Source organism: Aristolochia californica, unplaced genomic scaffold, assembly GCF_029961685.1.
Source record: "Aristolochia californica isolate CCGP_79_NKW_82.1479 unplaced genomic scaffold, dmAriCali1.0.hap1 SCAF_8, whole genome shotgun sequence".
Taxonomy (NCBI): domain Eukaryota; kingdom Viridiplantae; phylum Streptophyta; class Magnoliopsida; order Piperales; family Aristolochiaceae; genus Aristolochia; species Aristolochia californica.
The window spans coordinates 24,960,552-25,248,909 of record NW_027182279.1 but is presented as its reverse complement, the minus strand read 5'-3'; positions in this window follow the sequence as shown (position 1 = coordinate 25,248,909).

Below are 288,358 nucleotides of genomic sequence, written 5' to 3'. Positions count from 1 at the left end.
TTTTTTTACTCCTTTAAATTTTTGGATCATTAGGTCGCTTGCATCCTCAACATGTTTCAAGCATGCATATCCACAACATTTAAAACATCTTAGGATCAGTTAGAAGTCTCTTTCCTATAAAATTCCACCAAGCTATTAGGGGTTGTTCTAGTGGAATTTCAAAAACATGTATAACAAAACTTAGTTCATTTTGAGTGCGTGAAATAATTTTTCTTTACTTACATTTATTATAGTTTTCAAATTTTTTTGTATACATAAACTCTAAAATTTTCATTTTTTTTCGACCTCTTTGCCTGATTTCTTTTTTGTTTACGACAAAAACGGGAGATTGAAAACCCAAGTTTTGATATGAAAAAAAAATTTGAACATCCAAAATGGAAATGCACGAATGCTGAGAGAGATAATTCCAAAAAGAATCTGTGATTTTTAAGGATAGGAAAAAAGTGGGTTGTTTGGCTCTAGTAAATATCCAACCACACGTTAACTTGAGAATTTAAGTTCTTCAACTCCTTGAAATTTTTATATCATTAGGTCACTTGAATCCTCAACATGTTTCTGGCATGCATATCCACCACATTTAAAACATGTAAGGATCAGTTAGAAGTCTCTTTCCTATAAAATTCCACCAAGCTGTTAGGGGTTGTAGTAGTGGAATTTCCAAAAAATTGATAACCAAACATTGGAGTTCATTTTTAGTGCGTGAAATAATTTTCTTCACTTACATTTATTATTGTTTTCAAATTTTTTTGCATACATAATCTCTTAAATTATCATTTTGTTGCGATCTATTTGCCTTAAATCTTTTTTGTTTATGAGAAAAATGGGAGAATGAAAACTCTAGTTAGAATCTCAAAAAAAAAAATCTGAATATCCAAAATGGAAATGCACAAATGCTGAGAGAGATAATTCCTAAAAGTATCTGTGATTTTTAAGGATAGGCAAAAAGTGGGGTGTTTGGCTCTTGTAAATATCCAACCACACGTTAACTTGAGAATTTTATTTTTTCTACTCCTTGAAATTTTTGGATCCATAGGTCACTTGCATCCTCAACATGTTTCTGGCATGAATATCCACAAAATTTAAAACATGTTGGGATCAGTTAGAAGTCACTTTATGCCACCAAGCTATTAGGGGTTGTACTAGTGGAATCTCCAAACTTGGATAAAAAAACATTGGAGTTCATTTTTAATGCGTGTAATAATTTTCTTCACATAAATTTATTATAGTTTTCAACTTTTGTTGCATACATAACTCTAAAATTTTCATTTTGTTGTGATCTATATGCCTTTTATCTTTTTTGTTTTCGAGAAAAATGTGAGAGTCAAAACTCAACTTTGGATCTAAAAAAAAAATTGGAACAACCAAAATGGAAATACACAAATGTGGAAAGATATAATTCGAAAAGTATCTGTGATTTTTAAGGATAGGCAAAAAGTGTGTAGTTGCACTTTGGTAAATATCCAACTACACTTTAACTAGATAATTTAGTTTTTTCTACTCGAAATTTTTGGATCATTAGGTCACTTGCATCTTCAACATGTTTCTGGCATGCATATCCACGACATTTAAAATATGTTAGGATAAGTTAGAAGTCTCTTTCCCATAAAATTCCACCAAGCTATTAGGGGTTTTACTAGTGAAATTTCCCAAAACATTGATAACAAATATTAGGTGTTCAGTTTTAGTGCGTGAAATAATTTTTCTAATTTACATTTATAATAACTTTCAAATTTTTTTGCATACATAAACTCTTAAATTTTCATTTTGTTTTGATCTATTTGCCTGATATCTCTTTTGTTTACGAAAAAAATGGAAGAGTGCAAACTCAAGTTTCGATATGAAAAAAAAAATCTGAACATCCAAAATGGAAATCCACAAATACTAAGAGAGATAATTCCAAAAAGTATCTGTGATATTTAAGGATAGGCAAAAAGTGGGTTGTTTGGCTCTGGTAAATATCCAACCACACGTTAACTTGAGAATTTAATTTTTTCTAATCCTTGAAATTTTTGGATCATTAGGTCACTTGAATCCTCAACATGTTTTTTGCATGCATATCCACCACTTTTAAAAAATGTCAGGATCAGTTAGAAGTCTTTTTCCAATAAAATTCCACCAAGCAATTAGGGGTTGTACTAGTGGAATTTCCCAAACACGGATAACATAACTTTGGAGTTCATTTTTATTGCGTGAAATAATTTTCTTCTCTTACATTTATTATAGTTTTCAATTTTTTTTGGATACATAAACGGTAAAATTTTCATTTTGTGGTTGTTTGGCTCTAGTAAATATCCAACCACACATTAACTTGAGAATTTAATTTTTTCTAATCATTGAAATTTTTGGATCATTAGGTCACTTGCGTCCTCAACATGCTTCTGGCACTCATATTCTCCACAATTAAAACATGTTAGGATCAGTTAGAACTCTCTTTCCTATAAAATTCACCAAGCTATTAGGGGTTGTACTAATCGAATTTTCCAAACATGGATAACAAAACTTTGGAGTTCATTTTTAGTGCGTGAAATAATTTTCTTCACTTACATTTATTATAGTTTTCAATTTTTTTTTGCATAGATAAACTCTTAAATTTGCATTTTGTTGCGATCTCTTTCCCTTATATCTTTTTTTTTACGAGAAAATTAGAAGAGTGAAAACTCAATTTTGAATAAAAAAAAAAAAACTTTACATCCAAAATGGAAATGCACAAATGCTAAGAGAGATAATTCCAAAAAGTATCTATGATTTTTATGGTTAGGCAAAAACTGGGTTGTATGGCTTATGTAAATATCAAACCATACGTTAGCTTGAGAATTTAATTTTTTGTACTCCTTGAAATTTTTGGAACATTAGGTCACTTGAACATGTTTTTGGCACGCATATCCACAACATTTAAAACATGTAAGGATCAGTCAGAAATCACTTTCCTATAAAATTCCACCAAGCTATTAGGGGTTGTACTACTGGAATTTCCCAAACATGGATAACAAAACTTTGGAGTTTATTTTTGGAACGTGAAATAATTTTCTTCACTTAGAGTTATTAATGTTTTCAAATATTTTTGCAAACATGAACTCTAAAATTTTCATTTTGTTACAATCTAATTGCCTTATATCATTTTTTGTTTACGAGAAAAACGGGAGAGTGAAAACTCAAGTTTGGATCTGAAAAAAAAATATGAACATCCAAAATGGAAATGCACAAAAGCTGAGAGAGATAATTCCAAAAAGTATCAGTGATTTTTAAGTATAGGCAAAAAGTGGGTTGTTTGGCTCTGGTAAATATCCAACAACATGTTAACTTGAGAATTTAATTTTTTCTACTCCTTGAAATTTTTGGATCATTAGGTCACTTGAATCCTCAACATGTTTCTGGCATGCATATCCACCACATTTAAAACATGTTAGGATCAGTTAGAAGTCCTTTTTATATAAAATTCCACCAAGCTATTAGGGGTTGTACTAGTGGAATTTCCCAAACATGGATAACAAAACTTTGGAGTTCATTTTTAATGCATGAAATAATTTTCTTCACTTACATTTATTATAGTTTTCAAATTTTTTTTGCATACATAAACTCTAAAATTTTCATTTTGTTGCGATCTATTTGTCTTATATCTTTTTTGTTTACGAGAAAAATGGGAGAGTGAAAACTCAAGTTCGGTTCAAAAAAAAAATATGAACATCCAATATGGAAATGCACAAATGCTGAGAGAGATAAATCCAAAAAGTATTTGTGATTGTTAAGGATAGGCAAAAACTGGGTTGTTTGGCTCTGGTACTAATCCAACCACATGTTAACTTCAGAATTTTATTTTTTCTAATCCTTGAAATTTTTGGATCATTAGGTCACTTGCATCCTCAACATGTTTTTGGCCCGCATATCCACCACATTTAAAACATGTTAGGATCAGTTAGAAGTCTCTTTCCTATAAAATTCCACCAAGCTATTAGGGGTTGTACTAATTGAATTTCCAACACATGGATAACAAAACTTTGGAGTTCATTTTTAGTGCGTGAAATAATTTTCTTCACGTCCATTTATAATAGTTTTCAAATTTTTTTGCATAGAAAACTCTTAAATTTTCATTTTGTTTCGATCACTTCGCTTTATATCTTTTTTTTTTTACGAAAAAATTGGGAGAGTGAAAACTCAAGTTTGGATCTGAAAAAAAAATTTTAACATCCAAAATGGAAATGCACAAATGCTGAGAGAGATAATTCCAAGAAGTATGTGTGATTTTTAAGGTTAGGCAAAAACTGGGTTATTTGGCTCTGGTAAATATCCAACCACACGTTAACTTGAGAATTTATTTTTTCTTCTCGAAATTTTTTTATCATTAGGTCACTTGCATCCCCAACATTTTTCTGGCATGCATATCCACCAAATTTAAAACATGTTAGGATCAGTTAGAAGTGTCTTTCCTATAAAATTCCACCAAGCTATTAAGGGTTGTACAAGTGGAATTTCCCAAACATGGATAACAAAACTTTGGAGTTCATTTTTAGTGTGTCAAATAATTTTCTTCACTTACTTTTATTATAGTTTTCAATATTTTTTTGCAAACATAAACTCTAAAATTTTCATTTTGTTTTGACCTATTTGCCTTATATCTTTTCTATTTACGACAAAAATGGGCAAGTGAAAACTTAAGTTTTGATATGAAAAAGAATCTGAACATCAAAAATGGAAATGCACAAATACTGAGACAGATAATCCCAAAAAGTATTATTGATATCTAAAGATAGGCAAAAACTGGGTTGTTTCGCTCTGGTAAATATCCAACCACACGTTAACTTGAGAATTTAAATTTTTCTAGTCCTTGAAATTTTTGGATCCAAAGGTCACCTGTATCCACAACATGTATCTGGCATGCATATCCACAAAATTTAAAACTTGTTAGGATCAGTTAGAAGTCTCTTTCCAATAAAATTCCACCAAGCTATTAGGGGTTGTACTAGTGGTATTTCGAAACATGGATAAAAAAACATTGGAGTTCATTTTTTGTGCGTGAAATAATTTTCTTCAATTACATTTATTTTAGTTTTAAAATTTTATTGCATACATAACTCTAAAATTTTCATTTTGTTGCGATCTATTTGCCATATATCTTTTTTGTTTACGAGAAAAATTGGAGAGTGAAAACTCAAGTTTGGATCTGAAAAAAAAATTTGAACATCCAAAATGGAAATACACAAATGCGGAAAGATATAATTCATAAAGTATCTGTGATTTTTAAGGATAGGCAAAACGTGTGTAGTTTGGCTTTGGTAAATATCCAACCACACGTTAACTAGAGAATTTAGTGTTTTCTACTCCTTGAAATTTTTGGATCATTAGGTCACTTGCATCCTCAACATGTTTCTGGCTTGCATATCCACCATATTTAAAACTTGCTAGGATCAGTTAGAAGTCTTTTTCCTATAAATTTCCACAAGGCTATTAGGGGTTGTACTAGTGGAATTTCCCAAACATGGATAACAAAACTATGGAGTTCATTTTTAGTGTATGAAATAATTTTCTTCACTTACATTTATTATAGTTTTCAAATTTTTTTGCATTGATAAACTCTAAAATTTTTATTTTGTTGCGATCTCTTTGCCTTATATCTTTTTTTTTTATGTGAAAAATGAGAGAGTGAAAACTCAAGTTTGGATCTGAAAAAAAAAATTTGAACATCCAAAATGGAAATGCACAAATGCTGAGAAAGATAATTCCAAAAAGTATCTGTGATTTTTTAGGATAGGCAAAAAATGGGTTGTTTGGATCTGGTAAATATCCAACCCCACGTTAACTTGAGAATTTAATTTTTTCTACTCCTTGAAATTTTTGGATCATTAGGACGCTTGCATCCTCAACATGTTTCTGGCATGCATAACGACCACATTTAAAAACATGTTAGGATATGTTAGAAGTCTCTTTCCCATAAAATTCCACCAAGCTATTAGGGGTTGTACTAGTTGAAATTCCCAAACGTGGATAGCAAATATTTGGTGTTCATTTTTAGTGCGTGAAATAAATTTTCTTATTTACATTTATTATAGTTATAAATTTTTTTTGCATACATAAATTCTAAAATTTTCATTTTGTTTCAATCTATTTGCCTTATATCTTTTTTGTTTACGACAAAAATGGACAAGTGAAAACTCATGTTTTGATAAGAAAAAAAAAATCTGAACATCCAAAATGGAAATGCACAAATGCTGAGAGTGATAATTCCAAAAAGTATCTGTGATTTTTAAGAATAGGCAAAAAGTGGGTTATTTGGCTCTGGTGAATATCCAACCACATGTTAACTTGAGAATTTAATTTTTTCTACTCCTTGAATATTTTGAATCATTAGGTCACTTGAATCTTAAAAAATGTTTCTAGCATGCATATCCACCACATTTAAAACATGTTAGGTTCATTTAGAAGTCTTTTTCCTATAAAATTCCACCAATCAATTAGGGGTTATACTAGTAGAATTTCCCAAACATGGATAACAAAACTTTGGAGTTCATTTTTAGTGCGTGAAATAATTTTCTTCACTTACATTTATTATTGTTTTTCAAATTTTTTTGCATACATAAAATCTAAAATTTTCATTTTTTTGCAATCTATTTGCCTTATATCTTTTTTGTTAACAAGAAAAATAGGACAGTGAAAATACAAGTTTGTATAGAAGAAATAAATTTGAACATCCAAAATGGAAATGCACAAATGCTGAGAGAGATAATTCCAAAAAGCTTCTGTGATTTTTAAGGATAGGCAAAAAGTGGGTTGTTTGGCTCTGGTAAATATCCAACCACACGTTAACTTGAGAATTTAATTTTTTCTACTCCTTGAAATTTTTCGATCCTTAGGTCCCTTGAATCCTCAACATGTTTTTGGCATGCATATCCACCACATTTAAAACATGTTAGGATCAGTTAGAAGTCTTTTTCAATTAAAATTCCACCAAGCTATTAGGGGTCGTACTAGTGAAATTTCCAAAACATGGATAACAAAACAATGGAGTTCATTTTTAGTGCGTGAAAAAATTTCTTCACTGACATTAATTATAGTTTTCAAATGTTTTTCCCATAAATCAACTCTAAAATTTTCATTTTGTTGCGATCTTTTTGCCTGATATATTTTTTGTTTACGAGAAAAATGGGAGAGAGAAAACTCAAGTTTGGATCTGAAAAAAAAATATGAACATCCAAAATGGAAATGCACAAATGCAGAGAGAGATAATTCCAAAAAGTATCTGTGATTTTTAAGGATAGGCAAAAACTTGGTTGTTTGGCTCTAGTAAATATCCAACCACACATTAACTTGAGAACTTAATTGTATCTAATCCTTGAAATTTTTGGATCATTAGGTCACTTGCATCCTCAACATGTTTCTGGCATGCATATCCACCACATTTAAAACATGTTAGGATCAGTTAGAAGTCTCTTTCCTATAAAATTCCACCAAGCTATTAGGGGTTGTATGAGTGGAATTTTCCAAACATGGATCACAAAACTTGGGAGTTCATTTTTAGTGCGTGAAAATTTTTTCTTCACTTACATTTATTATAGTTTTCAAATATTTTTGCATATATAAACTCTAAAATTTTTATTTTGTTTCGACCTATTTGCCTTATATCTTTTTTGTTTACGACAAAAAAGGGAGAGTGAAAACTCAAGTTTTGATATGAAAAAAAAATCTGAACATCCAAAATGGAAATGCACAAATGCCGAGAGAGATGATTCCAAAAAGTATCTGTGATTTTTAAGGAGAGGCAAAAAGTGGGTAGTTTGGCTCTGGTAAATATCCAACCACACGTTAACTTGAGAATTTAATTTTTCTACTCCTTGTAATTTTTAGATCATTACGTCACTTGAATCCTTAACAAGTTTCTGGCCTGCATATCCACCACATTTAATACATGTTAAGATCAGTTAGAAGTCTTTTTCCTACTAAATTCCACCAAGCTATTAGGGGTTGTACTGATGAACTTTCCCAAACATGCATAACAAAACTTTTGTGTTCTTTTTTAGTGCGTCAAATAATTTTCTTCACCTACAATTATTATTGTTTTCAAATTTTTTCCATAAATACACTCTAAAATTTTCATTTTGTTGTGATCTATTTGACTTATGTCTTTTTTGTTTACGAGAAAAACGGGACAGTGAAAACTCAAGTTTGGATCTGAAAAAAAAATATGAACATCCAAAATGGAAATGCACAAATGCTGAGAGAGATAATTCCAAAAAGTTTCTGTGATTTTTAAGTATAGGCAAAAAAGTGGGTTGTTTGGCTCTTGTAAATATCCAACAACACGTTAACTTGAGAATTTAATTTTTTGTAGTCCTTGAAATTTTTGCATCATTAGGTCACTTGAATCCTCAACATGTTTCTGGCATGCATATCCACCACATTTAAAACATGTTAGGATAAGTTAGAAGTCTCTTTCCCATAAAATTCTACCAAGCTATTAGGGGAATTTCCAAAACATGGATAACAAATATATGGTGTTCAGTTTTAGTGCGTCAAATAAATTTTCTTATTTACATTTATTTTAATTTTCAAATTTTTTTTCATACTTAAACTCTTAAATTTTCATTTTGTTACGATCTATTTGCCTAATATCTCTTTTGTTTACGACAAAAATGGAAGAGTGATAACTCAAGTTTTGATATGAAAAAAAAAATATGAACATCCAAAATGGAAATACACAAATGCTGAAAGAGAGAAAATTCCAAAAAGTACCTGTGATTGTTATGGATAGGCAAAAAGTGGGTTGTTTGGCTCTGGTAAATATCTAACCACACGTTAACTTGAGAATTTAATTTTTTTAACTCCTTGAAATTTTTGGATCATTAGGTCACTTGAATCCTCAACATGTTTCTGGCATGCATATCCACCACATTTAAAACATGTTAGGTTCATTTAAAAGTCTTTTTCCTATAAAATTCGACCAAGCTATTAGGGGTTGTACTAGTGGAATTTCCCAAACATGGATAACAAAAATTTGGAGTTCATTTTTAGAACGTGAAAAACTTTTATTCACTTACATTTATTATTTTTTTTAAACTTTTTTGCATACATAACCTCTAAAATATTCATTTTTTTGCGATCTATTTGCTTTCTCTCTTTTTTGTTGACAAGAAAAATGGGAGAGTGAAAACTCAAGTTTGGATCCGAAAAAAATTTGAACATCCAAAATGGAAATGCACAAATGCTAAGAGAGATAATTCCAAAAAGTATCTGTGATTTTTAAGGATAGGCAAAAAGTGGGTTGTTTGGCTCTGTTAAATATCCAACCACACGTTAACTTGAGAATTTAATTTTTTCTACTCCTTCAAAATTTTCAATCGTCAGGTCCCTTGAATCCTCATCATATTTTTGGCATGCATATCCACCACATTTAAAACATGTTAGGATTAGTTAGAAGTCTCTTTCCAAAAAAATTCCACCAAGCTATAAGGGGTTGTACTAGTGGAATTTCCCACACACGAATAACAAAACTTTGGAGTTCATTTTTAGTGCGTGAAATAATTTTCTTCTCTTACATTTATTATAGTTTTCAAAATTTTCTTGCATACATAAACTCTAAAATTTTCATTTTGTTGCGATCTCTTTCCCTTATATCTTTATTTTTACGAGAAAATTAGGAGAGTGAAAACTCAAGTTTGAATCTGAAAAAAAAATCTTAACAACCAAAATGGAAACGCACAAATGTTGAGAGAGATAATTCCAAAAAGTATCTGCGATTTTTAAGGTTAGGCAAAAACTGGGTTGCTCGGCTTATGTAAATATCCAACCATACGTTAACTTGAGAATTTAATTTTTTGTACTCCTTGAAATTATTGGATCATTAGGTCACTTGCAACCTCAAAATGTTTCTAGCATGCAAATCCACCACATTTAAAACATGTTAAGATCAGTCAGTACTCTCTTTCATATAAAATTCCACGAAGATATTAGGGGTTGTACTAGTGGAATTTCCCAAACATGGATAACAAAACGCAGGAGTTCATCTTTAGTGCGTGAAATAATTTTCTCCACTTACATTTATTATAGTTTTTAAATATTTTTGCATACATAAAGTCTAAAATTTTCATTTTGTTACGATCTAATTGCCTTATATCTTTTTTTGTTTACGATAAAAATGGGTCTGTGAAAACTCAAGTTTGGATCTGAAAAAAAAAAAATTTAACATCCAAAATCGAAATGCACAAAAGCTGAGAGAGATAATTCAAAAAAGTATCGGTGATTTTTAAGGATAGGCAAAAACAAGGTTGTTTGGATCTAGTAAATATCCAACCACACATTAACTTGAGAATTTAATTTTTTCTACTCCTTGAAATTTTGGATCTTTAAGTCGCTTGCATCCCCAGCATGTTTCTGGCATGCATATCCACCACATTTAAAACATGTTAGGATTGGTTAGAAGTTTCTTTCTTATAAAATTCCACCAAGCTATTAGGGGTTGTACTAGTGGAATTTCCCAAACATGTATAACAAAACTTTGGACTTCATGTTTAGTGTGTGAAATTGTTTTTCTTTACTTACCTTTATTATAGTTTTCAATTTTTTTTCATACTTGAACTCTAAAATTTTCATTTTGTTTTAACCGATTTGCCATATATCTTTTTTGTTTACGACAAAAACGGGACAGTGAAAACTCATGTTTTGATATGAAAAAAAAAATCTAAACAACCAAAATGGAAATGCACAAATGCTGAGAGAGGTGATTCCAAAAAGAATCTGTGATTTTTAAGGATAGGCAAAAAGTGGGTTGCTTGGCTCTAGTAAATATCCAACCACACGTTAACTTGAGCATTTAATTTTTTTTAGTCCTTGAAATTTTTGGATCATTAGGTCACTTGAATCCTCAACATGTTTCGGGCATGCATATCCACCACATTTAAAACAAGTTAGGTTCATTTAGAAGTCTTCTTCCGAAAAATTCCACCAAGCTATTAGGGGTTGTACTAGTGGAATTTCCCAAACATGGATAACAAAACTTTGGAGTTCATTTCTAGAGCGTGAAAATTTTTTGTTCACTTACAATTATTATAGTTTTCAAATTTTTTTCCATACATATATTCTAAAATTTTCATTATGTTGGGATCTATTTGCCTTATATCTTTTTTGTTTAAGAGCAAAATGGGAGAGTGAAAACTTAAGTTTGGATCTGAAAAAAAAAATATGAACATCCAAAATGGAAATGCACAAAAGCTGAGAGAGATAATTCCAAAAAGTTTCTGTGATTTTTAAGTATAGGCAAAAAGTGGGTTGTTTGGCTCTGGTAAAAATCCAACAACACATTAACTTGTTTATTTAATTTTTTCTACTCCTTGAAATATTTGGATCATTAGGTCACTTGCATCCTCAACAAGTATTTGGCATGCATATCCAGCACATTTAAAAAGAGTTAGGTTCATTTAGAAGTCTTTTTCCGATAAAATTCCACCAAGCTATTAGGAGTTGTACTAGTGGAATTTCCCAAACATGGATAACAAAACTTTGGAGTTCATTTTTAGAGCGTGAAAAAACTTTCTTCACTTACATTTATTATTGTTCTCAAATTTTTTTTCATACGTAAACTCTAAAATTTTCATTTTTTGGCGATCTATTTGCCTCATATCTTTTTTGTTGACAAGAAAAATGGGAGAGTGAAAACTCAAGTTTGGATCGAAAAAAAAATTTGAACATCCAAGATGGAAATGCACAAATGATGAGAGAGATAATTCCAAAAGGTATCTGTGATTTTTAAGGATAGGCAAAAAGTGGGTTGTTTGGCTCTGGTAAATATCCAACCACACGTTAACTTGAGAATTTAATTTTTTCTACTCCTTCAAATTTTTCGATCCTTAGGTCACTTGAAACCTCAACAGATTTCTGGCATGCATATCCACCACATTTAAAACATGTTAGGATCAGTTAGAAGTCTCTTTCCTATAAAATTCCACCAAGCTATTAGGGGTTGTACTAGTGGAATTTTCCAAACGTGGATAACATAACTTTCGAGTTCATTTTTAGTGCATGAAATAATTTTCTTCACTTACATTTATTACTGTTTTCAAATTTTTTTGCATACATAAACTCTAAAATTTTCATTTTGTTGCGATCTATTTGCCTTATATCTTTTTTGTTGACAAGAAAAATGGCACAGTGAAAACTCAAGTTTGGATCTGAAAAAAATTTTGAACTTCCAAAATGGAAATGCACAAATGCTGAGAGAGATAATTCGAAAAAGTATCTGTGATTTTTAAGGTTAGGCAAAAAGTGGGTTGTTTGGCTCTGGTAAATATCCAACCACACGTTAAGTTGAGAATTTAATTTTTTCTACTCCGTGAAATTTTTGGGTCATTAGGTCACTTGCATCCACAACATGTTTAATGCATGCATATCCACCACATTTAAAACATGTTAGGATCAGTTAGAAGTCTCTTTCCTATAAAATTCCACCAAGCTATTAGGGGTTGTAGTAATGGAATTTCCATAAGATGGATAACAAAACTTTGGAGTTTATTTTTAGTGCGTGAAATAATTTTCTTCACTTACATTTATTATATTTTTCAATTTTTTTTGCATTCATAAACTCTAAAATTTTCATTTTGTTGCAATCTTTTTGACTTATAACTTTTTTTTTACAAAAAAAAAAATGGGAGAGTGAAAACTAAAGTTTGGATCTGAAAAAAAAATTTTAACATCCAAAATGGAAATGCACAAAAGCTGAGAGAGATGATTCGAAAAAGTATCTGTGATTTTCAAGGATAGGAAAAAAGTGGTTGTTTGGCTCTGGATAATATCCAACCACACGTTAACTTGAGAATTTAATTTTTTCTACTCCTTGAAATTTTTGGATCATTAGGTTACTTGAATCCTCAACATGTTTCTTGCATGCATATCCACCACTTTTAAAACATGTTAGGATCAGTTAGAAGTCTTTTTCCTTTAAAATTCCACCAAGCTATTAGGGTTGTACTAGTGGAATTTCCCAAACATGGATCACAAAACATTGGAATTCATTTTTAGTGCGTGAAATAATTTTCTTCATTTACATTTATTATAGTTTTCAAATTTTTTTCCATACATATACTCTAAAATTTTCATTTTGTTGCGATCTCTTTGCCTAATATCTTTTTTTTTACGAGAAAATAGGGAGAGTTAAAATTCAAGTTTGGATCTGAAAAACAAATCTTAACATCCGAAATGGAAATGCACAAATGCTGAGAGAGATAATTCTAAAAGGTATCTTTGATGTTTTAAGGATAGGCAAAAACTGGGTTGTTTGGCTCTGATAAATATCCAACCAAACGTTAACTTGAGAATTTAATTATTTCAACTCCTTCAAATTTTTTGATCCTTAGGTCACATTAAACCTCAACGTGTTTCTGGCATGCATATCCACCACATTTAAAACATGTTAGGATCAGTTAGAAGTCTCTTTCCTATAAAATTCCACCAAGCTATTAGGGGTTGTACTAGTGGAATTTCCCAAACATGGATAACATAACTTTGGAGTTAATTTTTAGTGCATGAAATAATTTTCTTCACTTACATTTATTATTGTTTTAAATTTTTTTTGCATACATAAACTCTAAAATTTTCATTTTGTTGCGATCTATTTGCCTTATATCTTTTTTGTTGACTAGAAAAATGGGACTATGAAAACACAAGTTTGGATCTGAAAAACAAATTGAACATCCAAAATGGAAATGCACAAATGCTGAGAGAGATAATTCAAAAAAATCTTTGTGATTTTAAAGGTTAGACAAAAACTGGGTTGTTTGGCTCTGGTAAATATCCAACCACACGTTAACTTGAGAATTTAATTTTTTCTACTCGAAATTTTTGGGTCATTAGGTCACTTACATCCACAACTTGTTTCATGCATGCATATCCACTACATTTACAACATGTTAGAATCAGTTAGAAGTCTCTTTCCTATAAAATTCCACCAGGCTATTAGGGGTTGTAGTAATGGAATTTCCATAAGATGGATAACAAAACTTTGGAGTTTATTTTTAGTGCGTGAAATAATTTTCTTCACTTACATTTATTATAGTTTTAAATTTTTTTTGCAATCATAAAATCTAAAATTTTCATTTTGTTGCAATCTATTTGCCTTATAACTTTTTTTTTACAAAAAAACAGGGACAGTGAAAACTAAAGTTTGGATCTGAAAAAAAAATTTGAACATCCAAAATGGAAATGCACAAATGCTGAGAGAGATGATTCCAAAAAGTATCTGTGATTTTTAAGGATAGGCAAAAAGTGGGTTGTTTGGCCCTGGATAATATCCAACCACACGTTAACTTGAGAATTTAATTTTTTCTACTCCTTGAAATTTTTGGATCATTAGGTCACTTGAATCCTCAACATGTTTCTTGCATGCATATCCACCACTTTTAAAACATGTTAGGATCAGTTAGAAGTCCTTTTTCCTTTAAAATTCCACCAAGCTATTAAGGGTTGTACTAGTGGAATTTCCCAAACATGGATCACAAAACTTTGGAATTCATTTTTAGTGCGTGAAATAATTTTCTTCATTTACATTTATTATATTTTTAAAATTTTTTTCCATACATATACTCAAAAATTTTCATTTTGTTGCGATCTCTTTGCCTTATATCTTTTTTTTTTACGAGAAAATTGGGAGAGTGAAATCTCAAGTTTGGATCTGAAAAAAAAATCTTAACATCCAAAATGGAAATGCACAAATGCTGAGAGAGATAATTCCAAAAGGTATCTTTGATGTTTTAAGGAGAGGCAAAAACTGGGTTGTTTGGCTCTGATAAATATCCAACCAAACGTTAACTTGAGAATTTAATTATTTCAACTCCTTCAAATTTTTTGATCCTTAGGTCACTTGAAACCTCAACGTGTTTCTGGCATGCATATCCACCACATTTAAAACATGTTAGGATCAGTTAGAAGTCTCTTTCCTATAAAATTTCACCAAGCTATTAGGGGTTGTACTAGTGGAATTTCAAAAACATGGATAACATAACTTTGGAGTTAATTTTTAGTGCATGAAATAATTTTCTTCACTTAAATTTATTACTATTTTCAATTTTTTTTGCATACATAAACTCTAAAATTTTCATTTTGTTGCGATCTATTTGCCTTATATCTTTTTTGTTGACAAGAAAAATGGCACAGTGAAAACTCAAGTTTGGATCTGAAAAAAAATTTGAACTTCCAAAATGGAAATGCAAAAATACTGAGAGAGATAATTCCAAAACGTTTTTTGTGATTTTTAAGGTTAGGCAAAAAGTGGGTTGTTTGGCTCTGGTAAATATCCAACCACACGTTAACTTGAGAATTTAATTTTTTCTACTCCGTGAAATTTTTGGGTCATTAGGTTACTTGCATCCACAACATGTTTAATGCATGCATATCCAACACATTTAAAACATGTTAGAATCAGTCAGAAGTCTCTTTCCTACAAAATTCCACAAGGCTATTAGGGGTTGTAGTAATGGAATTTCCATAAGATGGATAACAAAACTTTGGAGTTTATTTTTAGTGCGTGAAATAATTTTCTTCACTTACATTTATTTTAGTTTTCAATTTTTTTTGCATTCATAAACTCTAAAATTTTCATTTTGTTGCAATCTATTTGCCTTATAACTTTTTTTTTACGAAAAAAATGGGAGAGTGAAAACTAAAGTTTGGATCTGAAAAAAAAATTTGAACATCCAATATGAATATGCACAAATGCTGAGAGAGATGATTCCAAAAAGTATCTATGATTTTTAAGGATAGGCAAAAAGTGGGTTGTTTGGCTCTGGATAATATCCAACCACACGTTAAATTGAGAATTTAATTTTTTCTACGCCTTGAAATTTTTGGATCATTAGTCACTTGAATCCTCAACATGTTTCTTGCTTGCTTATCCACCACTTTTAAAACATGTTAGGATCAGTTAGAAGTCTTTTTCCTTTAAAATTCCACCAAGCTATTAGGGGTTGTACTAGTGGAATTTCCCAAACATGGATCAAAAAACTTTGGAATTCATTTTTAGTGCGTGAAATAATTTTCTTCATTTAAATTTATTATAGTTTTCAAATTTTTTTCCATACATATACTCTAAATTTTTCATTTTGTTGCGATCTCTTTGCCTTGTATCTTTTTTTTTACGAGAAAATTGGGAGAGTGAAATCTCAAGTTCGGATCTGAAAAAAAAATCTTAACATCCAAAATGGAAATGCACAAATGCTGAGAGAGATAATTCCAAAAGGTATCTTTGATGTTTTAAGGATAGGCAAAAATTGGGTTGTTTGGCTCTGATAAATATCCAACCAAACGTTAACTTGAGAATTTAATTATTTCAACTCCTTCAAATTTTTCGATCCTTATGTCACTTGAAACCTCAACGTGTTTCTGGCATGCATATCCACCACATTTAAAACATGTTAGGATCAGTTAGAAGTCTCTTTCCTATAAAATTCCACCAAGCTATTAGGGGTTGTACTAGTGGAATTTCAAAAACATGGATAACATAACTTTGGAGTTAATTTTTAGTGCATGAAATAATTTTCTTCACTTAAATTTATTACTATTTTCAATTTTTTTTGCATACATAAACTCTAAAATTTTCATTTTGTTGCGATCTATTTGCCTTATATCTTTTTTGTTGACAAGAAAAATGGCACAGTGAAAACTCAAGTTTGGATCTGAAAAAAAATTTGAACTTCCAAAATGGAAATGCAAAAATACTGAGAGAGATAATTCCAAAACGTTTTTTGTGATTTTTAAGGTTAGGCAAAAAGTGGGTTGTTTGGCTCTGGTAAATATCCAACCACACGTTAACTTGAGAATTTAATTTTTTCTACTCTGTGAAATTTTTGGGTCATTAGGTTACTTGCATCCACAACATGTTTAATGCATGCATATCCAACACATTTAAAACATGTTAGAATCAGTTAGAAGTCTCTTTCCTACAAAATTCCACAAGGCTATTAGGGGTTGTAGTAATGGAATTTCCATAAGATGGATAACAAAACTTTGGAGTTTATTTTTAGTGCGTGAAATAATTTTCTTCACTTACATTTATTACAGTTTTCAATTTTTTTAGCATTCATAAACTCTAAACTTTTCATTTTGTTGCAATCTATTTGCCTTATAACTTTTTTTTACGAAAAAAATGGGAGAGTGAAAACTAAAGTTTGGATCTGAAAAAAAAATTTGAACATCCAATATGAATATGCAGAAATTCTGAGAGAGATGATTCCAAAAAGTATCTATGATTTTTAAGGATAGGCAAAAAGTGGGTTGTTTGGCTCTGGATAATATCCAACCACACGTTAAGTTGAGAATTTAATTTTTTCTACGCCTTGAAATTTTTGGATCATTAGGTCACTTGAATCCTCAACATGTTTCTTGCTTGCTTATCCACCACTTTTAAAACATGTTACGATCAATTAGAAGTCTTTTTCCTTTAAAATTCCACAAAGCTATTAGGGGTTGTACTAGTGGAATTTCCCAAACATGGATCAAAAAACTTTGGAATTCATTTTTAGTGCGTGAAATGATTTTCTTCATTTACATTTATTATAGTTTTCAAATTTTTTTCCATACATATACTCTAAAATTTTCATTTTGTTGTAATCTCTTTGCCTTATATCTTTTTTTTTACGAGAAAATTGGGAGAGTGAAAACTCAAGTTTGGATCTGAAAAAAAAAATCTTAACATCCAAAATGGAAATGCACAAATTCTAAGAGAGATAATTCCAAAAGTTATTTTTGATGTTTTAAGGATAGGAAAAAGTTGGGTTGTTCTACTCTGATAAATATCCAACCAAACGTTAACTTGAGAATTTAATTATTTCAACTCCAAATTTTTCGATCCTTAGGTCACTTGAAACCTCAACGTGTTTCTGGCATGCATATCCACCACATTTAAAACATGTTAGGATCAGTTAGAAGTCTTTTTCCTATAAAATTCCACCAAGCTATTAGGGGTTGTACTAGTGGAATTTCCCAAACATGGATAACATAACTTTGGAGTTCATTTTTAGTGCATGAAATAATTTTCTTCACTTAAATTTATTATTGTTTTCAAATTTTTTTCCATACATAAACTCTAAAATTTTCATTTTGTTGTGATCTATTTGCCTTATAACTTTTTTGTTGACAAGAAAAATGGCACAGTGAAAACTCAAGTTTGGATCTGAAAAAAAAATTTAAACTTCCAAAATGGAAATGCAGAAATGCTGAGAGAGGTAATTCCTCAAAGTATTTGTGATTTTTAAGGTTAGGCAAAAAGTGGGTTGTTTAGCTCTGGTAAATATCCAACCACATGGTAACTTGAGAATTTAATTTTTTCTACTCCGTGAAATTTTTGGGTCATTAGGTTACTTGCATCCACAACATGTTTAATGCATGCATATCCACCACATTTAAAACATGTTAGGATCAGTTAGAAGTCTCTTTCCTATAATATTCCACCAAGCTATTAAGGTTGTAGTAATGGAATTTCCATAAGATGGATAACAAAACTTTGGAGTTTATTTTTAGTGCGTGAAATAATTTTCTTCACTTACATTTATTATTGTTTTCAATTTTTTTTGCATTCATAAACTCTAAAATTTTCATTTTGTTGCAATCTATTTGCCATATAACTTTTTTTTTACGAAAAGAATGGGAGAGTGAAAACTAAAGTTTGGATCGGAAAAAAATATTTGAACATCCAAAATGGAAATGCACAAATTCTGAGAGAGATGATTCCAAAAAGTATCTGTGATTTTTAAGGATAGGAAAAAATTGGGTTGTTTGGCTCTGGATAATATCCAACCACACGTTAACTTGAGAATTTAATTTTTTCTACTCCTTGAAATTTTTGGATCATTAGGTCACTTGAATCCTCAACATGTTTCTTGCATGCATATCCACCACTTTCAAAACATGTTATGATCAGTTAGAAGTCTTTTTCCTTTAAAATTCCACCAAGCTATTAGGGGTTATACTTGTGGAATTTCCCAAACATGGATCACAAAACTTTGGAATTCATTTTTAGTGCGTGAAATTATTTTCTTCATTTACATTTATTATAGTTTTCAAAATTTTTTCCATACATATACTTTAAAATTTTCATTTTGTTGCTATCTCTTTGCCTTATATCTTTTTTTTTTACGAGAAAATTGGGAGAGTGAAAACTCAAGTTTGGATCAGAAAAAAAAAAATCTTAACATCCAAAATGGAAATGCACAAATGCTAAGAGAGATAATTCCAAAAGGTATTTTTGATGTTTTAAGGATTGGCAAAAATTGGGTTTTCTGCTCTGATAAATATCCAACCAAACGTTAACTTGAGAATTTAATTATTTCAACTCCAATTTTTTCGTTCCTTAGGTCACTTGAAACCTGAAAGTGTTTCTGGCATGCATATCCACCACATTTAAAACATGTTAGAATCAGTTAGAAGTCTCTTTCCTACAAAATTCTACAAGGCTATTAGGGGTTGTGGTAATGGAATTTCCATAAGATGGATAACAAAACTTTGGAGTTTATTTTTAGTGCGTGAAATAATTTTCTTCACTTACATTTGTTACAGTTTTCTATTTTTTTTGCTTTCATAAACTCTCAAATTTTCATTTTGTTGCTATCTATTTGCCTTATAACTTTTTTTTTTACGAAAAAAATGGGAGAGTGAAAACTAAAGTTTGGATCTGAAAAAAATATTTGAACATCCAAAATGGAAAAGCACAAATTCTGAGAGAGATGATTCCAAAAAGTATCTGTGATTTTTAAGGATAGGCAAAAATTGGGTTGTTTGGCTCTGGGTAATATCCAACCACACGTTAACTTGAGAATTTAATTTTTTCTACTCCTTGAAATTTTTGGATCATTAGGTCACTTGAATCCTCAACATGTTTCTTGCATGCATATCCACCACTTTCAAAACATGTTAGGATCAGTTAGAAGTCTTTTTCCTTTAAAATTCCACCAAGCTATTAGGGGTTGTACTAGTGGAATTTCCCAAACATGGATCACAAAACTTTGGAATTCATTTTTAGTGCGAGAAATGATTTTCTTCATTTACATTTATTATAGTTTTCAAATTTTTTTCCATACATATACTCTAAAATTTTCATTTTGTTGCAATCTCTTTGCCTTATATCTTTTTTTTTTTTACGAGAAAATTGGGAGAGTGAAAACTCAAGTTTGGATCTGAAAAAAAAATTTAACATCCAAAATGGAAATGCACAAATGCTGAGAGAGATAATTCCAAAAGGTATCTTTGATGTTTTAAGGATAGGCAAAAACTGGGTTGTTTGGCTCTGATAAATATCCAACCAAATGTTAACTTGAGAATTTAATTATTTCAACTCCTTCAAATTTTTCGATCCTTAGGTCACTTGAAACCTCAACGTGTTTCTAGCATGCATATCCACCACATTTAAAACATGTTAGGATCAGTTAGAAGTCTCTTTCCTATAAAATTCCACCAAGCTATTAGGGGTTGTACTAGTGGAATTTCAAAAACATGGATAACATAACTTTGGAGTTAATTTTTAGTGCATGAAATAATTTTCAAAAACATGGATAACATATTAGGTTCATTTAGAAGTCTTTTTCCTATAAAATTCCACCAAGCTCTTAGGGGTTGTACTAGTGGAATTTCCCAAACATGGATAACAAAACTTTGGAGTTCATTTTTACTGCATGAAATAATTTTCTTCACTTACATTTATTATTGTTTTCAAATTTTTTTGCATACATAAACTCTAAAATTTTCATTTTGTTGCGATCTATTTGCCTTATATCTCTTTTGTTTACAAGTAAAATGGGAGAGTGAAAACTCAAGTTTGGATCTGAAAAAAAAATATGATCATCCAAAAAAGAAATGCACAAATGATGAGACAGATAATTCCAAAAAGTATCTGTGTTTTTTAAGTATAGGGCAAAAGTGGGTTGTTTGGCTCTGGTAAATATCCAACCACACGTTAACTTGAGAATTTAATTTTTCCTACTCCTAGAAATTTTTGGATCAATAGGTCACTTGCATCCTCAGCATGTTTCTCGCATGCTTATCCACCAGATTTAAAACATGTTAGGATCAGTTAGAAGTCTCTTTCCTATAAAATTCCACCAAGCTATTAGGGGTTGTACTAATCAAATTTCCCTAACTTGGATAACAAAAATTTGGAGTCCATTTTTAGTGCGTGAAAATTTTTTCTTCTCTTACATTTATTATAGTTTTCAATTTTTTTTGCAGAGATAAACTCTAAAATTTTCATTCTGTAGCGATCTGTTTGCCATATATTTTTTTTTTTTTACAAGAAAATTGGGAGAGTGAAAACTCAAGTTTTGATTTAAAAAAAAATCTTTACATCCAAAATGGAAATGTATAAATGCTGAGAGAGATAATTCCAAAAAGAATCTGTTATTTTTAAGGATAGGCAAAAACTGGGTTGTTTGGCTCTGGTAAATATCCAACCACACGTTAACTTGAGAATTTAATTATTTCTACCCCTTGAAATTTTTGGACGATTAGGTCACTTGCAACCTCAACAGTTTTTTGGCATGCATATCCACTACATTTAAAACATGTTAGGATTAGTTAGAAGTCTCTTTCCTATAAAATTCCACCAAGCTATTAGGGGTTGTACTAGTGGAATTTCCCAAACATGGATAACAACACTTTGGAGATCATTTTTTGTGCGTGAAATAATTTTCTTAAATTACATTTATTTAAGTTTTCAAATTTTTTCCATTCATAAACTCTAAAATTTTCATTTTGTTGCGATCTGTTAGCCTCATATTTTTTTTGTTTACGAGAAAAATGGGAGGGTGAAAACTCAAGTTTTATCTGAAAAAAAAAAATTTGAACTTCCAAAATGGAAATGCACAAATGCTGAGGGAGATAATTCAAAAAAGTATCTGTGATTTTTAAGGATAGGCAAAACGTGTGTAGTTTGGCTTTGGTAAATATCGAACTACACGTTAACTACAAAATTTTGTTTTTTCTACTCCTTGAAATTTTTGAATCATTAGGTCACTTGCATCCTCAACATGTTTCTGGCATGCATATCCACCACATTTAAAACATATTAGGATCAATTAGAAGTCTCTTTTATATAAAATTCAACCAAGCTATTAGGGGTTGTACTAGTGGAATTTCCCAAACATGGATTACAAAACTTTGGAGTTCATTTTAGTGCATGAAATAATTTGCTTCACATACATTTATTATAGTTTTCATATTTTTTTGAATTCATAAACTCTAAAATTTTCATTTTTTTTTGCGATCTATTTGCCTTTTATCTTTTTTGCTTATGAGAAAAATGAGAGGGTGAAAACTCAAGTTTGGATGTGAAAAAAAAAAATTGACCATCCAAAATGGAAATGCACAAATGTTGAGAGAGATAATTCCAAAAAGTATCTGTGATTTTTAAGGATAGGCAAAAAATGGGTTGTTTGGATTTGGTATATATCCAACCACACGTTAACTTGAGAATTTAATTTTTTCTACTCCTTGAAATTTTTGGATCATTAGGTCACTTCCCTAACATGTTTCTGGCACGCATATTCACCACATTTAAAACATGTTAGGATCACTTAGAAGTTTCTTTCCTATAAAATTTCACCGAGCCATTAGCGGTTGTACTAATCGAATATCCCAAACATGGATTACAAAAGTTTGGAGTTCATCTTTAGTGTGTGAAATAATTTTCTTCACTTACATTTATTATAGTTTTCGAATATTTTAGCATAGATAAACTCTAAAATTTTCATTTTGTTGCGATCTCTTTGCCGTATATCTTTTTTTTTTACGAGAAAATTAGGAGAGTGAAAACTTAAGTTTGGATCGGAAAAAAAAAATCATACCATCCAAAATGGCAATGAACAAATGCTGAGAGAGATAATTCAAAAAAGTATCTTTGATTTTTAAGGATAGGCAAAAACTGGGTTGTTTGGCTCTGGTAAATATACAACCACACGTTAACTTGAGAATTTAATTTTTTCTACTCGTTTAAATTTTTGGATCATTAGGTCGCTTGCATCTTCAACATGTTTCAGGCATGCATATCCACAACATTTAAAACATGTTAGGATCAGTTAGAAGTCTCTTTCCTATTAAATTCCACCAAGCTATTCGGGGTTGTACTAGTGGAATTTCCCAAACAAGGATAACAAAACTTTGGAGTTCATTTTTGGTGCGTGAAATAATTTTCTTCACTTACATTTATTATTGTTTTCAAATATTTTTGCATACATAAACTCTAAAATTTTCATTTTGTTGCGATCTATTTGCCTTATATCTTTTTTCTTAACAAGAAAAATGGGAGAGTGAAAACTCAAGTTTGGATCTGAAAAAAAAAATATGAACATCCAAAATTGAAATGCACAAATGCTGAGAGAGATAATTCCAAAAAGTTTCTGTGATTTTTAAGTATAGGCAAAAAGTGGGTTGTTTGGCTCTTGTAAATATCCAACAATACGTTAACTTGAGAATTTAATTTTTTCTACTCCATGTAATTTTTGGATCATTCGGTCACTTGCATCCTCAACATGTTTCTTTCATGCATATTCACCACATTTAAAACATCTTAGGATCAGTTAGAAGTCTCTTTCCTATAAAATTCCACCAAGCTATTAGGGGTTGTACTAATCGAATTTCCCAAACATGGATAACAAAACTTTGGAGTTAATTTTTAGTACGTGAAATAAATTTCTTCACTTACATTTATTATAGTTTTCAAATTTTTTTTGCATAGATAAAATCTAAAATTTTCATTTTGTTGCAATCTCTTTGCCTTATATCTTTTTTTGTTTACAAGAAAATTCGGAGAGAGAAAACTCAAGTTTGGATCTCAAAAAAAAATCTTAACATCCAAAATGGAAATGTACAAAAGCTGAGAGAGATAATTGCAAAAAGTATCTGTGATTTTCAAAGATGGGCAAAAACTGGGTTGTTTGGCTCTGGTAAATATCCACCACACGTTAACTTGGGAATTTCATTTTTTCTTCTGCTTGAAATTTTTGGATCATTAGGTCACTTGCAACCTCAACATGTTTCTGGCATGCATATCCACCACATTTAAAACATGTTAGGATCACTTAGAAGTCTCTTTCCTATAAAATTCCACCACGCTATTAGGTGTTGTACTAGTGGAATTTCCCAAACATGGATAATAAAAATTTGGAGTTTATTTTTAGTGTGTGAAATAATTTTCTTCACTTACATTTATTATTTTTTTCAATTTTTTTTATAAACATAAACTCGAAAATTTTCATTTTGTTGCGATCTATTTGCCTAATATGTTTTTTGTTGACAAGAAAAATGGGAGAGAGAAAACTCAAGTTTGGATATGAAAAAGAAAAATTTGAACATCCAAAATGGAAATGCACAAATGCAGAGAGAGATAATTCCAAAAAGTATCTGTGATTTTTAAGGATAGGCAAAAAGTGGGTTGTCTGGCTTATGTAAATATCCAACCACACGTTAACTTGAGAATTTAATTTTTTCTACTCAAAATTTTTTGATCATTTGGTCACTTGCAACCTCAACATATTTCTTGCAAGCATATCCACCACATTTAAAATATGTTAGGAACAGTTCGAAGTCTCTTTCCTATAAAATTCCACCAAGCTATTTGGTGTTGTACTAATGGAATTTCCCAAACGTGGATAACAAAACTTTGGAGTTCATTTTGTGCGTGAAATAATTTTCTTCACTTACATTTATTATAGTTTTCAATTTTTTTTGCATTCATAAACTCTAAAATTTTAATGTTGTTGCAATCTATTTGCCTAATTTCTTCTTTGTTGACGAGAAAAATGGGAGAGTGAAAACTCAAGTTTGGATCTGAAAAAAAATTTGAACAAATAAAATGGAAATACACAAATGCTGAGAGAGATAATTCCAAAAAGTATCAGTAATTTTGAAGGATAGGCAAAAAGTGGGTTGTTTGGCTCTGGTAAATATCCAACCACACACTAACTTTAGAATTTAATTTTTTCTTCTCCTTCAAATTTTTGGATCATTAGGACACTTGCATCCTCAACATCCACTACATTTAAAACTTGTTAGGATCAGTTAGAAGTCTCTTTCCTATCAAATTCCACCTAGCTATTAGGAGTTTTACTAGTGGAATTTCCCAAACAAGGAAAACAAAACTCTGGAGTACATTTTTTGTGCGTGAAATAATTTTCAGAGACATTTATTAAAATTTTAAAAATTCTTTGCGTATATAAACTATAAAATTTTCATTTTGTTCCGATCTATTTGTCTTGTATCTTTTTTGTTTACGAGAAAAATGGGAGAGTGAAAACTCAAGTTTGGATCTAAAAAACAATTCGAACATCCAAAATGGAAATGCACAAATGCTGAGAGAGATAATTCCAAAAAGTATCTGTGATTTTTAAGGATGGGCAAAAAGTTGGTTGTTTGGCTCTTGTAAATATCCAACGACACCTTAATTTGAGAATTTAATTTTTCTACTCCTTGAAATTTTTGGATCTTTAGGTCACTTGCATCCTCAACATGTTTCTGGCATGCATATCCACCACATTTAAAACATGTTGGGATTAGTTAGAAGTCTCTTTCCTATAAAATTCCACCAAGCTATTAGGGTTGTACTAATAGAATTTCCCAAATGTGGATAACAAAACTTAAGAGTTCTTTTTTAGTGCGTGAAATAATTTTTTTTTCTTACATTTATTATAGTTTTCAAATTTTTTTGCATACAAAAACTCTAAAATTTTTATTTGTTGCGATCTATTTGCCTTATATCTTTTTGTTGATGAGAAAAATGGTAGAGAGAAAACTCAAGTTTGAATCTGAAAAAAAAATTTGAACATCCAAAATGGAAATGCAATAATACTGAGAGAGATAATTCCAAAAAGTATCTGTGATTTTTAAGGAAAGGTAAAAACTGTGTTGTTTGGATATGGTAAATATTGAAGCATACGTTAACTTGAGAATTTAATTTTTTCTCCTCCTTGAAAATTTTGGATCATTAGGACACTTTCATCCTTCAACATGTTTCTAGCATGCATATTTACCAAATTTAAAACATGTTCGGATCAGTTAGAAGTCTCTTTCCTATAAAATTCCACCAAGCTATTATGGGTTGTACTAGTGGAATTTCCCAAACATGGAAGACAAAACTTTGGTGTTCATTTTTAGTGCTTGAAATAATTTTCTTCACTTACATTTATTATAGTTTTCAAATTTTTTTTATTACAAAACCTCTAAAATTTTCATTTTGTTGCGATCTATTTGCCGTATATCTTTTTTGTTGACGAGAAAAATGGGAGAGTGAAAACTCAAGTTTGGATCTGAAAAAAAAAATTGAACATCCAAAATGGAATTGCAATAATACTAAGAGAGATAATTCCAAAAAGTATCTGTGATTTTTAAGGATAGGTAAAAACTGTGTTGTTTGGATATGGTAAATATCGAAGCACACGTTAACTTGAGAATTTAATTTTTTCTCCTCCTTAAAAATTTTGGATCATTAGGTCACTTGCATCCTCAACATGTTTTTAGCATTCATATTTACTACATTTAAAACATGTTAGGATCAGTTAGAAGTTTCTTTCCTATAAAATTCCACCAAGGTATTAGGGGTTGTTCTAATGGAATTTCCCAAACATGGATAAAAAAACTTTGGAGTTCATTTTTAGTGCGTGAAATAATTTTCTTCACTTACATTTAGTATATTTTTCAAAATTTTTTGCATACTTAAACTCGTAAATTTTCATTTTGTTGTGATCTACTTGCCTTATATCTTTTTTGTTTACGAGAAAAATGTGAGAGTGAAAACTCAAGTTTGGATCTGAAAAAAGAACTTTGATCATTCAAAATGGAAATGCACAAATGTTGAGAGAGATAATTCCAAAAACTATCTGTGATTTTTAAGGATAGGCAAAAAGTGGGTTGTTTGGCTCTGGTAAACATCCAACTACAGGTTAAGTTTAGAAATTAATTTTTTCTACTCCTTGAAATTTTTGGGTCATTAGGTCACTTGCAACATCGACATGTTTCTGGCATGCGTATCCACCACATTTAAAATATGTTCGGATAAGCTTGAAGTCTCTTTCTTATAAAATTCCACAAGGCTATAAGGGGTTGTACTAGTGGAATTTCCGAAACACGGATAATAAAACTTTGGAATTCATTTTTAGTGCATGAAATAATTTTCTTCACAAACATTTATTATAGTTTTCAAATTTTTTTGCATACATAAACTCTAAAATTTTCATTTTGTTGCGATCTATTTGCCTTAAATGTTTTTTATTTACGAGAAAAGTGGGAGATTTAAAAACTCAAGTTTGAATCTGAAAAAAAAAATTTGAACATTCAAAATGGAAATGCACCAATGCTGAGTGAGATAATTCCAAAAAGTATCTGTTATTTTTAAAGATAGGCAAAAAGTGGGTTGTTTGGCTCTCGTAAATATCCAACCACACGTTAATTTTTTCTACTTGAAATTTTTTAGATCATTAAGTCACTTCCATCCTCAACATGTTTAATGCATGCATATCCACCACATTTAAAACATGTTAGGATCAGTTAGAAGTCTCTTTCCTATAAAATTCCACCAAGCTATTAGGGGTTGTACTAATGGAATTTCAAAAAGATGGAAAAAAAACTTTGAAGTTCTTTTTTAGTGCGTGGAATAATTTTCTTCACATACATTTATTATAGTTTTCAATTTTTTTTGCATACATAAAATCTATAATTTTCATTTTGTTGCAATCTTTTTGCCTTATATCTTTTTTGTTTACGAGAAAAATGGGAGAGTGAAAACTCATGTTTGGATCTGAAAAAAAAATGTAACATCCAAAATGGAAATGCACAAATGCTGAGAGAGATAATTCCAAAAAGTATCTGTGATTTTTAAGGATTGGCAAAAACTGGATTGTTTGGCTCTAGTAAATATCCAACCATACGTTAACTTGAGAATTTAATTTTTTCTACTCCTTGAAATTTTTGGATCATTAGGTCACTTGCATCCTCTACATGTTTCTGGCATGCATATCCACCACATTTAAAACATGATAGGATCAGTTAGAAGTCTGTTTCCTATAAAATTCGACCAAGCTATTAGGGGTTGTACTAGTGGAATTTCCCAAACATGGATAAAAAAACATTGGAGTTCATTTTTAGTGCGTGAAATAATTTTCTTCACATACATTTATCATAGTTTTCCAATTTTTTTGAATAAAAAACTCTAAAATTTTCATTTTTTTGCGATCTATTTACCTTATTTCTTTTTTATTTACAAGAAAAATGGGAGAGTGAAAACTCAAGTTTGGATCTGAAAAAAAAATTTACATCCCAAATGGAAATGCACAAATGCTGAGAGAGATAATTCCAAAATGTATCTGTGATTTTTAAGCATAGGTAAAAACTGGGTTGTTTGGCTCTAGTAAATATCCAACCTCACGTTAACTAGAGAATTTAATTTTTTCTACTCCTTGAAATTTTTGGATCATTCGGTTACTTGCATCCTCAACTTGTTTCTGGCATGCATATCCACCACATTTAAAACATGTTAAGATCAGTTAGATGTCCTTTTCCTATAAAATTCCACCAAGCTATTTGGGGTTGTACTAGTGAAATTTCCCATACATGGATAACAAAACTTTGGAGTTCATTTTTAGTGCATGAAATAATTTTTTTCTCTTACATTTATTATAGTGTTCAACGTTTTTTGTACACATAAACTCTAAATTTTCATTTTGTTGCAATCTATTTCCCTTATATCTTTTTTGTTTATGAGAAAAATAGGAGAGTGAAAACTCAAGTTTGGATTTGAAAAAAAATTTGAACATCCAAAATGGAAATGCACATATGCTAAGAAAGATAATTCCAAAAAGTATCAGTGATTTTAAAGGATAGGCAAAAAGTGGGTTGTTTGGCTCTGGTAAATATCCAACCACTTGAGAATTTGATTTTTTCTACTCCTTGAAATTTTTGGATCATTAGGTCACTTGCATCCTCAACATGTTTCTAGCATGCATATCCACCACATTTAAAGCATGTTAGGATCAGTTAGAAGTCCCTTTCCTATAAAATTCAACCAAGCTAATTATTAGGGGTTGTACTAGTGGAATTTCCCAAAACTGAATAACAAAACCTTGGAGTTGATTTTTAGTGCGTGAATTAATTTTCTTCACTTACATTTATTATATAGTTTTCAAATTTTTTTGCATACATGAACTCTAAAATTTTCATTTTTTTATGCCTAATATCTTTTTTGTTTACGAGAAAAATGGGAGAGTGAGTTTTGGATCTGAAAAAAAAATTGAACATCCTAAATGGAAATGCACAAATGCTGAGAGAGATAATTCCAAAAAGTATCTGTGATTTTTAAGGATAGGCAAAAAGTGGGTTGTTTAGCTCTTGTAAATATCCAACCACTTTAGAATTTGATTTTTTCTACTCAAAAATTTTGGATCATTAGGTCACTTGCATCCTCAACATGTTTTTGGCATGCATATCCACCACATTTAAAACATGTTAGGATAAGTTAGAAGTCCCTTACCAATAAAATTCCACCAAGCTATTAGGGGTTGTACTAATAGAATTTCCCAAACATGATAAAAAAACTTTGGAGTACATTTTTAGTGCATGAAAAATTTTTCTTCAGTTACATTTATTATAGTTTTCAAATTTTTTTGCATACATAAACTCTAAAATTTGCATTTTGTTGTGATCAATTTGCCTTATATCTTTTTAGTTAAGGAGAAAAATGGGAGAGTGAAAACTCAATTTTGGATCTGAAAAAAAAAATTTAAACATCCAAAATGGAAATGTGCAAATGCTGAGAGAGATAATTCCAAAAAGTATCTGTGATTTTTAAGGATAGCCAAAAAGTGGTTTGTTTGGCTCTGTTACATATCCCACCACACGTTAACTTGAGAATAAAATTTTTTCTACTCCTTCAAATTTTTGGAGCCTTAGGTCACTTGCATCCTCAACATATTTCTGGAATGCAAATCCACCACATTTAAAACATGTTAGGATCAGTTAGAAGTCTCTTTCCAATTAATTTCCACCAAGCCATTAGGGGCTGTACAAGTGGAATTTTCCAAACGGGGATAACAAAAATTTGGAGTCCATTTTTAGTGCGTGAAATAATTTTCTTCACTTACATTTATTATAGTTTTCTAATTTTTTTGCATATATAAACTCTAAAATTTTCATTTTTTTGCGATATATTTGCCTTATATATATTTTGTTGACGAGTAAATGGGAGATTCAAAACTCAAGTTTGGATCTGAAAAAAAAATATGATCATCCAAAATGAAAATGAACAAATGCTGAATGAGATAATTCAAAAAAGTTTCTGTGATTTTTTAGGATAGGCAAAAAGTCGGTTGTTTGGCTCTGGTAAATATCCAACCATACGTTAACTTGAGAATTTAATTTTTTCTACTCCTTGAAATTTTTGGATCATTAAGTCACTTGCATCCTCAATATGTTTCTGGCATGCATATCCACCACATTTAAAACATTTTAGGATCAGTTAGAAGTCTCTTTCCTATAAAATTCCACCAAGCTATTAGGGGTAGTACTAGTGGAATTTCCCAAACATGGATAACAAAACATTGGAGTTCATTTTTAGTGTTTGAAATAATTTTTTTCACATACATTTAATATAGTTTTCACATTTTTTTGCATACATAAAATCTAAAATTTTCATTTTGTCATGATCTATTTGCCTTATATATTTTTTGTTTTGGAGAAAAATGGGAGAGTGAAAACTCAAGTTTGGATATGAAAAAAAAATCTGAACATCCAAAATGAAAATGCACAAATGCAGAGAGAGATAATTCCAAAAAGTATCTGTGATTTTTAAGGATAGGAAAAAAGTGGGATGTTTGGCTGAGGTAAATATCCAACCATACATTAACTTGAGAATTTAATTTTTTCTACTGCTTGAAATTTTTGGATCCATAGGTCACTTGCATCCTAGACATGTTTCTGGCATGCATCTCCACTAAATTTAAAACATGTTAGGATCAATTAGAAGTCTCTTTCCTATAAAATTCTTCCAAGCTATTAGGGGTTGTACTAGTGGAATTTCCCAAACATGGATAAAAAATCATTGGAGTTCATTTTTAGTGCATGAAATAATTTTCTTCACTTACATTTATAATAGTTTTCAAATTTTTTTGCATACATAACTCAAAAAATTTCATTTTGTTGCGATCTATTTGCCTTATTTCTTTTTTGTTTACGACAAAAACGGGAGATTGAAAACTCAAGTTTTGATATGAAAAAAAAAAATCTGAACATCCAAAATGGAAATGCACAAATGCTGAGAGAGAAAATTCCAAAAAGTATCTGGGATTTTTATGGATAGGCAAAAAGTGGGTTGTTTGGCTCTAGTAAATATCAAACCACACGTTAACTTGAAAATTTAATTTTTTCTACTCCTTGAAATTGTATGATCATTAGATCACTTGCAACATCAACATGTTTCTTGAATGCATATCCACCACAATTAAAACATGTTAGGATCAGTTAGAAGTGTCTTTCCTATAAAACTCCACCAAGCTATTAGGGGTTGTACTAGTGGAATTTCCCAAACATGGATAACAAAACTTTGCAGTTCAATTTAAGTGCGTCAAATAATTTTCTTCACTTAAATTTATTATAATTTTCAATTGGTTTTGCATACATAAACTCTAAAATGTTCATTTTGTTGCGATATATTTGCCTTATATCTTTTTTGCTTACGAGAAAAATAGGAGACTGAAAACTCAAGTTTGGATATGAAAAAAAAATTTGAACATCCAAAATGAAAATGCACAAATGCTGAGAGAGATAATTCCAAAAAGTATCTGTGATTTGTAGGGATAGGAAAAAATTGGTTGTTTGGCTCTGGTAAATATCCAACCATACATTAACTTGAGAATTTAATTTTTTCTACTCCTTGAAATTTTTGGATCATTAGGTCACTTGCATCCTTAAAATGTTTCTGGCATGCATATCCGCCACATTTAAAACATGTTAGGATCAGTTAGAAGTCTCTTTCCTAAAAAATTCCACAAAGCCATTAGGGGTTGTACTAATGGAATTTCAAAAACATGGATAACAAAACTTTGGAGTTCATTTTTAGTGCGTGAAATAATTTTCTTCACTTACATTGATTATAGTTTCCAAATTTTTTTGCATACATAAACTAAAATTTTTTTATTTTGTTGCGATCTATTTGCCTTATATCTTTTTTGTTTACGTGAAAAATGTGAGAGTGAAAACTCAAGTTTGGATATGAAAAAAAAAATTGAACATCCATAATGGAAATGCACAAATGTTGAGCGAGATAATTCCAAAAAGTATATGTGATTTTTAAGGATAGGTAAAAAGTGGATTGTTTGGCTCTTGTAAATATCCAACTACACGTTAACTTGAGAATTTAATTTTTTCTACTCCTTGAAATTTTTTGATCAGTAGGTCACTTGAGTCCTCAACATGTTTCTACCATGCATATCCACCACATTTAAAACATGTTAGGATCAGTTAGAAATCTCTTTCCTCTAAAATTCTACTAAGCTATTAGTGGTTGTACTAGTGGAATTTCCCAAACATGGATAACAAACTTTGGAGTTCATTTTTAGTGCATGAAAATTTTTTCTTCACATACATTTATTATATTTTTCAATTTTTTTTGCATGCATAAACTCTAAAATTTTTATTTTGTTGCGATCGATTTGCCTTATATCTTTTTTTATTACAAGAAAAATGGGAGAGTAAATACTCAAGTTAGGATTTGAAAAAGAAATCTGAACATCCAAATTGGAAATGCACAAATGCTAAGTGAGATAATTCCAAAAAGTATCTGTGAATTTTAAGGAGATGCAAAAACTGGATTGTTTGCCACTGGTAAATATCCAACCACACGTTAACTTGAGAATTTAATTTTTTCTACTCCTTGAAATTTTTGTATCATTAGGTTACTTGCATCCTCAACATGTTTCTGCCATGCATATCCACCACATTTAAAACATGTTAGGATCAGTTAGAAATTTCTTTACTATAAAATTCCACCAAGCTATTAGGGGTTGTACTAGTGGAATTTCCAAAACATGGATAACAAAAATTTGTAGTTCATTTTTAGTGCGTGAAATAATTTTCTTCACTTACATTTACTATAGTTTTCAAATTTTTTTGCATACATAAACTGTAAAATTTTCATTTTGTTGCGACCTATTTTCCTTATATCCTTTTTGTTTATGAGAAAAATGGGAGAATGAAAACTCAAGTATCGATCTGAAAAAAAAATCTGAAATTCCAAAATGGAAATGCACAAATGCTGAGAGGGATAATTCCAAAAAGTGTCAGTGATTTTTAAGGATAGGCAAAAAGTGGTTTTTTTGGCTCTCGTAAATATCCAACCACTCGTTAACTTGAATATTAAATTTTTTCTACTCCTTGAAATTATTTGATCATTAGGTCACTTGCATCCTCAACATGTTTTTGCCATGCATATCCACCACATTTAAAACATGTTAGGATCAGTTAGAAATCTCATTCCTCTAAAATTCTACCAAGCTATTAGGGGTTGTACTAGTGGAATTTCCCATACATGGATAACAAAAACTTTGGAGTTCATTTTTTGTGCATGAAATAATTTTCTTCACTTACATTAATTATAGTTTTCATTTTGTTGCTATCAATTTGCCATATATCTTTTCTATTTCCGAGAAAAATGGGAGAGAGAAAACTCAAGTTTGGATCTGAAAAAAAAAATGGGAACATCCAAACTGCAAATACACAAAAGGAGAGAGAAAATTCCAAAAAGTATCTGTGATTTTTAAGGATAGGCAAAAAGTGGGTTGTTTGGCTCTGGTAAATACCCAACCACTTGTTAACTTAAAAATTTAATTTTTTCTACTCCTTGAAGTTTTTTGATAATTAGGTCACTTGCATCCTGAACAAGTTTCTAGCATGCATATCCAACAAATTTAAAACATGTTAGGATCAGTTAGAAGTCGCTTTCCTATAAAATTTCACCAAGCTATTAGGGAATTACTAGTGGAATTTCCCAAATATGGATAACAAAATTTTGGAGTTCATTTTTAGTGAGTGAAATAATTTTCTTCACTTACATCTATTATAGTTTTTTTTGCATACATAAACTCTAAAATTTTCATTTTGTTGCTATCTATTTGCCTTATATCTTTTTTGTTTACGAGAAAAATGGGAGAGTGAAACTCAAGTTGGGATATGAAAAAAAAAATCCGAACATCCATAAAGGAAATGAACAAATGTTGAGCGAGATAATTCCAAACAGTATCTGGGATTTTTAAGAATAGGCAAAAAGTGGGTTGTTTGGCTCGTGTTAATATCCAACTACACGTTAACTTGAGAATTTAATTTTTTCTACTCCTTGAAATTTTTTATCATTAGGTCACTTACATCCTCAACATGTTTCTGCCATAGATATCCACCACATTTAAAACATGTTAGGATCAGTTAGAAATCTCTTTCCTCTAAAATTCCACCAAGCTATTAGGGGTTGTACTAGTGGAGTTTCCCAAACTTGGAAAACAAAACTTTGGAGTTCATTTTTCGTGCATGAAATAATTTTCTTCACTTACATTTATTATAGTTTTCAAATTTTTTTGTATACATAAACTCTTAAATTTTCATTTTTTTGCGATCTATTTTCCTTTTTTCCTTTTTTTTTACGAGAAAAATGGGAGAGTGAAAACTCAAGTTTCGATCTGAAAAAAGAATCTGAACATCCAAAATGGAAATGCACATATGCTGAGAGGGATAATTCCAAAAAGTAATTGTGATTTTCAAGGATAGGCAAAAAGTGGGTTGTTTGGCTCTGGTAAATATCCAACCACACGTTAACTTGAAAATTTAATTTTTTCTACTCCTTGAAATTTTTTGATCATTAGGTCACTTGCATCCTCAACATGTTTCTGGCATGCATATCTACCACATTTAAAAAATGTTAGGATCAACTAGAAGTCTCTTTCCTATAAAATTCCACCAAGTTTTTAGGGGTTGTACTAGTGGAATTTCCCAAACATGGATAACAAAACTATGGAGTTCATTTTTAGTGCGTGAAATAGTTTTCTTCACTTACATCTAGGATAGTTTTCAAATTTTTGTGCATACATAACACTCAAATTTTAATATTTTTTGTGATCTATTTGCCTTATATCTTTTTTTTTTTCAAGAAAAATGGGAGAGTCAAAGCTCAAGTTTGGATCTTAAAAAAAAATCTGAACATCCGTATTGGAAATGCACAAATGCTGAGAGAGATAATTCCAAAAAGTATCTGTGCTTATTAAGGACAGGCAAAAAGTGGGTTGTTTGGCTCTGGTAAATATCCAACCACACGTTAACTTAAGAATTTGATATTTTATTCTCCTTTAAAATTTTGGATCATTAGGTCACTTGCATCCTCAACATGTTTCTAGCATGCATATCCACCACTTTTAAAACATGTTAGGATCAGTTAGAAGTCTTTCCTATAAAATTCCACCAAGTTATTAGGGGTTGTACTAGCATTATTTCTCAAACATGGGTAACAAAACTATGGAGTTTATTTTTACTGTGTGAAATAATTTTCTTCACTTACATTTAATATAGTTTTCGAATTTTTTTGCATACATAAACTCTCAAATTTTCTTATTGTTGCTATCTATTTGCCATATATCTTTTTTTATTTACGAGAAAAATGCCAAGGTGAAAACTCAAGCTCGGATCTGAAAAAAAAAATCTGAACATCCAAACTGGAAATGCACAAATGCTGGGACATATAATTCCAAAAACTATCTGTGATTTTAAATGATAGGCAAAAAGTGGGTTGTTTGGCTCTGGTAAATATCCAACCACACGTTAACTTGAGAATTTATTTTTTTCTACTCAAAATTTTTTGATCATTAGGTCACTTGCATCCTCAACATGTTTCTGCCATAAATATCCACCACATTTAAAACATGTTAGGATTAGTTAGATGTCTCTTTCCTATAAAATTCCACCAAGCTATTTGGGGTTGTACTAGTGGAATTTCCCAAACATGGATCACAAAACTTTGGAGTTCATTTTTAGTTCGAGGAATAATTTTTTCACTTACAATTATTATAGTTTTCAAATGTTTTTGCATACATAAACTCTAAAATTTTTATTTTGTTGTGATTTATTTGCCTTATCTCTTTTATATTTACGAGAAAAATGGGAGAGTAAAAACTCAAGTTTGGATCTGAAATAAAAATCTGAAAATTCAAAATGGAAATGCACAAATGCTGAGAGAGATAATTCCAAAAAGTATCTGTGACTTTTAAGGATAGGCAAAAAGTGGGTTGTTTTGCCCCGTTAAATATCCAACCACACGTTAACTTAAGAATATAATTTTTTCTACTCCTTGAAATTTTTGGATCATTAGGTCACTTGCATGCTCAACATGTTTCTGGCATGCATATCCACCACATTTAAAACTTGCTAGGATCAGTTAGAAGTCTCTTTCCTATAAAATTCCACCAACCTATTAGGGGTTGTACAAGTGGAAATTCAAAAAAATGGATATAAAACTTTGGAGTCCATTTTTAGTGCGTGAAATAATTTTCTTCACTTATATTTATTTAGTTTTCAAATTTTTTTGCCTTCATAAACTCTAAATTTTTTATTTTGCTGCCATCGATTTGCCTTATATCTTTTTTGTTAACGAGAAAAATGAGAGAGTGAAAACTCAAGTTAGGATATGAATAAGAAATTTGAAAATCCAAAATGGAAATGTACAAATGCTGAGAAAGATAATTCCAAAAACTATATGTGATTTTTTAGGAAAGGCAAAAATTGGGTTGTTTGGCTCTAGTAAATATCCAACCACACGTTAACTTGAGAATTTAATTTTTTCTACTCCTTGAAGTTTTTGGATCATTAGGTCACTTGCAACCTCAACATATTTTTGGCATGCATATCCACCACATTTAAAACATGTTACGATCAGTTAGAAGTCTCTACCCTATAAAATTCCACCAAGCTATTAGGGGTTAGTGGAATTTGCCAAACATGGATAACAAAACTTTGGAGTTCATTTTTAGCGCGTGAAATAATTTTCTTCACTTACATTTATTATAGTTTTCAAATTTTTTTGCATACATAAACTCTAAAATTTTCATTTTGTTGCGATCTGTTTGCCTTATAACTTTTTTGTTTATGAGATAAATGGGAGAGTAAAAACTCAAGTTTGGATCAGAAAAAAAAATTTGAACATCCAAAATGGAAATGCACAAATGATGAGAGGGATAATTCAAAATAGTATCTGTGATTTTTAAGGATAGCCAAAAAGTTTTTTATTTGGCTCTGGTAAATATCCAACCACACGTTAACTTGAGAATTTAATTTTTTTCTACTCCTTTAAATTTTTGGATCATTAGGTCACTTCAATCCTCAACATGTTTTTTCCATGCATATCCACTCCATTTAAAACATGTTAGGATCTGTTAGAAGTCTCTTTCCTATAAAATTGCACCAAGCTATTAGGGGTTGTACTAGTGGAATTTCCCAAACATGGATAACAAAACTTTGGATTTCATTTTTAGTGTGTGAAATAATTTTCATCACATACATTTACTATAGTTTTCAAAATTTTTTGCATAAAAAAACTGTAAATTTGCGTTTTGTTGCGATCTATTTGCCTTGTATGTTTTTTGTTTACGAGAAAAATGAGAGAGTGAAAACTCAACTTTGGATCTGAAAAAAAAATTGAATATCCAAAATGGAAATGCCCAAATGTTGAGAGAGATAATTCCAAAAAGTATCTGTGATTTTTTAGGATAGGAAAAATGTGGGTTGTTTGGCTCTGGTAAATATCCAACCACACGTTAACTTGAGAATTAAATTTTTTTCTACTAATTGAAATTTTTGGATCATTAGGTCACTTGCATCATCAACATGTTTCTGCCATGCATATCCACCACATTTAAAACATGTTAGGATCAGTTAGAGGTCTCTTTCCTATAAAATTCCACCAAGCTATTAGGAGTTGTACTAGTGGAATTTCCCAAACATGGATAACAAAACTGTGGAGTTTATTTTTAGTGCGTAATTAATTTTCTTCTCTTACATTTATTGTAGTTTTAAATTTTTTTGGCATACATAAACTCTAAAATTTTCATTTTGTTGCGATCTTTTTGCCTTGTATCTATTTTGTTTACAAGAAAAATGGGAGAGTGAAAAGTCAAGTTTGGGTCTGAAAAAAAATTCGAACATCCAAAATGTAAATGCCCAAATGCTCAAAGAGATAATTCCAAAAAGTATCTGTGATTTTTAAGGAAAGGCAAAAAGTGGGTTGTTTGGTTCTGGTATATATCCAACCACACGTTAACTTGAGAATTTAATTTTTCTACTCCTTGAAAGTTTTTGACCATTAGGTCACTTGCATCCTCAACTAGTTTCTGGCATGCATATTCACCACATTTAAAACATGTTAGGATCAGTTAGAAGTCTCTTTCCTCTAAAATTCCACCAAGCAACTAGGGATTGTACAATTGGAATTTTCCAAACATGGATAAATAACTTTGGAGTTCATTTTTAATGCATGAAATAATTTTCTTCACTTACATTTATTAAAGTTTTCAAAATATTTTGCATATATAAACTCTAAAATTTTCATTTTGTTGCGATCTATTTGCCTTGTATCTTTGTTGTTTACGAGAAAAATAGGAGAGTGAAAACTCAAGTTTGGATCTGAAAAAAAATTCGAACTACCAAATTAAAAATGCATAAATGCTGAGAGAGATAATTCCAAAATGTATCTGTGATTTTTAAGGATATGCAAAAAGTGGGTTGTTGGGCTCTGGTAAATATCCAACCACACGTTAACTTGAAAATTTAATTTTTTCTACTCTTTGGAATTTTTTGATCATTAGGTCACTTGCATCCTCAACATGTTTCTGGCATGCATATCCACCACATTTAAAACATGTTAGGATCAGTTAGAAGTCTCTTTCCTATAAAATTCCACCAAGCTATTAGGGGTGGTACTAGTGGAATTTCCCAAACATGGATAACAAAACTTTGGAGTTCATTTTTAGAGCGTGAAATAATTTTCTTCAATTAATTTTATTTTAGTTTTCCAAATTTTTTGCATACATAAACTCTAAAATTTTGATTTTGATGCGCTCTATTTGCCTTTTATCTTTTTTTTTTTTTACGAGAAAAATGGGAGGGTTAAAACTCAAGTTTGGATCTGAAAAAAATTCGAACATCCAAAATGGAAATACACAAATGCTGAGAGAGATAATTCCCAAAAGTATCTGTGATTTTTAAGGATAGGCAAAAGTGGGTTGTTTGGTTCTAGTAAATATCAAACGAAATGTTAACTTGAGAATTTATTTTTTTCCACTCCTTGAAATTTTTGCATCATTAGGTCACTTGCATGCTCAACATGTGTCTGGCAAGCATATCCACCACATTTAAAACATGTTAGGATTAGTTCCTATAAAATTCCAACAAGCTATTAGAGGTTGTACTAGTGGAATTTCCCAAACATGGATAACAAAACTTTGGAGTTGATTTCTAGTGCATGAAATAATTTTCTTCACTTACATTTATTATTGTTTTCAAATTTTTTTGGATACATAAACTCTAAAATTTTTATTTTTTGAAGATCTATTTGCCTTATATCTTTTTTGTTTACGAGAAAAATGGGACAATGAATACTAAAGTTTGGATCTGAAAAAAATTCGAACATCCAAAATGAAAATGCATAAATGTTGAGAGAGATAATTCCAAAAAGTATCTGTGATTTTTAAGGAGAGGAAAAAAATTGGGTCGTTTGGCTCATGTAAATATCCAACCACACGTTAACTTGAGAATTTAATTTTCTCTACTCCTTGAAATTTTTTTATCATTAGGGCACTTGCATCCTCAACATGATTCTGGCATGCATATCCACCACATTTAAAACATGTTAGGATCAGTTAGAAGTCTCTTCCCTATAAAATTCCACCAAGCTATTGGGGGTTGTACAAGTGGAATTTCCCAAACATGGATAACAAATCTTTTGGAGTTCATTTTTAGTGCGTGAAAAAATTTTCTTCACTTACATTTATTATAGTTTTCAAATTTTTTTGCTTACATAAACTCTAAAATTATCATTTTGTTGCGATCTTTTTGCCTTGAATCTTTTTTTAAGAGAAAAACGGGAGAGTGAAAACTCAAGTTTTGATCAGAAAAAAAAATTTGAACATCCAAAATGGAAATGCAGAAATGCTGAGAGAGATAATTCCAAAAAGTATCTGTGATTTTTAAAGATAGGCGAAAAGTGGGTTGTTTGGCTCTTGTAAATATCCAACTACATGTTAACTTGAGAATTTAATTTTTTCTACACCAATTTTTTGGATCATTAGGTCACTTACATCCCCAACATGTTTTTGGCATGCATATCCACCACATTTAAAACATGTTAGGATCAGTTAGAAGTTTCCTTCCTATAAAATTCCACCAAGCTATTAAGTTGTTGTATTAGTGGAATTTCCCAAACATGGATAACAAAACTTTGGAGTTCATTTTTAGTGTATGAAATAATTTTATTCACTTACATTTATTATAGTTTTCAATTTTTTTGGCATACATAAACTCTAAAATTTTCATTTTTTTGCGATCTATTTGCCTTATATCGTTTTTGTTTACGAGAAAAATGGGAGAGTGAAAACTCAAGTTTGGATCTGGAAAAAAAATTTGAATATCCAAAATGGAAATGCACAAATGCTAAGAGAGATAATTCCAAAAAGTATCTGTGATTTTTAAGGAGAGTGTGGGTTGTTTGGCTCTGGTAAATATCCAAACACACGTGAACTTGAGAATTTAATTTTTTCTACTCCTTGAAATTTTTGGATCATCAGGTCACTTGCATACTCAATAAGTTTTTGGCATGCATATCCACCATATTTAAAACATGTTAGGATCAGCTAGAAGTCTCTTTCCTATAAAATTCCACCAAGCTATTAGGGGTTGTACTAGTGAAATTTCCCAAACATGGATACCAAAACTTTGGAGTTCATTTTTAGTGCGTGAAATAATTTTCTTCACTTACATTATTATAGTTTTCAAAAATTTTTGTATACATAAACTCTAAAATTTTCATTTGTTGCGATCTATTTGCCTTATATCATTTTTGTTTACGAGAAAAATCTGATAGTGAAAACTCAAGTTTGGATCTGAAAAAAAATTTGAACTTCCAAAATGGAAATGCACAAATGCTGAGAATAATTCCAAAAATTATATGTGATATTTAAGGATAGGCAAAAAGTGGGTTGTTTGGCTTATGTAAATATTCATCCACAAGTTAGCTTGAGAATTTAATTTTTTCTACACCATGAAATATTTTGATCATTAGGTCACTTGCATCCTTTACATGTTTCTGGCAAGCATATCCACCACATAAACATGTTAGGATCAGTTAAAAGTCCCATTCCTATAAAATACCACCAAGCTATTAGAGGTTGTACTGGGGGAATTTCCCAAAAATGGATAACAAAAATTTTGAGTTCATTTTTGGTGCGTTAAATAATTTTATTCCCTAACATTTATTATAGTTTTCAAATTTTTTTGCATACATAAACTCTAAAATTTTCATTTTGATGCGATCTTTTTGCCTTATATTTTTTTTTTTACGAGAAAAATGGGTGAGTGAAAACTCAAGTGTGGATCTGAAAAAAAAATCGAACACTGAGAGAGATAATTCCAAAAAGTATCTGTGATTTTTAAGGATAGGCAAAAAGTGGGTTGTTTGGCTCTGGTAAATATCCAACCACACGTTAACTTGAGAATTTAATTTTTTTCTTCTCCTTGAAATTTTTGGATCATTTGGTCACTTGCATCCTCAAAATGTTTCTGGCATGGATATCCACCACATTTAAAACATGTAAGAATCAGTTGGAAGTCTCCTTCCTATAAAATTCCACAAAGCTATTAAGGGTTGTACTAGTGGAATTTCCCAAACATGGATAACAAAACTTTGCAGTTCATTTTTAGTTAGTGAAATAATTTTCTTCACTTACATTTATTATAGTTTTCAAATTTTTTAGCATACATAAACTCTAAAATTTTCATTTTGTTGCGATCTATTTGCCTTATAATTTTTAGTTTACGAGAAAAATGGGAGAGTGAAAACTAGAGTATCGATCAGAAAAAAATTCGAACATCCAAAATGGAAATTCACAAATGATGTGAGAGATAATTCACTAAAGTATCTATGATTTTAAAGGATAGGCAAAAGGTGGGTTGTTTATGCTATGGTAAATATCCAACCACACGTTAACTTGAGCATTTAATTTTTTTCTACTCGAAATTTTTGGATCATTAGGTCACTTGCATCCTCAACATGTTTCTGGCATGCATATCAACCACATTTCAAACATGTTAGTATCTGTTAGAAGTCTCCTTCCTAAAAAATTCCACCAAGCTATTAAGGGTTGTACTAGTGGAATTTCCCAAACGTGGATAACAAAACTTTGGAGTTCATTTATAGTGAGTGAAATAATTTTCTTCACTTACATTTATTATAGTTTTCAAATTTTTTAGCATACATAAACTCTAAAATTTTCATTTTATTGTGATCCATTTTCCTTATATCTTTATTGTTTACGAGAAAAATGGGAGAGGAAAACTTGAGTTTGGATTTGTAAAAAAAAAATTCAAACATCCAAAATGGAAATGCACAAATGCTAATAGAGATAATTCCAAAAAGTATCTGTGATTTTTAAGGATAGGCAAAAAGTGGGTTGTTTGGCTCTGGTAAATATCCACCACACGTTAACTTGATAATTTAATTTTTTCTACTCCTTGAAATTTTTGGATCATTCGGTCACTTTCATCCTCAACAAGTTTCTGGCATGCATATCCACCACATTTAAAACATGTTAGGATGAGTTAGAAGTCTCCTTCCTATAAAATTCCACCAAGCTATTAGGGGTTGTACTAGTGAAATTTCCCAAACATGGATAACAAAACTGTGGAGTTTATTTTTAGTGTGTGAAATAATTTTCTTTTCTTTCATTTATTAAAGTATTCAAATTTTTTGGCATACATAAACTCTAAAATTTTCATTTTGTTGAGATCTATTTGCCTTCTATCTATTTAGTTTACGAGAAAAATGGGAGAGTGAAAACTCAAGTTTGGATTTGAAAAAAAATTCGAACATCCAAAATGGAAATGCACAAATGCTAAAAGAGATAATTCCAAAAAGTATCTCTGATTTTTAATGAAAAGCAAAAAGTGGGTTGTTTGGCTCTGCTAAATATCCAACCACACGTTAAATTGAGTATTTAATTTTTTTTACTCCTTGAAATTTTTGGATCAGAAGGTCACTTGCATCCTCAACATGTTTCTGGCATGCATATCCACCAAATTTAAAACATGTTAGGATCAATTAGAAGTCTCCTTCCTATAAAATTCCACCAAGCTATTAGGGGTTTTATTAGTGGAATTTCCAAAACATGGATAAAAAAACTTTGGAGTAGATTTTTAGTGCGTGAAATAATTTTCTTCACTTACATTTATTATAGTTTTTAAATTTTTTTGCATACATAAACTCTAAAATTTTCATTTTGTTGAGATCTATTTGCCTTGTATCTTTTTTGTTTACGAGAAAATGGGAGAGTGAAAACTCAAGTTTTGATTAAAAAAAAAATTTGAACATCTAAAATGGAAATGCACAATTGCTGAGAGAGATAATTCAAAAAAGTATCTGTGATTTGAAAGATAGGCAAAAAGTGGGTTGCTTGGCTCTGGTAAATATCCAACCACACGTTAACTTGAGAATTTAATTATTTCTACTCCGTGAAAATTTTGGATCATTAGGTCACTTGCATACTCAACATGTTTCTGGCAAGCTTATCCACCACATTTAAAACATGTTAGGATCAGTTAGAAGTCTCTTTCCTATAAAATTCCACCAGGCTATTAGGGGTTGTACTAGTGGAATTTCTAAAACATGGATAACAAAACTTTGGAGTTCATTTTTAGTGTGTGAAATAATTTTCTTCACATACATTTATTATAGTTTTTAATTTTTTTTGCATACATAAACTCTAAAATTTTCATTTTGTTGCGATCAATTTGCCTTATATCTTTTTTGTTTATGAGAAAAATGGGAGAGTGAAAACTAGAGTTTGGATCTGAAAAAAAAAATTCGAACATTCAAAATGGAAACGCACAAATGGTGAAAGAGATAATTCCAAAAAGTATCTGTGATTTTTAAGGAAAGGCAAAAAGCGGGTTGTTTGGCTCTGGTAAATATCCAACCACAAGTTAACTTGAGAATTTAATTTTTTCTACTCCTAGAAATTTTTTGATCATTAGGTCACTTGCATCCTCAACATGTTTCTGGCATGCATATTCACCACATTTAAAACATGTTCGGATCAGTTAGAAGTCTCTTTCCTATAAAATTCCACCAAGCTACTAGGGGTTGTACTAGTGGAATTTTACAAACATGGATAACAAAACTTTGGAGTTCATTTTTAATGCGTGAAATAATTTTCTTCACTTACATTTATTATAGTTTTGAAATTTTTTGCATATATAAACTCTAAAATTTTCATTTTGTTGCTATCTATTTGCCTTGTATCTTTTTTGTTTACGAGAAAAATGGGAGAGTGAAAACTCAAGTTTGGATTTTAAAAAAAATTCGAACAACCAAAATGAAAGTGCATAAATGCTGAGAAAGATAATTCCAAAAAGTATCTGTGATTTTTAAGGATAGGCAAAAAGTGGGTTATTGGGCTCTGGTAAATATCCAACCACATGTTAATTTGAGAATTTAATTTTTTCTACTCGAAATTTTGGATCATTAGGTCACTTGCATCCTCAACATGTTTTTGGCATGCATATCCACCACATTAAAAACATGTTAGGATCAGTTCGAAGTCTCTTTCCTATAAAATTCCACCATGCTATTAGGGGTTGTACTAGTGGAATTTCCCAAATTTGGATAACAGAACTTTGGAGTTCATTTTTAGAGCGTGAAATAATTTTCTTCAATTACATTTATTTTAGTTTTCCAAATTTTTTGAAATTTTTTGATCATTAGGTAATTTGCATCTTCAACATATTTCTGGCATGCATATCCATATTTAAAGCATGTTAGGATAAATGAGATTTCTCTTTTTTATAAAATTCCCCTAATCAATTAGGGGTTGTACAAGTGGAATTTCCAAAACTTGGCTAACAAAACTTTGGTGTTCATTTTTAGGGCGTGAAATGATTTTCTTCACTTAAATTTATTATAGTTTTAGGATAAATTAGAAATCACTTTCTTATAAAATTTGACCAAGCTATTAGGGGTTGTACAAGTGGTATTTCCTAAACGTGGATAACAAAACTTTGGTGTTCATTTTTAGTGCGTGAAATGATTTTCTTCACTTACATTTATTATAAATTTCAATATTTTGCATACAAAAACTCTAAAATTTCTATTTTGTTGTGAATCCCAAACCTTAAGTCATTTCTTACAAAAATTATAGCCCTTATAGATCATTAATCGTTCAAAACATTTACGAACATCAATGATTGTTAGGTCCACTTTTTGTAAATAGGAAAAAAGTGGGTTGTTTCGCTCTGGTAAATATCGCACCACACGTTAACTTGGGAATTTAATTTTTTTTACTCCTTGAAACTTTTGGATTATTAGGTCATTTCCATCTTCAACATGTTAAGATCAATTTGAATTCTCTTTCTAATAAAATTCCACCAAGATATTAGGAGTTGTTCAAGTGGAGTTTCCCAAACATGGATAACAAAACTTTGGTGTTCATTTTTAGAGCGTGAAATAATTTTCATCACTTACATTTATTATAGTTTTCAATATTTTGCATGCGTAAACTCTAAAATTTTCTATTTGTTGTGATCTATTAGCCTCATCTTTTTGTTTACGAGAAAAATGGGAGTGTGAAATCTCAAGTTTGAATTTGAAAAAAAATTGAACATCCAAAATGGAAATGCACAAATGCTGTGAGAGATAATTCCAAAAAGTATCTGTGATTTTTAATGATTGTAACTCTTTTAGTTTTTTATACATTAGGTTTTGCAATCACCTAAAAAGGGGGGGGGGGGGGGGGGGGGGGGGTGGGGGGGCGAGGAATTTTTAATTGAGTGTTGACTCCCAAGCCATAAGTCATTTCTAACAAAAATTATAGCCGTTACACTTCATTAATCTATCACAACATTTATGATGATCTATGATTGTTAGGTCGACTTTTTGTAAATAGGCAAATTGTGGGTTGTTTGGCTCAGGTAAATATCCCACCACACGTTAACATGAGAATTTAATTTTTTCTACCCCTTGAAATTTTTGGATCAATAGGTCATTTGCATCTTCAACATGATTCAGGCATGCATATCCATATTTAAAACATTTTAGAATCAATTAGAAATCTCTTTCTTATAAAATTCCACCAATCTATTAGGGGTTTGGTGTTCATTTTTAGAGCGTGAAATAATTTTCTTCACTTAACATTTATTATAGTTTTCAATTTTTTGCATACATAAACAATTATAAAAATTTTATTTTTTTTGTGATCTATTTGCCATATCTTTTTGTTTACGAGAAAAATGGGAAAGTGAAAACTCAAGTTTGGATTTAGAAAAAAATTGAATATCTAAAATGGAAATGCACAAATACTGAGAGAGATAACTCTTTTAGATTTTTTATATATTAGGCTTTGAAATTATCGAAAAAGGGGGGGTGAGGCATTTTTAACTGAGTGTTGACTCCCTAACCATAAGACATTGATTAAATTTTTTTTAGCAATTACAGATCATTAATCGAACAAAATGTTTTTGATGGTTTATGATTGTTAGGTCCGCTATTTTTAAATAGGAAAAAATAGGGTTGTTTGGCTCTGGTAAATATCCCCCCGGACCTTAACTTGAGAATTTAATTTTGTCGACTCCTTAAAATTTTGGGATCATTAGGTCATTTGCATCTTCAACATGTTTTAGGCATGCATATCCATATTTGAAACATGTTAAGATCAATTAGAAATCTCTTCCATATAAAATTCCACAAAACTATTAGGGGTTGTACTAGTGGAATTTCCCAAACATGGATAACAAAACTTTGGTGTTCATTTTTAGTGCATGAAATAATTTTCTATAGTTACATTTATTATATTTTTCAATTTTTTTGCATACATAAACTCTAAAATTTGCATTTTGTTGTGATCTATATTCCTTATCTTTTTGTTTACAAGAAAAATTGGAAAATGAAATCTCAAGTTTGAATTTGAAAGAAATTTAACATCCAAATTGAAAATCCACAAATGCAGAGAGAGATAATTCCAAAAAGCATTTGTGATTTTTAAGGATTGTAAACTCTTTTAGTCTTTTATATATTATGGTTGGCAATCATCGGAAAAGGGGGGTGAGGAATTTTTAACTGAGTGTTGACTCCCAAACCATAAGTCATTTCTAAAAAAAATTTAAGTCGTAATGCATCATTAATCGATCACAACATTTACGTTGATCTATGTTTCTAAGGTCCGCTTTTTTGTAAATAGGCAAAAAGTGGGTTGTTTGGCTCTCATAAATATGCCTCCGCACTTTAACTTGAGAATTTTATTTTTTATACTCCTTGAAAATTTTGGATCAAAAGGTCATTTGCATCTTCAACTTGTTTCAGGCATGCATATCCATATTTAAAACAAGTTAGGATCAATTAGAAATCTCTTTCTTATAAAATTCCACCAAGCTATTAGGGGTTGTACTAGTGGAATTCACAAAACATGGATAACAAAACTTTGGTGTTGATTTTTATAGCGTGAAATAATTTTATTCACTTACATTTATTACAGTTTTCAATTTTTTTCATATATAAACAACTCTAAAATTTTCATTTTGTTGAGATCAATTTGCCTTATCATTTTGTTTATGAGAAAAATGGGAGAGTAAAAACTCAAGTTTGGATTTCAAAAAAAATTAAACATCCAAAATTGAAATGCACATATACTGAGAGAGATAATTCCAAAAAGTATCTGTCATTTTCAAGGATTCTAAAATCTGTTAGGTTTTTATATATTAGGTTTTGTAATCATCGAAAAGGGGGGGGGGGGGGGGGGGGGGGGGGGGGGGGGGGGTGAGAAGTTTTTAACTGAGTGTTGACTCCCAAACCATAAATTATTTACTACAAAAATTATAGCCGGTACAGATCACTAATCGATCAAAACATTTATGATGATCTATGATTGTTAAGTCCGTTTTTTCTAAATAGGATAAAACAGGGTTGTTTGGTTTGGGTAAATATCCCACCACACGACAACTTGAGAATTTAATTTTTTCTACTCCTTGAAATTTTGTGATCATTCGGTCATTTGCATATTCAACATGTTTTAGGCATGCATATCCTTATTTGAAACCTTTTAGGATCAATTAGAAATATCTTTCGTATAAAATTCCACCAAGCTATTAGGGGGTTGTACTAGTGAAATTTCCCAAACATGCATAGCAAAACTTTGGTGTTCATTTTTAGTGCGTGAAATAATTTTCTTCAGTTACATTTATTATAGTTTTCAATTTTTGGCATACATAAACTCTAAAATATTCATTTTGTTGTGATCTATTTGCCATATCTTTTTGTTTACAAGAAAAATGGAAGAATGAAATCTCTAGTTTGAATTTGAAAAAAAAATTAACATCCAAACTGGAAATGCACAAAAGCAGATAGAGATAATTCCAAAAAGTATCTATGATTTTTAAAGATTGTAAACTCTTTTAGTTTTTTATTTAATAGGTTTTAAAATCATCAGAAAAAGGGGGGGGGGGGGGGAGGCATTCTTAACTGATTGTTGACTCCCAAACCATAAGTTATTTCTAACAAAAATTATAGCCGTTACACATCATTAATCGATCACAACATTTACGATGATCTATGTTTGTAAGGTCCAATTTTTATAAATAGGAAAAAAGTGGGCTGTTTGGCTCAGGTAAATATCCCACCACTTGATAACTTGAGAATTTAATTTTTTCTACTTTCTGAACTTTTTGGATCAATAGGTCATTTGCATCTTCGACATGTTCCAGGCTTCCATATCCATACTGTGATTTTTAAGGATTCTAAACTCTTTTATTTTTTTATATATTAGGTTTTGCAATCATCGGAAAAGGGGGAACGAAGCATTTTTAACTGAGTGGTGACTCCAACACCATAAGTCATTTCTAACAAAAATTATAGTCGTTACACATACTTGATTGATCAAAACATTTATGATGATCTATGATTATTAGGTCCGCTTTTTGTAAATAGGCAACAACTAGGCTGTTTGGATCTGGTAAATATCCCACCGCAAGTTAACTTGAAAAATAAATTTTTTCTACACCTTGAAATTTTTGGATCATTAGAAAATTTGCATCTTCAACATGTTTCAGGCATGCATGTCCATATTTAAAACTTGTTTGGATCAATTAGAAATCTCTTTCTTATAAAATTCCACCCAGCTATTAAGGGTTGTATAAGTGGAATTTCCCAAAAACGGATAACAAAACTTTGGTGTTTTTTTTAGTGCGTGAAATAATTTTCTTCACTTATATTTATTATAGTTTTCAATTTTTTGCATACATAAACTCTTAAATTTTCTTATCATTGTGATCTATTTGCCTTATCTTTTTGTTTTCTAGAAATATGGGTGAGAGCTCAAGTTTGGATTTGAAAAACTATTGAACATCAAATATGAAAATGCACAAATGCTGAGAGAGATAATTCTGAAAAGTATCTGTGATTTTTAAGGATTGTAAATTCTTTTATTTTTTTATATATTATGTTTTGCAATCATCGAAAAAAGGGGGGCGAGGTATTTTTAACTAAGTGTCGACTCCAGATCCATAAGTCATTTCTAACAAAAATTATAGTCGTTACACATCATTATTCAATAAAAACATTTATGATGATCTATGATTGTTAAGTCCGTTTTTTGTAAATAGGCAAAAACTGGGTTGTTTGGCTCTAGTAAATATCCCATCACTTGTAAACTTGAGAATTAAATTTTTTCTACTCCTTAAAATTTTGGGATCATTAGGTCATTTGCATCTTCAACATGTTTCAGGCATGCATATCCATATTTAAAAGAATTTAGGGTCAATTTGAAATCTCTTTCTTAAAAAATTCCACCAAGCTATTAGGGGTTGTACTAGTGGAATTTCCCAAAAATGAAAAACAAAAATTTGGTGTTCATTTTTAGTGTGTGAAATAATATTCTTCACTTAAATTTATTATAGTTTTCAATTTTTTGCGTACTTAAGCTCTAAAATTTTCATGTTGTTGTGATATATTTACTTTATCTTTTTGTTTACGAGAAAAAGGGGTGAGTAAAAACTCAGGTTTGGATATGAAAACATTTTGCAAAATGGAAATGCACAAATGCATAGAGAGATAATAACAAAAAGTATCTGTGATTTTTAAGGATTGTAAACTCTTTTAGTTTTTTAAATATTAGGTTTTGCAATCATCGGAAAAGTGGGTCGAGGCATTTTTAACTGAGTGTTGACTACCAAACCATAAGTCATTTCTAAAAATAATTATAACCGTTACACATCATTAATTGGTTAAAACATTTATGATGATCTATGATTGTTAGGTCCGCTTTTTGTAAATAGCCAAAAAGTGGGTTGTTTGTCTCTGGTAAATATCCCACCGCACGTTAACATGACAATTAATTTTTTCAACTCCTTGAAATTTTTGGATCATTAGGTCATTTGTGTCTTCAAGATGTTTCAGGCACGCGTATCTATATTTAAGACATGTTAGGATCAATTAGAACTCCCTTTCTTATAAAATTCCAACAAGCAATTAGGGGTTGTACTAGAGGAATTTCCCAAATATGGATAACAAAACTTTCGTGTTTAGAGCATGAAATATTTTTCTTCACTTACATTTATTGTAGTTTTCAATTTTTTCCATACATATACTCTAAAATTTTCATTTTGTTGTGATCTATTTGCCTTATCATTTTGTTTATGAGAAAAAAAATTGAACTTCCAAAATGGAAATCCACAAATGCTGAGAGAGATAATTCCAAAAAGTATCAATGATTTTTAAGTATTTTAAACTCTTTTAATTTTTTATATATTAGGTTTTGCTATCATCGGAAAGAGAGAGGAGGGGGGGAGGCATTTTTAACTGAGTGTTGACACCCAGACCATAAGCCATTTCTGACAAAAATTATAGCCGTTACACATACTTTATCGATCAAAGCATTTATGGTAATCTATGATTGTTAGGTCCGTTTTTTGTCAATAGGCAACAACTGGGTCGTTTGGCTCTGGTAAATATCCCACTGCACATTAACTTTAGAATTAAAAATTTTCTACACCTTGAAATTTTGAGATCACTTGGTCATTTGCATCTTCAACATGTTTCAGGCATGCATATCCATATTTAAAACATGTTTGGATCAATTAGAAATCTCTTTCTTATAAAATTCCACCTAGCTATTAGGGGTTGTACTAGTGGAATTTCCCAAACATGGATAACAAAACTTTCGTGTTCAAATTTAGTGCATGAAATAATTTTCTTCACTTCCATTTATTATATTTTTCAATTTTTTGCAGACAGAAATTCTTAAATTTTCATTTTTTTGTGATCTATTTGCCTTATCTTTTTGTTTACGAGAAAAATGGGTGAGTGAAAACTCAAGTTTGGATTTGAAAAAAAATTAACATCAAAAATAGAAATGCACAAAGGCTGAGAGAGATAATTCTGAAAAGTATCTATGAATTACAAGGATTTTAAAATCTTTAAGTTTTTTTATATTAGGTTTTGGAATCATCGGAAAAGGAGGGATGAGGCATTTTTGACTAACTGTTGACTCCCGAACCATAAGTCAGATTTTAAAAACATTATAGCCATTACACATCATTAATCGATCAAAACATTTACGATGATCTATGATGGTTAGGTCCACTTTTTGTAAATAGGCAAAAAGTGGGTTGTTTGGCTCTGGTAAATATCCCACTACACGTTAACTTGAGAATTAAAAATTTTCGACACCATGAAATTTTTTGGATCATTAGGTCATTTGCATCTTCAACATGTTTCAGGCATGCATATCCATATTTAAAACATTTTAGGATCAATTAGAAATTTCTTTCTTATAAAATTCCACAAAGCTATTAGGGGTTGTACTAGTGGAATTTCCCAAACATGTATAAAAAATTTTTGGAGTTCATTTTTAGTGCATGAAATAATTTTCTTCACTTACATTTATAATAGCTTTCAATTTTTTGCTTACATAAACTCTAAAATTTTTATTTTATTCTGATCGATTTGCCATATCTTTTTGCTTACAAGAAAAATGGGAGAGTGAAAACTAAAGTTTGGATTTGAAAAAAATCGAACATCCAAAATGGTAATGTACAAATGCTGAGAGAGATAATTCCAAAAAGTATCTATGATTTTTAAGGATTTTAAATTCTTTTAATTTTTATATATTAGGTTTCGCAATCATCAGAAAAGGAGGGGTGAGGCATTTTTAACTAAGTGTTGACTCCCAAACCATAAGTCATTTCTAACAAAAATTATAGCCGTTACTCATCATTACTCGATCAAAATATTTACGATGATCTGTGATTCTTAGGTCCGCTTTTTGTAAATAGGCAAAAACTGGGTTGTTTGGCTCTGATAAATGTCCCACCACTTGTTAACTTCAGAATTAAATTTTTTCTACACCTTGAAATTTGGGATCATTTGGACATTTGCATCTTCAACATGTTTCAGGCATGCATATCCATATTTAAAATATTTTAGGATCAATTAGAAATCACTTTCTCATAAAATTCCATTAAGCAATTCGGGGTTGTACTAGTGGAATTTCTAAAACTTTGGTGGATAACCAAACTTTGGTGTACATTTTTAGTGCGTGGAATAATTTTCTTCACTTACATTTATTGTAGTTTTCAATTTTTTGCATACATAAACTATAAAATTTTTATTTTGTTGTGATCTATTTGCCTTATCTTTTTGTTTACGAGAAAAATAAGAGAGTGAAAACTCAAGTTTGGATTTGAAAAAAATTGAACATCTAAAATGAAAATGCAAAAATTTGAGAGAGATAATTCCAAATAGTATCTATGATTTTTAAGGATTGTAAACTCGTTTAGTTTTTTATATATTAGGTTTTGCAATCTTCGAAAAAGTTGGAGGCGAAGCTTTTTTGTTTGAGCGTTGACACCCGAACCATAATTCGTTTCTAACAAAAATTATAGCCATTACTAATCATTAATCAATCAAATCATTTACGATAATCTATGATTTTTAAGTCCGTTTTTGTAATTAGGCAGAAACTGGGTTGTTTGGCTTTGGTAAATATTCCACTCCACGTTAAGTAGAGAATTAAATTTTTTCTACACCTTGAAATTTTTGGATCATTAGGTCATTTGCAATGTCAACATGTTTCTGGCATGCATATTGATATTTAAAACATTTTAGGATCAATTAGAAATCTCTTTCTTATAAAATTCCACCAAGCTATTAGGGCTTGTACTAGTGGAATTTCCCTAACATGGATAACAAAACTTTTGTGCTCATTATTAGTGCGTGAAATAATTTTCTTCTCTTACATTTATAATATCTTTCAATTTTTTTCATACATAAACTCTTAAATTTTCATTTAATTGTGATCGATTAGCCTTATCTTTTTGTTTACGAGAAAAATGGGAGGTTAAAAACTCATATTTGGATTTTTAAAAAAAATCAAACATCCAAAACGGAAATTCACAAATGTTGAGAGAGATATTTCCAAAAAGTATCAATGATTTTTAAGGATTGTCAACTCTTTTAGTTTTTTATATATTAGGTTTTGCAATCATCGAAAACGGTGGGGGGGAGGCATTTTTAACTGAGTGTTGACTCCCGAAGCTTAAGTCATTTCTAAAAACAATTATAGCCGTTACACATACTTAATCGATCAAAACATTTATGCTGATCTATGAATGTTAGATCCGCTTTTTCTATAGAGGCAACAACTGGGTTGTTTGGCTCTGATAAATATCGCACCGCATGTTAACTTTAGAATTAAATATTTTCAACACCTTGAAAGTTTTGGATCATTAGGTCATTTGCATCTTCAACATGTTTCAGGCACACTTATCCATATTTAAAACATGTTTGGATCAATTAGAAATCTCTTACTTATAAAATTTTACCAAGCTATTCGGGGTTGTATTAGTGAAATTTCCCAAACTTGGATAACAAAACTTTGGGGTTGATTTTTAGTGTGTGAAATAATTTTCTTCACATATATTTATTATAGTTTTCAATTTTTTGCATACATAAACTCTAAAATTTTCATTTTGTTTTAATCTATTTGCCTTATCTTTTTGTTTAGAAAAATGGGAGAGTGAAAACTCAAGTTTGGATGTGAAAAAAAATTTAACATAAAAAATGGAAATGCATAAATGTTGAGAGAGATAATTTCAAAAAGTATCTGTGATTTTTAAGGATTGTAAACTCTTTTAGTTTTTTATTTATTTGGTTTTTCAATCATCAGAAAAGGGGAGGGGGGGGGGGGGGGGGGCGCGTTTTTAACTAAGTGTTGACTCCCAAACCATCAGTCATTTCTAACAAAAACTATAGCCGTTTTATATCATTAATCAATCAAAATTCCACCTAGCTATTAGGGGTTGTACTAGTGGAATTTTCCAAACATGGATAACAAAACTTTGGCATACATTTTTAGTCCGTGAAATAATTTTCTTCAGCTACATTTATTATAGTTTTCAGTTTTTTGCATACATAAACTCTAAAAGTTTCATTTTTTTGGGATCTATTTGCCTTTTCTTTCTTTTTTACGATAAAAATGGGAGAGTGAAAACAGAAGTTTGGATTTGAAAAAAAATTGAACATCATAAATATAATTGCACAAATGCTGAGAAAGATAATTCCAAAAAGTATCTGTGATTATTTAGGATTGTAAAATCTTTTAGTTTTTTATATATTTGGTTTTGCAATCATCGGAAAAGGGGGGCGCGAGGCATTTTTATCTGAGTGTTGACTCCCAAACCATAAGTCATTTCTAACGAAAATTAAAGCCTTTACACATCATTAATCAATCAAAACATGTACGATCATCCATGATTATTAGGACCGCTTATTGTAAATAGGCAAAAAGTGTGTTGTTTGGCTCTGGTAAAAATCCCACCGCACGTTTACTTGAGAATTAATTTTTTCTGCTCCTTGGAATTTTAGGATCATTAGGTCATTTGCATCTTCAACATGTTTCAGGCATGCATATCCATATTTAAAACATGTTTGGATCAATTAGAAATCTTTTTCTTATAAAATTCTGCCAAGCTATTAGGGGTTGTACTAGTGGAATTTTCCAAACATGGATAACAAAACTTTGGTGTTCATTTCTAGTGCATGAAATAATTTTCTTCACTTACATTTATTATAGTTTTCAATTTTTTTCATACATAAACTTTAAAATTTTCATTTTGTTGTGATCGATTTGCCTTATCTTTTTGTTTACAAGAAAAATGGGTTGGACATTACTCAAGTTTGGATTTGAAAAAAATTGAACATCCTAAATGGAAATGCACAAATGCTGAGAGAGATAATTCCAAAAAGTATCTGTGAGTTTTAAGGATTTTGAACTCTTTTATTTTTTTATATATTAGGTTTTGCAATCATCGGAAAAGAAGTGGGGGGGGGGTGTGGGGCATCTTTAACTAAGTTTTGACTCTCGAACCATAAGTCCTTTCTAACAAAAAATATAGCCGTTACAAATCATTAATCGATCAAAACATTTATGATGATCTATGATTGCTAGGTCTTTTTTGTAAATAGGCAAAAAGTGGGTTGTTTGGCTTTGGTAAATATCCCACCGCACGTTAACTTGAGAATTAAAATTTTTCTACACCTTGAAAATTTTGGATCATTAGGTCATTTCATCTTCAACATGTTTCTGGCATGCATATCCATATTGAAAATGTGTTTGGATCAAATAGAAATATTATGCTTATAAAATTCCACCAAGCTATTTGGGGTTCTCTAGTGGAATTTCCCAAACATGGATAACAAAACTTAGGGGTTCATTTTTAGTGCGTGAAACAATTTTCTTCACTTACATTAATTATAGTTTTTAATTTTTCGCAAACATAAACTCTTAAATTTTCATTTTGTTGTGATCTATTTGCTTTATCTTTTTGTTTACTTGCAAAATGGGTGAGTGAAAACTCAAGTTTAGAGTTAAAAAAAAATTGAACATCCAAAATGGAAATACACAAATGTTGAGAGAGATAATTCCAAAAAGTATCTGTGATTTTTAAGGATTGTAAACTCTTTTAATTTTTTATATTAGATTTTGCAATCATCGAAAAAGGGGAGGCGAGGCATTTTTAACTCAGTGTTGACTCCCGAACCATAAGTCATTTCTAACAAAAATTATAGCCGTTACACATCATGAATCGATAAAAAAAATTATGATGATCTATGACTGTTAGGTCCGCTTTTTTTAAATAGGCAAAAAGTGGGTTGTTTGGCTCAGGTAAATATCCCACCGTACGTTAACTTGAGAATTTAATTTTTTGTACTGCTTCAAATTTTTGGATCATTAGGTCATTTGCATCTTCAACATGTTTCAGGCATGCAAATTCATATTTAAAACGTTTGGATCAATTAGAAATATCTTTCTTATAAAATTCCACCAAGCAATTAGTGGTTGTATTAGTGGAATTTCCCAAACATGGATAAGAAAACTTTGGTGTTCATTTTTATTGCGTGAAATAGTTTTCTTCACTTAAATTTATTATAGTTTTGAATTTTTTGCATACATAAACTCTTAAATTTTAATTTTTTTCAGATCTATTTGCCTTATATTTTTGTTTACGAGAAAATGGGTGAGAAAAAACTCAAGATTGGTTTTGAAAAAAATTGATCCAAAATGGAAATGGACAAATGCTGAGAGAGATAATTCCAAAAAGAATATGAGATTTTTAAGGATTGTAAACTCTTTTAGTTTTTTATATATTAGGTTTTGCAATTATTGGAGAAGGGGGGCGAGGCATTTTTAACTGAGTGTTGACTCCCAAACCATAAGTCATTTCTATCAAACATTATAGACATTACAAACCATTAATTTATCAAAACATTTAGGTCCATTTTTGTTCATAGGCAAAAACTTGGTTGTTTGGCTCTGGTAAATTTCCCACTGCACGTTAACTAGAGAATTAAATTTTCTTCTACACCATGAAATTTTTTTATCAATAGGTCATGTGCATCTTCAACATGTTTCAGGCATGCATATCTATATTTAAAACATTTTAGGATCAATTAGAAATCTCTTTCTTATACAATTCCACCAAGCTATTAGGGGTTGTACTAGTGGAATTACCCAAACATGGATAACAAAACGTTGGTGTTCATCACTTAAATTTACTGTATTTTAAAATTTTTTGCATACATAAACTCTAAAATTTTCATTTTTTGTGATCGATTTGCCTTATATTTTTGTTTACGAGAAAAATGGGAGAGTGAAAACTCAAGTTTGGATTTGAAAACAAAATTGAACATCGAAAATGGAAATGCAAAAATGCAGGGAGAGATAATTCCAAAAAGTATTTTTGACTTTTAAGGGTTGTAAACTCTTTTATTTTTTTATATATTAGGTTTTGCAATCATCGAAAAAGGGGAGTTCAAGGGGGGGGGGGGGGGGAGGGTGGGGGGGGGAGCCATTTTTAACTAAGTCTTGTCTCCCAAACCATAAGTCAATTCTAAGAAAAATTATAGCCGTTACACATCATTAATTGATCAAAACATTTACGATGATCTATGATTGTTAGGACCGCTTTTTGTAAATAGCAAAAAGTGGGTTGTTTGTTATGGTAAATATCCCACAGCACATTAACTTGAAAATTAATTTTTTCTGCTCCTTGAAATTTTTGGATCATTAGGTCATTTGCATCTTCAACATGTTTCTGGCATGCATATCCATATTTATGACATGTTTGGATCAATTAGAAATCTTTTGCTTATAAAATTCCACCAAGCTATTACGGGTTGTACTATTGGAATTTCCCAAACATGGACAATATTACTTTGGCATTCATTTTTAGTGCTTGAAATGATTTTCTTCACTAACATTTATTATAGTTTTCATTTTTTTGCATACCTAAACTCTTAAATTTTCATTTTGTTGTGATCTATTTGCCTTATCTTTTTGTTTAATAGAAAAATGGGTGCGTGAAAACTCAAGTTTGGATTCGAAAAAAAATTGAACATCCAAAATGGAAATGCACAAATGCTGAGAGAGATAATTCCAAAAAGTATCTGTGATTTTTAAGGATTGTAAACTCTTTTAGTTTTTTATATATTAGATTTTTCAATCATCGAAAAACAGGGGGTGTGGCATTTTTAACTGAGTGTTGACTCCCAAACCATAAGTCATTTCTAACAAAAATTATAGCCATTACACATCATTTGTCAATAAAAACATTTAAGATGATCTATGATTGTTAAGTCAGCTTTTTGTAATTAGGCAAAAACTAGGTTGTTTGGCTTTGGTTAATATCCCACTGCAAGTTAACTTGAGAATTAATTTTTTCTACTCTTTGAAATTTTTTGATCATTAGGTCATTTATATCTCCAACATGTTTCATGCATGCATATCCATATTTAAAACAAGTTAGGATCAATTAGAAATCTCTTACTTATAAAAATCCACCAAAAATTAGGGGTTGTACAAGAGGAATTTCCCAAACATGGATAAAAAAACTTTGGTGTTCATTTTTAGTCTATGAAATAATTTTCTTCACTTCCATTTATTATAGTTTTCAATTTTTTGCATACATAAACTCTAAAATTTTCATTTTGTTGTGATCTATTCGCCTTATCTTTTAGTTTATGAGAAAAATGGGAGAGTGAAAACACAAGTTTGGACTTGAAAAAAAATTGAACTTCCAAAATAGAAATGCACATATGCTGAGAGAGACAATTCCAAAAAGTATTTGTGGTTTTTAAGGATTGTAAACTTTTTTTGTTTTTGATATATTAGGCATTGCAATCATCGGAAAAGGGGGTGGCAAGGCATTTTTAACTGAGTGTTGACTCCCAAACCATAAGTCATTTAAAAAAACATTATAGGCATTATAAATCATTAATACATCAAAAATTTTAATATCATCTATGATTGTTCAAACTGCTTTTTTTAAATAGGCAAAAAGTGGGTTGTTTGGCTCTGGTAAATATCCCACCGCACGTTAACTTGGGAATTAATTTTTGCTCCTTGGAATTTTTGGATCATTAGGTCATTTGCATATTAAACATGTTTCAGACATACATATCCATATTTAAAATATGTTAGGATCAATTAGAAATCTCTTTCCAATAAAATTCCACCAAGCTATTAGGGGTTGTACTAGTGAAATTTTCTAAACATGGTTAACAAAACTTTGGTGTTCATTTTTTGTGTGTGAAATAATTTTCTTCACTTACATTAATTATATTTTTCAATTTTTTTTCATACTTAAACTCTAAAACTTTCATTTTTTTGTGATCTATTTGACTCATCTTTTTGTTTACGAGAAATATGGGTGAGTGAAAACTCAAGTTTGGATTTGAAAAAAAATTGAAAATCCAAAATGGAAATGCAAAAATACTGAGAGAGATAATTCCAAAAAGTTTATGTGATTTTTAAGGATTGTAAACTCTTTTAGTTTTTTATATATTTGGTTTTGTAATCATTGAAAAAGGGAGGGCGAGGCTTTTTAAACTGAATGTTGACTCCCGAACCATATGTCATTTCTAACAAAAACTATAGCCATTCGAAATCATTAATTGATCAAAACTTTTACGATGATCTATGATTGTTAAGTCCATTTTTGTAAAAAGGCAAAAACTGAGTTGTTTGGCTCAGTTAAATATTCCATCGCACGTTAACTTAAGAATTAAATTTTTTCTACACCTTTAAATTTTTGGATAATTAGGTCATTTGCATCTTCAACATGTTTGAGGCATGTATATCCATATTTAAAAAATTTTAGGATTAATTATAAATCTCTTTCTTATAAAATTCCACCAAGCTATTTTGGGTTGAACTAGTGGAATTTCAAAACAAGAATAACAAAACTTTTGTGTTCATTTTAGTGCATGAAATAATTTTCTTCACTTAAATTTATAATAGCATTCATTTTTTTGCATTCATAAACTCTTAAATTTTATTTTTATTGTGACCGATTAGCCTTATCTTTTTGTTTACGAGAAAAATAGACGAGTGAAAAATCAAGTTTGGATTTGAAAAAAAATGGAACATCCAAAATGGAAATGCTCAAATGCCGAGAGAGATAATTCCAAAAATTATCTGTGATTTTTAAGGATTGTAAACTCTTTTAGTTTTTTATATATTAGGTTTTGCAATCATTTGAAAAGGGGGAGCGATACATTTTTAACTGAGTGTTGACTCCCAAACCATGAGTCATTTCTAACAAAAATTATAGCCGTTACACATACTTAATCAATCAAAACATTAATGATGATCTATGATTATTAGGTTCGCTTTTTGTAAATAGGCAACAACTGGGTTGTTTGGTTCTTTTAAATATCCCACCCCAAGTTAACTTGATCAATAATTTTTTTCTACACCTTGAAATTTTTGGATCATTAGGTCATTTGTACTTTCAACATGTTTCAGGCATGCATATCCATATTTAAAACATGTTTGGATCAATTAGAAATCTCTTTCTTATGAAATTCTACGAAGCTATAAATGGTTGTACAAATGGAATTTCCCAAACATGGACAACAAATCTTTGGAGTTCATTTTTAGTGTATGAAATAATTTTCTTCACTTATATTTATTATAGTTTTCAATTTTTGCATACATAAACTCTTAAATTTTCATTTTGTTCTGATTTATTATCCTTATCTTTTTATTTTCGAAAAAAAATGGGTGAGTGAAAACTCAAGTTTAGATTTGAAAAAAAATTGAACATCCAAAATGAAAATGAACAAATGCTGCGAGAGATAATTCCGAAAATTACTTGTGATTTTTAAGGATTGTAAACTCTTTTAGTTTTTTATATATTAGGTTTTGCAATCATCAGAAAAGGGGGAGCGACGCATTTTTAACTGAGTGTTGACTCCCAAACCATGAGTCATTTCTAACAAAAATTATAGTCGTTACACATACTTAATCAATCAAAACATTTATGATGATCTATGATTATTAGGTTCGCTTTTTGTAAATAGGCAACAACTGGGTTGTTTGGTTCTTTTAAATATCCCACCCCAAGTTAACTTGATCAATAATTTTTTTCTACACCTTGAAATTTTTGGATCATTAGGTCATTTGTATTTTCAACATGTTTCAGGCATGCATATCCATATTTAAAACATGTTTGGATCAATTAGAAATCTCTTTCTTATGAAATTCTACGAAGCTATAAATGGTTGTACAAATGGAATTTCCCAAACATGGATAACAAATCTTTGGAGTTCATTTTTAGTGTATGAAATAATTTTCTTCACTTATATTTATTATAGTTTTCAATTTTTTGCATACATAAACTCTTAAATTTTCATTTCGTTCTGATTTATTATCCTTATCTTTTTATTTTCGAAAAAAATGGGTGAGTGAAAACTCAAGTTTAGATTTGAAAAAAAATTGAACATCCAAAATGAAAATGAACAAATGCTGCGAGAGATAATTCCGAAAATTACTTGTGATTTTTAAGGATTGTAAACTCTTTTAGTTTTTTATATTAGGTTTTGCAATCATCGGAAAAGGGGGAGCGACGCATTTTTAACTTAGTGTTGACTCCCAAACCATGAGTCATTTCTAACAAAAATTATAGCCGTTACACATACTTAATCAATCAAAACATTTATGATGATCTATGATTATTAGGTTCACTTTTTGTAAATAGGCAATAACTGGGTTGTTTGGTTCTTTTAAATATCCCACCCCAAGTTAACTTGATCAATAATTTTTTTCTACACCTTGAAATTTTTGGATCATTAGGTCATTTGTACTTTCAACATGTTTCAGGCATGCATATCCATATTTAAAACATGTTTGGATCAATTAGAAATCTCTTTCTTATGAAATTCTACGAAGCTATAAATGGTTGTACAAATGGAATTTCCCAAACATGGATAACAAATCTTTGGAGTTCATTTTTAGTGTATGAAATAATTTTCTTCACTTATATTTATTATAGTTTTCAATTTTTTGCATACATAAACTCTTAAATTTTCATTTTGTTCTGATTTATTATCCTTATCTTTTTATTTTCGAAAAAAAATGGGTGAGTGAAAACTCAAGTTTAGATTTGAAAAAAAATTGAACATCCAAAATGAAAATGAACAAATGCTGCGAGAGATAATTCCGAAAATTACTTGTGATTTTTAAGGATTGTAAACTCTTTTAGTTTTTTATATATTAGGTTTTGCAATCATCAGAAAAGGGGGAGCGACGCATTTTTAACTGAGTGTTGACTCCCAAACCATGAGTCATTTCTAACAAAAATTATAGTCGTTACACATACTTAATCAATTAAAACATTTATGATGATCTATGATTATTAAGTTCACTTTTTGTAAATAGGCAACAACTGGGTTGTTTGGTTCTTTTAAATATCCCACCCCAAGTTAACTTGATCAATAATTTTTTTCTACACCTTGAAATTTTTGGATCATTAGGTCATTTGTATTTTCAACATGTTTCAGGCATGCATATCCATATTTAAAACATGATTGGATCAATTAGAAATCTTTTTCTTATGAAATTCTATGAAGCTATAAATGGTTGTACAAATGGAATTTCCCAAACATGGATAACAAATCTTTGGAGTTCATTTTTAGTGTATGAAATAATTTTCTTCACTTATATTTATTATAGTTTTCAATTTTTTGCATACATAAACTCTTAAATTTTCATTTCGTTCTGATTTATTATCCTTATCTTTTTATTTTCGAAAAAAATGGGTGAGTGAAAACTCAAGTTTAGATTTGAAAAAAAATTGAACATCCAAAATGAAAATGAACAAATGCTGCGAGAGATAATTCCGAAAATTACTTGTGATTTTTAAGGATTGTAAACTCTTTTAGTTTTTTATATATTAGGTTTTGCAATCATCGGAAAAGGGGGAGCGACGCATTTTTAACTTAGTGTTGACTCCCAAACCATGAGTCATTTCTAACAAAAATTATAGCCGTTACACATACTTAATCAATCAAAACATTTATGATGATCTATGATTATTAGGTTCGCTTTTTGTAAATAGGCAACAACTGGGTTGTTTGGTTCTTTTAAATATCCCACCCCAAGTTAACTTGATCAATAATTTTTTTCTACACCTTGAAATTTTTGGATCATTAGGTCATTTGTATTTTCAACATGTTTCAGGCATGCATATCCATATTTAAAACATGTTTGGATCAATTATAAATCTCTTTCTTATGAAATTCTACGAAGCTATAAATGGTTGTACAAATGGAATTTCCCAAACATGGAAATCTCTTTCATTTTGTTGTGATCTATTTGCCTTATCATTTTGTTTATGAGAAAAATGGTAGAGTGAAAACTCATGTTAGGATTTGAAAAAAAATTGAACATCCAAATTGGAAATGCACAAATTCTGAGAGAGATGATTCCACAAAGTGTTGTAAATTCTTTTAGTTTTTTATATATTAGGTTTTGCATTCCTCAAAAAAGGGGAGTGCAGAGGAAGGAGGGGGGGGGGGGGGGGGGGGGGGGAAGGTATTTTTAACTTAGTGTTGTCTCCCAAACCATAAGTCAATTCTAAGAAAAATTATAACCGTTACACATCATTAATCAATCAAAATATTTACGATGATCTAAGATTGTTAGGTTCGATTTTTTTAAATAGGCAAAAATTGGGTTGTTTGGCTAAGGTAAATATCCTAATGCTCGTTACCTTGAGAATTTAATTTTTTGTACTGCTTGAAATTTTTGGATTATTAGTTCATTTGGATGTTCAACATGTTTAAGCCATGCATATCCATATTTAAAACATTTTGGATCAATTAGAAATCACTTTCTTATAAAATTCCAGCAAGCAATTAGGGGTTGTACTAGTGGAATTTCCCAAACATAGATAAACAAACTTTGGTGTTCATTTTTATTGTGGGAAATAATTTTCTTCACTTTCATTTATTATAGTTTTCAATTTTTTACATACATCAACTCTTAAATTTTCATTTTTTTGTGATCTATTTGCCTTATCTTTTTGTTTACAAGAAAAATGGGTGAGTGAAAAGTCATGTTTGGATTTGAAAAAAAGTTGAACATCCAAAATGGAAATGCACAAATATTGAGAGAGATAATTCCAAAAACAATCTGTGATTTTTAAGGATTGTAAACTCTTTTAGTTTTTTATATATTAGGTTTTAAGGATTGTAAACATCTTTCACTGAGTTTTGACTCCCGAACCATAAGTCATTTCTAATAAAAATTATCGCCGTTACAAATCGTTAATTGATCAAAACATATACGATGATCTACGATTGCTAGGTCCGTTTTTGTAAATAGGCAAAAAGTGGGTTGTTTGGCTAAGGTAAATATCCTAATGCACGTTAACTTCATAATTAAATTTTTTCTACACCTTTAAATTTTTCATCTTCAACATGTTTCAGGCATGCATATCCATAGTAAAACATTTTAGGATCAATTAGAAATCTCTTTCTTATAAAAGTCCACCAAGCAATTAGGGGTTGTACTAGAGGAATTTCCGAAACATGGATAACAAAACTTTGGTGTTCATTTTTATTCCGAGAAATAATTTTCTCCACTTTCATTTATTATAGTTTTCAATTTTTTGCATACATAAACTCTAAAATTTTCATTTTCTTGTGGTCTATTTGCCTTATCTTTTTGTTTATGAGAAAAATGGGAGAGTGAAAACTCAAGTTTGGATTTGAAAAAAAATTGAACATCCAAAATAGAAATGCACTAATGCTAAGAGAGATAATTCCGAAAAGTATCTGTGATTTTCAAGGATTGTAAAATCTTTAATTTTTTATATATTAGGTTTTGCAATCATCGGAAAAGGGAGGACGGGGCATATTAAATTGAGTGTTGACTCCCCAACCATAACTCATTTCTACCAAAAATTATAGTCGTTACACATCATTAATCGATAATAAAATTTACGTTGATCTATGATTGTTAGGACCACTTTTTGTAAATAGGCAAAAAGTGGGTTGTTTGTCTCTAGTAAATATCCCACCACACGTTAACTTGAGAATTAATTTTTTCTGCTCCTTGGAATTTTTGGATCAGTAGGTCATTTCATCTTCAACATGTTCTAGGCATGCATATCCATATTAACACATGTTTGGATCATTTAGAAATCTCTGTTTTATAAAAATCCACCAAGATATTAGGGGTTGTACTAGTGAAATTTTCCAAAACATGGATAACAAAATTTTGTTGTTCAGTTTTAGTGCGTGAAATAATTTTCTTCACTTACATTTATTATAGTTTTCAATTTTTTGCATACATAAACTCTAAAATTTTCATTTTATTGTGATCACTTTGCCACATCTTTTTTTTTATGTGAAAAATGGGAGAGTGAAAACTCAAGATTGGATTTGAAAAAAAATTGAACATCCAAAATGGAAATGCACAAATTCTGAAAGAGATAATTCGAAAAAGTATCTGTGATTTTTAAGGATTGTAAACTCTTTTAGTTTTTTATATATTAGTTTTGCAATCATTGTCAAAGGGGGGGCGTGGTATTTTTAACAGAGTGTTGACTCCCAAACTATAAGTCATTTCTTACAAAAATGGTAGCCGTTACACATCATCAATCAATCAAAACATTTATGATGATCTATGATTGTTAGGTCCGATTTCTTTAAATAGACAAAAAGTGGGTTGTTTTATTTTTTTAAATATCCCACCACACGTTAACTTAAGAATTTAATTTTTTCTTCTGATCATTAGGTCATTTGCATCTTCAACATGTTTCATGGATGCATATCCATATTTAAAAGATGTCAGGATCAATTAGAAATCTCTTTCTTATAAAATTCCACCAAGCTATTAGCGGTTGTACTAGTGGAATTTCTTAAACATGGATAACAAAACTTTGGTGTTCATTTTTTCAAGCATGAAATAATTTTCTACACTAACATTTATTATTGTTTTCATTTTTTCGCACACATAAACTCTTAAATTTTCATTTTGTTGTGATTTATTTGCCTTATCTTTTTGTTTACAATAAAAATGGGAGAGTAAAAATAGGTGTTTGGATTTTAAAAAAAAATGAACATCCAAAATGGAAACGCACAAATGCTGGGAGAGATAATTCCAAAAAGTATCTATGATTTTTAAGGATTGTAAACTCTTTTCATTTTTTATATATTGGGTTTTGCAATCATCAAAAAAGGGGGAGCGAAGCATGTTTAACTGAGTGTTGACTCCAACACCATAAGTCATTTCTAACAAAACTTATAGCCGTTACACATACTTAATCGATCAAAACACTTATGATGATCTATGATTATTAGGTCCGCTTTTTTTAAATAGGCAACAACTGGGTTGTTTGGCTCTGATAAATATCCCACAGTGATTTTTAAGGATTGTAAACTCTTTTTGTTTTTTATTTATTGGGTTTTGCAATCATCAAAAAAGGGGGAGCGAAGCATGTTTAACTGAGTGTTGACTCCAACACCATAAGTCATTTCTAACAAAACTTATAGCCGTTACACATACTTAATCGATCAAAACTCTTATGATGATCTATGATTATTAGGTCCGCTTTTTGTAAATTGGCAACAACTGGGATGTTTGGCTCTGATAAATATCCTACCGTATTTTAACTTGACCAGTAATTATTTCTGCTCTTTCTTAAAAAAAATCCACCAAGCTATTAGGGGTTGTACTAGTGGAATTTTCCAAACATGAATAACAAAACTTTGGTGTTCATTTTTATTGCGTGAAATAATTTTCTTCACTTAGATTTATTATAGTTTTCAATGTTTTGCATACATAAACTCTAAAATTTTCATTTTGTTGTGATCTATTTGCCCTATCTTTTTTTTTATGAGAAAAATGGGAGAGTGAAAACTTAAGATTGGATTTGAAAAAAAATTGAACATCCAGAATGGAAAAGCACAAATTCTGAGAGAGATAATTCCAAAAAGTATATATAATTTTGAAGGATTTTAAACACTTATAGTTTTTTATATATGTTTTGCAATCATCGGAAAAAGGAGGGGGGGGTGGGGGGGGGAGTCATTTTAAACTAACTGTTGACCCCCAACCATAAGTCATTTCTAACAAAAATGATAGACGTTACACATCTTTAATCGATCAAAACATTTATGATTGTCTATGAATTCTTGGTCCGATTTTAGTAAATAGGCAAAAAATGGGTTGTTTGGCTCAGGTAAATATCCCACCACACGTTAACTTGAGAATTTAATTTTTTCTACTCGAAATTTTTGGATCAATTACAAATATCTTTCTTATAAAATTGCACCAAGCTTTTAGGGGTTGTACTAGTGGAATTTCCCAAACATGAAAACAAAACTTTAGTGTTCATTTTTAGTGCATGAAATAATTTTCTTCATTTAAATTTGTTATAGTTTTCAATTTTTTTGCATACATAAACTCTAAAATTTTCATTTTGTTTGATTGATTTGCCTTATATTTTTTTTACAAAAAAAACGGGTGAGGGAAAACTCAAGTTTGGATTTGAAAAAAAAATCAACATCCAAAATGGAAATGCAAAAATGCTGAGAAAGATAATTCCAAAATGTATACATGATTTTTAACTATTGTAAACTCTTTTAGTTTTCGTATATTAGGTTATGCTATCATCGCAAAAGGGAGGAGAGGGTTGAGGGAATTTTGACTGAGTGTTGACTCCCAAACCATAAGTAATTTCTAACAAAAATTATAGCCATTACACATCATTAATCGATCAAAATATTTATGATCATCTATGATTGTTAGGACCACTTTTTGTAAATAGGCAAAAAGTGGGTTGTTTGGCTCTGGTAAATATCCCACCGCACGTTGACTTGAGAATTAATTTTTTCTGCTCCTTGGAATTTTTGGATCATTAAGTCATTTGCATCTTCAACATGTTTCGGGCTTGCATATCCCTATTTAAAACATGTTAGGATCAATTAGAAATCTCTTTCTTATAAAATTCCACCAAAATATTAGGGGTTGTACTAGTGGAATTTTCCAAACATGGATAACAAAATTTTGGTGTTCATTTTTAGTGCGTGAAATAATTTTCTTCACTTACATTTATTATAGTTTTCAATTTTTTGCATACATAAACTCTAAAATTTTCATTTTGTTGTGATCTATTTGCCCTATTTTTTTATTATGAGAAAAATGGGAGAGTGAAAACTCACGATTGGATTTGAAAAAATATTGAACATCCAAAATCGAAAAGCACAAATTCTAAAAGAGATAATTCCAAAAAGTATCTGTGATTTTTAAGGATTTTAAACTCTTTTAGATTTTTATATATTAGGTTTTGCCATCATCGGAAAAGGGGGGGTGAGGAATTTTTAACTGAGTGTTGACCCCCAACCATAAGTCATTTCTAACAAAAATTATAGTCGTTACACATCATTAATCGATCAAAACATTTACGATGATCTATGATTTCTAGCTCCGCTTTTATTAAATAGGAAAAAGTGGGTTGTTTGGGTCAGGTAAATATCCCACAGCAAGTTAATTTGATAATTTAATTTTTTCTACTCCTTGAAATTTTAGGTGATTTTTATCTTCCACATGTTTCAGGCATGCATATCCATAGTTAAAACATGTTCGGATCAATTAGAAATCTCTTTCTTATAAAATTCCACACGCTATTAGGGGTTGTACTAGTGGAATTTCCCAAACCTGGATCACAAAACTTTGGTGTTCATTTTTAGTGCGTGAAATAATTTTCTTCTTTTAAATTTCCTGTAGTTTTCAATCTTTTTTCATACATAAACTCTAAAATTTTCATTTTGTTGTGATCTATTTGCCTAATCTTTTTGTTTACAAGAAAAATGGGAGGGACAAAACTCATGTTAGGATTTGAAAAAAAATTGAACATCGAAAATGGAAATGCACAAATGCTGAGAGAGATAATTCTAAAAAGTATTTGTGATTTTTAAGGATTGTAAACTCTTTTATTAGGTTTAGCAATCATCAGAAAAGGGGGGGCGAGTCATTTTTAACTGAGTGTTGACTCCCAAACCATAAATCATTTCAAACAAAAATTATAGCCATTACACACCATTAATCGATCAAAACATTTGTGATGATCTATGAATGTTAGATCCGCTTTTTGTAAATAAGCACCAACAGGGTTGTTTTGCTATGGTAAATATCCCACTGCATGTTCACTTGAGAATTAAATTTTTTCTACAACTTGAAATTTCTGGATCATTAGGTCATTTGCATCTTCAACATGTTTCAGGCATGCATATCCATATTTAAAACATTTTGGGATCAATTAGAAATCTCTCTTATAAAATTCCACCAAGCCATTAGGGGTTGTACTAGAGGAATTTCCCAAACATGGATAACAAAACTTTGGTGTTCATTTTTAGTGCGTGAAATAACTTTCTTCCCTTACATTTATTATATTTTTCAATTTATTGCATACATAAAGTCTTAAATTTTTATTTTGTTATGATCAATTTTTTATTTTTGCTTACGAGAAAAATAGGTGAGTAAAAACTCAAGTTTGATTTAAAAAAAAATTGAACTTCCTAAATGTAAATGGACAAATGTTGAGAGTGATAATTCCAAAAAGTATCTATGATTTTTAAGGATTGTAAACTCTTTTAGTTTTTTATATATTAGGTTTTCCTTTCATCGGAAAAGGGGTGGCGAGGCATTTTTAACTGAGAGTTGACACCCGAACCATAAGTCATTTCTAGCAAAAAATTTAGCTTTTACAAATCAATAATCGATAAAAACATTTAAAATGATCTATGATTTTTAAGTCCGTTTTTGTAAATAGGCAAAAACTGGGTTGTTTGGCTTTGGTAAATATTCCACTGCACGTTAACTTGGGAATTAAATTTTTTTTACACCTTGAAATTTTGGGACATTAGCTCATTTGCATCTTCAACATGTTTCAGGCATGCATATCCATATTTAAAACATTTTAGGATCAATTAGAAATTTCTTTCTTATAAATATCCCCTAAGCTATTTGTGGTTCTACTAGTAGAATTTCCCAAACTTTGCTGGATAACAAAACTTTGATGTTCATTTTTAGTGCGTGAAATAATTTTCTTCACTTACATTTATTGTAGTTTTCAATTTTTTTGCAAACATAAACTCTAAAATTTTCTTTTTGTTGTGATCTATTTGCCTTATATTTTTTTTTCGAGAATAAAGGGAGGGTGAAAACTCAACTTTGGATTTGAAAAAAAATTGAACATCCAAAATGGAAATGCACAAATGCTGAGAGAGATAATTCCAAATAGTATCTGTGATTTTTAAGGATAGTAAAATCTTTTAGTTTTTTATATATTAGGTTTTGCAATCATCGAAAAACGGGGGGCGAGGCATTTTTAACTGAGTGTTGACTCCCAAACCATAAGTCATTTCTAACAAAAATTATATTTGTTACACAAATTTATTCGATCAAAACCTTTATGATGATCTATGATTGTTAGGTCCGCTTTTTTGTAAATAGGTACCAACAGGGTTGTTTGGCTATGGTAAATATACCACCGCACATTAACTTAAGAAATAAAAAATTTCTTCACCTTGAAATTTTTGGATCATTAGGTCATTTGCATCTTCAACATATTTGAGGCACGAATATCCATATTTAAAACATGTCTTGATCAATTAGAAATCTCTTTCTTATAAAATTCCACCAAGCTATTAGGAGTTGTACTTGTGGAATTTCCCAAACATGAATAACAAAACTTTGGTGTTCATTTTTAGTGCGTGAAATAATTTTCTTCATTTAAATTTATAATAGCTTTCAATTTATTGCATACATCAACTCTAAAATATTCATTTTACTATGATCAATTTGCCTTATCTTTTTGCTACGAGAAAAATGGGAGAGTGAAAACTCAAGTTTGGATTTGAAAATAAATCGAACATCCAAAATGGTAATGCACAAATGCTAAGTGAGATAATTCCAAAAAGTATCTGTGATTATTAAGGATTGTAAACTCTTTTAGATTTTTATATATTAGGTTTTGCAATGTTCGAAAAAGGAGAAGCGAGCATTTTTAACTGATTGTTGACTCCCAAACCACAAGTCATTTATAAAATAAATTACAGCCATTACACATCATTAATTGATCAAAACATTTACGATGATCTAGGATTGTTAAGTCCGCTTTTTGTAAATAGGCAAAAACTGGGTTGTTTGGCTCTGGTAATATCCCATCGTATATTAACTTTCAAATTTTGGGATCATTAGCTCATTTGCATATTCAACATGTTTTAGGCATGCATATCCATATTTAAAACATTTTAGGATCAATTAGAAATTTCTTTCTTATAAAATTCCACTAAGCTATTCGGAGATGTACTAGTGGAATTTCCCATACTTTGGTGGATAACAAAACTTTGATGTTCATTTTTAGTGCGTGAAATAATTTTCTTCACCTAAATTTATTGTAGTTTTCAATTTTTTGCATACATAAACTCTAAAATTTTTGTTTTGTTGTGATCTATTTGTCTTATCTTTTTGCTTACGAGAATAATGGGAGAGTGAAAACCCAAGTTTGGAATAGAAAAAAAATTGAACATCCATAATGGAAATGCACAAATGCTGAGAGAGATAATTCCAAATAGTATTTGTGATTTTTAAGGATTGTAAAATCTTTTAGTTTTTTATATATTAGGTTTTGCAATCATCGAAAAGGGGGGCGAGGCATTTTTATCTGAGTGTTCACTCCCATACCATAACTCATATCTAACAAAAATTATAGCCATTACACATCATTAATCGATGAAAATATTTACGATGATCTATGTTTGTTAGGTCAGGTTTTTGTAAATAGGCAAAAACTGGGTTGTTTGGCTCTGGTAAATATCCCACCGCACGTTAACTTGAGAATCAAGTTTTTCTACTCCTTGAAATTTTTTTATCATTAGGTCATTGCTATCTTCAACAAGTTTTAGGCATGCATATCCATATTTAAAATATGTTAGGATCAATTAGAAATCTCTTTCTTATAAAATTCCATCAAGCTATTAGGGGTTGTACTTGTGGAATTTCCCAAACATGGATAACAAAACTTTGGTGTTCATTTTTAGTGCGTGAAATAATTTTCTTCAATTAAATTTATTATAGTTTTCAATTTTTTTGCATACATAAACTCTTAAATTTTCATTTTGTTGTGATCTATTTGCCTTATCTTTTTGTTTACGAGAAAAATGGGTCACTGAAAACTCAAGTTTGGATTTGAAAAAAAAATTAACATCCAAAATGAAAATGCACAAATGTTGAAAGAGATAATTCCAAAAAGTTTACGTGATTTTCAAGGATTGTAAAATCTTTTAGTTTTTTAAATATTAGGTTTTGCAATCATTGAAAAAGGGGGGACGAGGCATTTTTAAATGAGTGTTGACTCCCGAACCTTATGTCATTTCTAAGAAAAATTATAGCCGTTAAACATCATTAATCGATTAAAACATTTAGGATGATCTATGATGGTTAGGCCACTTTTTGTAAATAGGCAAAAACTGGGTTTTTCGGCTCTAGTAAATATCCCACCACACGTTAACTTAAGAATTAAATTTTTTCTAGACCATGAATATTTTGGATTATTAGGTCATTTGCATGTTCACCATTTTTCAAGCATACATATCCATATTTAAAACAGTTTAGGATCAATTAGAAATCTCTTTCTTATAAAATTCCACAAAGCTATTAGGGGTTGTACTAGTGGAATTTGCTAAACATGGATAAGAAAACTTTGGTGTTCATTTTTTGTGGGTGATATAATTTTCTTCACATAAATTTATAATAGCTTTCAATTTTTTGCATACATAAACTCTAAAAATTTCATTTTATTGTGATCGATTTGCCTTATCTTTTTTCTTACGATAAAAATGGGAGAGTGAAAATTCAAGTTTGGATTTGAAATTAAATCGAACATCCAAAATTATAGTGCACAAATACTGAGAGTGATAATTCCAAAAGAATATCTGTGATTTTTAAGGATTGTAAACTCTTTTAGTTTTTTATATATTAGGTTTTGCAATGATCGGAAAAGGAGGGGCGAGGCATTTGTAACTAAGTGTTGATTCCCAAACTATAAGTCGTTTCTAACAAAAATTATAGCCATTACGCATCATTAATCGATCAAAAAATTTATGATGATATGTGATTGTTAGGTCCACTTTTTGTAAATTGGCATAAATTGCCTTGTTTGGCTCTGGTAAATATCTCATCGCTTGTTAACTTGAGAATTACAATTATTCTACAACTTGAAATTTTGGGATCATTAGCTCATTTGCATCTTCAACATGTTTCAAGCATGCATATCCATATTTTAAACATTTTAGGATCAATTAGAAATTTCTTTCTTATAAAATTCCACTAAGCTATTCGCAGTTGTACTAGTGGAATTTTCCAAACTTTGGTGGATAATAAAACTTTGAGGTTCATTTTTAGTGCATGAAATAATTTTCTTCACTTAAATTTAATGTAGTTTCAATTTTTTGCATACATAAACTCTAAAATTTTCATTTTGTTGTGATCTTTTTGCCTTATATTTTTGTTTACGAGAATAATGGGAGAGTGAAAACTCAAGTTTGGATTTGAAAAAAATTGAACAGCCAAAATGGAAATGCACAAATGATGAGAGAGATAATTCCAAATAGTATCTATGATTTTTAAGGATTGTAAAATCTTTTAGTTTTTTATATATTAGGTTTTGCAATCATCGAAAAAGGCAGGGAGAGGCATTTTTATCTGAGTGTTAACTCCCATACCATAAGTCATTTCTAACAAAAATTATAGCCATTACACATCATTAATCGAAGAAAACATTTACGATGATCTATGATTGTTAGGTCAACTTTTTGTAAATAGGCAAAAATTGGGTTGCTTGGCTCTGGTAAATATCCCACTGCACGTTAACTTGAGATTTAATTTTTTCTACTCGAATTTTTTTTATCATTAGGTCATTGGTATCTTCAACATGTTTTGGGCATGCATATCCATATTTAAAACATATTAGGATGAATTAAAAATCTCTTTTTATAAAATTCCACCAAGCTATTTGGGGTTGTAATAGTGAAATTTCCCAAACATGGATAACAAAACATTGGTGTTCATTTTAGTACATGAAATAATTTTCTTCCCTTAAATTTATTATAGTTTTCAATTTTTTACAAACATAAACTCTTAAATTTTCATTTTTTTTTTATCTATTTGCCTTGTCTTTTTGTTTACGAGAAAAATGGGTGACTGAAAACTCAAGTTTGGATTTGAAAAAAAATTGAACATCCAAAATGGAAATGTACAAATGCTAAGAGAGATAATTCCAAAAAGTATATGTAATTTTCAAGGATTTTAAATTCTTTTAGTTTTTTATATATTAGGTTTTGCAATCATCGAAAAAGTGGGGACGAGGCATTTTTACCTGAGTTTTGACTCCCGAACCATAAGTCATTCCTAACAAAAATTATAGCCGTTACACATTATTAATCGATCAAAACATTTTTGATGATCTATGATGGTTTGGTTCGCTTTTTTTAAATAAGCAAAAACTGGGTTGTTTGGCTTTGGTAAATATCCCAGCGCACGTTAACTTGAGAATTAAATTTTCTTGACACCATGAAAATTTTGGAGCATTAGGTGATTTGCATCTTCAACATGTTTCATGCATGCATATCCATATTTAAAACATTTTTGAATCAATTAGAAATATTTTTCTTATAAATTTCTACAAAGCTATTAGGGGTTGTACTATTGGAATTTTCTAAACATGGTTAACAAAACTTTGGTGTTCATTTTTAGTGCGAGAAATAATTTTCTTCTCTTAAATTTATAATAGCTTTGAATTTTTTGCATACATAAACTCTAAAATTTTCATTTTATTGTGATCGATTTGCCTTATCATTTTTCATACGAGAAGAATGGGAGAATGAAAACTCAAGTTTGGATTTGAAAAAAAATCAAACATTCGAAATGTTAATGCAAAAAAGCTGAGAGAGATAATTCCAAAAAAGTATCTGTGATTTTTATGAATTTTAAACTCTTTGAATTTTGTATATATTAGGTTTTGCAATCATCGGAAAAGGAGGGGGAGGCAATTTTAACTGAGTGTTGACTCCCAAACCATAAGTCTTTTCTAACAAAAATTATAGCCATTACACATCATTAATCGATCAAAACATTTATGATGATCTGTGAATGTTAGATCTGCTTTTTTTAAATAGGCAAAAACTGGGTTGTTTGGCTCTGGTAAATATCCCATCGCATGTTAACTAGAGAATTAAATTTTTTCTACACCTTGAAATATTTGGATCAATTAGAAATTTCTTTCTTATAAAATTCGACTATGCTATTCGTGGTTTTACTAGTAGAATTTCCCAAACTTTGGTGGATAACAAAACTTTTATGTTCATTTTTAGTACGTGAAATAATTTTCTTCTCTTACATTTATTGTAGTTTTCAAATTTTTTGCATACATAAACTCTAAAATTTTCATTTTGTTGTGATTTATTTGCCTTATCTTTTTGTTTACGAGAATAATGGGAGAGTGAAAACTCAAGTTTGGAAAATCCAAAATGAAAATGCACACATTCTGAGAGAGATAATTCCGAATAGTATCTGTGATTTTTAAGGATGTTATACTCTTTTAATTTTTATATTTTAGGTTTTGCAATTATCGAAAAAGGGGGGTGAGGCATTTTTAACAGAGTGTTGACCCCCAACCATAAGTCATTTCTAACAAAAATGATAGTCGTTATACATCATTAATCGATCAAAACATTAATGATGATCTATTATTGCTAGGTTCGCTTTTATTAAATAGGAAAAAAGTGGGTTGTTTGGCTCTGGTAAATATCCCACCGCTCGTTAACTTGAGAATTTAATTTTTACTACTTTTTGAAATTTTTACATCATTTGGTCACTTGCATCATCAACATGTTTCAAGCATGCATAGCCATATTTAAAACATGTTAGCATCAATTAGAAATCTATTTCTTATAAAATTCCACCAAGTTGTTAGGGGTTGTACTAGTGGTATTTCACAAACATGAATAACAAAACTTTGGTTTTCATTTTTAGTGCGTGGAATAATTTTCTACACTTACATTTATGATATTTTTCATATTTTTGCATACATAAACTCCAACATTTTCATTTTGTTGTTATCTATTTGCCTTACATTTTTGTTTACGAGAAAAATGGGTTAGTGAAAACTCAAGTTTGGATTTGAAAAAAAATTGAACATTCAAAATGGAAATGCACAAATGCGGACAGAGATAATTCCAAAAAGTATCTGTGATTTTTAAGGATTGTAAACTCTTTTAGTTTTTTAAATATTAGGTTTTGCAATCACCGGAAAAGGAGGGGGGGGGGGGGGGGGGGGGGGGGGGGGGCATTTTTAACTAAGTGTTGACTTCCAAACCATAAGTCATTTCTAACAAAAATTATAGCCGTTACACATCATTAATCGATCAAAACATTTATGATGATCTACGATTGTTAGTTCCACTTTTTGTAAATAGGCAAATAGTGGGTTGTTTGGCTCTAGTAAATATCCCACCACACGTTAACTTGAAAATTAAATTTTTCTACTCGAAAATTTTGGATCATAAGGTCATTTGCATCTTCAACATGTTTTAGGCACGCATATCTAAATTTGAAACATGATAGGATCAATTAGAAATCTCTTTCTTATAAAATTCCACCAAGCAATTAGGGATTGTATTAGAGGAATTTCCCAAACATGGATAAAAAAACTTTCGTGTTCATTTTTAGTGCGTGAAATAATTTTCTTCACTTACATTTATTATAGTTTTCAATTTTTTGCACACATAAACTCTAAAATTTTCCTTTTGTTATGATTTATTTTCTTTATCTTTTTTTGACAAGAAAACGGGTGAGTGAAAACTCAGGTTTGGATTTGAAAAAAAATTGAACATCCTAAATGGAAATGCAAAAATGCTGAGAGAGATAATTCCAAAATGTATACATGATTTGTAACTATTGTAAACTCATTTAGTTTTTTATATATTAGGTTTTTCAATCATCGAAAAAGGGGGGGTGAGGCATTTTTAACTGAGTGTTGACTCCCAAACCATAAGTCATTTCTAACAAAACTTATAACCGTTACACATCATTAATCGATCAAAACATTTACGATGATCTATGATTGTTAGGTCCGCTTTTTAAAAATTGGCAAAAATAGGGTTGTTTGGTTCTGGTAAATATCCCACCGCATGTTAACTTGAGAATTAATTTTTCTACTCAAAATTTTTGGATCCTTTGGCCATTTGCTTCGTCAACATGTTTCAGGCATGTATATCCATATTTAAAACATGTTAGGATCAATTAGAATCTCTTTCTTATAAAATTCCACCAAGCTATAAGGGGTTGTACAGGTGGAATTTCCCAAACATGGATAACAAAACTTTCGCGTTCATTTTAGAGGAAGAAATAATTTTCTTCACTTACATTTATTGTAGTTTTCAATTTTTTTGGTACATAAAATCTAAAATTTTCATTTTGTTGTGATCTATTTGCCTTATCATTTTGTTTACCAGAAAAATGGGAGAGTGAAAACTCAAGTTTGGATTTGAAAAAATATTGAACATCCAAAAAGAAAATGCGAAAATTGTTGAGAGAGATAATTCCAAAAAATATCAATGATTTTAAAGGATTGTAAACTTTTTAAATTTTTTATATATTGGGTTTTACAATCATCGGAAAAGGAGGGGCGAAGCTTTTTTAACTGTGTGTTTAATCCCTAACCATAAGTCATTTCTAACAAAAAATATAGCTGTTACACATCCTTAATCGATCAAAACATTTAAGATGATCAATGATTGTGAGGTCCATTTTTTTAAATAGGAAAAAAGTGGGTTGTTTGCTCTGGTAAATGTCACACCGCATGTTAACTTTAGATTTTAATTTTTTCTATTGCTTGAAATTTTTGGATCATTAGGTCATTTACATCTTCAAAATGTTTTGGGCATGCATATGCATATTTCAATCTCTTTCTAATAAAATTCCACCAACCTATTACAGGTTGTACTAGTTGAATTTCCCAAACATGGATAACAAAACTTTGATGTTCAATTTTATTGCGTGAAATAATTTTCTTCAGTTACATTTATTATATTTTTCAATTTTTTGCATACATAAAATCTAAAATTTTCATTTTGTTGTGATTTATTTGCCTTATTGTTTTTTTTACGAGAAAAATGGGTGAGTGAAAATTCAAGTTTGGATTTGAAAAAAAATTGAACATCCAAAATGGAAATGCACAAATGTTGAGAGAGATAATTCCAAAAAGTATCAGTGATTTTTAAGGACAGTAATCTCTTTTAGTTTTTTATATATTAGGTTTTTAATCATCGAAAAAGGGAGGGCAAGGCATTTTTAACTGAGTTTTGATTCTCGAACCATAAGTCATTTCTACCAAAAATTATAGCCATTACAAATCATTAATTGATCAACACATTTAAGTTGATCTATGATTGCTAGGTCCATTTTTGTAAATAGGCAAAAACTGGGTTGTTTGGCTCTCGTAAATAACCCACCACACGTTAACTTGAGAATTAAATTTTTTCAACACCTTGACATTTTTGGATCATTAGGTCATTTGCATCTACAACATGTTTCAGGCATGCATATCCATATTTAAAACATTTTTGGATCAATTATTAATCTCTTTCTTTTAAAATGCCACAACGCAATAAGAGGTTGTACAAGAGGAATTACCCAAACATGGATAACAAAACTTTGGTGTTCAATTCTAGTCCGTGAAAAGATTTTCTTCACTTCCATTTATTATAGTTTTCAATTTTTTGCAGACATAAACTCTAAAATTTTCATTTTTTTATGATCTATTTGCCTTATCTTTTTGTTTACGAGAAAAATGGGATAGTGAAAACTCAAGTTTGGATTTGAAAAAAAATTGAACATCCAAAATAGAAATTCACAAATACTGAGAGAGATAATTCCAAAAAGTATATGTGATTTTTAAGGATTGTAAAGTCTTTTAGTTTTTTATATATAAGGTTTTGCAATCATCGGAAAAGGGGTGGCAAGAAATTTTTCCCTGAGTGTTGACTCCCAAACCATATGTCATTTCTAACAAAAATTATGGCTGTTACACATCACTAGTCAATCAAAACATTTACGATGACCTATTAATGTTAGGACCGCTTTTTCTAAATGAGAAAAAAGTGTGTTGTTTGGTTCTGGTAAATATCCCACTACACGTTAACTTGAGAATTAATTTTTTCCACTCCTTGGAATTTTTGGATCATTAGGACATTTGCATCTTCAATATGTTTCAGGAATGCATATCCATATTTAAAACATGTTAGGATCAATTAGAAATCTCTTTCTTATAAAATTCCACAAAGCTATTAGAGGTTGTACTAGTGGAATTTTGCAAACATGGATAACAAAACTTTTATGTTCATTTTTAGTGGATGAAATAGTTTTCTGCACTTACATTTATTATAGTTTTCAATTTTTTGCAAACTTAAACTCTAAAATTTTCATTTTTTGTGATCTATTTGCCCTATCTTTTTGTTATGAGAAAAATGGGAGAGTGAAAACTCAAGATTGGATTTGAAAAAAATTGAACATCCAAAATGGAAATGCACAAATGCTAAGAGAGATAATTCCCAAAAGTATCTGTGATTTTTAAGGATTGTAAACTCTCTTAGTTTTTTGTACATTAGGTTTTACAATCATCGAAAAAGTGGGGGGAGGGGGGGGCGCGAGGCATTTTTAACTAAGTGTTGACTCCCAAACCATAAGTCATTTCTAATAAAAAAATGATAACCTTTAAACATCATTAATCTATCAAAACATTTACGATGATCTATGATTGTTAGGTCCGCTTTTTTGAAATAGGCAAAAAGTGGGTTGTCTGACTCTGGTAAATATCCCACCACACGTTAACTTGAAAATTTAATTTTTTCTACTCCTTGAAATTTTTGGTTCATTATGTCATTTGCATCTTCAACATGTTTCAGGCATGCATATCCATATTTAAAACATGTTAGGATCAATTAGAAATCTCCTTCCTATAAAATTCCACAAAGCTACTAGGGGTTGTACTAGTGGAATTTCCCAAACATGGACAACAAAACTTTCCATTTCATTTTTTGTGCGTGAATTAATTTTCTTCACCTACATTTATTATAGTTTTCAATTTTTTGCGTACATAAACCCGAAAATTTTTACTTTGTCGTGATCATTTTGCCTTATCTTTTTGTTTACGAGAAAAATGGGTGACTGAAAACTCAAGTATGGATTTCAAAATATTTTGAACATTCAAAATAGAAATGCACAAATGCTGAGAGAGATAATTCCAAAAAGTATCTATGATTTTTAAGGATTGTAAACTCTTTTAGTTTTTTGTATATTAAGTTTTGCAATCATCGGAAAAAGGTGGGGCGAGGCATTTTGAACTGAGTGTTGACTCCCAAACCATAACTCATTTCTAATAAAAATTATAGCCGTTAGACATCATTAATCGATAAAAACATTTATGATGATCTATGATTGTGAGGTCCGCTTTTTGAAAATTGGCAAAAATTGGGTTGCTTGGTTCTGGCAAATATCCCACCGCATGTTAACTTGAGAATTAATTTTTTCTACTCCTTGAAATTTTTGGATCCCTATGTCATTTGCATCTTCAACATATTTTAGGCAATCATATCCATATTTAAAACATGTTAGGATCAATTAGAAATTTCTTTCTTATAAAATTCCACCAAGCTATTAGGGGTTGTATTGGTGGAATTTCCCAAACATTGATCACAAAACTTTCGTGTTCATTTTAAGGGTATGAAGTAATTTTCTTCACAGACATTTATTGTAGTTCTAATTTTTTTCCATACAGAAACTCTAATATTTTCATTTTTTTGTAATCTTTTTCCCTTATCATTTTGTTTACGAGAAAAATGGGAGAGTAAAAACTAAAGTTTTGGATTTTAAAAAAAATTGAACATCCAAAATTGAAATGTGTAAATTCTGAGAGAGATAATTTCAAAAATTATACCTATTACACATCATTAATCGATCAAAACATTTACAATGATCTATGATTGTTAGGACCATTTTTTTAAATAGGCCAAAAGTGGGTTGTTTGGCTCTGGTAAATGTCCCACCGCACATTAACTTGAGAATTTAATTTTTTCTACTGCTTGAAATTTTTGGATCATTAGGTCATTTGCATCTTCAATATGTCTTAGGCATGCATATCCATATTTAAAACATGTTTGGATAAATTAGAAATCTCTTTCTTATAAAATTCCACCAAGCTATTAGGAGTTGTACTAGTGGAATTTCCCAAACATGGATAAAAAAAATTTGGTGTTCATTTGTATTGCGTGAAATAATTTTTTTCACTTACATTTATTATATTTTTCAATTTTTGCATGCATAAACTCTAAAATTTTCATTTTGTTGTGATCTATTTGCCTTATCTTTTTGTTTACGAGAAAAATGGGTGAGTGAAAACTCAAGTTTGGATTTGAAAAAAAACTTGAATATCAAAATTGGAAATGCACAAATGTTGACAAAGATAATTCCAAAAAGTATCTGTAATTTTTATGGACTGCAAACTCTTTTATCTTTTTATATATTAGGTTTTATAATTATCGGACAAGGGGAGCGGAGAGGGGGAGAGGGGGGGGGGGGGGGTGGAGGGATTTTTAACTATCTTTTGACTCCTTAACCATAAGTCATTTCTACAAAACATTATAGCCATTACATATCATTAATCAATCAAAACATTTTACGATGATCTATGATTGCTAGGTCCATTTTTGTAAATAGGCAAAAACTGGGTTTTTGACTCTGGTAAATATCCACCGCACGTTAACTTGAGAATTAAATTCTTTCTACACCTTGAAATTTTTGCACCAATAGGTCATTTGCATCTTCAACATGTTTGGATCAATTATTAATCTCTTTCTTTTAAAATGCCACAACGAAATAAGGGTTGTACAAGAGGAATTACCCAAACATGGATAACAAAACTTTGGTGTTCACTTTTAGTCCGTGAAAAAAAATTTTGCACACACATTTATTATAGTTTTCAATTTCTTGCATACATAAACTCTAAAATTTTCATTTTCTTGTGATCTATTTGCCTTATCTTTTTGTTTACGAGAAAAATGGGAGAGTGAAACTCAAGTTTGGATTTGAAAAAAAATTGACCATCTAAAATAGAAATGCACAAATGCTAAGAGAGATAATTCCAAAATGTATCTGTGATTTTTAAGCATTGTAAAATCTTTTAGTTTTTTTATATATTAGGTTTTGCAATCATCGGAAAAGGGTGGACGAGGCATTTTTAACTGAGTGTTGACTCCCAAACCATAAGTCATTTCTAACAAAAATTATGGCCATTACACATCATTAATCAATCAAAACATTTTTTATGACCTATGATTGTTAGGACTGCTTTTTTTAAATAGGCAAAAAGTGGGTTGTTTGGCTCTGGTAAATATCCCACCACACGTTAACTTGAGATTGATTTTTTTCTGGTGCTTGGAATTTTTGGATCATTAGGACATTTGCATCTTCAACATATTTAAGGCATGCATATCCATATTTAAAACATTTTAGGATCAATTAGAAATCTCTTTCTTATAAAATTCCACCAAGCTATTAGGGGTTGTACTAGTGGAATTTTCCTAACAGGGGTAACAAAACTTTGATGTTCCTTTTTAGTGCGTGAAATAATTTTCTTCACTTACATTTATTGTAGTTTTCAATATTTTTCATACATAAACTCTAAAATTTTTATTTTGTTTATGAGAAAAATGGGTGAGTGAAAACTCAAGTTTAGATTAGAAAAAATGAACATCCAAAATCGAAATGCACAAATGCTGAGAGAGATAATTCCAAAAACTATATGTGATTTTTAAGGACAGTAAACACTTTTAATTTTTTTATATATTAGGTTTTGCAATCATCGGAAAAGGAGGGACGAGGCATTTTTCACTAAGTTTTTACTCCAAAACCATAAGTCATTTCTACATAAAGTTATAGCCATTACAAATCGTTAATCGATCAAAACATTTTTGATGATCTATGATTGCTATGTCCATTTTTGTAAATAGGCAAAAACATGGATTTTTGCTCTGGTAAATATCCCACCGCACGTTAACTTGAGAATTAATTTTTTTCTACACGTTGAAATTTTTGGATCATTTGGTCATTTGCATCTTCAACGTGTTTCAGGCATGCATATCCATATTTAAAACATTTTAGGATCAATTATAAATCTCTTTCTTATAAAATTCCACAAACCAATTTGGGTTTGTACTAGAGGAATTACCCAAACTTGGATAACAAAACCTTGGTGTTCATTTTTAGTCCGTGAAAAAAAAATTCTTTACTTACATTTATTATAGTTTCCAATTTTTTGCATACATAAACTCTAAAATTTTCATTTTCTTGTGATCTATTTGCCTTATTTTTTGTTTACAAGGAAAATGGGAGAGTGAAAACTCAAGTTTGGATTTGAAAAAAAATTGAACATCCAAAATAGAAATGCACAATTGCTGAGAGAGATAATTCCAAAGAGTATCTGTGATTTTTAAGGATTGTAATCTCTTTTAGTTTTTCATATACTAGGTTTTGGAATCATCGGAAAAGGAGGGGTGAGGTATTTTTAACTGAGTGTTGACACCCAAACCATAAGTCATTTCTAACAAAAATTATGGCCATTACACATTATTAATCAAACAAAACATTTACATTGACCTATGATTGTTAGGACCGCCTTTTAAATAGGCAAAAAGTGGGTTGTTTGGCTCTGGTAAATATCCAACCACACTTTAACTTGAGAATTAATTTTTTCTTCTCCTTGGAATTTTTGGATCATTAGGATATTTGCATCTTCAACATGTTTCAGGCATGCATATCCATATTTAAAACATGTAAGGATCAATTAGAAATCTCTTTCTTATAAAATTCCACCAAGCTATTAGGGGTTGTACTAGTGGAATTTTCCTAACATGGATAACAAAACTTTGATGTTCATATTTAGTTCGTGAAATAATCTTCTTCACTTACGTTTATTTTTTTTTTAATTTTTTGCAAGCATAAACTCTAAAATTTTCATTTTTTGTGATCTATTTGCCTTATCTTTTTGTTTATGAGAAAAATGGGAGAGTGAAAATTCAAGATTGGATTTGAAAAAAAATTGAACATCCAAAAATGAAAATGCACAAATTCTGATAGAGATAATTCATAAAAGTATCTATGATTTTTAAGGATTGTAAACTCTTTTAGTTTTTTATATAGTAGGTTTTGCAATCATCTGAAAAGGGGGGGCGAGGCTTTTTTAACTGAGTGTTGACTCCCAAACCATAAGTCATTTCTAACAAAAATGATAGCCGTTACACATCTTTAATTGATCAAAACTTTTACGATGATCAGTGATAGTTAGGTCCGCTTTTTTTAAATAGGCAAAAAGTGGGTTGTTTGGCTCAGTTAAATATCCCACCACACGTTCACTTGAGCATTTAATTTTTTCTACACATTGAAATTTTTGGATCATTATGTCATTTGCATCTTCAACATGTTTCAGCCATGCATATCCATATTTAAAACATGTTAGGATCATTTTGAAATCTCTTTCTTATAAAATTCCTCCAAGCTATTAGGGGTTGTTGTACTAGTGGAATTTCCCAAACATGGATACCAAAACTTTGGTGTTCATTTTTAGTGTGTGAAATAATTTTTTTCACTTACATTTATTATAGTTTTCAATTTTTTGCATTCATAAACTCTAAAATTTTCATTTTGTTGTGATCTATTTGCCTTATCTTTATGTTTACATGAAAAATGGGATAGTGAATACTCATGTTTGGATTTGAAAAAATTTTGAACATCCAAAATGGAAATGCACAAATGCTGAGAGTGATAATTCTAAAAAGTTTTTAAGGATTGTGAACTCTTTTACTTTTTACTATATTAGGTTTTGCATTCATCAGAAAAGGTGGGGGATGCATTTTGAAAAGAGTGTTAAATCCCAAACATTAAGTCATTTCTAAAAAAAATTATAGCCGTTACACATTATTAATCGATCAAAACATTTACGATGATCTATAATTTGTTAGGTCCCCTTTTTGTAAATAGGCAAAAACTGGGTTGTTAGGCTCTAGTAAATATCCCAACGCATGTAAACTTGAAATTTAATTTTTTCTACTTCTTGAAATTTTTGGATCATTAGGTCATTTGCATCTTCAACATGTTTCAGGCATGCATATCCAAATTTAAAACTTGTTAGGATCAATTAGAAATCTCTTTCTAATAATATTCCACCAAGCTATTAGGGGTTGTACTAGTGGAATGTCCTAAACATGGATAACAAATTTTGGTGTTCATTTTTAGTGCGTGAAATAATTTTCTTCACTTACATTTATTATAATTTTCAATTTTTTGCATACATAAACTCTAAAATTTTCATTTTGTTCTGATTTATTTGCATTATCTTTTAGTTTACGAGACAAATGGGAGAGTGAAAGCTCAAGTTTGGATTTGAAAAAAAATTGAACATCCATAATGGAAATGCACGAATGCTGAGAGAGATAATTACAAAAAGTATCTTAGATTTTTAAGGATTGTAAACTCTTTTAGTTTTTTATAGTTTAGGTTTTGCAATCATCGGAAAAGGGGGGGCGAGGTATTTTTAACTGAGTATTGTCTCCCAAACCATCAGTTATTTCTAACAAAAATTATAGCCGTTACACATCATTAATCGATCAAAAAATTTACTATGATGTATGATTGTTAGGTCCCCTTTTTGTATAAAAGCAAATACTGGGTTTTCTGGCTTTGGTATTTATCCCACCGCACGTTAACTTGAGAATTTAATTTTTTCTACTCCTTGAAATTTTTGGATCATTAGGTTATTTGCATCTTCAACATGTTTTAGGCATGCATATCCGTATTTAAAACATGTTAGGATCAATTAGAAATCTCTTTCTTATAAAATTCCACCAAGAAATTAGGGTTTGTAATAGTCGAATTTCCGAAACATGGATAACAAAACTTTGGTGTTCATTTTTAGTGCTTGAAATAATTTTAATCACATAAATTTATTATAGTTTTCAATTTTTGCGTACATAAATTCTAAAATTTTCATTTTGTTGTGAGCTATTTGCCTTATCTTTTTGTTTACGAGAAAAATGGGATAGTGAAAACTCATGTTTTGATTTGAAAAAAATTGAACATCCAAAAAGGAAATGCACAAATGTTGAGGGTGCTAATTCCAAAAAGTATATGTGATATTTTAGGATTGTAAACTCTTTTAGTTTTTAATATTTTAGGTTTTACAATCATCAGAAAGGGGGGAGAGGCATTTTTAATTGAGTGTTGACTCCCAAACCATAAGTCATTTCTAACAAAAGTTATAGCTCTTACACATTATTGATCGATCAAAACATTTACAATGATCTATGATTGTTATGTCCTCTTTTTTTTTAAATTGCCAAAAAATGGGTTTTTAGGCTCTGGTAAATATCCCAACCCACGTTAACTTGCGAATTTAATTTTTTCTACAGCTTGAAATTTTTTTATCATTAGGTCATTTGCATCTTCAACATGTTTTAAGCATGCATATCCATATTTAAAACTTGTTAGGATCAATTAGAAATCTCTTTCTTATAAAACTCCACCAAGCTATTTTGGGTTGTACAAGTGGAATTTCTCAAACATGTATAACAAAACTTTTGTGTTCATTTTTAGTGCGTCAAATAATTTTCTTCACTAACATTTATTTTAGTTTTCAATTTTTTGCATATATAAACTCTAAAATTGTCATTCTGTTGTGATCTATTTGCCTTATCTTTTTGTTTACGAGAAAAATGGGAGAGTAAAAACTCATGTTTGGATTTTTAAAAAAAATTGAACATCCAAAATTGAATTGCACAAATGTTGAAAGAGATAATTCGAAAAAGTATCAGTGATTTTTATGGATTGAAAACTCTTTTAGTTTTTTTATCTATTAGGTTTTGCAATCTTCAGAAAGGGGGGCGAGGCATTTTCAACTGAGTGTTGTCTCCCAAACCAAAAGTGATTTCTAACAAAAATTATAGCCGTTACACAATTTAATTGCTCAAAATATTTACGATTATCTATGATTGCTAAGTCCGCATTTTGTGAATAGGCAAAAAGAGGGTTGTTTTTCTCTGGTAAATATCCCACCGCACATTAACTTGAGAATTTAATTTTTTCTACTCCTAGAAAGTTTTGGAACATTAGGTCCTTTGCATCTTCAACATGTTTCAGGTATGCATGTCCATATTTTAAATATGTTAGGATCAATTAGAAATTTGTTTCTTATAAAATTCCACCAAGCTATTAGGGGTTGTACTAGTAGAATTTCCCAAACATGGATAACAAAACTTTGGTGTTCATTTTAAGTGCGTGAATTAATTTTCTTCACTAACATTTATTATAGTTTTCAAGTTTTTGCAGATATAAACTCTAAGAATTTTATTTTGTTGTGATCTATTTGCCTAATTTTTTTTACGAGAAAATGGAGAGTAAAACTCAAGTTTGGATTAGAAAAAAAATTGAGCGTACAAAATGAAATGCACAAATGCTGAGACAGATAATTTCAAAAAGTATCTGATATTTTTAAGGATAGTAAATGCTTTTCATATTTTATATATTACGTTTTGCAATTATCGAAAAAGGGGGGGTGGCATTTTTAACTAAGTGTTGACTTCCAAACCATTAGTCATTTCTTACAAAAATTATAGCCGTTACACATCATTAATTGATAAAAATACTTACGATGATTTATGATTGTTAGGTCCGGGTCATGTAAATAGGCAAAAACTGGGTTGTTTAGCTCTAGTAAATATCCCACCGCACGTTAACTTGAGAATTTAATTTTTTCTACTCCTCTAAATTTTTGGATCATTAGGTCATTTGCATTTTGACCATGGTTCAGGCATGCATATCCATATTTAAAACATGTTAGGATCAATAAGAAATCTCTTTCTTACAAAATTCAACCAAGCTATTAGGGGTTGTAATTGTGGAATTTCCAAAACATGGATAACAAAACTTTCGTGTTCTTTTTTAGTGCGTGAAATAATTTTCTGCACTTAGATTTGTTATAGTTTTAAAACTTTTGCATCATTGGTTCATTTGCATCTTCAACATGTTTCAGGCATGCATATCCATATTTAAAACATGTTAGGATCAATTAGAAATCTCTTTCTTATAAAATTCCACAAAGCTATTAGTGGTTGTAATAGTTTAATTTCCCAAACATGGATGACAAAACTTTGGTGTTCATTTTTAGTGCGTGAAATAATTTTTTGCACTTACATTTGTTATAGTTTTAAATTTTTCCAAACATTAATTCTAAAATTTTCATTTTGTTGTGATCTATTTTCTTATCTTTTTTTTTACGAGAAAAATAGGATAGTGAAAATTCATGTTTGGATTTGAAAAAAAATTGAACATCCAAAATAGAAATGCACAAATGCTGAGAAAGATAATTAAAAAAATTATCTGTGCTTTTAAGGATTGTAAACTCTTTTAGTTTTTTATATATTAGGTTTTTCAATCATAAGAAAAGGGGGGCGAGGAATTTTCAATTGAGTGTTGACTCCCAAACCACAAGTCATTTCTAACAAAAATTATAACCGTCACACATCATTAATCGATCAAAAAATTTACAAAGATCTATGATTGTTAGGTCCAGTTTTTGTATATTGGCAAAAAGTGTGATGTTTGGCTCTGGTAAAGATCCCATCGCTCATTAACTTGAGAATTTAATCTTTTCTACTCTTTGAAATTTTTGGATCATTAGGTCATTTGCATCTTCAACATGTTTCAGGCATGCATATCCATATTTAAAACATGTTAGGATAAATTAGAAATCTCTTTCTTATAAAATTTTACCAAGCTATAATGGGTTATACTAGTGGAATTTCACAAACATGGATAACAAAACTTTGGTGTTCGGCGTGAAATAATTTTCTTCACTTATATTTATTATTGTTTAAAATTTTTTGCATACATAAACTCTAAAATTTTCTTTTTTTGTGATCTATTTGCCTTATCTTTTTGTTTATAAGAAAAATGGGAGAGTAAAAAATTATGTTTGGATTTTAAAAAAAAATTGAACATCAAAAATGCAAATGCATGAATGCTGAGAGAGGTAATTCCAAAAAGTATCAGTGATTTATGTGGATTTCAAACTCTTTTTGTTCTTAAAATATTAGGTTTTGCAATCTTCGGAGAAAGGAGGGGGGGGGGGGGGGGGGGGGGGGGGGGGGAGGGCAGGAATTTTCAACTGAGTGTTGTCTCCCAAACCAAAAGTCATTTCTAACAAAAATTATAGCCATTACACAATTTAATTACTCAAAACATTTACGATGATCTATGATTGTTAGGTGTGCTTTTTGTGAATAGGCAAAAGTGGGTTCTTTGGCTCTGGTAAATATCCCACCGCACGTTAACTTGAGAAATTAATTTTTTCTACTCAAAATTTTTTGGATCATTAGGTCATTTCTAACAAAAATTATAGCCATTACTCATCATTAATCGATCAAAAAATTTAAGATGATCTATGATTGTTAGGTCCGACTTTTGTATATAGGCAAAAAGTGTGTTGTTTGGCTCTGGTAAATATCCCACCGCTCGTTAACTTGAGAATTTAATTTTTTCTACTTTTTGAAATTTTTACATCATTTGGTCACTTGATGTTTCAGGCATGCATAGCCATAGTTAAAACATGTTAGCATCAATTAGAAATTTGTTTCTTATAAAATTCCACCAAGCTGTTAGGGGTTGTACTAGTGGTATTTCACAAACATGTATAAAAAAATTTTGGTGTTCATTTTTAGTGCATGAAATAATTTTCTTCAATTACATTTATTATAGTTTTTAATTTTTTGCATACATAAACTCTAAAATTTACTTTTTGTTGTGATCTATTTGCCTTGTCTTTTTGTTTACGAGAAATATGGGAGAGAGAAAACTCAAGTTTGGACTTTTAAAAAAAATTGAACATCCAAAATGGAAATGCACAAATGCTGAGAGAGATACCAAAAAGTAACAGTGATTTTTATGGATTGTAAACACTTTTAGTTTTTTATATATTAGGTTTTGCAATCTTCGAAAAAGGGGGGGGGGGGGGGGGGAGGCATTTTCAACTGAGTGTTGTCTCCCAAACCAAAAGTCATTTCTAAAAATAATTATAGTTGTTACCCAATTTAATTGCGCAAAACATTTATGATGATCTATGATTGTTAGGTCTACTTTAGTGAATCGGCAAAAAGTGGGTTGTTTGGCTCTAGTAAATATCCCACCACACGTTTACTTGAGAATTTAATTTTTTCTACTCGTTGAATTTTTTTTATCATTAGGTCATTTGCATGTTCAACATGTTTCAGGGATGCATATCCATATTTAAAATATGTTAGGATCAATTAGAAATCTCTTTCTTATAAACTTCCACCAAGCTATTACGGGTTGTAATTGTCGAATTTCTCATACATGGATAACAAAACTTTGTTGTTCATTTTTAGACGTGAAATAATTTTCTTCACTTAAATTTATTATAGTTTTCAATTTTTTGCATACATAAATTCTAAAATTTTCATTTTGTTGTGATCTATTTGGCTTATCGTTTTGTTTACGAGAAAAAAAGGGATAGTAAAAACTCATGTTTGGATTTGAAAAAAAATTGAACATCCAAAATGGAAATACGAAAATGCTGAGATTGATAATTCCAAAAAGTATCTGTGATTTTTAAGGATTGCAAACTCTTTTAGTTTTTAATATATTAGGTTTTGCAATCATCGGAAAAGGGGGGGAGTGGCATTTTTAACAGAGTGTTGACTCCCAAACCATAAGTCATTTCTAACAAAAATTAAAGCCATTACAAATTATTAATCGATCAAAACATTTACGATGATCTATGATTGTTAGGTCCGCTTTTTGTAAATAGGCAAAAACATGGTTGTTGGGCTCTTGTAAATATCTCAACGCACGTTAACTTGAGAATTTAATTTTTTCTACTCCTTGAAATTTTTGGATCATTAGGTCATTTGCATCTTCAACATGTTTCAAGCATGCATATCCATATTGAAAGTTTGTTAGGATCAATTCGAAATCTCTTTCTTATTAAATTCCACCAAGCTATTAGTAGTTGTACTAGTAGAATTTCCCAAACATGGATAACAAAACTGTGGTGTTCATTTTAGTGCGTGAAATAATTTTCTCGACTTACATTTATTATAGTTTTCAATTTTTTGCCTACGTAAACTCTAAAATTTTTAGTTGGTTGTGATCTATTTGCCTTATCTTTTTGTTTACATGAAAAATGGGAGAGTAAAAACTCACGTTTGGATTGTCATAAAAATTGAACATAAAAAATGGAAATGCACAAATGCTAAGAGAGATAATTCAAAAAAGTATCAGAGATTTTTATGGATTGTAAATTCCTTTAGTTTTTTATATATTAGGTTTTGCAATCTTCGGAAAAGGGGGGGGGAGTCATTTTCATCTGAGTGTTGTCTCCCAAACCAAAAGTTATTTCTAAAAAAAATTATAGCTGTTACACAATTTAATTGACCAAAATATTTACGATGATCTATGATTGTTAGGTCTACTTTTTGTGAATAGGCAAAAAGTGGGTTGTTTGGCTCAGGTAAATATCCCATCGCACATTAACTTGGGAATTTAATTTTTTCTACTCCTTGAACATTAGGTCATTTGCATCTTCAACATGTTTCAGGCATGCATATCCATATGTAAAACATGTTAGGATCAATTAGAAATCTCTTTCTTATAAAATTCCACCAAGCTATTAGAGGTTGTACTAGTGAAATTTCCTAAACATGCATAAAAAAACTTTGCTGTTCATTTAAAGTGTGTTAAATAATTTTATTCACTTACATTTATGATAGTTTTCAATTTTTTCCAGACATAAACTCTAAAATTTTCATTTTGTTGTGATCTATTTGCCTTATCTTTTTGTTTACGAGAAAAATGGGAGAGTGAAATTTTCATTTTGTGGTGACCTATTTTCCTTATCTTTTTGTTTACGAGAAAAAAGGGAAAGTGAAAACAAAAGTTTGGATTTGAAAAAAGACTTAACATTCAAAATGGAAATGCACAAATGCTGAGAGAGATAATTAAAAAAAGTATAAAAGATTTTTAAGGATTGTAAACTCTTTTAGTTTTTTGTACATTAGGTTTCGCAATGATCGGAAAGGGGGGGGGGGGGGGGGGGGGGGGGGGTGGCGAGGCATTTTTAACTGAGTGTTGATTCCCAAACCATCAGTCATTTCTAACAAAAATTATAGCTGTTACACATCTTTAATTGATCAAAACATTTACGATGATGTATGATTGTTAGGTCCGCTTTTTGTAAAAACTCAAAATCTGGGTTGTTTGGCTCTGGTAAATATCCCACCGCACGTTAACTTGAGAATTTAATTTTTTCTTCTCCTTGAAATTTTTGGATCATTAGGTCATTTGCATCTTCAACAGGTTTTAGGCCTGCATATCCATATTTAAAACAGGTTTGAATCAATTAGAAATCTCTTTCTTATAAAATTCCACCAACCTATTAGGGGTTGTAATAGTGGAATTTCCCAAACATGGATAACAAAAATTTGGTGTTATTTTTTAGTGTGTGGAATAGTTTTCTTCACATAAATTTATTTTGGTTTTCAATTTTTCCATACATAAATTCTAAAATTTTCATTTTTTTGTGATCTATTTGCCTTATCTTTTTGTTTACAAGAAAAATGCGATATTGAAAACTCATGTTTGGATTCTTAAAAAAATTGAACATCCAAAATGGAAATGCACAAATGCTGAGAGTGATAAAAAGTATCTGTGATTTTTAAGGATCGTAAACTCTTTTAGTTTTTAATATATTAGGTTTTGCAATCATCGGAAAAGGGGGGGCGAGGCGTTTTTAAGAGAGTGTTGACTCCCAAACCATAAGTCATTTGTAACAAAAATTATAGCCGTTTCAAATTATTAATCGATCAAAACCTTTACGATGATCTATGATTGTTTGGTTAAATTTTTGTAAATAGGCAAAAACTAGGTTGTTAGGCTCTGATAAATATCCCAACGCAAAACTTTGGTGTTCATTTTTAGTGCGTGAAATAATTTGCTGCACTTACATTTATTAGAGTTTTCAATTTTTTGTTGACATAAAATCTAAAATTTTCATTTCGTTGTGATCTATTTGTCTTATCTTTTTGTTTACGAGAAAAATGGGAGAGTGAAAATTTCATTTTGTGGTGATGTATTTGCCTTATCTTTTTGTTTACGAGAAAAATGGGAGAGTTAAAACTCAGCTTTGCATTTGAAAAAAAATTGAACATCCAAAATGGAAATGAACAAATGCTGAGATAATTTCAAAAAGTATCTGAGATTTTTAAGGATTGTAAACTCTTTTATTTTTTTATATATTAGGAAAAAGGGGGGCGAGTCATTTTTAACTCAATGTTGACACGCAAACCATCAGCCAATTCTAACAAAAATTATAGCTGTTACACATCATTAATCGATCAAAAGATTTACGATGATGTATGATTGTTAGGTCCGCTTTTTTAAAAAGGCAAAAAATGGGTTGTTTGGCTCTGGTAAATATCCCACCGCACATTAACTTGAGAATTTAATGTTTTCTACTCGAAATTTTTAGATCATTAGGTCCTTTGCATCTTCAACATGTTTTAGACATGCATATCCATATTTAAAACATGTAAGGATCAATTAAAAATCTCTTTCTTATAAAATTCCACCAAGCTATTAGGAGTTGTAAAAGTGGAATTGCCCAAACATGGATAATAAAACTTTGGTGTTCCTATTTAGTGTGTGAAATAATTTTCTTCCCTTAAGTTTATTATTGTTTTCAATTTTTTGCATACATAAATTCAAAATTTTTTATTTTGTTGTGATCTATTTGCCTAATCTTTTGGTTTACTTTAAAAATGGGAGAGGAAAAATTGATGTTTGGATTTTAAAAAAAAATTGAACATCCAAAATGGAAATGGACAAATGCTGAGAGTGATAATTCCAAAAAGTATCAGTGATTTTTAAGAATTGAAAACTCTTTTAGTTTTTTATATATTAGGTTTTGTAAGCTTCGAAAAAGGGGGGCTGAGGCGTTTTCAACTGAGTGTTGACTCCCAAGACATTAGTCATTTCTAACTAAAATTATAGCCATTACACATTATTAATCGATCTATGATTTTTAGGTCCACTTTTTGTCAATAGGAAAAATGTGGGTTGTTTGGCTCTAGTAAATATCCCAACGCAAGTTAACTTGAGAATTTAATTTTTTCTACTCCTTCAAATTTTTGGATCATTAGGTCATTTGTATCTTCAACATGTTTCAGGCATGCATATCCATATTTAAAACTTGTTAGGATCAATTAGAAATCTCTTTCTTATAAAATTCCACCAAGCTATTAAGGGTTGTACTAGTGGAATTTCCCAAACATGGATAACAAAACTTTGGTGTTCATTTATGGTGCGTGAAATAATTTTTTGCACTTACATTTGTTATAGATTGAATTTTTTTACGTATATATATTCTAAAATTTTCGTTTTGTTGTGATCTATTTCCCTTATCTTTTTTTTTTACGAGGAAAATGGGATAGTGAAAACTGATGCTTGGATTTGAAAAAAAATTGAACATCCAAAAAGGAAATGCACAAATGCTGAGAGGGATAATTCCAAAAAGTATTTGTCAGTTTTAAGGATTTTAAACTCTTTTATGTTTAATATATTAGGTTTTGCAATCATCGGAAAAGGGTGGGTGAGGCATTTTTAACAGAGTGTTGATTCCCAAACCATAAGCCATTTCTAACAAAAATTATAGTCGTTACACATTATTAATTGATCAAAACATTTACGATGATTTATGATTGTTAGGTCCGCTTTTTGTAAATAAGCAAAAACTGGGTTGTTACACTCTGGTAAATATCCCAACGCATGTTGACTTGAGAATTTAATTTTTTCTACGCCTTGAAATTTTTGGATCATTAGGTCATTTGCATCTTCAACATGTTTCAAGCATGCATATCCATATTTAAATTTGTTAAGATCAATTAGAAATCTCTTTCTTATAAAATACCATGAAGCTATTAGCAGTTGTACTAGTGGACAAAACTTTGGTGTTCATTTTTAGTGCGTGAAATAATTTTCTTCACTTAAATTTATTATAGTTTTCATTTTTTTCCAGACTTAAAAGCAAAAATTTCTATTTTGTTGCGATCTATTTGCTGTATTATTTTGTTAACAAGAAAAATGGGAGAGTGAAATTTTCATTTTTTGGTGATCTATTTGCCTTATCTTTTTGTTTACGAGAAAAATGGGAGAGTGAAAACTCAAGTTTGGTTTTGAAAAAAAATTGAACATCCAAAATGGAAATGTACAAATGCTAGAAGAGATAATTACAAAAAGTATCTAAGATTTTTAAGGATTGTAAACTCTTTTAGTTTTTTATATATTAGGTTTTTCAATCATCTGAAAGGGGGGGGAGGCATTTTAAACTGAGTGTTGACTCCCAAACCATGTAATAGTTAAATGCCCACTCCCAAACCATGTAATAGTTAAATTTCCCAAACTTGGATAGCAAAAATTTGGTGTTCATTTTTAGTACGTGAAATAATTTTCTGCACTTACATTTGTTATAGTTTTAAATTTTTTGCATACATAAATTCTAAAATTTTCATTTTGTTGTGATCTATTTCCCTTATCTTTTAGTTTACAATAAAAATGGAATAGTGAAAACTCATGTTTGGATTTTTTTTTTTAAAATTGAACATCCAAAATGGAAATGCACAAATGCTGAGAGAGATAATTCAAAAAATTATCTATGATTTTTATGGATTGTAAACTTTTTAAGTTGTTTATATAATAGGAATTGCAATCATTGAAAAAGGGAGAGCGAGGCATTTTCGACTTAATGTTGACTCCCAAAGCATAAGTCATTTCTAACAAAAATTATAGCTGTTACACATCATTTATTGATCAAAAAATTTACGATGGTCAATGATTTTTAGGTCCGGTTTTTGTATATTGGCAAAAAGAGTGTTGTTTGGCTCTAGTAAATATCCACCACTCGTTAACTTGAGAATTTAATTTTTCTACACTTTGAAATTTTTGGATGATTAGGTCAGTTGAATCTTCAACATGTTTCAGGCATGCATATCCTTATTAAAACATGTTAGGATCAATTAGAAATCTCTTTATTCTAAAATTTCACCAAGCTATTAGGGGTTGCACTAGTGGAATTTCACACTCATGGACAACAAAACTTTGGTGTTCATGTTTAGTGCGTGAAATAATTTTCTTCACTTATATTTGTTATAGTTTTCAATTTTTTTGCATACATAAACTCTAAAATTTACTTTTTGTTGTGATCTATTTGCCTTATCTTTTTGTTTACGAGAAAAATGGGATAGTGAAAACTCATGTTTGGATTTGAAAAAAAATTGAACATCCAAATTGCAAATGCACTAATGCTGAGATTGATAAATCCAAAAAGTATTAGTGATTTTTATGGATTATAAACACTTTTAGTTTTTTATATATTAGGTTTTGCAATCTTCGAAAAAGTGGGGGCGAGGCATTTTTCAATTGATTGTTGTCTCCCAAACCAAAAGTCATTTCTAACCAAAATTATAGCCATTACACAATTTAATTGATCAAAGAATTTACGATAATATATGATTGTTAGGTCCGCTTTTTTTGAATAGGCAAAACGAGTGTTGTTTGGCTCAGGTAAATATCCCACCGCACGTTAACTTGAGAATTTAATTTTTTCTACTCCTTGAAACCATTAGGTCATTTGCATTTTCAACATGTTTCTGGCATGTATCTCCATATTTAAAACATGTTAGGATCACTTAGAAATCTCTTTCTTATAAAATTCCAACAAGCTACTAGGGGTAGTACTAGTGGAATTTCACAAACAAGGATAACAAACCTTTGGTGTTTATTTTACTGCGTGACATAATTTTCTTCACTTACATTTATTATAGTTTTCAAATTTTTGGTTGTGATTTATTTGCCTTATCTTTTTGTTTACAAGAAAAATGGGCGAGTGAAAACTCAAGCTTGGATTGTTAAAAAAATTGAACATCCATAATGGAAATGCACAAATGCTGAGAGAGACAGTTCCAAAAAGTATCTATGATTTAAGGGTTGTAAACTCTTTTACCTTTTTGTATATTAGGTTTTGCAATCATCGGAAAAGGGTGGGTGTGGAATTTTTATCTTAGTGTTGTCTCCCAACAGAAAGTCATTTCAAACAAAAATTATAGTCGTCACACAATTTAATCGATCAAAAAAATTATGATGATCTATGATTGTTAGGTCCGTTTTTTGTAAATAGGCACAAAGTGGGTTGTTTGGCTCTAGTAAATATCCCACCGCACGTTAACTTGAGAATTTAATTTTTTTCTTCTCCTTGAAATTATTGGATCATTAGGTCCTTTGCATCTTCAACATGTATCAGGCATGCATATCCATATTTAAAACATGTTAGGATCAATTAGAAATTTCTTTCTTATAAAATTCCACCAATCTATTAAGGGTTGTACTAGAGGAATTTTCCAAACATGGATAGCAAAACTTTGGTGTTCATTTTTAGTGCATGAAATAATCTTCTCACTTATATTTATTATTTTTTTCAATTTTTTGCATCCATAAAATCTAAAATTTTCGTTTTGTTGTGATCTATTTGCCTTATCATTTTGTTTACGAGAATAATGGGAGAGTGAAAACTCAAGTTTGGATTTGAAAAAAAATTGAACATCCAAAATATAAATGTACATATGCTGAGTGAGATAATTAAAAAAAGTATTTGAGATTTCTAAGGATTGTAACCTCTTTTAGTTTTTTATATTTTAGGTTTTGCAATCATCGGAAAAGGGTAGGCGAGGAATTTTTAACAGAGTGTTGACTCCCACACCATATGTCTTTTCTAACAAAATTATAGCCGTTACACATTATTAATCCATCAAAATATTTACGTTGATCCATGATTTTTAGGTCCATTTTTTGTAAACAGGCAAAAAGTGGGTTGTTCGGCTCTGGTAAATATCCCAACGCACGTTGACTTGAGAATTTAATTTTTTCTACTCGAAATTTTTGGATCATTAGGTCATTTGCATCTTCATCATGTTTCATGCATGTATATCCATATTTAAAACATGTTAGGATCTATTAGAAATCTCTTTCTTATAAAATTCCACCAAGCTATTAGGGGTTGTACTAGTGGAATTTCCCAAACTTGGATAACAAAACTTTGGTGCTCATTTTTAGTGCGTGAAATATTTTTATTCACTTATATTTATTATTATTTTTATTTTTTTGCAAACATAAACTGTAAAATTTTCATTTTTTTTTTATCTATTTGCCTTTTCTTTTTGTTTTCGAGAAAAATGGCAGAGTGAAAACTCAAGTTTGGATTGTAAAAAAAATTGACCATCCAAAATGGAAATGAACAAATGCTGAGAGAGATAGTTCCAAAAAGTATATGTGATTTATAAGGATTGTAAACTCTTTTAGTTTTTCATATAATAGGTTTTGCAATCATCAGAAAAGGATGGGCGAAGCATTTTTAACTGAGTTTTGACTCCCAAGCCATAAGTCATTTCTAACAAAAATTATAGCCGTTACACATCATTAATCAATCAAAACATTTAGGATGATCTATGATTGATAGACCTGCATTTTTTAAATAGGCAAAAACTGTGTTGCTTAGCTCTGGTAAATATCCCACCGCACCATAACTTGAAATTTAATTTTTTCTACTCCGTGAAATTTTTGGATTATTAGGTCATTTGCATATTAACCATGTTTCAGGCTTGTATATCCATATTTAGTATCAATTAGAAATCTCTTTCATATAAATTTCCACGGAGCTATTAGGTGTTGTAATAGTGGAATTTCGCAAATATGGATAACAAAACTTTGGTGTTCATTTTTAGAACATGAAATAATTTTCTTCACTTAAATTTATTTTAGTTTTAAATTTTTTGAATACATAAATTCTAAAATTTTCATTTTGTTGTTATCTATATTCTTTATGATTTTGTTTACGAGAAAAATGGGATAGTGAAAACTCACGTTTGGATTTGAAAAAAAATTGAACATCCAAAACGGAAATGAACAAATGCTGAGAATGATAATTCCAAAAAGTATCTGTGATTTTTAAGGACTGTAAACTCTTTTAGATTTTTGTATATTAGGTTTTGCAATCTTCGAAAAGAGGGGGGCGATCTTTCTTAACTGAGTGTTGACTCCCAAACCATAAGTCATTAAAAAAAAAAAACTATAGCCGTTACACAATTTAATCTTTCAAAAAATTTATGATGATCTATGATTGTTAGTTCCACTTTTTTTAAATAGGCACAAAGTGGGTTGTTTGGCTCCAGAAAATATCCCAACGCACATTAACTTGAGAATTTAATTTTTTCTTTTCCTTGAAATTTTTGGTTCATTAGGTCATTTGCATCTTCAACAAGTTTCACGCATGCATATCCATATTTAAAACATGTAAGGATCAAATACAAATCTCTTTCTTATAAAATTCCACCAAGTTATTAGGGGTTGTACTAGTGGAATTTCCCAAACATGCATAACAAAACTTTGGTGTCCCTTTTTAGTGCGTGAAATAATTTTCCTCACTTACATTTGTTATAGTTTTCAATTTTTTCCATATATAAACTCTCAAATTTTCATTTGGTTGTGATCTATTTGCCTTATCATTTTGTTTACGAGAAAAATGGGAGACTGAAAACTCAAGTTTGGATTTGAAAAAAAATTAAACATCCAAAATAGAAATGCACTAATGCTGAGAGAGATAATTGCAAAAAGAATCTGTTATTTTTAAGGATTGTAAACTCTTTTAGTTTTTTATATATTAGGTTTTGCAATCTTCGGAAAAGGGGGGGCGAGGCATTTTCAACTAAGTGTTGTCTCCCAAACCAAAATTCATTTCTAACAAAAATTATAGCCGTTACACAATTTAATCGATCAAAGTTGTTATAATGATCTATGATTGTTAGGTCCACTTTTTGTGAAAAGGCAAAAAGTGGGTTGTTTGGTTCTGGTAAATATCTCACCGCATGTTAACTTGAGAATTTAATTTTTTCTACTCCTTGAAATTTTTGGATCATTAGGTAATTTGCATTTTCAACATGTTTCATGCATGCATATCCAAATTTAAAACATGTTGGGATCAATTAGAATTCACTTTCTTATAAAATTTCACCAAGCTATTAGGGGTTGTACAAGTGGAATTTCACAAACATGCATAACAAAACTTTAGTGTTCATTTTTAGTGCGTGAAATATTTTTCTTCACTTACATTTATTATAATTTTCAATTTTTTGCATATATTAACGGTAAAATTTACATGTTGTTGTGACCTATTTGCCTTATCTTTTTGTTTACGAGAAAAATGGGTGAGTGAAAACTCAAGTTTGGATTGTAAAAAAAATTTAACCTCCAAAATGGAAATGCAACAATGCTGAGAGAGATAATTCCAAAAAGTATATGTGATTTTTAAGGATTGTAAACTCTTTTAGCTTTTTATATAATAGATTTTGCAATTATTGGAAAAGGGGGGCCGAGGCATTTATCTGAGTGTTGTCACCCAACTAAAAGTCATTTCTAATAAAAATTATAGCAGTTACAAAATTTAATTGCACAAAACATTTATGATGATCTATGATTGTTAGGTTCGCTTTTTTAAAATAGGCAAAAACAGGGTTGTTTGGCTCTGGTAAATTTCCCACTGCACGTTAACTTGAGAATTTAATTTATTCTCCTCCTTGAAATTTTTGGATCATTAGGTCATTTGAATCTTCAACATGTTTCAGGCATGCATATCCATATTTAAAACATGTTTGGATCAATTAGAAATCTCTTTCTTATAAAATTCCACCAAGCTATTAGGGGTTGTACTAGTGGTATTTCCCAAACGAAGATAACAAAACTTTTGTGTTAATTTTTAGTGTGTGAAATAATTTTTTTCTCTTACATTTATTATAGTTTCCAATTTTTTACATACATCAACTCTAAAATTTTCATTTGGTTGTGATCTATTTGCCTCATGATTTTGTTTACAAGAAAAATGGGAGAGTGAAAACTCAAGTTTGGATTTGAAAAAAAATTGAACATCCAAAATGGAAATGCACTAATGCTGAGTGAGATAATTCCAAAAAGAATATGTTATTTTTGAGGATTGTAAACTCTTTTAGTTTTTTATATATTAGGTTTTTGCCATCATCGAAAAAGGGGGGGCGAAGCATTTTTAATTGAGTGTTGACTCCCAACCATCGGTCATTTCTAACAAAAATTATAGCTGTTACACATCATTAATCAATCAAAATATTTACAATGATGTATGATTGTTAGGTCCAATTTTTGAAAAAAGTCAAAAACTGTGTAGTTTGGCTCTGGTAAGTATCCCACCGCACGTTAACTTGAGAATTTAATTTTTTATACTCTTTGAAATTTTTGGATCATTAGGTCATTTGCATCTTCAACATGTTTCAAGCATCAATATCCATATTTAAAACATGTTAGGATCAATTATAAATCTCTTTCTTATAAAATTTCACCAAGCTATTAGGGGTTGTAATAGTGGAATTTCCCAAACATGGATATTAAAGCTTTGGTGTTCATTTTTAGTGCGTGAAATAATTTTCTTCACTTAAATTTATTATATTTTTCAATTCTTTGCGTACATAAATTCTAAAATTTTCATTTTGTTGTCCTTGTCTTTTTGTTCACGAGAAAATTGGGAGTGTGAAAACTCAAGTTTTGATTTATAAAAAAATTGAACATCCAAAATGGAAATGCACAAATGCTGAGTGAGATAATTAGATTTTTAAGGATTGTAAACTCTTTTAGTTTTTTCTATATTAGGTTTTGGAATCGTCGAAAAGGGGGGCGGGAGGGGGGGGGCTAGGCACTTTTAAAAAAGTGTTGATTCCCAAACCCTAAGTCATTTCTAACAAAAATTATAGTCCTTATACATTATTAATCGATCAAAACATTTATGAATACCTATAATTGTTAGGTCCGCCTTTTGTAAATGGGCAAAAAGTGGGTTGTTAGGCTCTGGTAAATAACCCAATGCACGTTAACTAGAGAATTTTATTTTTTCTACTTCTTGAAATTTTTAAATCATTAGGTCATTTGCATCTTCAACATGTTTTAGGCATGCATATCCATATTTAAAACTTTGTTAGGATCTATTAGAAATCTCTTTCTTATAAAATTCCACCAAGCTATTAGGGGTTGTACTAGTGGAATTTCCCAAACATGGATAACAAAACTTTGGTGTTCATTTTTAGTGTGTGAAATATTTTTTTTCACTTCATTTATTATTTTTTTCAATTTTTTTCAAACATAAACTCTAAATTTTTTTTTTTATCTATTTGCCTTATCTTTTTTGTTTACAAGAAAAATGGGAGAGAAAAAACTCATGTTTGGATTTTTTTTTTAAATTGAACATCCAAAAAGGAAATTCACAAATGCTGAGAGTGATAAATCCAAAAAGTATCAGTGATTTTTGTGGATTTTAAACCCTTTTAGTTTTTTATATATTAGGCTTTGCAATCTTCGAAAAAGGGCGTCGCGAGGCATTTTCAACTGAGTGTTGTCTCCCAAACCAAAAGTTATTTCTAACAAAAATTATTACTGTTACACAATTTAATTGATCAAAATATTTACGATGATCTATGATTGTTAGGTCCGCTTTTTGTGAAAAGGCAAAAAGTTGGTTGTTTGGCTCAGGTAAATATCCCACCACACATTAACTTAAGAATTTAATTTTTTCTACTACGTCAAATTTTTGGAACATTAGGTCATTTGTATCTTCAACATGTTTCAGGCATGCATTTCCATATTTAAAACATGGTAGGATCAATTAGAAATTTGTTTCTTATAAAATTCCTCCAAGCTATTAGGGGTTGTACTAGTGGAATTTCCCAAACATTTCTAACAAAAATTATAGTCCTTACACATTATTAATCGATCAAAAAATTTATGAATATCTATGATTGTTAGGTCCACTTTTTCTAAATAGGCAAAAAGTGGGTTGTTTGGCTCTGGTAAATAACCCAACGCACATTAACTTGAGAATTTTATTTTTTCTACTCCTTGAAATTTTTGAATCATTAGGTAATTTGCATCTTCAACATGTTTCAGGCATGCATATCCTTATTTAAAACTTGTTAGGATCTATTAGAAATCTCTTTCTTATAAAATTCCACGAAGCTATTAGGGGTTGTACTAGTGGAATTTCCCAAACATGGATAACAAAACTTTGGTGTTCATTTTTAGTGCGTGAAATATTTTTTTTCACTTTCATTTATTATTGTTTTCAATGTTTTTCAAACATAAACTCTAAAATTTAAATTTTTTTTATCTATTTGCTTTATCTTTTTTGTTTACAAGAAAAATGGGAGAGAAAAAACTCATGTTTGGATTTTTTTTTTAAAATTGAACATCCAAAAAGGAAATTCACAAATGCTGAGAGTGATAATTCCAAAAAGTATCAGTGATTTTTATGGATTTTAAACCCTTTTAGTTTTTTAAATATTAGATTTTGCAATCTTCGAAATAGGGCATGGCAAAGCATTTTCAACTGAGCGTTGTCTCCCAAACCAAAAGTTATTTCTAACAAAAACTATTGTTGTTACACAATTTAATTGATCAAAACATTTACGAATATCTATGATTGTTAGGTCCGCTTTTATTGAAAAGGCAAAAAATTGGTAGTTTGGCTCAGGTAAATATCCCATTCCACGTTAACTTAAGAATTTAATTTTTTCTACTCCGTGAAATTTTTGGATCATTAGGTCATTTGTTTCTTCAACATGTTTCAGGCTTGCATATCCATATTTAAAACATGTTATGATCAATTAGAAATATGTTTCTTATAAAATTCCTCCAAGCTATTAGGGGTTGTACTAGTGGAATTTCCCAAACATTGATAACAGAACTTTGGTGTTCCTTTTTAGTGCGTGAAATAATTTTCTTCACTAAAATTTATGATAGTTTTCAATTTTTAGCAAGCAGAAATTCTAAAATTTTTGTTCTGTTGTGATCTTTTTTCCTTATCTTTTTGTTTACGAGAAAAATGGGAGAGTGAAAACTCAAGTTTGGATTTGAAAAAAAATTGAACATCCAAAATGGAAATGCACAAATGGTGAGAGTGATCATTCCAAAAAGTATCAGAGAATTTTAAGGATTGTAAAATATTTTAGTTTTTTATATATTAGGTTTTGAAATCATCGGAAAAGGGGGGGCGAGGCATCTTTAACAGAGTGTTGATTCCGAAACTATAAGTCATTTCTCACAAATATTCCAGCCGTTAAACATTTTTACTCGAATAAACACATTTACGAAGATCTATGATTGTTAGGTACGCTTTTTGTACATAGGGAAAAACTAGGTTGTGATACTCTCGTAAATATCCCAACGTACATTAACTTGAGAAATTAATTTTTTCTACTCCTTGAAATTTTTGGATCATTAAGTCATTTGCATCTTGAACATGTTTCAAACATGCATATCCATATTTAAAATTTGTTAGGATCAATTAGAAATATTTTTATTTTAAAATTCCATGAAGTTATTAGCGGTTGTACTAGTGGACAAAACTTTGGTATTCATTTTTAGTGCATGAAATAATTTTCTTCACTTAAATTTAATATAGTTTTCAATTTTTTACAATAATGAACTCTAAAATTTTCATTTGGTTGTGATGTATTTGCCTTATCTTTTTGTTTACAAGAAAATTGGGAGAGTTAAAACTCATGTTTGGATTTTAAAGAAATATGAAAATCTAAAATGGAAATATACAAATGTAGAGAGAGATAATTCCAAAAAGTATCAGTGATTTTTATGGATTGTAAACTGTTTTAGTTTGTTATATATTGGGTTTTCCAATCTTCGAAAAAGGGGGGGCGAGGCATTTTCAACTGAGTGTTGTCTTCCAAACCAAAAGTCATTTCTAAAAAAAATATAGCTAGATTTTAATTGATCAAAACATTTATGATGATCTATGATTGTTAGGTCTGCTTTTTTTCAATAGGCAAAAAGTGGGTTGTTTGGCTCTGGCAAATATCCCACCGCAGGTTAACTTGAGAGTTTAATTTTTTCTACTCCTTGAAATTTTTGGATCATTAGGTCTTTTGCCTCTTGAACATATTTTAAGCATGCATATCCATATTTAAAACATGTTAGGATCAATTAGAAATTTGTTTCTTATAAAATTCCACCAAGCTATTAGTAGTTGTAATAGTGGAATTTCCCAAACACGAATAACAAAACATTGGTGATCATTTTTAGTGCATGAAATCATTTTCTACACTTAAATTTATTATACTTTCCAATTTTTTGCATACATAAATTCTATAATTTTCATTTTGTTATTATCTTTTTGCCTTATCTTTTCGTTTACAAGAAAATGTGATAGTGAAAACTCATGTTTGGATTTAAAAAAATTTGAACATCCAAAATGGAAATGCACAAATGGTGAGAGTGATAATTCCAAAAAGTATTAGTGATTTTTAAGGATTGTAAATTCTTTTAGTTTTCAATATATTAGGTTTTGCAATCATCGAAAAAGGGGGGGCGAGGCATTTTTAACAGAGTGTTGTCTCCCAAACCATAAGTCATTTCTAACAAAAATTATAGCCGTTACACATTATTACTCGATCAAAACATTTACGATGATCAATGAATTTTAGGTCTGCTTTTTGTACATAGGTAAAAACTGGGTTGTTACACTCAGGTAAATTTCCCAACGCATGTTAACTTGAGAAATTAATTTTTTCTACTCGAAATTTTAGGATCACTAGGTCATTTGCATCTTGAACATGTTTCAAGAATGCATATCCATATTTAAAATTTGTTAGGATCAATTAGAAATCTCTTTCTTATAAAATTCCACGAAGCTATTAGCGGTTGTACTAGTGGACAAAACTGTTGTATTCATTTTTAGTGCGTGAAATAATTGTCTTCACTTACATTTAAAATAGTTTTCAATTTTTTACAATCATAAACTCGAAAATTTTCATTTTGTTGTGTTCTATTTGACTTATCTTTTTGTTTACAAGAAAAATGGGAGAGTAAAAACTCATGTTTGGATTTTTAAAAAAATTGAAAATCCAAAATGGAAATGCACAAATGCAGAGAGAGATAATTCCAAAAAGTATCAGTGATTTTTGGATTATAAACTTTTTTAGTTTTTTATATATTAGGTTTTGCAATCTTCGAAAAAGGGGGGGCAAGGCATTTTAAACTGAGTGTTGTCTCCCAAACCAAAATTCATTTCTAACAGAAAATATAGCCGTTACATGTTTTAATTGATCAAAACATTTACGATGATCTATGATTGTCAGGTCTGCTTTTTTTCAATAGGAGAAAAGTGGGTTGTTTGGATCTGGTAAATTACCCACCGCACGTTAACTTGAGAATTTAATTTATTCAACTCCTTGAAAATTTTGGATCATTAGGTCTTTTGCATCTCGAACATATTTTAGGCATGCATATCCATATTTAAAACAAGTTAGGATCAATTAGAAATTTGTTTCTAATAAAATTTCACCAAGCTATTAGGGGTTGTAATAGTGGAATTTCCCAAACATGGATAACAAAACAATGGTGTTAATTTTTAGTGCATGAAATCATTACTTAAATTTATTATAGTTTTCAATTTTTTGCATACATAAATTCTAAAATTTTCATTTTGTTGTTATCTTTTTACCTTATCTTTTGGTTTAGGAGAAAAATGGGATAGCGAAAACTCATGTTTGGATTTGAAAAAAAATTTAACATCCAAAATGGAAATGCACAAATGGTGAGAGTGATAATTCCAAAAAGTATCACTGATTTCTATGGATTGTAAACTCTTTTAGTTTTGCATATATTAGTTTTTGCAACTATCAAAAAAGCGGGGGCGAGGCATTTTTAAGAGAGTGTTGTCTTCCTAACCATAAGATATTTTTAATAGGCATTTTTAACATTTAGTTTTTTCTCCTACTTGAAATTTTTGGATCATTAGGTCTTTTGCATGTTGAACATATTTTAGGCATGCGTATCCATATTTAAAACTTGTTAGGATCAATTAGAAATTTCTTTCTTATAAAATTCCACCAAGCTATTAGGGGTTGTAATAGTGGAATTTCCCAAAAATTGATAACAAAACTATGTTGTTCATTTTTTGTGCACGAATTCATTTTCTTGTCTTAAATTTATTATAGTTTTCAATTTTTGCATACATAAATTCTTAAATTTTTATTTTGTTGTTATCTTTTTGCCTTATCTTTTTGTTTGCGAGAAAAATGGGATAGCGAAAACTCATGTTTGGATTTGAAAAAAAATTGAACATCCAAAATGGAAATGCACAAATGGTGAGAGTGATAATTCCAAAAAGTATCACTGATTTCTATGGATTGTAAACTCTTTTAGTTTTGCATATATTAGTTTTTGCAACTATCAAAAAAGCGGGGGCGAGGCATTTTTAAGAGAGTGTTGTCTTCCTAACCATAAGATATTTCTTACAAAATTTATAGCCGTCAAACATTATTAATCAATCAAAACATTTACGATGATCTATGATATTTAGGTCTGCTTTTTGTAAATAGGCAAAAATTGGGTTGTTACACTATGGTAAATATCCCAACGCACGTTGACTTGAGAAATTAATTTTTTCTACTCGAAATTTTTGGATCATTAGGTCATTTGCAATTTGAACATGTTTCAAGCATGCATATCCATATTTAAAATTTTTTAGGATCAATTAGAAATCTCTTTCTTATAAAATTCCACGAAGCTATTGGTGGTTGTAATAGTGGACAAAACTTTGGTATTCATTTTTAGTGCGTCAAATAATTTTCTTCACTTACGTTTATTATAGTTTTCAATTTTTTGCAATCATAAACTCTAAAATTTTCATTTTCTTGTGATGTATTTGCCTTATCTGTTTGTTTACAAGAAGAATGGGAGAATAAAAACTCATGTTTGGATTTTAAAAAAAATAGAAAATCCAAAATAGGAAAGCACAAATGCAGAGAGAGATAATTCCAAAAAGTATCAGTGATTTTTTTGGATTATAAACTATTTTAGTTTTTTATATATTAGGTTTTGCAATCTTCAAAAAAGGGCGGGGGGGGGGGGGGGGGGGGGGGGGGGGGGAGGGAGGCATTGTCAACTGAGTGTTGTCTCCCAAACAAAAAGTCATTTCGAACAAAAAATATAGCAGTTACACATTTTAATTGATCAAAATATTTATGATGATCTTTGATTGTTAGGTCCGCTTTTTGTGAATAGGCAAAAAGTGGGTTGTTTGGCTCTGCTAAATATCCCACCGCACGTTAACTTGAGAATTTAATTTATTCAACTCCTTGAAAATTTTGGATCATTAGGTCTTTTGCATCTCGAACATATTTTAGGCATGCATATCCATATTTAAAACAAGTTAGGATCAATTAGAAATTTGTTTCTAATAAAATTTCACCAAGCTATTAGGGGTTGTAATAGTGGAATTTCCCAAACATGGATAACAAAACAATGGTGTTAATTTTTAGTGCATGAAATCATTACTTAAATTTATTATAGTTTTCAATTTTTTGCATACATAAATTCTAAAATTTTCATTTTGTTGTTATCTTTTTACCTTATCTTTTGGTTTAGGAGAAAAATGGGATAGCGAAAACTCATGTTTGGATTTGAAAAAAAATTTAACATCCAAAATGGAAATGCACAAATGCTGAGAGTGATATTTCCAAAAAGTATATGTGATTTTTATGGATTTAAACACTTTTAGTTTTTAATATATTAGGTTTTGCAATCATCGAAAAAGGAGGGGCGAGGCATTTTTAATAGAGTGTTGTCTCCCAAACCATAAGTCATTTCTAACAAAAATTATAGTCGTTACACATTATTAATCGATCAAAACATTTATGATGATCTATGATTGTAAGGTTTGCTTTTTGTACATAGGCAAACACTAGGTTGTTACACTTTGGTAAATATCCCAACACACGTTAACTTGAGAAATTAATTTTTTCTACTCGAAATTTTTGGATCATTAGGTCATTTGCTTCTTGAACATGTTTCAAGCATGTATATCCATATTTAAAATTTGTTAGGAACAATTAGAAATCTCTTTCTTATAAAATTCCACGAATCTATTAGCGGTAGTACTAGTGGACAAAACTTTGGTATTCATTTTTAGTGTGTGAAATAATTTTCTTCACTTACATTTATTATAGTTTACAATTTTTTGGAATCATAAACTCTAAAATTTTCATTTTGTTGTTATCTATTTGGCTTATCTTTTTGTTTACAAGATAAAATGGGAGAGTAAAAACTCAAGTTAGGATATTAAAAAAAATTGAAAATCCAAAATGGAAATGCACTAATGCAGAGAGAGATAATTCCAAAAAGTATCAGTGATTGTTATGGATTGTCAACTCTTTTAGTTTTTTATATATTAGGTTTTGCAATCTTCGAAAAAGGGGGGGCGAGGCATTTTCAACTGAGTGTTGTCTCCCAAACCAAAAGTCATTTCTAACAAGAAATATAGCCGTTACACATTTTTACTTTCATTGTTATGTCCTCCTTTTGTGAATAGGCAAAAAGTGGGTTAACTTGAGAATTTAATTTTTTCTACTCCTTGAAATTTTTTGATCATTACGTCTTCTGCATCTTGAACATATTTTAGGCAAGCATATCAATATTTAAAACTTGTTAGGAGCAATTAGAACTATGTTTCTTATAAAATTCCACCAAGCTATTAGGGGTTGTAATAGTGGAATTTCCCAAACATGGACAACAAAACTTTGGTGTTCATTTTTATTGCATGAAATCATTTTATTTACTTAAATTTATTATAGTTTTCAATTTTTTGCATACATAAATTCTTAAATTTTATTTTGTTGTTATCTTTTTGCCTTATCTTTTTGTTTACGAGAAAAATAGGATAGCGAAAACTTAGGTTTTGATTTGAAAAAGAAATTGAACCTCAAAAATTGAAATGAACAAATGGTGAGAGTGATAATTCCAAAAAGTATCTGTGATTTTTAAGGATTTTAAACTCTTTTAGTTTTTCATATATTAGGTTTGGCAATCATCAAAAAGGGGAGGGGCGAGGCATTTTTTACTGAGTGTTCTCTCCCTAACCATAAGTTATTTCTTAAAAAAATTATAGCCGTTACATATTATTAATTGATCAAAACATTTATGATGATCTATGATTGTTGCTTTTTGTAAATAGGCAAAAATTGGGTAGTTACACTCTGGTAAATATCCGAACGGACGTTAACTTGAAAAATTAATTTTCTCTACTCCTTGAAAGTTTTGGATAATTAGGTAATTTGCATCTTGAACATCTTTCGTGCATGCATATCCATATTTATTTAAAATTTGTTAGGATCAATTAGAAATCTCTTTCTTATAAAATTCCACGAAGCAATTAGCGGTTGTACTAGTGGGCAAAACATTGGTATTCATTTTTACTGCGTGAAATAATTTTCTTCACTTACATTTAATATAGTTTTCAATTTTTTTCAATCATAAAATCTAAAATTATCATTTTGTTGTGATGTATTTGCCTTATCTTTTTGTTTACAAGAAAAATGGGAGAGTAAAAACTCTTGTTTGGATTTAAAAAAAATTGAAAATCCAAAATGGAAATGCACAAATGTAGAGAGAGATAATTCCAAAAAGTATCAGTGATTTTTATGGATTGTAAACTCTTTTAGTTTTTTATATATTAGGTTTTGCAATCTTCGAAAAAAGGGGGGGGGGGAGGGGGGGGGGGCTAGGCGTTTTCAACTGAGTGTTGTCTCCCAAACAAAAAGTCATTTGTAACAAAAAATATAGCCGTTACACATTTTAAATGATTAAAATATTTACAATGATCTTTGTTTGTTAGGTCCGCTTTTTTTCAATAGGCAAAAACTGGGTTGTTTGGCTCTGGTAAAATATCCCACCGCACGTTAATTTGAGAATTTAATTTTTTCTACTCCTTGAAATTTTTGGATCATTAGGTCTTTTGCATCTCTAACATATTTTACGCATTCATATTCATATTTAAAACATGTTAGGATCAATTAGAAATATATTTCTTATAAAATTCCACCAAGCTATTAGGGGTTGTAATAGTGGAATTTCCCAAAAATGGATAACAAAACTTTGGTGTCAATTTTTAGTGCATGTAATCAATTTATTCACTTAAATTTTATATCATTTTCAATTTTTTGCATACATAAATTCTAATATTTTCATTTTGTTGTTATCTTTTTGTTTACGAGAAAAATGGGATAGCGAAAACTCATGTTTGGATTTGAAAAAAAATTGAACATCCAAAGTGGAAATGCACAAATGGTGAGAGTGATAATTCCAAAAAGTATCACTGATTTTTAAGGATTGTAAACTCTTTTAGTTTTGCATATATTAGGTTTTGCAGCCATCGAAAAAGCGAGGGTGAGGCATTTTTAAGAGAGTGTTGTCTTCCTAACCATAAGACATTTCTTACAAAATTTATAGCCGTTAAACATTATTCATCGATCAAAACACTTACGATGATCTATGATATTTTGGTCTGCTTTTTTTTTTGGGGGGGGGGGGGGCTAGGCGTTTTCAACTGAGTGTTGTCTCCCATACCAAAAGTCATTTCTAACAAAAATTATAGCCGTTACATATTTTAAATGATTAAAACATTTACGATGATCTTTGTTTGTTAGGTCCGCTTTTTTTCAATAGGCAAAAACTGGGTTGTTTGGCTCTGGTAAATATCCCACCGCACGTTAATTTGAGAATTTAATTTTTTCTACTCCTTGAAATTTTTGGATCATTAGGTCTTTTGCATCTCTAACATATTTTACGCATTCATATTCATATTTAAAACATGTTAGGATCAATTAGAAATATATTTCTTATAAAATTCCACCAAGCTATTAGGGGTTGTAATAGTGGAATTTCCCAAAAATGGATAACAAAACTTTGGTGTCAATTTTTAGTGCAATGTAATCAATTTATTCACTTAAATTTTATATCGTTTTCAATTTTTTGCATACATAAATTCTAATATTTTCATTTTGTTGTTATCTTTTTGCCTTATCTTTTTGTTTACGAGAAAAATGGGATAGCGAAAACTCATGTTTGGATTTGAAAAAAAATTGAACATCCAAAATGGAAATGCACAAATGGTGAGAGTGATAATTCCAAAAAGTATCACTGATTTTTAAGGATTGTAAACTCTTTTAGTTTTGCATATATTAGGTTTTGCAACCATCGAAAAGGCGGGGGCGAGGTATTTTTAAGAGAGTGTTGTCTTCCTAACCATAAGACATTTCTTACAAAATTTATAGCCGTTAAACATTATTAATCGATCAAAACACTTACGATGATCTATGATATTTTGGTCTGCTTTTTGTAAATAGGCAAAAATTGGGTTGTTACACTCTGGTAAATATCCCAACGCATGTTGACTTGAGAAATTAATTTTTTCTACTCCTTCAAATTTTTGGATCATTAGGTCATTTGCAATTTGAACAAGTTCCAAGCATGCATATACATATTTAAAATTTATTAGGATCAATTAGAAATCTCTTTGTTATAAGATTCCACGAAGCTATTAGCGGTTGTACTAGTGGACAAAACTTTGGTATTCATTTTTAGTGCGTGAAATAATTTTATTCTCTTACATTAAATATAGTTTTCAATTTTTTACAATCATAAACCCTAGAATTCTCATTTTGTTGTGATCTATTTGCCTTATCTTTTTGTTTACAAGAAAAATGGGAGAGTAAAAACTCATGTTTGGATTTTAAAAAAAATTGAAAATCCAAAATGGAAATGCACAAATGCAGAGAGAGATAATTCCAAAAAGTATTAGTGGATTTTATGGATTGTAAACTGTTGTAGTTTTTTATATATTAGGTTTTGTAATCTTAGAAAAAGGGGGGGCGAGGCATTTTCAACTGAGTGTTGTCTCCCAAACTAAAAGTCATTTCTAACAAAAAATGTAGCCGTTACACATTTTAATTAATCAAAATATTTACGATGATCTATGATTGTTAGGTCCACTTTTTATCAATAGGAAAAAAGCGGGTTATTTGGCTCTGGTAAATATCCCACTGAACGTTAAGTTCAGAATTTAATTTTTTCTACTCCTTGAAATTTTTGGATCATTATCTCTTTTGCATGTTGAACATATTTTAGGCATGCATATCCATATTTAAAACATGTTAGGATCAATTAGAAATTTGTTTCTTACAAAATTCCACAAGGCTATTAGGGGTTTTAATAGTGGAATTTCGCTTAACATGGATAACAAAACTTTGGTGTTCATTTTTAGTGCATGAATTCATTTTCTTCACTTAAATTTATTATAATTTTCAATTTTTTTCATACATAAATTCTAAATTTTTTTTTTGTTGTTATCATTTTGCCTTATCTTTCTGTTTACGAGAAAAATGGGATAGCGAAAACTCATGTTTGGATTTGAAAAAAAATTGAACATCCAAAATGTAAATGCACAAATGGTGAGAGTGATAATTCCAAAAAGTATAGGTGATTTTTAAGGATTGTAAACTCTTTTAGTTTCGCAAATATTACGTTTTCCAATCATCGAAAAAGGGGGGGCGAGTCATTTTTAAGAGCGTGTTGTCTCCCTAACCATAAGACATTTCTTACAAAAATTATTTCCGTTACACATTATTAATTGATCAAAACATTTACGATAATCAATGATTGTTAGGTTTGCTTTTTGTAAATAAGCAAAAACTGGGTTGTTACACTCTGGTAAATATCCCAACACACGTTAACTTGAGAAATAAATTTTTTCTACTCCTCGAAATTTTTGGATCATTAGGTCATTTGCATCTTGAATATGTTTCAAGCATGTATATCCATATTTAAAACTTGTTAGGATCAATTAGAAATCTCTTTCTTATAAAATTCCATGAAGCTATTAGCTGTTGTACTAGTGGACAAAACTTTGGTATTCATTTTAATGAGTGAAATAATTTTCTTCACTTACATTTATTATAGTGTTCAATTTTTTACAATCATAAACTCTAAAATTTTCATTTTGTTGCGATCAATTTGCCTTATCTTTTCGTTTACAAGAAAAATGGGAGAGTAAAAACTCATGTTTAGATTTTAAAAAACAATTTAAAATCCAAAATAGAAATCCAAAAATGCAGAGAGATATAATTCCAAGAAATTTTTAGGATTGTAAACTTTTTTAGTTTTTTATATATTAGGTTTTGCAATCTTCAAAAAAAGTGGCCGAGGCATTTTCAACTGAGTGGTCTCCCAAACTAAAAGTCATTTCTAACAAAAAATATATTTGTTACACATTTTAATTGATCAAAACATTTACGATGATCTATGATTGTTAGGTCTTCTTTTTTACAATAGGAAAAAAGTAGTTTGTTTGGCTCTGGTAAATATCCCACTGCACGTTAACTTCAGAATTTAATTTTTCCTACTCCTTGAAATTTTTGGATCATTAAATATTTTGCATCTTGAAATTATTTTAGGCATGCATGTTCATATTTAAAACATGTTAGGATCAATTAGAAATTTGTTTCTTATAAAATTCCACCAAGCTATTAGGGGTTGTAATAGTGGAATTTCCCAAGCATGGACAACAAAACATTGGTGTTCATTTTTAGTGCATGAAATCATTTTCTTTACTTAAATTTATTATAGTTTTCAATTTTTTGCATACATAAATTCTTAAATTTTATTTTGTTGTTATCTTTTTGCCTTATCTTTTTGTTTACGAGAAAAATAGGATAGCAAAAACTCAGGTTTGGATTTGAAAAAAAAATTGAACCTCCAAAATTGAAATGCACAAATGGTGAGAGTGATAATTGCAAAAAGTATCTGTGATTTTTAAGTATTGTAAACTCTTTTAGTTTTTCATATATTAGGTTTGGCAATCATCAAAAAAGGGAGGGGCGAGGCATTTTTTACTGAGTGTTCTCTCCCTAACCATAAGTCATTTCATACAAAAATTATAGCCGTTACGCATTATTAATCGATCAAAACATTTATGATGATCTATGATTGTTGCTTTCTGTAAATAGGCAAAAATTGGGTAGTTACACTCTGGTAAATATCCCAACGGACGTTAACTTGAAAAATTAATTTTGTCTACTCCCTGAAAGTTTTGGATAATTAGGTCATTTGCATCTTGAACATGTTTTAAGCATGCATATCCATATTTATTAAAAATTTGTTAGGATCAATTAGAAATCTCTTTCTTATAAAATGCCACGAAGCAATTAGCGGTTGTACTAGTGGGGAAAACATTGGTATTCATTTTTACTGCGTGAAATAATTTTCTTCACATACATTTATTATAGTTTTCAATTTTTTGCAATCATAAACTCTAAAATTATCATTTTGTTTTGATGTATTTGCCTTATCTTTTTGTTTACAAGAAAAATGGGAGAGTAAAAACTCTTTTTTGGATTTTAAAAAAAGTTGAAAATCCAAAAAGGAAATGCACAAATGCAGAGAGAGATAATTCCAAAAAGTAGCAGTGATTTTTATGGATTGTATACTCAGTTTTTTATATATTATTAGGTTTTGCAATCTTCGAAAAAGGGAGGGGGGGAGGGGGGCTATGCATTTTCAATTGAGTGTTGTCTCCCAAACCAAAAGTCATTTCTAACAAAAAAATATCACCGTTACACATTTTAAATGATTAAAACATTTACGATGATCTTTGTTTGTTAGGTCCGCTTTTTTTCAATAGGCAAAAACTGGGTTGTTTGGCTCTAGTAAATATCCCACCGCGCGTTAATTATAGAATTTAACTTTTTCTACTCCTTGAAATTTTTGGATCATTAGGTCTTTTGCATCTAGAGCATATTTTACAGATGCATATTCATATTTAAAACATATTAGGATCAATTAGAAATATGTTTCTTATAAAATTTCACCATGCTATTAGGGGTTCTAATAGTGGAATTTCCCAAACATGGATAACATAACTTTGGTGTCAATTTTTAGTGCATGTAATCAATTTCTTCACTTAAATTTAATATATTTTTCAATTTTTTGCATACATAAATTCTAATATTTTCATTTTGTTGTTATCTTTTTGTTTACGAGAAAAATGGGATAGCAAAAACTCATGTTTGGATTTGAAAAAAAAATTAACATCCAAAATGGAAATGCACAAATGGTGAGAGTGATAATTCCAAAAAGTATCACTGATTTTTAAGGATTGTAAACTCTTTTAGTTTTGCATATATTAGGTTTTGCAACCATCGAAAAAGCGGGGGGCGAGGCATTTTTAAGAGAGTGTTGTCTTCCTAACCAGAAGACATTTCTTACAAAATTTATAGCCGTTAAACATTATTAATCGATCAAATCATTTACGATGATCTATGATATTTAGGTCTGCTTTTTGTAAATAAGAAAAAATTGGGTTGTTACACTCTGGTAAATATCCCAACGCATGTTGACTTGAGAAATTAATTTTTCTACTCAAAATTTTTGGATCATTAGGTCATGTGCATCTTGAACATGTTTAGAGCATGCATATCCATATTTAAAATTTATTAGGATCAATTACAAATCTCTTTTTTATAAAAGTCCACGAAGCTATTAGTGGTAGTACTAGTGGACAAAACTTTGGTATTCATTTTTAGTGCATGAAATAATTTTCATCAGTTACATTTATTATAGTTTTCAATTTTTTGCAATCATAAACTCTAAAATTTTCATTTTCTTGTGATCTATTTGCCTTATCTTTTTGTTTACAAGAAAAATGGGAGAGAACAAACTCATGTTTTGATTTTAAAAAAAATTGAAAATCCAAAATGGAAATGCACAAATGCAGAGAGAGATAAATCCAAAAAGTATCTGTGATTTTTATGGATTGTAAACTGTTTTAGTTTTTTATATATTAGGTTTTACAATCTTCGAAAAAAAGGGGGGGCGAGGCATTTTCAATTGAGTGTTGTCTCCCAAACCAAAAGGCATTTCTAACAAGAAATATAGCTATTACACATTTTAATTGATCAAAACATTTAAGATGATATTTGATAGTTAGGTCCGCTTTTTGTGAATAGCGAAAAAGTGGGTTGTTTGGCTCTGGTAAATATCTCACTACACCTTGACTTGGGAATTTAATTTTTTCTACTCCTTTAAATTTTTTGATCATTAGGTCTTTTGCATCTTGAACATATTTTAGGCATGCATATCCATATTTAAAACAAGTTAGAGTCAATTAGAAATTTGTTTCTTACAAAATTATGGAATGTAAACTCTTTTAGTTTTTCATATATTAGGTTTTGCAATCATTGAAAAGGGGGGGGCGAGGCATTTTTATGAGAGTGTTGTCTCCCAAACCATAAGTCATTTCTAACAAAAATTATGGCCGTTACACATTATTAATTGATCAAAAAATTTGTGATGATCTATGATTGTTAGGTCTGCTTTTTGTACATAGGCAAAAACTGGGTTCTTACTCTTTGGTAAATATCCCAACTCACGTTAACTAGAGAAATTAATTTTTTCTACTCCTTGAAATTTTTGGATCATTAGGTCATTTGCATCTTGAACATGTTTCAAGCATGCATATTGATATTTAAAACTTGTTAGGATCAATTAGAAATCTCTTTCTTATAAAATTCCTCAAAGCTATTAGCGGTAGTACAAGTGGAAAAAACTTTGGTATTCATTTTTAGTGCGTGAAATAATTTTCATCACTTACATTTATTATAGTTTTCATTTTTTTGCAATCATAAACTCTAAAATTTTTATTTTGTTGTGATCTATTTGCCTTATCTTTTTGTTTACAAGAAAAATGGGAGGGAAAAAACTCGTGCTTGGATTTTTAAAACAATTGAAAATCCAAAATGGAAATGCACAAACGCAGAGAGAGATAATTCCAAAAAGTATCAGTGAATTTTATGGATTGTAAACTGTTTTGGTTTTATATATATTAGGTTTTGCAATCTTCCAAAAAGGGAGGGCGAGGCATTTTCAACTGAGTGTTGTCTCCCATACCAAAAGTCATTTCTAACAAGAAATATTTCCATTACACATTTTAATTGATCAAAACATTTACGATGATCTTTGATTGTTAGGTCTGCTTTTTGTGAAAAGGCAAAAAGTGGGTTGTTTGGCTCTGGTAAATATCCCACTGCACGTTAACTTGAGAATTTAATTTTTTCTACTCGAAATTTTTCGATCATTAGGTCTTTTGCATCTTGAATATATTTTAGGCATGCAAGTCCATATTTAAAACATGTTAGGATCTATTAGAAATCTCTTTCTTATAAAATTCCACCAAGCTATTAGGGGTTGTAATAGTGGAATTTCCCAAACATGGATAACAAAACTTTGGTGTTCATTTTTAGTGCATGAATTCATTTTCTTCAATTAAATTTATTATAGTTTTCAATTTTTTGCATACATAAATTCTTAAATTTTTAATTTGTTGTTATCTTTTTGGCTTATCTTTTTGTTTACGCGAAAAATGGGATAGCGAAAACTCATGTTTAGATTTGAAAAAAAATTGAACATCCAAAATGGAAATGCACAAATGCTGAGAGTGATAATCCCAAAAAGTATCTGTGATTTTTAAGGATTGTAAACTCTTTTAGTTTTTCATATATTAGGTTTTGCAATCATCGAAAAAGAGGATGGGGGGGGGGGGGGGGCATGGGATTTTTAACATAGTGTTGTCTCCATAACCATAAGTCATTTCTCACAAAAATTGTAGTCGTTACACATTATTAATTGATCGAAACATTTATGATAATCTATGATTGTTAGGTCTGCTTTCTATAAATAGGCAAAAACTGGGTTGTTACACTCTGGTAAATATGCCAACGCATGTTAACTTGAGAAATTAATTTTTCTACTCCTTGAAATTTTTGGATCATTAGGTCATTTGCATCTTGAACATGTTTCAAGCATGCATATCCATATTTAAAATTTATTAGGATCAATTAGAAATCTCTTTCTTATAAAATTCCACGAAGCTATTAGTGGTAGTACTAGTGGACAAAACTTTGGTATTCATTTTTAGTGCGTGAAATAATTTTCACTTACATTTATTATAGTTTTCAATTTTTTGCAATCATAAACTCTAAAATTTTCATTTTCTTGTGAACTATTTGCCTTATCTTTTTGTTTACAAGAAAAATGGGAGAGAAAAACCTCATGTTTTGATTTTAAAAAAAATTGAAAATCCAAAATGGAAATGCACAAATTCAGAGAGAGATAATTCCAAAAAGTATCAGTGATTTTTATGAATTGTAAACCGTTTTAGTTTTTTATATATTAGGTTTTGCAATCGTCAAAAAAGGGGGGATGAGGCATTTTCAACTGAGTGTTGTCTCCCAAACCAAAAGGCATTTCTAACAAGAAATATAGCCGTTACACATTTTAATTGATCAAAACATTTAAGATGATCTTTGATTGTTAGGTCCGCTTTTTGTGAATAGCCAAAAAGTGGGTTGTTTGGCTCTGGTAAATATCTCACTACATGTTAACTTGGGAATTTAATTTTTTCTTATCCTTGAAATTTTTGGATCATTAGGACTTTTCCATCTTGAACATATTTTAGGCATGCATGTCCATATTTAAAACATGTTAGGATCAATTTGAAATTTAATTTAGTATATTTTTCAATTTTTTGCATACAAAACTTCTTAAATTTTCATTTTGTTGTTATCTTTTTGCCTTATCTTTTTGTTTACGAGAAAAATGGTATAGCGAAAACACATGTTTGGATTTGAAAAAAAATTGAACATAAAAAATGGAGATGCATAAATGCTGAGAGTGATATTTCCAAAAATTATATGTGATTTTTAAGGATATTAAACTGTTTGAGTTTTTCATATATTAGGTTTTTCAATCATCAAAAAGGTGGGGAGGGGGGGGGAGAGGGATGGCATTTTTAACTTAGTGTTATCTCCCTAACCATTAGTCATTTCTTACAAAAATTATAGCCGTTACATATTATTAATCGATCAAAACATTTATGATGATCTATGATTGTTAGGTTTGCTTTTTGTAAATAAGCAAAAACTGGGTTGTTACACTCTGGTAAATATCCCAACGCATGTTAACTTGAGAAATTAATTTTTTCTACTCCTTGAAATTTTTGGATCATTAGGTCATTTGCATCTTGAACATGTTTCAAGCATGCATATCCATATTTAAAATTTGTTAGGATCAATTAGAATTCTCTTTCTTATAAAATTCCACGAAACTATTAGCGGTTGTACTAGTGAACAAAACTTTGGTATTCATTTTTAGTGCGTCAAATAATTTTCTTCACTTACATTTATTATAGTTTTCAATTTTTTGCAATCATAAACTCTAAAATTTTCATTTTGTTGTGATGTATTTGCCTTATCTTTTTGTTTACAATAAAAATGGGAGAGTAAAAACTCATGTTTGGATTTTTAAAAAAATTTTAAAATCCAAAATGGAAATGCATAAATGCAGAGAGAGATAATTCCAAAAAGTATCGGTAATTTTTATGGATTCTAAACTCTTTTTGTTTTTTATATATTAGGTTTTGCAATCTTCCGAAAAGGGGGGGAAGGGGGGGGGGGGGGGGGGGGGGGGGGGGGGGGAGGTATTGTCAACTGAGTGTTGTCTCCCAAACCAAAAGTCATTTCCAACAAAAAATATAGCCGTTAAAAATTTTAATTGATTGAAACATTTACGATGATCTTTGATTCTTAGGTATGCTTTTTTTTCGGTAGGCAAAAATTGGGTTGTTTGGCAATGGTAAATATCCCACCGCACGTTAACTTGAGAATTTAATTTTTTCTACTCATTGAAATTTTTGGATCATTAGGTCTTTTGCATCTTGAACATATTTTAGGCATGCATATTCATATTTAAAACATGTTAGGATCAATTAGAAATCTGTTTCTTATAAAATTCCACCTAGCTATTAGAGGTTGTAATAGTGGAATTTCCCACACAGGGATAACAAAACATTGGTGTTCCTTTTTAGTGCATGAAATCATTTCTTCACTTAAATTTATTATAATTTTAAATTTTTTGCATACATAAATTCTAAAATTTTCATTTTGTTGTTATCTTTTTGCCTTATCTTTTTGTTTACGAGAAAAATGAGACAGCGAAAACTCATGTTTGGATTTAAAAAAAAATTGTACATCCAAAATGGAAATGCAAAAATGCTGAGAGTGATAATTCCAAAAAGTATCTATGATTTTTAAGGATTGTAAACTCTTTTAGTTTTTAATATATTAGTTTTTGCAATCATCAAAAACGGGGGGGGGAGGCATTTTTAACTGAGTGTTGTATCCCAAACTTTAAGTCATTTCTAACAAAAATTATAGCCGTTACAAACTCGACCAAAACATTTACGATGATCTATGAATTTTAGGTTTGCTTTTGTACATAGGCAAAAACTGGGTTGTTACACTCTGGTAAATATCCCAATGCACGTTAACTTGAGAAATTAATTTTTTCTACTCGAAATTTTTGGATCATTAGGTCATTTGCATCTTGAACATGTTTCAAGCATGCATATCCATATTTAAAATTTTTTAGGATCAATTAGAAATCTCTTTCTTATAAAATTCTATGAAGCTAATAGCGGTTGTACTAGTAGACAAAACTTTGGTATTCATTTTAAGTGCGTGAAATAATTTTCATCACTTACATTTAATATAGTTTTCAATTTTTTACAATCATAAACTCTAAAATTTTCATTTTGTTGTGATGTATTTGACTTATCTTTTTGTTTACAAGAAAAAAGGGAGAGTAAAATCTCATATTTTGGACTTTAAAAAAGATTGAAAATCCAAAATGGAAATGCACAAATTTAGAGAGAGATAATTCCAAAAAGTATCAGTGATTTTTATGGATTGTAAACTGTTTTAGTTTTTTATATATTAGGTTTTGCAATCTGGGCGCAAGGCATTTTCAACTGAGTGTTATCTGCCAAACCAAATGTCATTTCTAACAAAAAATATAGGTTTTACACATTTTAATTGATCAAAACATTTACGATGATCTATGATTATTATGTCCACTTTTTTTCAATAGGAAAAAAGTGGGTTGTTAGGCTCTGATAAATATCCCAATGCACGTTAACTTGAGAATGTAATTTTTCTACTCCTTGATATTTTTGGACCATTAGGGCATTTGCATCTTCAACATGTTTCAGGCATGCATATCAATATTTAAAACTAGTTAGGATTTATTAGAAATCTCTTTCTTATAAAATTCCCCCAAGCTATTAGGGGTGGTACTAGTGGAATTTCCCAAACATGGATAAAAAAACTTTGGTGTTCATTTTTGGTGAGTGAAATATTTTTCTTCACTTTAGATTTTTTACAAACATAAACTCCAAAATTTTCATTTTGTTGTGTTGTATTTGCCTTATCTTTTTGTTTACAAGAAAAATGGGAGACTAAAAACTCATGTTTGGATTGTAAAAAAAATTGAAAATCCAAAATGGAAATGCACAAATGCAAAGAGAGATAATTCCAAAAAGTATCAGTGATTTTTATGGATTGTAAACTCTTTTAATTTTTTATATATTAGGTTTTGCAATCAACGGAAAAGGGGGGCGAGGAATTTTTACCAATGTTGACTACTTAACCATAAGTCTTTTCTAACATAAAATTTAGCCGTTACACATTATTAATCGATCAAAACATTTACGATGATCTATGATTTTTAGGTTTGCTTTTTGTAAATAGGCAAAAAGTAGGTTGTAAAAGCTCTGGTAAGTATCCCAACGCACATTAAATTGAGAATTTAATTTTTTCTCATCCTTGAAATTTTAGGATCATTACGTCATTTGCATCTTCAACATGTTTCAAGCATGCATATCCATATTTAAAATTTGGTAGGATCAATTAGAAATCTCTTTCTTATAAAATTCCACGAAGCTATAAGCGGTTGTACTAGTGGACCAAACTTTTAAGTTCATTTTTAGTGCGTGAAATAATTTGCTTCTCTTATATTTATTATAGTTTTCAATTTTTTGCATTCATACACTCTTAAATTTTCATTTTGTTGTGATCTATTTGCCTTATCTGTTTTTTTACAAGAAAAATGGGAGAGTAAAAACTCATGTTTGGATTGTAAAAAAAAATTAAAATCCAAAATGGAAATGCACAAATGCAGAGAGAGATAATTCCAAAAAGTATCTGTGATTTTTATGGATTGTAAACTCTTTTAGTTTTTTATATATAAGGTTTTGCAATCTTCGAAAAAGGGGAGGGCGAGGCATTTTCAACTGAGTGTTGTCTGCCAAACCAAAAGTCATTTCTAACAAAAAAAATAGCCGTTACACAATTTAATTGATCAAAACATTTACGATGATCTATGATTGTTAGGTCCGCTTTTTGTGAATAGGCAAAAAGTGGGTTGTTTGGCTCTAGTAAATATCCCACCGCATGTTAACTTGAGAATTTAATTTTTCTACTCCTTCAAAGTTTTGGATCATTATGTCATTTGCATCTTCAACTTGTTTCAAGCAGGCACAACCATCTTTAAAATTTGTTAGGATCAATTAGAAATCTCTTTCTTATAAAATTTCACAAAGCTATTAGCGGTTGTACTAGTGGACAGAACTTTGGTGTTCATTTTTAGTGTGTGAAATAATTTTCTTCACTTACATTTATTTTAGTTTTCAATTTTTTTCTTTCATAAACTCTAAAATTTTCATTTTGTTGTTATGTTTTTGTTTACGAGAAAATGGGAGAGTAAAAACTCATGTTTGGATTGTAAAAAAAATTGAAAATCCAAAATGGAAATGCACAAATGCAGAGAGAGATTTGTTCACAAATCCAAAATGGAAATGCACAAATTCACAAACGCACTACAATCAATCGGAAAAGGGGGGTGAGGTATTTTTAACTGACAGTTGACTCCCAAACCGTCAGTCATTTCTAACAAAAATTATAGCCGTTACACATCATTAATCAGTCAAAATATTTATGATGATGTAAGATTGATAGGTCCGCTTTTTTTTAAAAAGCAAAAACTGGGTTGTTTGTCTCTGGTAAATATCCCACCGCACGTTAACTTGAGAATTTAATTTTTTCTACTCCTTGAAATTTTTGGATCATTAGGTCATTTGCATCTTCAATATGTTTCAAGCATGCATATCTTTATTTAAAACATGTTAGGATAAATTAGAAATCTCTTTCTTATAAAATTCCACCAAGCTATAAGGGGTTGTAATAGTGGAATTTCCCAAACATGGATAACAAAACTTTGGTGTTCATTTTTAGTGCTTGAAATAATTTTCTTCAAACATGGATAAAAAAAACTTTGGTGTTCATTTTAAGTGCGTGCAATTATTTTTTTCACTTAAATTTATTATATTTTTTAATTTTTTGCGTACATAAATTCTAAAATTTTCATTTTGTTGTGATCTATTTGCCTTATCTTTTTGTTTATGAAAAAATTGGGAGAATAAAAATTCTTGTTTGGATTTTTAAAAAAAATTGAACATCCAAACTAGAATTGTACAAATGCTGAGAGGGTTCATTCCTAAAAGTATTAGTGATTTTTATGGATTGTAAACTCTTTTAGTTTTTATATATTAGGTTTTGCAATCTTTGAAAAAGGGGTCTGATGCATTTTTAACAGAGTGTGGACTCCCAAACCATAAGTCATTTCTAACAAAAATTACAGTAGTTACACATTATTAATCGATCAAAACATTTATGATGATGAATGATTGTTAGGTCCGTTGTTTGTTAATAGGCCAAAAGTGGGTTGTTTGGCTCTGGTAAATATCCCAACACACGTTATCTTGAAAATTTAATTTTTTCTTCTCCTTGAAATTTTTATTTCATTAGGTCTTTTGCATCTTCAACATGTTTTAGGCATGCATATCCATATTTAAAACTTGTTAGGATATTTTTGAAATCTCTTTCTTATAAAATTCTACCAAGCAAATAGGGGTTGTACTAGTGGAATTTCCCAAATAAGGATAACAAAACTTTGGTGTTAATTTTTAGTGCGTGAAATAATTTTCTGCACTTACATTTGTTATAGTTTTAAATTTTTTGCATACTTAAATTCTAAAATTTTCATTTTGTTGTGATCTATATGCTTTATCTTTTTGTTTACGAGAAAAATGGGATAGTGAAAACTCATGTTTGGATTTGAAAAAAATTGAACAACAAAAATGGAAACACACAAATGCTGAGAGAGATAATTTCAAAAAGTATTAGTGATTTTTTGGGATTTTAAACTCTCTTAGTTTTTTAATAAATTAGGTTTTTCTATCTTCAAAAAAGGGGGAGCTAGGCATTTTCAACTGAGTGTTGTCTCCCAAACCAAAAGTAATTTTTAACAAAAATTAGAGTTGTTACACATATTTAATCGATCAAAACATTTACGATGATTTATGATTGTTTGGCCCGCTTTTTGTAAATAGGCAAAAATTGGGTTGTTAGGCTCTGGTAAATATCCCAACGCACGTTACCTTGAGAATTTAATTTTTTCTACTCCTTCAAATTTTTGGATCATTAGGTCATTTGCATCTTCAACATATTTCAGGCAAGCATATTCATATTTAAAACATGTTAGGATCAATTAGAAATCTCTTTCTTATAAAAATCCACCAAGCTATTTGGGGTTGTACTTGTGGAATTTCCCAAACATGGATAACAAAACTTTGGTGTTCATTTTTAGTGCATGAAATAATTTTTCTCATTTAAATTTATTATTGTTTCCAATATTTTGCATACATAAACTCTAAAATTTTCATTTGGTGGTGATCTATTTGCCTTCTCATTTTGTTTAGTAGAAAAAAGGGAGAGTGAAAACTCAAGTTTGGATTTAAAAAAAAATTGAACATCCTAAAAAGAAATGCACTAATGCTGAGAGAGATAATTCCAAAAAGAATATGTTATTTTTAAGGATTGTACTCTTTTAGTTTTTTTATATATTAGGTTTTGCAATCTTCGGAAATGGGGAGCGAGGCATTTTCAACTGAGTGTTGTCTCTCAATCTAAAAGTCATTTCTAACTAAAATTTTAACCTTTACACAATTATATTGATCAAAGAATTTACGATGATCTATGATTGTTAGGTCCGCTCTTTGTGAATAGGTAAAAAGTGATTTGTTTGGCTCTAGTAAATATCCCACCACACGTTAACTTGAGAATTTAATTTTTCTACTGGAAATTTTTGGATCCTTAGGTCATTTGCATTTTCAACATATTTTAGGCATGCATATCCAAATTTAAAACATGTTAGGATCAATTAGAATTCTCTTTCTTATATAATTCCACCGTGCAATTAGGGGTTGTACTAGTCAAATTTCACAAACATGGATAATAAAACTTTGGTGTTCATTTTTAGAGCGTGAAATAGTTTTCTTCACTTAGATTTATTATAGTTTTAAATTTTTTGCATACATAAACTCTAAAATTTACATGTTGTTGTGATCTAATTGCCTTATCTTTTTGCTTATGAGAAAAATGGGAGAGTGAAAACTCCAGTTTGGATTGTAAAAAAAATTGAACATCCAAATTGGAAATGCAACAATGCTGAGAGAGATAATTCCAAAAAGTATCTATGATTTTTAAGGATTGTAAACTCTTTTAACATTTTATATATTAGATTTTGCAATCATTGGAAAAGGGGGGGCGAGGCATTTTTATCTAAGTGCTCTCTCCCAACCAAAAGTCATTTCTATCAAAAATTATAGCCGTTACACAATTTAATCCATCAAAACATTTACGATGATTTATGATTGTTAGGTCCGCTTTTTGTAAATAGGCAAAAAGAGGATTGTTTGGCTCCAGTAAATATCCCACCGCACGTTAACTTGAGAATTTTATTTTTTCTATTCCTTGAAATTTTTGAAACATTAGGTCATTTGCATCTTCAAGATGTTAAGGCATGCATATCCATATTTACAACATGTTAGGATCAATTAGAAATCTCTTTCTTATAAAATTCCACCAAGCTATTAGGGGTTGTACTAGTGGAATTTCCCAAACATAGATAACAAAACTTTGGTGTTCATTTTTAGTGCGTGAAAAAATTTGGTTCACATAGATTTATTATAGTTTAAATTTTTTTACATACATAATCTCTAAAATTTTCATTTGATTGCGATCTATTTACCTTATGATTTTGTTTACTAGAAAAATGGAAGAGTGAAAACTCAAGTTTGGATTTGAAAAAAAATTGAACATCAAAAAATAAAATGCACTAATGCTGAGAGAGACAATTCCAAAAAGAATCTGTTATTTTTAAGGATTGTAAACACTTTTAGCTCTTTATATATTAGGTTTTGCAATCATCAGAAAAGGGGGAGGGGGGAGGAGGAGGCATTGTTAACGGGGTGTTGACTCCCATTCAATCAGTCATTTCTAACAACAAATATAGCAGTTACACATCATTAATCGATCAAAATATTTATGATGATGTAAGATTCTTAGGTCCATTTTTTTGTAAAAATTCAAAAATTGTGTTGTTTGGATCTGGTAAATATCCCACCGAACGTTAACTTGAGAATTTAATTTTTTCTACTCCTTGAAATTTTTGGATCATTAGGTTATTTGCATCTTCATCATGTTTCAGGCAGCATATCCATATTTAAAACATGTGAGGATCAATTAGAAATCTCTTTCTTATAAAACTCCACCAAGCTATTAGGGGTTGTACTAGTGGAATTTCCCAAATAGGGATAACTAAACTTTGGTGTTTATTTTTAGTACGTGAAATAATTTTCTTCACTTACATTTATTATAGTTTTAAAATTTTTACATACTTAAATTCTTAAATTTTCATTTTGTTGTGATCTATTTGCCTTATTTTTTTGTTTACGAAAAATATGGGAGAGTGAAAACTCAAGTTTGGATTTGAAAAAAAATTGAACATCCAAAATGGAAACGCACAAATGTTGAGAGATATAATTCTAAAAAATGTCTGTGATTTTTAAGGATTGTAAACTCTTTTAGTTTTTTATATATTAGGTTTTGTAATCATCGAAAAAGGGGGAAGGGGGGGGGGGGGGGGGGGGGGGGGGGGGGGAGCGAGGCATATTTATTTGAGTTTTGTCTCCCAACCAAAAGTCATTTCTAACAAAAATAATTGCCGTTATACAATTTAATAGATCAAAACATTTACGATGATCTATGATTGTTAGGTTCGCTTTTTGTAAATAGGCAAAAAGTGGGTTGTTTGGCTCCAGTAAATATCCGACCGCACGTTAACTTGAGAATTTAACTTTTTCTACTACTTAAAATTTTTGGATCATTAGGTCATTTCCATCTTTAACATGTTTCAGGCATGCTTATCCATATTTAAAACCTATTAGGATCAATTAGAAATCTCTTTTTTATAAAATTCCTCTGAGCTATTAGGGGTTGTACTAGTGGAATTTCCCAAACGTGGATAACAAAACTTTGCCATTCATTATTAGTGTGTGAAGTAATTTTCTTCAGTTAAATTTATTATAGTTTTCAATTTTTTCCATACATAAACTCTAAAATTTTCATTTGGTTGTGATCTATTGACCTTATCATTTTGTGTTTAGGAGAAAAATGGGAGAGTGAAAACTCAAGTTTGGATTTGAAAAAAAATTGAACATCCAAAATGGAATTGCACTAATGCTGAGAGAGATAATTCCAAAAATAATCTGTGATTTTTAAGGATTTTAAACTATTTTAGCTATTTATAAATTAAGTTTTGCAATCATCGAAAAAGGCGGATCGAGGCATTTTTAACAGAGTGTTATCTCCCAAACCAAAATTCATTTGTAACAGAAATTATAGCAGTTACACTATTTAATCGATCAAAACATTTACGATGATTTATGATTGTTAGGTCCGTTTTTTTGTAAAAAGGCAAAAAGTGGGTTGTTTGGCTCTGGTTAACTTGAGAATTTAATATTTTCTACTACTTGAAATTTTTGGTTCATTAGGTCATTTGCATCTTTAACATGTTTCAGACATGCATAGCCATATTTAAAACATGTTAGGATCAATTGGAAAGGTATGTAAGTCCATTTTCTGACCTATTCAACCAATTCTCAGCATGATTTTTTTATAAGGTGATATTGATCTTGGAAGAGTCAATGGTCGTTCTGGAAAAACTAGAGAAACAGAACTTAGTTCGGCAAGATGATAGAGACCGAAACCTATCAGATTATTTTTCTTATGATAATTATATTTTATGAAGAGATGTTATACTTGGATGAAATTTATTTAAGTCTAATTTTAGAACTAAAAAATTTCATGTCAATCTGATCTATAATGAAAGATTTATTCGAATTGGAAGAATCAAAGGTCATGCTGGTATTCTGTTGTATTGAAAAATTCGAATTTATGCCAATTGTTTTGCGTCAATTTTTGAGTTGATAAGGAAAATATCTCACTTCTCCATGGTTTGATGGTTAATTTATAAATCTCTTTTATTTTGGTTTATTGCTACATCTATGATATTTGGTTCAAGCTGAGATAATTGCCATTACCTCTCAGCTTGAGGGGGAGAAGTAGAAGAAGAACAAGAAAGAGGTATTTTATTCCTTATGTTGTGGATAAGTTTATGTGACCAAAATATTCAAGAAAGGGGGAGCACAAAAGATGAATCTTGTGCATCAAAGAAGAAATTTTTATATCGGATTATTTCATGGGTTCTTTGACAAAGTTTACTATTTGGTTCATGTTATATGTGTTGGAAGATGGTCATGTTATATTTGGCTACAACTATTATGTCTCTTTGGGGACATTATTATTGAATAAGAGGTGGCCTCATGTCATCATTTATTTTACCCTGTCAAAAAGATCAAAATTGTTTGTGTTTGGGAGTCCACAACGGAGGAACTTCATCCCTGTCAAAAAAGATGAAAATTATTTGTGGTTGGAAGTCCATGACGGAGGAACTTATGATTACATCTATGTTATCCCCCCCCCCCCCCACTAGAGAGTCGTTGTCCTGTGGAGAGACACGGTGGTGGACACTTCAGAGCAAGGCCAAGAGACACACTACCGATAGCAGTAGAGTGTGTCCTACATTGCAGCATTAAGACTGAAGTATGAAGAAATGGCTTACCGGCTAGGAGTGATTTTTACTCTCACTTATAATTCCGCAGGGCCTCATAGAGCATGAGGGGGAATATTGGAAGATGAAGGCACATTGGAAGATGTGCCATTTTATACAAAAAAAAATTTTACATCATTTGTAGCAAGCTGGGAGTTCATGTTGTTCTCTCACCCCCAGCTTGAGGGGGAGGGTTGGAAGATAAGATCATGCCCAAACGACCAAGGAAGGCCACATATGTAAGATTATTATAAGATGGGCCACACGACCAAAGAAGGCCTACAAGATGGGCCCAAGCCCATAATAAGTAGGAACCACAACGATTACCATGAGTTGGCATCATTATCACATCAGTTGGAAGATCAAGAAGGACTCACAAAAGTATCTTTATCTGAGAGTCACGACCAAGAAGAGTGTTAGTTTAAGTTATATTTGTCTTTTATCAATATTGAGTTACCTAATTATGCTAGGACTTACCTTAAGTGTTAGAGTTTGGGTGTAATTGGGACAAGGGTAGTTTTATTGTAATTGGACTCTACTACCTTCCTCTACTATAAATAGAGGTTCATGTACTCTGATTACAATAAGTTATTGATGTCAATGAAGTATTTCACTTTTCCATCAATTCAACAGAGTCAACACACAGTTAAAAATGACTCGCCCCCCCTTTTCCGATGAATGCAAAAACTAAAAGATTTTACAATCCTTAAAAATCATAGATACTTTTTGTAATTATCTCTCTCAGCAGTTATGTATTTCCATTTTGGTTGTTCAATTTTGTTTCAAATCCAAACTTGAGTTTTTACTCTCCCATTTTTCTCGTAAAGCAAAGATAATACAAATAGATCACAAAAAATGAAAATATTAGAGCTTATTTATCCATGTTTTGTTATCCATGTTTGGGAAATTCCACTAGTACAACGCCTAATAGCATGGTGGAATTTTATAACAAAGAGATTTCTAATTGAGATGCAAATGTTTTAAATATGGAGACGGATGCCTAAAACATGTTGAAGATGCAAATGACCTAATGATCCAAAAATTTCGAGTAGAAAAAATAAAATTCTCAAGTTAACGTGCGGTGGGTTAATTACTAGAGCCAAACAACTCACTTTTTGCCTATTTAATAAAAGCGGACCTAACAATCATAGATCATCGTAAATTTTTTAATCGATTAATTATGTGTAACGGCAATAATTTTTGTTAGAAATGACTTATGGTTTGGGAGACAACACTCAGTTAAAAATGCCTCACCCCCCTTTTCTGATGATTGCAAAACCTAATATATAAAAAACTAAAATGGTTTACAATACTTAAAAATGACAATTATTTTTTGGAATTATCTCTCTCAGCATTTTTACATTTCCACTTTGGATGTTCAATTTTTTTTCAAAATCCAAACTTGAGTTTTCACTCTCCCATTTTTCACGCAAACAAAAAGATAACACAAATAGATCACAAAAAAATGAAAATTTTAGAGTTTTGTAAGCAAAAAACGGAAAAGTATAATAAATTTAAGTGAAGAAAATAATTTCACGCATTAAAAATGAACAACAAAGTTTTGTTATCCATGTTTGGGAAATTTCACTAGTAAAACCCCTAATAGCTTGGTGGAATTTTAAAAGAAAGAGATTTCTAATTAATCCTAACATGTTTTATATATGGATACACATGCCTGAAACATGTTGAAGAGGCAAATGACCAAATGATCCAAAAATTTCATGGAGTATAAAAAATTCAACGTGCAATGGGATGTTTCTACAACCAAACAACCCTGTTTTTGCATATTTACAAAAGAGGGCCTAACAATTATAGATCATCATAAATTTTTTGAGCTATTAATGATGTGTAACAACTATAATTTTTGTTAAAAATGACTTATGGTTTGGGAGACAACACTCAGTTAAAAATGCTTCGCCGCCCTTTTTTCGATGATTGCAAAAGCTAATATATAAAAAACTAAAAGAGTTTAAAATCCTTAAAAATCACAGATACTTTTTGGAATTATCTCTCTCAGCATTTGTGCATTTCCATTTTGGATGTTCAATTTTTTTCGAAATCCAAACTTGAGTTTTCACTCTCCCATTTTTCTCGTAAACAAAAAGATAAGGCAAATAGATTACAACAAAATGAAAATTTCAGAGTTTGTATGCAAAAAATTGAAAACTTTATTAAATGTAAGTGAAGAAAATAATTTCACGCATTAAAAATGAACACCAAAGTTTTGTTATCCATGTTTGGAAAATTCCACTAGTAAAACCCTTACTAGCTTAGTGGAATTTTATAAGAAAGACATTTCTAATTGATCCTAACCTATTTATATATGGATACGCATGCCTGAAATATGTTGAAGAGGCAAATGACCAAATTATCCAAAATTTTCAAGGAGTACAAAAAATTAAATTCTCAAGTAAACGTGTGGTGGGATGTTTACTAGAGCCAAACAACCCAGTTTTTGCCTATTTACAAAAAGAGGACCTAACAATCATAGATCATCGTAAATGTTTTGATCGATTAATAATGTGTAACAACTATAATTTTTGTTAGAAATGACTTATGGTTTGGGAGACAACACTCAGTTAAAAATGCTTCACCCCTCCTCCCCCCCCCCCCCCCACTCCGTTTTACGATGATTGCAAAACCTAATATATAAAAAAACTAAAAGTGCTTACAATCCATAAAAATCACATATACTTTTTGGACTTATCTCTCTCAACTTTTGTCCATTTCCTTTTTGGTGTTCAATTTTTTTTTTTAAATCCAAACTTGAGTTTTCACTCTCCCATTTTTCTCATAAACAAAAAGATAAGGGAAATAGATCACAACAAAATGAAAATTTTAGAGTTTATTTATCCAAAAAATTGAAAAGTATAATAAATGTAACTAAAGAAAATTATTTCACGCACTAAAAATGAAAACCAAAGTTTTGTTATCCACGTTTGGGAAATTCCACTAGTACAAACCCTAATAGCTTGGTTGAATTTTATAAGAAAGAGATTTATAATTGATCCTAACATGTTTTAAATATGGATATGCACGCCTGAAACATGTTGAAGATGCAAATGACCTAACGATCCAAAAACTTCAACGAGTAGAAAAAATTAAATTCTTAAGTTAAAGTGTGGTGGGATATTTACCAGAGCCTAACAACCCAGTTGCCTATTTACAAAAAGAGGACCTAACATTCATAGCATTTGATCGACTAATGATGTGTAACGGCTATAATTTTTGTTAGAAATGACTTATGGTTTGGGATTCAACACAGTTAAAAATGCCTCGCCCCACTTTTTTCGATGATTGCAAAACCTAATATATAAAAAACTAAAAGACTTTACAATCCTTAAAAATCACAAATACTTTATGAATTATCTCTCTCAGCATTTGTGCATTTCCATTTTTTATGTTAAATTTTTTTTTTCAAATCCAAATATGAGTTTTCACTCTCCCATTTTTTTCGTAAAAAAAATGCAAATATTATATTTTATGTATGCAAAAAATTGAAAACTATAATAAAATGTAAGTGAAAAAAATTATTTCACGCACAAAAAATGAACACCAAAGTTTTGTTATCCAAGTTTGGGAAATTCCACTAGTACAACCCCTAATAGCTTGGTGGAATTTTATAAGAAAGAGATTTCTAATTGATCCTAACATATTTTAAATATGGATATGCATGCCTGAAACAAGTTGAAGTTGACCTAATGATCCAAAAATTTCAAGGAGTAGAAAAAATTAAATTCTCAAGTTAATGTGCGAGGGGATATTTACCTGAGCCAAACAACCCACTTTTTGCCTTTTTAAAAAAAGTGGACCTAACAATCATTGATCATCATAAATTTTTTGATCGATTAATGATGTGTAACGGCTATAATTTTTGTTAGAAATGACTTGTGGTTTGGGAGTCAACACTCAGTTAAAAATGCCTCGCCCCCTCTTTCCCGATGATTGCAAAACCTAATATATAAAAAAATAAAAGAGTTTACAATCCTTAAAATCATCATAGATACTTTTTGGAATTATCCCTCTCAGCATTTGTGCATTTCCAATTTTGATGTTCCATTTTTTTTCGAAATCCAAACTTGAGTTCTCACTCTCCCATTTTTCTCGTAAACAAAAAGATAAGGCAAATAGATCACACCAAAATGAAAATCTTAAAGAGTATGTATGCAAAAAATGGAAAACTATAATAAATATAAGTGAAGAAAATTATTTCACACACTAAAAATGAACACCAAAGTTTTATTATCCATGTTTAGGAAATTCCTCGTGTACAAACCCTAATAGCTTGGTGGAATTTTGTAAGGAAGAGATTTCTAATTGATCCTAACATATTTTAAATATGGATATGCATGCCTGAAACATGATGAAGATGACCTAATGATCCAAAAATTCAAAGGAGTAGAAAAAATTAAATTCTCAGGTTAACGTGCGGTAGGTTATTTACCAGAGCCAAACAACCTACTTTTTGCCTATTTTCAAAAAGCGGACTTAACAATCATAGATCATCATAAATTTTTTGATCGATTAATGATTTGTAACGGCTATAATTTTTGTTAGAAATGACTTATGGTTTGGGAGACAACACTCAGTTAAGAATGCCTCACCCCCCTTTTCTGATGATTGCAAAACCTAATATATCAAAAACTAAAATAGTTTACAATACTTAAAAATCACAAATACTTTTTGGAGTTATCTCTCTCAGCATTTTTACATTTCCACTTTGGTTGTTCAATTTTTTTTAAAAATCCAAACTTGAGTTTTCATTCTCCCATTTTACTCGTAAACAAAAAGATAAGGCAAATAGATCACAAAAAAATGAAAATTTTAGAGTTTTGTATGCAAAAAATTGAAAACTATAATAAATGTAAGTGAAAAAAATAATTTCACGCACTAAAAATGAACACCAAAGTTTTGTTATCCATGTTTGGGAAATTCCACTAGTAAAACCCTTAATAGCTTGGTGGAATTTTATAAGAAAGAGATTTCTAATTGATCCTCAATGTTTTATATATGGATAAGCATGCCTGAAAAATGTTGAAGAGGCAAATGACCAAATTATCCAAAAATTTTAAGGAGTATAAAAAATTAAATTCTCAAGTAAACGTGCGGTGGGATGTTTACTAGAGCCAAACAACCTAGTTTTTGCCTATTTACAAAAAGAGGACCTAACAATCATAGATCATCATAAATGTTTTGATTGATTAATGATGTGTAACGGCTATAATTTTTGTTAGAAATATCTTATGGTTTGGGAGACAACACTCAGTTAAAAATGCTTCACCCCCCCTTTTGCATTGATTGCAAAACCTAATATATAAAAAAATAAAAGAGTTTACAATTCTTAAAAATCACAGATACTTTTTGGATTTATCTCTCTTAGCATTTGTGCATTTCCATTTTGGATGTTCATTTTTTTTTTAAAAATCCAAACTTGAGTTTTCACTCTCACATTTTTCTCGTAAACAAAAAGACTTGGCAAATAAATCACAACAAAAGGAAAATTTTATAGTTTATTTATACAAAAAATTGAAAATTATAATAAATTTAAGTGAAGAAAATTATTTCACGCACTATAAATGAACACCAAAGTTTTGTTATCCACGTTTGGGAAATTTCACTAGTACAAATCCTAATAGCTTGGTGGAATTTTATAAGAAAGAGATTTCTAATTGATCCTAACATGTTTTAAATATGGATATGCACACCTGAAACATGTTGAAGATGCAAATGACCTAACGATCTAAAAACTTCAACGAGTAGAAAAAATTAAATTCTCAAGTTAACGTGCGGTGGGATATTTACCAGAGCCAAACAACCAAGTTTTTGCCATTTTACAAAAGGAGGACATAACATTCATTGCTCATCATAAATGTTTTGATTGATTAATGATGTGTAACGGCTATAATTTTTGTTAGAAATGACTTATGGTTTGGGAGTTAACACTCAGTTAAAAATGGCTTGCCCCTTCTTTTCCGATGACTGCAAAACCTAATTTATAAAAAAATAAAAGAGTTTACAATCCTTAAAAATCACAGATAGTTTTTGGAATTATCCCTCTCAGCATTTGTGCATTTCCAATTTGGATGTTAAATTTTTTTCAAATCCAAACTTGAGTTTTTACTCTCCCATTTTTCTCGTAAACAAAAAGATAAGGCAAATAGATCACAACAAAATGAAAATTCTAAAGTTTATGTATGCAAAAAAAGAAAAACTATAATAAATTTAAGTGAAGAAAATTATTTCACGCACTAAAAAGGACCACCAAAGTTTTGTTATCAATGTTTGGGAAATTTCTCTAGTATAACCCCTAATAGCTTGGTGGAATTTTATAAGAAAGAGATTTCTAATTGATCCTAACATGTTTTAAATATGGATATGCATGCTTGAAACCTGTTGAAGATGCACATTTCCTAATGATCCAAAAATTTCGAGTAGAAAAAATTAAATTCTCAAGTTAACGTGGGGTGGGACATTTACCAGAGCCAAACAACCCACTTTTTACCAATTTACAAAAAGCGGACCTAACAATCATAGATCATCGTAAATGTTTTGATGGATTAATGATGTGTAATGGCTATAATTTTTGTTAGAAACAATTGATGGTTTGGGAGTCAACACTCAGTTAAAAATGCCTCACCCCCCCTTTTCCTACGATTGCAAACCTAATATATAAAAGACTAAAAGAGTTTACAATCCTTAAAAATCACAGATACTTTTTGTAATTATCTCTCTCAGCATTTGTGCATTTCCATTTTAGATGTTCAATCTTTTTCAACTCCAAACTTGAGTTTTCACTAGGGCATCGAGTCGAGCCAAGCCCGAACCTGCCTTTGTACAAGCCGAGCTTCGAGGCAAGCCTTTTCTCTAGCTTGAGCCCAAAAATTTTAACCGAGTTCGAGCCGAGCTTCGAGCCAAGCTCGAGCTTCAACATACATTTAAAACTTTTCAAAAAATATATATCAAATAAATTGTATATAAAATTATGCATACATTTTACATAAAATTGGGCATGACCTCTATGTAAAATTGGGCATAAGCTATATTTATATAATGCATGTATAAGATTCGGCATGACCTCCACTTAAAATTGAGCATAATCTATGTATAAACGATGTTTCACCAGTCTAAAAGTTCATTTGAGCTTGAATTTTGTTAAATAAAGGTGTTCATTCAAATGCAGAGAATACAAACGATTTTGCTTGGTACAAACAACAAATAAACCTATTTCGCAGAAAGGTTTCCAATTTACAACAACAAATGGATTGGATCTTTGAAATTCAAATGCAAAATTGCTCGCTTGGACCACATCTTTTCCAGCCTCTATAAGAATTTTTGTTTAAAGAGAGAATAAATGTAATCTACTTCTAGAAAGAGGATAAAACAAGTTTCAATGATGATCACTTTAAGGCTCTATTCGGTAAGAGAGAAGAAAAATAAAAATCCGATGAAATGAGATTTATTTTCTCTTGTTTGGTAGAGTGAAGAAATTGGGAGTAGCCATTAAAAACAAAATTGGCCTCCTTCAGTAGGATGCACACAAAAATGAAAAAAAAAATGGGAAAAATAAAAGATTTCAAATTTTTTAAAAAATAGAGCTAAAAAACATCTAATATATATTGCTTGATAGTTTTAATTAATAGCTGCCCAAGTGCTTTAGAGAGAATATCCACCCATGTAAAAAAAAATGGTATTTAATTGTAATGTTTTTTTTTTCTGAAGTGTAATAAATTTCATACTGAATTAACTTAAAACTTCAAACTTTAGGCATCAAACGATTGATAAAAATGTTGGCCGTAGAACAACATGTTGTATGTAATATAGATGAGGTCATGCTCATACAACATTTAATAAATCACTAATAAAAATGAATTTGGTATAACATATGTCATTGACATTAATAGTAGTGCATCACTAATAAAAATGAATTGGGTATAACATATGTCATCGACGTTAGTAGAAGTGCACCGAGAATCAACATCTTGTCAAGGGCATCATTATCAGACACAGAAAAGTTCCCTCTGTTGGACCAACCAAGAGAAAAGGAAGACTAGTGACTGGAATCTAAAAGTGTTTCTTTTTTCCTTAACCCACACCTGTGAAGGCTAGAGCAGAACGAAAAGAAGACTAGAAGGAAATATAAAACATTTTATTTGTCAAAAAAAAATATATTGAACACTTTACATTCTAGAATTCAACTCTCATGAATACTATATGAAATACATAATGAATATTTTAAGTATAAACGTTTTAGAATTAATATTACTAGCTGAGATGGAGATTATAATGAATCCAACCAAGCATATAGTGTAACACTTGGTTGGACTAGTATCAACATTCATTAGCATTGAGTTTCACAAAAAAAAAACACAACTAGCAACTCTCAAGTTGGACTACTAATGTCCTGGTAAGACAAAAAACACATCTAGTCACCTTTAGTAGTAGTTAGAAAAATATAGATTTCATGCAATAATTTTCCCATACAAAGTTGATGCTCTCTCCTTTTTCCTCACTACTTACTAGAAACCTCATCTTTTGATAGCAGCTTCTAGCTTATTCACCTTCTCCGATGGTATGAGTTGATGTATAATGCTTATCAAGGAAGAGGATTGCCTAGAAAAAAATTTCTTTGTTTTCACTTAGTCACGGGCATCTACCATATAGTTAAAGAAAACGCATCTCAACCCACAGAGCGTACAAAGATTTCCCCAAAACCAACATATACAAATAACTGAAAAGCTTATACATGGAAGAGAACTAAGGGATTATCACTGAAAGCAGATTATCATCAAATATTTCATGCCTAGACCTAAGAGTCCATTTTATGTCCATCCATAGAATACGCAAGCTTTTTTAAGATGTTACTTTTGTGATTTGAAATGCACTTCGCCATCAGTCTTTGATAGGTGAAAGGGTATAGGCTTAGAAGTATACAAACGTGTAACTAGGGATTATCTTTAATTTACAAATTCTTCAATGAGAGGATATTCTCATTCATAGTTGGCATAAGATAAGTTTGTAAAATTAGTTTGTTGTTGAAAACCAATTAAGATATTAAAAACCAAGTGCTTTGAGAAGGCTGCAACGAGCTAGCTGCCCTTTTAAAGGAGTCAAACATATCCATAATCTGATGGATGTCTTCAAAATGCCTATATTTCTGAGACTCGGATATGAAAGCCAGACTTTTCCATCTTCCCTCGATCTCTCATTGTCACAATATTTATAAATCTTTATATAGATATTGGAATAAAAATAGTAAGTAGAATAATGAAAGGCTTTTGCCCAAAGGTAGGAGGTAAATCTTCGTCCATATCCTAATTCAACAAACAGATACTCTGAGAATAATTGGTCTCCTCGAAGAAAACATGCATTGGTAATCCAGAAAAAAAGGCTAATCAAACCCTTCATTCTTTCGTCCATCGAAATAATACCTTGATCTCCAGAAACGAGATGGTGATGGTCCTAGGTGTTGGAGAAGCGGATTCGGACATGGAAGACATTGTCTGCATTGGGCAAGAACTCCATTCTTGGCGCGAAAGAACTCTTTTAATCTTCGTGGCGTCAAATTCAAGCCGTCTCTGATACATCGGTCCCGATTTTACAAGTCGGATTGAGCAGCCTAAGTCAGGGGATTCATCTTATTATACAAAGGGTACTTGAATTGTCCCGTTATGATACTAAATTGATCTGGCTGAGTCGTGGGTTGATTCGGTGAGTTTACCTCCCATCGGACCGTCACTTTCGTTCATCGGTGAGGAAGAAATTCGGATGAAGAAATCGAAGAGGAAGAAGATAGAAGAGGAAGAAATCGTATAGGAAGAAATTGTAGACAAAAAAATAGAAATCTTTGATAGAGATTGAGGAATCGAAGAGGGAGAGGGAGAACGAGGGATTTGAAGACCAAAATCCCCCATTTCCCATGAATACCGGTCGATTGACAGCGATTTTCGCAAGAAAATCATGCTGAAATGGCAAGGAAATGGCAGAGAAGTATGGGTTTCACAGGCGATAAGATGGAAGGGAAGAGACGGGACTCTCTTTCCCAAAATTTCCCAAATCCTCCCAATTCCCGAATCGCCACTCGTTAAATTAATGACTCGGCTCGAGAGCTGGCGAGCAGAACCTGACTCGGCTCGAGTTCGGCTCATTAATATAAACGAGCCAATTTCTGATCTCGAGCTCGAGATATAATGTATCGAACTAAGCCGGCACTGAGCCGAACTCAAGCTGCTCGCGAGCCGGCTCGGTTTGAAGCCACCCCTAGTTTTCACTCTCCCATTTTTCTCGTAAACAAAAAGATAAGGCAAATAGGTCACAAAAAAATGAAAATTTTAGAGTTTATGTATGCAAAAAATTAATAAACTATAATAAATGGAAGTGAGGAAAATTATTTCGTGCACTAAAAATGAACACCAAAGTTTTGTTTTCCATGTTTGGGAAATTCCATTAATACAACCCTTAATAGCTTGGTGGAATTTTATAAGAAAGAGATTTCTAATTGATCCTAACATGTTTAAAATATGGATATGCTTGCTGGAAACATGTTGAAGAAGCAAATGACCTAATGATCCAAAAATTTCAAGGAGTAGAAAAAATTAAATTCTCAATTTAACTTTGGGTGGGATATTTACCAAACATGGATAACAAAAACTTTGGTGTTCATTTTTAGTGTGCGAAAAAAATTTCTTCATTTACATTTATTATAGTTTTCATTTTTTTGCATACATAAACTTTCTTTTTTTTGCATACATAAACTCTAAAATTTTCATTTTTTTGTGATCTATTTACCTTGTCTTTTTGTTTACGAGAAAAAAGGGACAATGAAAACTCAAGTTTCGATTTGAAAAAAAAATTAACATCCAAAATGGAAATGCTCAAATGCTGAGAGAGATAATTCCAAAAAGTATATGTGATTCTTAAGGATTGTAAACTCTTTTAGTTTTTTATATATTAGGTTTTTCAATCATCGGAAAAGAGTGGGCGAGGCATTTTTAACTGAGTGTTGACTCCCAAACCATAAGTCATTTCTAACAAAAATTATAGCCGTTATACATCATTAATCGATCAAAACCTTTATGATGATCTATGATCGTTAGGTCCACTCTTTGTAAATAGGCACAAAAAGGGTTGTTTGGGTCTGGTAAATATCCCACCACTCGTTAACTTGATAATTTAATTTTTTCTACTCCTTGAAATTTTTGGATCATTAGGTCATTTACATCTTCAACATGTGTCAGGCATGTATATCCATATTTAAAACATGTTAGGATCAATTAGAAATCTCTTTCTGATAAAATTCCACCAAGTTATTAGGTGTACTAGTGGAATTCCTCAAACATGGATAACAAAACTTTCATGTTCATTTTTAGTGCATAAAATAATTTTCTTCACTTACATTTATTATAGTTTTCAATTTTTTGCATACATAAACTCTAAAATTTTCATTTTGTTGTGATCTATTTGCCTTATCTTTTTTTTTACAAGAAAAAATGGAGAGTGAAAACTCAAGTTTGGATTTGAAAAAAAATTGAACATCCAAAATACAAATGCACAAATACAGAGAGAGATAATTCAAAAAATTATCTGTGATTTTTGGGGGTTTTAAACTCTTTTAGTTTTTTATATATTAGGTTTTGCAATCATCGAAAAAGGGGGGCGAAGCATTTTTAACTGAGTGTTGACTTCCAAACCATTAGTTATTTCTAACAAAAATTATAGCCGTTGCACACCATTAATCAATCAAAATGTTTATGATGATCTATGATTGTTAGCTCAACTATTTTTAAATGCGCAAAAAGCGGGTTGTTTGGCTCGATTGGATATCCCACCACACGTTAACTTGAGAATTTTATTTTTTCAACTCCTTGAAATTTTTGGATCATTTGGTCATTCGTATCTTCAACATGTTTCAGGCATACATATCCAGATTTAAATCATGTTCGGATCAATTAGAAATCTCTTTCTTATAAAATTCCAAGCTATTAGGGGTTGTACTAGTGAAATTTTCCAAACATGGATAATAAAACTTTGTTGTTCATTTTTAGTGCGTCAAAAAATTTTCTTTACTTACATATATTATAGTTTTCAATTTTTTGCATACATAAACTCTAAATTTTTCATTTTGTTGTGATCTATTTTCTTTATCTTGTTTTTTTACGAGAACAAAGAGAGAAAACTCAAGTGTGGATTTGAAAAAAAAATTGATCCAAAATGCAAATGCACAAATAAAGAGAGAGATAATTCCAAAAAGTATCTGCGATTTTTAGGGGTTGTAAACTCTTTTAGTTTCTTATATATTAGATTTTATAATCATTGGAAAAGGGGGGGGGGGGGGGGGGGGGGGGGGGATATTTTTAACTGAGTGTTGACTCCCAAACCATAAGTCATTTCTAAAAAAATTATATCCATTACACATCATTAACCGATCAAAACCTTACGACGATCTATGATTATTAGGTCCGCCCTTTGTAAATAGGTAAAAAGTGGGTTGTTTGGGTCTACTAAATATCTCACCGCACGTTTACTTGAGAATTTAATTTTTTCTACTCCTTGAAAATTTTGGATCATTAGGTCATTTGCATCTTCAACATGTTTTAGCCTTGCATATCCATATTTAAAACATGTTAGTATCAATTAGAAATCTCTTTCTTATAAAATTCCAAGTTATTAGGGGTTGTACTAGTGGAATTTCCCAAACACGGATACAAAACTTTGGTGTTCATTTATAGTGCGTGAAAAAATTTCTTCACTTACATTTGTTGTAGTTTTCTATTTTTTGCTTACATAAACTCTAAAATTTTCATTTTGTTGTGATCTATTAGCCTTATCTTTTTGTTAACGAGAAAAAATGAAGGGTGAAAACTCAAGTTTGGATTGGAAAATAAATTGAACATCCAAAATGGAAATACACAAATGTAGAGAAAGATAATTCCAAAATTTATTTGTGATTTTTAGGGATTTTAAACTCTATTAGTTTTTTTTATATTAGGTTTTGCAATCAACGGAAAAGGGGGGCGAGGGATTTAAACTGAGTGTTGACTCTCAAACCATAACTTAGTTCTAACAAAAATTATAGCTGTTACACATCAATAATTGATCAAAACCTTTACAATTATCTATGATTTTTAGGTTAGACTTTTGTAAAAGGCAAAAAAGTGGGTTGTTCGGCTCAAGTAAATATCCCACCGCACTTTAACTTGAGAATTTAATTTTTTCTACTCCTTGAAAATTTTGGATCATTTAGTCGTTTGCATCTTCAATATGTTTCAGGGATGCATATCGATATTTAAAACATGTTAGGATCTATTAGAAATCTATTTCTTATAAAATTCCAAGCTATTAGGGGTTGTAATAATGGAATTTCCCAAACAAGGATAACAAAACTTTGGTGGTCATTTTTAGTGGGTCAAAAAAATTTCTTCAATTACATTTAAAATACTTTTACATTTTTTGCATACATAAACTCTAAAATTTTTATTTTTTTGTGATCTATTTTCCTTATCTCTTTGTTTACGAGAAAAAAGAGAGTGAAAAGTCATGTTTGGATTTGAAAAATAATTGAACATCCAAAATAGAAATGCACAAATGCTGAGAGAGATAATTCCAAGAATGTTGAATTTATGGAAAAGTGAAATACTTCATTGACTTCAATAACTTGTTGTAATCAAAGTACATGAACCTCTATTTATAATAGAGGAAGGTTGTAGAGTCCAATTACAATAAAACTACCCTTGTTTCAATTACACCCAAACTCTGACACTTAAGGTAAGTCCTAACATAATTAGGTAACTCTATATTGATAAAAGAAAAATATAACTTAAGCTAAAACTCTTCTTGGTCGTGACCCTAATATAAAGTTACTTTTGTGAATCCTTCTTGATCTTCCAACTGATGTGATAAGGATGCCAGCTCTAGGTAATCATTGTGGGTCCTAATTCTTATGGGCTTGGACCCATCTTGTGGACCTTCCTTGGTCATGTGGCCCATCTTATAATAATCTTAAATATGTGGCCTTCCTTGGTCATTTGGGCTTGATCTTATATTCCAACACTCCCCCTCAAGCTTGGTGTGAGAGAACAACATGAACTCCCAGCTTGCTGCAAAAGATGTACAAAAATGGCACATCTTCCAATATGCCTTGATCTTCCAACGTTCCACTTCACGCTGTTGTGTCCTTCCATGAGGCCCTACGACATTGTAAGTGAGAGTATAAATCACTCCTAGTCGGTAAGTCATTGCTTCATATTCTAGTCTTAATGTTGGATGTAGGGCACACTCCACTACTATCGGTAGTGTGTCTATCGGCATTCCTCTGAAGTGTCCAGCACCGTGTCCCTCCATAGGACAAAACTCTCAAATGGTAGGAAACATAAAAGCCATTACAGGGTGGGGGGGTGGGGTTCTTCCATCACGGACTTCTAACCACAAATAATTTTCCTCTTTTTGACGGGGATGAAGTTCCTCCATCATGGACTCCCAACCACAAATAATTTTGATCTTTTTTATGGGGTAAAATAAATGATGACATGAGGCCACCTCTTATTCAATAATAATGTCCCCAAAGAGACATAATAGCTATAGCTGAATATAACATGACCATCTTCCAACACATATAACACAAACCAAATAATAAACTTTGTAAAAGAACCCATGAAGTAATCCGATATAAAATTTTCGTCATTGATGCACAAGCTTCATATTTTGTGCCCCACCTTTCTTGAATATTTTGATCACATAAACTTATCCACAACATAAGGAATAAAATATCTCTTTCTTGTACTTCTTGAACTTCTCCCCCTCAAGCTAGGACGTAATAGCAGTGATCCCCGCTTGAACGAAATATCATAGATGTAGCAATAAGCCCAAATAACAAAGATGTATAAATAAGTCCTCAAACTAGGGAGAAATGAGATATTTTCCTGATATATCAACTCAAAAAGTGACGCAGACAATGGTCATAAATTCGGATTTTTTGAATATAACAGAATAGTAGCATGACCTTTGATTCTTCCAATTCGAATATATATTTCAATATAGATCAGATTGACATGATATTTTTCCTTATGAAAGTAGACTTAAATAAATTTCATCCAAGTATCACTTAACTTCAAAAAATATAATTTCAGAAGATAAATTATCTGATATATATCAGTCTCTGTCATCTGGCCGAACTAAATACTATTTCTCCTATTTTTCCAGAATGATCATTGACTCTTCAAAGATCAATATCTCCTTATAAAAAGATCATATTGAGGATTGGTTGAATATGTAAGAAAATAGACTTACGTATATTTCTTTTGATATATAATTATCCTTATAAAGTCTCTTTTTTGATAGCATAAAATACCTTAGAATTTGGAGCTTTCTGCTGCCGCTCGAACCTCTTTTTAAATCTACCTTTGCTGCTTCAAATATCGATTTCTCTTTGTAGATAACTCAAATAAAAAATTGGTTTAATAGGTAAAAGAAAAGACTTACATATATTTATTTTGATATATATTTCTCCATATAAAGTCTAGTTCTTGATAGGAAAAAATACCTCGGAATCCGAAGATTGCTTCTGCTGCTCGAACCTGTTTTTCAATCAGACCTTCGCTCATTCAAATATCGATATCTCTCTATAGATAAATCCTATTGAAACAAATCATTTTTCTTTGGAAAGTAGACTAAAATATATTTCCGTAAATACATATCTTGCAATATGAAAATTACGTATAGAGGTTAAAATCGTAAACAAAACTACTGATGTAGGGACTGAAAAAAAATAACTACGAACCTAGACCAAGGGTTTAGGGTTTAGAGAAAAGGATCACATTACCTCCGCAAGTCAACTCACACAACTTGCTCTGATACCATGTTGAATTTATGGAAAAGTCAAATACTTCATTGACTTCAATAACTTGTTGTAATTGTAGTACATGAACATCTATTTATAATAGAGGAAGGTTGTAGAGTCCAATTACAATAAAACTACCCTTGTCCCAATTACACACAAACTCTAACACTTAAGGTAAGTCCTAACATAATTAGGTAACTCAATATTGATAAAAGACAAATATAATTTAAACTAAAACTCTTCTTGGTCGTGACCCTAAGATAAAGTTACTTTTGTGAGTCCTTCTTGATCTTCCCTCTTGGTAATCATTCTGGGTCCTACTTCTTATGGGCTTGGGCCCATCTTGTGGGCCTTCCTAGCTCATGTGGCCCATCTTATAATAATCTTACATATGTGTGCCTTCCTTGGTCGTTTGGGCTTGATCTTTTCTTCCAAAAAAGAATTATATGTGATTTTTAAGGATTGTAAATTCTTTTAGTTTTTTATATATTAGGTTTTGCAATCATCGAAAAAGGGGCGGGGGGGGGGGGGGGGGGGGGGAGATGGATTTTTAACTGAGTGTTGACTCCCAAACCATATGTCATTTCTAACAAAAATTATAGCCATTATGCATCATTAATCGATCAAAACCTTTACAATGATCTATAATTGTTAGCTCTGCTTTTTGTAAATGGGCAAAAAGTGGATTGTTTGTCTCGGGTGAATATCCCATTGCACGTTAACATGAGAATTTAATTTTTTCTACTCCTTCAAATTTTTTAGTCATTAGGCCATTTGCATCTTCAACATGTTTCAAGTATGCATATCCATATTTAAAACATGTTAGGATCAATTAGAAATCTCTTTCTTATAAAATTCCAAGCTATTAGGTGTTGTGCTAGTGGAATTTCCCAAACATGGATAACAAAAACTTTGGTGTTCATTTTTAGTGCGTGAAAAAAATTTCTTCACTTACATTTATTATAGTTTTCAATTTTTTGCATACATAAACTCTAAAATTTTCATTTTGTTGTGATCTATTTGCCTTATCTTTTTGTTTACGAGAAGAAAGGGAGAGTGAAAACCCAAGTTTGGATTTGAAAAAAAATTGAACATCCAAAATTAAAATGCACAAATGCTGAGAGTGATAATTCCAAAAAGTATGTGTGATTTTTAAGGATTGTAAAATCATTTATTTTTTTATATATTAGGTTTTGCAATCATTGGAAAATGGGGGGCGAGGCATTTTTAAATGAGTGTTGACTCCCAAACCATAAGTCATTTCTAACAAAAATTTTAATCGTTACACATCATTAATCAATCAAAACCTTTACGATGATCTATGATTGTTAGGTCCGCTTTTGTAAATTGGCAAAAAGTGGTTGTTTGGGTCTGGTAAATATCCCACCTAATGCGAACAAAGGTTGGTTTTATGCTATTATATTGTCAGACCCTCCATGGAGTCACAAGCTAGTGGGACCCACCAGCATCGGTTGGTTTTACTATGTTATATTGTGGGACCCACCATAGAGGCACAAGCTAGTGGGACCCACCATGAAGACATGGGCATGATTTACTCTACTACAATGTGGGACTGACCATGGAGGCACAAGCTAGTGGGACCTACCACGAGCTGGCAATCTATCCTAGAAGGGCAGGTGGTTAGAAGATCTTGAGGGATCCACAAGGATATCCATGAATTGGCAACATATCTTGGAAGATCTTGTGAGATCCACAAGGATATCCATGAATTGGAAACATATCTTGGAAGATCTCGTTTGCATGATATTAGGATTCTATTTACATCAAGTTACCTTAAGTAGTTTTCTTTAATTGAATGTAATTAGGAAAAGGGTTTATTCTATCTAGATTCTACCACGTCCTCCATTATAAATAGAGGGCTTGTAAATGGATTAAAGACCTTTGATTTTATTCATAATTGAGAGATTATTCTTCTTGATTCTTAAAGGAACATTTCGAATTTATCAGGGAGGCACACATATCCACCACATTTAAAACATGTTAGGATTAGTTAGAAGTCTCTTTCCTATAAAATTCCACCAAGCTCTTAGGGGTTGTACTAGTGGAATTTGCCAAACATCGATAAAAAAATGCCAAACATCGATAAAAAAACTTTGGAGTTCATTTTTAGTGCTTGAAATAATTTTTTGCACTTATATTTATTTTAGTTTTCAAATTTTTTTGCATTCATTAACTATAAAATTTTCATTTTTTTGTGATCTATTTTCCTTATATCTTTTTTGTTGACGAGAAAAATGGGAGAGTGAAAACTCAAATTCGGATCTGAAATTAAATTTGAAAATTCAAAAAAGGAAATGCACAAATGCTGAGAGAGATAATTCCAAAAAGTATCTATGATTTTTAAGGATAAGCAAAGATTGGGTTGTTTGGCTCAAGTAAATATCCAAACACACATTAACTTGAGAATTTAATTTTTTCTTCTCCTTGAAATTTTTGAATCAATAGGTCACTTGCATCCTCAATATGTTTCTGGCTAGCATATCCACCACATTTAAAACATGTTAGGATCAGTTAGAAGTCTCTTTCCTATTAAATTCAACCAAGCTACAAGGGGTTGTACTAGGGGAATTTCCCAATCATGGATAACAAAACTTTAGAGTTCATTTATTGCGTGAATTAATTTTCTTCACTTACATTTATAACAGTTTTCAAATTTTTAGGCATACATAAACTCTAAAATTTTCATTTTGTTGTGATCTATTTGCCTGATATCTTTTTTGTTTACGAGAAAAATGGGATAGTGAAAACTCAAGTTTGGATCTGAAAAAAAGTTTGAACAACCAAAATGGAAATGCACAAATACTGAGAGAGATAATTCCAAAAAGTATCTGTGATTTTTAAAGCTAAGCAAAGAGTGGGTTGTTTGGCTCAAGTAAATATCCACCTCATATTAACTTGAGAATTTTCTTTTTTCTACTCCTTGAAATTTTTGGATCATTAGGTAACTTGCATCCTCAACATGTTTCTTGCATGCATATCCACCACATTTAAAACATGTTAGGATTAGTTAGAAGTCTGTTTCCTATAAAATTCCTACAAGCTTTTAGGGGTTGTACTCATGGAATTTCCCATACATGGATAACAAAACTTTGGAGTTCATTTTTAGTGCGTGAAATAATTTTCTCCACTTACATTTATTATAGTTTTCAAATTTTTTTGCATACATAAACTATAAAATTTTCATTTTGTTGTGATATATTTGCCTTATATCTTTTTTGCTGGCGAGAAAAATGGGAGAGTGAAAAATCAAGTTTGGATCTAAAAAAAAATTTGAACATCCAAAATGGAAATGCATAAATGTGAGAGAGATAATTCCAAAAAGTATCTTACATTTTTAAGATTAGGCAAAGAGTGGGTTGTTTGACTCAAGTAAATATCCAACCTCACGTTAACTTGAGAATTTAATTTTTTCTACTCCTTGAAATTTTTGGATCATTAGGTCACTTGCATCGTCAACATGTTTCTGGGACGCATATCCACCACATTTTAAACATGTTAGGATCAGTTAGAAGTCTCTTTCTTATAAAATTCCACCAAGCTATTAGGGGTTCAACTAGTGCAATTTCCCAAACATGGATAACAAAACTTTGGAGTTCATTTTTTATATGTGAAATAATTATTATAATTATTATAGTTTTTGAATTTTTTTGCATACATAAACTATAAAATTTTCATTTTGTTGTGATCTATTTGACTTATATCTTTTTTGTTTAGAAGAAAAAAGGAAGAGTGAAAACTCAAGTTCGGATCTGAAAAAAAATTGAACATCCAAAATGGAAATGCTCAAATGCTGAGAGAGATAATTCCAAAAAGTATCTGTGATTTTTAAGGATAGGAAAAGAGTGGGTTGTTTGACTCAGGTAAATATCCAAACACACGTTAACTTGAGAATTTAATTTTTTCTACTCCTTGAAATTTTTGGATCAATAGGTCACTTGCATCCTCAACATGTTTCTGGCATGCATGTCCACTACATTTAAAACATGGTAGGATCAGTTAGAAATCTCTTTCCTATAAAATTCCACCAAGCTATTAGGTCTTGTACTAGCGGATTTTTCCAAACATGGATAACAAAACTTTGGAGTTCATTTTTCGTGCGTGAAATAATTTTCGTCACTTACATTTATTATATTTTTAAATTTTTTTTGCATATATGAACTCTAAAATTTTCATTTTGTTGTGATCTATTTACCTTATATCTGTTTTGTTTACTAGAAAATTGGGAGAGTGAAAACTCAAGTTTGGATATGAAAAAAAATTTGACCATCCAAAATGGAATTTCACAAATGCTGAGAGAGATAATTCCAAAAAGTATCGGTGGTTTTTAAGGAAAGTCAAAGAGTGGGTTTTTTTGGCTCTGGTAAATTTCCAATGACATGTTAACTTGAGAATTTAATTTTTTCTACACCTTGAAATATTTGGATCATTCACTTGCATCCTCAACATGTTTTTGGCATGCATATCCACCATTTAAAACATGTTAGGATCAGGTAGAAGTCCCTTTCCTATAAAATTCCACCTAGCTATTAGGGGTTGTACTAGTGGAATTTTCCAAACATGGATAACCAAACTTTGGAGTTTATTTTTAGTGCGTGAAATAATTTTCTACACTTACATTTATTATAGTTTTAAAATTTTTTTACATACAAAAACTCTAAAATTTTCATTTTGTTGTCATCTGTTTGCCTTATATCATTTTTGTTTACAACAAAACAGGGAGAGTGAAAACTCAAGTTTGGATCTAAAAAAAAATTTGGACATCCAAAATTGAAAGGCACAAATGATGAGAGAGATAATTCCAAAAACTAACAGTGATTTTTAAGGATGGGCAAAGAGTGGGTTGTTTGGCTCTGGTAAATATCGAACCACATGTTAACTTGAGAATTTAACTTTTTCTACACCTTGAAATTTTATGACCATTAGGTCAATTGCATCCTCAACATGTTTCTGGCATGCATATCCACCACATTTAAAATATGTTAGGATTAGTTAGAAGTCTCTTTCCTATAAAATTCCACCAAGCTATTAGGGGTTGTACTAGTGGAATTTAAAAAACATGGATAAAAAAAATTTGGAGTTCATTTTTAAGGCGTGAAATAATTTTCTTCACTTACATTTATTATAGTTTTCCAAATTTTTTTGTATACATTAACTCAAAAATTTTCATTTTGTTGTGATCTATTTGCCTTATTACGTTTTTGTTTACGAGAAAAATGGGAGAGTGAAAATTCAAGTTTGGATCTGAAATAAAATTTGAACATCCAAAATGGAAATGCGCAAATACTGAGAGAGATAATTCCAAAAAGTATCTATGATTTTTAATGATAGGCAAAGAGTGGGTTGTTTACCTCTGGTAACTATCCAACCTGTTAACTTGAGCATTTTACACCTTGAAATTTTTGGATAATTAGGTCACTAGCATCCTCATCATGTTTCGGGCATGCATAACCACCACATTTCAAACATGTTAGGATCAGTTAGAAGTCTCTTTCCTATAAAATTCCACCAAGCTATTAGGGGTTATACTAATGGAATTTCCCAAACATGGATAACAAAACTTTGGAGTTCATTTTTAGTGCGTGAAATAATTTTCTTCACTAACATTTATTATAGTTTTTCAAATTTTTTTGCATACATAAACTCTAAAATTTTCATTTTGTTGTGATCTATTTCCCTTATATCTTTTTTATTTACGAAAAACATAGTAGAGTGAAAATTCAAGTTTACATCTAAAAAAAAATTTGAAAATCAGAAATGGAAATGCTCAAATGCTGGGAGAGATAATTCCAAAATAGATCTGTGATTTTAAAAGAGAGGCAAAGAGTGGGTTGTTTTGCTTTGGTAAATATCAAGCCACAGGTTAACTTGAGAATTTAATTTTTTTTACTCCTTGAAATTTTTGGATCATTACGTCACTTGCATCCTCAAAATGTTTCTAGCATGCATATCCACCACATCTAAAACATGTTAGGATCAGTTAGAAGTCTCTTTCCAATAAAATTCCACCAAGCTATTTTGGGTTGTACTAGTGGAATTTCATAAACATGGATAACAGAACTTTGGAGTTCATTTTTAGTGCATGAAATAATTTTCTTCACTTACATTTATTATAGTTTTCAATTTTTTTTGCGTACATACACTCTAAAATTTTCATTTTCTTGTGATCTATTTGCCTTAAATCTTTTTTCGTTTTACGAAAAAATGGGAGAGTGAAAACTCAAGTTTGGATCTGAAAAAAAAATTGAAAATCCAAAATGGAAATGCACAAATGCTGAGAGAGATAATTCCAAAAAGTATCTTTGATTTGTAAGGATAGGCAAAGAGAGAGTTGTTTGGCTCTGGTAAATATCCAACCACACGTTAACTTGAGAGTTTAATTTTTTTAACTCCTTGAAAATTTTGGATCATTAGGTCACTTGCGTCCTTAACATGTTCTGGCAAACATATCCACCACATTAAAAACATGTTAGGATCAATTAGAAGTCTCTTTCTTATAAAATTCCACCAAGCTATTAGGGTTTGTACTAGTGGAATTTCCTAAACATGGATAACAAAACTCAGGAGTTCATTTCAGTGCGTGAAATAATTTTCTTCACGTACAATTATTATAGTTTTCAAAATAGTTTTGCATACATTAACTCTAAAATTTTCATTTTGTTCAGATCTATTTGACTTATTATTTTTTTGTTTACAAGAAAAATGGGAGAGTGAAAACTCAAGTTTGGACTTGAAAAAAAATTTGAACATCCAAAATGGAAATGCACAAATGCTGAGAGTGATAATTCCAAAAAGTATCTATGATTTTTAAGGATAGGCAAAGAGTGGGTTGTTTGGCTCTAGTAAATATACAACAACAAGTTAACTTTGGAATTTAATTTTTTCTACTCCTTCAAATTTTCTGATCATTAGGTCACTTGCATCCTCAACATGTTTCTGGCATATTATCCACCACATTTAAAACATGTTAGGATCAGTTAGAAGTCTTTTTCCTATCAAATTCCCCCAAGCTATTAGGGGTTGTGCTAGTGGAATTTCCCAAACATGGCTAACAAATGTTTAGAGTTCATTTTTAGTGCATGACATAATTTTTTTCACTTACAAGTATTAAAGTTTTTAAATTTTTTTGCTTACTTGAACTCTAAAATTTTCATTTTGTCGCGATCTATTAGCCTTATATCTTTTTCGTTTACGAGAAAAATGGTTGAGTGAAAACTAAAGTTTGGATGTGAAAAAAATTTTGAACATCCAAAATGGAAATGCATAAATGCTAAGAGAGATATTTCCAAAAAGTATCTGTGATTTTTAAGGATAGGCAAAGAGTGGCTTGTTATGCTCTGGTAAATATCCAACCTCACATTAACTTTAGATTTTAATTTTTTCTATTCCTTGAAATTTTTGTATCATTTGGTCACTTGCATCCTCAACATGTTTCTAGAATGCATATCCACCACATTTAAAACAAGTTAGGATCAGTTAGAAGTCTCTTTCCTACAAAATTCCACCAAGCTATTAGGGTTTGTACTATTGGAATTTCCAAAACATGGATAAAAAAACTTTGGAGTTCATTTTTAGTGCGTGAAATAGTTTTCTTCACTTACATTGATTATAGCTTTCCAATTTGTTTTGCTTACATAAACTCTAAAATTTTCATTTTGTTGTGATCTATTTGCCTTATATCTTTTTTTTATGAGAAAAATGGAAGATTGAAAACTCAAGTTTGGATCTGAAGAAAAATTTGAACATCCAAAATGGAAATGCACAAATGCTGAGAGAGATAATTCAAAAAAATATAAGTGATTTTGAAGGATAGGCAAAGAGTGGGTTGTTTGGCTCTAGTAAATATCCAACCACAAGTTAACTTGAGAATTTAATTTTTTATACTCCTTCAAATTTGTGGATCATTAGGTCACTTGCATCCTCAATATGTTTCATGCATGCATATCCACCACATTTAAAACATGTTAGGATCAGTTAGAAGTCTCTTTCCTATAAAATTCCACCAAGCTATTAGGGGTTGTACTAGTGGAATTTCCCAAACATGGATAAAAAATCATTGGAGTCATTTTTAGTGAGTTAAATAACTTTCATTACTTACATTTATTATAGTTTTCAAATTGTTTTACATACATAAATTCTAAAATTTTCATTTTGTTGTGATCTATTTGCCTGATATCTTTTTTATTTACGAGAAAAATGGGAGAGTGAAAACTCAAGTTTGGATCCGAAAAAAAATTTGAACATCCAAATTGGAAACGCACAAATGCTGAGAGAGATAATTCAAAAAACTATCTGTGATTATTAAGGATAGGCAAAGAGTGGGTTGTTTGGCTCTGGTAAATATCACACCACACATTAACTTGAGAATTAAATTTTTTCTACACTTCGAAAATTTTGGATCATTAGGTCACTTGCATCCTCAACATGTTTCTGGCATGCATATCCACATTATTTAAAACATGTTAGGATTAGTTAGAGTTCTCTTTCCTATAAAATTCCACCTAGCTATTAGTGGTTGTACTAGTGGAATTTCCCAAACAAGGATAACAAAACTTTTGATTTCATTTTTAGTGCATGAAATAATTTTCTTCACTTACATTTATTATAGTTTTCAATTTTTTTTGCATAGATAAAATATAAAATTTTCATTTTGTCGTGATCTGTTTGCCTTATATCATTTTTGTTTACGACAAAACAGGGAGATTGAAAACTCAACTTTGGATCAGAAAACAAATTTGGACATCCAAAATGGAACTGCACAAATGCTGAGAGAGTTAATTCAAAAAAGTATAGGTGATTTTTAAGGATAGGCAAAGAGTGGGTTGTTTGGCTCTCGTAAATATCGAACCACATGTTAACTTGAGAATTTAACTTTTTCTACTCCTTGAAATTTTTGGATCATTAGGTCACTTGCATCCTCAACAAGTTTCTGGCATGCATATCCACCACATTAAAAACATGTTAGGATTAGTTAGAAGACTCTTTCGTACAAAATTCCACCAAGCAATTAGGGGTTGTACTAGTGGAATTTCAAAATCAAGGATAACAAAACTTTGTTGTTCATTTTTAGTGCGTGAAATAATTTTCTTCACTTACATTTATTATAGTTTTCCAAATTGTTCATCATACATAAACTCTTAAATTTTCATTTTCTTGTGATCTATTTGCCTTATTACTTTTTTGTTTACGATAAAAATGAGAGAGTGAAAACTCAAGTTTGGATCTGAAAAACAATTTGAACATCCAAAATGGAAATACATAAATGCTCAGAGAGATAATTCGAAAAAGTATCTATGATTTTTAAGGATAGGCAAAGAGTGGGTTGTTTGGCTATGGTAAATATCCAACCACACATTAACTTGAGAATTTAATTTTTTCTACTCCTTGAAATTTTTGCATAATTCGGTCACTTGCATCCTCAACATGTTTCTGGCATGCATATCCACCACATTTAAAACATGTTAGGATCATTTAGAAGTCTCTTTCCTATAAAATTCCACCAACCTATTAGGGGTTGTACTAGTGGAATTTCCCAAACATGGATAACAAAAATTTGGAGTTCATTTTTATTGCGTGAAATAATTTTCTTCACTTACATTTATTATAGTTTTAATTTTTTTTTGCAAACATGAACTCTAAAATTTTCATTTTGTTGTGATCTATTTGCCTTATATTTGTTTTGTTTATGAGAAAAATGGGAGAGTGAAAACTCAAGTTTTGATCTAAAAAGAAATTTGACCATCGAAAATGGAAATGCACAAATACTGGGAGAGTTAATTCGAAAGAGTATCTGTGATTTTTAAGGATAGGCAAATAGTGGGTTTTTTGGCTCTATTAAATATCCAATGACATGTTAACTTGAGAATTTAATTTTTTCTATGCCTTGAAATTTTTGGATCATTCACTTGCATCCTCAACATGTTTCTGGCATCCATATCCACCACATTTAAAACATGTTAGTATCAGGCAGAAGTCCCTTTCCTATAAATTCCACCTAGCTATTAGGGGTTGTACTAGTGGAATTTCTCAAACATGGACAACAAAACTTTGGAGTTTATTTTTAGTGCGTGAAATAATTTTCTTCATTTACATTTATTATAGTTTTCAAATTTTTTTACATATATAAACTCTAAAATTTTCATTTTCTTGTGATCTGTTTGCCTTATATCTATTTTGTTTACAACAAAACATGAAGAGTGAAAACTCAAGTTTGGATCTGAAAAAAAATTTGGACATCCAAAATGGAAATACACAAATACTGAGAGAGTTATTTCCAAAAAGAATCTATGATTTTTAAGGATAGGCAAAGAGTGGGTTGTTTGGCTCTGGTAAATATCGAACCACATGTTAACTTGAGAATTTACCTTTTTCTACTCCTTGAAATTTTTGGATCATTAAGTCAATTGCATCTCAACAAGTTTCGGGCATGCATATCACCCACATTTAAAACATGTTAGGATTAGTTAGAAGTCTCTTTCCTATAAAATTCCACCAAGCTATTAGGGGTTGTACTAGTGGAATTTAATAAACATGGATATAAAAACTTTGGAGTAAATTTTTTGTGCGTAAAATAATTTTCTTAACGTACATTTATTATAGTTTTCCAAATTGTTTTGCATACATTTACTCTAAAATTTTTATTTTTTTTGTGATCTATTTGCCTTATTACTTTTTTGTTTACGAGAAAAATGGGAGAGTGAAAACTCAAGTTTGGATCTGAAAAAAAATTTGAACATCCAAAATGGAAATGCACAAATATTGACAGAGATAATTGCAAAAAGTATCTATGATTTTTAAGGATAGGCAAAGAGTGGGTTTTTTTAGCACTTTTAAATATCACACCACACGTTAACTTGACAATTTTACTCCTTGAAATTTTCTGATATTTAGGTCACTTGCATCCTCAACCTGTTTCTGGCATGCTTATCCACCACATTTAAAACATGTTAGGATCAGTTAGAAGTCTCTTTCCCATAAAATTCCATCAAGCTATTAGGGTTTATACTAGTGGAATTTCCCAAACATGGATAGCAAAACTTTGGAGTTCATTTTTAGTGTGTGAAATAATTTCTTCACTAACTTTTACTATAGTTTTTCAAATATTTTTGCATACATAAACTCTAAAATTTTCATTTTGTGGTGATCTATTTGTCTTATATCTTTTTTGTTTACAAGAAAAATGGGAGAGTGAAAACTCAAGTTTGGATCTGACAAAAAATTGGAACATCCAAAATGGAAAGGCACAAATGTTGAGAGAGATAATTCCAAAAAGTATCTATGATTTTTAAGGAGAGGGAGAGAGTGGGTTGTTTGGATTTGGTAAATATCCAATCACACATTAACTTGAGAAATTAATTTTTTCTGCTCCTTGAAATTTTTGGATCATTACGTCACTTGCATCCACAAAATATTTCTGGCATGCATATCCACCACATTTAAAACATGTTAGGATCAGTTAGAAGTCTCTTTCCTATAAAATTCCACCAAGATATTTCGGGTTGTACTAGTGGAATTTCACAAACATGGATAACAAAACTTAGGAGTTCATTTTTAGTGCGTGAAATAATTTTTTTCACTTACATTTATTATTGTTTTTGAAATTTTTTTGCATACATAAACTCTAAAATTTTCTTTTTGTTGTGATCTGTTTGCCTTATATATGTTTTGTTTACAAGAAAAAAAAGAGAGTGAAAACTTGAGTTTGGATCAGAAAAAAAATTTGAACATGCAAAATTGAAATGCACAAATCCTAAGAGAGATAATTCCAAAATGTATCAGTGATTTTTAAGGATATGCAACAGGTATGTTGTTTGGCTCTGGAAAATATCCAACCACACGTTAACTTGACAATTTAATTTTTTCTACTTCTTGAAAATTTTGGATCGTTAGGTCACTTGCATCCTCAACATGTTTTCTGGCATGCATATCCAGCACATTTAAAACATGTTAGGATCAGTTAGAAGTCTCTTCCTTATAAAATTTGTCCAACCCATTAGGGGTGGTACTAGTGGAATTTCCCAAACGTGGATAACAAAACTTTGGAGTTCATTTTTAGTGCTTGAAATAATTTTCTTAACTTACATTTATTATAATTTTCAAAATTTTTGCATACATAAACTCTAAAATTTCATTTTGTTGTGATCTATTTTCCTTATATCTGTTTTGTGTAGGAGAAAAAAGGGATAATGAAAACTGAAGTTTGGATCTGAAAAAAAAATTGAACATAAAAAATGGACATGCACAAATGCTGAGAGAGATAATTCCGAAAGTGGGTTGTTTGGATCTAGTAAACATCCAACCACCCGTTAAACTTGAGAATTTAATTTTTTCAACTGCTTGAAATTTTTGGATCATTAGGTCACTTGCATCCTCAACATGTTTTTGGCTTGCATATCCACCACATTTAAAACATTTTTGGCTAAGTTAGAAATATTTTTCCTATAAAATTATATCAAGCTTTTAGTCGTTGTACAAGTGGAATTTCCCAAATGTGGATAACAATCCTTTGGTGTTCATTTTTAGTGGCTGAAATTATTTTCTTCACTTACATTTATTACAATTTTTCGATATGTTTTGCATACATAAACTCTAAAATTTTCTTTTTTGTGTGATCTATTTGCCTTATAACTTTTTTGTTTACGAGAAAAATGGGAGAGTGAAAACTCAAGTTTGGATCTAAAAAAAATTGAACATCCAAAATGGAAATGCACAAATGCTGAGAGAGATAATTCCAAAAAGTATCTGTGATTTTTAAGGATAGGCAAAGAGTGGGTTGTTTAGCTCTTGTAAATATCCAACCACACATTAACTTGAGAATTTAATTTTTTCTACTCTTTGAAAATTTTGGATCATTAAGTCAGTGGCATCCTCAACATGTTTCTGGCATCCATATCCACCACATTTAAAACATGTCAGGATTAGTTAGAATACTCTTTCCTATAAAATTCCACCATGCTATTAGGAGTTGTACTTTTGGAATTTCCAAAACATGGATAACAAAACTTTGGAGTTCATTTTTAGTGCTTGAAATAATTTTCTTCACTTACATTTATTATAGTTTTCAAAATTTTTTACATACATCAACTCTAAAATTTTCTTTTTGTTGTGAGCTATTTTCCTTATATCCTTTTTGTTTACGTGAAAAATGGTAGAGTGAAAACTCAAGTTTGGATCTAAAAAAAAATTTGAACATCCAAAATGGAAATGAACAAATGCTGAAAGAGATATTTCAAAAAAGTATCAGTGATTATTAAGGATAGGAAAAGAGTGGGTTGTTTGGCGTTGGTAAATATCCAACCACACATTAACTTGAGAATTTAATTTTTTCTACTCTTTGAAATTTATGGATCATTTGGTCACTTGCATCCTCAACATGTTTCTGGCAACCATAGCTACCACATTTAAAACATGTCAGGATTAGTTAGAAGTCTCTTTCCTATAAAATTCCACCAAGCTATTAGGGGTTGTACTTGTGGAATTTCCCAAACATGGATAACAAAACTATGGAGTTCATTTTTAGTTCGTGAAATAATTTTCTTCACTTACATTTATTATAGTTTTCAGATTTTTTTGTGTACATAAACTCTAAAACTTTCATTTTGTTCTGATCTATTTTCCCTGTACCTTTTTTTTTTATGAAAAAAATGGGCGAGTGAAAACTCAAGTTTGGATCTGAAAAAAAATTTAAACATCCAAAATGGAAATGCACAAATGCTGAAAGAGAAAATTCCAAAAAGTATCTGCGATTTTTAAGGATAGGCAAAGAGAGGGTTGTGTGGCTCTGGTAAATATCCAACCACACATTAACTTGAGACTTTAATTTTTTCTACTCGAAATTTTTTGATCATTAGGTCACTTGCATCCTCAACATGTTTCTGCCTTGCATATCCACCACAGTTAAAACATGTTAGGATAAGTTAGAAGTCTCTTTCCTATAAAATTCCACCAAGCTATTAGGGGTTGTACTAGTGGAATCTCCCAAACATGGATAGCAAAACTTTGGAGTTCATTTTTAATGCATGACATAATTTTGTTCACTAACATTTTTTATAGTTTTTCAAATTGTTTTGCATACATAAACTCTAAAATTTTCTTTTTGTTGTGATCGATTTTCCTTTTATGTTTTTTGGTTACAAAAAAATGGGAGCGTGAAAACTCAAGTTTGGATATGAAAAAAAATTTGAACATCCAAAATGGAAATGCACAAATGTTGAGAGAAATAATTCCAAAAAGTATCTGTGATTTTTAAGGATAGGCAAAGAGTGGGTTGTTAGGCTCTGGTAAATATCTAACAACACGTTAACTTGAGAATTTAACTTTTTCTACTCCTTGAAAATTTTGGATCATTAGGTCACTTGCATCCTCAACATGTTTCTGGCATACATATCCACCACTTTTAAAACATGTTAGGATTAGTTAGAAGTCTCTCTCCATTGAAATTCCACCAAGCTATTAGGGGTTGTACTAGTGGAATTTCCCAAACATGGATAACAAAACTTTGGAGTTCATTTTTAGTGCTTGAAATAATTTTCTACACTTACATTTATTTTAGTTTTCAAATTTTTTTTGCATACATAGACTCTAAAATTTTCATTTTGATGTGATCTTTTTGCCTTATATCTTTTTTTTTTATGAGAAAAATGGGTGAGTGAAAACTAAAGTTTGGATCTGAAAAAAAATTTGAACATCATAAATTGAAATGCACAAATTGTGAGAGAGATAATTCCAAAAAGTATCTTGGATTTTTAAGGATAGGCAAAGAGTGGGTTGTTTGGCTCTGGTAAATATCCAACCACACATTGACCTGAGAATTTAATTTTTTCTACTCCTTGAAATTTTTGGATCTTTAGGTCACTTGTATCCTCAACATGTTTTCTGGCATGCATGTCGACCACATTTAAAACATGTTAGGATCAGTTATAAGTCTCTTTCCTATAAAATTCCACCAAGCTATAAGGGGTTGTACTAGTGGAATTTCCCAAACATGGATAACAAATCTTTGGAGCTCATTTTTAGTGCATGAAATAATTTTCTTTACTTACATCTATTATAATTTTCAATTTTTTTTGCCTACTTAAACTCTAAAATTTTCATTATAGAATTTGACTTATTTATTTTTTATTTACGAAAAAAATGGGAGAGTGAAAACTCAAATCTGGATCCAAAAAAAAATTTGAACATCCAAAATGGAAATGCACAAATGCTGAGAGAGATAGTTCCAAAAAGTATCTTTGAGTTTTAAGGATAGGAAAAAAGTGGGTTGTTTGGCTCTTGTAAATATCCAACCACATATTAAGTTGAGAATTTAATTTGTAGTACTCTTTGAAATTTTTGGATCATTAGGTCACTTCCTTCCTCAACATGTTTTCTGGCATGCATATCCACCATATTTAAAACATGTTAGGATCACTTAGAAGTCTCTTTCCTATAAAATTCCACCAAGGTAATAGGGGTTGTACGAGTGGAATTTCCCAAACATGGGTAACAAAACTTTGGAGTTCAATTTTAGTGCCTGAAATAATTTTCTTCACTTATATTTATTAAAGTTTTCAAATTTTTTTATAGACATAAACTCTATAATTTTCATTTCGTTGTGATCTATGACTTAAATCTTTTTTGTTAACGAAAAAAAAGGGAGAGTGAAAACTCAAGTTTGGAACTGAAAAAAAAATTGAACATCCAAAATGGAAATGCACAAATGCTGATAGAGATAATTCCAAAAAGTATCTGTGATTTTTAAGGATAGGCAAAGAGTGGGTTGTTTGGCTCTGGAAATTGTCCAACCACACGTTAACTTGAGAATTTAATTTTTTCTACACCTTGAAATTTTTGGATCATTGGTCACTTGCATCCTCAACATGTTTCTGGCATGCATATCCACCACATTTAAAACATGTTAGGATCAGTTAGAAGTCTCTTTCCAGAAAATTTCATCAAGCTATAAGGGGTTGTACTAGTGGAATTTCCCAAACATGGATAGCAAATCTTTGGAGCTCATTTTTAGTGCGTGAAATAAATTTTTTTAGTTACATTTATTATAGTTTTCAAATTTTTTGCATTCTTAAACTCTAAAATTTTCATTTTGTTGTGATCTATGTGCCTTATAACTTTTTTTTTTACGTGAAAAATGGGAGACTAAAAATTAAAGTTAGGATCTGAAAAACAATTTGGACATCCAATATGGAAATGCACAAATGCTGACATAGATAATTCCAAAAAGTACCTATGATTTTTAAGGAGAGGCAAAGAGTGGGTTGTTTTACTATGGTAAATATCCAACCACACGTTCACTTGAGAATTTAATTGGTACTACTCCTTGAAATATTTGGATCATTAGGTCACTTGTATCCTCAACATGTTTCTGGCTTGCATATCCTCCACATTTAAAACATAATAGGATCAATTAGAAGTCTCTTTCCAATAAAATTTCACCAAGCTATTAGGGGTTGTACTAGTGGAATTTCCAAAACATGGATAACAAAACTTTGGAGTTCATTTTTAGTGCGTGAAATAATTTTCTTCACTTACATTTATTATAGTTTTCATTTTTTTTTGCATACCTAGAATCTAAAATTTTATTTTGTTGTGATCTATTTGCCTTAAATCTTTTTTGTTTACGAGAAAAATGGGAGAGTGAAAACTCAAGTTCGGTTTTGAAAAAAAATTTTGAACATTCAAAACGGAAATGCACAAATGCTGAGAGAGATAATTCCAAAAAGTATCTATTTTTTTTAAGGATGGGGAAAGAGTGGGTTGTTTGGCTCTGTGAAATATCCAACCACACGTTAACTTGAGAATTTAATTTTTTCTACTCCTTGAAATTTTTGGATAATTAGGTACCTTGCATCCTCAACATGCTTCTGGCATGCATATCCACCACATTTAAAACATGTTATGATCAGTTAGAAGTCTCTTTACAATAAAATTCCACCAAACTATTAGGGGTTGGACGAGTGGAATTTCCCAAGCATGGAGAACAAAACTTTGGAGTTCATTTTTAGTGTGTGAAATAATTTTCTTCACTTACATTTATAATAGTTTTCAAATTTTTTTTCCGTACATAAACTCTAAAATTTTCATTTTGTTGTGATCTATTTGCCTTATATCTTTTTTGTTTATGAGAAAAATTGGAGAGCGAAAACTCAAGGTTGGATCAGAAAAAAAATTTGAACATCCAAAATGGAAATGCCCAAATGCTAAAAGAGATAATTCTAAAAAGTATCTTTGATTTTTAATGATAGGCAAAGAGTGGGTTGTTAGGCTCTGGTAAATATCCAACCACACGTTAACTTGAGAATTTAATTTTTTCTACTACTTGAAATTTTTTGATCATTAGGTCAGTTGCATCCTCAACATGTTTCTGGCATGCTCATCCACCACATTTAAAACATATTAAGATCAGTTAGAATTCTCTTTCCTATAAATTTCCACCAAGCTATTAGGGGTTGGACTAGTGGAATTTCCCAAACATGGATAACAAAACTTTGGAGTTCATTTTTAGTGTGTAAAATAATTTAGTTCACTTACATTTATTAATGTTTTCAAATTTTTTGGCATTCAAAAAATCTAAAATTTTCATTTTGTTGTCATCTATTTGCCTTATATCTTTTTTGTTTACAAGAAAAATGGGGGAGTGAAAACTCAAGTTCAGATCTGAAAAAAAAAATTTAACATCCAAAACTGATATGCGCTAATGCTGAGAGAGATAATTCCAAAAAGTATCTTTGATTTTTAAGGATAGGCAAAGAGTGGCTTGTTTGGCTCAGTTAAATATCCAACTACACTTTAACTTGATAATTTTATTTTTTCTACTCGAAATTTTTGGATCATCAGGTAGCTTGCATCCACAACATGCTTCTGGCATGCATATCCACCTCATTTAAAACCTGTTAGGATCAGTTAGGAGTCTCTTTCCTATAAAATTCCACCAAGCTATAAGTGGTTGGACATGTGGAATTTTCCAAACATGGATAACAAAACTTTGGAGTTCTTTTTTAGTGCTAGAAATAATTTTCTTCACTTACATTTATTATATTTTTCAATTTTTTTTCTATACATAAACTCTAAAATTTTAATTTTTTTTGTGATCCATTTCCCTTATCTCTGTTTTGTTTAAGAGAAAATGGGAGAGAGAAAACTCAAGTTTGGATCTGAAAAAAAATTTGAACATCCAAAATGGACATGCACAAATGCTGAGATAGATAATTTCGAAAAGTATCTGTGATTTTTAAGGATAGTCAAACAGTGGGTTGTTTGGCTCTGGTAAATATCCAACCACACGTTAACTTGAGAATTTAACTTTTTCTACTCCTTGAAATTTTTGGGTCATTACGTATCTTGCATCCTCAACATGCTTCTGGCATGTATATCCACCACATTTAAAACATGTTAGGATCAATTAGAAGTCTCTTTCCTATGAAATTCCACCAAACTATTAGGGGTTGGACAAGTAGAATTTCCCAAACATGGATAACAAAACTTTGGAGTTCATTTTTGGTGCGTCAAATAATTTTCTTCACTTACATTTATAATAGTTTTCAATTTTTTTTCGTACATAAACTCTAAAATTTTCATTTTGTTGTGATCTATTTGCCTTATATCTTTTTTGTTTTTGAGAAAAATTGGAGAGTGAAAACTCAAGTTTGGATCAGAAAAAAAATTTGAACATCCAAAATGGAAATGCACAAATGCTGAGAGAGATAATTCTAAAAAGTATCTTGATTTTTAATGATAGGCAAAGAGTGGGTTGTTTGGCTCTGGTAAATATCCAACCACACGTTAACTTGAGAATTTAATTTTTTTTACTCCTTGAAATTTTTGGATCATTAGGTCACTTGCATCCTACACATGTTTCTGGCATGCATATCTACCCCATTTAAAACATGTTAGGATCTGTTAGAAGTCTCTTTGCTGTAAAATTCCACCAAGCTATTAGCGGTTGTACTTGTGGAATTTCCAAAACATGGATAACAAAACTTTGGAGTTCATTTTTAGTGCGTGAAATAATGTTCTTCACTTACATTTATTATAGTTCAAAATTTTTTCCGTACATAAACTATGAAATTTTCATGTTCTTGTGATCTAGTTGCCTAATATCTTTTTTGTTTACGAGAAAAATGAGAGAGTGAAAATTCAAGTTTGGATTAGAAAAAAAATTTGAACATCCAAATTGAAAATGCACAAATGCTAAGAGAGATAATTTTAAAAATTATCTGTAATTTTTAATGATAGGCAAAGAGTGGGTTGTTAGGCTCTGGTAAATATTCAACCACAGGTCAACTTGAGATTTTAATTTTATCTACTCCGTGAAATTTTTGGATCATTAGGTCACTTGCATCCTCAACATGTTTCTGGCATGCATATCCACCAAATTTAAAATATGTTAAGATCAATTAGAAGTCCCTTTCCTATAAAATTCCTCCATGCTATTAGGGGTTGGACTAGTTGAATTTCCAAAACATGGATAACAAAACTTTGGAGTTCATTTTTAGTGCATAAAATAATTTTCTTCACTTACATTTATTAATGTTTTCAAATTTTTTGGTATTCAAAAACTCTAAAATTTTCATTTTGTTGTGATCTATTTGCCTTATATCTTTTTTGTTTAGGAGAAAAATGAGAGAGTGAAAACTCAAGTTCGGATATGAAAAAACAAATTTGAACATTCGAAACGGAAATGCTCAAATGCTGAGAGAGATAATTCCAAAAAGTATCTGTGATTTTTAAGGATAGGCAAAGAGTGGGTTGTTTGGCTCTGGTAAATATCGAACCACACGTTAACTTCAGAATTTAACTTTTTCTACTCCTTGAAATATTTGGATCATTAGGTCATTTGCATCCTCAACATGTTTCATGCATGCATATCTACCACATTTAAAACATGTTAGGATTAGTTAGAAGTCTCTTTCCAATGAAATTCCACCAAGCTATTAGGGGTTGTACTTGTGGAATTTCAAAAATATGGATAACAAAACTTTGGAGTTCATTTTTAATGTGTGAAATAATTTTCTTCACTTACATTTATTATATTTTTCCAAATTGTTTTGCATACATTAACTCTAAAATTTTCATTTTGTTGTGATCTATTTGCCTTATTACTTTTTTGTTTAAGAGAAAAATGGGAGAGTGAAAACTCAAGTTTGAATGTGAAAAAAAATTTCAACATCCAAAATGGAAATGCACAAATATTGAGATAGATAATTCCAAAAAGTATCTATGATTTTTAAGGATAGGCAAAGAGTGGGTTGTTTAGCTCTGGTAAATATCTAACCACATGTTAACTTGAGCATTTTACTCTATGAAATTTTTGGATAATTAGGTCACTTGCATCCTCAACATGTTTCTTGCGTGCATATCCACCACATTTAAAACATGTTAGGATCAGTTAGAAGTCTCTTTCCTATAAAATTCCACCAGGCTATTAGGGGTTATACTAGTGGAATTTCCCAAAGATGGAAAACAAAACTTTGTAGTTCATTTTTAGTGAGTGAAATAATTTTCTTCACTTACATTTATGATAGTTTTTCAAATTTTTTTGCACACAGAAACTCTAAAATTTTCATTTTGTTGAGATCTATTTTACTTATATCTTTTTCGTTTACGAGAAAAAGGAGAGAGTGAAAACTCAAGTTTGGGTCTGAAAAAAATTTGGAACATCCAATATGGAAAAGCACAAATGCTGAGAGAGATAATTCCAAAAAGTATCTGTGATTTTTAAGGATAGGCAAAGATGTTTGGTTCTGGTAAATATCCAACCACACATTAACTTGAGAATTTAATTTTTTCTACTCCTCGAAATTTTTGGATCACTAGGTCACTTACATCCTCAACATGTTTCTGGCATGCCACCACATTTAAAACATGATAGGATCAGTTAGAAATCGCTTTCCAGTAAAATTCCACCACGCTACTGGGTTGTACTATTGGAATTTCCCAAACATGGATAAGAAAACTTTTGAGTTCATTTTTAGTGTGTGAAATAATTTTCTTCACTTGCATTTATTATAGTTTTCCAAAAAAATTTTGCATACATCAACTCTGAAATTTTCAATTTGTTGTGATCTATTTGTCTTATATCTTTTTTTTTTTACGAGAAAAATGGGAGAGTGAAAATTCAAGTTTGGATCTAAAAAACAATTTGAAAATCCAAAATGGAAATGCACAAATGCTGAGAGAGATAATTCCAAAAAGTATTTGTTATTTTTAAGGAGAGGCAAAGACTGGGTGGTTTTGCTTTTGTAAATATCCTACCACACGTTAACTTGAGAATTTAATTTTTTCTACTCCTTGAAATATTTGGATCATTACGTCTTTTGCATCCTCAAAATGTTTCTGGCATGCATATCGACCACATTTAAAACATGTTAGGATCAGTTAGAAGTCTGTTTCCTTTAAAATTCCACCAAGCTATTAGGGGTTGCACTAGTGGAATTTCACAAACATGGATAACAAAACTTTGGATTTCATTTTTAGCGCGTGAAATAATTTTCTTTACTTCCATTTATTATAGTTTTCCAAATTATTTTTGCTTATATAAACTCTGAAATTTTCATTTTGTTGTGTTCAATTTATCTTATATCTTTTTTGTTTACGAGAAAAATGGGAGAGTGAAAACTCAAGTTTGGATCTAAAAAAAAATTTGAAAATCCAAAATGGAAATGCACAAATGCTGAGAGAGATAATTCTAAAAAGTATCTGTGATTTTTAAGGAGAGGCAAAGAGTGGGTTGTTTGGCTTTGGTAAATATCCAAGCACACGTGAACTTGAGAATTTAATTTTTCCTACTCTTTGCAATTTTTGGATCATTACGTCACTTGCATCCTCAAAATGTTTCAGGCATGCATATCCACCATATTTAAAACATGTTAGGATCAGTTCGAAGTCACTTTCCTATAAAATTCCACCAAGCTATTAGGGGTTGTACTAGTGGAATTTCCCAAACATGGATAACAAAACTTTGGAGTTCATTTTTAGTGCATGACATAATTTTCTTCACTTACATTTATTGTAGTTTTTAAAATTTTTTTGCATACATAAACTCTAAAATTTTCTTTTTTTTGTGATCTATTTGCCTTATATCTTTTTTCTTTACTAGAAGAAAAGGAGAGTGAAAACTCAAGTTTGGATCTAAAAAAACAATTTGAACATGCAAAATTGAAATGCACAAATGCCGAGAGAGATAATTCCAAAATGTATCTTTGATTTTTAAGGATAGGCAAAGAGTATGTTGTTTCGCTCTGGAAAATATCCAGCCACATGTTAACTTGAGAATTTAATTTTTTCTACTCCTTGAAAATTTTGGACCGTTAGGTCACTTGGATCCTAAACTTGTTTTCTGGCATGCATATCCACCACATTTAAAACATGTTAGGATCAGTTAGAAGTCTCTTTCCTTATAAAATTCCTCCAAGCCATTAGGAGTTGTACTAGTGGAATTTCCCAAATATAGATAACAAAACTTTGGAGTTCATTTTTAGTGCGTGAAATAGATTTCTTCACATACATTTATTATAGTTTTCAAATTTTTTGCATACATAAACTCTAAAATTTTCATTTTGTTATGATCTATTTTCCTTATATCTGTTTTGTTTAGGTGAAAAATGGGATAGTGAAAACTCAAGTTTGGATCTGAAAAAAAATTTAAACAGCAAAAATTGAAATACACAAATGCTGAGCGAGATAATTCCAAAAAGTAGTTGTGATTTTTAAGGAGAGGCAAAGAGTGGGTTTTTTGGCTTTGGTAAATATCCAACCACACGTTAACTTGAAAATTTAATTTTTTCTACTCCTTGAAATTTTTGGATCATTAGGTCACTTTCATCCTAAACATGTTTCTGGCTTGCATATCCACCACATTTAAAACATTTTAGTCTATGTTAGAACTCTCTTTCCTATAAAATTCCATCAAGCTTTTAGTGGTTGTACTAGTGGAATTTCCCAAACGTGGATAACAAACCTTTGGAATTCAGTTTTTAGTGCCTGAAATTATTTTCTTCACTTACATTTATTATAGTTTTTCAATATCTTTTGCTCACATAAACTCTAAAATTTTCTTTTTTGTGTGATCTATTTGCCTTATATCTTTTTTGTTTACGAGAAAAATGGGAGAGTGAAAACTCAAGTTTGGATCTGAAAAAAAATTTGAACATCCAAAATGGAAATGCACAAATGCTGAGAGAGATAATTCCAAAAAATATATGTAATTTTTAAGGATAGGAAAAGAGTGGGTTGTTTAGCTCTGGTAAATATCGAACCACACGTTAACTTGAGAATTTAATTTTTTCTACTCTATGAAAATTTTGGATCATTAAGTCACTTGCATCCTCAACATGTTTCTGGCATCCATATCCACCACATTTAAAACATGTCAGGATTAGTTAGAAGACTCTTTTCTATAAAAATCCACCATGCCATTAGGAGTTGTACTAGTAGAATTTCCCAAACATGGATAACAAAACTTTGGAGTACATTTTTAGTGTGTGAAATAATTTTCTTCACTTACATTTATTGTAGTTTTCCAAATTGTTTTGCATACATAAACTCTAAAATTTTCGTTATGTTGTGAGCTATTTGCCTTATATCTTTTTGGATTACGTGAAAATGGCAGAGTGAAAACAAAAGCTTGGATATGAAAAAAAAATTGAACATCCAAAATGGAAATGCACAAATGCTGAAAGAGATAATTCAAAAAAGTATTAGTGATTATTAAGGATAGGTAAAGAGTGGGTTGTTTGGCTTATGTAAATATCCAACCACACGGTAATCTGAGAATTTATTTTTTTCTACTCTTTGAAATTTTTGGATCATTAGGTCACTCGCATCCTCAACATGTTTCTGGCATCCATATCTAGCACATTTAAAACATGCCAGGATTAGTTAGAAGTCTCTTTCCTATAAAATTCCACCAAGCTATTAGGAGTTGTACTTGTGGAATTTCCCAAACATGGATAACAAAACTATGGAGTTCATTTTTAATGCGTGAAATAATTTTCTTCACTTATATTTATTATAGTTTTCAGATTTTTTTGCGTACATAAACTCTAAAACTTTCATTTTGTTGTGATCTATTTGCCTTGTATCTTTTTTGTTTACGAGAAAAATGGGCGAGTGAAAACTCAAGTTTGGATCTGAAAAAAAATTTGAACATCCAAAATACAAATGCACAATTGCTGAAAAAGATAATTCCAAAAAGTATCTGTGATTTTTAAGGATAGGCAAAGAGAGGGTTGTGTAGCTCTGGTAAATATCCAACCACACATTAACTTGAGAATTTAATTTATTCTACTCCTTAAAATTTTTGGATCATTAGGTCAGTTGCATCCTCAACATGTTTTTGCCTTGCATATCCACCACATTTAAAACATGTTAGGATAAGTTAGAAGTCTCTTTTCTATAAAATTCCACCAAGCTATTAGGGGTTGTACTAGTGGAATCTCCCAAACATGGATAACAAAACTTTGGAGTGCATTTTTAGTGCGTGACATAATTTTCTTCACTAACATATTTTATAGTTTTTCAAATTGTTTTGCATACATAAACTCTAAAATTTTCTTTTTGTTGTGATCGATTTGCCGTATATGTTTTTTGTTTACGAGAAAAATGGGAGAGTGATAACTCAAGTTAGGATACGAAAAAAAATTTTACCATCCAAAATGGAAATGCACAAATGTTGAGAGAGAAAATTCCAAAAAGTATCTATGAGTTTTAAGGATAGGCAAAGAGTGGGTTGTTTGGCTCTGGTAAATATCCAACCACACGTTAACTTGAGAATTTAACTTTTTCTACTCCTTGAAATTTTTGGATCATTAGGTCACTTGCTCAACTTGTTTTTGGCATGCATATCCACCACTTTTAAAACATGTTAGGATTAGTTAGAAGTCTATTTCCAATAAAATTTCTCCACGCTATTAGGGGCTGTACAAGTGGAATTTCTCAAACATGGAGAAGAAAACTTTGGAGTTCATTTTTAGTGTGTGAAAGAATTTTCTGCACACACATTTATTATAGTTTTCAAAAAAAAATTCATACATAAACTCTAAAATTTTCTTTTTATTGTGATCTATTTGCCTTATATCTTTTTTGCTTACAATAAAAATGGGAGAGTGAAAACTCAAGTTTGGATCTGAAAAAAAATTTGGACATCCAAAATGGAAATACACAAATGCTGAGAGAGATAATTCCAAAAAGTATCTTTGATTTTTAAGGATAGGCAACGAGTGGGTTGTTTGGCTCTGGTAAATATCGAACCACACGTTAACTTGAGAATTAAATTTTTTCTACTCCTTGAAATTTTTGGATCATTGGTCACTTGCATCCTAAACATGTTTCTGGCATGCATATCCACCACATTTAAAACATGTTAGGATCAGTTAGAAGTCTCTTTCCTATAAAATTCCACCAAGGTATAAGTGGTTGTACTAGTGGAATTTCCCAAACATAGATAAAAAATCTTTAGAGCTCATTTGTAGTGCATGAAATAATTTTCTTCACTTACATTTATTATAATTTTCAAAAATTTTTTCATACATAAACTCCAAAATTTTCATTTTGTTTTGATCTATTTGCCTTATAACTTTTTTTTTTTACTAGAAAAATGGGAGAGTGAAAACTCTCAAGTTAAGATCTGAAAAAAATATGGACATCCAAAATGGAAATGCACAAATGCTAACAGAGATAATTCGAAAAATTATCTGTGATTTTTAAGGATAGGCAAAGAGTGGGTTGTTTTATTATGGTAAATATCCAACCACACGTTAACTTGAGAATTTAATTTTTTTTACTCCTTGAAATTTTTGGATCATTAGGTCACTTGCATCCTCAACATGTTTCTGGCTTGCATATCCTCCACATTTAAAACATGTTAGGATCAGTTAGAAGCCTCTTTCCTAAAAAATTCCACCAAGCTATTAGGGGTTGTACTAGTGGAATTTCCAAAACATGGAAAACAAAACGTTGGAGTTCATTTTTTGTGCGTGAAATAATTCTCTTCACTTAAATTTATTATAGTTTTCAAAATTTTTTGCATACATAGACTCTAAAATTTTCATTTTGTTGTGATCTTTTCGCCTTATATCTTTTTTGTTTACGAGAAAAATGGGTGGGTGAAGACTAAAGTTTGGATCAGAAAAGAAATTTGAACATCCAAAATTGAAATGCACAAATGATGAGAGAGATAATTCCAAAAAGTATCTATGATTTTTAAGGATAGGAAAAGAGTTGTTTGTTTGGCTCTGATAATATCCTACCACACGTTAACTTGAGAACTGAATTTGTTTTACTCCTAGAAATTTTTGGATCATTAGGTCACTTGCATCCTCAACATGTTTTCTGGCATGCATATCCACCACATTTCAAACATGTTAGGATCAGTTAGAAGTCTCTTTCCTATAAAATTCCAATAAGCTATTAGGGGTTGTACTAGTGGAATTTCCCCAAACATGGATTACAAAACTTTGGAGTTCATTTTTAGTGCGTGAAATAATTTTCTTCACTTACATTTATTATAGTTTTCAAATTGTTTTGCATAAATAAACTCTAAAATTTTCATTTTGTTGTGATCTATTTACCTGAATTCTTTTTTGTTTAAGAAAAATATGGAAGAGTGAAAACTCAAGTTCGGATTTGAAAAAAAATTTGAACATCCAAAATGGAAATGCACAAATGCTGAGAGAGATAATTCCAAAAAGTACCTTTGATTTTTAAGGATAGGAAAAAAGTGGGTTGTTTGGCTCTTGTAAAAATCCAACCACATGTTAAGTTGAGAATTTAATTTTTAGTACTCCATGAAATGTTTGGATCATTAGGTCACTTCCTTCCTCAACATATTTTCAGGCATGCATATCCACCACATTTAAAACATGATAGGATCACTTAGAAGTTTCTTTCCTATAAAATTCCACCAAGCTAATAGGGGTTGTACGAGTGGAATTTCCCAAACATGGATAACAAAAACTATGGAGTTCATTTTTAGTGCGTGAAATAATTTTCTTCTGTTATATTTGTTATAGTTTTCAAATTTTTTTATATACATAAACCCTAAAATTTTCATTTGGTTGTGACCTATTTGCCTTAAATCTTTTTTGTTTACGAAAAAAAAGGGAGAGTGAAAAGTCTAGTTTGGATCTGAAAAAAAAATTGAAAATCCAAAATGGAAATGCACAAATGCTGAAAGAGATAATTCCAAAAAGTATCTGTGAATTTTAAGGATAGGCAAAGAGTGGGTTGTTTGGCTCTGGTAAATATCACACCACACGTTAGCTTAAGAATTTATTTTTTTCTACTCCTTGAAAATTTTGGATCATTAAGTCGCTTGCATCCTCAACATATTTCTGGCATGCATATCCTCCACATTTAAAACATGATAGGATCAGTTAGAAGTCTCTTACCTATAAAATTCCACCAAGCTATTAGGGGTTGTACTAGTTTGGAGTTCATTTTTAGTGCATGATATAATTTTCTTCACTTAAATTTCTTATAGTTTTCAAAAAAATTTCCATACATGAACTCTAAAATTTTCATTTTGTTGCAATCTATTTGCCTTATATCTTTTTTATTTATGAGAAAAATGGGTGAGTGAAAACACAAGTTCGGATCTGAAAAAAAATTTGAACATCCAAAATGGAGATGCACAAATCCTGATAGAGGTAATTCCAAAAAGTATCTTTGATTTTTAAGGATATGCAAAGAGTGGGCTGTTTGGCTCAAATAATTATCCAAACACACGTTAACTTGAGAATTTAATTTTATCTACTCCTTGAAATTTTTGGATCAGTATGTCACTTGCATTCTCAACATGTTTCTGGCATGCATATCCACCACATTTAAAACATGTTAGGATCAGTTAGAAGTCTATTTCCTTTAAAATTCCACCAAGCTATTTGGTCTTGTACTAGCGGAATTTCCCAAACATGGATAACCAAACTTTGGAGTTTATTTTTAGTGTGTGAAATATTTTTCTTCCCTTACATTTATTAATGTTTTCAAATTTTTTGGCATTCAAAAACTCTAAAATGTTCTTTATGTTGTGATCTATTTGCCTTACCTCTTCTTTGTTGACGAGAAAAATGGGAGAGTGAAAACTCAAGTTCGGATCTGAAAAAAATTTGAACATCCAAAACGGAAATGCCCAAATGCTGAGAGAGATAATTCCAAAAAGTATCTGTGATTTTTAAGGATAGGCAAAGAGTGTGTATTTCAGCTCTGGTCAATATCCAGCCACACGTTAACTTGAGAATTTAATTTTTTCTACACCTTGAAATTTTTGGATCATTTGGTAACTTGCATCCTCAACATGTTTCTGGCTTGCATATCCACCGCATTTTAACATGTTAGGATCAGTTAGAAATCTCTTTCCTATAAAATTCCACCAAGCTATTAGCGGTTGGAGTAGTGGAATTTCCTAAACATGGATAACAAAACTTTGGAGTTCATTTTTAGTGCCTGAAATAATTTTCTTCACTTACATTTAATATAGTTTTCAAATTGTTTTCTATACATAAACTCTAAAATTTTCGTTTTGTTGTGATCCATTTCCCTCATTTCTTTTTTGTTGACGAGAAAAATGGGAGAGAGAAAACTCAAGTTTGGTTCTGAAAAGAAATTTGAACATCCAAAATTGTAATGCACAAATGCTGAGAGAGATAATTCCAAAAAGTATCTGTGATTTTTAAGGATAGGCAAAGAGTGGTTGTTTGGCTCTGGTAAATATCAGACCACATGTTAACTTGAGAATTTATTTTTTTCTACTCCTTGTAATTTTTGGTTCATTAGGTCACTTGCATCCTCAAAATGTTTCGGGCATGCATATCAACCACATTTAAAACATCTTAGGATCAGTTAGAAGTCTTTTTCCTATAAGATTCCACCAAGCTATTATGTCTTGTACTAGCGGAATTTTCCGAACATGGATAACAAAACTTTGGAGTTCATTTTTAGTGCGTGAAAAAATTTTATTCACTTACATTTATTATAGTTTTCAATTTTTTTTGCATACATAAACTCTAAAATTTTCATTTTGTTGTGATCTATTTGCCTTATATCGTTTTTGTTTACGAGAAAATGGGAGAGTGAAAACCCAAGTTTGGAGCTGATAAAAAATTTGAACATCCAAAATGGAAATGCACAAATGCTGAGAGAGATAATTCCAAAAAGTATCTGTGATTTTTAAGGATAGGCAAATAGTGGGTTGTTTGGCTCTAGTAAATATCGAACCACACGTTAGGTTGTGAATTTAATTTTTTCTACTCCTTGAAAATTTTGGATCATTAGGTCACTTGCATCTTCAACATGTTTCTGGCATGCATATCCACCATATTTAAAACATGTTAGGATCAGTTTGAAGTCTCTTTCCTATAAAATTCCACCAAGCTATTAGGGGTTGTACTAGTGGAATTTCCCAAACATGGAGAACAAAACATTGGAGTTCATTTTTAGGGCCTGAAATAATTTTCTTCACTTACATTTATTATAGTTTTAATATTTTTTTCCTTACATGAACTCTAAAATTTTCATTTTGTTGCGATCTATTTGCCATATATCTTTTTTAATTGCGAGAAAAATGGGAGAGTGAAAACTCAAGTTTGGATCTAAAAAAAAATTTGAACATCCAAAATGGAAATGTCTAAATGCTGAGAGAGATAATTCCAAAACGTATCTGTGATTTTTAAGGATAGGCAAAGAGTGGGTTCTTTGGCTCTAGTAAATATCCAACCACACGTTAACTTGAGAATATAATTTTTTCTGCTCCTAGAAAGTTTTGGATCATTAGGTCACATGCATCCCAACATGTTTATGGCATGCATATCTACAACATTTAAAACATGTTAGGATTAGTTACAAGTCTCTTTCCTATAAAATTCCACAAAGCTATTAGAGGTTGGACTAGTGGATTTTCCCAAACTTGGAGAACAAAACTTTGGAGTTCATTTTTAGTGCTTGAAATAATTTTCTTCACTTACATTTATTATAATTTTAAAATTTTTTTGCATACATAAACTCTTAAAATTTCATTTTGTTGTGATCTATTTGCCTTATATCTTTTTTGTTTACGAGAAAAATGGGAGAGTGAAATCTCAAGTTTGGTTCTGAAAAAATATTTGAACATCAAAAAACGAAATGCACAAATGCTGAGAGAGATAATTCCAAAAAGTATCTGTGATTTTTAAGGATAGGCATAGAGTGGGTTGTTTGGCTCTGGTAAATATCCAACCTCACATTAACTGAAGAATTTAATTTATTCTACTCTTTGAAATTTTTGGATCATTAGGTCACCTGCATCCTGAACATGTTTCAGGCATGCATATCCACCACATTTAAAACATGTTAGGATCAGTTAGAAGTCTCTGTCTTATAAAATTCCACCAAGCTATTAGGGGTTGTACTAGTGGAATTTCCCAAACATGGATATCAAAACTTTGGAGTTTCTTTTTAGTGCGCGAAATAATTTTTTTCACTTACATTTATAATGCCTGAACTCTAAAATTTTTATTTTGTAGCGATCCTTTTGCCATATATCTTTTTTATTTATGAGAAAAATGGGAGAGTGAAAACTCAAGTTTGGTTCTGAAAAAAAATTTGAACATCAAAAATGGAAATGCACAAATGTTGAGAGAGATAATTCAGAAAAGTATCTGTGATTTTTAATGATAGGCATAGAGTGGGTTGTTTGGCTCAGGCAAATATCCAACCACACGTTACCTTGACAATTTACTTTTTTCTACTCCTTGAAAATTTTGGATCATTAAGTCACATGCATCCCATCATATTTCTGGCATGCATATCCAGCACATTTAAAACATGTTAGGATCAGTTAGAAGTCTCTTTCCTATAAAATTCGACCAAGCTATTAGGGGTTGGACTAGTGGAATTTCCCAAACATGGAGAACTAAACTTTGAAGTTCATTTTTAGTGCATGAAATAATTTTCTTCACTTAGATTTATAATATTTTTCCAATTTTTTTGCATACATAAACTCTAAAATTTTGATTTTTTTGTGATATATTTGCCTTATATCTTTTTAGTTTACAAGAAAAATGAGAGAGTGAAAACCCAAGTTTGGATCTGAAAAAATATTTGTACATCCAAAATTGAAATGCTAAAATGCTAAGAGATATAATTCCAAAAGTATCTGTGAATTTTAAGGATAGGCAAAGAGTGGGTTGTTTGGCTCTGGTAAATATCCAACCACACGTTAACTTGAGAATTTACTTTTTTCTACTCCTTGAAGTTTTTGGATCATTAGGTTACTTGCACCCTCAACATGTTTCTGGCATGCATATCCACCAAATTTTAAACATGTTAGGATCAGTTAGAAGTCTCTTTCCTATAAAATTCCACCAAGCTATAAGGGGTTGCACTAGTGGAATATCCCAAACATGCATAACAAAACTTCGGAGTTCATTTTTATTGTGTGAAATAATTTTCTTCACTTACATTTATTATAGTTTTCAAATTTTTTTCCATACATAAACTCCAAAATTTTCATTTTTTTGTGATCTATTTTACTTATATCTTTTATGTTTACGAGAAAAATGGGAGAGGGAAAACTCAAGTTTGCATCCAAAAAAAAATTTGAACATCCAAAATGGAAATGCACAAATGCTCAGAGAGATAATTCCAAAAAGTATCTGTGATTTTTAAGAATAGGCAAAGAGTGGGTAGTTTGACATTGGAAAATATCCAACCACACATTAACTTGAGTATACAATTTTTTCTTCTCCTTGAAATTTTTGGATCATTAGGTCACATGCATCCCAACATGTTTCTGGCATACATATCCACCACATTTAAAACATGTTAGGATTAGTTACAAGTCTCTTTCCTATAAAATTCCACCAAGCTACTAGGGGTTGGAATAGTGGAATTTGCCAAACATGGAGAACAAAACTTTGGAGTTCATTTTTAGTGCATGATATAATTTTCTTAACTTATATTTATTGAAGTTTTAAATTTTTTTTGCATACATAAACTCTAAAAATTTCATTTTGTTGTGATCTATTTGCCTTATTTCTTTTTTGTTTACTAGAAAAATGGGTGACTGAAAACTTAAGTATGGATCTGAAAAAAAATTTGAACATCCAAAATGGAAATACACTAATGCTGAGAGAGATAATTCCAAAAAGTATCTGTGATTTTTAATGATAGGCAAAGAGTGGGTTGTTTGGCTCAGATAAATATCCAACCACATGTTAACTTGAAAATTTAATTTTCTATTTTCCTTGAAATGTTTTGATCATTAGGTCACTTGCATCCTCAACATGTTTCTGGAATTCATATGCTCCACATTTAAAACCTGTTACGATCAGTTATAAGTCTCTTTCCTATAAAATTCCACCAAGCTATTGGGGGTTGTACTAAAGGAATTTCCAAAACATGGATCACAAAACTTTGGAGTTCATTTTTAGAGCGTGAAATAATTTTTTTCACTTACATTTATTATTTTTTTAAATATTTTTTTCATACATAAACTCTAAAATTTTCTTTTTGTTGTGATCTTTTTTCCTTATATCTTTTTTGTTTACAATAAAAATGGGAGAGTGAAAACTCAAGTTTGGATCTGAAAAAAAATTTGTACTTCTAAAATGGAAATGTTCAATTGCTGAGAGAGTTAATTCCAAAAAGTATTTGTGATTTTTAACGATAGGCAAAGAGTGGGTTGTTTGGCTCTGGTAAATATCCAACCAGACGTTAACTTGAGAATTTAATTTTCTCAACTCGTTGAAATTTTTGGATCATTAGGTCACTTGCATCCTCAACATGTTTCTGGCATTCATATGCTCCACATTTAAAACCTGTTACGATCAATTATAACTCTTTCCTATAAAATTCTAACAAGCTATTGGGGGTTGTACGAAAGGAATTTCCCAAACATGGATAACAAAACTTTGGAGTTCATTTTTAGTGCGTGAAATAATTTTCTTCACGTACATTTATTATAGTTTTCAAATTTTTTCCCATACATAAAGCCCAAAATTTTCATTTTATTGTGATTTATTTGCCTTATATCTTTTTTGTTTACGAGAAAAATGGGAGAGGGAAAACTCAAGTTTGCATCCAAAAAAAATTTTGAACATCCAACATGGAAATGCACAAATGCTGAGAGAGATAATTCCAAAAAGTATCTATGATTTTTTAGAATAAGCAAAGAGTGGACTGTTTGGCATTGGTAAAAATCCAACCACATGTTAACTAGAGAATTTAATTTTTTTTACTCCATATTTTTGGATCATTAGGTCACATGCATCCAAACATGTTTCTGGCATGCTTATCCACCACATTTAGAACATGTTAGGATTAGTTACAAGTCTCTTTCCTATAAAATTCCACCAAGCTATTAGGGGTTGGACTAGTGGAATTTCCCAAACATGGAGAACAAAACAATGGAGTTCATTTTTTGTGCATGATTTTCTTCACTTACATTTATTATAGTTTTAGAATTTTTTTGCATACATAAACTCTAAAATTTTCATTTTGTTGAGATCTATTTTCCTTATATCTTTTTTGTTTACGAAAAAAATGGGAGTGTGAAAACTAAAGTTTGGATCTGAAAAAACATATGAACATCCAAAATGGAAATGCACAAATGCTTAGAGAGATAATTCCAAAAAGTATATGTGATTTTTAAGGATAGGCAAAGAGTGGGTTGTTTGGCTCAGGCAAATATCCAACCTCTCATTAACTGGAGAATTTAATTTACTCTACTCCTTGAAAATTTTGGATCATTAGATAACTTGCATCCTCAAGATGTTTCTGGCATGCATATCCACCACATTTAAAACATGTTAGGATCAGTTAGAAGTCTCTTTCCTATAAAATTCCACCAAGCTACTAGGCGTTGTACTAGAGGAATTTCCCAAACATGGATAACAAAACTTTGGAGTTCATTTTTAGTGCATGAAATAATTTTTTCACTTATATTTATTATAGTTTTCAAATTTTATTGCACACATTAACTCTAAAATTTTTATTTTGTTGCGATCTATTTGCCTTATATCGTTTTTGTTTACGAGAAAAACGGGAGAGTGAAAGTTCAAGTTAAATCTGAAATAAAATTTGAACATCCAAAATGGAAATGCACAAATGCTGAGTGAGATAATTCCAAAAATTATCTGTGATTTTTAATGATAGGCAAAGAGTGAGTTGTTTGGCTTCTGTATATTTTCAACCACACGTTAGCTTGAGAATTTAATTTTCTGTACACCTTGAAATTTTTAGATCATTAGGTCACTTGCATCCTCAACATGTTTCTGGCTTTCGTATGCTCCACATTTAAAACCTGTTACGATCAGTTATAAGTCTTTTTTCTATAAAATTCCACCAAGCTATTGGGGGTTGTAGTAAAGGAATTTGCCAAACAAGGATAACAAAACTTTGGAGTTCATTTTTAGTGCGTGAATTAATTTTCTTCACTTACATGTATTATAGTTTTCAATTTTTTTGGCAAACATGAACTCTAAAATTTTCATTTTGTTGCATTCTATTTGCCTTATATCTTTTTTGTTTACAAGAAAAATGGGAGAGTGAAAACTCAAATTTGGACCTGAAAAAAAAATTAAACATCCAAAATGGAAATGCAAGAATGCTGAGAGAGATAATTCCTAAAAGTATTTGTGATTTTTAAGGATAGGCAAATAGTGGGTTGTTTGGCTCTGGTAAATATCCAAACACACGTTAACCATAGAATTTACTTTTTTCTACTCCTAGAAATTTTTGGATCATTAGGTCACTTGCACCCTCAACATGTTTCTGGCATGCATATCCACCACATTTTAAACATGTTAGGATCAGTTAAAAGTCTCTTTCCTATAAAATTCCACGAAGCTATTAGGAGTTGCATTAGTGGAATTTCCCAAACATGGATAACAAAACTTTGGAGTTCATTTTTAGTGCGTGAAATAATTTTCTTCACTTACATTTATTATAGTTTTCAAATTTTTTCCATACATAAACTCAAAAAATTTCATTTTGTAGTGATCTATTTGCATTATATCTTTTGTCTTTACGAGAAAAAAGGGAGAGGGAAACCTCAAGTTTGGATCCAAAAAAAAATTTGAACATCCAAAATGGAAATGCACAAATGCTGAGAGAGATAATTCCAAAAAGTATCTGTGATTTTTAAGGATAGGCAAAGAGTGGGTTTTTTGGCATTGGTAAATATCCAACCACCCATTAACTTGAGAATTTAATTTTTTCTAGTCAATGAAAATTTTGGATCACTAGGTCACATGCATCCCAACATGTTTCTGGCATGCATATCCACCACATTTAAAACATGATAGGATCAGTTACAAGTCTCTTTCCTATAAAATTCCACCAAGGTATTAGGGGTTGGACTTGTGGAATTTCCCAAACATGGAGAACAAAACTTTGGAGTTCATTTTTAGTGCATGAAATAATTTTCTTCACTTACATTTATTATAGTTTTCAATATTTTTTGCATACATAAAGTCTAAAATTTTCATTTTGTTTGGATCTATTTGCCTTATATCTTTTTTGTTTACAAGAAAAATGGGAGAGTGGAAACTCAAGTTTGGATCTGAAAAAAAACTTGTACATCCAAAATGGAAATGCTCAAATGCTGAGAGAGATAATTCATCAAAGTATCTGTGATTTTTAAGGATAGGCAAAGAGTGGGTTGTTTGGCTCTGGTAAATATCAAACCACACGTTAACTTGAGAATTTACTTTTTTCTACTCCTTGAAATTTTTGGAACATTAGGTCACTTGCATCCTCAACATGTTTCTGGCATGCATATCCACCACATTTTAAACATGTTAGGATCAGTTAGAAGTCTCTTTCCTATAAAATTCCACCAAGCTATTAGGGGTTGCACTAGTGGAATTTCCCAAACATGGATAAAAAAACTTTGGAGTTCATTTTTAGTGTGTGAAATAATTTTCTTCACTTACATTTATTATAGTTTTCAAATTTTTTTCCATACCTAAAGTCCAAATTTTTTCATTTTGTTGTGATCTATTTTCCATATAACTTTTTTGTTTACAACAAAAATGGGAGGGAAAACTCAAGTTTGGATCCAAAAAAAAAATTGAACATCAAAAATGGAAAAGCACAAATGCAGAGAGAGATAATTCTGAAAAGTATCTGTGATTTTTAAGCATACGCAAAGAGTGGGTTGTTTGTCTCTGATAAATATCCAACCACACGTTAACTTTAGAATTTAATTTCCCCTACTCAAAATTTTTGGATCTTTAGGTCACTTGCATCCTCAACTTGTTTCTTGCATGCATATCCACCACATTTAAAACATGTTAGGATCAGTTACAAGTCTCTTTCCTGTAAAATTCCACCAAGCTATTAGGGGTTGGACTAGTGGAATTTCTCAAACATGGAGAACAAAACTTTGGAGTTCATTTTTAGTGCATGAAATAATTTTCTTCACTTACATTTATTATAGTTTTCAAAAAACATTTCATACATATACTCTAAAATTTTTATTTTGTTCTTATATTTTTGCCTTAAATCTATTATGTTTACGAGAAAAATGGGAGAGTGGAAACTCAAGTTTGGATCTGAAAAAAAATTTGAACATCCAAAATGGCAATGTAGAAATGCTGAGAAAGATAATTCCAAAAAGGATCTGTGATTTTTAAGGATAGGCAAAGAGTGGGTTGTTTGGCTCTGGTAAATCGCCAACCTGACATTAACTGGAGAATTTAATTTATTCCACTCCTTGAAATTTTTGGATCATTAGGTCACTTGCATCCTCAACATGTTTCTGGCATGCATATCCACCACATTTAAAACATGTTAGGATTTGTTAGAAGTCACTTTCCTATAAAATTCCACCAAGCTTGTAGGGGTTGTACTAGTGGAATTTCCTTTAAAGGGATAACAAAACTTTGGAGTCCATTTTTAGTGCATGAAATAATTTTTTTCACTTACATTTATTAAAGTTTTCAAATTTTCTTCACTTACATTTATTATAGTTTTCAAATTTTATTTCATACATGAACTCTAAAATTTTCATTTTGTTGCGATCTATTTGCCTTATATCTATTTTGTTTATGAGAAAAATGGGAGAGTGAAAACTCAAGTTTGGTTCTGAAAATAATGAGAAAGATAATTCCAAAAAGTATTTGTGATTTTTAAGGATAGGCAAAGAGTAGGTTGTTTGGTTCTTGTAAATATCCAACCAGACGTTAACTTGATAATTTTCTTTTTTCTACTTGAAATTTTTGGATCATCCTCAACATGTTTTTGGCATGCATATCCACCACATTTTAAACATGTTAGGATCAGTTAGAAGTCTCTTTCCTATAAAATTCCGCCTACCTATTAGGGGTTGCACTAGTGGAATTTCCCAAACATGGATAACAAAACTTTGGAGTTCATTTTTAGTGCGTGAAATAATTTTCTTCACTTACATTTATTATAGTTTTAAAATTTTTTTCCATACGTAAACCCCACAATTTTCATTTTGTGGTGATCTATTTGCCTTATATCTTTTCTGTTTACGAGAAAAATGGAGAGAGAAAACACTAAGTTTGAATTGAAAAAAAAAATTGAACATCCAAAATGGAAATGCACAAATGCTGAGAGAGATAATTCCAAAAAGTATCTGTTAGTTTTAAGAATAGGCAAAGAGCGGGTTGTTTGGCATTGGTAAATATCCAACCACACATTAACTTGATAATTTCATTTTTTCTACTCCTTGAAATTTTTGGATCATTAGGTCACATGCATCCCAACATGTTTATGGCATGCATATCCACCACATTTAAAACATGTTAGCATTAGTTACAAGTCTTTTTCCTATAAAATTCCACCAAGATATTAGGGGTTGGACTAGTGGAATTTCCAAAACATGGAGAACAAATATTTGGAGTTTATTTTTAGTGCATGATATAATTTTCTTCACTCACAATTATTATTGTTTTCAAATTTTTTTGCATACACAAACTCCAAAATTTTCATTTTGTTGTGATCTATTTTCCTTATAACTTTTTTGTTTACGAGAAAAATAGGAGAGTGAAAACTCAAGTTTGGATCTGAAAAAAAATTTGTACTTCCAAAATGGAAATGCTCAAATGCTGAGAGAGATAATTCAAAAAAGTATATGTGATTTTTAAGGATAGGCAAAGAGTGGGTTGTTTGGCTTCGGTAAATATCCAACCACACGTTAACTTGAGAATTTAATTTTCTCTACTCGAAATTTTTGGATCATTAGCTCACTTGCATCCTCAACATGTTTCTGGCATGCATATCCACCACATTTAAAACATGTTATGATCAATTAGAAGTCTCTCTCCTATAAAATTCCACCATGCTATTTGTGGTAGTACTAGTGGAATTTCCTAAACAAGGATAACAAAATTTGGAGTTCATTATTAGTGCGTGAAATAATTTTCTTCACTTACATGTATTATAGTTTTCAATTTTTTTGGCATACATGAACTCTAAATTTTTCATTTTGTTGTGTTCTATTTGCCTTATATCTTTCTTGTTTACGAGAAAAACTAGAGAGTGAAAACTCAAGTTTGGATATAAAAAAAAATTTGAACATCCAAAATTGAAAGGCTCAAATGCTGAGAGAGATAATTCCAAAAAGTATCTGTGATTTTTAAGGATAGGCAAAGAGTGGGTTGTTTGGCTCTAGTAAATATCCAACCACACGACAACTTGAGAATTCACTTTTTTTTACTCTTTGAAATTTTTGGATCATTAGGTCACTTGCATCCTCAACATGTTTCTGGCATGCATATCCACCACATTTTAAACATGTTAGGATCAGTTAGAGGTCTCTTTCCTATAAAATTACACCAAGCTATTAGGGGTTGGACTTGTGGAATTTCCCAAACATGGAGAACAAAACTTCGGAGTTCTTGTTTAGTGCATCAAATAATTTTCTTATCTTACATTTATTATAGTTTTCAAATTTTTATGCACACATAAACTCTAAAATTTTCATTTTGTTGCGATCTATTTGCCTGATATCTTTTTTGTTTACTCAAAAAGTAGGAGAGTGAAAACTCAAGTTTGGATCTGAAAAAAAAATTGAACATCTAAAATGGAAATGGACAAATGCTAAGAGAGATAATTCCAAAAAGTATCTGTGATTTTTAACGATAGGCAAAGAGTGGGTTGTTTTACTCAGGTAAATATCCAGCCCAACGTTAACTTGAGAATTTACTTTGTTCTACTTATTGAAATTTTTGGATCATTAGGTCACTTGCATCCTCAACATGTTTTTGGCCCGCATATCCACCACATTTTAAACATGTTAGGATCAGTTAGAAGTCTCTTTCCTAAAAAATTCCATAAAGCTATAAGGGGTTGCACTAGTGGAATTTCCGAGACATGGATAACAAAACTTTGGAGTTCATTTTTGTGCGTGAAATAATTTTCTTCACTTACATTTATTTTAGTTTTTAATTTTTTCGTACATAAACCCCAAAATTTTCATTTTGTTGTGATCAATTTTCCTTATATCTTTTTCGTTTACGAGAAAAAAAGGAGAGGGAAAACTCAAGTTTGAATCCAAGATTGAAATACACAAATGCTGAGTGTGATAATTCCAAAAAGTATCTGTGATTTTTAAGAATAGGCAAAGAGTGGGTAGTTTGGCATTGGTAAATATCCAACTACACATTAACTTGAGAATTTCATTACTTCTACTCCTTGAAATTTTTGGATCATTAGGTCACATGCGTCCCAACATGTTTCTGGCATGCATATCCACCACATTTAAAACATGTTAGGATTAGTTACAAGTCTCTTTCCTATAAAATTCCACCAAGCTATTAGGGGTTGGACTAGTGGAATTTCCCAAACATGGAGAACAAAACTATGGAGTTCATTTTTAGTGCATGATATAATTTTCTTCACTTAAATTTATTATAGTTTTCAAATTTTGTTGCATACATAAACTCTAAAATTTTCATTTTGTTGTGATCTATTTGCCTTATATCTTTTTTGTTTACTAGAAAAATGGAAGAGAGAAAAATCAAGTTTGGATCTGAAAATAAATTTCTACATCCAAAATGGAAATGCTAAAATGCTGAGAGAGATAATTCCAAAAAGTATCGATGATTTTTAAGGATAGGCAAAGAGTGGGTTGTTTGGATCTGGTACATATCCAACCACACGTTAACTTGAGAATTTAATTTTCTCTACTCCTTGAAATTTTGGGATCATTAGGTCACTTGCATCCTCAACATTTTTCTGGCATGCATATCCACCACATTTAAAACATGTTAGGATCAGTTAGAAGTCTCTTTCCTATAAAATTCCACCAAGCTGTTAGGGGTTGAACTAGTGGAATTTCCCAAACATGGATAACAAAACTTTGGAGTTCAGTTTTAGTGTGTGAAATAATTTTCTTCTCTTACATTCATTATAGTTTTCCAAATTTTTTTGCATACATAAACTCTAAAATTTTCATTTTGTTGTGATCTATTTGCCCTAAATCTATTTTGTTTACGAGAAAAATGGGAGAGTGAAAACTCAAGTTTGGATCTAAAAAAATTGGAACATCCAAAATGGAAGTGCATAAACGGTGAGAGAGATAATTCCAAAACGTATCTGTGATTTCTAAGGATAGGCAAAGAGTGGGTTGTTTGGCTTTGTTAAATATCCAACCACACGTTAACTTGAGAATTTAAATTTTTCTACTCCTTGAAATTTTTGGATCATTAGGTCATTTGCATCCTCAACATGTTTCTGGCCTGCATATCCAGCACATTTAAAACATGTTAGATCAAATAGAAGTCTCTTTCGTATAAAATTCCACCAAGGTATTAGGGGTTGTACTAGTAGAATTTCCCAAACATGGATAAAAAAATTTTGGAGTTTGTTTTTTACAGCGTGAAATAATTTTCTTCGCTTACATTTATTATAGTTTTCAAATTTTTTTGCATACATAAAGTCTGAAATTTTCATTTTATTGTGATCAATTTGCGTTATATTTTTTTTTACGAGAAAAATGGGAGAGTGAAAACCCAAGTTTGGATGTGAATGAAAATTTGAACATCTAAAATCGAAATGCACAAATGCTGAGAGAGATAATTCCAAAAAGTATCTGTGATTTTTGAGGATAGGCAAAGAGTGGGTTTTTAGGCTCTGGTAAATATCCAACCACATGTTAACTTTTGAATTTAATTTTTTCTACTCCTTGAAATTTTTGGATCATTAGGTCACTTGCATCCTCAACATGTTTCTGGCATGCATATCCACAACATTTAAAACATGTTAGGATCAGGTCAAATCTCTTTCTTATAAAATTCCACCAAGCTATTAGGGATTGTATTAGTGGAATTTCCCGAACATGGATAATAAAACTTTGGATTCATTTTTAGTGCGTGAAAAAAATTCTTTACATACATTTATTATATTTTTCAAATTTTTTTGCATAAATAAACTCTAAAATTTTTATTTTATTGTGATCTATTTGCCTTATTTTTTTTTGTATACAAGAAAAATGGGAGAGTGAAAACTCAAGTTTGGATCTGAAAAAAAATTTGAACATCCAAAATGGAAATGCACAAATGTAGAGAGACATAATTTCAAAAAGTATCTATGATTTTTAAGGATAGGCAAAAAGTTGGTTTGGTTGGCTCTGGTAAATATCCAACCACACAATAAGTTGAGGATTTAATTTTTTCTACTCCTTGAAATTTTTGGATCATTAGGTCACTTGCATCTTCAACATGTTTCTGGCACGCATATCCACCACATTTAATACATGTTAGGATCAGTTAGAAGTCTCTTTCCTATAAAATTCCACCAAGCTATTAGGGGTTGTACTAGTGGAATTTCCCAAACATGGATAACAAAACTTTGGAGTTCATTTTTATTGCGTGAAATAATTTTCTTCACTTATATTTATTATAATTTTCAAATTTTTTTGTATACATAAACTCTAAAATTTTCCTTTTGTTCTGATCTATTTGCCTTATATCTTTTTTGTTTACGAGAAAAATGGGAGAGTAAAAACTCATGTTTGGATCTGAAAAAGAATTTGTGCATCCAAAATGGAAATGGACAAATGCTGGTAAAGATAATTCCAAAAACTATCTGTGATTTTTAAGGATAGGCAAAGAGGGGGTTGTTTGGCTCTGGTAAATATCCAGCCACACGTTAACTTGGGAATTTAATTTTTTCAACTCCTTGAAAATTTTGGATCATTAGGTCACTTGCATCCTCAACATGTTTCTGGCATGCTTATCCACCACATTATAAACATGTTAGAATCAGTTAGAAGTCTCTTTCTTAAAAAATTCCACCTAGCTATTAGGGGTTGTACTAGTGGAATTTCCCAAACATGGATAACCAAACTTTGGAGTTCATTTTTAGTGCGTGAAATAATTTTCTTCACTTACATTTATATAGTTTTCAAATTTTTTTTGCATACATAAACTCTAAAATTTTCATTTTGGCGTGATCTATTTGCTTTATATCTTTTTTTTTTACGAGAAAAATTGGAGATTGAAAACTCAAGTTTGGATCTAAAAAAAAAAGTTGAACATCCAAAATGGAAATGCACAAACGCTGAGAGAGATAATTCCGAAAAGTATCTATGATTTTTGAGGATAGGCAAAGAGTGGGTTGTTTGGCTCTGGTAAATATTCAACCACACTTTGACTTGAGAATTTAATTTTTTCTACTCGTAAAAATTTTTGGATCATTAGGTCACTGGCATCCTCAACATGTTTCTGGCATGCGTATCCACCTCATTCATAACATGTTACGATCAGTTAGAAGTCTCTTTCCTATAAAATTCCACCAAGCTATTAGGGGTTGTACTAATGGAATTTCCCAAACATGGATAATAAAACTTTGAAGTTCATCTTTAGTGCGTGAAATAATTCTCTTCACTTACATTTATTATAGTTTTCCAAATTGTTTGGCATACATAAACTCTTAAATTTCCATTTTGTTTTGATCTATTTGCCTTATATCTTTTTTGTTTCGAAGAAAAATGGGAGAGTGAAAACTCAAGTTTGGATCTGAAAAAAAATTTGAACATCCAAAATGGAAATGCACTAATGCTGAAAGTGATAATTCCAAAAAGTATGTGTGATTTTTAAGCATATGGAATGAGTGGGTTGTTTGGCTCTGGTAAATATCCAACCACACGTTAACTGGAGAATTAAATTTTTTCTACTCCTTGAAAATTTTGGATCATTAGGTTACCTGTATCCTCAACATGTTTCTGGCATGCGTATCCACCACATTTTAAACATGTTACGATCAATTAGAAGTCTCTTTCCTATAACATTCCATCAAGCTATTAGAGGGTTGTACTAGTGGAATTTTCCAAACATGGATAGTAAAACTTTGGAGTTCACTGTTAGTGCGTGAAATAATTTTCTTCACTTACATTTATTATAGTTTTAAAATTTTTTTGCATACATAAACTCTAAAATTTTCACTTTGTTGTGTTCTATTTGCCTTATATCTTTTATTACGAGAAAAACGGGAGAGTGCAAACTCAAGTTTGGATCTGAAAAAAAATTTGAACATCCAAAATGGAAATGCACAAATACTGAGAGAGATAATTCCAAAACCTATCTGTGTTTTTTTAAGTATAGGCAAAGAGTGGGTTGTTTGGCTCTGGTAATTATCCAACCACATGTTAACTTGAGCATTTAATTTTTTCTACTCCTAGAATTTTTTGGATCATTAGGTCACTTGCATCCTCAACAAGTTTCTGGCATGCATATCAATCACATTTGAAACATGTTAGGATCGGTTAGAAGTCTCTTTTCTATAAAATTCCACCAAGCTATTAGGGGTTGTACTACTGGAATTTCCCAAACATGGAGAACAAAAAGGATCAGTTAGAAGTCTCTTTGCTATAAAATTCCACAAAGCTATTAGGGGTTGTACTATTGGAATTTCCCAAACATGGAGAACAAAACTTTGGAGTTCCTTGTTAGTACGTGAAATAATTTTATTCTCTTACATTTATTATAGTTTTCAAAATTGTTTTGCACATATAAACTCTAAAATTTTCATTTTGTTGTGATCTATTTGCCTTAAATCTTTTTTGTTTACGAGAAAAATAGGAGAGTGAAAACTCAAGATTGTTTCTGAAAAAACTTGAAGATCCAAAATGGAAATGCAAAAATACTGAGAGAGATAATTCCAAAAAGTATCTGTGATTTTTAAGGATAGCAAAGAGTGGGTTGTTTGGCTTTCATAAATATCCAACCACACGTTAACTTGAGAATTTAATTTTTTCTACTCTTTGAAATTTTGGGATCATTAGGTCACTTGCATCCTCAACTTTTTTCTTGCCTGCATATCCACCACATTTAAAACATGTTAGGATCAATTAGAATTTTCTTTCCTATAAAATTCCACCAAGCTATTAGGGGTTGTACTAGTGGAATTTCCCAAACATAGATAACAAAACTTTGGAGTTATTTTTTTATTGCGTGAAATAATTTTCTTCGTTTTCATTTATTATTGTTTTCAAATTTTTTTGCATACAAAAACTTCTAAATTTTCATTTTGTTGCGATCTATTTGCCTTATATCTTTTTTGTTATGAGAAAAATGGGAGAGTGAAAACAAAAGTTTGGATTTGAAAAAAAATTTGAACATCCAAAATGGAAATGCACAAATTCTAAGAGAGATAATTCCAAAAAGTATCTGTAATTTTTGAGGATAGGCAAAGAGAGGGTTGTTTGGCTCTGGTAAATATCCAACCTCACGTTAACATTAGAATTTAATTTTTTCTACTCCTTGAAATTTTTGGATCATTAGGTCACTTGCATCCTCAACATGTTTCTGACATGCATATCCACCACTTTTAAAACATGTTAGGATCAGTTAGAAGTCTCTTTCCTATAAAATTCTACCAAGCTATTAGGGGCTGTACTAGTGGAATTTCCAGAACATGGACAACAAAACTTTGGAGTTCACTTTTAGTGCGTCAAATAATTTACTTCACCTACATTTATTATAGTTTTCAAATTTTTTGCGTAAAAAACTCTAAAATTTTTATTATGTTGTGATCTATTTGCCTTATATTTTTTTTGTTTACGAGAAAAATGGGAGAGTGAAAACTCAAGTTTGGATCTGAAAAAAAATTTGAACATCCAAAATAGAAATGCACAAATGCAGAGAGAGATAATTCCGGAAAGCATCTGTGATTTTTGAGGATAGGCAAAGAGTGGGTTGTTTAGCTCTGGTAAATATTCAACCACAAGTTAACTTGAGAATTTAATTTTTTCTACTCCTTGAAATTTTTGAATCATTAGATCACTTGCATCCTCAACAAGTTTTTGGCGTGCATATCCACCACATTTAAAACATGTTAGGATCAGTTAGAAGTCTCTTTCATATAAAATTCCACCAAGCTATTAGGGGTTGGACTAGTGGAATTTCCCAAACATGGATAACAAAACTTTGGAGTTCATTTTTAGTGCGTGAAATAATTTTCTTCACTTACATTTATTATAGTTTTCAAAAATTTTTTCCAAACATAAACTCTAAAATTTACATTTTTTTGTGATCTATTTGCCTTATATCGTTTTTGTATACGAGAAAAATGGGAGAGTGAAAACTCAAGTTTGTATCTGAAAAAAAATTTGAACATCCAAAATGGAAACTTACAAATGCTGACAGAGATAATTCCAAAAAGTATTTGTGATTTTTAATGAAAAGCAAAAAGTGGTTTGTTTTGCTCTGGTAAATATCCAACCACATGTTAACTGGGGAATTTAATTTTTTCTACTCCTTGAAATTTTTGGATCATTAGGTCCCTTGCAACCTCAACATGTTTCTGGCATGCATATCCAGCACATTTAAAACATGTTACGATCCGTTAGAAGTCTCTTTCCTATAAAATTCCACCAAGCTATTAGGGGTGTACTAGTGGAATGTCCCGAACATGGATAACAAAACTTTGGAGTTCATTTTTAGTGCTAGAAAAAATTTTCTTCACTTACTTTTATTGTAGTTTTCAATTTTTTTTCATACATAAACTCTTAAATTTTCATTTTGGCGTTATTTATTTTCCTTATATCTTTATTGTTTACGAGAAAAGTAGGAGATGGAAAACTCAAGTTTGGATCTAAAAAGAAATTTGAACATCCAAAATGGAAATGCACAAATGCTGAGGGGAGATAATTCCAAAACGTATATGTGATTTTTTAGGATACGCAGAGAGTGGGTTGTTTGGCTCTAGTAAATATTCAACCACACGTTAAGTTCAAAATTTAATTTTTTCTTCTCCTTGAAATTTTTGGATCATTGGGTCACTTGCATCCTCAACATGTTTTTGGCATGCATATCCACCACAATTAAAACATGTTAGGATCAGTTAGAAGTCTCTTTCCTATAAAATTCCACCAAGCTATTAGGGGTTGTACTAGTGGAATTTCTCAAACATGGATAACAAAACTTGGGAGTTCATTTTGAGTGTGAGAAATAATTTTCTTCACTTACATTTATTATATTTTTCGAAATTTTTTTGCTTACATAAACTCTAAAATTTTCATTTTGTTGTGATCTATTTGCTTTATATCTTTTTTGTTTAGGAGAAAAATGGGAGAGTGAAAACTCAAGTTTGGATTTGAAAAAAAATTTGAACATCCAAAATGGAAATGCACAAATGCTGAGGGAGATAATTCCAAAAAGTATCTGTTATTTTTAAGGATAGGCCAAAAGTGGGTTGTTTGGCTTTGGTAAATATCCAACCACACGTAAACTGGAGAATTTAATTTTTTCTACTCCTTGAAATTTTTTTATCATTAGGTCACTTTTATCCACAACATGTTTCTGGCATGCATATACATCTAAAACATGTTAGGATCAGTTAGAACTCTCTCTCCTATGAAATTCCACCAATCTATTACGGGTTGTACTAATGGAATTTTACAAACATGGATAAAAAAACTTTGGAATTCATTTTTAGTGCATGAAATAATTTTCTTCACTTACATTTATTATAGTTTTCAAATTTTTTTGCATACATAAACTCTAAAATTTTCATTTTGTTTTGTTCTATTTGCCTTATATCTTATGAGAAAAATGCGAGAGTGAAAACTCATTTTTTGATCTGAGAATTTAATTTTTTTAACTCCTTGAAAGTTTTGGATAATTAGGTCACTCGCATCCTCAACATGTTTCTGGCATGCATATCCACCACATTAAAAACATGTTAGGATCAGTTAGAAGTCTCTCTCTTACAAAATTCCACAAAGCTATTAGGGATTGTACAAGTGGAATTTCCCAAACATGCATAAAAAAACTTAGGTGTTCATTTATAGTGCGTGAAATAATTTTCTTCACATTAATTTATTATAGTTTTCCAAATGATTTTGCATACATATACTCTAAAATTTTCATATTTTGGGGATCTATTTGCCTTATATCTCATTTGTTTACGAGAAAAATGGGAAAATCAAAATTCAAGTTTGGATTTGAAAAAAATTTTAATATCCAAAATGGAAATGCACAAATGCTGAGACAGATAATTCCAATAAGTATCTGTGATTTTTTAGGATAGGCAAAGAGTGGGTTGTTTGGCTCTGTTAAATATCCAACGACACGTTAACTTGAGATTTTAATTTTTTCTACTCCTTGAAATTTTTGGATCATTAGGTCACTTGCATCCTCAACATGTTTCTGGCTTGCATATCCACCAAAATTAAAACATGTTAGGATTAGCTACAAGTCTCTTTCCAACAAAATTCCACCAAGCTATTAGGGGTTGTACTGGTGGAATTTCCCAAACTTGGATAACAAAACTTTGGAGTTCATTTTTAGTGCGTGAAATAATTTTCTTCACATACATTTATTATAGTTTTCAAACTTTTTTGCATACATGAACTCTTAAATTTTCATTTTGTTGCGATCTATTTGCCTTATATCTTTTTTGTTTACGAGAAAAAAGGGAGAGTCAAAACTCAAGTTTGGATTTGAAAAAAAATTTGAACATCCAAAATGGAAATGCAAAATGGAAATGTACAAATGCTGAGAGAGATAATTCCAAAAAGTATCAGTGATTTTTAAGGATAGGGAAAGAGTGGCTTGTTCGGCTCTGATAAATATCGAACCACACATTAACTTGAGAATTTAACTTTTTCTTCTCCTTGAAATGTTTGGATCATTAGGTCTGTTGCATCCTCAACATGTTTCTAGCATGCATATCCACCACATTTAAAACATGTTAGGATTCGTTAGAAGTCTTTTTCCTATAAAATTCCACCAAGCTATTAGGGGTTGTACTAGTGGAATTTCAAAAACATGGATAACAAAACCTTGGAGTTCATTTTTAGTGAGTGAAATAATTTTCTTCACTTACATTTATTATAGTTCTCCAAATTGTTTTGCATACATTAACTCTAAAATTTTCATTTTGCTGTGATCTATTTGCCTTATTACTTTTTTGTTTACGAGAAAAATGGGAGAGTGAAAACGCAAGTTTGGATCTGAAAAAAAAATTGAACATCAAAAATGGAAATGCACAAATACTGAGAGAGATAATTCCAAAAATTATCTATGATTTTTAAGGATAGGCATAGAGTGGGTTGTTTAGCACTTCTAAATATCCAACCACACGTTAACTTGAACATTTTACAGCTTGAAATTTTTGGATAATTAGGTCGCTTGCATCCTCAACATGTTTCTGGCATGCATATCCACCACATTTAAAACATGTTAGGGTCAGTTAGAAGTCTCTTTCCCATAAAATTCCACCAAGCTATTAGGGGTTATACTAGTGGAATTTCCCAAACATGGATAACAAAACTTTGAAGTTCATTTTTAGTGCATTAAATAATTTTCTTCACCTACATTTGTTATAGTTTTCCAAATTGTTTTGTATACATAAACTCTGAAATTTTCATTTTGTTGTGATCTATTTGTCTGATATCTTTTTTGTTTACGAGAAAAATGGGAGAGTGAAAACTAAAGTTTGGATCTAAAAAAAATTTGAAAATCCAAAATGGTAATGCACAAATGCTGAGAGAGATAATTCTCAAAAGTAACTGTGATTTTTAAAGAGAGGCAAAGACTGGGTTGTTTGGCTTTGGTAAATATCCAACCACACGTTAACTTGAGAATTTAATTTTTTCTACACCTTGAAAATTTTGGATCATTACCTCACTTGCATCCTCAAAATGTTTCTGGCATGGATATCCACCACATTTAAAACTTGTTAGGATCAGTTAGAAGTCTCTTTCCTATAAAATTCCACCAAGTTATTTTGGGTTGTACTAGTGGAATTTCACAAACATGGATAACAAAACTTTGGAGTTCATTTTTAGTGCGTGAAATAATTTTCTTTACTTACATTTACTATTGTTTTCCAGATTTTTTTGCATACATAAACTCTAAAATTTTCTTTTTGTTGTTATCTATTTGCCTTATATCTTTTTTGTTTACTAGAAAAAAAGGAGAGTGAAAACTCAAGTTTGGATCTGAAAAAAAATTTTAACATGCAAAATTGAAATGCACAAATGCTGAGAGAGATAATTCCAAAATGTTTTTGTGATTTTTAAGGATAGGCAAAGAGTATGTTGTTTGGCTTTGGAAAATATCCAACCACACGTTAACTTGAAAATTTAATTTTGGATCGTTAGGTCACTTGCATTCTCAACATGTTTTCTGGCATGCATATCCACCAGATTTAAAACATGTTAGGATCAGTTAGAAGTCTCTTTCCCCATAAAATTCCTCCAAGCCATTAGGGGTTGTACCTGTTGAATTACCCAAACATGGATAACAAAACTTTGGAGATCATTTTTAGTGCGTGAAATAATTTTCTTCACTAACATTTATTATAGTTTTCAGATTTTTTGCATACATAAACTCTAAAATTTTCATTTTGTTGTGATCTATTTTCCTAATATCTTTTTTGTTTAGGAGAAAAATGGGATAGTGAAAACACAAGTTTGGATCTGAAAAAAAAATTTGAACATAAAAAATTGACATGCACAAATGCTGAGAGAGATAGTTCCAAAAGTATATGTGATTTTTAAGGATAGGCCAAGAGTGGGTTGTTTGGCTCTGGTAAATATCCAACCACCCGTTAAACTCCTTGAAATTTTAGGATCATTAGGTCACTTGCATCCTCAACATGTTTCTGGCTTGCATATACACCACATTTAAAACATTTTAGGATAAGTTAGAAGTCTGTTTCCTATAAAATTCCACCAAGCTATTAGGGGTGGTACTAGTGGAATCTCCCAAACATGGATATCAAAACATTGGAGTTCATTTTTAGTGCCTGAAATTATTTTCTTCTCTTACATTTATAATAGTTTTTCGATATGTTTTGCATACATAACTCTAAAATTTTCTTTTTGTTGTGATCTATTTGCCTTATATCTTTTTTGTTTACGAGAAAAATGGGAGAGTGAAAACTCAAGTTTGGATATGAAAAAAAAATTGAACATCCAAAATGGAAATGCACAAATGCTGAGAGAGATAATTCCAAAAAGTATCTGTGATTTTTAAGGATTGGCAAAGAGGGGGTTGTTTAGCTCTAGTAAATATCCAACCACACGCTAACTTGAGAATTTAATTTTTTCTACTCCTTGAAATTTTTGGATCATTGGTCACTTGCATCCTCAACATGTTTCTGGCATGCATAGGCACTGCATTTAAAACATGTTAGGATCAGTTAGAAGACTCTTTCCTATAAAATTCCAACAAGCCATTAGGGGTTGTACTAGTGGAATTTCCCGAACATGGAAAAACAAAACTTTGGAATTCATTTTTAGTGCGTGAAATAATTTTCTTCACTTACATTTATTTTAGTTTTCAAATATTTTTGCATTCTTAGACTCTAAAATTTCATATTGTTGTGATCTTTTTGCCTTATATCTTTTTTGTTTACGAGAAAATTGGATTGGTGAAGACTAAAGTTTGGATCTAAAAAGAAATTTGAACATCCAAAATTGAAATGCACAAATGCTGAGAGAGATAATTCCAAAAAGTATCTATGATTTTTAAGGATAAGCAAAGAGTGGGTTGTTTGGCTCTGATAATATCCTACCACACGTCAACTTGATAATTTAATTTTTTCTACTCCTACAAATTTTTGGAACATTAGGTCACTTGCATCCTCAACATGTTTTCTGGCATGCATATCCACCACATTTAAAACATGTTAGGATCAGTTAGAAGTCTCTTTCCTATAAAATTCAAACAAGCTATTAGGGGATGTACTTGTGCAATTTCCCAAACATGGATTACAAAACTTTGAAATTCATTTTTAGAGCGTGAAATGATTTTCTTCACTTACATTTATTATAGTTTTCAAATTTTTTTGCATACATAAACTCTAAAATTTTCATTTTGTTGTGATCTATTTATCTTATTTCTTTTTTGTTTATGAAAAAAAGGGAGAGTGAAAACTCAAGTTTGGATCTGAAAAAAAATTGAACATCCAAAATGGAAATGCACAAATGCTGAGAGAGATAATTCCAAAAAGTAGCTTTGATTTTTATGGATCGGAAAAAATGGGTTTTTTGGCTTTTGTAAATATCCAACCACATGTTAAGTTGAGAATTTAATTTTTACTACTCGAAATTTTTGGATCATTAGGTCACTTTTTTGGACTTCATTTTTAGTGCGTGAAATAATTTTTTTCACTTATATTTATTTAAGTTTTCAAATTTTTTTATATACATAAACTCTAAAATTTTCATTTGGTTGTGATCTATTTGCCTTAAATATTTTTTGTTTACGAAAAAAAAGGGAGAGTTAAAACAAAAGTTTGGATCTGAAAAAAAATTGAACATCCAAAATATAAATGCAAAAATGTTGAGAGAGATAATTCCAAAAAGTATTTGTAATTTTTAAGGATAAGCAAAGAGTGGGTTGTTTGGCTCTGGTAATTATCCAACCACACGTTAACTTGTGAATTTTATTTTTTCTACTCCTTGAAATTTTTGGATCATTGGGTCACTTGCATCCTCAACTTGTTTTCTGGCATGCGTATCCACCACATTTAAAACATGTTAGGATTAGTTAGAAGTCTCTTTCCTATAAATATCCACCAAGCCATTAGGGGTTGTACTACTGGAATTTCCCAAACATGGAAAACAAAACTTTGTAGTTTATTTTTAATGCGTGAAATAATTTTCTTCACTTACATTTATTATAGTTTGCAAATTTTTTGCCAACATAAACTCCAAAATTTTCATTTTGTTGTGACTATTTGCCTTATAACTTTTTTTTTACGAGAAAAAAGAGAGAGTAAAAACTCAAGTTTGGATCCGGAAAAAAATTTTGACATCCAAAATGGAAATGCTCAAATGCTGAGAGAGATAATTCCAAAAAGTACCTGTGATTTTTAAGGATAGGCAAAGAGTGGGTTTTTTTACTCTGGTAAATATCCAACCACACGTTAACTTGAGAATTTAATTTTTTTTGCTCTTTGAAATTTTTAGATCATTAGGTCACTTGCATCCTCAACATGTTTCTGGCAAGCATATCGTCCACATTTAAAACTTGATAGGATGAGTTAGAAGTCTCTATCCTAAAAAATTCCACCAAGCTATTAGGGGTTGTACTAGTGGAATTTCCCAAACAAGGATAACAAAACTTTGGAGTTCATTTTTAATTCGTAACATAATTTTCTTCTCTAACATTTATTATAGTTTTTCAAATTTTTTTGCATACATAAACTCTAAAATTTTCATTTTGTTGTGATCTATTTGCCTTATATCTTTTTTGTTTACGAGAAAAATGGGAGTGTGAAAACTCAAGCTTGGATCTAAAAAAGAATTTGAACTTCCAAAATGGAAATGCACAAATGCTGAGAGAGATAATTCTAAAAGTATCTGTGATTTTTAATTATAGGCAAAGAGTGGGTTGTTCGGGTCTGGTAGATATCACACCACACGTTAACTTGAGAATTTAATTTTTTCTACTCCTTGAAATTTTTGGATCATTAGGTCACTTGCATTCTAAACATGTTTCTTGCATGCATATCCACCACATTTAAAACATGTTATGATCAATTAGAAGTCCCTTTCCTATAAAATTCCTCCAAGCTATTAGGGGTTGGACTAGTGGAATTTCCCAAACATGGATAACAAAACTTTGGAGTTCATCTTTAGTGTGTAAAATAATTTTCTTCACTTACATTTATTAAGGTTTTCAAATCTTTTGGCATTCAAAAACTCTAAAATTTTCCTTTCGTTGTGATCTATTTGCCTTATATCTTTTTTGTGTACGAGAAAAATGGGAGAGTGAAAACTCAAGTTCGGATCTGAAAAAAATTTTAACATCAGAAACGGAAATGCACAAATGCTGAGAGAGATAACTCCAAAAAGTATCTATGATTTTTAAGGATAGGCAAAGAGTGGGTTGTTCGGCTCTAGTAAATATCCAACCACACGTTAACTTGAGAATTTAATTTTTGCTACTACTTGAAATTTATGGATCATTAGGTAACTTGCATCCTCAACATGCTTCTGGCTGCATATCCACCACATTTAAAACATGTTAGGATCAGTTAGAAGTCTCTTTCCTATAAAATTCCACCAAGCTATTAGCGGTTGGACTAGTGGAATTTCGCAAATTTGGATAACCAAACTTTGGAGTTCATTTTTAGTGCATGAAATAATTTTCTTCACTTACATTTATTTTAGTTTTCAAATATTTCTCCATACATAAGCTCTAAAATTTTCATTTTTTTGTAATCCATTTCCCTTATATCTTTTTTGTTTACGAAAAAAATGGGAGAGAGAAAACTCAAGTTTGGATCTGAAAAAAAATTTGAACATCCAAAATGGAAATGCACAAATGCTGAGAGAGATAATTCCAAAAAGTATCTGTGATTTTTAAGGATCGGCAAAAAGTGGGTTGTTTGGCTCTGGTAAATATCCAACCACACGTTAACCTCATAATTTAATTTTTTCTACTCCATGAAATTTTTGGATCATTAGGTCACTTGTATCCACAACATGTTTTTGGCATGCATATCCACCACATTTAAAACATATTAGGATCAGTTAGAAGTCTCTTTCCTATAAAATTCCACCAAGCTATTAGGTCTTGTACTAGCAGAATTTCACAAACATGGATAACCAAACTTTGGAGTTCATTTTTAGTGCGTGAAATAATTTTCTTCACTTACATTTGTTAATGTTTTCAAATTTTTTGGCATTCAAAAACTCTAAAATTTTCTTTATGTTGTGATCTATTTGCCTTATATCTTTTTTGTTTAGGAGAAAAAAGGGAGAGTCAAAACTCAAGTTCGGATCTAAAAAAAAATTTGAACATCCAAAACGGAAATGCACAAATGCTGAGACAGATAAGTCCAAAAAGTATCTGCGATTTTTAAGGATAGGCAAAGAGTGGGTTGTTCGACTCTGGTAAATATCCAACCACACGTTAACTTGAGAATTTAATTTTTTTCTACTCGAAATTTTTGGATCATTAGGTAACTTGCATCCTCAACATGCTTCTGGCTTGCATATCAAACACATTTAAAACATGTTAGGATCAGTTTGAAGTCTTTTTCCTATTAAATTCCACCAAGCTATTAGGGGTTGGACTAGTGGAATTTCCCAAACATGGATAACAAAACTTTGGAGTTCATTTTTAGTGCCTGAAATAATTTTCTGCACTTACATTTATTATAGTTTTCAGATTTTTTTTACGTACATATACTCTAAAACTTTCATTTTATTGTGATCTATTTATCTTATATCTTTTTTGTTGACGAGAAAAATGGGAGAGTGAAAACTCCAGTTTGGATAAAAAAAAAAATTTGAACATCCAAAATGGAAATGCACAAATGCTGAAATAGATATTTCCAAAAAGAATCTGGGATTTTTAAGGAAAGCCTAAGAGAGGGTTGTGTGGCTCTGGTAAATATCCAACCACACATTAACTTGAGAATTTAATTTTTTCTACTCCTTGAAATTTTTGGATCATTAGGTCACTTGGATCCTCAACATGTTTCTGCCTCACATATCGACCACATTTAAAATATGTTAGGTTCAGTTAAAAGTCTTTTTCCTATAAAATTCCATTAAGCCATTAGGGGTTGTACTAGTGGAATTTCCAAAACATGGATAACAAAACTTTGGAGTTCATTTTTAGTGTGTGAAATAATTTTCTTCACTTACATTTATTATCGTTTGCAAATTTTTTGCATACTTAAAATCTAAAATATTCATTTTGTTGTGATCTATTTCCCTTATATCTGTTTTGTATTGGAGAAAAATGGGATAGTAAAAATTAAAGTTTGGATCTGAAAAAAAAAAATTAAACAACCAAAATAGACATGCACAAATTCTGAGAGAGAAAATTCTGAGAAAATTCCAAAAGTATCGGTGATTTTTAAGGATAGGCAAAGAGTGGGTTGTTTGGCTTTGGTAAATATCCAACCACACGTTAACTTGAGAATTTAATTTTTTCTACTCTTTGAAATTTTTGGATCATTAGGTAGCTTGCATCCTCAACATGCTTCTGGCATGCATATCCACCACATTTAAAACATGTTAGGATCTGTTAGAAGTCTCTTACCTTAAAAATTCCACCAAACTTTTTGGGATTGGACTAGTGGAATTTCCCAAACATGGATAACAAAACTTTGGAGTTCATTTTTAGAGCGTCAAATAAGTTTCTTCACTTGCATTTATTATAGTTTTCAAAGTTTTTTCCATACATAAACTCTTAAATTTTCATGTTGTTGTGATCTATTTGCCTTATATCTTTTTTGTTTATGAGAAAAATTGGAGAGTGAAAACTCAAGTTTGGATAAAAAAAAAATTTGAACATCCAAAATTGAAATGCACAAATGCTGACAGAGATAATTCTAAAAAGTATCTGTGATTTTTAATGATAGGCAAAGAGTGGGTTGTTAGGCTCTGGTAATTATCCAACCACACGTTTACTTGAGAATTTAAATTTTTTGTACTCCTTGAAATATTTGGGTCATTAGGTCACTTGCATCCACAACATGTTTCTGGCATGCATATCCACCACATTTAAAACATGTTAAGATCAGTTAGAAGTCCCTATCTTAAAAAATTCCACCAAGTTAGTAGGGGTTCGACTAGTGGAATTTCCCAAACATGGATAAGAAAACTTTGGAGTTCATTTTTAATGCGAAAAATAATTTTCTTTACCTACAATTATTAATGTTTTCAAATTTTTTGGCATTCAAAACTCTAAAATTTTCATTTTGTTGTGATCTATTTTCCTTATATCTTTTTTGTGTACGAGAAAAATGTGAGAGTGAAAACTCAAGTTCGGATCTAAAAAAAATTTGAACATCCAAAACTGAAATGCACAAATGTGAGAGAGATAATTCCAAAAACTATATGTGATTTTTAAGGATAGGCAAAGAGTGGGTTGTTTGGCTCTGTTAAATATCCAACCACACGTTAACTTGAGAATTGAATTTTTTTTACTCCTTGAAATTTTTGGATCATTAGGTAACTTGCATCCGCAACATGCTTCTGGCATGCATATCCACCATATTTAAAACTTGTTAGGATCAGTTTGAAGTCTCTTTCCTATAAAATTCCACCAAGAAATTAGGGGTTTTACTAGTGGAATTTGCCAAACATGAAGAACAAAACTTTGGAGTTCATTTTTAGTGCATGAAATAATTTTCTGCATTTACATTTATTATAGTTTTCAAAAAAATTTCCATACATGAACTCTAAAATTTTCATTTTGCTCCCATCTATTTGCCTTATATCTTTTTTGTTTACGAGAAAAATGGGAGAGTGAAGACTCAAGCTTGGATTTGAAAAAAAAATTGAACGTCCAAAATGGATATGCTCAAATGCTAAGAGAGGTAATTCCAAAAAGCATCTTTGATTTTTAATGATAGGAAAAGAGTAGGTTGTTTGGCTCAGCTAAATATCCAGACACACGTTAACTTGAGAATTTAATTTTTTCTACTCCTAGAAATTTTAGGATCAATAGGACACTTGCATCCTCAACATGTTTCTCGCATGCATATCCACCACATTTAAAACACGTTAGGATCAGTTAGAAGTCCCTTTCCAATAAAATTCCACCAAGCTATTATTAGGGGTTGTACTAGTGGAAATTCCCAAACATGGATAACAAAACTTTGGAGTTCATTTTTAGAGCATGAAATAATTTTCTTCACTTAAATTTATTATAGTTTTAAATTTTTTGGCTTACATGAACTCTAAAATTTTCATTTTGTTGTGATTTATTTGCCTTATATCTATTTTGTTTACGAGACAAGTGGGAGAGTGAAAACTCAAGTTATGATCTGAAAAAAAATTTGAACATCCAAAATGGAAATGCATAAATGCTGAGAGAGATAATTCCAAAATGTATCTTTGATTTTTATGGATAGGCAAAGAGTGGGTTATTTGGCTCAGGTAAATATCCAACCACACCTAAACTTGCGAATTTAATTTTTTCTACAGCTAGAAATTTTTGGATCTTTAGGTCACTTGCATCCTCAACATATTTCTGGCACGCATAACCACCACATTTAAAACATGTTAGGATTAGTTAGAAGTCTCTTTCCTTTAAAATTCCACCAAGCTATTAGGGCTTGTACTAGTGGAATTTCCCAAATATCGATAAAAAAAATTTGGAGTTCATTTTTAGTGGGTGAAATAATTTTCTTCACTTATATTTATTATAGTTTTCAAATTTTTTTGCATACATAAACTATAAAATTTTCATTTTGTTGTGATCTGTTTGCCTTGTTTCTTTTATGTTGACGAGAAAAATGGGAGAGTGAAAACTCAAGTTCGGATCTGAAATTAAATTTGAAAATCCAAAAATGGAAATGCACAAATGCTGAGGGAGATAATTCAAAAAAGTATCTGTGATTTTTAAGGATAAGCAAAGAGTGGGTTGGTTGGCTTAGGTAAATATCCAAACACACGTTAACTTGAGAATTAAATTTTTTCTACTCCTTCAAATTTTTGGATCAATAGGTCACTTGTATCCTCATCATGTTTCTGGCTGGCATATCCACCACATTTAAAACATGTTAGGATCAGTTAGAAGTCTCTTTCCTATATAATTCAACCAAGCTATTAGGGGTTGTACTAGGGGAATTTCCCAATCATGGATAACAAAACTTTGGAGTTCATTTTAGTCCGAGAAATAATTTTCTTCATTTGCATTTATTATAGTTTTCAATTTTTTTTGCATACATAAACTCTAAAATTTACTTTTGTTGTGATCTATTTGCCTGATATCTTTTTCGTTGGCGAGAAAAATGGGAGAGTGAAAAATCATGTTTGGATTTGAAAACAAATTTGAACATCCATAATGAAAATGCACAAATGTTGAGGGAGATAATTCCAAAAAGTATCTGTGATTTTTAAGGATAGGCAAAGAGTGGGTTTTTTGGCTTTGGTAAATATCCAACCACACGTTAACTTGAGAATTAAATTTTTTCTACTCCTTGAAAATTTTGAATCATTAGGTAGCTTGAATCCTCAACATGCTTCTGGCATGCATATCCATCACATTTAAAACATGTTAGGATCAGTTAGAAGTCACTTACCTATAAAATTCCACCAAACTTTTAGGGGTTGGACTAGTGGAATTTCCCAAACAAGGATAACAAAACCTTGGAGTTCATTTTTAGTGCGTCAAATAATTTTCTTCACTTACATTTATTATAGTTTTCAAATTTTTTTCCGTACATAAACTCTTAAATTTTCATTTTGTTGTGATCTATTTGCCTTATATCTTTTTTGTTTATGAGAAAATTTGGAGAGTGAAAACTCAAGTTTGGATCAGAAAAAAAATTTGAACATCCAAAATGGAAATGCACAAATGCTGATAGAGATAATTCTAAAAAGTATCTTTGATTTTTAATGATAGGCAAAGAGTGGGTTGTTTGGCTCTTGTAAATATCCAACCACACATTAACATGAGAATATAATTTTTTTTACTCCTTGAAATTTTTGGATCATTAGGTCACTTGCATCCTGAACATATTTCTGGCACACATATCCACCACATTTAAAACATGTTAGGATTAGTTAGAAGTCTCTTTCCTATAAAATTCCACCAAGCTCTTAGGGGTTGTACTAGTGGAATTTGCCAAACATCGATAAAAAAACTTTGGAGTTCATTTTTAGTGCTTGAAAAAAATTTTTGCACTTATATTTATTTTAGTTTTCAAATTTTTTTGCATTCATAAACTATAAAATTTTCATTTTTTTGTGATCTATTTTCCTTATATCTTTTTTGTTGGCGAGAAAAATGGGAGAGTGAAAACTCAAATTCGGATCTGAAATTAAATTTGAAAATCCAAAAAAGGAAATGCGCAAATGCTGAGAGAGATAATTCCAAAAAGTATCTATGATTTTTAAGGATAGGCAAAGATTGGGTTGTTTGGCTCAAGTAAATATCCAAACACACGTTAACACTAGAATTTAATTTTTTCTTCTCCTTGAAATTTTTGAATCAATAGGTCACTTGCATCCTCAATATGTTTCTGGCTGGCATATCCACCACATTTAAAACATGTTAGGATCAGTTAGAAGTCTCTTTCCTATTAAATTCAACCAAACTATTAGGGGTTGTACTAGGGGAATTTCCCAATCATGGATAACAAAACTTTAGAGTTCATTTATTGCATGAATTAATTTTCTTCACTTACATTTATAACAGTTTTCAAATTTTTTGGCATACATAAACTCTAAAATTTTCATTTTGTTGTGATTTATCTGCGTGATATCTTTTTTGTTTACAAGAAAAATGGGACAGTGAAAACTCAAGTTTGGATCTGAAAAAAAGTTTGAACAACCAAAATGGAAATGCACAAATGCTGAGAGAGATAATTCCAAAAAGAATCTGTGATTTTTAAAGCTAAGCAAAGAGTGGGTTGTTTGGCTCAAGTAAATATCCACCTCACATTAAGTTGAGAATTTTCTTTTTTCTACTCGAAATTTTTGGATCATTAGGTAACTTGCATCCTCAACATGTTTCTTGCATGCATATCCACCACATTTAAAACATGTTAGGATTAGTTAGAAGTCTGTTTCCTATAAAATTCCTACAAGCTCTTAGGGGTTGTACTCATGGAATTTCCCATACATGGATAACAAAACTTTGGAGTTCATTTTTAGTGCGTGAAATAATTTTCTCCACTTACATTTATTATAGTTTTCAAATTTTTTTGCATACATAAACTATAAAATTTTCATTTTGTTGTGATAAATTTGCCTTATATCTTTTTTGCTGGCGAGAAAAATGGGAGAGTGAAAAATCAAGTTTGGATCTAAAAAAAAATTTGAACATCCAAAATGGAAATGCACAAATGTGAGAGAGATAATTCCAAAAAGTATCTTACATTTTTAAGATTAGGCAAAGAGTGGGTTGTTTGACTCAAGTAAATATCCAACCTCACGTTAACTTGAGAATTTAATTTTTTCTACTCCTCGAAATTTTTGGATCATTAGTCACTTGCATCGTCAACATGTTTCTCGGACGCAAATCCACCACATTTTAAACATGTTAGGATCAGTTAGAAGTCTCTTTCTTATAAAATTCCACCAAGCTATTAGGGGTTGAACTAGTGCAATTTCCCAAACATGGATAACAAAACTTTGGAGTTCATTTTTAATATGTGAAATAATTTTCTTCACTTATAATTATTATAGTTTTTTAATTTTTTTGCATACATAAACTATAAAATTTTCATTTTGTTGTGATCTATTTGACTTATATCTTTTTTGTTTACGAGAAAAAAGGGAGAGTGAAAACTCAAGTTCGGATCTGAAAAAATTTGAACATCCAAAATGGAAATGCACAAATGCTGAGAGAGATAATTCCAAAAAGTATCTGTGATTTTTAAGGATAGGAAAAGAGTGGGCTGTTTGACTCAGGTAAATATCCAAACGCACGTTAACTTGAAAATTTAATTTTTTCTACTCCTTGAAATTTTTGGATCAATAGGTCACTTGCATCCTCAACATGTTTCTCGCATGCATATCCACTACATTTAAAACATGGTAGGATCAGTTAGAAGTCTCTTTCCTATAAAATTCCACCAAGCTATTAGGTCTTGTACTAGCAGATTTTTCCAAACATGGATAACAAAACTTTGGAGTTCATTTTTTGTGCGTGAAATAATTTTCGTCACTTACATTTATTATATTTTTAAATTTTTTTTGCATGTATGAACTCTAAAATTTTCATTTTGTTGTGATCTATTTACCTTATATCTGTTTTGTTTACTAGAAAAATGGGAGAGTGAAAACTCAAGTTTGGATATGAAAAAAAAATTTGACCATCCAAAATGGAATTGCACAAATGCTGAGAGAGATAATTCTAAAAAGTGTCGGTGGTTTTTAAGGAAAGTCAAAGAGTGGGTTTTTTTTGCTCTGGTAAATATCCAATGACATGTTAACTTGAGAATTTAATTTTTTCTACACCTTGAAATATTTGGATCATTCACTTGCATCCTCAACATGTTTTTGGCATGCATATCCACCATTTAAAACATGTTAGGATCAGGTAGAAGTCCCTTTCCTATAAAATTCCACCTAGCTATTAGGGGTTGTACTAGTGGAATTTCCCAAACATGGATAACCAAACTTTGGAGTTTATTTTTAGTGCGTGAAATAATTTTCTACACTTACATTTATTATAGTTTTAAAATTTTTTTACATACAAAAACTCTAAAATTTTCATTTTGTTGTCATCTGTTTGCCTTATATCATTTTTGTTTACAACAAAACAGGGAGAGTGAAAACTCAAGTTTGGATCTAAAAAAAAATATGGACATCCAAAATAGAAAGGCACAAACGATGAGAGAGATAATTCCAAAAACTAACAGTGATTTTTAAGGATAGGCAAAGAGTGGGTTGTTTGGCTCTGGTAAATATCGAACCACATGTTAACTTGAGAATTTAACTTTTTCTACACCTTGAAATTTTATGATCATTAGGTCAATTGCATCCTCAACATGTTTCTTGCATGCATATCCACCACATTTAAAATATGTTAGGATTAGTTAGAAGTCTCTTTCCTATAAAATTCCACCAAGCTATTAGGGGTTGTACTAGTGGAATTTAAAAAACATGGATAAAAAAAATTTGGAGTGCATTTTTAAGGCGTGAAATAATTTTCTTCACTTACATTTATTATAGTTTTCCAAATTTTTTTGAATACATTAACTCAAAATTTTTCATTTTGTTGTGATCTATTTGCCTTATTACGTTTTTGTTTACGAGAAAAATGGGAGAGTGAAAATTCAAGTTTGGATCTGAAATAAAATTTGAACATCCAAAATGGAAATGCACAAATACTGAGAGAGATAATTCCAAAAAGTATCTATGATTTTTAAGGATAGGAAAAGAGTGGGTTGTTTACCTCTGGTAACTATCCAACCTCACGTTAACTTGAGCATTTTACTCCTTGACATTTTTGGATAATTAGGTCACTAGCATCCTCATCATGTTTCTGGAATGCATAAACACCACATTTAAAACATGCTAGGATCAGTTAGAAGTCTCTTTCCTATAAAATTCCACCAAGCTATTAGGGGTTATACTAATGGAATTTCCCAAACATGGATAACAAAACTTTGGAGTTCATTTTTAGTGCGTGAAATAATTTTCTTCACTAACATTTATTATAGTTTTTCAAATTTTTTTGCATACATAAACTCTAAAATTTTCATTTTGTTGTGATCTATTTCCCTTATATCTTTTTTATTTACTAAAAAAATAGTAGAGTGAAAATTCAAGTTTGCATCTAAAAAAAAATTTGAAAATCAGAAATGGAAATGCTCAAATGCTGGGAGAGATAATTCCAAAATAGATTTGTGATTTTAAAAGTGAGGCAAAGAGTGGGTTGTTTTGCTTTGGTAAATATCAAGCCACACGTTAACTTAAGAATTTAATTTTTTTACTCCTTGAAATTTTTGGATCATTATGTCACGCATCCTCAAAATGTTTCTGGCATGCATATCCACCACATCTAAAACATGTTAGGATCAGTTAGAAGTCTCTTTCCAATAAAATTCCACCAAGCTATTTTGGGTTGTACTAGTGGAATTTCATAAACATGGATAACAGAACTTTGGACTTCATTTTTAGTGCGTGAAATAATTTTATTCACTTACATTTATTATAGTTTTCAATTTTTTTTGCGTACATACACTCTAAAATTTTCATTTTCATGTGATCTATTTGCCTTAAATCTTTTTTCTTTTATGAAAAAATGGGAGAGTGAAAACTCAAGTTTGGATCTGAAAAAAAATTTGAAAATCCAAAATGGAAATGCACAAATGCTGAGAGAGATAATTCAAAAAAGTATCTTTGATTTGTAAGGATAGGCAAAGATGGATTTGTTTGGCTCTAGTAAATATCCAACCACACGTTAACTTGAGAATTTAATTTTTTTAACTCCTTGAAATTTTTGGATCATTAGGTCACTTGCGTCCTTAACATGTTTCTGGCAAACATATCCACCACATTAAAAACATGTTAGGATCAATTAGAAGTCTCTTTCTTATAAAATTCCACCAAGCTATTTGGGTTTGTACTAGTGGAATTTCCTAAACATGGATAACAAAACTCAGGAGTTCATTTTAGTGCGTGAAATAATTTTCTTCACGTACAATTATTATAGTTTTCAAAATAGTTTTGCATACATTAACTCTAAAATTTTCATTTTGTCGAGATCTATTTGACTTATTATTTTTTTGTTTACAAGAAAAATGGAGAGTGAAAACTCAAGTTTGGACTTGAAAAAGAATTTGAACATCCAAAATGGAAATGCACAAATGCTGAGAGAGATAATTCCAAAAAGTATTTATGATTTTTAAGGATAGGCAAAGAGTGGGTTGTTTGGCTCTAGTAAATATACAACGACAAGTTAACTTTGGAATTTAATTTTTTCTACTCCTTCAAATTTTCTGATCATTAGGTCACTTGCATCCTCAACATGTTTCTGGCATATTATCCACCACATTTAAAACATGTTAGGATCAGTTAGAAGTCTTTTTCCTATAAAATTCCCCCAAGCTATTAGGGGTTGTGCTAGTGGAATTTCCCAAACATGGCTAACAAATGTTTAGAGTTCATTTTTAGTGCATGAAATAATTTTTTTCACTTACAAGTATTATAGTTTTTAAATTTTTTTGCTTACTTGAACTCTAAAATTTTCATTTTGTCGCGATCTATTAGCCTTGTATCTTTTTTGTTTACAAGAAAAATGGGAGAGTGAAAAGTAAAGTTTGGATGTGAAAAAAATTTTGAACATCCAAAATGGAAATGCATAAATGCTAAGAGAGATATTTCCAAAAAGTATCTGTGATTTTTAAGGATAGGCAAAGAGTGGCTTGTTTTGCTCTGGTAAATATCCAACCTCACATTAACTTTAGATTTTAATTTTTTCTATTCCTTGAAATTTTTGTATCATTTGGTCACTTGCATCCTCAACATGTTTCTAGAATGCATATCCACCACATTTAAAACAAGTTAGGATCAGTTAGAAGTCTCTTTCCTACAAAATTCCACCAAGCTATTAGGGTTTGCACTATTGGAATTTCCAAAACATGGATAAAAAAACTTTGGAGTTCATTTTTAGTGCGTGAAATAGTTTTCTTCACTTACATTGATTATAGTTTTCCAATTTGTTTTGCTTACATAAACTCTAAAATTTTATTTTGTTGTGATCTATTTGCCTTACATCTTTTTTTTATGAGAAAAATGGAAGATTGAAAACTCAAGTTTGGATCTGAAGAAAAATTTGAACATCCAAAATGGAAATGCACAAATTCTGAGAGAGATAATTCAAAAAAATATCAGTGATTTTGAAGGATAGGCAAAGAGTGGGTTGTTTGGCTCTAGTAAATATCCAACCACAAGTTAACTTGAGAATTTAATTTTTTATACTCCTTAAAATTTGTGGATCATTAGGTCACTTGCATCCTCAATATGTTTCATGCATGCATATCCACCACATTTAAAACATGTTAGGATCAGTTAGAAGTCTCTTTCCAATAAAATTCCACCAAGCTATTAGGGGTTGTACTAGTGGAATTTCCCAAACATGGATAAAAAATCATTGGAGTTCATTTTTAGTGAGTTAAATAACTTTCATTACTTACATTTATTATAGTTTTCAAATTGTTTTACATACATAAATTCTAAAATTTTCATTTTGTTGTGATCTATTTGCCTGATATCTTTTTTGTTTATGAGAAAAATGGGAGAGTGAAAACTCAAGTTTGGATCCGAAAAAAAATTTGAACATCCAAAATGGAAACGCACAAATGCTGAGAGAGATAATTCAAAAAACTATCTGTGATTATTAAGGATAGGCAAATAGTGGGTTGTTTGGCTCTGGTAAATATCACACCACACATTAACTTGAGAATTAAATTTTTTCTACACTTCGAAAATTTTGGATCATTAGGTCACTTGCATCCTCAACATGTTTCTGGCATGCATATCCACATTATTTAAAACATGTTAGGATTAGTTAGAGGTCTCTTTCCTATAAAATTCCACCAAGCTATTAGTGGTTGTACTAGTGGAATTTCCCAAACATGGATAACAAAACTTTGGATTTCATTTTTAGTGCATGAAATAATTTTCTTCACTTACATTTATTAGAGTTTTCAATTTTTTTTGCATAGATAAAATATTAAATTTTCATTTTGTCGTGATCTGTTTGCCTTATATCATTTTTGTTTACGACAAAACTGGGAGATTGAAAACTCAACTTTGGATCCGAAAACAAATTTGGACATCCAAAATGGAAATGCACAAATGCTGAGAGAGTTAATTCAAAAAAGTATAGGTGATTTTTAAGGATAGGCAAAGAGTGGGTTGTTTGGCTCTGGTAAATATCGAACCACATGTTAACATGAGAATTTAACTTTTTCTACTCCTTGAAATTTTTGGATCATTAGGTCACTTGCATCCTCAACAAGTTTTTGGCATGCATATCCACCAAATTAAAAACATGTTAGGATTAGTTAGAAGTCTCTTTCAAAAAAAATTCCACCAAGCAATTAGGGGTTGTACTAGTGGAATTTCAAAATCAAGGATAACAAAACTTTGTTGTTCATTTTTAGTGCGTGAAATAATTTTCTTCACTTACATTTATTATAGTTTTCCAAATTGTTCATCATACATAAACTCTTAAATTTTCATTTTCTTGTGATCTATTTTCCTTATTTCTTTTTTTTTTTACGAGAAAAATGAGAGAGTGAAAACTCAAGTTTGGATCTGAAAAAAAATTTGAACATCCAAAATGGAAATACATAAATGCTCAGAGAGATAATTCGAAAATGTATCAATGATTTTTAAGGATAGGCAAAGAGTGGGTTGTTTGACTCTGGTAAATATCCAACCACACATTAACTTGAGAATTTAATTTTTTCTACTCCTTGAAATTTTTGCATAATTCGGTCACTTGCATCCTCAACATGTTTCTGGCATGCATATCTACCACATTTAAAACATGTTAGGATCAGTTAGAAGTCTCTTTCCTATAAAATTCCACCAACCTATTAGGGGTTGTACTAGTGGAATTTCCCAAACATGGATAACAAAAATTTGGAGTTCATTTTTATTGCGTGAAATAATTTTCTTCACTTACATTTATTATAGTTTTAATTTTTTTTTTGCAAACATGAACTCTAAAATTTTCATTTTGTTGTGATCTATTTGCCTTATATTTGTTTTGTTTATGAGAAAAATGGGAGAGTGAAAACTCAAGTTTTGATCTAAAAAGAAATTTGACCATCGAAAATGGAAATGCACAAATACTGGGAGAGTTAATTCGAAAGAGTATCTGTGATTTTTAAGGATAGGCAAATAGTGGGTTTTTTGGCTCTATTAAATATCCAATGACATGTTCACTTGAGAATTTAATTTTTTCTATGCCTTGAAATTTTTGAATCATTCACTTGCATCCTCAACATGTTTCTGGCATCCATATCCACCACATTTAAAACATGTTAGTATCAGGTAGAAGTCCCTTTCCTATAAATTCCACCTAGCTATTAGGGGTTGTACTAGTGGAATTTCTCAAACATGGACAACAAAACTTTGGAGTTTATTTTTAGTGCGTGAAATAATTTTCTTCATTTACATTTATTATAGTTTTCAAATTTTTTTACATATATAAACTCTAAAATTTTCATTTTCTTGTGATCAGTTTGCCTTATATCTATTTTGTTTACAACAAAGCAGGAAGAGTGAAAACTCAAGTTTGGATCTGAAAAAAAATTTGGACATCCAAAATGGAAATACACAAATACTGAGAGAATTATTTCCAAAAAGAATCTGTGATTTTTAAGGATAGGCAAAGAGTGGGTTGTTTGGCTCTGGTAAATATCGAACCACATGTTAACTTGAGAATTTACCTTTTTCTACTCCTTGAAATTTTTGGATCATTAAGTCAATTGCATCCTCAACATGTTTCGGGCATGCATATCACCCACATTTAAAACATGTTAGGATTAGTTAGAAGTCTCTTTCCTATAAAATTCCACCAAGCTATTAGGGGTTGTACTAGTGGAATTTAATAAACATGGATAACAAAACTTTGGAGTAAATTTTTTGTGCGTAAAATAATTTTCTTCACGTGCATTTATTATAGTTTTCCAAATTTTTTTGCATACATTTACTCTAAAATTTTCATTTTTTTGTGATCTATTTGCCTTATTACTTTTTTGTTTACGAGAAAAATGGGAGAGTGAAAACTCAAGTTTGGATCTGAAAAAAAATTTGAACATCCAAAATGGAAATGCACAAATATTGACAGAGATAATTCCAAAAAGTATCTATGATTTTTAAGGATAGGCAAAGAGTGGGTTTTTTAGCACTTTTAAATATCACACCACACGTTAACTTGACAATTTTACTCCTTGAAATTTTCCGATATTTAGGTCACTTGCATCCTCAACCTGTTTCTGGCATGCTTATCCACCACATTTAAAACATGTTAGGATCAGTTAGAAGTCTCTTTCCTATAAAATTCCACCAAGCTATTAGGGTTTATATTAGTGGAATTTCCCAAACATAGATAGCAAAACTTTGGAGTTCATTTTTAGTGTGTGAAATAATTTTCTTCACTAACATTTACTATAGTTTTTCAAATAGTTTTGCATACATAAACTCTAAAATTTTCATTTTGTGGTGATCTATTTGTCTTATATCTTTTTTGTTTACGAGAAAAATGGGAGAGTGAAAACTCAAGTTTGGATCTGAGAAAAATTTGGAACATCCAAAATGGAAAAGCACAAATGCTGAGAGAGATAATTCCAAAAAGTATCTATGATTTTTAAGGAGAGGGAGAGAGTGGGTTGTTTGGATTTGGTAAATATCCAACCACATATTAACTTGAGAATTTAACTTTTTCTACTCCTTGAAATTTTTGGATCATTACGTCACTTGCATCCTCAAAATATTTCTGGCATCCATATCCACCACATTTAAAACATGTCAGGATTAGTTAGAAGACTCTTTCCTATAAAATTCCACCATGCTATTAGGAGTTGTACTTTTGGAATTTCCAAAACATGGATAACAAAACTTTGGAGTTCATTTTTCGTGCTTGAAATAATTTTCTTCACTTACATTTATTATAGTTTTCAAATTTTTTTGCATACATCAACTCTAAAATTTTCGTTTTGTTGTGAGCTATTTTCCTTATATCCTTTTTGTTTACGTGAAAAATGGTAGAGTGAAAACTCAAGTTTGGATCTGAAAAAAAATTTAAACATCCAAAATGGAAATGAACAAATGCTGAAAGAGATATTTCAAAAAAGTATCAGTGATTATTAAGGATAGGAAAAGAGTGGGTTGTTTGGCGTTGGTAAATATCCAACCACACATTAACTTGAGAATTTAATTTTTTCTACTCTTTGAAATTTATGGATCATTAGGTCACTTGCATCCTCAACATGTTTCTGGCAACCATAGCTACCACATTTAAAACATGTCAGGATTAGTTAGAAGTCTCTTTCCTATAAAATTCCACCAAGCTATTAGGGGTTGTACTTGTGGAATTTCCCAAACATGGATAACAAAACTATGGAGTTCATTTTTATTTCATGAAATAATTTTCTTCACTTACATTTATTATAGTTTTTAGATTTTTTTGTGTACATAAACTCTAAAACTTTCATTTTGTTCTGATCTATTTTCCTTGTATCTTTTTTGTTTATGAGAAAAATGGGTGAGTGAAAACTCAAGTTTGGATCTGAAAAAAAATTTAAACATCCAAAATGGAAATGCACAAATGCTGAAAGAGAAAATTCCAAAAAGTATCTGCGATTTTTAAGGATAGGCAAAGAGAGGGTTGTGTGGCTCTGGTAAATATCCAACCACACATTAACTTGAGACTTTAATTTTTTCTACTCGAAATTTTTTGATCATTAGGTCACTTGCATCCTCAACATGTTTCTGCCTTGCATATCCACCACATTTAAAACTTGTTAGGATAAGTTAGAAGTCTCTTTCCTATAAAATTCCACCAAGCTATTAGGGGTTGTACTAGTGGAATCTCCCAAACATGGATAACAAAACTTTGGAGTTCATTATTAATGCATGACATAATTTTCTTCACTAACATTTTTTATAGTTTTTCAAATTGTTTTGCATACATAAACTCTAAAATTTTCTTTTTGTTGTGATCGATTTTCCATTTATGTTTTTTGGTTACAAAAAAATGGGAGCGTGAAAACACAAGTTTGGATATGAAAAAAAATTTGAACATCCAAAATGGAAATGCACAAATGTTGAGAGAAATAATTCCAAAAAGTATCTGTGATTTTTAAGGATAGGCAAAGAGTGGGTTGTTAGGCTCTGGTAAATATCTAACAACACGTTAACTTGAGAATTTAACTTTTTCTACTCCTTGAAAATTTTGGATCATTAGGTCACTTGCATCCTCAACATGTTTCTGGCATGCATATCCACCACTTTTAAAACATGTTAGGATTAGTTAGAAGTCTCTCTCCATTGAAATTCCACCAAGCTATTAGGGGTTGTACTAGTGGAATTTCCCAAACATGGATAACAAAATTTTGGAGTTAATTTTTAGTGCTTGAAATAATTTTCTTCACTTACATTTATTTTAGTTTTCAATTTTTTTTTTCATACATAGACTCTAAAATTTTCATTTTGATATGATCTTTTTGCCTTATATCTTTTTTTTTTATGAGAAAAATGGGTGAGTGAAAACTAAAGTTTGGATCTGAAAAAAAATTTGAACATCATAAATTGAAATGCACAAATTGTGAGAGAGATAATTCCAAAAAGTATCTTGGATTTTTAAGGATAGGCAAAGAGTGGGTTGTTTGGCTCTGGTAAATATCCAACCACACATTGACCTGAGAATTTAATTTTTTCTACTCCTTGAAATTTTTGGATCTTTAGGTCACTTGTATCCTCAACATGTTTTCTAGCATGCATGTCGACCACATTTAAAACATGTTAGTATCAGTTAGAAGTCTCTTTTCTATAAAATTCCACCAAGCTATAAGGGGTTGTACTAGTGGAATTTCCCAAACATGGAGAACAAATCTTTGGAGCTCATTTTTAGTGCGTGAAATAATTTTCTTTACTTACATTTATTATAATTTTCAAATTTTTTTCCCTACTTAAACTTTAAAATTTTCATTATAGAATTTGACTTATTTATTTTTTATTTACGAAAAAAATGAGAGAGTGAAAACTCAAGTTTGGATCTAAAAAACAATTTGAACATCCAAAATGGAAATGCACAAATGCTGAGAGAGATAGTTCCAAAAAGTATCTTTGATTTTTAAGGATAGGAAAAAAGTGGGTTGTTTGGCTCTTGTAAATATCCAACCACATATTAAGTTGAGATTTTAATTTGTAGTACTCTTTGAAATTTTCTGATCATTAGGTCACTTCCTTCCTCAACATGTTTTCTGGCATGCATATCCACCATATTTAAAACATGTTAGGATCACTTAGAAGTCTCTTTCCTATAAAATTCCACCAAGGTAATAGGGGTTGTATGAGTAGAATTTCCCAAACATGGGTAACAAAACTTTGGAGTTCAATTTTAGTGCCTGAAATAATTTTCTTCACTTATATTTATTAAAGTTTTCAAATTTTTTTATAGACATAAACTCTATAATTTTCATTTGGTTGTGATCTATTTGCCTTAAATCTTTTTTGTTAACGAAAAAAAAGGGAGAGTGAAAACTCAAGTTTGGATCTGAAAAAAAAATTGAACATCCAAAATGGAAATGCACAAATGCTGATAGAGATAATTCCAAAAAGTATCTGTGATTTTTAAGGATAGGCAAAGAGTGGGTTGTTTGGCTCTGGAAATTGTCCAACCACACGTTAACTTGAGAATTTAATTTTTTCTACTCCGTGAAATTTTTGGATCATTGGTCACTTGCATCCTCAACATGTTTCTGGCATGCATATCCACCACATTTAAAACATGTTAGGATCAGTTAGAAGTTTCTTTCCTATAAAATTCCATCAAGCTATAAGGGGTTGTACTAGTGGAATTTCCCAAACATGGATAACAAATCTTTGGAGCTCATTTTTAGTACGTGAAATAATTTTTTTAAGTTACATTTATTATAGTTTTCAAATTTTTTTGCATACTTAAACTCTAAATTTTTCATTTTGTTGTGATCTATGTGCCTTATAACTATTTTTTTTACGTGAAAAATGGGAGGCTAAAAATTAAAGTTAGGATCTGAAAAAAAATTTGGACATCAAATATGGAAATGCACAAATGCTGACAGAGATAATTCCAAAAAGTACCTGTGATTTTTAAGGATAGGGAAAGAGTGGGTTGTTTTACTATGGTAAATATCCAACCACACGTTCACTTGAGAATTTAATTGGTACTAGTCCTTGAAATTTTTGGATCATTAGGTCACTTGTATCCTCAACATGTTTCTGGCTTGCATATCCTCCACATTTAAAACATAATAGGATCAATTAGAAGTCTCTTTCCAATAAAATTTCACCAAGCTATTAGGGGTTGTACTAGTGGAATTTCCCAAACATGGATAACAAAACTTTGGAGTTCTTTTTTAGTGCGTGAAATAATTTTCTTCACTTACATTTATTATAGTTTTCAATTTTTTTTGCATACCTAGAATCTAAAATTTTTATTTTGTTGTGATCTATTTGCCTTAAATCTTTTTTGTTTACGAGAAAAATGGAAGAGTGAAAACTCAAGTTCGGTTTTGAAAAAAAAAATTGAACATTCAAAACGGAAATGCACAAATGCTGAGAGAGATAATTCCAAAAATTATCTGTTATTTTTAAGGATGGGGAAAGAGTGGGTTGTTTGGCTCTATTAAATATCCAACCACACGTTAACTTGAGAATTTAATTTTTTCTACTCCTTGAAATTTTTGGATCATTAGGTACCTTGCATCCTCAACATGCTTCTGTCATGCATATCCACCACATTTAAAACATGTTAGGATCAGTTAGAAGTCTATTTACAATAAAATTCCACCAAACTATTAGGGGTTGGACGAGTGGAATTTCCCAAGCATGGAGAACAAAACTTTGGAGTTCATTTTTAGTGTGTGAAATAATTTTCTTCACTTACATTTGTAATTTTCCGTACATAAACTCTAAAATTTTCATTTTGTTGTGGTCTATTTGCCTTATATCTTTTTTGTTTATGAGAAAAATTGGAGAGCGAAAACTCAAGTTTGGATCAGAAAAAAAATTTGAACATCCAAAATGGAAATGCACAAATGCTAAAAGAGATAATTCTAAAAAGTATCTTTGATTTTTAATGATAGGCATTGAGTGGGTTGTTAGGCTCTGGTAAATATCCAACCACACGCTAACTTGAGAATTTAATTTTTTCTACTACTTGAAATTTTTTGATCATTAGGTCAGTTGCATCCTCAACATGTTTCTGGCATGCTCATCCACCACATTTAAAACATATTAAGATCAGTTAGAAGTCCCTTTCCTATAAATTTCCACCAAGCTATTAGAGGTTGGACTAGTGGAATTTCCCAAACATGGATAACAAAACTTTGGAGTTCATTTTTAGTGCGTAAAATAATTTAGTTCACTTATATTTATTAATGTTTTCAAATTTTTTGGCATTCAAAAACTCTAAAATTTTCATTTTGTTGTCATCTATTTGCCTTATATCCTTTTTTTTGCAAGAAAAATGGGGGAGTGAAAACTCAAGTTCGGATCTGAAAAAAAAAATTTAACATCCAAAACTGATATGCGCTAATGCTGAGAGAGATAATTCCAAAAAGTATCTTTGATTTTTAAGGATAGGCAAAGAGTGGGTTTTTTGGCTCAGTTAAATATCCAACTACACTTTAACTTGATAATTTTATTTTTTCTACTTGAAATTTTTGGATCATCAGGTAGCTTGCATCCGCAACATGCTTCTGGCATGCAAATCCGCCACATTTAAAACATGTTAGGATCAGTTAGGAGTCTCTTTCCTATAAAATTCCACCAACCTATAAGTGGTTGGACATGTGGAATTTCCCAAACATGGATAACTAAACTTTGAAGTTCTTTTTTAGTGCCAGAAATAATTTTCTTCACTTACATTTATTATATTTTTTAATTTTTTTTCCATACATAAACTCTTAAATTTTAATTTTTTTGTGATCCATTTCCCTTATATCTGTTTTGTTTAAGAGAAAATGGGAGAGAGAAAACTCAAGTTTGGATCTGAAAAAAAATTTGAACATCCAAAATGGACATGCACAAAAGCTGAGATAGATAATTTCGAAAAGTATCTGTGATTTTTAAGGATAGTCAAACAGTGGGTTGTTTGGCTCTGGTAAATATCCAACCACACGTTAACTTGAGAATTTAATTTTTTCTTCTCCTTGAAATTTTTGGATCATTACATATCTTGCATCCTCAACATGCTTCTGGCCTGCATATCCACCACATTTAAAACATGTTAGGATCAATTAGAAGTCTCTTTCCTATGAAATTCCACCAAAATATTAGGGGTTGGACAAGTAGAATTTCCCAAACATGGATAACAAAACTTTGGAGCTCATGTTTGGTGCGTCAAATAATTTTCTTCACTTACATTTATAATAGTTTTCAAATATTTTTTCGTACATAAACTTTAAAATTTTCATTTTGTTGTGATCTATTTGCCTTATATCTTTTTTGTTTTTGAGAAAAATTGGAGAGTGAAAACTCAAGTTTGGATCAGAAAAAAAATTTGAACATCCAAAATGGAAATGCACAAATGCTGAGAGAGATAATTCTAAAAAGTATCTTGATTTTTAATGATAGGCAAAGAGTGGGTTGTTAGGCTCTGGTAAATATCCAACTACACGTTAACTTGAGAATTTAATTTTTTTTACTCCTTGAAATTTTTGGATCATTAGGTCACTTGCATCCTACACATGTTTCTGGCATGCATATCCACCCCATTTAAAACATGTTAGGATCAGTTAGAAGTCTCTTTCCTATAAAATTCCACCAAGCTATTAGCGGTTATACTAGTGGAATTTCCAAAACATGGATAACAAAACTTTGGAGTTCATTTTTAGTGCGTGAAATAATGTTCTTCACTTACATTTATTATAGTTTTCAAAAAATTTTCCGTACATAAACTTTGAAATTTTCATGTTCTTGTGATCTAGTTGCCTAATATCTTTTTTGTTTACGAGAAAAATGAGAGAGTGAAAATTCAAGTTTGGATTAGAAAAAAAATGTGAACATCCAAATTGAAAATGCACAAATGCTAAGAGAGATAATTTTAAAAATTATCTGTAATTTTTAATGATAGGCAAAGAGTGGGTAGTTAGGCTCTGGTAAATATTCAACCACAGGTCAACTTGAGATTTTAATTTTTTCTACTCCGTGAAATTTTTGGATCATTAGGTCACTTGCATCCTCAACATGTTTCTGGCATGCATATCCACCAAATTTAAAATATGTTAAGATCAGTTAGAAGTCCCTTTCCTATAAAATTCCTCCATGCTATTAGGGGTTGGACTAGTTGAATTTTCAAAACATGGATAACAAAACTTTGGAGTTCATTTTTAGTGCATAAAATAATTTTCTTCACTTATATTTATTAATGTTTTCAAATTTTTTGGTATTCAAAAACTCTAAAATTTTCATTTTGTTGTGATCTATTTGCCTTATATCTTTTTTGTTTACGAGAAAAATGAGAGAGTGAAAACTCAAGTTCGGATCTGAAAAAAAAATTTGAACATTCGAAACGGAAATGCTCAAATGCCGAGAGAGATAATTCCAAAAAGTATCTGTGATTTTTAAGGATAGGCAAAGAGTGGGTTGTTTGCCTCAGGTAAATATGCAACCACACAATAACTTGAGAATTTAATTTTTCCGACTCTTTGAAATTTTTGGATCATTAGGTAACTTGCGTCCTCAACATGCTTCTGGCATGCATATCCACCACAATTAAAACATGTTAGGATCAATTAGAAGTCTCTTTCCAATAAAATTCCATGAAACTATTAAGGGTTGGACTAGTGGAATTTGAACATTCGAAATGGAAATGCACAAATGCTAAGAGAGATAATTCCAAAAAGTATCTGTGATTTTTAAGGATAGGCAAAGAGTTGGTTGTTTGGCTCTGGTAAATATCGAACCACACGTTAACTTCAGAATTTAACTTTTTCTACTCATTGAAATATTTGGATCATTAGGTCATTTGCATCCTCAACATGTTTCATGCATGCACATCCACCACATTTAAAACATGTTAGGATTAGTTAGAAGTCTCTTTCCTATGAAATTCCACCAAGCTATTAGGGGTTGTACTTGTGGAATTTCAAAAATATGGATAACAAAACTTTGGAGTTCATTTTTAGTGTGTGAAATAATTTTCTTCACTTACATTTATTATATTTTTCCAAATTGTTTTGCATACATTAACTATAAAATTTTCATTTTGTTGTGATCTATTTGCCTTATTACTTTTTTGTTTACGAGAAAAATGGTAGAGTGAAAACTCAAGTTTGAATGTGAAAAAAAATTTGAACATCCAAAATGGAAATGCACAAATATTGAGATAGATAATTCCAAAATGTTTCTATGATTTTTAAGGATAGGCAAAGAGTGGGTTGTTTAGCTCTGGCAAATATCTAACCACACGTTAACTTGAGCATTTTACTCTGTGAAATTTTTGGATAATTAGGTCACTTGCATCCTCAACATGTTTCTTGCGTGCATATCCACCACATTTAAAACATGTTAGGATCAGTTAGAAGTCTCTTTCCTATGAAATTCCACCAGGCTATTGGGGGTTATACTAGTGGAATTTCCCAAAGATGGATAACAAAACTTTGTAGTTCATTTTTAGTGAGTGAAATAATTTTCTTCACTTACATTTATGATAGTTTTTCAAATTTTTTTGCATACAGAAACTCTAAAATTTTCATTTTGTTGAGATCTATTTTACTTATATCTTTTTCGTTTACGAGAAAAAGGAGAGAGTGAAAACTCAAGTTTGGATATGAAAAAAATTTGGAACATCCAAAATGGCAAAACACAAATGCTGAGAGAGATAATTCCAAAAAGTATCTGTGATTTTTAAGGATAGGCAAAGAGTGGGTTGTTTGGCTCTGGTAAATATCCAACCACACGTTAACTTGAGAATTTAATTTTTTCTACTCATCGAAATGTTTGGATCACTAGGTCACTTACATCCTCAACATGTTTCTGGCATGGCACCACATTTAAAACATGATAGGATCAGTTAGAAATCGCTTTCCAATAAAATTCCACCATGCTACTGGGGTTGTACTATTGGAATTTCCCAAACATGGATAACAAAACTTTTGAGTTCATTTTTAGTGCGTGAAATAATTTTATTCACTTGCATTTATTATAGTTTTCCAAAAAAAATTTGCATACATAAACTCTGAAATTTTCAATTTGTTGTGATCTATTTGTCTTATATCTTTTTTTTTTTTACGAGAAAAATGGGAGAGTGAAAATTCAAGTTTGGATCTAAAAAAAAATTTGAAAATCAAAAATGGAAATGCACAAATGCTGAGAGAGATAATTCCAAAAAGTATCTGTTATTTTTAAGGAGAGGCAAAGAGTGGGTGGTTTTGCTTTTGTAAATATCCTACCACACGTTAACTTGAGAATTTAATTTTTTCTACTCCTTGAAATATTTGGATCATTACGTCTTTTGCATCCTCAAAATGTTTCTGCCGTGCATATCGACCACATTTAAAACATGTTAGAATCAGTTAGAAGTCTCTTTCCTTTAAAATTCCACCAAGCTATTAGGGGTTGCACTAGTGGAATTTCACAAACATGGATAACAAAACTTTGGAGTTCATTTTTAGCGCGTGAAATAATTTTCTTTACTTACATTTATTATAGTTTTCCAAAAATATTTTTGCTTATATAAACTCTGAAATTTTCATTTTGTTGTGTTCGATTTATCTTATATCTTTTTTGTTTACGAGAAAAATGGGAGAGTGAAAACTCAAGTTTAGATCTAAAAAAAAATTTGAAAATCCAAAATGGAAATGCACAAATGCTGAGAGAGATAATTCTAAAATTATCTGTGATTTTTAAGGAGAGTTAAAGAGTGGGTTGTTTGGCTTTGGTAAATATCCAACCACACGTGAACTTGAGAATTTAATTTTTTCTACTCCTTGCAACTTTTGGATCATAACGTCACTTGCATCCTCAAAATGTTTCTGGCATGCATATCCACCATATTTAAAACATGTTAGGATCAGTTAGAAGTCTCTTTCCTATAAAATTCCACCAAGCTATTAGGGGTTGTACTAGTGGAATTTCCCAAACATGGATAACAAAACTTTGGAGTTCATTTTTAGTGCATGACATAATTTTCTTCACTTACATTTAATGTAGTTTTTAAAAAAAATTTGCATACATAAACTCTAAAATTTTCTTTTTTTTTGTGATCTATTTGCCTTATATCTTTTTTGTTCACTAGAAGAAAAGGAGAGTGAAAACTCAAGTTTAGATCTGAAAAAAAATTTGAACATGAAATGCACAAATGCCGAGAGAGTTAATTCCAAAATGTATCTTTGATTTTTAAGGATAGGCAAAGAGTATGTTGTTTCGCTCTGGAAAATATCCAGCCACATGTTAACTTGAGAATTTAATTTTTTCTACTCCTTGAAAATTTTGGATCGTTAGGTCACTTGGATCCTAAACATGTTTTCTGGCATGCATATCCACCATATTTAAAATATGTTAGGATCAGTTAGAAGTCTCTTTCCTTATAAAATTCCTCCAAGCCATTAGGAGTTGTACTAGTGGAATTTCCCAAATATAGATAACAAAACTTTGGAGTTCATTTTTAGTGCGTAAAATAGATTTCTTCACATACATTTATTATATTTTTCAAATTTTTTGCATACATAAACTCTAAAATTTTCATTTTGTTATGATCTATTTTCCTTATATCTGTTTTGTTTAGGTGAAAAATGGGATAGTGAAAACTCAAGTTTGGATCTGAAAAAAAATTTAAACAGCAAAAATTGAAATGCAAAAATGCTGAGCGAGATAATTCCAAAAAGTAGTTGTGATTTTTAAGGAGAGGCAAAGAGTGGGTTTTTTGGCTTTGGTAAATATCCAACCACACGTTAACTTGAGAATTTAATTTTTTCTACTCCTTGAAATTTTTGGATCATTAGGTCACTTTCATCCTAAACATGTTTCTGGCTTGCATATCCACCACATTTAAAACATTTTAGTCTATGTTAGAACTCTTTTTCCTATAAAATTCCATCAAGCTTTTAGTGGTTGTACTAGTGGAATTTCCCAAACGTGGATAACAAACCTTTGGAATTCAGTTTTTAGTGCCTGAAATTATTTTCTTCACTTACATTTATTATAGTTTTTCAATATGTTTTGCTCACATAAACTCTAAAATTTTCTTTTTTGTGTGATCTATTTGCTTTATATCTTTTTTGTTTACGAGAAAAATGGGAGAGTGAAAACTCAAGTTTGGATCTGAAAAAAAATTTGAACATCCAAAATGGAAATGCACAAATGCTGAGAGAGATAATTCCAAAAAGTATATGTAATTTTTAAGGATAGGAAAAGAGTGGGTTGTTTAGCTCTGGTAAATATCGAACCACACGTTAACTTGAGAATTTAATTTTTTCTACTCTATGAAAATTTTGGATCATTAAGTCACTTGCATCCTCAACATGTTTCTGGCATCCATATCCACCACATTTAAAACATGTCAGGATTAGTTAGAAGACTCTTTTCTATAAAAATCCACCATGCCATTAGGAGTTGTACTAGTAGAATTTCCCAAACATGGATAACAAAACTTTGGAGTACATTTTTAGTGTGTGAAATAGTTTTCTTCACTTACATTTATTGTAGTTTTCCAAATTATTTTGCATACATAAACTCTAAAATTTTCGTTATGTTGTGAGCTATTTGCCTTATATCTTTTTGGATTACGTGAAAATGGTAGAGTGAAAACACAAGCTTGGATATGAAAAAAAAAATTGAACATCCAAAATGAAAATGCACAAATGCTGAAAGAGATAATTCAAAAAAGTATCAGTGATTATTAAGGATAGGTAAAGAGTGGGTTGTTTGGCTTATGTAAATATCCAACCACACGGTAATCTGAGAATTTATTTTTTTCTACTCTTTGAAATTTTTGGATCATTAGGTCACTCGCATCCTCAACATGTTTCTGGCATCCATATCTAGCACATTTAAAACATGCCAGGATTAGTTAGAAGTCTCTTTCCTATAAAATTCCACCAAGCTATTAGGAGTTGTACTTGTGGAATTTCCCAAACATGGATAACAAAACTATGGAGTTCATTTTTAATGCATGAAATAATTTTCTTCACTTATATTTATTATAGTTTTCAGATTTTTTTGCGTACATAAACTCTAAAACTTTCATTTGTTGTGATCTATTTGCCTTGTATCTTTTTTGTTTACGAGAAAAATGGGCGAGTGAAAACTCAAGTTTGGATCTGAAAATACAAATGCACAAATGCTGAAAGAGATAATTCCAAAAAGTATCTGTGATTTTTAAGGATAGGCAAAGAGAGGGTTGTGTAGCTCTGGTAAATATCCAACCACACATTATTTTGAGAATTTAATTTATTCTACTCCTTGAAATTTTTGGATCATTAGGTCACTTGCATCCTCAACATGTTTTTGCCTTGCATATCCACCACATTTAAAAGATGTTAGGATAAGTTAGAAGTCTCTTTTCTATAAAATTCCACCAAGCTATTAGGGGTTGTACTAGTGGAATCTCCCAAACATGGATAACAAAACTTTGGAGTTCATTTTTAGTGCGTGCATAATTTTCTTCACTAACATATTTTATAGTTTTTCAAATTGTTTTGCATACATAAACTCTAAAATTTTCTTTTTGTTGTGATCGATTTGCCGTATATGTTTTTTGTTTATGAGAAAAATGGGAGAGTGAAAACTCAAGTTAGGATATGAAAAAAAATTTTACCATCCAAAATGGAAATGCACAAATGTTGAGAGAGAAAATTCCAAAAAGTATCTATGATTTTTAAGGATAGGCAAAGAGTGGGTTGTTAGGCTCTAGTAAATATCCAACCACACGTTAACTTGAGAATTTAACTTTTTCTACTCCTTGAAATTTCTGGATCATTAGGTCACTTGCATCCTCAACATGTTTTTGGCATGCATATCCACCACTTTTATAACATGTTAGGATTAGTTAGAAGTCAATTTCCAAAAAAATTCCTCCACGCTATTAGGGGCTGTACAAGTGGAATTTCCCAAACATGGATAAGAAAACTTTGGAGTTCATTTTTAGTGTGTGAAAGAATTTTCTTCACACACATTTATTATAGTTTTCAAAAAAAATTTCATACATAAACTCTAAAATTTTCTTTTTATTGTGATCTATTTGCCTTATATCTTTTTTGCTTACAATAAAAATGGGAGAGTGAAAACTCAAGTTTGGATCTGACAAAAAATTTGGACATCCAAAATGGAAATACACAAATGCTGAGAGCGATAATTCCAAAAAGTATCTTTGATTTTTAAGGATAGGCAACGAGTGGGTTGTTTGGCTCTGGTAAATATCGAACCACGCGTTAACTAGAGAATTAAATTTTTTCTACTCCTTGAAATTTTTGGATCATTGGTCACTTGCATCCTAAACATGTTTCTGGCATGCATATCCACCACATTTAAAACATATTAGGATCAGTTAGAAGTCTCTTTCCTATAAAATTCCACCAAGCTATAAGTGGTTGTACTAGTGGAATTTCCCAAACATAGATAAAAAATCTTTAGAGCTCATTTGTAGTGCATGAAATAATTTTCTTCACTTACATTTATTATAATTTTCAAAATTTTTTTCATACATCAACTCCAAAATTTTCATTTTGTTTTGATCTATTTGCCTTATAACTTTTTTTTTTTTACTAGAAAAATGGGAGAGTGAAAACTCAAGTTAAGATCTGAAAAAAAAATAAGGACATCCAAAATGGAAATGCACAAATGCTAACAGAGATAATTCCAAAAATTATCTGTGATTTTTAAGGATAGGCAAAGAGTGGGTTGTTTTATTATGGTAAATATCCAACCACACGTTAACTTGAGAATTTAATTTTTTTTACTCCTTGAAATTTTTGGATCATTAGGTCACTTTCATCCTCAACATGTTTCTGGCTTGCATATCCTCCACATTTAAAACATGTTAGGATCAGTTAGAAGTCTCTTTGCTAAAAAATTCCACCAAGCTATTAGGGGTTGTACTACCAAAACATGGAAAATAAAACGTTGGAGTTCATTTTTTGTGCGTGAAATAATTCTCTTCACTTAAATTTATTATAGTTTTCAAATTTTTTTGCATACATAGACTCTAAAATTTTCATTTTGTTGTGATCTTTTTGCCTTATATCTTTTTTGTTTACAAGAAAAATGGGTGGGTGAAGACTAAAGTTTGGATCAGAAAAGAAATTTGAACATCCAAAATTGAAATGCACAAATGATGAGAGAGATAATTACAAAAAGTATCTATGATTTTTAAGGATAGGCAAAGAGTTGTTTGTTTGGCTCTGATAATATCCTACCACACGTTAACTTGAGAACTTAATTTTTTTTTACTCCTAGAAATTTTTGGATCATTAGGTCACTTGCATCCTCAACATGTTTTCTGGCATTCATATCCACCACATTTCAAACATGTTAGGATCAGTTAGAAGTCTCTTTCCTATAAAATTCCAACAAGCTATTAGGGGTTGTACTAGTGGAATTTCCCCAAACATGGATTACAAAACTTTGGAGTTCATTTTTAGTGCGTGAAATAACTTTCTTCACTTATATTTATTATTTTTTTCAAATTGTTTTGCATAAATAAAATCTAAAATTTTCATTTAGTTGTGATCTATTTACCTGAATTCTTTTTTGTTTAAGAAAAATATGGGAGAGTGAAAACTCAAGTTCGGATTTGAAAAAAAAAAATTTGAACATCCAAAATGGAAATGCACAAATGCTGAGTTCCAAAAAGTACCTTTGATTTTTAAGGATAGGAAAAAAGTGGGTTGTTTGGCTCTTGTAAATATCCAACCACATGTTAAGTTGAGAATTTAATTTTTAGTACTCCTTGAAATTTTTGGATCATTAGGTCACTTCCTTCCTCAACATATTTTCAGGCATGCATATCCACCACATTTAAAACATGATAGGATCACTTAGAAGTTTCTTTCCTATAAAATTCCACCAAGCTAATAGGGGTTGTACGAGTGGAATTTCCCAAACATGGATAACAAAAACTATGGAGTTCATTTTTAGTGCGTGAAATAATTTTCTTCTGTTATATTTATTATAGTTTTCAAATTTTTTTATATACATAAACCCTAAAATTTTCATTTGGTTGTGACCTATTTGCCTTCAATCTTTTTTTTTTTTACGAAAAAAAAGGGAGAGTGAAAAGTGTAGTTTGGATCTGAAAAAAAAATTGAACATCCAAAATGGAAATGCACAAATGCTGAGAGAGATAATTCTAAAAAGTATCTGTGAATTTTAAGGATAGGCAAAGAGTGGGTTGTTTGGCTTTGGTAAATATCACACCACACGTTAGCTTAAGAATTTAATTTTTTCTACTCCTTGAAAATTTTGGATCATTAGGTCACTTGCATCCTCAACATATTTCTGGCATGCATATCCTCCACATTTAAAACATGATAGGATCAGTTAGAAGTCTCTTACCTATAAAATTCCACCAAGCTATGAGGGGTTGTACTAGTGGAATTTCCCAAACATGGCTAACAAAACTTTGGAGTTCATTTTTAGTGTGTGACATAATTTTCTTCTTACATTTATTATAGTTTTTCAAATTTTTTTGCATACATAAACACTTAAATTTTCATTTACTTGTGATCTCTTTGCCTTATATCTTTTTTGTTACGAGAAAAATGGGTGTGTGAAAACTCAAGTTTGGATCTAAAAAAATTTGAACATCCAAAATGGAAATGCACATATGCTGAGAGAGATAATTCGAAAAAGTATCTGAGATTTTTAATGATAGGCAAAGAGTGGGTTGTTAGGCTCTGGTAAATATCCAACAACACGCTAACTTGAGAATTTAATTTTTTCTACTCCTTGAAATTTTTGGATCATTAGGTCATTTGCATGCTCAACATGTTTCTTGCATGCTTATCCACCACATTTAAAACATGTTAAGATCAGTTAGAAGTCCCTTTCCTATAAAATTCCACCAAGCTATTAGGGGTTGGACTAGTGGAATTTCCCAAACATGGAAAACAAAACTTTGGAGTTCATTTTTAGTGCGTATAATAATTTTTTTCACTTACATTTATTAATGTTTTCAAATTTTTTGGCATTCAAAAAGTCTAAAATTTTCATTTTGTTGTGATCTATTTGCCTTATATCTTTTTTGTTAACGAGAAAAATGGGAGAGTGAAAACCCAAGTTCGTATCTAAAACAAAATTTGAACAACAGAAACAGAAATGCATAAATGCTGAGAGAGATAATTCCAAAAAGTATCTGTGATTTTTAAGGATAGCCAAAGAGTGTGTTGTTCGACTCTGGAAAATATCCAACCACACTTTAACTTGAGAATTTAATTTTTTCTACTACTAGAAATTTATGGATCATTAGGTAACTTGCCTCCTCAATATGCTTCTGGCATGCATATCCACCACATTTAAAACATGTTAGGATCAGTTAGAAGTCGCTTTCCTATAAAATTTCACCGTGCAATTAGCGGTTGGACTAGTGGAATTTCCTAAACATGGATAACCAAATTTTGGAGTTCATTTTTAGTTCCTGAAATAATTTTCTTCACTAACATTTATTATAGTTTTCAAATTTTTTTCCATTCATAAACTCTAAAATTTTTATTTTGTTGTGATCCATTTCCCTTATATCTTTTTTGTTCACGAGAAAAATGGGAGAGAGAAAACTCAAGTTTGGATCTGAAAAAAAATTTGAACATCCAAAATGAAAATGCACAAATGCTGAGAGAGATAATTCCAAAAAGTATTTGTGATTTTTAAGGATAGGCAAAGAGTGGGTTGTTTGGCTCTGGTAAATATCACACCACACGTTAGCTTAAGAATTTATTTTTTTCTACTCCTTGAAAATTTTGGATCATTAAGTCGCTTGCATCCTCAACATATTTCTGGCATGCATATTCTCCACATTTAAAACATGATAGGATCAGTTAGAAGTCTCTTACCTATAAAATTCCACCAAGCTATTAGGGGTTGTACTAGTTTGGAGTTCATTTTTAGTGCATAATATAATTTTCTTCACTTAAATTTCTTATAGTTTTCAAAAAAATTTCCATACATGAACTCTAAAATTTTCATTTTGTTGCAATCTATTTGCCTTATATCTTTTTTATTTATGAGAAAAATGGGTGAGTAAAAACACAAGTTCGGATCTGAAAAAAAATTTGAACATCCAAAATGGAGATGCACAAATCCTGATAGAGGTAATTCCAAAAAGTATCTTTGATTTTTAAGGATATGCAAAGAGTGGGCTGTTTGGCTCAAATAATTATCCAAACACACGTTAACTTGAGAATTTAATTTTATCTACTCCTTGAAATTTTTGGATCAGTATGTCACTTGCATTCTCAACATGTTTCTGGCATGCATATCTACCACATTTAAAACATGTTAGGATCAGTTAGAAGTCTATTTCCTTTAAAATTCCACCATGCTATTTGGTCTTGTACTAGCGGAATTTCCCAAACATGGATAACCAAACTTTGGAGTTTATTTTTAGTGCGTGAAATATTTTTCTTCCTTTACATTTATTAATTTTTTCAAATTTTTTGGCATTCAAAAACTCTAAATTGTTCTTTATGTTGTGATCTATTTGCCTTACCCCTTTTTTGTTGACGAGAAAAATGGGAGAGTGAAAACTCAAGTTCGGATCTGAAAAAAATTTGAACATCCAAAACGGAAATGCCCAAATGCTGAGAGAGATAATTCCAAAAAGTATCTGTGATTTTTAAGGATAGGCAAAGAGTGTGTATTTCGGCTCTGGTCAATATCCAGCCACACGTTAACTCGAGAATTTAATTTTTTCTACACCTTGAATTTTTTGGATCATTTGGTAACTTGCATCCTCAACATGTTTCTGGCTTGCATATCCACCACATTTTAACATGTTAGGATCAGTTAGAAATCTCTTTCCTATAAAATTCCACCAAGCTATTAGCGGTTGGAGTAGTGAAATTTCCTAAACATGGATAACAAAACTTTGGAGTTCATTTTTAGTGCCTGAAATAATTTTCTTCACTTACATTTAATATAGTTTTCAAATTGTTTTCCATACATAAACTCTAAAATTTTCATTTTGTTGTGATCCATTTCCCTCATTTCTTTTTTGTTGACGAGAAAAATGGGAGAGAGAAAACTCAAGTTTGGTTCTGAAAAGAAATTTGAACATCAAAAATTGTAATGCACAAATGCTGAGAGAGATAATTCCAAAAAGTATCTGTGATTTTTAAGGATAGGCAAAGAGTGGGTTGTTTGGCTCTGGTAAATATCAGACCACATGTTAACTTGAGAATTTAATTTTTTCTACTCCTTGTAATTTTTGGTTCATTAGGTCACTTGCATCCTCAAAATGTTTCTGGCATGCATATCGACCACATTTAAAACATGTTAGGATCAGTTAGAAGTCTCTTTCCTATAAAATTCCACCAAGCTATTACGTCTTGTACTAGCGGAATTTTCTGAACATGGATAACAAAACTTTGGAGTTCATTTTTAGTGCGAGAAAAAATTTTATTTACTTACATTTATTATAGTTTTCAATTTTTTTTGCATACATAAACTCTAAAATTTTCATTTTGTTGTGATCTATTTGCCTTATATCGTTTTTGTTTACGAGAAAATGGGAGAGTGAAAACCCAAGTTTGGAGCTGATAAAAATTTGAACATCCAAAATGGAAATGCACAAATGCTAAGAGAGATAATTCCAAAAAGTATTCGTGATTTTTAAGGATAGGCAAAGAGTGGGTTGTTTGGCTCTAGTAAATATCGAACCACACGTTAGGTTGTGAATTTAATTTTTTCTACTCCTTGAAAATTTTGGATCAATAGGTCACTTGCATCCTCAACATGTTTCTGGCATGCATATCCACCATACTTAAAACATGTTAGGATCAGTTTGAAGTCTCTTTCCTATAAAATTCCACCAAGCTATTAGGGGTTGTACTAGTGGAATTTCCCAAACATGGAGAACAAAACATTGGAGTTCATTTTTAGGGCCTGAAATAATTTTCTTCACTTACATTTATTATAGTTTTAATATTTTTTTCCTTACATGAGCTCTAAAGTTTTCATTTTGTTGCGATCTATTTGCCATATATCTTTTTTAATTGCGAGAAAAATGGGAGAGTGAAAACTCAAGTTTGGATCTAAAAAAAAATTTGAACATCCAAAATGGAAATGTCCAAATGCTGAGAGAGATAATTCTAAAACGTATCTGTGATTTTTAAGGATAGGCAAAGAGTGGGTTCTTTGGCTCTAGTAAATATCCAACCACACGTTAACTTGAAAATTTAATTTTTTCTGCTCCTAGAAAGTTTTGGATCATTAGGTCACATGCATCCCAACATGTTTCTGGCATGCATATCTACAACATTTAAAACATGTTAGGATTAGTTACAAGTCTCTTTCCTATAAAATTCCACAAAGCTATTAGAGGTTGGACTAGTGGATTTTCCCAAACTTGGAGAACAAAACTTTGGAGTTCATTTTTAGTGCTTGAAATAATTTTCTTCACTTACATTTATTATAATTATTAATTTTTTTTGCAGACATAAACTCTTAAAATTTCATTTTGTTGTGATCTATTTGCCTTATATCTTTTTTGTTTACGAGAAAAATGGGAGAGTGAAATCTCAAGTTTGGTTTTGAAAAAATATTTGAACATCCAAAATGGAAATGCACAAATGCTGAGAGAGATAATTCCAAAAAGTATCTGTGATTTTTAAGGATAGGCATAGAGTGGGTTGTTTGGCTCTGGTAAATATCCAACCTCACATTAACTGAAGAATTTAATTTATTCTACTCCTTGAAATTTTTGGATCATTAGGTCACCTGCATCCTCAACATGTTTCAGGCATGCATATCCACCACATTTAAAAGATGTTAGGATCAGTTAGAAGTCTCTGTCCTATAAAATTCCACTAAGCTATTAGGGGTTGTACTAGTGGAATTTCCCAAACATGGATATCAAAACTTTGGAGTTTCTTTTTAGTGCGTGAAATAATTTTTTTCACTTACATTTATAATTGTTTTCAAATTTTATTGCATGCATGAACTCTAAAATTTTTATTTTGTAGCGATCCATTTGCCATATATCTTTTTTGTTTATGAGAAAAATTGGAGAGTGAAAACTCAAGTTTGGTTCTGAAAAAAAATTTGAACATCAAAAATGGAAATGCACAAATGTTGAGAGAGATAATTCAGAAAAGTATCTGTGATTTTTAATGATAGGCATAGAGTGGGTTGCTTGGCTCTTGCAAATATCCAACCACACGTTAACTTGACAATTTACTTTTTTCTACTCCTTGAAAATTTTGGATCATTAGGTCACATGCATCCCATCATATTTCTGGCATGCATATCCAACACATTTAAAACATGTTAGGATTAGTTAGAAGTCTCTTTCCTATAAAATTCCACCAAGCTATTAGGGGTTGGACTAGTGGAATTTCCCAAACATGGAGAACTAAACTTTGAAGTTCATTTTTAGTGCATGAAATAATTTTCTTCACTTAGATTTATAATAGTTTTCCAATTTTTTTGCATACATAAACTCTAAAATTTTCATTTTTTTTGTGATATATTTGCCGTATATCTTTTTAGTTTACAAGAAAAATGAGAGAGTGAAAACCCAAGTTTGGATCTGAAAAAAAATTTGTACATCCAAAATGGAAATGCTCAAATGCTAAGAGAGATAATTCCAAAAGTATCTGTGAATTTTAAGGATAGGCATAGAGTGGGTTGTTTGGCTCTGGTAAATATTCAACCACACGGTAACTTGAGAAATTTAATTTTCTCTTCTCCTTGAAATTTTTGGATCATTAGGTCACCTGCATCCTCAACATGTTTGTAGCATGCATATCCACAACATTTTAAACATGTTCGGATGAGTTACAAGTCTCTTTGCTATAAAATTCCACCATGCTATTAGGGGTTGTACTAGTGGAATTTTCCAAACAAGGATAACAAAACTTTGGAGTTCATTTTTAGTGTGTCAAATAATTTTCTTCACTTACATGTATTAAAGTTTTCAATTTTTTTGACATACCTGAACTCTAAAATTTTCATTTTGTTGCGTTCTATTTGCCTTACTTCTTTTTTGTTCACAAGAAAAATGGGAGAGTGAAAACTCAAGTTTGGATCTGAAAAACATATTTGAACATCCAAAATGGAAATGCTCAAATTCTAAGAGAGATAATTCCAAAAAGTTTCTGAAATTTTTAAGGATAGGCAAAGAGTGGGTTGTTTGGCTCTGGTAAATATCCAACCACACGTTAACTTGAGAATTTACTTTTTTCTACTCCTTGAAGTTTTTGGATCATTAGATCACTTGCACCCTCAACATGTTTCTGGCATGCTTATCCACCAAATTTTAAACATGTTAGGATCAGTTAGAAGTCTCTTTCCTATAAAATTCCACCAAGCTATAAGGGGTTGCACTAGTGGAATATCCCAAACATGGATAACAAAACTTCGGAGTTCATTTGTATTGTGTGAAATAATTTTCTTCACTTACATTTATTATAGTTTTCAAATTTTTTTCCATACATCAACTCCAAAATTTTCATTTTGTTGTGATCTATTTTACTTTTATCTTTTATGTTTACGAGAAAAATGGGAGAGGGAAAACTCAAGTTTGCATCCAAAAAAAAATTTGAACATCCAAAATGGAAATGCACAAATGCTCAGAGAGATAATTCCAAAAAGTATCTGTGATTTTTAAGAATAGGCAAAGAGTGGGTAGTTTGACATTGGAAAATATCCAACCACACATTAACTTGAGTATACAATTTTTTCTACTCCTTGAAATTTTTGGATCATTAGGTCACATGCATCCCAACATGTTTCTGGCATACATATCCACCACATTTAAAACATGTTAGGATTAGTTACAAGTCTCTTTCCTTTAAAATTCCACCAAGCTACTAGGGGTTGGACTAGTGGAATTGGCCAAACATGGAGAACAAAACTTTGGAGTTCATTTTTAGTGCATGATATAATTTTCTTCACTTATATTTATTAAAGTTTTAAATTTTTTTTGCATACATAAACTCTAAAAATTTTATTTTTTTGTGATCTATTTGCCTTATTTCTTTTTTGTTTACTAGAAAAATGGGAGAGTGAAAACTTAAGTATGGATCTGAAAAAAAAAATTGAACATCCAAAATGGAAATACACTAATGCTGAGAGAGATAATTCCAAAAAGTATCTGTGATTTTTAATGATAGGCAAAGAGTGGGTTGTTTGGCTCAGATAAATATCCAACCACACGTTAACTTGAAAATTTAATTTTCTATATTCCTTGAAATTTTTTGATCATTAGGTCACTTGCATCCTCAACATGTTTCTGGAATTCATATGCTCTACATTTAAAACCTGTTACGATCAGTTATAAGTCTCTTTCCTATAAAATTCCACCAAGCTATTGGGGGTTGTACTAAAGAAATTTCCCAAACATGGATCACAAAACTTTGGTGTTCATTTTTAGAGCATGAAATAATTTTTTTCACTTACATTTATTATTGTTTTAAATATTTTTTTCATACATAAACTCTAAAAATTTTTTTTTTGTTGTGATCTATTTTCCTTATATCTTTTTTGTTTACAAGAAAAATGGGAGAGTGAAAACTCAAGTTTGGATCTGAAAAAAAATTTGTACTTCTAAAATGGAAATGTTCAATTGCTGAGAGAGTTAATTCCAAAAAGTATTTGTGATTTTTAACGATAGGCAAAGAGTGGGTTGTTTGGCTCTGGTAAATATCCAACCAGACGTTAACTTGAGAATTTAATTTTCTCAACTCGTTGAAATTTTTGGATCATTAGGTCACTTGCATCCTCAACATGTTTCTGGCATTCATATGCTCCACATTTAAAACCTGTTACGATCAATTATAACTCTTTCCTATAAAATTCTAACAAGCTATTGGGGGTTGTACGAAAGGAATTTCCCAAACATGGATAACAAAACTTTGGAGTTCATTTTTAGTGCGTGAAATAATTTTCTTCATGTACATTTATTATAGTTTTCAAATTTTTTCCCATACATAAGGCCCAAAATTTTCATTTTATTGTGATCAATTTGCCTTATATCTTTTTTGTTTATGAGAAAAATGGGAGAGGGAAAACTCAAGTTTGCATCCAAAAAAAATTTTGAACATCCAACATGGAAATGGACAAATGCTGAGAGAGATAATTCCAAAAAGTATCTATGATTTTTTAGAATAAGCAAAGAGTGGACTGTCTGGCATTGGTAAAAATCCAACCACATGTTAACTTGAGAATTTAATTTTTTTTACTCCATATTTTTGGATCATTAGGTCACATGCATCCAAACATGTTTCTGGCACGCTTATCCACCACATTTAGAACATGTTAGGATTAGTTACAATTCTTTTTCCTATAAAATTCCACCAAGCTATTAGGGGTTGGACTAGTGGAATTTCCCAAACATGGAGAACAAAACAATGGAGTTCATTTTTTGTGCATGATATAATTTTCTTCACTTACATTTATTATAGTTTTAGAATTTTTTTGCATACATAAACTCTAAAATTTTCATTTTGTTGAGATCTATTTGCCTTATATTTTTTTTGTTTACGAAAAAAATGGGACTGTGAAAACTAAAGTTTGGATCTGAAAAAAAATATGAACATCCAAAATGGAAATGCACAAATGCTTAGAGAGATAATTCCAAAAAGTATATGTGATTTTTAAGGATAGGCAAAGAGTGGGTTGTTTGGCTCAGACAAATATCCAACCTCTCATTAACTGGAGAATTTAATTTACTCTACTCCTTGAAACTTTGGGATCATTAGATAACTTGGATCCTCAAGATGTTTCTGGCATGCATATCCACCACATTCAAAACATGTTAGGATCAGTTAGAAGTCTCTTTCCTATAAAATTCCACCAAGCTACTAGGCGTTGTACTAGTGGAATTTCCCAAACATGGATAACAAAACTTTGGAGTTCATTTTTAGTGTGTGAAATAATATTTTTCACTTATATTTATTATAGTTTTCAAATTTTATTGCATACAATAACTCTAAAATTTTTATTTTGTTGCGATCTTTTTGCCTTATACCGTTTTTGTTTACGAAAAAACGGGAGAGTGAAAGTTCAAGTTAAATCTGAAATAAAATTTGAACATTCAAAATGGAAATGCACAAATGCTGAGTGAGATAATTCCAAAAATTATTTGTGATTTTTAATGATAGGCAAAGAGTGGGTTGTTTGGCTTCTGTATATTTTCAACCACACGTTAACTTGAGAATTTAATTTTCTCTACACCTTGAAATTTTTGGATCATTAGGTCACTTGCATCCTCAACATGTTTCTGGCTTTCATATGCTCCACATTTAAAACCTGTTACGATCAGTTATAAGTCTTTTTTCCATAAAATTCCACGAAGCTATTGGGGGTTGTACTAAAGGAATTTGCCAAACAAGGATAACAAAACTTTGGAGTTCATTTTTAGTGCGTGAATTAATTTTCTTCACTTACATGTATTATAGTTTTCAATTTTTTTTACAAACATGAACTCTAAAATTTTCATTTTGTTGCATTCTATTTGCCTTATATCTTTTTTGTTTACAAGAAAAATGGGAGAGTGAACACTCAAGTTTGGACCTGAAAAAAAAATTAAACATCCAAAATGGAAATGCAAGAATGCTGAGAGAGATAATTCCAAAAAGTATTTGTGATTTTTAAGGATAGGCAAAGCGTGGGTTGTTTGGCTCTAGTAAATATCCAAACACACGTTAACTTGAGAATTTACTTTTTTCTACTCCTAGAAATTTTTGGATCATTAGGTCACTTGCACCCTCAACATGTTTCTGGCATGCATATCCACCACATTTTAAACATGTTAGGATCAGTTAAAAGTCTGTTTCCTATAAAATTCCACGAAGCTATTAGGAGTTGCATTAGTGGAATTTCCCAAACATGGATAACAAAACTTTGGAGTTCATTTTTAGTGCGTGAAATAATTTTCTTCACTTACATTTATTATAGTTTTCAAATTTTTTCCATACATAAACTCAAAATTTTTCATTTTGTAGTGATCTATTTGCATTATATCTTTTGTCTTTACGAGAAAAAAGGGAGAGGGAAACCTCAAGTTTGGATCCAAAAAAAAATTTGAACATCCAAAATGGAAATGCACAAATGCTGAGAGAGATAATTCCAAAAAGTATCTGTGATTTTTAAGGATAGGCAAAGAGTGGGTTTTTTGGCATTGGTAAATATCCAACCACACATTAACTTGAGAATTTAATTTTTTCTACTCAATGAAAATTTTGGATCATTATGTCACATGCATCCCAACATGTTTCTGGCATGCATATCCACCACAATTAAAACATGATAGGATCAGTTACAAGTCTCTATCCTATAAAATTCCACAAGGGTATTAGGGGTTGGACTTGTGGAATTTCCCAAACATGGAGAACAAAACTTTGGAGTTCATTTTTAGTGCATGAAATAATTTTCTTCACTTACATTTATTATAGTTTTCAATATTTTTTGCATACATAAAGTCTAAAATTTTCATTTTGTTTTGATCTATTTGCCTTATATCTTTTTTGTTTACAAGAAAAATGGGAGAGTGGAAACTCAAGTTTGGATCTGAAAAAAAACTTGTACATCCAAAATGGAAATGCTCAAATGCTGAGAGAGATAATTCATCAAAGTATCTGTGATTTTTAAGGATAGGCAAAGAGTGGGTTGTTTGGCTCTGGTAAATATCCAACCACACGTTAACTTGAGAATTTAATTTTCTCCACTCCTTGAAATTTTTGGATCATTAGATCACTTGCATCCTCAACATGTTTCCAGCATGCATATCCACCACATTTTAAACATGTTAGGATCAGTTAGAAGTCTCTTTCCTATAAAATTCCACCAAGCTATTAGGGGTTGCACTAGTGGAATTTCCCAAACATGGATAGCAAAACTTTGGAGTTCTTTTTTAGTGCGGGAAATAATTTTCTTCACTTACATTTTTTATAGTTTTCAATTTTTTTCTAAACATAAACCCAAAAATTTTCATTTTGTTGTGATCTATTTGCCTTATATCTTTTTGGTTTACGAGAAAAATGGGAAAGGGAAACTCAAGTTTGCCTCCAAAAAAAAATTTGAACATCAAAATTGGAAATGCACAAATGTAGACAGAGATAATTCCAAAAAGTATATGTGATTTTTAAGAATAGGCAAAGACTGGTTTTTTTGGCATTGGTAAAAATCCAACCACAGGTTAACTTGAGTATTTAATTTTTCTATTCAATGAAATTTTTGGATCATTAGGTCACATGCATCCAAACATGTTTTTGGCATGCATATCCACCGCATTTAAAACATATTAGGATTAGTTACAAGTCTCTCTCCTATAAAATTCCACCTAGCTATAAGGGGTTGGACTAGTGGAATTTCCCAAACCTGGAGAACAAAACTTTGGAGTTCATTTTGTGTGCATGATATAATTTTCTTCACTTACTTTTATTATAGTCTTCAAATTTTTTTGCATACATAAACTTTAAAATTATCATTTTGTTGTGATCTATTTGCCTTATATCTTTTTTGTTTAAGAGAAAAATGGGAGAGTGAAAGCTCAAGTTTGGATCTGAAAAAAAAATATGAACATCCAAAATGGAAATGGACAAATGCTAAGAGAGATAATTCCAAAAAGTATATGTGATTTTTAAGGATAAGCAGAGAGTGGGTTGTTTGCCTCTGGTAATTATCCAACCACACGTTAACTTGAGAATTTAATTTTCTCTACTCCTTGAAATTTTTGGATCATTAGGTCACTTGCATCCTCAACAAGTTTCTTGCATGCATATCTACCACTTTTTAAACATGTTAGGATCAGTTAGAAGTCTATTTCCTATAAAATTCCACCATGCTATTAGGGGTTGTACTAATGGAATTTCCCAAACAAGGATAACAAAACTTTGGTGTTCATTTTTAGTGTGCTAAATAATTTTCTTCACTTATATGCATTGTAGTTTTCAATTTTTTTTGGCATACATGAACTCTAAAATTTTCCTTTTGTTGCGTTCTATTTGCCTTATATCTTTTTTTTACGAGAAAAATGGGAGAGTGAAAACTCAAGTTTAGATCTGAAAAAAAATTTGAACATCCAAAATTGAAATGCTCAAATGCTGAGAGAGATAATTCCAAAAAGTATGTGTAATTTTTAAGGATAGGCAAAGAGTGGGTTGTTTGGCTCTGGTAAATATCAAACCACACGTTAACTTGAGAATTTACTTTTTTCTACTCCTTGAAATTTTTGGAACATTAGGTCACTTGCATCCTCAACATGTTTCTGGCATGCATATCCACCACATTTTAAACATGTTAGGATCAATTAGAAGTCTCTTTCCTATAAAATTCCACCAAGCTATTAGGGGTTGCACTAGTGGAATTTCCCAAACATGGATAAAAAAACTTTGGAGGTCATTTTTAGTGTGTGAAATAATTTTCTTCACTTACATTTATTATAGTTTTCAAATTTTTTTCCATACCTAAAGTCCAAATTTTTTCATTATGTTGTGATCTATTTTCCATATAACTTTTTTGTTTACAACAAAAATGGGAGGGAAAACTCAAGTTTGGATCCAAAAAAAAATTTGAACATCAAAAATGGAAATGCACAAATGCAGAGAGAGATAATTCCAAAAAGTATTTGTGATTTTTAAGCATACGCAATGAGTGGGTTGTTTGTCTCTGATAAATATCCAACCACATGTTAACTTCAGAATTTAATTTCCCATACTCAAAATTTTTGGATCATTAGGTCACTTGCATCCTCAACTTGTTTCTTGCATGCATATCCACCACATTTAAAACATGTTAGGATCAGTTACAAGTCTCTTTCCTGTAAAATTCCACCAAGCTATTAGGGGTTGGACTAGTGGAATTTCCCAAACATGGAGAACAAAACTTTGGAGTTCATTTTTAGTGCATGAAATAATTTTCTTCACTTACATTTATTATAGTTTTCAAAAAAAATTTCATACATATACTCTAAAATTTTTATTTTGTTCTTATCTTTTTGCCTTATATCTATTATGTTTACGAGAAAAATGGGAGAGTGGAAACTCAAGTTTGGATCTGAAAAAAAATTTAAACATCCAAAATGGCAATGTAGAAATGCTGAGAAAGATAATTCCAAAAAGGATCTGTGATTTTTAAGGATAGGCAAAGAGTGGGTTGTTTGGCTCATGTAAATCGCCAACCTGACATTAACTGGAGAATTTAATTTATTCTACTCCTTGAAATTTTTGGATCATTAGGTCACTTGCATCCTCAACATGTTTCTGCCATGCATATCCACCACATTTAAGACATGTTAGGATTTGTTAGAAGTCACTTTCCTATAAAATTCCACAAAGCTTGTAGGGGTTGTACTAGTGGAATTTCCCTTAAAGGGACAACAAAACATTGGAGTCCATTTTTAGTGCATGAAATAATTTTTTTCACTTACATTTATTAAAGTTTTCAAATTTTAATCACTTACATTTACTATAGTTTTCAAATTTTATTTCATACATGAACTCTAAAATTTTCATTTTGTTACGATCTATTTGCCTTATATCTTTTTTGTTTATGAGAAAAATGGGAGATTGAAAACTCAAGTTTGGTTCTGAAAATAATGAGAAAGATAATTCCAAAAAGTATCTGTGATTTTTAAGGATAGGCAAAGAGTAGGTTGTTTGGCTCTTGTAAATATCCAACCAGACGTTAACTTGATAATTTAATTTTTTCTACTCCTTGAAATTTTTGGATCATTAAGTCACACTCATCCTCAACATGTATTTGGCATGCATATCTACCACATTTTAAACATGTTAGGATCAGTTAGAAGTCTCTTTCCTATAAAATTCCACCAAGATATTAGGGGTTGCACTAGTGGAATTTCCCAAACATGGATAACAAAACTCTGGAGTTCATTTTTAGTGCGTGAAATAATTTTCTTCACTTACATTTATTATAGTTTTAAAAAAATTTCCATACATAAACCCCAAAATTTTCATTTTGTGGTGATTTATTTGCCTTATATCTTTTTTGTTTACGAGAAAAATAAGAGAGAGAAAACTCAAGTTTGAATCGAAAAAAAAATTTGAACATCCAAAATGGAAATGCACAAATGCTGAGAGAGATAATTCCAAAAAGTATCTATGAGTTTTAAGAATAGGCAAAGAGTGGGTTGTTTGGCATTGCTAAATATCCAACCACACATTAACTTGAGAATTTCATTTTTTCTACTCCTTGAAATTTTTGGATCATTAGGTCACATGCATCCCAACATGTTTATGGCATGCATATCCACCACATTTAAAACATGTTAGGATTAGTTACAAGTCTTTTTCCTATAAAATTCCACCAAGCTATTAGGGGTTGGACTAGTGGAATTTTCAAAACATGGAGAACAAATATTTGGAGTTCATTTTTAGTGCATGATATAATTTTTTTCACTTACATTTATTATTGTTTTCAAATTTTTTTTGCATACACAAACTCCAAAATTTTCATTTTGTTGTGATCTATTTTCCTTATAACTTTTTTGTTTACGAGAAAAATAAGAGAGTGAAAACTCAAGTTTGGATCTGAAAAAAAATTTGTACCTCCAAAATGGAAATGCTCAAATGCTGAGAGAGATAATTCAAAAAAGTATATGTGATTTTTAAGGATAGGCAAAGAGTGGGTTGTTTGGCTCCGGTAAATATCCAACCACACGTTAACTTGAGAATTTAATTTTCTCTACTCATTGAAATTTTTGGATCATTAGCTCACTTGCATCCTCAACATGTTTCTGGCATGCATATCCACCACATTTAAAACATGTTATGATCAATTAGAAGTATCTCTCCTATAAAATTCCACCATGCTATTTGTGGTTGTACTAGTGGAATTTCCTAAACAAGGATAACAAAATTTGGAGTTCATTATTAGTACATGAAATAATTTTCTTCACTTACATGTATTATAGTTTTCAATTTTTTTGGCATACATGAACTCTAAATTTTTCATTTTGTCGTGTTCTATTTGCCTTATATCTTTCTTGTTTACGAGAAAAACTAGAGAGTCAAAACTCAAGTTTGGATATAAAAAAAAATTTGAACATCCAAAATTGAAAGGCTCAAATGCTGAGAGAGATAATTCCAAAAAGTATCTGTGATTTTTAAGGATAGGCAAAGAGTGGGTTGTTTGGCTCTAGTAAATATCCAACCACACGACAACTTGAGAATTCACTTTTTTTTACACTTTGGAATTTTTGGATCATTAGGTCACTTGCATCCTCAACATGTTTCTGGCATGCATATCCACCTCATTTTAAACATGTTAGGATCATTTAGAGGTCTTTTTCCTATAAAATTGCACCAAGCTATTAGGGGTTGGACTAGTGGAATTTCCAAAACATGGAGAACAAAACTTCGGAGTTCTTGTTTAGTGCAAGAAATAATTTTATTATCTTACATTTATTATAGTTTTCAAATTTTTATGCACACATAAACTCTAAAATTTTCATTTTGTTGCGATCTATTTGCCTGATATCTTTTTTGTTTACTCGAAAAGTAGGAGAGTGAAAACTCAAGTTTGGATCGGAAAAAAAAATTGAACATCTAAAATGGAAATTGACAAATGCTAAGAGAGATAATTCCAAAAAGTATCTGTGATTTTTAACGATAGGCAAAAAGTGGGTTGTTTTACTCAGGTAAATATCCACCCCAACGTTAACTTGAGAATTTAGTTTGTTCTACTTATTGAAATTTTTGGATCATTAGGTCACTTGCATCCTCAACATGTTTTTGGCCCGCATATCCACCACATTTTAAACATGTTAGGATCAGTTAGAAGTCTCTTTCCTATAAAATTCCACAAAGCTATTAGGGGTTGCACTAGTGGAATTTTCGAGACATGGATAACAAAACTTTGGAGTTCATTTTTAGTGCGTGAAATAATTTTCTTCACTTACATTTATTTTAGTTTTTAATGTTTTTCCGTACATAAACCCCAAAATTTTCATTTTGTTGTGATCAATTTGCCTTATATCTTTTTCGTTTACGAGAAAAAAAGGAGAGGGAAAACTCAAGTTTGAATCCAAAATTGAAATGCACAAATGCTGAGTGTGATAATTCCAAAAAGTATCTGTGATTTTTAAGAATAGGCAAAGAGTGGGTAGTTTGGCATTGGTAAATATCCAACTACACATTAACTTGAGAATTTCATTACTTCTACTCCTTGAAATTTTTGGATCATTAGGTCACATGCGTCCCAACATGTTTCTGGCATGCAAATCCACCACATTTAAAACATGTTAGGATTAGTTACAAGTCTCTTTCCTATAAAATTCCACCAAGCTATTAGGGGTTGGACTAGTGGAATTTCCCAAACATGGAGAACAAAACTATGGAGTTCATTTTTAGTGCATGATATAATTTTTTTCACTTACATTTATTATAGTTTTCAAATTTTGTTGCATACATAAACTCTAAAATTTTCATTTTGTTGTGATCTATTTGCCTTATATCTTTTTTGTTTACTAGAAAAATGGAAGAGAGAAAACTCAAGTTTGGATCTGAAAATAAATTTCTACATCCAAAAAGGAAATGCTAAAATGCTGAGAGAGATAATTCCAAAATGTATCAATGATTTTTAAGGATAGGCCAAGAGTGGGTTGTTTGGCTCTGGTACATATCCAACCACACGATAACTTGAGAATTTAATTTTCTCTACTTCTTGAAATTTTGGGATCATTAGGTCACTTGCATCCTCAACATTTTTTTGGCATGCATATCCACCACATTTAAAACATGTTAGGATCAGTTAGAAGTCTCTTTCCTATAAAATTCCACTATGCAATTAGAGGTTGTACTAGTGGAATTTCCCAAACAAGAATAACAAAACTTTGGAGTTTATTTTTAGTGCGTGAAATAATTTTCTTCACTTACATGTATTATAGTTTTCAATTTTTTTGGAATACGTGAACTCTAAAATTTTCATTTTGTTGAGTTCTATTTGCCTTATATCTTTTTTGTTTACAAGAAAAATGGGAGAGTTAAAACTCAAGTTTGAATCTGAAAAAAAATTTGAACATCCAAAATTGAAATGCTCAAATGCTGAGAGAGATAATTCCAAAAAGTATATGTGATTTTTATGGATAGGCAAAGAGTGGGTTGTTTGGCTCTGGTAAATATCCAACCACACGTTAACTTGACAATTTACTTTTTTCTACTCCTTGAAATTTTTGGACCAATAGGTCACTTGCATCCTCAACATGTTTCTGGTATGCATATCCACCACATTTTAAACATGTTAGGATCAGTTACATGTCTCTTTCTTATAAAATTCCACCAAGCTATTAGGGGTTGGACTAGTGGAATTTCCCAAACCTGCAGTACAAAACTTCGGAGTTCTTATTTAGTGCATGAAATAATTTTCGTCACTTACATATATTATTGTTTTCAAATTTTTTTGCATACATAAACTATAAAAGTTTCATTTTGTTGTGATCAATTTGCCTTATATCTTTTTTGTTTATGACAAAAATGGGAGAGTGAAAATTCAATTTTGGATCTGAAAAACAATTTGAACATCCAAAATAGAAATGCTCAAATGCTGAGAGAGATATTTCAAAAAAGTATCTGTCATTTTTAGGGATAGGCTAAGAGTGGGTTGTTTGTCTCTGGTAAATAACCAACGACACATTAACTTCAGAATTTAACTTAATCTACTTGAAATTTTGGGATCGTTAGGTCACTTCCATCCTCAAAATGTTTCTGGCATGCATATCCACCACTTTTAAAACAAGTTAGGATCAGTTACAAGTCTCTTTCCTATAAAATTCCTCCAAGCTATTACGGGTTAGACTAGTGTAACTTCCCAAACATGGAGAACAAAACTTTGGAGTTCATTTTGATTGCATGAAATTATTTTCTTCACTTGCATTTATTATAATATTGAAATTTTTTTGTATACATAAACTCTAAAATTTTCATTTTGTTATGATCTATTTGCCTTATATCTTTTATGTTTACGAGAAAAATTGGAAAGTGAAAATTCATGTTCGGATCGGAAAAAAAATTTGAACATCACAAATGGAAATGCACAAATGTTGAGAGAGATAATTCAAAAAAGTATCTGTGATTTTTAAGGATAGGCAAAGAGTGGGTTGTTTGGCTCTGGTAAATCTCCAACCTCACATTAACTTGAGAATTTAATTTATTCTACTCCTTGGAATTTCTGGATTATTAGGTCACTTGCATCCTCAACATGTTTCTGGCATGCATATCCACCATATTTAAAACTTGTTAGGATCAGTTAGAAGTCTCTTTCCTATAAAATTCCACCAAGCTATTAGGGGTTGTACTAGTGGAATTTCCCAAACATGGATGACAAAATTTTGGATTTCATTTTTAGTGCATGAAATAATTTTCTTCACATACATTTATTATAGTTTTCAAATTTTATTGCATACATGAACTCTAAAATTTTCATTTTGTTGCGATCTATTTGCCTTATATCTTTTTTGTTTACTAGAAAAATGGAAGAGTGAAAACTCAAGTTTAGATCTGAAAATAAATTTGTACATCCAAAATGGAAATGCTAAAATACTGAGAGAGATAATTCCAAAAAGTATCTATGATTTTTAAGGATAGGCAAAGAGTGGGTTGTTTGCCTCTGGTACATATCCAACCACACGTTAAATTGAGAATTTAATTTTCTCTACTCCTTGAAATTTTGGGATCATTAGGTCACTTGCATCCTCAACATTTTTCTGGCATGCATATCCACCACATTTAAAACATGTTAGGATCAGTTAGTAGTCTCTTTCCTATAAAATTCCACCATGCAATTAGGGGTTGTACTAGTGGAATTTCCCAAACAAGAATAACAAAACTTTGGAGTTTATTTTTAGTGCGTGAAATAATTTTCTTCACTTACATGTATTATAGTTTTCAATTTTTTTGGAATACGTGAACTCTAAAATTTTCATTTTGTTGCATTCTATTTGCCTTATATATTTTTTGTTTACAAGAAAAATGGGAGAGTTAAAACTCAAGTTTGGATCTGAAAAAAAATTTGAACATCCAAAATTGAAATGATCAAATGCTGAGAGAGATAATTCCAAAAAGTATATGTGATTTTATGGATAGGAAAAGAGTGGGTTGTTTGGCTCTGGTAAATATCCAACCTCACGTTAACTTGAGAATTTACTTTTTTCTACTCCTTCAAATTTTTGGATCAGTAGGTCACTTGCATTCTCAACATGTTTCTCGTATGCATATCCACCACATTTTAAACATGTTAGGATCAGTTACATGTCTCTTTCCTATAAAATTCCACCAAGCTATTAGGGTTTGGACTAGTGGAATTTCCCAAACATGGAGAACAAGACTTCGGAGTTCTTATTTAGTGCATGAAATAATTTTCTTCACTTGCATTTATTATTGTTTTCATATTTTTTTGCATACATAAACTCTAAAATTTTCGTTTTGTTGTGATCAATTTGCCTTATATCTTTTTTGTTTAGGACAAAAATGGGAGAGTGAAAATTCAATTTTGGATCTAAAAAACAATTTGAACATCCAAAATGGAAATGCTCAAATGATGAGAGAGATATTTCAAAAAAGTATCTGTCATTTTTAGGGATAGGCTATGAGTGGGTTGTTTGTCTCTGGTAAATATCCAACCACACACTAACTTCATAATTTAATTTAATCTACTCAAAATTTTGGGATCGTTAGGTCACTTCCATCCTCAACATGTTTCTGGCATGCATATCCACCACATTTAAAACAAGTTAGGATCAGTTACAAGTCTCTTTCCTATAAAATTCCTCTAAGCTATTAGGGGTTGGACTAGTGTAACTTCCCAAACATGGAGAACAATACTTTGAAGTTCATTTTGATTGCATGAAATAATTTTCTTCACTTGCATTTATTATAATATTAAATTTTTTTTGCATACATAAACTCTAAAATTTTCATTTTGTTATGATCTATTTGCCTTATATCTTTTATGTTTATGAGAAAAATCGGAGACTTAAAATTCATGTTCGGATCGAAAAACAAATTTGAACATCACAAATGGAAATGCCCAAATGTTGAGAGAGATAATTCAAAAAAGTATCTGTGATTTTTAAGGATAGGCAAAGAGTGGGTTGTTTAGCTCTGGTAAATCTCCAACCTCACATTAACTTGAGAATTTAATTTATTCTACTCCTTGAAATTTTTGGATTATTAGGTCACTTGCATCCTCAACATGTTTCTGGCATGCATATCCACCACATTTAAAACTTGTTAGGATCAGTTAAAAGTCTCTTTCCTATAAAATTCCACCAAGCTATTAGGGGTTGTACTAGTGGAATTACCCAAACATTGATGACAAAACTTTGGAGTTCATTTTTAGTGCGTGAAATAATTTTCTTCACTTACATTTATTATAGTTTTCAAATTTTATTGCATACATGAACTCTAAAATTTTCATTTTGTTGCGATCTATTTGCCTTATATTTTTTTTGTTTAGTAGAAACATGGAAGAGTGAAAACTCAAGTTTGGATCTGAAAATAAATTTGTACATCCAAAATGGAAATGCTAAAAGGCTGAGAGAGAAAATTCCAAAAAGTATCTATGATTTTTAAGGATAGGCAAAGAGTGGGTTGTTTGGATCTGGTACATATCCAACCACACGTTAACTTGAGAATTTAATTTTCTCTACTCCTTGAAATTTTGGGATGATTAGGTCCCTTGCATCCTCAACATTTTTCTGGCATGCATATCCACCACATTTAAAACATGTTAGGATCAGTTAGAAGTATCTTTCCTATAAAATTCCACCATGCAATTAGGGGTTGTACTAGTGGAATTTCCCAAACAAGAATAACAAACCTTTGGAGTTTATTTTTAGTGCGTGTAATAATTTTCTTCACTTACATGTATTATAGTTTTCAATTTTTTTGGAATACGTGAACTCTAAAATTTTCATTTTGTTGCGTTCTATTTGCCTTATATCTTTTTTGTTTACAAGAAAAAAGGGAGAGCGAAAACTCAAGTTTGGATCTGAAAAAAAAATTTGAACATCCAAAATTGAAATGCTAAAATGCTGAGAGAGATAATTCCAAAAAGTATCTGTGATTTTTATGGATAGGCAAAGAGTGGGTTGTTTGGCTCTAGTAAATATCCAACCACACGTTAACTTGAGAATTTACTTTTTTCTACTCCTTCAAATTTTTGGATCAGTAGGTCACTTGCATCCTCAACATGTTTCTGGTATGCATATCCACCACATTTTAAACATGTTAGGATTAGTTACATGTGTCTTTCCTATAAAATTCCACTAAGCTATTAGGGGTTGGACTAGTGGAATTTCCCAAACATGGAGAACAAAACTTTGGAGTTCTTGTTTTGTGCATCAAATAATTTTCTTCACTTACATTTATTATTGTTTTCAAATTTTTTAGCATACTTAAACTCTAAAATTTTCATTTTGTTGTGATGAATTTGCCTCATATGTTTTTTGTTTACGACAAAAATGGGAGAGTGAAAATTCAATTTTTGATCTGAAAAACAATTTGAACATCCAAAATGGAAATGCTCAAATGATGAGAGATATATTTCAAAAAAGTATCTGTCATTTTTAGGGATAGGCTATGAGTGGGTTGTTTGTCTCTGGTAAATATCCAACCACACACTAACTTCATAATTTAATTTAATCTACTCAAAATTTTGGGATCGTTAGGTCACTTCCATCCTCAACATGTTTCTGGCATGCATATCCACCACATTTAAAACAAGTTAGGATCAGTTACAAGTCTCTTTCCTATAAAATTCCTCTAAGCTATTAGGGGTTGGACTAGTGTAACTTCCCAAACATGGAGAACAATACTTTGAAGTTCATTTTGATTGCATGAAATAATTTTCTTCACTTGCATTTATTATAATATTAAATTTTTTTTGCATACATAAACTCTAAAATTTTCATTTTGTTATGATCTATTTGCCTTATATCTTTTATGTTTAGGAGAAAAATCGGAGACTTAAAATTCATGTTCGGATCGAAAAACAAATTTGAACATCATAAATGGAAATGCCCAAATGTTGAGAGAGATAATTCAAAAAAGTATCTGTGATTTTTAAGGATAGGCAAAGAGTGGGTTGTTTAGCTCTGGTAAATCTCCAACCTCACATTAACTTGAGAATTTAATTTATTCTACTCCTTGAAATTTTTGGATTATTAGGTCACTTGCATCCTCAACATGTTTCTGGCATGCATATCCACCACATTTAAAACTTGTTAGGATCAGTTAAAAGTCTCTTTCCTATAAAATTCCACCAAGCTATTAGGGGTTGTACTAGTGGAATTACCCAAACATTGATGACAAAACTTTGGAGTTCATTTTTAGTGCGTGAAATAATTTTCTTCACTTACATTTATTATAGTTTTCAAATTTTATTGCATACATGAACTCTAAAATTTTCATTTTGTTGCGATCTATTTGCCTTATATTTTTTTGTTTAGTAGAAACATGGAAGAGTGAAAACTCAAGTTTGGATCTGAAAATAAATTTGTACATCCAAAATGGAAATGCTAAAAGGCTGAGAGAGAAAATTCCAAAAAGTATCTATGATTTTTAAGGATAGGCAAAGAGTGGGTTGTTTGGATCTGGTACATATCCAACCACACGTTAACTTGAGAATTTAATTTTCTCTACTCCTTGAAATTTTGGGATGATTAGGTCCCTTGCATCCTCAACATTTTTCTGGCATGCATATCCACCACATTTAAAACATGTTAGGATCAGTTAGAAGTATCTTTCCTATAAAATTCCACCATGCAATTAGGGGTTGTACTAGTGGAATTTCCCAAACAAGAATAACAAACCTTTGGAGTTTATTTTTAGTGCGTGTAATAATTTTCTTCACTTACATGTATTATAGTTTTCAATTTTTTTGGAATACGTGAACTCTAAAATTTTCATTTTGTTGCGTTCTATTTGCCTTATATCTTTTTTGTTTACAAGAAAAAAGGGAGAGCGAAAACTCAAGTTTGGATCTGAAAAAAAAATTTGAACATCCAAAATTGAAATGCTAAAATGCTGAGAGAGATAATTCCAAAAAGTATCTGTGATTTTTATGGATAGGCAAAGAGTGGGTTGTTTGGCTCTAGTAAATATCCAACCACACGTTAACTTGAGAATTTACTTTTTTCTACTCCTTCAAATTTTTGGATCAGTAGGTCACTTGCATCCTCAACATGTTTCTGGTATGCATATCCACCACATTTTAAACATGTTAGGATTAGTTACATGTGTCTTTCCTATAAAATTCCACTAAGCTATTAGGGGTTGGACTAGTGGAATTTCCCAAACATGGAGAACAAACCTTTGGAGTTCTTGTTTTGTGCATCAAATAATTTTCTTCACTTACATTTATTATTGTTTTCAAATTTTTTAGCATACTTAAACTCTAAAATTTTCATTTTGTTGTGATGAATTTGCCTTATATGTTTTTTGTTTACGACAAAAATGGGAGAGTGAAAATTCAATTTTTGATCTGAAAAACAATTTGAACATCCAAAATGGAAATGCTCAAATGCTGAGAGAGATAATTCAAAAAAGTATCTGTCATTTTTAGGGATAGGCTAAGAGTGGGTTGTTTGTCTCTGGTAATATCCAACCACACACTAACTTCAGAATTTAATTTAATCTAGTCGAAATTTTGGGATCGTTAGGTCACTTCCATCCTCAACATGTTTCTGGCATGCATATCCACCACATTTAAAACAAGTTAGGATCAGTTACAAGTCTCTTTCCTATAAAATTCCTCCAAGCTATTAGGGGTTGGACTAGTGTAACTTCCCAAACATGGAGAACAAAACTTTGGAGTTCATTTTGATTGCATGAAATAATTTTCTTCACTTGCATTTATTATAATATTAAATTTTTTTTGCATACATAAATTCTAAAATTTTCATTTTGTTGTGATCTATTTGCCTTATATCTTTTATGTTTACGAGAAATTTGGGAGAGTGAAAATTCATGTTCGGATCGGAAAAAAAATTTGAACATCACAAATGGAAATGCACAAATGTTGAGAGAGATAATTCAAAAAAGTATCTGTGATTTTTAAGGATAGGCAAAGAGTGGGTTGTTTGGCTCTAGTATATTCCAACCTCACATTAACTTGAGAATTTAATTTATTCTACTCCTTGAAATTTTTGGATTATTAGGTCACTTGCATCCTCAACATGTTTCTGGCATGCATATCCACCACATTTAAAACATGTGAGGATCAGTTAGAAGTCTCTTTCCTATAAAATTCCACCAAGCTATTAGGGGTTGTATTAGTGGAATTTCCCAAAAATGGATGACAAAACTTCGGAGTTCATTTTTAGTGCCTGAAATAATTTTCTTCACTAACATTTATTATAGTTTTCAAATTTTATTGAATACATGAACTCTAAAATTTTCATTTTGTTGCGATCTATTTGCTTTATATATTTTTTGTTTATGAGAAAAAGGGAGAGTGAAAACTCAAGTTTGGATCTGAAAAAAAAATTGAACATCCAAAATGGAAATGAACAAATGCTGATTGAGATAATTCCAAAAAGTATCTGTGATTTTTAACGATAGGTAAAGTGTGGGTTGTTTGGCTCTAGTAATTATCCAACCACACATTAACTTGAGAATTTAATTTTCTCTACTCCTTGCAATTTTCGGATCATTAGGTCACTTGCATCCTCAACATGTTTCTGGCATGCATATGCTCCACATTTAAAACCTGTTACTATCAGTTAGAAGTCTCTTTCCTATAAAATTCCACCAAGCTATAGGGGATTGTACTAAAGGAATTTCCCAAACATGGATAACAAAACTTTGGAGTTCATTTTTTGTGCAAGAAATAATTTTCTTCACTTACTTTTATTATAATTTTAAATTTTTTTTGCATCCATAAACTCTAAAATTTTATTTTGTTGTGATCTATTTGCCTAATAACTTTTTAGATTACAAGAAAAATGGGAGAGTGAAAACTCTAGTTTGTTTCTGAAAAAAATTTGTACATCTAAAATGGAAAAGCTCAAATGTTGAGAGAGATAATTCCAAAAAGTATCTGTGATTTTTAAGGATATGCAAAGTGTGGGTTGTTTGGCTCTGGTAAATATCCAACCACACGTTAACTTGAGAATTTAATTTTCTCTACTCCTTAAAATTTTTGGATCATTAGGTCACTTGCATCCTCAACATGTTTTTGGCATGCATATCCACCACATTTTAAACATGTTAGGATCAGTTAGAAGTCTCTTTGCTATAAAACTCAACCATGCTATTCGGGGTTGTACTAGTGGAATTTCCCAAACAAGGATAACAAAACTTTGGAGTTCATTTTTAGTACGTGAGATAATTTTCTTCACACACATGTATTATTATTTTCAATTTCTTTTGCATAAATGAACTCTAAAGTTTTCATTTTGAAGCGTTCTATTTGCCTTATATCTTTTTTGTTTACAAGAAAAATAGGAGAGTAAAAACTCAAGTTTGGATCTGAAAAAAAATTTTAACATCCAAAATGGAAATGCTCAAATGCTGAGACAGATAATTCCAAAAAGTATCTATGATTTTTAAGGATAGGCAAAGAGTGGGTTGTTTGGCTCTGGTTACAATCCAGCACATTTTAACTTGAGAATTTACTTTTTTCTACTCCTTGAAATTTTTGCATCATTAGGTCACTAGCATCCTCAACTTGTTTCTGGCATGCATATCCACCACATTTTAAACATGTTAGGATTAGTTAGAAGTCTCTTTCCTATAAAAATCCACCAAGTTATTAGGGGTTGCACTAATGGAATTTCCCAAACATGGATAACTAAACTTTGGAGTTCATTTTTAGTGCGTGAAATAATTTTCTTCACTTACATTTGTTATAGTTTATAAATTTTTTTCAATATATAAATCCCAAAATTTTCATTTTTTTGTGATCTGTTTGCCTTATATCTTTTTTGTTTAAGAGAAAAATGGGAGAGGAAAAACTCAAGTTTGAATCAAAAAAAAAAATTGAACATCATAAATTGAAATACACAAATGCTGAGAGAGATAATTCCAAAAGTATCTGTGATTTTTAAGAATAGGCAAAGAGTGGGTTGTTTGGCATTGGTAAATATCCAACCACACATTAACTTGAGAATTTCATTATTCTACTCCATCAAATTTTTGGATCATTTGGTCACATGCATCCCAACATGTTTCTGGCATGCATATCCACCACATTTAAAACATTTTAGGATTAGTTACAAGTCTCTTTCCTATAAAATTCCTCCAAGTTATTAGGGGTTGGACTAGTGGAATTTCCCAAACATGGAGAACAAAACATTGGAGTTCATTTTTAGTGCATGATATAATTTTCTTCACTTACATTTATTATAGTTTTCAAATTTTTTTGCGTACATAAACTCTAAAATTTTCATTTTGTTGTGATCTATTTGCCTTATATATGTTCTGTTTGCGAGAAAAATGGAAGAGTTAAAACTCAAGTTTGGATCTGATAAAAAAATTTTACTTCCAAAATGGAAATTCTCAAATGTTGAGAGAGATAATTCCAAAAAGTATTTGTGATTTCTATTGATAGGCAAAGAGTGGGTTGTTTGGTTATGGTAAATATCAAACCACACGTTAACTTGAGAATTTAATTTTCCCTACGCCTTGAAATTTTTGGATCATTAGGTCACTTGCATACTCAACATGTTTCTGGCATGCATATCCACCACATTTAAAACATGTTAGGATCAGCTAGAACTCTCTTTCCTATAAAATTCCACCATGCTATTAGGGGTTGTACTAGTGGAATTTCCAAAACAAGGATAACAAAACCTTGCAGTTCATATTTAGTGTGTGAATTAATTTTCTTCACTTCCATGTACTATAGTTTTCAATTTTTTTGGCATCCTTGAACTCTAAAATTTTTATTTTGTTGCGTTCTATTTGCCTTATATCTTTTTTGTTTACAAGATAAATGGGAGAGTGAAAACTCAAGTTTGGATATGAAAAAAAATTTGAACATCAAAAATTGAAATGCTCAAATGCTGAGAGAGTTAATTCCAAAAAGTATCAGTGATTTTTAAGGATAGGCAAAGAATGGGTTGTTTGGCTCTGGTAAATATCCAACCACACGTTAACCTGAGAATTTACTTTTTTCAACTCCTTGAAATTTTTGGATCATTAGGTCACTTGCATCTTCAACATGTTTCTGGCACGCATATCCACCACATTTGAAACATATTAGGATCAGTTAGAAGTCCATTTCCTATAAAATTCCACCAAGCTATTAGGGGTTGGACTAGTGGAATTTCCCAAACATGGAGAAAAAAACTTCTGAGTTCTTGTTTAGTGCATGAAATAATTTTTTTCTCTTACATTTATTATAGTTTTCAAATTTTTTTGCATACATAAACTCTAAAATTTTCATTTTGTTGCGATCTATTTGCCTTATATCTTTTCTGTTTGCAAGAAAAATGGAGGAGTTAAAACTCAACTTTGGATCTAAAAAATAATTTGAACATCTAAAATCGAAATGCACAAATGCCGAGAGAGATAATTCCAAAAAGTATCTGTGATTTTTAAGGAAAGGCAAAAACTGGGTTGTTTGGCTCTGGTAGATATCCAACCACACGTTAACTTGAGAATTTAATTTTTTCTACTCCTTGAAATTTTTGGATCATAAGGTCATTTGCATCATCAACATGTTTTTGGCATGCATATCCTCCGCATTTAAAACATGTTAGGATTAGTTAGAAGTCTCTTTCCTATAAAATTCCACCATGCTATTAGGGGTTGTACTAGTGGAATTTCCAAAACAAAGATAACAAAACGTTGCAGTTCATATTTAGTGTGTGAATTAATTTTCTTCACTTCCATGTACTATAGTTTTCAATTTTTTTGGCATCCATGAACTCTAAAATTTTTATTTTGTTGCGTTCTATTTGCCTTATATCTTTTTTGTTTACAAGATAAATGGGAGAGTGAAAACTCAAGTTTGGATCTGAAAAATAATTTGAACATCAAAAATTGAAATGCTCAAATGCCGAGAGAGATAATTCCAAAAAGTATCTGTGATTTTTAAGGAAAGGCAAAAACTGGGTTGTTTGGCTCTGGTAGATATCCAACCACACATTAACTTGAGAATTTAATTTTTTCTACTCCTTGAAATTTTTGGATCATAAGGTCATTTGCATCGTCAACATGTTTCTGGCACGCATATCCACCACATTTTAAACATGTTAGGATCAGTTAGAAGTCTCTTTCCTATAAAATTCCACCAAGCTATTAGGGGTTGGACTAGTGGAATTTCCCAAACATGGAGAAAAAAACTTCGGAGTTCTTGTTTAGTGCATGAAATAATTTTCTTCTCTTACATTTATTATAATTTTCAAATTTTTTTGCATACATAAACTCTAAAATTTTCATTTTGTTGCGATCTATTTGCCTTATATCTTTTTTGTTTGCGAGAAAAATGGAAGAGTTAAAACTCAAGTTTGGATCTAAAAAAAATTTGAACATCTAAAATGGAAATGCCCAAATGCCGAGAGAGATAATTCCAAAAAGTATCTGTGATTTTTAAGGAAAGGCAAAAACTGGGATGTTTGGCTCTGGTAAATATCCAACCACACGTTAACTTGATCATTTAATTTTTTCTACTCCTTGAAATTTTTGGATGATTAGGTCACTTGCATCCTCAACATGTTTCTGGCATGCATATCCACCACATTTAAAACATGTTAGGATTAGTTAGAAATCTCTTTCCTATAAAATTCCACCATGCTATTAGGGGTTGTACTAGTGGAATTTCCAAAACAAGGATAATAAAACCTTGCAGTTCATATTTAGTGTGTGAATTAATTTTCTTCACTTCCATGTACTATAGTTTTCAATTTTCTTGGCATCCATGAACTCTAAAATTTTTATTTTGTTGCGTTCTGTTTGCCTTATATCTTTTTTGTTTACAAGATAAATGGGAGAGTGAAAACTGGCATTAGGCCATTAGGTCATTAGGTCACTTGCATCCTCAACATGTTTCTGGCATGCATATTCACCACATTTAAAACTTGTAAGGATCAGTTAGAAGTCTCTTTCCTATAAAATTCCACTATGCTATTAGGGGTTGTATATCTTAAATGTTGAGAAATTTCCCAAACATGGATAAAAAAACATGGATAAAAAAACTTTCGAGTTCATTTTTAGTGCATCAATATAATTTTCTTCACTTACAATTATTATAGTTTTAATTTTTTTTTGCATACATGAACTCTAAAATTTTAATTTTGTCGTGATCTATTTGCCTTATATCTTTTTTTTTTACGACAAAAATGGGAGAGTGAAAACTCAAGTTTGGATCAGAAAAAAAACTTATAACATCCAAAATGGAAATGCTCAAATGCTGAGAGGGATATTTCAAAACAGTATCTATCATTTTTAAGGATAGGCAAAGAGTGGGTTGTTTGTCTCGGGTAAATATCCAACCACACGTTAACTTCAGAATTTAATTTTATCTACTCGAAATTTTAGGATCCTTAGGTCACTTGCATCCTCAACATGTTTCTGGCATGCATATCCACCACATTTAAAACATGTTTGGATTAGTTACAAGTCTCTTTCCTATAAAATTCCACAGAGCTATTAGGGGTTGGACTAGTGGAATTTCCCAAACATGGAGCACAAAACTTTGGATTTCAGTTTGAGTGCATGAAATAATTTTCTTCACTTACATTTATTATAGTTTTTAAATTTTTTTGCATACATAAACTCTAAAATTTTCATTTTGTTGTGATCTATTTGCCTTATATCTTTTATGTTTACGAGAAAAATGGGCGAGTGAAAACTCAAGTTTGGATCTGAAAAAAAATTTGAACATCCAAAACGGAAATGCACAAATGCTGAGAGAGATAATTCAAAAAAGTATATGTGATTTTTAAGGATAGGCAAAGAATGGGTTGGTTGTTTGGCTCTAGTAAATCTCCAACCTCACATTAACTTGAGAATTTAATTTATTCTACACCTTGAAATTTTTGGATCATTAGGTCACATGCATCCTCAACATGTTTCTCGCATGCATATCCACCACATTTAAAATATGTTAGGATCAGTTAGAAGTCTCTTTCCTATAAAATTCTACCATGCAATTAGGGGATGTACTAGTGGAATTTCCCAAACATGGATAACAAAACTTTGGAGTTCATTTTTAGTGCGTGAAATAATTTTTTTCACTTACATTTATTATGGTTTTCATATTTTATTCCATACATGAAGTCAAAAATTTTCATTTTGTTGCGTTCTATTTGCCTTATATATTTTTTGTTTACGAGAAAAATGGGAGAGTGAAAACTCAAGTTTGGTTCTGAAAAAAAATTTGAATATCCAAAATGGAAATGCACAAATGTTGAGAGAGATAATTCCAAAAGTATCTCTGATTTTTAACGATAGGCAAAGTGTGGGTTGTTTGGCTCTACTAAATATCCAACCACACGTTAACTTGAGAATTTAATTTTCTCTACTCCTTGAAATTTTTGGATCATTAGGTCACTTGCATCCTCAACATGTTTCTGGCATGCATATGTTCCACATTTAAAACCTGTTACTATCAGTTAGAAGTCTCTTTCCTATAAAATTCAACCAAGCTATTGGGGGTTGTACTAAAGGAATTTCCTAAACATGGATAACAAAACTTTGGAGTTCATTTTTAGTGCGTGAAATAATTTTCTTTAATTACATTTATTATAGTTTTAAATTTTTTTTGCATACATAAACTCTAAAATATTCATTTTTTTGTGATCTGTTTGCCATATATACTTTTTGTTTATAAGAAAAATGGGAGAGTGAAAACTCAACTTTGGAATTGAAAAAAATTTGTACATCAGAAATGGAAATACTCAAATGCTGAAATACATAATTCCAAAAAAGTATCTGTGATTTTTAAGGATATGCAAAGAGTGGGTTGTTTGGCTCTGGTAAATATCCAACCACATATTAACTTGAGACTTTAATTTTCTCTACTCGAATGTTTTGGATCATTAGGTCACTTGCATCCTCAACATTATTTTGGCATGCATATCCACCACATTAAACATGTTAGGATCGGTTACAAGTCTCTTTGCTATAAAATTCCAACATGCTATTAGAGGTTGTACTAGTGGAATTTCCCAAACAAGGATAACAAAACTTTGGAGTTCATTTTTAGTGCGTGAAATAATTTTCTTCACTTACATGAATTATTGTTTTCAATTTTTTTGGCAGACATGAACTCTAAAATTTTCATTTTGTTGCGTTCTATTTTCCTTATATCTTTTTTGTTTATGAGAAAAATGGGAGAGTGAAAACTCAAGTTTGGTTCTGAAAAAAAATTTGAATATCCAAAATGGAAAGCACAAATGTTGGGAGAGATAATACAAAAGAGTATCTCTTATTTTTAACTATAGGCAAAGTGTGGGTTGTTTGGGTCTAGTAAATACCCAACCACACGTTAACTTGAGAATTTAATTTTCTCTACTCCTTGAAATTTTGGATCATTAGGTTACTTGCATCCTCAACATGTTTCTGGCATGCATATGGTCCACATTTAAAACCTATTACTATCAGTTAGAAGTCTCTTTCCTATAAAATTCCACCAAGCTATTGGGGGTTGTACTAAAGGAATTTCCAAAACATGGATAACAAAACTTTGGAGTTCATTTTTAGTGCGTGAAATAATTTTCTTCACTTACATGAATTATTGTTTTCAATTTTTTTGGCAGACATGAACTCTAAAATTTACATTTTGTTGCGTTCTATTTGCCTTATATCTTTTTTGTTTATGAGAAAAATGGGAGAGTGAAAACTCAAGTTTGGTTCTGAAAAAAAATTTGAATATCCCAAATGGAAAGCACAAATGTTGGGAGAGATAATACCAAAAAGTATCTCTGATTTTTAATATAGGCAAAGTGTGGGTTGTTTGGGTCTAGTAAATATCCAACCACACGTTAACTTGAGAATTTAATTTTCTCTACTCCTTGAAATTTTGGATCATTAGGTTACTTGCATCCTCAACATGTTTCTGGCATGCATATGCCCCACATTAAAAACCTATTACTATCAGTTAGAAGTCTCTTTCCTATAAAATTCCACCAAGATATTGGCGGTTGTACTAAAGGAATTTCCAAAACATGGATAACAAAACTTTGGAGTTCATTTTTAGTGCGTGAAATAATTTTCTTCAATTACATTTATTATAATTTTTGCATACATAAACTCTAAAATTTTCATTTTGTTGTGAATAGTTTGCCTTATATCCTTTTTCTTTACAAGAAAAATGGAAGACTGAAAACTCAAGTTTGGATCTGAAAAAAAAAATTGTACATCAGAAACGGAAATGCTCAAATGCTGAGAGAGATAATTCCAAAAAAGTATCTGTAAGTTTTAAGGATATGCAAAGAGTGGGTTGTTTGGCTCTGGTAAATATCCAACCACACATTAACTTGAGAATTTAATTTTCTTTACTCTTTGAAATTTTTGGATCATTAGGTCACTTGCATCCTCAACATGATTTTGGCATGCATATCCATCACATTTTAAACATGTTAGGATCGGTTACAAATCTCTTTGCTATAAAATTCCAACATGCTATTAGACGTTGTACTAGTGGAATTTCCCAAACAAGGATAACAAAACTTTGGAGTTCATTTTTGGTGCGTGAAATAATTTTCTTCACTTACATGTATTATTGTTTCAATTTTTTTGGCAGACATGAACTCTAAAATTTTCATTTTGTTGCGTTCTATTTGCCTTATATCTTTTTTATTTACGAGAAAAATGGGCGAGTGAAAACTCAAGTTTGGATCTGAAAAAAAATTTGAACATCCAAAATGGAAATGCTCAAATGCTGAGAGAGATAATTCCAAAAAGTATCTGTGATTTTTAAGGATAGGCAAAGAGTGGGTTGTTTGGCTCTGTTACATATCCAACCACACGTTAACTTGAGAATTTACTTTTTTCTATTCCTTGAAATTTTTGGATCATTAGGTCACATGCATCCCAACATGTTTCTAGCATGCATACCCCCCACATTTAAAACATGTTAGGATCAGTTACAAGTCACTTTGCTATAGAATTCCACCAAGCTATTAGGGGTGAGACTAGTGGAATTTCCCAAACATGGAGAACAAAAGTTTGGAGTTCATTTTTAGTGCATGAAATAATTTTCTTCACTTACATTTATTATAGTTTTCAAATTTTTTTGCATAAATAAACTCTAAAATTTTCATTTTGTTGTGATCTATTTGTCTTATATCTTTTTTGTTTACTAGAAAAATGGGAGAGTTGAAAACTCAAGTTTGGATCTCAAAAAAAATTTGTACAACCAAAATGGAAATGCTCAAATGCTGAGAGAGATAATTCCAAAAAGTATTTGTGATTTTTATGGATAGCCAAAGAGTGGGTTGTTTGGCTCTGGTAAATATCCACACGTTAACTTGAGAATTTAATTTTCTCCACTCCTTGAAATTTTTGGATCATTAGGTCACTTGCATCCTCAACATGTTTCTGGCATGCATATCCACCACATTTTAAACATGTTAGGATCAGTTAGAAGTCTCTTTCCTATAAAATTCCACCATTCAATTAGGGGTTGTACTAGTGGAATTTCCCAAACAAGGATTAGAAAACTTTGGAGTTCATTTTTAGTCCTTGAAATAATTTTTTCACTTACATGTATAATAGTTTTCAATTTTTTTGGCATATATGAACTCTAAAATTTTCATTTTGTTGCGTTCTATTTGCGTTATATCTTTTTTATTTACGAGAAAAATGGGAGAGTGAAAACTCAAGTTCGGATCTGAAAAAAAATTTGAAAATCTAAAATGGAAATGCTCAAATGCTGAGAGAGATAATTCCAAAAAGTATCTGTGATTTTTAAGGATAGGGAAAGAGTGGGTTGTTTGGCTCTGTTAGATATCTAACTATACGTTAACTTGAGAATTTACTTTTTTCTATTCCTTGAAAATTTTGGATCATTAGGTCACTTGCATCCTCAACATGTTTCTGGCATACATATCCTCCACATTTTAAACATGTTAGGATCAGTTAGAAGTCTCTTTCCTATAAAATTCCTCAAAGCTATTAGGGGTTGCACTAGTGGAATTTCCCAAACAAGGATAACATAACTCTGGAGTTCATTTTTAGTGCGTGAAATAATTTTCTTCACTTACAAGTATTAAATTTTTCAATTTTCTCTGCATACATGAACTCCAATATTTTCATTTTGTTGCGTTCTATTTGGCATATATCTTTTTTGTTTATGAGAAAAATGGCAGAGTGAAAACTCAAGTTTGGATCCGAAAAAAAATTTGAACATCCAAAATGGAAATGCCCAAATGCTAAGAGAGATAATTCCAAAAAGTATCTATGATATTTAAGGATAGGCAAAGAGTGGGTTGTTTGGCTCTGGTAAATATCCAACCACACGTTAACTTGAGAATTTACTTTTTTCTACTCCTTGAAATTTTTGGATCATTAGGTCACTTGCATCCTCAACATGTTTCTGGTATGCATATCCACCACATTTTAAACATATTAGGATCAGTTAGAAGTCTCTTTCCTATAAAATTCCACCTAGCTATTAGAGGTTGCACTAGTGGAATTTCCCAAACATGGATAACAAAATTTTGGAGTTCATTTTTACTGCGTGAAATAATTTTCTTCACTTATATTTATTATAGTTTTCAATTTTTTTTCTATACATAAACTTCAAAATTTTCATTTTGTTGTGATCTATTAGCCTAATATCTTTTTTGTTTACGAGAAAAATCGGAGAGGGAAAACTCAAGTTTGGATCCAAAAAAAAATTTGAACATCCAAAATGAAATGCACAAATGCTGAGAGAGATATTTCCAACATGTATCTTTGATTTTTATGCAAAGGCAAAGAGTGGGTTGTTTGGCATTGGTAAATATCCAACCACACGTTAACTTGAGAATTTAATTTTTTCGACTTCTTGAAAATTTTTATTATTTGGTCACTTGTATCCTCAACATGTCTCTGGCATGCATATCCACCACATTTAAAACATGTTAGGATCAGTTAGAAGTCTCTTTCCCATAAAATTCCACCAAGCTATTAGGGGTTTTAGTAGTGGAATTTCAAAAACATGGAGACCAAAAAATTTTGAAGTTCATTTTTAGTGCATGGAATTATTTTCTTCACTTACATTTATTATAGTTTGAAATTTTTTTTCCATACATGAACTCTAAAATTTTCATTTTGTTGTGATCTATTTGCCTTATATCTTTTTGGTATACGAGAAAATGGGAGAGTGAAAACTCAAGTTTCGATATGAAAAAAAATTTGAACATCCAAAATTGAAATGCTCAAAGGCTGAGAGAGATATTTACAAAAAGTATCTGTGATTTTTAGGGATAGGCAAAGAGTGGGTTGTTTGTCATTGGTAAATATGAAACCACACGTTAACTTCAGAATTTAATTTTCTCTTCTCCTTGAAATTTTTGGATCGTTGGGTCACTTGCATCCTCAACATGTTTCTGGCATGCATATCCACCACATTTAACACATGTTAGGATCAGTTACAAGTCTCTTTCCTATAAAATTCCACCAAGCTATTTTGGGTTAGACTAGTGGAATTTCCCAAAAAGGGAGAACAAAATGTTGGAGTTCATTTTTAGTGCATGAAATAATTTTCTTCACTTACATTTATTATAGTTTTTGAATTATTTTGTTTACAAAAACTCTAAAATTTTCATTTTTTTGTGATCTATTTGCCTTATATCTTTTTTGTTTACGAGAAAAATGGGAGAGTGAAAACTCAAGTTTGGATATGGAACAAAATTTGAACATCCAAAATGGAAATGATCAAATGCTGAGAGAGATAATTCCAAAAGTATCTGTGATTTTTAAGCATAGTGAAAGAGTGGGTTGTTTGGCTCTAGTAAATATCCAACCACACGTTAACTTGAGAATTTAATTTTCTCTACTCCTTGAAATTTTTGGATCAGTAGGTCACTTGCATCCTCCAGATGTTTTTGGCATGCATATCCACTACATTTAAAACATTTTATGATCAGTTAGAAGTCTCTTTCCATGAAAATTCCACCAGGCTATTAGGGGTTGTACAAGTGGAATTACCCAAGCATGGAGAACAAAACTTTGGAGTTCATTTTTAGTGCATGAAATAATTTTCTTCAATAACATTTATTATAGTTTTCAAATTTTTTTGTATACATAAACTTTAAAATTTTCATTTTCTTGTGACCTATTTGCCTTATATCTTTTTTGTTTACGAGAAAAATGGGAGAATGAAAACTCAAGTTTGTATCTAAAAAAAAATTTGAACATCTAAAATGGAAATGCACAAATGCTGAGAGAGATAATTCCAAAAAGTATCTGTGATCTGTAAGGATAGGCAAAGAGTGGGTTGTTTGGGTATGGTAGATATCCAACTACACGTTAACTTTAGAATTTAATTTTCTCTACTCCTTGACATTTTTGGATCATTAGGTCACTTGCATCCTTAACATGTTTTTGGTATGCATATCCAACGCATTTAAAACATGTTACGATCAGTTAGAAGTCTCTTTCCTATAAAATTCCACCAAGCTATTAGGGGTTGTACTAGTAGAATTTCCCAAACATGGATAACAAAACTTTGGAGTTCATTTTTAGTGTGTGAAATAATTTTCTTCACTTACATGTATTATAGTTTTCAAATTTTTTTCCATACATGAACTCTAAAATTTTCATTTTGTTGTGATCTATTCGCCTTGTATCATTTTTGTATACGAGAAAAATGGGGGAGTGAAAACTCAAGTTTTGATATGAAAAAAAATTTGAATACAAAATTGAAATGCTCAAATGCTGAGAGAGATATTTCTAAAAAGTATCTGTGACTTTTAGGGATAGGCAAAGAGTGGGTTGTTTGTCATTGGTAAATATCAACCCACACGTTAACTTTCGAATTTAATTTTCTCTTCTCCTTGATATTTTTGGATCGTTAGGTCACTTGCATCCTCATCATGTTTCTGGCATGCATATCCACCACATTTAAAACATGTTAGGATTAGTTACAAGTCTCTTTCCTATAAAATTCCACCAAGCTATTAGGGGTTGGACTAGTGGAATTTCCCAAACATGGAGAACAAAACATTGGAGTTCATTTTTAGAGCATGAAATAATTTTCATCACTTACATTTATTATAGTTTTAAAAATTTTTTGTATACAAAAACACCAAAATTTTCATTTTCGTGTGATCTATTTGCCTTATATCTTTTTATTTTATGAGAAAAATGGGAGAGTGAAAACTCAAGTTTGGATATGAAAAAACAATTAAACATCCAAAATGGAAATGATCAAATGCTGAGAGAGATAATTCCAAAAAGTATCTGTGATTTTTAAGCATAGGCAAAGAGTGGTTTGTTTGGCACTGGTAAATATCCAACCACACGTTAACTTGAGAATTTTATTTTCTCTACTCCTTGAAATTTTTGGATCATTAGGTCACTTGCATCCTCAACATGTTTCATGGATGCATATCCACCACATTTAAAACATGTTAGGATCAGTTAGAAGTCTCTTTCCTTTAAAATTCCACTAAGTTATTAGGGGTTGTCCTAGTGGAATTTCCCAAACATGGAGAACAAAACTTTGGAGTTCATTTTTAGTGCATGAAATAATTTTCATCACTTACATTTATTATAGTTTTAAAATTTTTTTGTATACAAAAACACTAAAATTTTCATTTTCTTGTGATCTATTTGACTTATATCTTTTTTGTTTACGAGAAAAATGGGAGAGTGAAAACTCAATTTTGGAATTGAAAAAGAATTTGAACATCTAAAATGGAAATGCAAAAATACTGATAGAGATAATTCCAAAAAGTATCTGTGATTTCTAAGGATAGGCAAAGAGTGGGTTGTTTGGCTTTGGTAAATATCCAACCACACGTTAACTTAGGAATTTAATTTTCTCTACACCTTGACATTTTTGGATCATTAGATCACTTGCATCCTTAACATGTTTCTGGGATGCATATACACCACATTTAAAACATGTTACGATCAGTTAGAAGACTCTTTCCTATAAAATTCCACGAAGCTATTAGGGTTGTACTAGTGGAATTTCCCAAACATGGATAACAAAACTATGGAGTTCATTTTTAGTGCGTGAAATAATTTTCTTCACTTACATTTATTATAGTTTTAATTATTTTTTTTGCGAACAAAAACTCTTAAATTTTCATTTTATTGTGATCTATTTGCCTTATATCTTTTTTGTTTACGAGAAAAATAGGAGAGAGAAAACTCAAGTTTGTCTCTGAAAAAAAATTTGAACATCCAAAAGGGAAATTCACAAATGATGAGAGAGATAATTTCAAAAAGTATCTTTGATTTTTAAAGATAGGCAAAGAGTGGGTTGTTTGGCTCTTTTAAATATCCAACCACACGTTAACTTGAGAATTTAATTTTTTTCTTCTCCTTGAAATTTTTGGATCATTAGGTCACTTGCATCGTCAACATGATTTTGGCATGCATATCCACCAATTTAAAACATGTTAGGATCACTTAGAAGTCTCTTTCCTATAAAATTCCACGAAGCTATTAGGGGTTGGACCAGGGGAATTTCCCAAACATGGATAAAAAAACTTTGGAGTTCATTTTTAGTGCATGAAATAATTTTCTCCACTTACATTTATCATAGTTTTAAAAATTTTTTGCATACATTAACTTTCAAATTTTCATTTTGTTGTGATCTATTTGCCTTATATCTTTTTTGTTTACGAGAAAAATGGGAGAGTGAAAACTGAAGTTTGGATCTGGAAAAAAATTTGAACATCCAAAATGGAAATGCACAAATGTTGAGAGAGATCATTCCAAATAGTATCTGAGATTTTTTAGCATAGGCAAAGAGTGGGTTATTTGGCTCTGGTAAATATCCAACCACACGTTAACTTGAGAATTTAATTTTCTCTACTTCTTGAAATTTTTGGATCTTTAGGTCACTTGCATCCTCAACATGTTTCTGGCATGCATATCCACCACATTTAAAACATGTTAGGATCAGTTAAAAGTGTCTTTCCTTTAAAATTCCACCAATCTACAAGGGGTTGTACTAGTAGAATTTTCCAAACATGGAGAACAAAACTTTGGAGTTCATTTTTAGTGCATGAAATAATTTTTTTCACTAACATTTATTATTGTTTTCAAATTTTTTTGTGTACTTAAACTATTAAATTTTCATTTTCGTGTGATCTATTTGCCATATATCTTTTTTCTTTTCGAGAAAAATGGGAGAGTGAAAACTCAAGTTTGGATCTGAAAAAAAAATTTAACATCTAAAATGGAAATGCACAAATGCTGAGAGATATAATTCAGAAAAGTATCTATGATTTTCAGGGATAGGCAAAGAGTGGGTTGTTTAGCTATGGTAAATATCCAACCACACGTTAACTTCTGAATTTAATTTACTCTACTCGAATTTTTTGGATCATTAGGTCACTTGCATCCTCAACATCTTTCAGGCATGCATATCCACCACATTTAAAATATGTTACGATCAGTTAGAAGTCTCATTCCAATAAAATTCCACCGTGCTATTAGGGGTTGTACTGGTGGAATTTCCCAAACATGGATAAGAAAACTTTGGAGTTCATTTTTAATGCGTGAAAGATTTTTCTTCACTTACATTTATTGTAGTTTAAAATTGTTTTTTTCAAATGTAAACTCTTTAATTTTCATTTTTTCGTGATCTATTTGCCTTATATATTTTTTATTTATTAGAAAAATGGGAGAGAGAAAACTCAAGTTTCTATCTGAAAAAATTTTTGAACATCCAAAATGGAAATGCACAAATACTGAGAGAGATAATTCCAAAAAGTATCTGTGATTTTTATGGATAGGCAAAGAGTGGGTTGTTTGGCTCTGGTAATTTTCCAATCACACGTTAACTTGAGAATTTAATTTTTTCTACTCCTTGAAATTTTTAGATCATTAGGTCACTTGCATCCTCAACATGTTTCTGGCATGCATATCCACCACATATAAAACATGTTAGGATCACTTAGAAGTCTCTTTCCTATAAAATTCCACCAAGCTATTAGGGGTTGTATTAGTGGAATTTCCCAATCATGGATAACAAAACTTTGGAGTTCATTTTTAGTGCAAGAAATAAGTTTCTTCAATTAGATTTATGATAGTTTTCAATTTTTTTTCAATACACGAACTCTAAAATTTTCATTTTGTTGCGATCTATTTGCCATATAACATTTTTGTATACGAGAAAAAAGGGAGAGTTAAAACTTTAGTTTGGATTTGAAAAAAAATTTGAACATCCAAAATGGAAAAGCACAAATGCTGAGAGAGATAATTTCAAAAAGTATCTATGATTTTTAAGGATAGGCATAAAGTGGGTTGTTTGGCTCTGGAAAATACCAACCTCACAATATTTGGAGAATTTAATTTTTTCTACTCCTTGAAAATTTTGGATCATTAGGTCACTTGCATCGTCAACATGCTTCTGGCTTGGATATCCACCACATTTAAAACATGTTAGGATCAGTTAGAAGTCTCTTTCCTATAAAATTCCACCAAGCTATTAGGGGCTGTACTAGTGGAATTTCCAAAACATGGATAACAAAACTTTGGAGTTCATTTTTAGTGCGTGAAATAATTTTCTTCTCTTACATTTATTATTTTTCAAATTTATTTGCATACATGAACACTAAAATTTTCATTTTGTTGCGATCTATTTCCCTAATATCTTTTTCTTTTACGTGAAAAATGGGAGAGTGAAAACTCAAGTTTGGATCTGAAAAAAAAATTGAACATCTAAAATGGAAATGCACGAATGCTGAGAGAGATCGTTCCAAAAAGTATCCGTCATTTTTTAGGATAGGCAAAGAGTGGGTTGTTTGGCGCAAGTAAATATCCAACCACACGTTAACTTGAGAATTTAATTTTCTCCACTCCTTGAAATTTTTGGATCATTCGGTCACTTGCATCCTCAACATGTTTCTGGCATGCATATGCACCACATTTAAAATTTGTTACGATCAGTTAGAAGTCTCTTTCCTAGAAAATTCCACCAATCTATTAGGGGTTGTACAAGTGGAATTTACCAAACATGGATAACAAAACTTTGGAGTTCATTTTTAGTGCATGAAATAATTTTCTACACTTACATTTATTATAGTTTTATAATTTTTTTGCATTCATAAACTCTGAAAATTTCATTTTTTTGTGATCTATTAGCCTTATATCTTTTTCTTTACGAGAAAAATGGGAGAGTGAAAACTCATGTTTGGATCTAAAAAAAAATTTGAACATCCAAAATGGATATGCGCAAATGCTCAAAGAGATAATTCCAAAAAGTATCTGTGATTTTTAAGGATAGGCAAAGTGTGGGTTGTTTGGCTTTGGTAAATATCCCACCACATGTTAACTTGAGAATTTAATTTTTTCTACACCTTGAAATTTTTTGATCATTAGGTCACTTGCATCCTCAACATGTTTCTGCCATGCATATCCACCACATTTAAAACATGTTAGGATCAGTTAGAAGTCTCTTTCCTATAAAATTCCACCTTGCTATTAGGAGTTGTACTAGTGGAATTTCCCAAACATGGATAACAAAAGTTTGGAGTTCATTTTTAGTGCATGAAATAATTTTCTTCACTTACATTTATTATAGTTTTAAATTTTTTTGCATACATAAACTCTAAAATTTTAATTTTTTTTATCTATTTGCCTTTTATCTTTTTTTTTTTCGGAGAAAAATGGGAGAGTTCAAACTCAAGTTTGTATCTGAAAAAAAATTTGATCATCGAAAATTGAAATGGAATAATGCCGAGAGAGATTATTCCAAAAAGTATCTGTGATTTTTAAGGATAGGCAAAGAGTGGGTTGTTTGGGTCTGATAAATATCCAATCACACAATAAGTTGAGAATTTAATTTTTTCTAGTCCTTGAAATTTTTGGATCATTTGGTCACTTCCACCCTCAACGTGTTTCTGGCATGCATATCCACCACATTTAAAACATGTTAGGATCAGTTAGATGTCCCTTTCCTATAAAATTCCACCAAGCTATTAGGGGTTGGACTAGTGGAATTTCCCAAACATGGATAACAAAACTTATGAGTTCATTTTTAGTGCATGCAATAATTTTCTTCACTTACATTTACTATAGTTTTCAAATTTTTATGCATACATAAACTCTGAAATTTTCATTTTGTTGTGATCTATTTGCGTTAGATTTTTTTTGTTTACGAGAAAAATGAGAGAGTGAAAACTCAAGTTTGTATTTGAAAAAAGTTATAACATCACAAATGGAAATTCACAAATGCCGAGAGAGATAATTTCAAAAAGTGTCTGTGATTTTTAAGGATAGGCAAAGAATGGGTTGTTTGGCTCTCGTAATCCAACCACATACTAACGATAGAATTTAATTTTTTCTAGTCCTTAAAATTTTTGGATCTTTATGTCGCTTCCATCCTGAACATGTTTCTGGCATGCATATCCACCACATTTAGAACATGTTAGGATCCGTTAGAAGTCTCTTTACTATAAAATTCCACCAAGCTATTAGGGGTTGGACTTGTGGAATTTCCCCAACATGGATAGCAAAATATTGGAGTTCATTTTTAGTGCATGAAATACTTTTCTTCACTTTCATTTATTATAGTTTTCAATTTTTTTTGCATCCATAAACTCTTAAATTTTCATTTTGTTGTGATCTATTTGCCTTAAATCTTTTTTGTTTACGAGAAAAATGGGAGAGTGAAAACTCAAGTTTGGATCTGAAAAAAAAGTTCAACATCCAAAATGGAAATGCACAAATGCTGGGAGAGATAATTCCAAAAACTATCTATGATTTTTAAGGATAGGCAAAGAGTGGGTTGTTTGGCTCTGGTAAATATCCAACCACATGTTAACTTGAGAATTTTCTTTTTTCTACTTCTTCAAATTTTCTTATCATTAGGTCACGTGCATCCTCAACATGTTTCTGGCATGCATATCCACCACATTTAAAACATGTTAGGATGAGTTAGAAGTCTCTTTCCTATAAAATTCCACCAAGCTATTAGGGGTTGTACTAGTGGAATTTCCCAAACATGGAGAACAAAACTTTGGAGTTCAATTTTAGTGCATGAAATTATTTTCTTAACTTACATTTATTATAGTTTTGAAATTTTTTTCAATACATGAACTCTAAAATTTTCATTTTGTTGCGATCTATTTGCCTTATATCTTTTTTGTTTACGACAAAAATGGGAGAGTGAAAACTCAAGTTTGGATTTGAAAAAACATTTGAACATCCAAAATGGAAATGCACAAATGCTGAGAGAGATAATTCCAAAAAGTATATGTGATTTATAAGGATAGGCAAAGAGTGGGTTGTTTCGTTCTAGTAAATATCCAACCTCACGTTAACTAGAGAATTTAATTTTTACTACTCGAAATTTTTGGATCATTAGGTCACATGCATCATCAACCTTTTTTTGGCATGCTTATCCACCACATTTAAAACAAGTTAGGATCAATTAGAAGTCTCTTTCCTATAAAATTCCACCAAGGTATTAGGGGTAGTACTAGTGGAATTTCCCATACATGGATAACAAAGCTTTGGAGTTCATTTTTAGTGCATGAAATAATTTGTCTTCACTTACATTTCTTATTCTTTTCAAATTTTTTTCCATACTTGAACTCTAAAATTTTCATTTTGTTGAGATTTATTTGCCTTACATCTTTTTTGTTTACGAGAAAATTGGGAGAGTGAAAACTGAAGTTTGGATTTGAAAAAAAATTTGAACATCCAAAATGGAAATGCACAAATGCTGTGAGTTATAATTTCAAAAAGTTTCTGTGATTTTTGAGCATAGGCAAAGAGTGGGTTGTTTGGCTCTGGTAAATATCCCACTTCACATTAACTGGAGAATTTAATTTTTTCTACTCCATGAAATTAGTGGATCATTAGGTCACTTGCATCCTCAACATGTTTCTACCAAGCATATCCACCACATTTAAAACATGTTAGGATCTGTTAGAAGTCTCTTTCCTATAAAATTCCACCAAGTTATTAGGGGTTGTACTAGTGGAATTTCCCAAACATGGATAACAAAACTTTTGAGTTCTATTACGAGAAATAATTTTCTTCACTTACATTTATTATAGTTTTCAAAATTTTTTGCATACATGAACTCTAAAATTTTCATTTTGTTGCGATCTATTTGCCTGATATCTTTTTTTTTTAAGAGAAAAATTGGTGAGTGAAAACTGAAGTTTGGATTTGAAAAAAAATTTTAACATCTAAAATGGAAATGCACAAATGCTGAGAGAGATAATTCCAAATAGTATCTGTGATTTTTAAGGATAGGCAAAGAGTGGGTTGTTTGGCTCTGGTAAATATCCAACCACACGTTAACTTTAGAATTTAATTTTCTCTACTACTTGAAATTTTTGGATCATTAGGTCACTTGCATCCTCAACATGTTTTTGGCATGCATATCTTCCACATTTAAAACAGGTTAGGATCAGTTAGAAGTCTCTTTCCTATAAAATTCCACCAAGCTATTAGGGGTTGTACTAGTGGAATTTCCCAAACATGGAGAAAAAAATTTTGGAGTTCATTTTTAGTGCATGAAATAATTTTCTTCACTTACATTTATTATAGTTTTCAAATTTTTTTCAATACATGAACTCTTAAATTTTCATTTTCTTGCTATCTAATTGCCTTCTATTCATTTTGTTTCTGAGAAAAATGGGAGAATGAAAACTCAAGTTTGGATATGAAAAAAAATTGAAAATCTAAAATGGAAATGCATAAATGTTGAGAGAGATAATTCCAAAAAGCATTTGTGATTTTTAAGGATAGGCAAAGAGTGGGTTTTTTGGCTCTGGTAAATATCCAACCACGTTAACTTGAGAATTTAATTGTCTCTACTCCTTGAATTTTTCTGATCGTTAGGGCACTTGCATCCTCAACATGTTTCTGGCATCCATATCCACCACATTTAAAACATGTTACGATTAGTTAGAAGTCTCTTTTCAATAAATTTCCAATAAGCTATTAGGGGTTGGACTAGTGGAATTTCCCAAACATGGATAACAAAACTTTGGAGTTCATTTTTAGTGCGTGAAATAATTTTCTTCACTTACATTTATTATAGTTTTAAATTTTTTTCCATACATGAACTCTAAAATTTTCATTTTGTTGCGATCTATTTGCCTTATATCTTTTTTATTTACTAGAAAAATGGGAGAGTGAAAACTCAAGTCTGTATCTGAAAAAGAATTTGAACATCTAAAATGGAAATGCACAAATGCCGAGAGAGATAATTCCAAAAAGTATCTGTGATTTTTAAGGATAGGCAAAGAGTGGGTTGTTATGCTCTGGTACCCAACCACTCATTAACTTGAGAATTTAATTTTTTTTAGCCGTAGAAATTTTTGGATCATTAGGTCACATGCGTCCCAACATGTTTCTAGCATGCATATCCACCACATTTAAAACATGTTAGGATTAGTTAGAAGTCTCTTTCCTATAAAATTTGACCAAGCTATTACGGGTTGGACAAGTGGAATTTCCCAATAATGGAAAACCAAACATTCGAGTTCATTTTTAGTACATGAAATAATTTTCTTCACATTCATTTATTATAGTTTACAAATTTTTTTGTTTACTTAAAATCTAAAATTTTCATTTTGTTTTGATTTATTTGCCGTATATATTTTTTGTTTACTAGAAAAATGGGAGAGTGAAAACTCAAGTTTGGATCTGAAAAAAAATTTCAACATCCAAAATGGAAATGCACAAATGCTGGGAAAGATAATTCCTAAAACTATCTATGATTTTTAAGGATAGGCAAAGAGTGGGTTGTTTGGATCTGGTAAATATCCAACCACACGTTAACTTGAGAATTTACTTTTTTATACTCCTTGAAAATTTTCGATCATTAAGTCACTTGCATCCTCAACATGTTTCTGGCATGCATATCCACCACATTTAAAACAAGTTAGGATCAGTTTCAAGTCTCTTTCCTATAAAATTCCACCAAGCTATTAGGGGTTGTACTAGTGGAATTTCCCAAACATGGAGAAAAAAACTTTGGAGTTCATTTTTAGTGCATGAAATAATTTTCTTCACTTATATTTATTATAGTATTCAAATTTTTTTCAATACATGAACTCTAATATTTTCATTTTGCTACGATCTATTTGCCTTATATCTTTTTTGTTTACAAGAAAAATGGGAGAGTGAAAACTCAAGGTTGGATTTGAAAAACAATTTGAACATCCAAAATGGAAATGCACAAATGCTGAGAGAGATAATTCCAAAAAGTATCTGTTATTTACAAGGATAGGCAAAGAGTGGGTTGTTTGGCTCTGGTAAATATCCGACCTCACGTTAACTGGAAAATTTAATTTTTACTACACCTTGAAATTTTTGGTACATTAGGTCAATTGCTTCCTCAACCTTTTTCTGGCATGCATATCCATGACATTTAGAACATGTTAGGATCATTTAGAAGTCTCTTTCCTATAAATTCCGCCAAGGTATTAGGGGTTGTACTAGTGGAATTTCCCAAACATGGAGAACAAAACTTTGGAGTTCATTTTTAGTGCATGAAATAATTTTCTTCACTTACATTTATTATAGTTTTCAAAATTTTTTCATTACATGAACTCTAGAATTTTCATTTTGTTGCGATCTATTTGCCTTATATCATTTTTGTTTACGAGGAAAATGGGAGATTGAAAACTTCAGTTTGGATTTGAAAAAAAATTAGAACATCCAAAAAATTAAATGCACAAATGCAGAGAGATAATTCCAAAAAGTATATGTGATTTTTAAGGATAGGCAAAGAGTGGGTTGTTTGGCTCTCATAAATATCCAACCTCACACGAACTAGAGAATTTAATTCTTTCTACTCCTTAAAATTTTTGGATCATTAGGTTACTTGCATCCTCAACATGTTTCTGGCATGCATATCCACCACATTTAAAATATGTTAGGATCAGTTAGAAGTCTCTTTCCTAGAAAATTCCACCAAGCTATTAGGGGTTGTACTAGTGGAATTTCCGAAACATGGATAACAAAACTTTGGAGTTCATTTTTAGTGCAAGAAATAATTTTCTTCACTTACATTTATTATAGTTTTCAAAAAAAATTTCATACATAAACTCTAAAATTTTCATTTTGTTCTGATCTATTTCCCTTATATCTTTTTTGTTTACTAGAAAAATGGGAGAGAGAAAATTCAAGTTTGGATCTGAAAAAAAATTGTACTTCCAAAATGGAAATGCTCAAATGCTGAGAGAGATAATTCCAAAAAGTATCTATGATTTTTAAGGATAGGGAAAGAGTGGGTAGTTTGGCTCTGGTAAATATCCATCCACACGTTAACTTGAGAATTTGATTTTCTCCACTAGAAATTTTTGGATCATTAGGTGACTTGCATCCTCAACATGTTTTTGGTATGCATATCCACCACATTTTAAACATGTTAGGATCAGTTAGAAGTCTCTTTCCTATAAAATTCAACCATTCTATTAGGGGTTGTACTGGTGGAATTTCCCAAACATGGATGACAAAATTTGGAGTTCATTTTTAGTGCGTGAAATAATTTTCTTCACTTACATGTATTCTAGTTTTCAATTTTTTTGGCATACATGAACTCTAAAATTTTCATTTTGTTGCGTTCTTTTTGCCTTATATCTTTTTTGTTTACGAGAATAATGGGAGAGTGAAAACTCAAGTTTGGATCTAAAAACAAATTTGAACATCCAAAATGGAAATACTCAAATGCTGAGAGAGATAATTCCAAAAGGTATCTGTGATTTTTAAGGATAGGCAAAGAGCGGGTTGTTTGGCTTTGGTAAATATCCAACCACACGTCAACTTGAGAATTAATTTTTTCTTTTCCTTCAAATTTTTGGATCATTAAGTCATTTGCATCCTCAACATGTTTCTTGCAAGCATATCCACCACATTTTAAACATGTTAGGATCAGTTAGAAGTCTCTTTCCTATAAAATCCACGAAGCTATTAGAGGTTACACTAGTGGAATTTCCCAAACATGGATTACAAAACATTGGAGTTCATTTTTAGTGAGTGAAATAATTTTCTTCACTTACATGTATTATAGTTTTCAATTTTTTTGGCATACATGAATTCTAAAATTTTCATTTTTTTGCATTCTATTTGCCATTTATCTTTTTTGTTTACGAGAAAAATGGGAGAGTGAAAACTCAAGTTTGGATCTGAAAAAAAAATTGAACATCCAAAATGGAAATGCTCAAATGCTGAGAGAGATAATTCCAAAAAGTATCTGTGATTTTTAAGGATAGGCAAAGAGTGTGTTGTTTTGCTCTGGTAAATATCCAACCACACGTTTACTTGAGAATTTACTTTTTTCTACTCCTTGAAAATTTTGGATCATTAGGTCACTTGCATCCTCAACATGTTTCTGCCATGCATATCCACCACATTTTAAACATGTTAGGATCAGTTAGAAGTCTCTTTCCCATAAAATTCCTCCAAGCTAATAGGGGTTGCACTAGTGGAATTTCCCAAACATGGATAACAAAACTTTGGAGTTCATTTTTAGTGCGTGAAATAAATTTTTTCACTTATATTTATTATAGTTTTCAAATTTTTTTCCATACATAAACTCCAAAATTTTGATTTTGTTGTGATCTATTTGCCTTATATCTTTTTTATTTACGAGAAAAATGGGAGAGGGAAAACTCAAGTTTGGATCCAAAAAAAAATTTGATCATCATAAATTTCGCACAAATGCTGAGAGAGATAATTCCAAAAAGTATCTGTGATTTTTATGCATAGGCAAAGAGTGGGTTGTTTGGCATTGGTAAATATCCAACCACAAGTTAACTTGAGAATTTAATTTTTTCTACTTCTTGACTTTTTTTTTATCATTTGGTCACTTGCATCCTCAACATGTTTCTGGCTTGCATATCCACCACATTTAAAACATGTTAGGATCAGTTAGAAGTCTCTTTCCTATAAAATTCCACCAAGCTATTTGGGGTTGTACTAGTGGAATTTCCAAAACATGGAGAACAAAACTTTGGAGTTCATTTTCAGTGCATGAAATAGTTTTCTTGTCTTATATTTATGATAGTTTTCAAATTTTATTCCATACATGAACTCTAAAATTTTCATTTTGTTGCAATCTATTTGGCTTATCTCTTTTTTGTATACGCGAAAACGGGAGAGTGAAAACTCAAGTTTGGATATAAAAAAAAATTTGAACATCCAAAATTGAAATGCTAAAATGAAGAGAGATGTTTCCTAAAAGTATCTGTGATTTTAAGGGATAGGCAAAAAGTGGGTTGTTTGTCACTAGAAAATATCAAACCACACGTTAACTTCAGAATTTAATTTTCTTTTCTCCTTGAAATTTTTGGATCGTTAGGTCACTTGCATCCTCAACATGTTTCTGGCATGCATATCCACCACATTTAAAACATGTTAGGATCACTTATTGGTCTCATTCCTATAAAATTTAACAAAGCTATTAGGTGTTGGACTAGTGGAGTTTCCCAAACATGGAGAACAAAACTGTGGAGTTCATTTTTAGTGCATTAAATAATTTTTTTCACTTACATTTAATATAGTTTAAAAATTTTTTTGAATACAAAAACACTAAAACTTTCATTTTCTTGTGATCTATGAGCCTTATATCTTTTTTGTTTACGAGAAAAATGGGAGAGTGAAAACTCAAGTTTGGATATGAAAAAAAATTTGAACATCCAAAATGGAAATGATCAAATACTGAGAGAGATAATTCGAAAAAGTATCTGTGATTTTTAAGCATAGGCAAAGAGTGGGTTGTTTGGCTCTTGTAAATATCCAACCACACGTTAACTTGACAATTTAATTTTCTATACTCCTTAAAAAATTTTTATCATTAAGTCACTTGCATCCTAACCATGTTTCTGGCATGCATATCCACCACATTTAAAACATGTTAGGATCAGTTAGAAGTCTCTTTCCTTTAAAATTCCACCACGCTATTAGGGGTTGTACTAGTGGAATTTCCCAAACAGGGAGAACAAAACTTTGGAGTTCATTTTTAGTGCATGAAATAATTTTCTTCACTATCATTTATTATAGTTTTCAAATTTTTTTGTATACATAAACTCCAAAATTTTCATTTTCATGTGATCTATTTGCCTTATATCTTTTTTGTTTACGAGAAAAATGGGAGAGTGAAAACTCAAGTTTTGATCTGAAAAAAAAAAATTGAACATCTAAAATGGAAATGCACAAATGTAGTGAGAGATAATTCCAAAAAGTATCTTTGATTTCTAAGGATAGGCAAAGAGTGGGTTGTTTGGCTCTGGTAAATATCAAAGCACACGTTAACTTCAGAATTTAATTTTCTCTACTCCTTGACATTTTTGGATCATTAGGTCGCTTGCATCCTCAACATGTTTCTGGGATGCATATCCACCACATTTAAAACATGTTACGATCAGTTAGAAGTCTCTTTCCTGTAAAATTCCACGAAGCTATTAGGGGTTGTACTAGTGGAATTTCCCAAACATGGATAACAAAACTTTGGAGTCTATTTTTAGTGCGTGAAATAATTTTTGTCAATTACATTTATTATAGTTTTAATTTTTTTTCATGCATCAACTCTATAGTTTTCATTTTATTGTGATCTATTTACCTTATATCTTTTTTGTTTACGAGAAAAATAGGAGAGAGAAAACTCAAGTTTGTATCTGAAAAAAATTTGAACATCCAAAATAGAAATGCATAAATGGTGAGTGAGATAATTCCAAAAAGTATCTTTGATTTTTAAGGATAGGCAAAGAGTGGGTTGTTTGGCTCTAGTAAATATCCAACCACACGTTAACTTGAGAATTTATTTTTTTCTACTCCATGAAATTTTTGAAATTTTTCTACTTGCTTCCTCAACATGTTTTTTGCATGCATATCCACCACATTTAAAACATGTTAGGACCACTTAGAAGTCTCTTTCTTATAATATTCCACAAAGCTATTAGGGGTTGGATCAGTGGAATTTCCCATACATGGATAAAAAAACTTTGGAGTATATTTTTAGTGCAGGAAATAATTTTCTTCACTCACATTTATGATAGCTTTCAAATTTTTTTGCATACATAAAATCTAAATTTTCATTTTTTTGTGATCTATTTCCCTTAAATCTTTTTGTTTATGAGTAAATGGGACAGTGACAACTCAAGTTTGGATCTGAAAAAAATTTTGAACATCCAAAATGGAAATGCACAAATGCTCAGAGAGATAATTCCAAAAACTATCTAAGATTTTTAAGGATAGGCAAAGAGTGGTTTGTATGGCTCCGGTAAATATCCAACCCCACGTTAACTGGAGAATTTACTTTTTTCTACTACTTTAAAATTTTGGATCATTAGGTCACTTGCATCCTCAACATGTTTCTGGCATGCAAATCCACCACATTTAAAACATGTTTGGATCAGTTAGAAGTATCTTTCCTATAAAATTACACCAAGCTATTAGGGGTTGTACTAGAGGAATTTCCCATACATGGAGAACAAAACTTTGGAGTTCATTTTTTGTGCATGAAATAATTTTCTTCACTTACATTTATTATAGTTTACAAAAATTTTCAATATATGAACTCTAAAATTTTCATTTTGTTGTGATCTATTTGCCTTATATCTTTTTTGTTTACGAGAAAAATGGGAGAGTGAGAACTCAAGTTTGTATCTGAAAAAATTTTGAACATCCAAAATGGAAATGCACAAATGCTCAGAGAGATATTTTCAAAAAGTATTTGTGATTTTTAAGGATAGGCAAAGAGTGGGTTGTTTGGCTCTGGTAAATATCCAACCTCATATTAACTGGAGAATTTAATTTTTTATACTCCTTGAAATTTTTGGATCATTTGGTCACTTACATCCTGAACATGTTTCTGGCATGCATATCCACCACATTTAAAAAATGTTAAGATCATTTAGAAGTCTCTTTCCTTTTAAATTCCAGCAAGCTATTAGGGGTTGTACTGGAGGAATTTCCCAAACAAGGATAACAAAACTTTGGAGTTCATTTTTTGTGCATGAAATAATTTTCTTCACTTACATTTATTAAAGTATTCTTTTTTTTTTTTTTTGCATACATAAACTCTAACATTTTTATTTTGTTTCGATCTATTTGCCTTATATCTTTTTTGTTTACGAGAAAAATGGGAGAGTGAAAACACAAGTTTGTATTTGAAAAAAAAATTGAACATCCAAAATCGAAATGCACAAATGCTAAGAGAGATAATTCCAAAAAGTATATGTGATTTTTAAGGATAGACAAAGAGTAGATTGTTTGGCTCTGGAAAATATCCAACCACACGTTAACTTCAAAATTTAATTTTCTCTTATCCTTAAAATTTTTGGATCATTAGGTCATTTGCATCCTCAACATGTTTCTGGCATGCATATCCACCACATTTAAAACAAGTTACGATCAGTTAGAAGTTACTTTCCAATAAAATTCCTCCAAGCTATTAGGGGTTGTACTAGTGGAATTTCCAAAAAATGGATAACAAAACTTTGGAGTTCACTTTTAGTGTGTGAAATAATTTTCTTCACTAATATTTATTATAGTCTGAAATTTTTTTTCAAACATAAACCGTAAAAGTTTCATTTTGTTGTGATCTGTTTGCCTTTTATCTTTTTTGTTTCCGATAAAAATGGTAGAGTGAAACTTAAGTTTGTATCTGAAAAAAAATTTGAACATCCAAAATAGAAATGAACAAATGTTGTGAGAGATAATTCCAAAAAGTATCTGTGATTTTTAAGGATAGGCAAAGAGTGGGTTGTTTGGCTCTGGTAAATATCCAACGACAAGTTAACTTGAGAATTTAATATTTTCTACTCCTTGAAATTTTTGGATCATTAGGTCACTTGCTTCTTCAACATGTTTATAACATGTATATCCACCACATTTAAAACATGTTAGGATAAGCTAAAAGTCTCTTTCCTATGGAATTCCACCAAGCTATTAGCGGTTGCACTAGTAGAATTTCCCAAACATGGATAAAAAAACTTTGGAGTCCATTTTTAGTGCATGAAATAATTTTCTTCACTTACATTTATTATAGTTTTCAAATTTTTTGGATACATAAACTCTAAAAGTTTCATTTCGTTGTGATCTATTTGCCTTATATCTTTTTTGTTTACGAGAAAAATGGGAGGGTGAAAACTCAAGCTTGGGTCTGAAAAAAATTTGAACATCGAAAATGGAAATGCACAAATGCTGAGAGAGATCATTCCAAAAAATATCCATGATTTTTAAGGTTTGGCAAAGAGTGGGTTGTTTTGCTCTCGTAATATCCAACCACAAGTTAACTTGAGAATTTACTTTTTTCTACTCCTTGAAATTTTTGGATCATTAGGTCACTTGCATCCTCAACATGTTTCTGGCATGCATATCCACCACATTTAAAACATGTTAGGATAAGTTAGAAGTCTCTCTCCTATAAAATTCCACCATGCTATTAGGGGTTGGAGTAGTGGAATTTCCCAAACAAGGAGAACAAAACATTGGAATTGATTTTTACTGCATGAAATAATTTTTTTCACTTACATCTATTACAGTTTTCAAATTTTTTTGCATACATGAACTCTATAATTTTCATTTTATTGTGATCTATTTTCAATTTATCTTTTTTGTTTACGAGAAAAAAGGGAGAGTGAAAAATCAAGTTTGGATTAAAAAAAAATTTGAACATCCAAAATGAAAATGCACAAATGTTGAGAGAGATAATTCAAAAAAGTATCCGTGGTTTTTAAGGATAGGCAAAGAGTGGGTTGTTTGGGTCTGGTAAATATCCAACCTCACATTAACTAAAGAATTTAATTTTTACTACTCCTTGAAATTTTTGGATCATTAGGTCACTTGCATCCTCAACCTTTTTCTGGCATGCATATCCACCACATTTAATACATGTTAGGATCAGTTGGAAGACTCTTTCCTATAAAATTCCTACAAGTTATTAGGGGTTGTACTCTTGGAATTTCCCATACATGGATAACAAAACTTTGGAGTTCATTTTTAGTGCATCAAATAATTTTCTTCACTTACATTTATTATAGTTTTCAATTTTTTTTTCCATACAATAACTCTAAAATTTTCATTTTTTTGAGATCTATTTGCCTCATATCTTTTTTGTTTACAAAAAAAAAAGGGAGAGTGAAAACTCAAGTTTGGATTTGAAAAAAAATTTGAACATCCGAAAATTGAAATGCAAAAATGTAGAGAGAGATAATTCCAAAAAGTATCTATGATTTTTAAGGATGTGCAAAGAGTGGGTTGTTTGACTCTGGTAAATATCCAACCACACTTTAACAAGAGAATTTAATTTTTTCTACTCCTTGAAATTTTTGGATCATTAGGTCACTTGCATCCTCAACATGTGTCTGGCATGCATATCTACCACATTTGAAGTCTCTTTCCTATAAAATTCAACCAAGCTATTAGGGGTTGTACTAGTGGATTTTCCAAACATGGATAACAAAACTTTGGAGTTCATTTTTAGTGCGTGAAATAATTTTCTTCACTTACATTTATTATAGTGTTCAAATTTTTTTGCATACATGAACTCTAAAATTTTCATTTTGTTGCGATCTATTTGCCTTATATCTTTTTTGCTTACGAGAAAAATGGGAGAGTGAAAACTCTACTTTGGATCTGAAAAAAAACTTCAACATCCAAAATGGAAATGCACAAATGCTGAGAGAGATAATTCCAAAAAGTATCGCTGATTTTTAAGGAAAGGCAAAGAGTAGGTTTTTGGCTCTATTAAATATCCAACCACATGATAACTTGAGAATTTACTTTTTTCTTCTCCTTCAAATTTTTTGGTTCATTAGGTCACTTGCATCCTCAACATGTTTCTGGCATGCATATCCACCTCATTTTAAACATGTTAGGATCAGTTAGAAGTCTCTTTCCTATAAAATTCCACCAAGCTATTAGGGGTTGTACTAGTGGAATTCCCAAACATGGAGAACAAAACTTATGAGTTCATTTTTGGTGCATGATAATTTTCTTCACTTATATTTATTATAGTTTTCAAATTTTTTTCAATACATGAACTCTAAAATTTTCATTTTGTTGCAATCTATTTGCCTCATATCTTTTTTGTTTACGAGGAAAATGGGAGAGTGAAAACTCAAATTTGTATCTGAAAAAAAATTTGAACATCCAAAATGGAAATGCACAAATGCAGAGAGAGATAATTTCAAAAAGTATTTGTGATTTTAAAGGATAGGCAAAGAGTGGGTTGTTTGGCTCTGGTAATTATCCAACCTCACATTAACTGGAGAATTTAATTTTTTCTACACCTTGAAATTTTTGGATCATTAGGTCACTTGCATCCTCAACATGTTTCTGGCATGCATATCCCCCACATTTAAAACGTGTTAGGATCAGTTAGAAGTCTCATTCATATATAATTCAACCAAGCTATTTGGGGTTGTACTAATGGAATTTTCCATACATGGATAACAAAACTTGGTAGGTCATTATTAGAGCATGAAAAATTTTTCTTTCCTTACATTTATTATAGTTTTAAAATTTTTTTCCGTACATAAACTCCAAAATTTTCATTTTGTTGAGATCTATTTGCATTATATCTTTTTTGTTTATGAAAAAAATGGGAGAGAAAAAACTCAAGTTTGGATGTGAAAAAAAAATTGAAAATCCAAAAAATGAAATGCACAAATGCTGAGAGAGATAATTCCAAAAAGTATCTGTGATTTTTAAGGATAGGCAAAGAGTGGGTTGTTTGGCTCTGGTAAATATCCAACCACACATTAACATGAGAATTTAATTTTTTCTACTCCTTGAAATTTTTGGATCATTACGTCACTTGCATCCTCAACATGTTTCTGGCATGCATATCCACCACATTTAAAACATGTTCAGATCAGTTAGAAGTCTCTTTCCTAGAAAATTTCACCAAGCTATTAGGGGTTGTACTAGTGGAATTTCCCAAACATGGATAACAAAACTTTAGAGTTCATTTTTAGTGTGTGAAATAATTTTCTTCACTTACTTTTATTATGGTTTTTCAAAATTTTTTGCATACATGAACTCTAAAATTTTCATTTTGTTGGGATCTATTTGCCTTATATCTTTTTTGTTTACGAGAAAAATGGGAATGTGAAAACTCAAGTTTGGATCAGAAAAAAAAATTTGAACATCTAAAATGGAAATGCACAAATGTTGAGAGAGATAATTCCAAAAAGTATCTGTGATTTTTAAGGATAAGCAAAGAGTGGGTTGTTTGGCTCCGGTAAATATCCTACCACATGTTAACTTGAGAATTTACTTTTTCCTACTCCTTTAAAATTTCTGATCATTAGGTCACTTGAATCCTCAACATGTTTCTGGCATGCATATCCACCACATTTAAAACATCTTAGGATTAGTTAGAAGTCTCTTTCCTATAAAATTACACCAAGCTATTAGGGGTTGTACTAGTGGAATTTCCCAAACAAGGAGAACAAAATTTTGGAGTTCATTTTTAGTGCTTGAAATAATTTTCTTCACTTATATTTATTTAAGTTTTCAAATTTTTTTCAATACATGAACTCTAAAATTTTCATTTTGTTGCGATCTATTTGCCATATATCTTTTTTGCTTACGAGAAAAATGGGAGAGTGAAAACTCAACTTTGGATCTGAAAAAAAATTTCAACATCCAAAATGGAAATGCACAAATGCTGAGATAGATAATTTCAAAAAGTATCAGTGATTTTTAAGGAAAGGCAAAGAGTTGTTTGGTTCTAGCAAATATCGCACCACTGGTTAACTTGAGAATTTACTTTTTTCTACTCCATGAAATTTTTGGATCATTAGGTCACTTGCATCCTCAACATGTTTCTGGCATGCATATCCTCCTCATTTAAAACATGTTAGGATCAGTTAGAAGTCTCTGTCCTATAAAATTCCACCAAGCTATTAGGGGTTGTACTAGTGGAATTCCCAAACATGGAGAACAAAACTTATGAGATAATTTTTAGTGCATGAAATAATTTTCTTCACTTATATTTATTATAGTTTTCAATGTTTTCACAATACATGAACTCAAAAATTTTCATTTTTTTGCGATCTATTTGCCTTATATCTTTTTTGTTTACGAGAAAAATGGGAGAGTGAAAACTCAAGTTTGTATCTAAAAAAAAAATTCAACTTCCAAAATGGAAATGCACAAATGAAGAAATAGATAATTTCAAAAAGTATCTGTGATTTTTAAGGATAGGCAAAGAGTGGGTTGTTTGGCTCTGGTAAATATCCAATCTCACATTAACTGGTGAATTTAATTTTTTCTAATCCTAGAAATTTTTGGATCATTAGGTCACTTGCATCCTCAACATGTTTCTGGCATGCTTATCCACTACATTTAAAACCAGTTAGGATAAGTTAAAAGTCTCTTTCCTATAAAATTCATCCAAGCTATTAGGGGTTGTACTAGTAGAATTTCCCATACATGGGTAACAAAACTTTTGAGTTCATATTTAGAGCAAGAAATAATTTTCTTCACTTACATTTATTATAGTTTTCAAATTTTTTTCCATACATGAACTCCAAAATTTTCATTTTGTTGAGATCTATTTGCATTAGATCCTTTTTTTTTACGACAAAATGGGAGAGAGAAAACTCAAGTTTGGAAGTGAAAAAAAATTTTAACATCCAAAAAATGAAATGCACAAATACTGAGAGAGATAATTACAAAAAGTATCTATGATTTTTAAGGATAGGCAAAGAGTGGGTTGTTTGACTCTGGTAAATATCCAACCACATTTTAACATGTGAATTTAATTTTTTCTACTCCTTGAAATTTTTGGATCATTAGGTCACTTGCATCCTCAACATGTTTCGTTCATGCATATCCACCACATTTGAAACATTTTAGGATCAGTTAGAAGTCTCTTTCCTATAAAATTCCACCAAGCTATTAGGGGTTGCACTAGTGGAATTTTCCAAACATGGATAACAAAACATTAGAGTTCATTTTTAGTGCGTGAAATAATTTTCTTCACTTACATTTATTATAGTTTTCAAGTTTTTTTGCATACAAGAACTCTAAAATTTTCATTTTGATGCGATCTATTTGCCTTATATCTTTTTTGTTTACGAGAAAAATGGGAGAGAGAAAACTCAAGTTTCGATCTGAAAAAAAAATTGAACATCTAAAATGGAAATGGTAAAATGTTGAGAGAGATTATTGCAAAAAGTATCTATGGTTTTTAAGGATAAGCAAAGATTGGGTTGTTTGGCTCCGGTAAATATCCTACCACAAGTTAACTTGAGAATTTAGTTTTTTCTTCTCCTTGAAAATTTTTCATCATTATGTCACGTGCATCCTCAACATGTTTCTGGCTTGCATATCCACCACATTTAAAATGTGTTAGGATCAGATAGAAGTGTCTTTCCTATAAAATTCAACCAAGCTATTAGGGGTTGTACTAGTGGCATTTCCCACACATGGATAACAAAACTTTCAAGTTCATTTTTAGTGCATGAAATAATTTTCTTCACTTACATTTATTATAGTTTTCAAAAATTTTTCTATACATGAACTCTAAAATTTTCTTTTTGTTGCGATCTTTTTGCCTTATATCTTTTTTGTTTACGAGAAAAAAAGGAGAGTGAAAAGTCAAGTTTGTATCTGAAAAAAAATTTGAACAACCAAAATGGAAATGCAAAAATGCAGACAGAGATAATTTATAAAAAGAATCTGTGATTTTTAAAGATAGGCAAAGAGTGGGTTGTTGGGTTCTGGTAAATATCTAACCTCACATTAACTGGAGAATTTAATTTTTTCTACTCATTGAAATTTTTGGATCATTAGGTCAGTTGCATCCTCAACATGTTTCTAGCATGCATATCCACCACATTTAAAACATGTTACGATTAGTTAGAAGTCTTTTTCCCATAAAATTCCTCCAAGCTATTACGGGTTGTATTAGAGGAATTTCCCAAACATAGATAACAAAACTTTGGAGTTCATTTTTAGTGCGCGAAATAATTTTCTTCACTTACGTTTATTATAGTTTTCAAATTTGTTTCCATACATGAACTCTAAAATTTACATTTTGATGTGATCTATTTGACGAATATCTTTTTTGTTTACGAGAAAAATGGGAGAGTAAAAACTCAAGTTTTGATCTGAAAAAAAAACTGAACATCCAAAATGGAAATGCACAAATGTTGAGAGAGATACTTGAATAAAGCATCTGTGATTTTTAAGGATAGGCAAAGAGAGGGTTGTTTGGCTATGGTAAATACCCAACCACACGTTAACTTAAGAATTTGATTTCCTCTAATCGAATTTTTTGGATCATTAGGTTACTTGCATCCTGAACATGTCTTTGGCATGCATATCCACAACATTTAAAACATGTTAGGATCAGTGAGAAGTCTCTTTCCTATAAAATTCCACCAAGCTATTAGGGCTTGTACTAGTGGAATTTCCCAAACATTGATAACAAAAATTTGGAGTTCATTTTTAGTGCTGAAATAATTTTCTTCACTTACATTTATTGTCGTTTTCAAATTTTTTTGCATACTTAAATTCTGAAATTTTCATTTTGTTGTGATCTATTTGCCTTAAATATTTTTTGTTTGTG